The sequence below is a fragment of the Hyperolius riggenbachi genome, chromosome 2 (genome assembly GCF_040937935.1).
Source record: "Hyperolius riggenbachi isolate aHypRig1 chromosome 2, aHypRig1.pri, whole genome shotgun sequence".
Taxonomy (NCBI): domain Eukaryota; kingdom Metazoa; phylum Chordata; class Amphibia; order Anura; family Hyperoliidae; genus Hyperolius; species Hyperolius riggenbachi.
The window spans coordinates 380,778,459-381,066,816 of NC_090647.1; the positions used below are offsets into that span (position 1 = coordinate 380,778,459).

At 46.4% G+C, this 288,358-nt stretch overlaps 1 protein-coding gene across 1 annotated transcript; it reads left to right on the forward strand.

Moving 5' to 3' along the window:
- The first annotated feature begins 55,994 nt into the window (after positions 1–55,994).
- On the forward strand, positions 55,995–212,141 carry LOC137546840 (guanylyl cyclase-activating protein 1). The gene is made up of 4 exons (XM_068269752.1): positions 55,995–56,546; positions 96,373–96,522; positions 136,667–136,757; positions 206,893–212,141. Exons 1-4 carry the CDS (start codon positions 56,349–56,351, stop codon positions 207,069–207,071), a joined length of 618 nt encoding a protein of 205 aa, XP_068125853.1. The 5' UTR covers positions 55,995–56,348; the 3' UTR covers positions 207,072–212,141.
- The last annotated feature ends 76,217 nt before the right edge of the window (positions 212,142–288,358 follow it).

Below are 288,358 nucleotides of genomic sequence, written 5' to 3' on the forward strand. Positions count from 1 at the left end.
ATTAAAGGAGTACTTCAGGCTCAATGCCACTGAAGAGGTATCCCCTGTGAGTGTCTGGGAGGCCCATAAATGTGTGATTCGGGGGGTATTAATACAGGAGGGAAGTAGAATTAAAAAAGAAAGAGAAAAAGAAATGGAGGAATGTATACAAAGAATAACTAATATGGAAAAGGAACATAAGAAAACCTTAACCCATGAAGTTAGAGGGAAACTGATGGCAGAGAGAGAGAAATTAAAATCAATGATGTTCACAAAGGCACGATATGCTGCCCAAAGATGCAAAAGACACTTTTATCAATATGGGGATAAAGCAGGTAAGATGCTGGCCAGGGCCTTGAGAGACCAACAAACGGCAAATTATATACCATATATAAGTGATTCCGGGGGGGTAAAACACTATAAAAATGAAGAACAGGCGGCATTATTTAAAGGGTATTACGAGAAACTATATCACCTACAGAAAACAAAATTAAAGGAAAATGAGGTTGCTCAATATTTGGCTGACTGTGGGATGGGGAAAATAACTAAAATAGAAATGGAACGGATGGAAGCTCCAATCACTGGGCAAGAATTACAAAAAGCGATGCAGAGTATGGCTAGGGGGAAAGCGCCCGGCCCAGATGGCTATGGAATCGAGTACTTTGAGAAATTCTTCTTAGAACTCGAACCTCATTGGGTGTCAACTTTAAATGCAATGGTAGAAAAAACAGGAGAACAGAGGAGGTGGGGGAGACACTCTCTGGAATCACATATAGCGGTCATACATAAACAGGGCAAGGATCCATCTCAGTGTGTGAACTACAGGCCAATATCGTTACTAAATGTTGATCTGAAGATATATGCGAAAATCTTAGCAAATAGAATGTCACCTTGGTTACATGAAATAATACACCCAGACCAGGTGGGGTTTGTCCCATCCAGGGAGGCAAGAGATAATACTATGAGGACATTGGACTTAGTGCATTGGGCGGGAACCTCGGCCGACCCTGTTATGCTGTTATCGACGGATGCTGAGAAGGCATTTGACAGGGTCGGCTGGGAGTATATGAGGGCGGTGCTACAGTACGTTGGCCTGGGGGAAAACATGAGGACGTGGATCCTTGCCCTGTATGGGGAGCTGTCGGCCAGGGTAAGGGTCAATGGTACACTATCTGACCCTCTGGCAATATATAATGGTACACGACAGGGGTGCCCACTGTCACCAATGATATTTGCATTGACACTGGAGCCGTTTTTGTGCTCGGTTAGAAAGAACCCTGATATCTTGGGAATTAAAATAGGACAAAAGGAACATCGAGTAGCAGCATTCGCTGACGATTTGCTGTTTTATTTACGGAGTCCACATATATCCTTACCAAACTTAATGGGGGAGTTTAGGAAATACGGAGAGCTCTCGAATTTTAAGATTAATTGGGAAAAATGCCAGGCAATGGGACTTAATATGATGTCAGTGGATATAGAGAAGATAAAAGTTAACTTTAAATTCCGATGGGTAGAGGAGGCTATTACGTATTTGGGGATAAATGTATCAGGGGATACTCAAAAAATCTATCAGTTAAATTATTGCCCAATTTTGGCTAAATTAAAAAAGGACTTGGTTAAATGGAGAAAGATTAGGGTCTCAATGACAGGTAGGATTAATATCCTAAAGATGAATGTTATTCCAAGGCTTCTGTATATATTTCAAACGGTACCAATTCCTGTACCTATGAAGTACTTTGAAATACTTAGAAGGGAGTTTACTCGGTTCATATGGAAGGATAAACCCTCAAGACAAAAATTTTCTAAACTAACGCAACCAAAAAATAAGGGGGGATTAGCGGTTCCAGATCCATACTTATACTACAGTGCTGCGGTCCTGACAAGGGCCATAGATTGGCATCGGGGAGGGATGGTGAAACTATGGGTAGAAATTGAACAGAATATGATGGAAATTCCGTTATATAATGCATTATGGCTTAATGAGCCCTATAAGAGTAAACACCCAGCAAGCATGTTGATAAACCAGACAATTAAGATATTTAACAAACATCGGGATAAGAAATCTCTCTCACCGGCCCCGTCCCCTCTTATGCCAATTTTGGATAATCCAGAATTTAAGTTGGGATGCTATAAAAAAGAGAATAGTGGATTAAGAAGAGGGAGGGGGATAAGAGCCAGGAACTTAGTGAGGGGGGAGGAATGGAAATCTGTGAAAGAAGTAGGGGAAGAATATGGGGAATCGTCTATTAAGTGGTGGAACCTAATGCAATTCCAAAACTTTGTGCAATCTAAAGGAAGGAAGGAGGATTTTTCTCGAGAGCTCTCAAGGTTTGAGAAAATGTGTGACTCTGATCTTGGGACTAAGAAGGCCCTAACAAAAATATATAGAGAATTATTGGGTAGCGAGGATGTAACTAGTCAATTTAGGCAAGAATGGCAAGAGGACTTGAAGTACTCCTTTACAGATGTTCAATGGGGGAAGATAATTGAATTGACATACAGATCATCAATCTCAGCAAGGATCCATGAGTCTGGGTATAAGATACTCACTAGATGGTATCTTACACCTGTTAAATTAAAGAAGATGTATAGGGACACTGATGAGAGGTGTTGGAGGTGTGGGGAGACTGAAGGTACATTTTTCCATATTTTCTGGAGCTGCTCAAGGATAAGAGGATATTGGGAGGAGGTTAAGAATTATATCAGTAAATTAACAGGGAGGAGACCCATAGATGATCCAGCCTTCTATCTCCTGCACTTTAATGAAATGAGTGTAAATAAATATAGGAGTACTTTGTGTTTTCATTTGATAAATGCAGCTAGGATTATAATCGGGAGAAATTGGAAATCCTATATGACTCCTCGAGTCGTTGAGTGGTTCCAGGAGATACACTATATCCAGCGTATGGAGGGCTTGACCTACTCGATAAATAAGAAAGATGAACAATTTAGATTGACATGGGAGAAATGGGATAGGTTCAGTGATACCTCGGAGTATAAACAAGTAATGGGGTATCTATGACTATGGACGGTGGGACGGTAAAACGGTCAAGCTACATAAAAGATTATGTTGACAGGGACGAGAAGGACACAGGATGGAGGTAAAAGAGAAGAGAAGGGATGTAAGTGGGAAGGAGGGGATGTACATGGAATGAATGGTGGAGATAATAGGAGATGAGGGGATGACCACAGCAGAGGAAAAGAATTAGGGATCAGAAATGACCATTAAAATTAATTTCTAGGGAGAGAGGTCCTGTTAGAATAGGTGGATGAAATAATAAGTAAATGTGATCTGCATTGCGGAGTTTTGTTTTTATTGTGATGTATAATAAGCTTACCCTGTTGTGGGGGATGGCTGAGATATAGTGAATGTGATTTGTATTGTTAATATAGATAAAAAAAATTTCTATAAATAAAGAATTTAAAAAAAAAAAAAAGATGCAGTGAGCTGGGTTCACTCAACACAATAGGTAGTTAGATGCAGTGAGCTGGGTTCACTCAACACAACAGGTAGTTAGATGCAGTGAGGTGGGTTCACTTAACACAACAGGTAGTTAGATGCAGTGAGGTGGGTTCACTGAACAGTAAAGGTAGTTATATGCAGTGAGGTGGGTTCACTCAACACAACAGGTAGTTAGATGCACTGAGCTGGGTTCACTCAACACAATAGGTAGTTAGATGCAGTGAGCTGGGTTCACTCAATACAACAGGTAGTTAGATGCAGTGAGGTGGGTTCACTGAACACAACAGGTAGTTAGATGTAGTGAGGTGGGTTCACTGAACAATAAAGGTAGTTATATGCAGCGAGGTGGGTTCACTCAACACAATAGGTAGTTAGATGCAGTGAGCTGGGTTCACACTCAACACAACAGGTAATTAGATGCAGTGAGGTGGGTTCACTCAACACAAAGCTAGGTATATGCAGTGATGAGGTGGGTTAAGTAAATACAACAGGTACTGGGTATATGCAGTACTGGCTAGTACAATGTGCAGCTCCCTGTCACACACACAGGTAGTCACTGAATGTGCTGGGCTGCTGGCAGTGGCCCACACTCTATCAATTAGCAAGGCTGTGCATGCAACAAAAGTGTCAGTTTGACACACAGAAAAAAAAAAGTACAGGATTAGCTCTGATAATAATCAGCCAGGAGCAAGCTAAGCAGCCAAGAACCTAACTAATCTGTCCCTAGGAGAACAATCTGCAGCAGCTCGCCCTAGTCTGTCTAATAGCAGGCAGACAAGTGACTGTAATGGCTGCCGGAGGCTGCCTTATATAAGGGGGGGGGAGGGGGGCTCCAGGGCTTAGTGCAGCCTGAATGGCTACAATGTGCCTGCTGACTGTGATGCAGAGGGTCAAAGTTGACTCTCATAGTGCATTATGGGGCGAATCGAACTTCTGCAAAAGTTTGCCTGCTCCAGGCGAACGCGAACCACCAAAGTTCGCCTGGAACCGTTCGCCGGTGAACCGTTCGCTACATCTCTAATGCTCAACTGAACGGACCAGCTTGGGCATTGTTATTTATAGAAAAAAGTATTTAAAAAAATATGTAATTTACAAAAAATGTTTATTAAGTTAGTACGTAATGCTCAAGTAAACCGACCAGCGTGGCGCCGCATCGTGTCACGTGTACCAGAAGCCTGGATGGGATGGGAAGTTAATTATAGAACTTTATGATGGTAGCAAGCAGACTGGCTCACTTTACAACCTATTATTTCTTTTGATTTTCTTAAAGCATGTTTATCAAATATATAAAAGATTATTTCTACAGTTATTATATTTGTGTGCTGCTTTCATTAATGTGTGCATACAATTGGTGATCAGGTGTCTTCGCAGAACAGTTGTCCCTAGATGGGTGTTGGGCTTCCTACGACTCAGGTTGCAGATGGCATTGCTGGTACCAAAGGCACACAAACAAAAAAAATGCCACACTGGTGAGCTTTGGAATGTCGGCATTTGTGTGGTGGCAACAGCAGGCGTTAAAGGGCTTGTTGACTGTCTGACCCCAAGTGTATCACTAAATGCATAATGTGTGAATAACTACTTTGACATATCAAGTGGAGCAGCTGTGGTGCTAGTGGTGGTGGTAAGTTGTTGTGGGCAGTGCTGCTCATCAGGATTCCGGATATCCAGGTAACCCGGATATCCAAACTTTTTTCAGCTATCCAACCGGATTTGGATTCCGGATACCTGGGCCCAAATCCGGATAGCAAACCGCGGATATTTGGTCGCATACCCGGATATCCGTGGATATCATGCGGATATCCGGATCTGGGTACTGTTACCATGGAGATGACGTCCATGACGTCATTGAGCCAATCAGAGGGCTCCCAGCCTAAGCCCAAGCAACCAATCACAGAGGGGAACCTTGGCCAGTCCCTCCTATATATAAGGAGGGGGCCATGATGAGAATCTCATCCTTGCTTTGTGACTGCCACTGAGAGACAACTCCAGTGTGTTTGGCTAAAGCAAGTGCATTATCAGAGTGATAAACCCAGCGGTTTTACACTTAAACACCTTCACTACACTCTTGTTATATACATACCTCCCAACTTTTTGAGATGAGAAAAAGGGACCCTTAAGCCACACCCCTGCCACACCCCTGGCCACGCCCTCAGCACGCCTCTAGTCACTCATACCATAAAGATTTCAATAGAAAAATATGTTGTTTTATAATTCAAACCACACTGGTCCTTTCTATCCTGGCTCATTTTCCTTCATATTAACATTTTAAAATTAGTATTCTATCAATTTATAGGATGGGAATAAAGTTTAGAGTCAATCAAACACATTTTTAGTATAGAAATATATGTATTTACATAGAAAGATGGACAAATGAGGGTGAAAGAGAGACTGTCCCTCCAAAAAAGGGACAGTTGGGAGCTATGGTATATGTAGTCAGGTGTATAACTGTATATGTCCCCAGTATATGTAGCCTGAGGTATATGTCCCCAGTATATGTAGGCAGGGGTATATGTCCCAGTATATGTAGCCAGAGGCATTTGTCCCCAGTATATGTAGCCAGGTGTATATGTCCCCAGTATATGTAGCCAGTGGGATATGTCCCCAGTATATGTAATCAGGGGTATATGTGCCCAGTATATGTAGCCAGGGGGTATATGTGCCCAGTATATGTAGCCAGGGGGTATATGTCCCCAGTATACGTAGCCAGGGGGTATATGTCCCCAGTATATGTAGCCAGGGGTATATGTCCCCAGTATCTGTAGCCAGGGGGTATATGTCCCCAGTATATGTAGCCAGGGGGTATATGTGCGCAGTATATGTAGCCAGGAGGTATATGTCCCCAGTATATGTAGCCAGGGGTATATGTCCCCAGTATATGAAGCCAGAGGGTATATGTCCCCAGTATATGTAGCCAGGTGTATATGTCCCCAGTATATGTAGCCAGGGGTATTGGGCAGAAGAGGAAAGAAAAGATCGAGGCACCAGCCGCAAAACAGTGTACTAATGCAGCGGTGAGGAGAGCGGACATCACTCCTTCCTCCCTCCCTCCCTCCCTCTCCATCATGCCCCCTCGTGAGTCCCCATCATGAAATGCAGAGATCGTGCGCAGCGGGCAGCGGGTGTTTAGTTTACATACCGTTCCAGCGGCCGGCTTCCTAGTACTTCCTGTTTTGCGGAAACAGGAAGTAGGAAGCCGGTCACCGAACAGCATGTAAACAAAACACCCGCTGGCCGATGCGCACGATCTCTGCATTTCATGATGGGAACTCACGAGGGGGCATGATGGAGAGGGAGGGAGGGAGGAAGGAGTGATGTCCGCTCTGCTCACCGCCGCATTAGTACACTGTTTTGCGGCTGGTGCCTCGATCTTTTCTTTCTCTCCTCACGCCTCACCTCTGCCTGCCGGGACACAAGAGGGGGGTATCCCGGGACAGTGGGACCCCTCCCCCAACCCGTGACCGTCCCGACGAATCCGGGATGGTTGGGGACCCTGTATATAGTGTTGTAGTTAGCTAGTCTGTGTATAATTTGTCAGTGTCAGTCAGTTAGACTTTGAGCTGCAGCAACTGCCTGCTAGTTAGGTCCTGTAAGTTAGTTAGGAAGTACTGTAAGAGCGTGATTGGTCAGTGCATTGCAGCCTTGCAGGAGAGACGGAGACCAGCCAGCGGCAAGCAGAGCGATGGGTCTCCTCTGATGACTGATGTCTACAGTCTATGTCTTCATGCCGGTAAGCTTATTCTCCGCTCGCTGCCGCTGGCTGACATTGTGGAGGGAGGGGGAGTGCGGAAGGGGGAGCGCGGAAGGGGGGGCCCCTAGGTGAGGGAGGGGGGGGAAGCTTCCCCCTCCCCGTCGCTCTGTTTGCTCATTGTCCCCCTTCCTGCGCTGTGGGACACCTGTGACCTGCGGCCTGCCTACCTAAACTGGGGGGGCTCCAGGTGAGGGAGGGGGGAAGCTTCCCCCCCTCCCCGCCGCTCTGTGTGCCCACTGCCCCCCCCTACCAAGCTGGGGGGGGTCGGGGGGATATTAGACCTACCTAACTGGGGACACCTGTGACCTGCCTACCTAAACTGGGGGGGCTCCAGGTGAGGGAGGGGGGAGCTCCAAGTGAGGGATGGGGGGAAGCTTCCCCCCTCCCCGCCGCTCTGTGCCCACTGCACCCCCTTCCAGCATGGGGGCCCCCACTAACAGGGGACCTGACTTTGTGGGGATATCTGCCACCAATTTGATTGCATTTTGTGGGGATATCTGCCGCCAATTTGATTGCATTTTGTGGGGATATCTGCCACCAATTTGATTGCATTTTGTGGGGTTATCTGCCGCCAATCTGTTTGCATTCTGTGGGGATATCTGCCGCCAATTTGATTGCATTTTGTGGGGATATCTGCCGCCAATCTGTTTGCATTCTGTGGGGATATCTGCCGCCAATTTGATTGCATTTTGTGGGGATATCTGCCGCCAATCTGTTTGCATTTTGTGGGGATATCTGCCGCCAATCTGTTTGCATTTTGTGGGGATATCTGCCGCCAATCTGATTGCATTTTGTGGGAAAATCTGCTGCCATTTGACTATTTGATGAATTATCATGAGGCATGTAACTACTTGATGATTTTATCTAAAATGTATCTGGTCGGACCTAATCTCTGTGAATAAAACCGCTACTTATTTTGTGTGGTGCGTGGCGACACCCATTAATTTTTGCTGCGGCGCGCTGCGCGCGCCGCATGTGGACATATCCCTATTGGACACTGTCCTCAGAAGTGTTTAGAATCTATTCCCTACCATCAAATCATGCAACATTTCTAGAGTACATGTATATGTGAGCCCAAAATGGGATGGGGGGGGAGGGGGGGGAGGGGGGGGCGGGCCCCAGGCTGAAACTTCCTCGGTGGGCCCTTAGTGTCCCAGTCCGACCCTGGATGCAGCTGATGGTGGATGACGAGCAGGCCACCACCACCAGCCCTAGAAAAAACATTCTGTGCACAATGGGCTTTGCGGAAGAGTCTGAGATGGTGATGGTGGTTATTGGGGGGGAGTCCGTCCATGATGTATCAGCAAAATCAGCAGCAGCAGCATCCCATTCTGAGCGATGTAAGGGCAAACTGCAATCCCCAATATGGCAGTTTTTTCATCTGCCCTCACTTGATAGCAAGTTTGTAACTTGTAATGTGTGCCATGTGAAGATGAGCAGAGGGTCTAACCCCTCCAATTATGACACCTCCAGCTTCATTAACCATTTGGCCAATAAACACCAAACGGAGCATTCAGAATTCAAGAGGCTGAAAAAAGCTGGCCCTGGCCCTTGCTGTGGTCAGAGCACCATAACCCCGTTTGCCACGCCTGCTGACACTGAGGCCTGTTCAGGCAGCCAGTCCTCCTCAGTGGTCTCCTCTGCTCCCTCCTCGGCTTCCCGTGCAAGCCAAAAACACCACCACCACCACCAGACCCTGCTGAGTGACTCGTTTGTGGTCAGGGCTCAGCCTCCCGGCAGCCGTCGCATACGCCAGCTGAACGGCTTGCTTACACGGGCCATGTCCTCCCAGCTCCTCCCATACTTGTTTGTGCAGGAGGGGAGCCAGATGTATGTGCTCCTGCAGTGCACAGCAGCAGATTGGCCAATCCCCAGCCGGCACTACTTCGCACGCACGGCCATCCCAGCACTGCACTGCTCTGTGAAGGCCACGTGGAGCGTGGGCTGGATCATGGGGTGGGTGAGCGGGTCCATGTGACCATGGACTCCTGGAGCAGCAGGTTCGGGGCAGGCCGCTATCTGTCCTTTACGGCACACTGGGTCAGTTTGGTGGAAGGGGGTGAGGAGGGGACAGCAGCATCATCACCGCAGTGGGTGGGGCCACCCCGCAGCAGGGTCAGGGGAAGTGCAGCAGGTTCTAGCTCTGATTCGTTGCCATCCTCTGGCAAACCCTGCCGCCAAACACCCCCACCTCAGCAGCAGCGTGAAGGCCCGCCACTGCCAAGCGCTGCTGCAGATGGTCACCCTGGGGTAGAACAAGCTTATGGAAGACCACGTCCTGGCCAAGCTCCAAGAGCAGGAGAGGAGTTGGCTGACCACCAGAGGCCTCAGAGTCGGAGGGGTGGTGGCCGACAATGGGGCAAACCTGGTTGCCGCCATCCACCGGTGAAACCTCACCCACATCCCCTTTCTGGCCCACGTCCTGAACCTGGTGGTGCAGAAATTCCTGCGCACCTACCAGGGGATGGACACTCTTTTGGGAGTGGCAAGGAAACCCGTGGCTCATTTTCGCCGCTCAGGTGGTGCCACAGCGTCCCTGGAAGCCGTGCAGCTGGAGCTGAACCTCCCATGGCACCCGCTCATTATAGACATTCCAACATGCTGGAATTCCACCCTGGCAATGTGTGAACTTCTGGTTGAACAGAGGTGGGCTGTCAACCGCTACCTGGCCAAAGCCACCATGGAGGCCAACTTGTCCGGGACCAACACCGCCCACCTCCCGGACATCATCCGCCTTGCTGAATGGGGAAAAATGCAGCTGGTGTGCTTGGTGCTGGCACCCTTCCTGGAGGCCACCAACATGGTCAAGTCGCTGTGTGAGTGGGTGACCATGGTGTGCATGCTGGAAAAGGCCCTCGATGCTCTGCTGGAAGTGGGAAAGGCAGCCTTGATCCAGCAGGAGCAGCAGCAGCAACCTTTGCAGTCCACCTCTGTGCAGCAGGAGGAGGAGTTTGAGGACTTGGAGGACTTGGAGGTCCCTGACTTTGAAGAGGAGGGGGCACAGCGGAGTGCAGCTGCAGTGGTGCAGGGGTGGAGAGAGCAGGATGAGGCTCAGGAGTCAGAGGAGGAGGACAGCACTGGGGGTGATGAAGACGAGTATGTGTCAGCAGAGATGGCAGCCCTCTTCCCCATGGCAGCGCACATGCTGCAGTGCCTGCGCAAAGACCCAAGGGTGATGCAGATGCATGCTTGGGAGGACATCTGGATCACCCTGATGCTGGACCCACGGCTGAAGGGGAAGCTGGCTCAGTTCCTGCCTGTAGGAGGAGACCCTGTGCGCTGAATGAGGGACTTGTAGCAGGTTCTGGTTCGGCGCTTGGAGGAAGCCTTCTCCGAGACTCCCACCCCCCCCTGCTGTGACAGTCCAGCCGATACAGCAGCAGGTGCCTGCATCCAGCAGCAGCAGGCACCCAACAAACCTGCTGTCTCTGACAAAGGCACTCTTTGCCACGCCAGTACCGCTGCCTACAGAGGAGGTGCCTGCAGCAGCATCCGGCTATCAAAGCCAGAACCAGTACCTGACCCGGATGGTGGCCGACTACATGGGGTCCTACAGCGGGCTTGACACCGACACCCCTGTGGACCCCTTGGATTACTGGGTCAAGCACCTGGATATCTGGAGCGAGCTGGCGCAGTATGCCCTGGATGTGCTGTCCTGCCCGCCTTCCAGCGTGCTGTCAGAAAGGTGCTTCAGTGCGGCCGGTGGCGTAGTCACCAAGAAGCGCTCTTGTCTGTCCACCCAGTCTGTGGACAGACTGACTTTTTTAAAAAAATGAACCAGGCTTGGGCGGTTGGTGAGTTCCTGGCCCCTGTTGTTGGCAAGAGGGGGGAATGAAGTAGCTGAGTGAGAATCACTATGCCTGCTTCATCACCCTTTACCACCACAACCTCCTGGCTCCATCTTCATTAAGCCAGGTTCAATTTTTTTTACAGCCGTGGTACCAACACACTAAGTGCCATGGTGAACTATCTAAACACAATTTCTGTGTAATTTTTTTGGAGGTGTCTGTGCTGTCCCAAATGCGGCAGTACGACAGCTTCCTGGAACCTCTCTTTTTGTAATGTTTTACCTGTGGCACACTAAGTGCCATAGTGATTATCTGAACACAATTGCTGTGTAATTTTTTTGGAGGTGTCTGTGCTGTCCGAATTGTGGGGAGGCCCCAACTACGGCAGTACGACCGCTTCCTGGAACCTCTCCTTTTGTAACGTTTTACCTGTGGCACACTAGGTGCCATAGTGATTATCTGAACAAAATTGCTGTGTAATTTTTTTGGAGGTGTCTGTGCTGTCCAAGTTGTGGGGAGGCCCCAACTGCGGCAGTACGACCACTTCCTGGAACCTAGTCCTGATGTTAATTGCCAGCCATTTTTTTTTTGGGGGGGGGGGGAGACGGGGGGGATTTGAAGTCCCCACATCATCAATTAGTGTTCCCCTTTAAAAAATAATGATGCTACATGGCTCATATACCCTAAAAAACATTCTTAAAGCAATTTAAAGTGGATCCGATATGAACTTTTACTCATTGCATAATTGTGTTCCTTTCCTATTGTTTATAGAGCATTCCTCAAGCCAAATACTTTTTTGTTTTTGTTTTAATACTCTAATTCCCTATAAACTAAACAAGCCACGCCCACAGGTTTTCAGAGAGACTTGGCAGTAGCAAGGGCTCATGATAGCTCAGTCTGGGCAGGAGGAGGGGGAGGTATTACTAGTCAGAGATTTCAGAGGCAGAGGGGAGGAGGAGGGGGGATTAGGTTTTTTTTCACAGGCTGAATGCTCAAGATGCAGATAAGTCTGCCTCTGTGTAATGTTTACAAACAACATGGCTGCTGTCATTATATCACAGGAAGAAATAATCATATTCTATTGAAGCTGTGTGCGGCTAGATTTGCTGTGTAAACTACCTAAATGTTAGATAAGATATATAGACAAGTTACTTGTTAAAGTTAGCTTTTCATCTCGGATCCGCTTTAAAGGCCACTTCCGTTTTTTCTATCCAGATATCCGGATATCCTGGATACTGGGGTCGGATAACCGATTTGGATTCGGTTTGGAAAATTTGAAACTCGGATATCCGACCTGGATCGGATATTTGGGTATCCGGGTCCGAATTGGATCCAGATAGTGAAAAGGGGTATCCGAGCAGCACTGGTTGTGGAGTACCAGAAACAGAGCAGGAGGAGGACAGTGTGTCAAGGAGGTTCCGTGCGGAAGCTGTAGAAGATGTGGTGCACTGTGTAAGCCAGTCAACCACATCATCGGAATTTTGGGGGTTGAGGGTACATGCCCTCTGAACACTGTGCATTCTTCCAGGGCTACAGAAAACATTAATTACAGTAGTGTACATGGCCCTGGTTGTCAGTGGCCTGTGTAGTGTCACACACCGAGATACACAACAGTTCAAACACAATTTAGTGATAATACCAGAGGCCTGGAGCAGAAGTAGAAAAAATGTTCTTGTGCTTTTATGTGGCACACAATTCAATATTAATGTAAGTGGGCACAGGTGTGGCTCAGTGCCAGTGTGCCCTGTCTGTGCACTATCAGACAGACACTGAGAATATGCAACAACACTTCAAACACAATTTAGTGATAATAACAGAGGCCCTGAAGCAGTAGTGGAAAAATTGTGCTTTTATGTGGCACACAATTCAATATCACTGTAAGTGGGCACGTGTGTGGCTTTGTGCCAGTCTGCTCTGTCTATGCACTATCACACACACACTGAGAATGCTGCAATACTTTAAACACAATACAGTGATAATAAGACAGGCCCTGGAGAACTATTGTGCTTGTAGTGGGCACTGGGCACAATGGTGGGTGCTTGTGGGCTGTGGAGTGTTGCATACACAAAAAAAAAAAAACAGCAGAAGTATGAAGTAGCCCTCAGAAGGGCTGTTTGGGATAATTAAACAGCTATCAGCCAGTGAGGATGAAAATAAACAAGCCTAACTATCACTTTCCCTATCTCCAGCAATGTCTCTCTCTTCCTCTAGCTATTCCAGCGGAACACAGACTGGCGCTGCTGCATTTTTATAGGGGGCAGGTGGTTCTGTGAGGGAGTGCAGGCTGATTGGCTGCCATGTGCCTGCTGACAGTGATGTAAGGGGTTAAATTTTAGCCCAATGATGTTGTATGGGAGCGGGTTGAATAGCGCTCCCTGCTTGCGGTGAGCTCAAATACCTGATCTTCGCCGAATAGTGCTCGCCGGCAAACTATTCGGGCCATCTCTAATCAGATCCAGCCTCCCACCCCATTCTATTCCAATCTTAAACATACAACATACATGCGATGTGGGAACTCCAAATCACCAAATCGCATCCTGCATACTCATCATACTATATAAAACCAATAGCAACAACAACAAAACAGCACCATGACTGGCAAGTGAGCCACACATATGGCTACCTCACTCCAGTCTGTCTTGTATCTGTCTGAATGTTTGCTTTTGTAAGAGCAGTGCTACATCGCACTGCACTGTCATTGCGTCTTATTAGAAGCCCAGAGCTGCAGTTGCTCTGGGCAGCCTGTGTAGCCTCTTCCATTATTCAGCTCTCAGCCTTGTTGTGCTGGCTGGTCAGAAAGTATGACCCCCCCAGCGTTACATTATGACGGGTCCAACACAGAGTTGCATGGAGGAGGCCTCTGACACCGTGTGTTATGGTTCCCTGTCTTTTAAAAGATTTGAAAAGTTTGGCCCTGAAACTGCAGACACATTTTTGCATGAATGTGTTAGATTTTTGTCAAACCCAGAGTTCCAAGCTACATCTATTTCTACCTGGGCGTCCCAGTTACTTTATATCCTGTTTAAAGGGGACCTGTTTTTGTGGGCTTGTGATGTTTTGGATCACAGCAACCTGAAAGAAAGACCTTTGGAATTTCTAGCCTTTGTAATTCATTACTGGCTACGCATAACGCCTTTGCCATATCCTCTTAACAAACTCCTGATTGCTAGTCAATCAAATGTTCCTTCAGCAGCATTTAAAAGCAATCCGTATGCAGCAAAGTCTAAAGCCTTGCATAAAACTATGTATCAGACTCTGTCATTAGCAGATAATGAAATGCAATTGTCTTTCAGGGGTGTCAAATGGACCTATGACTCTACCAATGAACTTTCCTTGCTAGCCAGGGAGAATAAAGATTTTTGCTTAAAAGAATTGTCTGAATATTCTTATGAGGAAATATTACAGAGTATTGAACAAATCAAATTGTTTGTACAGCAAGGAAAGTTTACATATTCTGCAGTTCAACACTTGTTACAAGTCCTGGATATTCGTAAGAATACGAAATATCAGAGTAATCCAGTAGTAGAGATGGCCCAGCCTTGGAGAACTCATGGAGAAGCACATGATCAGTTTGATCAGCTGATAAATTTGTAAGTCTCTGATTTGCTGAGATGACTCCCTGGTTTAACACATGATCATGACCAGCAAATCAGAGGCTTACAAATCTATTAGCTGATCAAACTGATCATGTGCTTCTCCATGAGTTCTCCAAGGCTAGGCCATGTCTATCCAGCAGACACCAATAGATGCACCACATCAGTTCCTGAGTCTCAGCAATCATGTCTAGTAACCTCAGAACCCCAGCATCTTAATTTCCCAAATTTACCTTGAATGGTGGTTCAGATGCGCAAACATTGTGTCCTGATCTTCCTGTTTCAACACCTCGCTCTAGTTCCATGAATAGTTCAGAGCATCTGTTATGTGAACCTGAAATCACAGAATCAATGCCTTGTCCAGAAAATGTTCCAGTAAATTTTCCTTGTACCATGAATTTTACAGTTGTTCTGTCCAATGAAGCCCAGGTCACAGAATCATTATGCTGTCCAGCAGGTGCTTCCATGGTTCTGCCCTGCAACATGGACTGTTCAGTGATCCATACCTCCCAACATTTTGAGATGAGAAAGAGGGACACTTAAGCCACGCCCCTACCACACTCCTAATCATGCCCCGGCACACCCCTAGTCACGCATACCATAAAGATTTAATGAGAAAAATATGTTTTTTTTATAAGTCAAACCACACTGGTCCTTTCTATCCTGGTTCATTTTCCTTCATATTAACATTTTAAAATTAGTAATATATCAATTTAAAGGATGGGAATAAAGTTTAGAGTAAATCAAACACATTTTTAGTAGAGAAATATATATATTTACATAGAAAGAGGGACAAAGTCCTGAAATAGGGACAAATGAGGAGAAAAGAGGGACAGAGGGACAGGGCTCCCAAAGAGGGACTGTCCCTCCGAAAAAGGGACAGTTGGGAGCTATGGTGATCTTGTCCAGTGAAGCTGAGATAGCAGAGTCTTATGCTTCACACTGTACTTTGGATACTTCACTATCCCTAGCAGAGGACTCTGAGGCACTGCTTACCTCAGTGGGTGTTGCAGTAATATTCACCTGTTTAGCAGCTGTCTTAGAATTACAGTCCACTCTAAATAAACTTGATGAATCTATGTCTTGTGAAACATTGTCCTCATCAGTGGGTATTTTGGATACATTGCCCTGTACACAGTCTGATTTTACTAAGGTTGTGGAGTCCCTGTCTGATGTTGTAGCAGCCGGGGAACTCCAGCCCTGTCATCTGAATGTTTCAGAAGTCTCGCCCTGTAACATGGATCATTCTGACTCTCTGGTAAAAATAATAGAAGTCTCAGAATTTCAGTCCGATTTAGTGAGTGTTCCTGAAACCCTGCCTAGTATCTTGGAAAATTCTGATTCTCTGGCCAGTGTGGCAGAGGTCCCAGAGTTCCCTTCCTGTCCAGTGAGTTCCTCAGTTTTGCCCAGTTCAATGGGGGTTGCTGCAATACTGACTTGTTTTCTCTCTTTGGAGCTCCAATCCAAGGTACTAGATGAGTCTCAGTTTAGTCCAGAGGAAGTTGTGGAATCCCTATCTAGTTCGGTGCATACATCAGAAGATTTGTCCTGTCTTGTTAACGCCCCCTGAACATGATTTGTTAATCCCCTTGCTAGAATCAGCGACATCTAAGTCTGATTCTGCATTCTTTAGTGAGAGTCCAGTAGCTGTGAAGTCTAGTCAGGATGATTTTCTGCCCAGTTCTGGTTTCGGTCCTATCGTGACTGGCTCTGAGGTCTGCAGTTCCTTGACATGCCCAGAAGTTTCTCTTGTACCAGTGTGCCCAGATGTGCTTTGTGCGCCAGAGTGCCCAAGTCTGTCTAATGTGTTAGCATACTCAGATGCTTCCTTAGTGGAGACATGTTCTGATATTGCCAGTCTGTCTACATGTAACACTTGATAAAGGCCGCAGGCCGAAACGTCGTGTGTTCGTTTTGTGCTATGGTACAATAAATACTGCAATTTGCTTAAATCCAGGTGGAGACCCAGCCAGCCTTTTTTTCTTGCAGTCTGCCTACATGCCCAGAGATGGTTTTGGTCCCTGAAAGCCCTGATCTTGATGTTTGCCCTTGTAACCCTGACTCTGGAATTGCCCTAGGTTCCATAGGGGTTCTTGATAGTTCTCCATGTGAGCCTAAGGGGCGTTCTAACCTTTTGGGATCTCTATGGAACTTCAAAGTGTTCTGGGAGATCTCTGAGGAAACTTGTCCTGGTACCTTGCACTGGTTGAACAGTGGGTATTGTGTTGGTAAGGAGGACAGTTCCGGTGGGCATTGCAAAGGGTTTAGCATTTTTAGACAGTCCCTGGAAGGCGGTGGGTATCGCTCAGAGAGTTTCGGGGGGGCTTGTTCCTGGAAATCACGGTTCTGATGGGTATCACACTGGGGCTTGTAGTACTGATGGGCATGGTTTTATAGGTTCTGATTCCGATTGGTCCAGTCTTGGTGAGACTGTTTCTGGAATTTGGTCTTGTCAGGCTGTCCCGACCTTCATGAGTTATCAGTCAGATCAGTTTGCTGGATTTTCCGTATCTGATTTTTTTGGTTTGGGTGGTTCAGGAGAATTATGCCAGTTTTTTTAAGCGTCTGGAAGCCGCCTTTAAGGGAGGGGGGTACTGTTAGGATTCCTCCTGTGACGTGTTCTGTCCATTGCAGGTGGAGCCGCAAATGGACAGTTCTGGCTTGTCAGTCTGCATTCGGTTGTGCATTCGCAATGAGTCACATTGTCATTTGCAATTGCTCTGCAGTTCTGGACAGCTCAGAATGCTGTCATTATTCCACCAATGGATTGCTGCAGCTAAGCTGCAGCCAGATAGCCCTGGATTTCCTGCATGCATGTTCTTGCATAGTACTGCATGCATTTGTTATGATGGTCTTTCAGCTAGCAAATGGTTTTCAGGCCAGCACAGGATTGAGTGATTACCATTCAGCTGTGTGGAGATTTGCATGGTTGCGTCCATTGGCTGATGCCAGCATAATAGTCTGCCTCTCCTGTTAGGCTTCGACCCGTCATAGTCTCAGCTCTGTCTAAGCTGTTACTGGGTCCCTTGATATTGTAAAATATATTCCTTGTCTTAGTTCAGTTATCCTGTGGAGCTACGTTATATATTCCCCACGGGGACATATATACGTACTCCTTCTAGTATTGAGATTTTGTATTCCCTAGCCTTGTCCCCTGTATTGCTCCAGTTCCTAGCCAGTCTTCCTTGCTTATGTTATACTGCATATCGGTTCATCGCCGATATATACATATGTTAGTCAGTCGTTTGTAGTTTCATTGATAGCTGTAAATTGTAATACGCTACGAAATCATATCTATTGTATATTTGTCTATGTATTACCTTTGCCTGCCTTTTGACTCAGCTATTGCCTGATGTTTCTGTTCTGTCCTTGCGAGGTAGCCATTGCTGTGGTTGCTATAGGCTACCTAACTCCAGTCTGTCTTGTATCTGTTTGAATGTTTGCTTTCGCAAGAGCAGCGCAACATCGCTCTGCGCTGTCATTGCGTCTTATCAGATGCCCAGAGCTGCAGTTGCTCTGGGCAGTCTGTGTAGCCTCTTCCATTATTCAGCTCTCAGCCTTGTTGTGCTGGCTGGTCAGAAATTATGACCCCCCAGCGTTACAGACCTATACTGGGCGGCAACACTACTATACCCTCGGTATAAGCACAAAATGGTGGAAATATTACCAACTTACCAGAAGTCAGAAAGGATGCAGCATTTGCAAAACAGCCTGCAAATTACACCGTACAATGCGTTTAAGGGTAATGTCACAGCAGGACAGGAATATAAAAGGGGGAGTAGTGACAGTAATCCTCCTGCCACAGCCACGCTGGCAAGGACAAGAGGACACTTTACCAATGTGTTGCTGGTGTCGAACATGCAGAGTTTTTTAGTCCAATGCATCACCACAACCCTTCGGGATTCACCCTCAGCGAATGCCTCAACCGACAGATAGCGGACTACCTGGAGTTAACTTCTGATATTGACATTCTGAGGAGTGATGAACCCCTGGACTACTGGGTATGCAAGCTTGACCTGTGGCCAAAGCTGTCACATTTTGCCATCAAACTTTTGGCTTGGTCCGTCTCAAGCATCCTGTCAAAAAGGGCCTTCAGTGCAGCAGGAGGGATTGTCACTGACAAGAGACGTCTCCTAGGTCACCAAAGTGTTGATTACCTGACCTTTATTAAGATGAATGAGGCATGGATCCCAAAGGGTTACTGCACACTGGAAGACTTGTGACTTAGTCCCGCGCCAGCTGTCTTTCCTCTCTGCACACCGCATGACTATCCACACAGATGTCCTTCTCCGCCACCACCAACTATGGTCCAAGCCTTCTTTTTTTTTGGTGAAAACATTTTCTACAGGTAAATCCTGAATCCAGGCCATGGCTACAGCAGTGGCTGCAACAAAACCTAAATTTTTAGGCATGTGTACATGCCAAATTTGTCTGGCCTCTGGTGCTAGTACACAGTGGCTGGCTGGCTGGCTGCAAAAAAAAATAAATATTCATGTAAATTCCCCTTAGTGATCATTACCTTGTCATGGTGAAGGGGCTTACATACAGTGGCTTGCAAAAGTATTCTGCCCCCTTGAAGTTGTCCACATTTTGTCACATTACTGCCACAAACATGAATCAATTTTATTGGAATTCCACATGAAAGACCAATACAAAGTGGTGTTCACGTGAGAAATGGAACGAAAATCCTACAAGATTTCAAACATTTTTTACAAATCAATAACTGCAAAGTGGGTGTGCGTAATTATTCAGCCCCTTTGGTCTGAGTGCAGTCAGTTGCCCATAGACATTGCCTGATGAGTGCTAATGACTAAATAGAGTGCACCTGTGTGTAATCTAATGTCAGTACAAATACAGCTGCTCTGTGATGACCTCAGAGGTTGTCTAAGAGAATATTGGGAACAACAACACCATGAAGTCCAAAGAACACACCAGATAGGTCAGGGATAAAGTCATTGAGAAATTTAAAGCAGGCTTAGGCTACAAAAAGATTTCCAAAGCGTTGAACATCCCACGGAGCACTGTTCAAAAGATCATTCAGAAATGGAAGGAGTATGGCACAACTGTAAACCTACCAAGACAAGGCCGTCCACCTAAACTCACAGGCCAAACAAGGAGAGCACTGATCAGAAATGCAGTCAGGAGGTCCATGATGACTATGGACAAACTGCAGAGATCTTCAGCTCAGGTGGGGGAATCTATCCATAGGACAACTATTAGTCGTGCACTGCACAAAATTGGCCTTTATAGAAGAGTGGCAAGAAGAAAGCCATTGTTAGCATAAAAGCATAAAAGTCCCGTTTGCAGTTTGCCACAAGCCATGCGGGGACACAGCAAACATGTGGAAGAAGGTGCTCTGGTCAGATGAGACCAAAACTGAACTTTTTGGCCAAAATACAAAATGCTATGTGTGATGGAAAACTAACACTGCACATCACTCTGAACACACCATCCCCACTGTCAAATATGGTGGTGGCAGTATCATGTTCTGGGGGTGCTTCTCTTCAGCAGGGACAGGGAAGCTGGTCAGAGTTGATGGGAAGATGGATGGAGCCAAATACAGGGCAATCTTGGAAGAAAACTTCTTGGAGTCTGCAAAAGACTTGAGACTGGGGCGGAGGTTCACCTTCCAGCAGGACAACGACCCTAAACATAAAGCCAGGGCAACAATGGAATGGTTTAAAACAAAACATATCCATGTGTTAGAATGGCCCAGTCAAAGTCCAGATCTATATCCAATCAAAAAACTGTGACAAGATCTGAAAACTGCTGTTCACAAACGCTGCCCATCTAATTTGACAGAGCTGGAGCTGTTTTGCAAAGAAGAATGAGCAAGGATTTCAGTCTCTAGATGTGCAAAGCTGGTAGAGACATACCCTAAAAGACTGGCAGCTGTAATTGCTGCAAAAGGTGGTTCTACAAAGTATTGACTCAGGGGACTGAATAATTATGCAAACCCCACTTTGCAGTTATTGATTTGTAAAAAATGTTTGGAATCATGTATGATTTTCATTCCACTTCTCACGTGTACACCACTTTGTATTGGTCTTTCATGTGGAATTCCAATAAAATGGATTCATTTTTGTGGCAGTAATATGACAAAATGTGGAAAACTTCAAGGGGGCCGAATACTTTTGGAAGCCACTGTATCTTAATGAAGATATGACCTATATAAGTGTGTTGCCCCTCCAAAGACTATAAGGTCGTTGCTTCATTGTGGACAGATTAAATTTGATCAGCTAGATAAGTTTTGGCAAAAACATTTATTTCTATGGTCCCCTCAGGTGATCAATAAAGCCTACTAGGCTAACACTAGGCCCACACTACAAAATCAGTGTTTTTATAGTCACTTTACAGTCATTACTTCCTCAGTCTGACCATAGGGACTGAAAAACCGCCATCCCCTGCCCTCCTGCGAATGTGTGCACAAGCACAGCGACCATTACACAGCAGTACACAAAGGTTGCCGCCAAAAGGACTAACACTTATGTAGAGTGACCAGATTTTTGTAGACTCAACCTGGGACGGGGGGATTGGGGGGGGGGGGGCGGCTGCGGCGAAAAATAGGGGGTGCGGCGAGCGCAGCGCGCCACAAAATGTGGTGTCTGCAGCGCTCGTGAGAAATGGGCGTGGCCATGACATTCTATGTGCGGAGCTAACGTAATGATGCAACAGCGAGGCATAAGAAAGCAGTGTTAACGCCGTGATGTGGTCAAACGTGGATTCACATCATAGGTGTGCAGAAACTGTGTGATGCTATTTAATAGTATGCCATAACCCCAAAGCAGCAAACACAGCCAACTATGACCATTAAATAATAAATGCAGCAACAGTTACCCCAGACACCACAAAATAAACGCAATGGGCAACATTTCAGCACAAAATAAACGCATTGCGGGCAAAATTTCAGCACAAAATAAACGCAATGGGGGCAAACATGTAAGTACAAAATAAACGCACTGCGGGCAAGCATGTCAGTACAAAATAAACGCACTGCGGGCAAACATGTCAGTACAAGATAAACGCACTGCGGGCATACATGTCAGTACAAGATAAACGCACTGCGGGCGTACATGTCAGTACAAGATAAACGCACTGCGGGCAAACATGTCAGTACAAGATAAACGCACTGCGGGCAAACATGTCAGTACAAGATAAACGCAATGGGGGCAAACATGTCAGTACAAGATAAAAGCACTGCTGGCAAACATGTCAGTACAAGATAAACGCACTGCGGGCAAGCATGTCAGTACAAGATAAACGCACTGCGGGCAAACATCTCAGTACAAGATAAACGCACTGCGGGCAAACATGTCAGTACAAGATAAACGCACTGCGGGCAAACACTTCACCTGCAAGAAAAAGCATTTACTCACCTGGCAGAAGACGTCCCCTCACGCAGCCGGCCTCTGGTGCCTCTGGTGTGTGCAGCTCCTCCTGGCCTGGACGATCTTCAATCTCTCGCTCAGCCTCTCACAGGCAGAGCAGGGCTACGGCAAGATGGCGTCTGGAGGCGGAGCCCTGTACTGGAGACAAATAGTCTCCAGTACAGGGCTCCGCCTCCGGACGCCATCTTCCCGTAGCCCTGCTCTGCCTGTGCCTGCCGGAGGAGGACAATGCAGGCTGGAGCGGGGCTGCGGGGAATGAACTAGCGCAGCGTCTAGTAGACGCTGCGGCTTGTTCACTGTACGGTGGCCAGAGTCCCGAGGCCGGGACGTCCCGCTGCTAAAAGCGGGACGTTTCCCGGGACCTCATGCAGCCTGGGACAGCGCCCCCCGAAGGCGGGACGCGTCCCGGGTAAAGCGGGACGTATGGTCACCGTAACTTATGTTCTGAGGGTGTCAACTATTAAAAACAATGCTATTTCAGTTGTTTGCTGTTTGCAGTTGCAGTTGATGTTGTTTAAATGGGGAGTTTGGTCTTTCAGTATAAAGCAAGCCTAACCCTTACACTACCTGATCAACATGTACATACAAACACCGCATGTTTTTTTAAATTTTTGTATGTAAACCTGCACCATCCATCATGTGCAGTACCAAGTCACCGCATCACTAGTCACCGTGTCACCAGGACTGCAAAAAACATTGTTTTTCAAAAAACAATAATTGTGTGTATGTAAAATGTAAGTGCGGGGATAATGTCCTTTAAAGCGATTGGACCTGCAGGGGCTCAGGGCAGGACGTGTAGAGCTCTCATCATCCCCAATTAACAGGCATAAGTTTGAAGCACTCGCTATGCTACAATGAAAAGGCATATTAACTTTGATAAGGCACGTTAATTCTGATAAGGCGTAGTAACTCTGATAAATCCCCTAGTGCCTTATTTCAAGCAATTCCATGCAATATTATATAGTAATGTAGTCATGTCTCTGTTTCTCATCTCAACACTCAATTATACTTCAATCTGGCTATTTCTATGACATTGATAGTCATTCATTTATTTATGAGAATATTTTTATCCCATAAATCCCATAAATGGGTTAAGTTTTTGCATTGTACTATGGAACTTAGCAAACATTTTTTCATATTCGTAGTTTGTGTTAATCATTTAGACAATTTCTTCTAACGTGGGTATTTTAGGGTCTTTTCAGTGTAAAGAAATTGCAATTTTCAATGCAAGAGTAATATTGGCAACAATACGTCTATGTAAAGATAGGAGGGAGTGCAGGTTTCAATTTAAAAAAAGCAAAGCCAGGATCTATTCTCACTTTTTTGCCTATAATCAGTTTCATGAAATGAATGCTTTGCTGTCAGATTATTTTAATAAATGGACATCCCCACCAGATATGTAATATTGAGCCCGCTTAGTGGCAATTTCTCCAACATCTGTCTGTGTAGGAAAAAATAAAGAGAGTTTTGTAGGAGTGTAGTACCACCTTAGAAAAAGTTTCTGGTTCAAGTGTTTGTGAGGGCTGGTGATGAACACTACAAGAGCTTTTTAAGGGCCCGTTCACACTAGGGACAGTTTTCCGCCTTTTTTCAAGTGCAGGCAATTTTTAAAATCGCCTGCAAAACGCTTGTGCAATGATTCTCTATGAGAATTGAGAAGGTTCATATCAGTGTGGTTCGTCTGCTGTGCATTCAGCAAAGCGGTGCCTGTACCATTTTTAGGGTTTTTTTGTATAATGGAAGGTATAGGAAGAGCACTAAACGCTAACAAAAACTCGCAATGCGGCCATTACGTCTGCGTTTTTTCTTCAGTGGATGTTTAAATATGAAGTGTTTCCGGGTCAGCCTGCACTTCCTGTTTGGACAGAGAGCTGACGCAGAAGAAAATCTCAAAAAGTTCTGCACAGAGGAGCTCCTGAGTATAAAGACAACTGCAAGACCAATCAGGTGTGGGCTGATATAGCGGCATATTTCTGTGAAGATATATGGGACTATTTGTCTGAGAAAAGCAACGCAGATAAAAGTAAGTTCACTCTGATGCTGACATTAATCCATTTTTGCTTGCACTGTCGTTGATGTGTTGTTTACCTATGTAATGTTAGGTGATTTACTGAAGAAGGCAATACTTGCTACCTCATAGTATGCATAACAGTGGCGTAGCAATAGGGGGTGCAGAGGTAGCGACCGCATTGGGGCCCTTGTGTCAGGAACCGGCCCCGCGGCACGCCTGCAGATACGGTTCCCAACTGCGGGTTTGACCAGATCGAGAGGGGGAGCAGACTTATTCGAGCTAACACAAGGCTGTAACCCCGCAAACACTCCTCACTGCCAGAATCCAGGAAAAATCCTGCTGCACCAGATGGTGGGATATTGTCAAAAAACCTTTATTAGTAATCCATCATCAAAGTAGCATACAAAAGCTCACACGTATCGGAGCAACGGCTCTTTAATCATAGCTTACAAAAACCATGGATTGCACCGGTTATATAGGTGACGTGGACAGACCCAGTAACAATGAGTTGCCAGCACAGGCCTTTCTAAAAGTCCTGGTCTGAATTCTTTTGGACCCCTCTTTGCTCGTTAATGTGAGGTCCAGATAGTCTATTTCAATCCTATCAGAGACCATTGTGAAAGAAAGATTTAAACTGTTGTCATTACAGTAATTTAAAAAACTAGTAAGAGTATCACTCGGGCCCCTCCATATTAACAACAAATCGTCAATATATCTGGCAAATAAAGAGTCAGAAAAAGGGTTATTCTCTCCAAAGATGCGTAGCTCCTCCCCCTTTTGTGTTCCCTCCCTCTTATTCCCCTTGTTCCCAATCATTCCTGCCTTTGTGATTATATATAACTGATTGCATGCGCTTTTGGTACTGTGTTCTTACATGACATTCACTCATATGTGTTTTTTATATTAGGTGTATTGTATCAGTTCACACCATTTTAAACTGTATGTCTCTTTAAGAACTGAATGGACACCCATGGGTGTGTCCACTTCACCTATATAACCGGTGCAATGCATGGTTTTTGTAAGCTATGGTTAAGGAGCCGTTGCTCCGATACGCGTGAGCTTTTGTATGCTACTTTGATGATGGATTACTAATAAAGGTTTTTTGACAATATCCCACGATCTGGTGCAGCGGGATTTTTCCTGGATTCTTGAAGTTTTGCTTCTATTTCCTGGCTCTCATATGTGTTATACGTGAGTGCAGCAGCCTTTCCACTTGTTCCTGTTTACACTTCTCACTGCCACCACTAGCTGCCGCTAGACACTTCAACAATTCTCACTCTGCTGTCAAGTGACCTGCACGCAGTCAGGGTTTTCGTATTTGGGTCAGCTTTGCGCTTTAGGCCAAATAGGGGAACGCCACGCACACACACACACACACAGTAGCAAGGCACAATCAAGCACTGAACTTGTAACACAACTTACACTACAGTCTCTTTCTCTAGGCTATGAGCGTTGGCTTAGTACAGCAGAAGTCAAATTTATTAAATAAATATTTAATATTCCAAAAAGTGGAACAGTGCAGACAAGAATATATACAAAAGGATTTACAAAAAACAAAGTAAAAAGTACAAAGTACAAGAAACAAAGATACACTACAAGACAGTTTGCAGAAGTAAAAATGGGAATCAACGTTACCAGCATATAGATCTGAGCGTTGTTACGAGGAGAACGCGGTTGCTGGTCAGACCAGGATAGTCCTAGCGTCTTGCTATCTCCAAAGAACTACAACTCTAAATCCTCCTAGCTAATGTTTTATAGCAAAATTTGTGGCCCGGGGCCACTCAAATGTCCAGATCCAGGAATAATCCAATTTCCTTAGGTGTGACAGCACATCCTTGCTGGCCAGAGTTTCCTGTTAGCCTTTGAAGTTCCCAGACTCAGTTAGTCGGGATTGTATATTTGGTCAACAGGTAGCTGTTTACATGAATACAAAGTTCAAAGCAATGCAACACCTTTTCAGGATGCAGGACAAAAGCGGAGGTTGTTATGTAATTACCTGTTTCCTTGCCGGGAACCACAGTGTCCAGAGGAACTGAATGCTAACGTACTTCATACTGTCATACAGACAATCACAGCTTCCCCCAAAGCCAGACTGGCTTTAGCAGACATACACATATGATACAGTATTTCATAGCAGATCAAAGGTAAGGACCTAACTGCTATGGCCTAATAAGCCATTTCCTGGCCAGAGGCTAGCAAATAAATTTAGCAGTTCCTGCTCCTACTATTCACAAAAGTTCACCCTTCAGATCTAAATGTCCTATATACTGGCCTACAGAAGATCCAATTAGCAGCGTCCAACTTCCAGAGGAACTGAATACAGAAACTCAAAGTAGCAGCTTCCTTCACCCATACACATATGACACAGACAGAAAAGGTGAAAATATGGCTTCCACGCGATACAATATGGCTGCTATGTTCTGCATATTACCGTACGTATCATCATCACCACATATATCCTCACACCTCCCCTTTTCAAAATGGTGCTGGCAGGTGACTCCCATGAATCACCTTGCCAGCGCCTACACTGCTGGCCTGGCCTAGTGGGGTAACTCCTTAGCATTCTCATGAGGATTCCCCACCTGGCAGTTAGCTCCAAGCTACACGGCTGGAGAACTAGGCCAGGTTGCTGCAATGTGTCATTGCCCCCGGCAACCTGACGTAACCAACCAGGGGGATGATGGTCAGTGATGACCGTATATTCACGACCATAGAGACAGTGCTGCAGCTGAGGAAGGGTTCCGACAGTCACTACACTCACTTTCTCTATAGTGGCAGGAACTATCTGTCCCTTTGGGGAACGATTATCTGCCGGTCTGCCTCCTCCACTTCGGACAGCTCCGAGGGAATAACTTCCCAGAACCCTCTCAGCCTGCTCCTTCCAGCTGGTGACCTGCTGGCCAGACCCCTGAGCTCTTTCAGGCTGCTGTCAAATCGAACAGCCCCAGAAAACTCAGTGCTGCCTGTCACACATGCCATGGAGGCTGCAGACTGAGAGGACCCTGGGCCCTCTGGGCCAGGTTCCGAAGGGGATGCTGCTGACCCGGCAACATCTGCCACTTCAGTGGACAGTCCCTCTGCTGTAGACGTGCTAGCACTGCTGGTTACCACTGCAGTGGAGGGAGTGTCCGTATTACACATATCATTGCTCATACCTTTGATCTCAAAATCATCTGAAGGGGAAAGATCTGGCCTGGTGCCATCTGCCTCTTCAGTGGGCAGTTCATCTGCTGCAGCCCAGTGAACAATGCTGGTTACTACTGCAGCCGACGGAGTGTCCACATGACCAGCATCATTATGTAGCAACAACACATATGATATCAACATTATCAGCCCTACACATATTGTCATCTGGTACATCACATAAAACATCAACATTATCTGTATTACACACTTCGCTATTCAGCACCGCACAAGTGACATCAACAGTATGTCCCACTCCAGGCCTAGGCACTGGAGACTTACTAGGGCTGGCTCCTAGTACACAGTCCTTAACCCCTGGAGACTCACCAGCACCCCCCACTTGCACAGAGTTATCAAACAGTACATTGCATGAGTCCTGGACTTCTGGTGGGGAGGCAGGCTCCATGAGGGTTGGATTAGGGTCATACCGGGCTACTAACCATCCCAGGTCAGTACCCAGCAAAACGTTGGTGGTTATTTTGTCAGTTACCCCAACTTCTTTCATTCCGCTGCCGGCCCCCCAATCCAGGTGGACCAATGTGGTGGGTATGGCTGGATTGGCACTCCCAACTCCTTTGACAGCAATAATTTTCCTGGGTATGTACTGCTCAGGGTTCACAAGCTGGGGATGTATGAGAGTCACTTCTGCTCCAGTGTCTCTCAGCCCAGTGGCAACTGTACCCCCAACCGTGACAAGCTGCAGATTCTCTGTATAGCAATGGCATTCCTGGTAGCACACAAAACAGTTTGGACTTCACTGGGGTTTGGGGCCTCCCTCTTCCTCTCTGGGCAAGTACTGATATGACCCACCTTGTCACATACAAAGCATTTCTGGGTGTCAGTGTTTGGTGGCTTGAATCCAGGAGACGGTGGTGCTTGCTTCCTTCCTCTGGGTGACGGGTGAAGCAGGTTTAGCGATCTTTCCTCCCCTCCAGCTGGATGCAGTAGTCCTCCGGGACTCGGATGCTCGATGGGCTTTGTAGAAATCAGCTACCTTCGCAGCCTCATCCACAGTCTTTGGCTCTCGGCCCAGTACAAAGAACCGGACCTCAGCAGGACACGTGTGTAGGAACTGGTCCTTGATCATCAGTTCCTGCAGGGCATCAAAGGTTTTGACTGCTAGTCCTTTTAACCACTGCTGGAAGGCAGTGCGCAGGTTGCAAGCATGATCGAGGGTAACTGTCATTAGGACCTCGCTGCACTGTCCTTAAACACTTGCAATACACCTCTGGCACGAGGCGGTATCTCTTAATGATGGCTTGCTGAATCGCCTCAAAGCCTCAAAGTCCGCTTCTTCCTCCTGCGGGAGACTCACAAACGCCTCCAGGGCCTCGCCTCTCAGCCCTGGTGTGAGATATTTTGCCCACTGCTCTCGGGACACCCCATACTGGCGACAAGTCCTTTCAAACCCCTGTAGGAAAGTGTCTGTCAGAGTCCTTGTCCATAGCTGGGAACTTATCCAGGGGGATTCTGTGGACTCGCTCACCTTTGCATTCTGCAGGTCCAGCAGACCTGTTCTGCTGCTGAACTTTAGCCAGCTCCAGGTGGTGTCACTGTTCCTTTTCTGCCTGTCGTATTTCCCTCTCTGCTTGCCAATGTTCCAGGATCAGCTTTAGGTGTAGTTCGGGATCAGCCGAGCCTAGTATATGTAGGTCGGCTTCCAGAGATGTCATCTCCATGTTCGGTGGATCATCCAGGACATCGTCTCCACTCGCATCCTGTGGCGGGAGCAATTCCTCCTCTGATGTGTTGTGAGCTGCATCTGCTGGCGTTGGAGCATGGTCTTGCTCTGCCTCATCATACTCCTCGAGGGCACAAACTAACTGCTCCTTAGTCTGGCCTCTCACCATCTCGATGCCTCTGTGCTCACACAGGTTGAGTAAGTCATTTTGATTTTGTTTCTCATAGCTGGTTGCTTTCTGAGCCATCGTATTGCCAATTAAAAAGAAAAAAAGGGGGAGGGGAAGCAAAATGCCAAGTGTGTACCTTTGTGAAAAAAAGTAGATAGATTCTGTAGGCTAGTCGCTTCTAACAGCATCTAGCCCTTAGTACTCAGAATAGAGAGCTAAACTGCGTACTAATATACTAAACGTTCACGCCACTGCCACCAATTATGTCAGGAACCGGCCCCGCGGCACGCCTGCAGATCCGGTTCCCGAGAAGGGAAGCAGCCTTAGTCAAGCTAACACAAGGCTGTGACCCCTCAGAACACTTCTCACTGCCACCACTAGCTGCTGCTAGACACTTCCACAATTCCCACTCTGCTGTCGAGTGATCTGCACGCAGTCCGCGTTTTCGTATTTGGGTCAGCTTTGCACTTAGGCCAAACACGGGAACGCCACACACACACAGAATACAATTGTACAGTAGTAAGGCACAGTCAGGCACCGAACTTGTAACATAAATTACAGTGCAGTCTCTTTCTAGGCTATGAGCGTTGGCTTAGTACAGCAGAAGTCAAACTTATTAAATAAATAGTTAATATTCCAAAAAGTGGAACAGTGCAGACAAGAATATATACAAAAAGATTTACAAAACAAAGTAAAAATCACAACGATAAAAGTTACAAAGATACACAACAAGACAGTTTGCTTAAAATAAAATGGGAATAAACAGAAATTGAACTTTTTTTAGCGCAAATGTCCAACTGTGCCGTGGAGGGACACAAATTTTCTGATTCGCTCAAGGTCATCTCTAGCTATGCGCTACACTCAGGAGAAGATGATTTTTAGGCATCTGGCCCTGCCTTTTATGCTGGGAGATATGCCTTGAGGCTGCAATTTCATTGGGAGGGGAGGAACTAGTTTTAATTAACTTTCCAGACATTTCCCATCTCCCCATAGATCTGTAACGATCGGTGTCAGCACGCAGAGATAATCTGATTATTGGCGATCTGCAGTATCACCAAGAATGCAGATATATACCTGATTATTGATGATCTGCAGTATCACCGAGAATCAGATATATTGCTAACCTCTGGACACCTGAAGCATGTGAGTGTTTGGTGTAACAGTAGAAATTGGACCACCGGTGTAGCAGGTGGTCCAATAAGTAGAGACAGACTCTACTGCAGACAAAGACTCCAGGGAAAGGAGACTTTTGACTGGTTTGCAGCAGTGCCCCCTCTGAGAGGCAGAGGGCCCCTGCAGGGAGACTGAGCACCCAAGGGGTGGGTGACAGCCAGAAAGGTCGGACAGGCCGGGTCGGTAACACACTGACAGATAAAGTACAAAACAGTAAGCTGATTCGGAATCCAAGGCAAGCCAGAGTTTGGCAATGGAATATCAGAAATGCAAGGTACCGAATCAGAGATCAAATAGAGTGGTCAGGAAAGCAATACGTCATAACAGATATCAAACAATGCCTAGTCTGGGTGTGAGGTCCGTGGTCTCTACACCCTGAAACTAGTCTGATGTATAACAGGATGTAACTCAAGTTCCATAGTCTGGGTGTGAGGTCCGTGGTCTCTACACCCTGGAACTAGCCTAAGAAATAACACAGATGATACACAGTATTCCTAGTCTGGGGTGTGAGGGCCGTGATCTCAACACCCTGGAACTGTGCTAGAGAATAACACAGATGATATACAGTAACTGGCTAAGTGTGGATTCCCAGGTCCTCCTGGTTCCACCACACTGAAAGATCTGACTAAGGGTCTGAGTGCTAACACATAGGCATTCGCAACGCCAGACAACCAGCAACTGAACAGCAAGAGTTATATATAGTAAAGCGCCCCACAGCGCCGCCCAGCTCCCATCAACCAATCACTGACTGAGCAGGAATCAGCTGACCGCCCTGATCGGCTGATCTTCCTCCTATTGGTATAAAGAGCTTGTCTTGCAGCGCGCGTGCGCGTAGCTCTCCATCTGTGTGCACTACTAGGTCCAGACAACCCAGACACATGTTGCTGCAGGGAAACCGCCGCACTGGACGCGAAATCCGCCGCCTTACCGTCAGAACAAGCGGTGGCCACCACACCATTCTTCCCATGTGCACCATTAGTTCCAGATAACCCAGACGCATGCTGACGCGGACAAACCGCCGCATCAGACGTGGAATCAGCCACCTTACTGTCAGAACACGCGGCGGCTTTTCCGCTATTCATCACAAGATCTGATTTCCACAGGTAAAATTGTATTTTAGCACACACATCAAAAGGACTTTCCTACTCCAGGTGGCAGGTGACAATTGCTCAAGCAAAATACACATCTGAGACAGTATTTCAGAGCAGATCAAAGGTAATGAGATAGCTGCCTATTAGCCTAATCATCCATCTCCTTGCCAGAGGCTAGGAAATCAATTTAGCATTTCCTGCTCTCCTATTCATACCAAAGGGTAGCCGATCACCTGTATAGGCTTCAAAGTGGTCGGGCAACTGTCTGATTAATGCTTCATACACACTTGAGATAAAAGTCTTTGGAAAAGGCAAGATCACAGACCAATTTTACCCCATTCCATGTAGTATGAGAGCCATACTCTACACAGTCTATTCTATGGAGCTGCACTCCCCATCAGATAAAATCTTTGCAAGATGCTGCACACAAAGATGCCCGTCTGCAGGTTCACTTTAACCTTTTTTGATGCAGACGACATATGCAGCAACCATTCCTCCAATATTGGTAAATTGGAAGGTTGCCCCGACAGGGGAGAAAATTTAGGGTCATGACCGGTGACCACTTTGAAAGGAGACATGCCTGTAGAAGAATTTACCCAGTTGTTAAAGGCAAACTCTGCAAATGGAAGATACCCTGCCCATTCTTCCTGATTGCTGGACACGTAACAATGCAGATACTGCTTTAGAGACTTGTTTGTCCTCTCAGTCTGACCGTTCGTTTGTGGTGGAAACCCGATGAAAACGACAAATTAACCCCCAGGCTAGAACAGAATGAATGGATCAGATTTATTGACGACGTGTTAATGGTCTGGAGGGGTACCGCTGAGGAACTGGAACAATTTATACTCAAATTGAATACTAACACTAAAAACATTCGTTTGACCTTCTCCTCTGGAAGGGAGATCCCATTTTTGGATCTCTTGCTGAAGGTTGAGGGCCAGGCGATTGTGACAACATCGTATCGTAAGCCTACGGCAGGCAATACGGTACTGCATGCAACCAGCCACCACCCGTCGTCTCTAAAGAAAGGAATCCCATATGGGCAGTTCCTCCGTTTAAGGAGAAATTGCTGCAGGGATGAAGACTTCAGAAATGAAGCACGTAACATGTATCAACGCTTTCGCGAGCGTGGATATTCGCATTCGGTATTACGGAATGCTTTGCGGCGGGCCTGGGATCTGGACCGGCAGGAGCTGCTGGCCCCCAGGAGGATGCCGCACAGAGCGGAGGGAGATGGACATATACGCCTCGTGACCGGCTTTGGGGCCCATTGGAATAATCTACGTGAATTATTAAACAGATTTTGGCCAATACTCATCTCTGATAAAGAAATTGAGAAAATAGTTGGTCCGAGACCACTTTTAACTGCCAGAAGAGCGCCCAATTTAAAAGATCGGCTGGTACACAGTGAATTGCAAAAGAATCCCCTGACGTGGCTTGACAGTAGGAAGCCCACAGGGATGTTCAAGTGTTCCAAGTGCAAGCTATGCCCATATGATGACCATACCAATGTGTTCTTTGACAGTAGTGGTAAAAAAGAGTTTGCCATTAAATTTTTCATAAACTGTGATACTAAAAAGGTGGTTTATATGATACAGTGTCCTTGTGGACTAGGTTATATTGGTAAGACCAAAAGGGTATTAAAGGAGAGGATTCTTGAGCATTTTGGAAAGATAACCAAGGGGAAATCGACAGGGGTCATTTATGACCATTATAGAGAATGTCATCAGAACAGTTTGAAGGGAACCACAGTCAAGGGGATCTATAATTGAAAAATATCGAATAGACATGGTGACTTTGATGAAATACTCTACTGTAAGGAGGCGATGTGGATCTTCAAACTTGGCACAGTAGCACCTAGTGCAGGGGTAGGGAACCTTGGCTCTCCAGCTGTGATAAAACTACAAATCCCAGCATGCATTTGCCTTTATTAATCGTGACTGTGGCTGTCAGAATCCTGCAATGCATTGTGGGACTTGTAGTTCCTTAACAGCTGGAGAGCCAAGGTTCCCTACCCCTGACCTAGTGGGTTAAATGCCGAATTAGACCTGTCCCCCTTTCTTAGAGCCAATAGATATTGATACATTAAATCAACTATGTCATCTGGAGTAAAATTGCTGTCCATTGTAGGGCTTGCCCATGACCAGTTGGTGTATACTCTAACTAATTTTGAGGAAAAAATGGGTAAAGCATGTGTATGGACGGATCCGCAATGAATGATGACTGTGCCTTTAAAGAGAACCTGTACTGAGTAAAAATATTTAAAATAAACACATGAGATAACTTCAAATGAACATTACATAGTTACCTTGCCATCAGTTCCTCTCAGAAGCTCACCATTTTCTTCTGACAATAATCCCTTCCAGTTCTGACAATATTTTGTCAGATCTGAAATATATCAGTTGCTGTCAGTAAAATATCAGTTGATGTCAGTTATAGCTGAGAGGAAAACTGATGTACCAGGTAATGTCCATGTTACCCTTTGGCTCAAGTGGGCGATGTTACAGTTTAACTGTGTGCTGACCAGAAAGCGGTTATGGGTAATGGCCATTTTCAAAATGGAGGACGGAAAATTCTCTTGATCACAGTGAACAAGCAGGTCGCGGGACAGGAGAAAGAGACTGAGGAGTAGACTACATGGAAGGTAAGTATGACTTGTGTATGCTTATTTTGACTTTTAATTTTCAGTTCAGGTTTTCTTTAAGGACAATATGTGCCTGGGCGGAAATTAATTATTTTTGGAACTGCCATACAAATTTATAGCGTGAAGTGTCTAGTCAGATGAATCATAACATCCCTGAATGATTAACTATGCCATGAACTGTATGCATGGATCCCCTTCCCTTGGGTTTCCCTCCGTTATGCACATTTACTGTGCAGATGTGGTGCGCTCACTAAATTCAATTGTCATATGTGGAAAGCTTCGGAGAATGATATATATATGAACTTAAACATCTAGTATGGATATGGTTTGCTTGTAATACAATGGCATTAAGTGGCTGCCTTACAGTGTGAATTGCATACACGCCGCACCGTATATATCCTATGCAGCAAAAATGAATGGTGAGCATGGTAACGGAGATGCGGTGGGCGGAGCCTAAACCACTACATATGAGGTGACATCTGCTAGTGAGACCACACCCTGATGAAACGTCCAATTGGGACGTGAAACGCGTCGGTGGGCGGAGCTGAAGCGGCTGCGTGTACTGCAGCATTCATCCACACACGTGGGGCACGGAATTCCGGGCTGGCGTTCATCCGTGAGAGAGAGCTGTGGCATGGCGGAGCTGACAGCATAATGCTCCCAAGCCTATTAATAGGACTCTGCTATACGGACCAGCGGAAGTCTCCTGGATAAGATACCTCCACTCGATATGGGTGAGATCTACCCTTGTTTGCTTTGATCAAGCGGCTGTTTATTCAAGTTCCTGTGATATCATGATGAACTGAACCACTTGGAGGAATCAAAGTTAATATAAAGGGGGCCCCCCATATCTATCATTTGGGCACATGTATGTGTGGTGTATGAATGCGCGGACGGAAGGATAAGTGCAGCAAAATTGATGTTTCTGGCCAGATACAGTTTTGTCCTTATGCTTTACATATCGAATTGTTGCAATTTGAAACGCAGTCAGCGTCATATATGTCATCCGCAGTTATTGTTTTTATGGGGATCATTTGGGGAACTTACTGACCTGTGGCAAACATGTCTGAGGATTGGTGTCTTTTAACATTTAGATACAATAAACGTAACTTGGTATACTTTATGAGGCTGTGTGACCAATTTAAATTTGTTTAGTATAGAACAGAATGAACGCCAGAACTGAGAGACAAACTGGACTCCTCTGTCAGAGACCACCCTTTCAGGGATACCGTGGAGTCGAAAAATATGAGTAATGAAGAGGTCGGCCAGTTCCTTAGGAGAGGGCAATTTGGTCAGTGGGACAAAATGGGACATTTTACTAAAGCGGTCCACAACTACCCAAATGACCGTGTATCCCTCTGATGGTGGTAAGTCCACGATAAAGTCCATGGATACATCCGTCCAGGGCTTAGATGGTACGGGTAATGGATGGAGTGAACCACTGGGAGCAGTTCTAGAAGCCTTGCTATGGGCACAGGTAGAACATGCACTGACAAATCCCCAGGAATCACAAGCTAAGAATGGCCACCAGACCAAGCGAGACAAAACTTCAAGCGTTTTAGCTTGACCCGGATGACCTGCAGTTTTGTCCTCATGAAAATGTTGCAGGACTCTTAGTCTCAACTGCGGGGGAACATTTAAGTGATTCGACGGTTTGCCTGGGGGATGTCATTTTGGAAGCGAGAAAGACAATCTATAAGATCCTCATCAGTATTGGGAGTAGTCACAGCTGCAACGATGCACTGAGTGGGCACAATGGGTTCAGGGCTCTGGGAACTGGGGGGATCCAGACAAAAATAATGGGACAGGGCATCTGTCTGGGGTTTAATCTTTTTGCGGACTCAATATATTCTAAATTTTTGTGGTCCATGAATACCGTAATGGGATAGTTCGCTCCCTCTAGCCAATGCCTCCATTCATCAAATGCCCACTTAATGCCCAACAATTACCTGTTGCCTTCTGTTCCGCTGGAGAGAATTTTTTCGAAAAAAGCAAAGGGGTGCAATTTTTCAGGGGAACCTGCATACTGGGAAAGGACTGCCCCTGCTCCCAGTTCAGAAGCATCAACCTCCACAATTAAGGGATGAGAGATATCAGGATGCACCAGAATTGGGGTTGTACAAAAGGCTTCCTTCAAAGCTTCAAAAGTCTGATAAGCCCGTGCAGACCATCGACTAGGATCAGCCCCCTTTTTGGTCAGGTCGGTTAGTGGTGCAACTCTGACAGAAAACCCTTTAATGAATTTCCTATAAAAATTTGCAAAGCCTAAAAACCTCTGCAGGGACTTCAGATCAATAGGTTGAGGCCAATTAAGAACTGCCAAAACTTTGGGTGGATCCATAGTCAATCCCGAGTTGGAGACAATATACCCTATGAAAGGCACCTGGTTGGTTTCAAATGTACATTTCTCCAGTTTAGCATATATAAATGGTGTTTCCTCAATTTCTACAGGACTGCTTGCACATGCTTGCGGTGGACCAACAGGGAAGGGGAGTAAATCAAAGTAAGTCCAAATTGACAATTACAAATTTCCTCAAGAAGTCCCTGAAAACGTCATTCACGAACTCCTGGAAAACTGCAGGGGCATTGCAGAGCCCAAATGGCATAACTAAATATTCATAATGACCGTCAAGAGTATTAAATGCAGTCTTCCATTCATTTCCCTGGCGGATCCGGATGAGGTTACAAGCCCCCCTGAGATCTAACTTAGTGAAAAACTGTGCCCCAGAAATCTGTCCAAACAAATCATCAATTAGCGGAAGTGGGTATCGATTTTTAACAGTTATTTTATTTAAACTCCAATAATCAATACAGGGCCTGAGACCACCATCCTTCTCTACGAAGAAGAATCCAGCCCCTGCAGGAGAATTGGAAGGTCGAATGAAATCTTTTTCCAGGTTCTCCTTAATATAAGTTCTCATGGTCGTCCTTTCTGGGGCTGACAAGTTGAATAAACAGCCACCAGGGGGCATGGTTCCCGGCAACAAATTGATGGGACAATCGTAAGGGCAATGTGGGGAGCAATTTGTCTGCTGCACGAGGGGAGAAGACATCAGCAAATGAACTGTAGGCCTCGGGAATTTGATGAGGAGACAACTGAGTGCTGAGGAGTGGCAGGGTGGAAAGACAATTTATTTTGACAGAACCCAGACCATCTGACAAATTGTCCGGTCTGCCAATCTAGTACTGGGTTGTGTGTTTTCCACCAAGGCATCCCTAAAACTAATGGAGTGGATGGCATTCTCAAAAGGAAGAAGTTAATCTTCTCAGAATGCAGTGCTCCAATTTTGAGGGACAACTCCAGAGTTATTGCCATTGGTTGCCCTAACTGTAGTGGTGAGTCATCAATAGCGGCCAGTGAACTGAATCTGATTTTCAAGAGGCAAAGCCGGAATATTTAATTGCCTGGCTAAGGAGAAGTCCAGGAAATTCCCCGCGGCCCCACTATCAATTAAAGCTTGCCCAATAAGTATTTTCTCCTGCCAATCAATACAAAAAGGTATTAAGGAACGTTGCATTTTTGAAGGAAGAACCTGCCCGCCTAAGTGAGCTCCTTCTGACCCCCCTAGGCTCTGGAGTTTCCTGACTTCTTCTCAGGACAATTTAGAATCATATGACCCACACCACCACAATATAAACAGAGACCTTGGAACTGTCTCCAAGCCTTTTCTGCAACCGACAGCTTGGAAGACCCAATTTGCATAGGTTCTTCTGATGCTGTTGAAGGGGTTGCAGGTTGAGACACAAAGGGAGTAAGACTCCCAGCTACTGAGCACTCCTGACGCCGCTGTCGCAGAAGGCGATCCACCCTGAGAGCAAGGGTTATAGCTTCATCCAGGAGGTGGATAATTGACCAACAGATCTTTTACAGGTTCTGACAGATCGTGGATGAACTGGTCTAGTAAAGCTGGGTCATTCCAGCGAGAGTTTACCGACCATCTTCTAAACTCGGCGGTATAAACTTCCGCCGTGTTTCTACCCTGCCTAAGACCACAGAGTTTTTGTGAGGCTGTACAGGTGACAGGGTCAATATATAAAATTCTCATAGCTTTAAAGAATTCCTCCACTGAAGAAAGGGCCGGATGCCCTTGTGGAAGACTAAAAGCCCAAGCCTGCGGGTCCCCTTGTAATAGGGATATCACTAAAGCAACTTTCTGGATCTCTGAGCCAGAGGTCCTAGGTCTTACAAAGAAATACATAAGGCAAGAGTTTTTAAAGTTGCTAAATGCACTACGATCGCCAGAAAACTTCTCTGGGAGAGGAAGGTGGAGGACGTGGAGGAGGTACTGCAGGCTAAACAGGAACCAGCGTGTGTATCATCGTATAGGCAGAGAGGAAGAGACCGGCGGCGAGAGAGCAGCGCTTGGAACGCAGGGAGGTATGTTGTATACAGCGCTCCCTCCCTGGCTGCTGCTGCGCTCTGCATCAGAGGGGGGAGCACGGAGGGCGGCCCAGGAGAGGGAGGGAGAGGTCGGGCTGCCCTCCCCGCGGCTCCGGCTCCCCCCTCCATTTCAGCGCCCACCTCCCAACAGTTCCCAACAGCGCCCCGGGTGGCGGCACGGGCCGCACGGCCCTAGAAACGGGCGTGACTCCCATAGTAAATAACGTTTAATGGGCGTCGAGCAGGAAAAAAGGGCGCTGGAGATAAATAACATTTTATAAACGGCGCCCGGAGCTTTTTAATGTTTTATAACTGTGCTTGTGATGATTTACGTTTACAAAATGCACTCGTGACAAATAACGTTTATAAAAATACTAAACATATTTATCCTATTTATAACTAAAACATTATTTAACATTTCATCCCTTACTGTTTGTAAAACATTATTATTCACAAAATAAAGCAATCAGTACGTAACGTAAATTGCAATATATTTTTTACAGTCACTATTTGTAAAACATTACTATCCACATAATAAAGCGAACACTAAGGGGGTCTTAGGTTTAGGCACCACCAGGGTGGTCTTAGGGTTAGGCACCACCAGGGGGTTGGTTAGGTTTAGGCACCACCAGGGGGGTCTTAGGGTTAGGCACCACCAGGGGGTGGTTAGGGTTAGGCACCACCAGGGGGTGGTTAGGGTTAGGCACCACCAGGGGGGTCTTAGGTTTAGGCACCACCAGGGGAGGTCTTAGGTTTAGGCACCACCAGGGGGAGTCTAGGGGTTAGGGATAGGTACAGGGAGGGTTCTGTGTGAGAGTAGGGTTAGGTATAGTTACAGTACAATATACACCACCATGGGGTGGTTAGGGTTAGGCACCACCAGGGGAGTGGTTAGGGTTAGGCACCACCAGGGGAGTGGTTAGGGTTAGGCACCACCAGGGTGGTGGTTAGGGTTAGGCACCACCAGGGGGGTGGTTAGGGTTAGGCACCACCAGGGGGGTGGTTAGGGTTAGGCACCACCAGGGGGGTCTAGGGGTTAGTGATAGGTACAGGGAGGGTTCTGTGTGAGAGTAGGGTTAGGTATAGTTTTATTAACATTTTTGTAATACATAATAATTTCTTTACAACACTTTTTAGGAACATATATATATATATATATATATATATATATATATATATATATATATCATCATTATAAACAATATTTTCAGATTTTATTATATGAAGAAACAATAAATGAAGATTATTCACGATAAGATACAATTATAACGATTAAACTTATATTAATGATTTTTTAACAAACTTAATTATAAGTTTCACTTTTTAAAGAGGGAAGATTAACGATTTAACAATTGCCGATTTTATACACATTATTGAATGATTTATAAATTTGTAAATCGTTATTTGTAAATATTTCTATAAACAATATTTACACCCCGCGCCCTTTTTGTCCAGGCTCCCTTTTTGTAGGTACGCCTGAGCTTGGGCCTGCACCTGAATCAGTGGGGCAACAAACTCGGCAAGGCCCTTCATAGCCTCCGTCAGACTATCGATCTGACGCTGAAGATCCTTCATATTAGTGATTGAAAAGGGCCGGTTATAATGTAACTGTTTGATCACCGTAACAATGCTGCCAGACAATTGGATAACAAGTAATGCACAGTTAAACAATATAAACTCTTAGAATTCAGGCAATCGGATGATCAGAATACCAATCGGGTAGTAGCACAGATTTAGGGTTCGGGCAGTCGGGCAGTCAGAATACAGATCAGGTCATACACAGAGTATCTATATAGGCTCGGAGGATCAGGCAATCGGGTAGTCAGAATACAGATCGGGTCGTTACAAAGGCTATCGATACAGGCTATAAGGGTCAGGCAATCGAGTAGTCAAAATACAGATTGGGTCATACACAGAATATCAATACACAGTAATATTGTAATGATAGAGGAGACAAGCTCAACGCCTAGCAAGCCTAGCTTTCGCTATAACTGGCGCGGGGTCTCCGAATGCCTTAACCACTTAACAACCAGCCAACGCCGATAGGCAGCGGCTGGTCGTTTGTTGATTTCCATGGAAACGGACGCTCGTTTGAGCGGCCGTTCCATGTCAGTTCACAGCGGGGGCCTCCGTGAACAGCCTGCGAGCCTCCGATCGCGGCTCGCAGGCGAAATGTAAACACACGGGGAAGAAATCCCCGGTGTTTATGTCGCACAGCGCTGCCGTCACAGCAGCGCCGTAAAGGAGATTGGCAATCCCCGGCCTCTGATTGGCCGAGGATCACCGGCATCTGATAGGCTGGAGCCCATCTAAGGCAGTACAGGACGTATCGCTGTCCTGTACCGCCCATAGTAAGGAGGAGCTGCGGAGGGAGGCTTTGAGGAGCCCCCCCCCGCTCAGCAGTAGGCAGCTGTTACAAGCCTGAACGGAGAAACTGGGATTGATCACAGTTTGCAGCAACACAGACAATGAGGCAGGGAAATACTGTGCAAAAGGTTTATTGACAAATCGTGCCTCAGACAATATAATGCAAATTCCATGCAATTGCATACACAACAAACAATCAGGAATGCAAAGACAAATGTACGCAATGATGCAATCACCACATGCATATACACCATACAAGCAAAGTGCAAATCCCCAAAACCCTATCTATCTATCTATCTATCTATCTATCTATCTATCTATCTATCTATCTATCTATCTCTCTATATACAGGATATTATTATTTATTATTATTTTGTATTTATATAGTGCCAACATATTACACAGCGCTGTACAGTGTGTATATATATATATATATATATATATATATATATATATATATATATATATATATATATATCTTGTCACTAACTGTCCCTCAAAGGAGCTCACAATCTAATCCCTACCATTGCCATATGTCTATATTATGTAGTGTACATACTGTAGTCTAGGGCCAATTTTAGGGGGAGCCAATTAACTTATCCGTATGTTTTTGGAATGTGGGAGCAAACCAGAGTGCCCGGAGGAAACCCACGCAGACACGGAGAGAACATACAAACTCTTTGCAGATAGTGCCCTGGCTGGGATTCGAACCAGGGACCCAGCGCTGCAAGGCGAAAGAGCTAACCACTACGCCACCGTGCTGCCCCGGATATATACACATATACACAGGACAAAGGACAAGGAGGCAGGCACAAAATCACGGTCAGAACAAAGCATAAGTCGGCAACAATCGAGCAATCACGGTACAAAAGGAGCAGGCAGGAATCAAGGGCAGACAAGAAATAGGTTCAGCAACAGATTAACAGATTCAGGAATACAAGATACCAGGAACTAGGGTTGTCCAGATACTCCAGCTTGTGAGCGCAAAGTTCTGGCACAGGTTACATCTCACAGGCCCCTTTTATAAGAAGGACACACCTGTAGAATAATTGAGATGCATGGTCCATATAGAGCAGCCTTGCAATGGCAGAGCCCTTTCCAAACAGTGTAGAGCCACCTGATGGTGGAACAGAGAAAGTTCAGGATGCACAAAGTCCCCAGAGCCACCTGCTGGTGAGCTAAAGGAAATTCATTGAAATTAAAGTCCATGTTGCCACCAACAGGCAGAGAGTGGCATGACCCGATTCCTGACAGCAGCGACACGTTGAGCATGTGAATGGGGCTTAACAGACAAGTTTGGCAGATAGTTGGACAGATTGTTGGTAGGTTATCACCTGAACTGGGCAACAAAATTTAAAGCTCACCATAATAACAATTTTGATCAAATGGGCCCCACCAGCCAGCGATCATGCCCCCTTTGTGCCTCCCCCTAAAATTTTTAAGCTGGAGTCACCACTTTTGCAGTGTAGTTTGTAACTTTGGGTGCCTCAAGTCCTCAACTGATGAGGCTCAACCAATCCAAAACAGTCTGTATGCTTGTTAGATTATCGTGGCACTGTACAATTAACAAGCTGACATATCATTGCATTCCAGCTGTTCTGGAGGTGTGTTTATCTTACAGGGACTACAAAAGATGATTTGTATATTCAAAAGTGATGCATCATGGAAGACATCATATGCTCTCTCCAATCTGAATAATCACAAATACATTCTGTTTTAAAAAAGGCAAACTTTTGTTTTGCATAGCATTTTAGTAAGAGAGCTTTTTGGTCTTTTTGGCTTTTTGTAGTACCTTACACACTCCAAGTTCTGGTTCACCATGACCTTGCTGGGTAGTCTGTAATTCTGGATGTTTCAAGTCCTAACCTTAGAGCCATATTAATCCATGCCATTCATTGATGAGGTTTAACCAATTAAAAACAGTCTGTATACATTTTGGATTATTGTGGCTCTGTAAAATTAACAAGTGGACACATGATTGCATTCCAGCTGTTCTGGAGGCGTGTTTAGCTTACAGGGACAACAAAGGATGATAATCAGCAGTGATGCATCGTGGGAGACATATGCTCACGCCAATCTGAATAATCGCAAATACATTGGGGTTGATTCACTTTAACAAATAGTGTGCCTTATCAGAGTTAGTAAGGGAGGGGAAACACCGAGAGCCCGATATAGTGCAGTATGTTTTGTAAATATGGATAAAGTTAATATAATGAGATTTATACTCACAAACATGGGTTGCCCTCCAGGCAACCACTGTATAAGCAGGTGGGGAAATTAGACCTGTCCCCACTCAGGATTAAGAAGTCGCTCTCTGTAGTTCAGAAGAAAAAAGGGGGGCCAATCCCCTCCACCAATTTTAAAATTTTTTATCTTGTTTTATACTTTTGGCGCCTCTGTACCTGTGCTTATCAGAGTTAACACGTCTTATCAAAGGTGCCATGCTTTATCAACCCCTTTGATTGGCCAAATAGGCTGCCTGTCAAGTTTCCTGTCAAGTGACAGGCAGCCTATTGGGCAAATCAAAGGGGTTGATTCACTAAACAGCGTTACTGAATAGCGATTGAGCGCTACATGAATTACATGCGTCATCATGCTCATAAAGGTTTACGCTCATTAAAACTGCACAGCGTGCTTAAAACTAAAAAAGTGCGCAATACAAACTGCACAGCGTGTGGTGAGGTAGACAGCGCTCATTACAAATGCACAGTGCGCGCTGGGAATACACTTTACAACTGCATAGAGCGCTATGCGCGCTTGAACTATATAGCGTGCATTACTTTGAACGCGTAGAGGTTTACGCACGTAATGCTGAATGATGCAAGCATTTTGAGTAGGTGGTACTCCTTAACATTTATCAGCTGTTTTTGGCCTACATAAACTTTGCTCATCAGCACTTGCTTCACAATAGTGTGAGACTGGGCAAGTAAGTGTTATTTGTTTGTATGTGTCCTTTACATTTTTTAACTGTTTTGGGGCTATGTGTATCTTTTAATTTTTTTTTAAAGTAGTATTTAAATTGTGTTGATCATATGTACAGTGCCAAGCCACCATAACTTTTATTGATCATATATTACTGTAGGCAATGTAACATGTGGATACTGTGTAGTGTGACTTGTGTTGTGTGCTGTGTAATGTTTGTGGTGTGAATGCATACTGTGAACTTTCATGGTATACAAGGGCAGTCCCAGAAGTACCCGACCCAACCAGGAAAACACAAAAATTTGAGGAAACAATATATTTATTTTTCAACATTCAGCTCTATACACTTTTCCCAGTGATGTTCAATAAGTTCAATACCATTTTTATAATAAGAACTGTCTTGCTAGCCATTAATCGCCACCATCACTTCTTCATTGTTGGAAAATCTTTGACCACTGAGCCATTTTTTCAAGTTTGGGAACAGAAAATAATCCCAGGGGGCTAAATCTGGCGAATAGGGTGCATGAGGTAGCAATTCAAACTTTAATTAATTAATTTTAGCCATTGCAATTACGGATTTGTGAGCTGGTGCATTGGTTGATGAAACACTTGCTTCTTAGCCAAATGCGGCTGTTTATGCTTGATTTCTTCGCTCAAACGTTGCAATAAGTTCACATAATACTCACCGTTGATAGTTTTTCCTTTTTCAAGATAGTCAATGAAAATTATCCCACGCGCATCCCAAAAAAACGACTCCATAACCTTGCCTGCAGATTAAATGGTCTTTGCCTTCTTTGGAGCCAGTTCTCCCTTTTCAGTCCATTGTTTTTATTTTTCTTTGTCTCGGGTGTGAAGTGATGGACCCATGTTTCATCCATGGTTATGAAACGGCGCAAAAATTCTGCTTTGTTGCTGTGAAACTTAGCTAAACACTCAATTGAAACATCTTCATGACACTGTTTTTGCTCGAGTGTGAGCAAAAGCGGCACCCATCTTGCGCACAGCTTTCTCAAGTCCAAATTTTCAGATAATATTCGATGTACCGCACTTTTTGAAATGTCTATGGCCTCGATTCATCAACACTTAGCAAATTTGTTAACAACAGTTTGGTAAAATACCGAATTTGTTAACTTCATTTCAGGATTCATCAAAGTTATCTACAGCTGTTAGTGAACATTCGGTAACGATTCGCTAAAACGGAATAAAGTGCAATTCATGAAAAAGAAAGTGGGCGTGGTTTAGTGTTACATTTAGGATTAGTTATCTCCTTCACTGCTCTGTCGTTATTCCTGTCAGATCATTGCTGACAGAGAAGATGGAGCCATTTGAAGTGGTTATGTATCAGCTGAGAGTGATTCAAAGGCGCAGAAGGGCAAGAATAAGGTCTGCAACCATATAAATTTGTAAGAAAATAGATTTATTTGCTATAACACGACATCTGCATTTCTCTTGAATCATCTTGTAAGAGAACACAGGCAGTGTCAGGGTTAACTAATTTGCTAGCTGCACTATAATTTTTTAGAAAAGGCTCCTATCAAATTGTGGGATTGTCCCAACCACTTTCAGAGTCCTGGTCCAGGTGTAAAGCCCTATTCAGAATGTTGCTACGTAGTGCTCAAAGGACTGCCTTTTACCCACAATTCCATGGGAATCTTATGGCCTTGTGTTAAAGTACCACTGTAAAATGGAAATATCGACACGTTACCGAATGGTTACCGAATTGTTATCGAATTCACACCGAATGAGGAAAAACCTTGATGAATACAACTAGAAATCGCTAAACTTCGAATTCGGTAATTTAACAAACTGGAAAAAGTTATCTCAAAGAGAATGATGAATCGAGGCCAATGTCTGCTAGCTTGAGCACTTTCACTCGATGATGATCCAGTACCACTTTGTGGATTTTCTTCACCATTTCTGGAGTTGTAACCTCATTTGGTCGACTACTGCGATGCTCATCTTGGCAGCTTGTACGGCCTCGTTTAAACTCTGCAACCCAATATTTTACTGTTGTAAATGAAGGAGCAGACTTACCTAGAGTAGAATCCTGTTCAGCTTTTATATTGGTTGGGCTGAGGCCTTTCAAATAAAAGTATTGTATCACATAACGATGACCAATTTTCTCCATTTTCACAAATTCACTGAACACGTTCACTATTGATGGCTGCCAAACAAATACTAAAGAATGTGGAGTCTTCAAACTTGAAACATATGCTTTATAGATTGTCTACTTTCTAATACAGTGGTATTTTTCAAACAACTACCGCCATCTCCTGGTCAGGCTGGGTACTTCTGGGACCGCCCTCGTAGTTCAGTGATATGCAAACTTGGCTCTCCAGCTATTAAGGAACTACAAGTCCCACAATGCATTGCAGGAGTCTGACAGCCACAGTCATGATTCATAAAGGCAAATGCATTGTGGGACATGTAGTTCCTTAACAGCTGGAGAGCCACGTTTGCAGATCACTGATAAAGTTGATCAAATGTTATTGCTGACATAAATGCTTAATGTAAGACACTGAAACTTCAGCACACTGCTGGGAATGCTGGGAATATTAATATTTATGACATTTAAAAAGTATGAATAGTCCTGGATGAATGTTAATTTTTTTTTCTTAAATATTTTTGCTTAAATGTTCCTCCAGTGATGGAACCATTTGAGGCTTGGCTAGATGAGTGCATGTTAGGTAATGAATGCTAACTTTGCTATGTTTTTAAAGCACACCCTATTTAAATTAATAACATAAGTTTGTATGAACGTAATTCTTTAACAGTGCAAAGTATTATGCACATTAAAAAAATTAACGCTCTTTATTGTTTCTCTACCAACCACTATCTAATCAACGTGCGCTATACGGTGCTTGCAGACAGTGCGATTGCTTGTGCCGTATGCACGTTATGAAATGTGCTGTTTAGTGAATAAACCCCATAGTACGGGGATAATGTCCTTTAACCTCCTTGGTGGTATTCCCAAGCTAGGGTCGGGGCAGAAAACCACAGCTAAGAGCGGTAATCCCGACCTCTGCTCGGGGTATGCAGAGCAATGCGCGCAGCGGAAGCATTTGTACATACCTCCCGGGATCCCAAGGTCGGGTGGCATTCTTCTTCCTCTCCTCTGGGCTCTGCTTCTTGCTGGTGAGATCACCGGCAATTTCACTTTAGAGTTGCAGCGCCACCCGGAGAATGGAGGCATAACTGCAGCGCTGGAGCCAGGGAGGTGAGTGATTGAAAAACTTCTGCAGATCCCCCTGGCAGCATGATTTTTTTTTCAGGTTTTAGGGTCTGAAAGGGTGCAAAAAAAATTGCACCGCTTTTAGACCCTAAAATTCAGAAAGAAAAATAATGCCAAGGAGGTTAAAGTGATTGGACCTACAGGGGCTCAGGGCAGTGGAGCTCTCGCCATTGCCAATTAGCAGGCATAAGTTTGTAGCGCTCACTATGCTACTCTATTAAGGCACACTAACTCTGATAAGGCATGTTAACTCTGCTAATGTATATCGACTCTGATAAGGCATGCCAACTCTGATAAGGCACACTATTTGTTATACAGTGGGATGCGAAAGTTTGGGCAACTTTGGTAATCGTCATGATATTCTATTATAAATTGTTGGTTGTTACGATAAAAAATGTCAGTTAAATATATCACACAGTGACAGACACACACAGTGATATTTGAGAAGTAAAAAGAAGTTTATTGGATTTACAGAAAGTGTGCAATAATTGTTTAAACAAAATTAGGCAGGTGCATAAATTTGGGCACCACAAAAAAGAAATGAAATCAATATTTAGTAGATCCTCCTTTTGCAGGAATTACAGCCTCTAAATGCTTCCTGTAGGTTCCAATGAGAGTTTGGATTCTGGTTGAAGGTATTTTGGACCATTTCTCTTTACAAAACATCTCTAGTTCATTTGTGTTTAAAGGCTCCCGTGTATGGACAGCTCTTTTTAGCTCACACCACAGATTTTCAATTATATTCAGGTCTGGGGACTGAGATGGCCATTCCAGAACATTGTATTTGTTCCTCTGCATAAATGCCTTAGTAGATTTTGAGCAGAGTTTAGGTTTGTTGTCTTGTTGAAAGATCCAGACCCGACGCAGCTTCAGCTTTGTCTCTGATTCCTGAAAATTGGTCTCCAGAATCTGCTGATACTGAGTGGAATCCATGCATCCCTCAACTTTGACAAGATTCCCAGTCCCTGCAATGGCCACACAGCCCCACAGCATGATGGTGCCTGTTCTTAAAAATGTCACTATCTCTAGAGATTTGATTTTTAGTTTCCAACATTGCTAGCCTAATTCCTTACAGTTCTTTAATGCTGCCTCGGTCCCTTCCTCTTTTAAAACTTTAAAAGCATTCATTTTCAACTTAATTTTATCCCTAACCTTTCTATTTCTTCATGGAGGACTTTTTTGACTCCTAGAATTTTTTTTTCCATATGGGGAACAGGAAGTACAGATCTGGTTCAACGTGGAGATGCAGGAAGTCCGAGTACACAGATAGATGTAGAAGTAAATGCAGCTACAGCAGGAAAGATAAGTGATTCATTTAGTATCTCGGGTCTGCCATGGCTGATTAATACTGCTATCTAGGAGAAGGGGGGGGGGGGGGGGGGGGTAGACATTGTTACTGAAAACTACAATCTGGGGGGGACATGGCTACTTAGTAGTACAATACTGCTATCTGGAGGCATACATGGCTTCCTAACACTGCTAACTGGGGGCCCACAGGGCTAAATAATACCATTGACTAAGGAGCACATCTGGCACCTAATACTAATATTGGAGGGTCCCAAATGACTACCTAATACTGCTTTCTATGGACACATACAGCTAACTAATACAAATAACTGGAGAGCATATCTGGCTATTTAATACTATGCATGGCAACCCTACACTACTTTCTAAGATTACTACTATCTATGGGCATCCATGGCTTCTTAAAACTGATATCTAGATGCACATGGCTTGTTAAATATACAGGATCTTCTCAAAAAATTAGCATATTGTGATAAAGTTCATTTTTTTCTGTAATGTACTGATAAACATTAGACTTTCATATATTTTAGATTCATTACACACAACTAAAGTAGTTCAAGCCTTTTTATTGTTTTAATATTGATGATTTTGGCATACAGCTCATGAAAGGCCAAAATTCCTATCTCAAAAAATTAGCATATTTCATCCGACCAATAAAAGAAAAGTGTTTTTAAAACAAAAAAAGTCAACCTTCAAATAATTATGTTCAGTTATGCACTCAATACTTGGTCGGGAATCCTTTTGCAGAAATGACTGCTTCAATATGGCGCGGCATGGAGGCAATCAGCCTGTGGCACTGCTCAGGTGTTATGGAGGTCCTGGATGCTTCGATAGCGGCCTTAAGCTCAACCAGAGTGTTGGGTCTTGCGTCTCTCAACTTTCTCTTCACAATATCCCACAGATTCTCTATGGGGTTCAGGTCAGGAGAGTTGGCAGGCCAATTGAGCACAGTAATACCTATGGTCAGTAAACCATTTATCCGTGATTTTGACACTGTGAGCAGGTGCCAGGTTGTGCTAAAAAATGAAATCTTCATCTCCATAAAGCTTTTCAGCAGATGGAAGCATGAACCCACTTTTGAACCAGAAACAGCGGCAGAGGCGCCTGACCTGGGCTACAGAGAAGCAGCACTGGACTGTTGCCCAGTGGTCCAAAGTACTTTTTTCGGATGAAAGCAACTTTTACATGTCATTCGGAAATCAAGGTGCCAGAGTCTGGAAAAAGACTGGGGAGAGGGAAATACCAAAATGCCTGAAGTCCAGTGTCAAGTACCCACGGTCAGTGATGGTCTGGGGTGCCATGTCAGCTGCTGGTGTTGGTCCACTGTGTTTTATCAAGGGCAGGGTCAATGCAGCTAACTATCAGGAGATTTTGGAGCACTTCATGCTTCCATCTGCTGAAAAGCTTTATGTAGATGAAGATTTCATTTTTCAGCACGACCTGGCACCTGCTCACAGTGCCAAAACCACTGGTAAATGGTTTACTGACCATGGTATTACTGTGCTCAATTGGCCTGCCAACTCTCCTGACCTGAACCCCATAGAGAATCTGTGGGATATTGTGAAGAGAAAGTTGAGAGACGCAAGACCCAACACTCTGGACGAGCTTAAGGCCGCTATCGAAGCATCCAGGACCTCCATAACACCTGAGCAGTGCCACAGGCTGATTGCCTCCATGCCGCGCCATATTGAAGCAGTCATTTCTGCAAAAGGATTCCCGACCAAGTATTGAGTGCATAACTGAACATAATTATTTGAAGGTTGACTTTTTTTTTATTTTAAAAACACTTTTCTTTTATTGGTCGGATGAAATATGCTAATATTTTGAGATAGGAATTTTGGCTTTTCATGAGCTGTATGCCAAAATCATCAATATTAAAACAATAAAAAGGCTTGAACTACTTTAGTTGTGTGTAGTGAATCTAAAATATATGAAAGTCTAATGTTTATCAGTACATTACAGAAAATAATGAACTTTATCACAATATGCTAATTTTTTTAGAAGATCCTGTAGTATCTGGAGGCACATGGCTATTTCGTTTTTGTATCAAGAGTACACCTGGCTACTTAACTCTTTTTATTGGAGGGCACATAAGTACTTAGATCTTGAATCTGGAGTAGAGATGTCGCGAACCTCCGATTTTCGGTTCGCGAACTTCCGCGGAAGGTTCGGTTCGCGGAAAAGTTCGCGAACCGCAATAGACTTCAATGGGGAGGCGAACTTTGAAAAATAGAAAAAATTATGCTGGCCACAAAAGTTATGGAAAAGATGTTTCAAGGGGTCTAACACCTGGACGGGGGCATGGCGGAGTGGGATACATGCCAAAAGTCCCGGGGAAAAATCTGGATGTGACGCAAAGCAGCGTTTTAAGGTCAGAAATCACATTGAATGCTAAATTGCAGGCCTAACGTGCTTTAAAACATCTTGCATGTGTATACATCAATCAGGGAGTGTAATTAGAGTACTGCTTCACACTGACACACCAAACTCACTGTGTAACGCACCGCAAACAGCTCTTTGTGTAGTGACGGCCATGCTGGACTACTGCGCAACATGGCGAGATTGCTCTTCCTCGCTCAATGATGTCAGGTAATGTGACTTCCTTCTCAACTTTCCATGGCATTGTTAAAAAGCTTACGTTTTGTTTTTAAATTACATTTTCTACTTGCTGTGTACTTGTTCAGTACCGCTACAATGAGAATCCTGTGGAGGCGGGCAAGTCTGCCATTGTGACCCAGGGTAATGGCCAGGGAATGAGGGGTTTGAATCCGGTGTGGAGCCTGAGCAACGGCTACCACTACACATCCAAGGAGGGCAGCGGGCAGGCATGCACGCCCGCCCGCCCCGAGGTAGTGACCAAAAATAACAATACAAGAGGCGGACTTTTGAGGCCCTGCTGTGTATTTGAAATGAATGTACTTTAAATCCTTGAACGAGAACCAGTTATGGCGGGCAAAGATGACACCACATTCCTTTCACGAGAATCATATAGAGGCGGGCAAGTCTGCCATTTGTGACCCCGGGTAATGGCCGGGGAATGAGGGATGGAATCCAGTGTGGAGCCTGAGAAGCGGCTACCACTACACATCCAAGGAGGGCAGCAGGCAGGCATGCACGCCCGCCCCGAGGTAGTGACCAAAAATAACAATACAGGAGGCGGACTTTCGAGGCCCTGCTGTGTATTTGAAATGAATTAACTTTAAATCCTTTAACGGGAATCCGTTATGGAGGGCAAGTCTGCCATTGTCACCGCGGGGAATGAAGGTTGGATTCCGGCCCGAAGTGGGAGCCTGCTGAGACCCATGCTGTAGCTGCCCTGACCGTGCTTTGCAGACCAGGCATCTGTGGTCAGATGGACCCTTGAGCCAGCGGAAGACAAACCAAGTCGAAAGCATTTGCCAAGAATGTTTTACGGAGGGCAATTTTTGTTGGCATTTTTGTAAATTGTTTGAAAATGTAGATGGTTGTATTTTTAAATAGTTTGAAAGTTTAGATGGTTGTATTTTTAAATTGTTTGAAAGTTTAGATGGTTGTATTTTTAAATTGGTTGAAAGTTTAGATGGTTGTATTTTTAAATTGTTTAAGTGTAGCCATTCTTCCTCCCCCCATCCACGAACAATACCATGGGAACGTGGAGCAGCAGAAGCCCCCTGTGACGGCTGCCGCGGTTGTTCTCCGCGGCTTGTGTTTTGAGGGGTGCTGCTTTTCCTCAGGTGTTCTTGCCATAGCTGTTTGTGCCTTCTCTCCAGGTGCCTTCGTAAAGCACTTGTCCCTACGTGACAGTTGGCCTTTCCACGGCTCAATTTTTGCTGGCAGAGACACTAGATGGCTTTGCTCCGATCTGAGACACACACGTTCAAAAATTTCCAAACCGCTGAGCCCCCCTGGGGTGATGGCGCTACGGTGGCATCAGCAGCTGACGTTGAAGGGCATGTTGGCTGTCTGGCCATAGCTGGTGATACATGGCGCCGGACACTGCCCCCAGCTGTTTCTGAGGACGAGCTCCCTCTGCTTCTATCATGGAGTCGTCTCCTCCTAGTCCTCTCTGACTCCTCCTCTGAACTGTCCCCCTGGTCATCTCCTCTACCGGGAACATATGTGGTATCCGTATAATCGTCATCATAATCCTCCTGGCCAGCTGCACTTTCCTCAGACACCTCCTCAACTGCACCAACTTCAGGTGTTTCATCAGCCCCCTCCACACACGTTACGTCCATACTATCGCCACCTAACTCAGACGTATGAGGTGGTGTACCTGCGCCTTCTTGTTGTTGTTGCAGTAGTGGCTGGGAATCAGTGATTTCACCACCACCACCAAATAACTCCTGCGAAGTGTCAAATGCAGCGGATGTGGTGCTTGTTGTAGCGCTGGTGGCTGCGGGAGATGAGGTGTTCTGTGTTAAATACTCAATCACCTCCTCACGATTTTGGGAAGTGATGGCACGTGCCTTCTTCTGAGCACTGTATTTTGGGGCAGGTCCGCATGAAATCACAGCAACACCACCTCGCACAGCCACAGACCTGCCGGTGCCTGGTGGCCTTCCTCTGGGTCTGCCTCTACCTCTTCCTCTACCTGGTTTGTCCATTTTGTCCATCTCGGGGGTATGCTAGCTATATGCAGTGAGGTGGGTTCTCACTAAACACAACAGGTAGTTAGATGCAGTGAGCTGGGTTCACTCAACAGTAAAGGTACTTAAGATGCAGTGAGGTGGGTTCTCACTCAACACAACAGGTAGTTAGATGCAGTGAGGTGGCCAGGTGGGTTCACACTCAACACAACAGGTAGTTAGATGCAGTGAGCTGGGTTCACTCAACACAAGGCTGGGTATATGCAGTGATGAGGTGGGTTAAGTAAACACAACAGGTACTGGGTAGTTAGATGCAGTGAGCTGGGTTCACTCAACAGTAAAGGTACTTAAGATGCAGTGAGGTGGGTTCTCACTCAACACAACAGGTAGTTAGATGCAGTGAGGTGGCCAGGTGGGTTCACACTCAACACAACAGGTAGTTAGATGCAGTGAGCTGGGTTCACTCAACAGTAAAGGTACTTAAGATGCAGTGAGGTGTTTTCTCACTCAACACAACAGGTAGTTAGATGCAGTGAGGTGGCCAGGTGGGTTCACACTCAACACAACAGGTAGTTAGATGCAGTGAGCTGGGTTCACTCAACAGTAAAGGTACTTAAGATGCAGTGAGGTGGGTTCTCACTCAACACAACAGGTAGTTAGATGCAGTGAGGTGGCCAGGTGGGTTCACACTCAACACAACAGGTAGTTAGATGCAGTGAGCTGGGTTCACTCAACACCACGCTAGGTATATGCAGTGATGATGTGGGTTAAGTAAACACAACAGGTACTGGGTAGTTAGATGCAGTGAGCTGGGTTCACTGAACAGTATACAGTAAAGGTACTTAAGATGCAGTGAGGTGGGTTCTCACTCAACACAACAGGTAGTTAGACTTAGATGCAGTGAGCTGGGTTCACTCAACACAACGCTAGGTATATGCAGTGATGAGGTGGGTTAAGTAAACACAACAGGTACTGGGTAGTTAGATGCAGTGAGCTGGGTTCACTCAACACAAAGCTAGGTATATGCAGTGATGAGGTGGGTTAAGTAAACACAACAGGTACTGGGGTATATGCAGTACTGGGTAGTACAATGTGCAGCTCCCTGTCACACACACAGGCAGTCAGTCACTGAATGTGCTGGGCTGCTGGCAGTGGCACACACACTATCAATTAGCAAGGCTGTGCATGCAACAAAAGTGTCAGAAAAAAAAAATGTACAGGTTGAGCTCTGAAAAGAGCTGTTGCTAGGTGCTTTAAAAGCAATATTAATCAGTCAGGAACAAGCAAAGCAGCCTAGAACCTAACTAATCTGTCCCTAAGAGAAAAAGTCTGCAGCAGCTGTCCCTTTCCTCTCTCTAGCAGGCACACGAGTGACTGTAATGGCCGCCGGAGGCTGCCTTATATAAGGGGGGTGGGGCTCCAGGGCTTACTGTAGCCTGAATGGCTACAATGTGCCTGCTGACTGTGATGCAGAGGGTCAAAGTTGATCCTCATAGTGCATTATGGGGCGAATCGAACTTCCGGAAAAGTTCGCCTGGCGCAGGCGAACGCGAACCCCCAATGTTCGCCTGGAACCGTTCGCCGGCGAACCGTTCGGTACACCTCTAATCTGGAGGCACATGGCTACTTAAAGTGGAATATAACCCTGCATTTCATCTTTGCTGTAAAACATTATTTACTGCATATTATATGCAACCAGCATTTTTTTTTTACTAGACCAACATTGGAAGGGTAACACACAGAGCTTGAAAGTTCAGTTCAGAGAAATGCGGACGCATCCAAACTGTAGATAATGTAATCTTGCCTTTACTTAAATGTATCAAGTGAGAAATGTGACACATTCTCTGACTGCGGAGAAGCTGCTGGAGACAGAGAGACAATGAAAGCATGAAAGCAAAACAGCAATGAATAAAACCAGTTAATAAAATGCAAAGTCAGCTCACAAAGCAAAAAACTGTACTTTTGGAAACCTATAACTTCTAAATGATTAATAATATTTATTCACAAATGCAAATATGATAACCGTATGGCATATAAAAAGTGAGTAAACATGTTTTTATTGAATATTATGTCAGGGTTTTAAACCGCTTTGACTGATATCTGGGTAACCCAGCTGCTTATTTCCAGAATCTGGCGTTAGTAGTGTGACCCACAAATTAAAACCTGACTCCCTCTACAAAATGATAATAGATTGTGGTCTCCTTTCCACTGCTGAACTGAGATTTTCTAACATGCTTGATGAGCACACTTTCAACAAATAAACTAGGGGGAGTAGGGCATATTCATTGTTTTATCTGGGGCCCTGCATGGTGTTAATCTGGTTCTGGCCATAAAAGGTGCCTTGTTTTCTACAAAGCAATGGGGTAAAACAATCAGCAATTTACACATAAGTAAAATTAATAAATTCATATATTGCTGAGCATCAGAGGCGTATCTAGAGGGGTGCAGGCATGGCTCATGCCACGGGCACCACAGCAACATGGGCGCCATGCCTGCTCCTGTGCTGCGCCCCCATGTCTGCTTCTGTGTTGTGCCGCTGTGCCTGGCTCGTGCTTCGCCGCCATGCCTGCCCCCAGGCCACCTTTGTCACTCAGACCTCAAATTCCATTAGTTCCGTCATGTGGAGAATATGGTTACTTAATTTTTGTATGTAGGGCTCACTTGGCTTAATGTTAGAATAGAGTACAGAGAGGGAATGAGAAGAGATATTTCCAAAAAAGTAACTGTAGCAATATGTCAAGCCAAAAAACATAGGCAACTTTAACACATGCAGACGATAAGGGTTGTTGTTTGTAGGGGGGGGGCTCTGAACGGGGGGGGGGGGCAATTTCAGTGTTTATATTACTCAGATACACCCCTGCTGAGCATTGCTTTGACCGTCTTGTTCTAACTCTTCTAATCAGTCTTTAGCTGCAATAAAACACACATTGTTTATAATTACCTGATGTTGGTTAATTTAGAAATGTTATAATTAAGGGGGCATGATGATTTCTCTCTGGGTCCTATTCCATCACTGTACTGAGTTTTAAAGTGGTTCGGTGGTTATCTTGGACAGAAACCAAATCTTTAATTTTATGTAAGGTTGTAACCTGCTGCCAAATAAATAAGCTACTGTAAGCCAATAAAGCTACTTTTTAAATCATTGCTAGGACAGAGACTGAAGCACTGCTAATTAAGCCTGATGCTCTAGATAGAGCTTTCATAGGTCACGAACAATGTCAGAGCTATATCCCTGATTAGCAGATTAGAAATCTCTTGAGTGGCATCTAACAGCACCTCACTTAATCTGGTTTCTTCTTAAGCACTAAAGACAGTTCCTTAGTGTGCTTTTCTTTTCCGGATCCCCACCTGTGCGAACACGAGGGGATTCCCATGTTCATAACCTGTGATTGGCCAGCTGTTAAATTCTCTGTTTCTTTAAATGAACTTTTTGACCTAACAATGACTTTCCACTGAGACCTTTGAAGAACACAGACTGGAATACTGAGATCAGTGTGTTCATATATATATATGAAGGCCCTTCATCAAAGGAGTACTTTGCTAATTGGATAATTATCATTAAATTTAAAGTACCGTATACCTTTTTTTCTTCAGAAAGTTTTCTACAATAAACAGGAACCTCCAAAATCCTTTAAATTACTTTTTAAGGACAAAAAAACATGGGGAACATGGATGGGAAGACCGTTGAGGAGCTAAGTGCTACAGAAATTCATCGATGGTACAAAAAGTTCATGACAGAATGTCCATCGGGCCAGCTAACGCAACATGAATTCAAGCAGTTCTTTGGTCTCAAGAACCTCAGCCCAGCATCTAACCAATATATTGAACAAATGTTTAACACATTTGACTTTAACAAGGTAAACTAAATACCCCCTCTTTTGATATCCTATAGTATATTCTACACCTGTGTTGCGTTTTGTGTATTTAGTACTAATCTTTGCATGAAATAACTATTTTTAGTGAATGTAAAATGTAAAACTATCATAAAAACAGATTATTATTATTTAGTATTTATAAAGCGCTTTACATTTTACACTTTTACAGAGTATATATAATCTTACTATCTCTCAGAGGGGCTTACAATCTAGTCTCTACCAAAAATATATGGCCATAGCAGCCAAGGCCCAGGGAAAGCCAATGAACCCATCTGTATGTTTGGAAGGAAACAGGAGTGCCCAGAGGAATCCCACACAGATACTGGAAGAACATATAAACTTCTTTCAGATAGTGCCCTGGCTGGAATGTCAACCAGGAACCCAGCACTGCAAGGCAAGAGTGCAATTCAGAAGACACATACTTAATGTTGAGCCATTATTTACAATGTACTGCAGCAAGAAAATGCATCCTGTAGAAACACAGTAGTGAAATCTCCCCACTTGAATAAAATAATTGCAAGAATATGTAAGGGTTCATTCACATTATGCAAGCTGCATTCTAATATAAAGATTTAAGGCATGGCAACGCACTGTCCACATCACTGTGCTCAATCATATTTTGCATTTTATTATTATTATTATTATTATTACATAATTTTGATACCCCTGCTAAGTACATTATAATTAAAAAGTTGCTGTATATGCACACCATAATATATAATTTAAAATGCACACAAAATGTGTTGTAAACTTTACAACAGGATGTGTATTATAACATACCAGTTTTGCAATGTGTATGGCTTGAATGGGCCCTTGGCTACATGTTATTCAATTTAAAACATATTTGTTTCCTCATGTTTCTTCTTCTTTAACTACTTTGTAAGAATACAATTAGTATATACTTAATATATAGTCATACTGTACATATAACAATGCAGTAAATAGCTGTACAATCTATCAAAGAGCATCTCAACTGTGCGACACAGTTACAATGCAATTCTGCATAATCCTAAAAAAATATATATTTTAAGATGCCAAGATTTATTTACTAAGGCTAGCCTATAGAACTATAAAGAACACTGAATCATGAATCATAAGAGATCCCACAAATCTGGCTTGGATTTTGTATAAACTGTCTGCCGTTAGGTGACAGAAATTTGCACTCTGCGCCTGGATCAACTTACAGTAGGGTTCATAAAAGATTAGTAAGCTACAGTTTATGCTTTTGCTGTCACATATACACACAGCAAGCACTTACCTGTTACAGTAAGGCCTCGTTCACATCTGCTGCGCTGAAAAACGTGTGAAAGCGCGTAGTAAAAAACGCATGCGCTTGTGCGCGCTTTAGTGCGCGTTTCTGTGCGTTGCGCTGCGCTTCTTTAAAGCACGTTTTGCTTGTTGTACCAGCAGCAGTTGTCAATAAAACTTTGTTTTTGTATGTAAATGTATTTTTTTCTCCAATTGGGGATAAAAAACGCATGCGCTTCTATGCGCTTGTACGCGCTTCTATGCGCTAAAAAAGGGCACCCATTCACTTGCATTGATGTGCGCTTTCCAGCTCAACGCACAGAAATGCATGCAACCCTACATTTCTGTAACGCTGCTCAGCGCAGCGCATAGATGTGAACCAGCTACATTTAGTTACATGTGAAAATAAATACCTTGCTGATCGCACAGGGCAGTGCGCTGTAAAAAGCGCACAGAAACGGCCCTGATGTGAACGAGGCCTAAATATATGTATGTGAGAGGCGCCCCAAGCTCTCCACTATGTCAAATGTCCGCCGATCATACAGCAGCCACTGCAAGATGTATCCTGGTCACCATAGGCAATAAATGTCAGTATTCAGCAGCGCTTATATGTTTCTCAGCCACTTGTCACCAAAAGCGTCTTCCACCTCCAGAGATCCCACCACGATGTACAGTACTCCTATATGCACCTCAGTGCAGTAAGAAAGCCAAAAAAGGGGTTCTCTCAGTGGAATGTTCAGACGACAAAATTTATTCCAATATAGATGCACATTAAAAGTGATAAACACTCACGTTAAGAGGGTCCTGCTCCAGTAGGGACCCCCTATAGGCATATACAGCTTCCCACTCAATGTGGTACTGTGATGAATAGCGGAAAAGCCGCCGCACGTTCTGACAGTAAGGCGGCTGATTCCGCGTCTGATGCGGCGGTTTGTCTGCGTCAGCATGCGTCTGGGTTATCTGGAACTAATGGTGCACATGGGAAGAATGGTGTGGGGGCCGCCGCATGTTCTGACGGTAAGGCGGCGGTTTCCGCGTCCAGTGCGGCGATTTCCCCGCTGCAACATGTGTCTGGGTTGTCTGGACCTAGTAGTGCACACAGATGGAGAGCTACGCGCGCGCGCGCTGCAAGACAAGCTCTTTATACCAATAGGAGGAAGATCAGCTGATCAGGGTGGTCAGCTGATTCCTGCTCAGTCAGTGATTGGTTGATGGGAGCTGGGCGGCGCTGTGGGGTGCTTTACTATATATATCTCCTGCTGTTCAGTTGCTAGTTTTCTGGCGTTGCGAATGCTTATGTGTTAGCACTCAGACCTTAGTCAGATCTTTCAGTGTGGTGGAACCAGGAGGACCTGGGTATCCACACTTAGCAAGTTAATGTTTATCATCTGTGTTATTCTCTAGCATAGTTCCAGTGTGTTGAGATCACGGCCCTTACACCCCAGACTAGGAATACTGTTTATCATCTGTGTTATTCTCTAGCATAGTTCCAGGGTGTTGAGATCACGGCCTTCACACCCCAGACTAGGAATACTGTATATCATCTTTGTTATTCTCTAGCATAGTTCCAGGGTGTTGAGATCACGGCCCTCACACCCCAGACTAGGAATACTGTATATCATCTGTGTTATTCTCTAGCATAGTTCCAAGGTGTTGAGATCACGGCCCTCACACCTCAGGCTAGGAATACTGTATATCATCTGTGTTATTCTCTAGCATAGTTTCAGGGTGTTGAGATAACGGCCCTCACACCCCAGACTAGGAATACTATATATCATCTGTGTGTTTCTCTAGCATAGTTCCAGGGTGTTGAGATCACGGACCTCACACCTCAGACTAGGCCTTGTTCCGATATCTGTTATGACCTGTAGCTTTCCTGACTATTCTTCTGATCTCTGATTTGGTACCTTGCATATCTGATACACTGTTGCCGACCCGGCCTGTCTGACCTTTTAGCTGTCACCCCCCCTCAGGGTGTCCAGCCTTCCTGCAGGGGTCCCCTGCTCTACAGAGGGGACACTGCGCCTTATCAGTCAGGGACTCCCTCTCCAGGTGTCCTTGACTGCAGTAGAGTATTCTCTACTTATTGGAAAACCTGCTACCCCGGTGGTCCAAAGATTACTGTTGCACCAAAACACTCACACACTCAGGTGTCTAGAGGTTAGACATATTTGATTATTGACGATTCTGCAGATCCTCAATAATCAGGTATATCTGTATTCTTGGGGATACTGCAGATCGCCAAGAATCAGATTCTCTCTCTGGTTGCTGACACCAATCGTTACAGGTACTACACAGCAATTACTGCGCCGTAGAGGATATTGGCGATCCTGGCCTCTGATTGGCCAGGGATCGCCGGCATCTGATAGGCTGAAGGCTATCTTAGGGGGCGCAGGACGGATTTCCATCCTGCGCAGCCCATAATGAAGAGGGGAGGGAGGGAAGGAGGCAGAGGGAGGAATAGCGCTGCGGAGGGGGGCTTTGAGGAGCCCCCCCCGCTAGGCACAGCAGCGCGGCGGCGATCAGACCCCACCAGCAGGACATCCCCCTAGTGGGGAAAAAAGGGGGGAAGTCTGATCGCCCTGCCTGCTATCTGATCTGTGCTACGGGCTGAAGAGCCCCCGCAGCACAGATAATCCAAACCACCCGAAACCCGGAAGTGGATAAAAATTGATTATACATTATGCCAAATATTGGGAACACTTGTTAGTTTATATTGTAGGTGATGTTTATGAAGAACCAAGTCTAACCCGTGTGTTCATCTGACGTAATATTGCTATCCAATCCTTAACGCGGAACGTGCATAGTAGGCGACGCTCAGGCCGCATTGATGGCTGTAAGGCAATAGCCGGATGCGACCTCCTGGTCGTACCGTGCTGTGGAACGCACATGCGTTCCAATGACGTCGGGGGTCGCTTAGACGCACCGGAAGTAGTTGTTACATATACCGGAAGTCACTGGGTGGCCGACCGGCCCCGGAGATAGCGGAGGATGCACACGGGGGAGGTAAATATTAATTTTACTATATATTGCTGCACTCTGCCCGCCCGCTCTCGTATGCCTTGATGACGGCGTGAGGCCGAAACTAGTCGGGACGAGAGCGGGAACTGCTGCAACTTGATCGCAAGTAATTGCTGTGTAGTACCACACTGAGTGGGAAGCTGTATATGCCTATAGGGGGTCCCTACTGGAGTAGGTCCCTCTTAATGTGAGTGTTTATCACTTTTAATGTGCATCTATATTGGAATACATTTTGTCGTCTGAACACTCCACTGAGAGAACCCCTTTTTTTGGCTTTCTTACTGCACTGAGGTGCATATAGGAGTACTATACATCGTGGTGGGATCTCTGGAGGTGGAAGACGCTTTTGGTGACAAGTGGCTGAGAAACATATAAGCGCTGCTAAATACTGACATTTACTTACCTGTTACAGCCTGAATTTCTTTTAAAAAGTTTTCACTGTGGCTGCATACATGTGATTGCACATGCAGAAGTCATTGCTTATAAAATCGTATGAAATCCAAGCCTGGTTGGCTGGGTCACTTATGCCTTCTAGTGCTTAACAGTAAATCAACCTCATTGCATAGGATTCATTCTATGTTTTAAAATAAAAGTGAACTCACAATCAGTGTTATAAGGTACAGTGAAGTAAGAGCAATCCAAAGGTTGCTGTGGATGTTATTTTTTTTTATTTTATTTTTATTTTTTTTACCTAAAACTGTATATTATGCCTGGCTTTTATGTTGATTGTTTGTATTTAGCACCCTCTAAATCATTCACTCAGGTGTTCTGACATCACTCCCAAATTGATGCACGCTTGTGATACAGACTATGGAAAGCAAAAAATAACTTTTTGGTAAATGGCATTTCAAAAACTCGATGCAGGTGTCCTTTAGCTTTGTAAAAACACTGGAAGAAATATAAATGTTACTGGAGATATAAACTGTTTAGGTGTCATTTAGCTTGGATTAATCAGCCACAACAAAGGTCTTCAGACTGATACACATCTTTGTCACGACTGCCAACGAGATTGTTCTATTCTATAAAGAATGGAGAAGAAAGGCTGTATGAGAGTTTCCCTTCTGTGGGGATAACAAAAGCTTAACAATAGCTGTTAGGGCATTAGAGATCCAATTCAGTGGACTAGTCTACTAATATTATCATCAACAATGTTTGACAACTGTATTGGGCAAAAAAAAAAATTGTACTGTCTATAGCAGGGATGTCAAACAACAGTCCTCAAGGATGAGGGATCCTCACACATTTTTGCACAGCTCAAATTAATTGATGAGACTGAATCAGGAAAGGTGTGATTCATCAAATAGAACACATTTCTACATTCCTCAGTCCATCCTTAACACCACCATGTATATGGCCCTTGAGGACTAGAGTTCAACACCCGTGGTCTATACAAAGGATATATATTAATGCTTCATAAATCGATAATAATACAGAGCTTGACAATAAAAACTTATATCCAGTGCAGAATAATCTTTTTAACATGAAAGATATACAGAAAACTTTAAAGACGTTTAAAGCTTTATGAATACATTCACATGATTTATGGGATGTCCAAAAATAACAGCCACACCATAGAGTATTTTGTGAACTCTGACTGCTATTCCAAAGGCACGCATACTGTTATGCAGAAGGATTTAGAAATGCTAAGGCTACACAAAAGTAAACTAAACAATACTCTACATGTTTTAATGCATAACTGAAGTTATAAGAGGGTAAATAAATATTTTTTAGTCTAGATAATTGGCAGGGTGCTGGATATAGCAGAGAAACGTGAATTTGGTTAAAACGGGTGCTGGATATAGCCAAGAAAAGTGATATAGCCAAGAAAAGTAATATAGCTGAGAAAAGTGATTACTATGACCTAACTTCTCCCTACTCTCACACAGAGCCCTCACCTGGTGGTGCCTAACCCTAAGACACTCCTGGTAATCCCTAACCCTGACACCCACCCTGTTAGTGCCTAACCCTAAGACCCCTCCCGGTGGTGCCTAACCCTAAGACCTCCCCCCCCATTGGTGTCTAACCCTAAGACCCCCCTTGGTGGTGCGTAACTCTAAGACTCCCCATTGTGGTACCTAACTCTAATCCGTCCTGGTGGTGCTTAATGGTCGCCTTATATCATGCCAAACATAAATGTTATTTTAAACTAATATAACCGAATTAACAGATATAACCGAATTTAGGCACCTGATAATATAACCGATTTTTAGATGCGCTCATTGTAGTCACATTTCATGTCATATAGTATAACCAGTATAACCGAATTTATTATCATTGTAGCTGCATTTCAAAACATACGTTATTGTAAAAGTATAACCGAATTTGTATATGACCCCATAGCCACATTTATATAGCCGTCAAAAATCTCAGCCATATCCGGCGCCCTTTTATAGCCCAAAACAAAGAAGTCCACCTTGTAGCCAAATTTATATAGCCATAAACAAATCTTGGGTATATCAGACGCTCTTTTAGAGCCAAAAAAAAAATACTCCTTGTAGTCTAATTTATATAGCCTTAAAAAATCCAGCACTCTTTTATAACTCTCCCCCCCCCCCCCCCCCCCCCCAAAGACTCGGGAGCCCTTTTTACCACTTTATAGCCGAGATTCATGGCAAATTACATTGAAGTCTATAGTGAAGCCCTTTTTATACAGACGGCTTTGGAGCCCTTTTAAACTGATAGCATTTACATATGCAAACACGGAGACATCATACAAACTCCATGCAGATGGTGCTCAGAGCCAGAGAGATGGGGACCCATCACTGCAAGACAAAAGTGATACATAACACCTTGTTTGGACGATCCTAATAGCCAATCGGCTACTTTACATTTGGTGGTTTGGGTGCTGGGAATTATTGTAAGGGAATAGGAGGTGAGAATAGTGTTAGGCACTAGAAGGGGGGTAAATGTTGGGCATCAGGAAAGGGGGCTGATTGTAAGGCCTGGGGGGGGAGGGGGGCTAGAATGAGAATAGGAGTCGGTTGAGTCTGCAATAAAATATTAGTAATATGACATTATAGTACTAATATTTTAACTATCGGCAGCACCTGGCACTTAATTCAATCAGCAGCGACACAGTATGTACTCAGAATGCTATCCATTATGTCGCTGTACAACCAACATTTATGCTTAAAGTTATTTATTACAATGCCCATTCCCCCCCCCCCCCTGCTATACCTGCCTCTGCTGAGAATCTAGTGTATGTACAGGGTCCCCAGTGCCCCTGATGCCTCCACCAGCAATCAGCCTAGCGGATCGATTTGGTCGATCACTGTCCAAAGGCTTTGTTCTCCCCACTTGTGTGATGTCACTCCCATGCCCCTCTGTTGGCCCTCTGCCCCCCTCTAAGCAACAGAAGACTGTACAGCCTCAGCCCTGCAATGCGTCCCAAGGGATCGGGTCCTGATCTCTGCCGGGTGACATACTCATACTCAAGTCTCAAAACTTAAGATTTGTCTTCTGGAGCAGCAAAGTAGAGGACAAGGACATTGAGAGTATTATTATTTATTGTATTTATAAAGCGCCAACATATTACTCAGCGCTAAACAATAAATAGGGATACGTAGTATGTTAACAATGGGAGTCAGACAGAGAGGTAGCACAATATTATACAACATAACACAAGATTATACATGGAAACAGGGTTTAAAGTGAACAAAAAAAAAATGAGATTAACTCACCTGGGGCTTCCCTCAGCCTCCTGGCCGCAATAGCAGCATAGGGGGCGATATACAGGCTGGGAACGCGAAGAATCACTCGCGTTCCCATGCCTGTCGGCCGGTGACGGCCAAACCGGAAGTGTTCGCCGGCGGGTGCAGAAGCATCTGAGCGGGGCTGCAAGGGCACCGATCGTCTGCAGGGGGCTGAGGGAAGCCCCAGGTGAGTTAATCTCATTTTGTTTTGTTCACTTTAGGTTCACTTTAAGCTACATGATCATGTGATTTTACAGTTAGAGTTAGTCCATGTGAAAGGTGTCATTGGTGGGGTCACATGATCAAGAAGGAGACACAAGGAAGGGGAAGGTAGATCCTGTCAAAAACATACAATCTAAAGTACAGTAAACGCCAAACTTTCAAGTAGTATTGTAGTATGTATGTACATTATGGGAGCAAGAATTCTAGATATACAAAACGGCAATATAGACAAATGAAACTGTTATGGTCATGATGGGAATGTATTTAGGGCCCTAAAGCATGAGGAGACTGTATCTGCATTAAAGAGTGGAAAATGTAATCAGATTGGTAAAATGGGACGCTGAAAAACAAGTCACTAGTGATTTATAGTAAAAGCCTAAATCATTTTACAAATACATACCGGTAGATTCAAAAAGGAAGAAAGATGAGAATATAGGACCTCTAAAAGGTCCTGCAGGAGAATTACTGGCATTTTTAATAGCATGATTGATTATGCTCTGCATATTGGTAGAGGGATGGAGGAGGGAAAAGAGGCATGTAAACATCTCTGCCTTTATGCACTTTATGTATTGTATGCTGTTTGTAATTACTGTAAGTGTTGCTGTATCCATTCATTTTCATGGAGTATTGCTATTGCTCAAGTGTACCTAGGTTTCCAGCCCTTTTAAAAGCTTGCTGTGGGGACCTATTAGCTGTAGTTTTCAGTGTTGCTAGTCATTTTCGCATCAAACATGCTATTTTCAATTTTGATAAATTTTGGTGAATAATTGGCATGTATTTTCGCATTTTCAGTTTTTTTGTGAAAATGCGAAAAATCTATATTTTTATTGCCAAAACGAGAAAAATCTATATTTTTACCGCAAAAAAATTAAATTGCAAAAAACGTAAAAAATATATATAATATATAACATTTTGCGCATAAATGTAATTTAACATTATTATTACAAAAATGTATGTGAAAAGAATATTGCGTTTTCGCTCATCACTGGTAGTTTTGTCTCTGTTTGACTGCTAACTTTTGTGTAAAGAATAATGTCTTTTTTTTTAAGAATTATTATTAAAACTGAAGTTTTAGGCCTGGGCCTCACTGGCAGTGCTTTTCTAAAGCTTGTGATTTGAAAAGCTCTCAGGGCCGCGCCTAAGCTGGTGCTGTGGGTGCATTGCACCCAGGCGCCTGTCTCTGACAGGCGCTGCCTGGTCGCCGCTCACCCCCTTTGGCCTCCGCTCCCCCCTCTAGCCGGCACTCCCTCCCCCCCTCTAGCACGTCAGACCTCGATCAGGCAGCGACCAATAGTGCGGGCGCAAGGACCTAGCACACCGCACTGATATGCGGAAGTGACATCACTTCCGCATATAGAGCGGGTGCATCCGGTGCCTGCTCTTACTGGTCGGGTCGCCCGCTGATCCTGAGGTCTGACACTGTAAGGTAAGGGGGCGGCGGCTAGAGGGGGGGTCCCTGTCACTCACTACCTAATGGGGTTCCTGTCACTCACTGCCTAAAGGGCTCCCTGTCACTCACTGCCTAAAGGGCTCCCTGTCACTCACTACCTAAAGGGGGTCCCTGTCACTCACTACCTAAACGGGGTCCCTGTCACTCACTACCTAAAGGGCTCCCTGTCACTCACTACCTAAAGGGGGTCCCTGTCACTCACTACCTAAAGGACTCCCTGTCACTCACTACCTAAAGGACTCCCTGTCACTCACTGCCTAAAGGGGTCCCTGTCACTCACTACCTAAAGGGGTCCCTGTCACTCACTACCTAAAGGGCTCCCTGTCACTCACTACCTAAAGGGCTCCCTGTCACTCACTACCTAAAGGGGGTCCCTGTCACTCACTACCTAAAGTGGTCCATGTCACTCACTACCTAAAGGGCTCCCTGTCACTCACTACCTAAACGGGGTCCCTGTCACTCACTACCTAAAGGGGTCCCTGTCACTCACTACCTAAAGGGGGTCCAGGCTGGCTACATATACTGGGGACACTGGCTGTTTTTCATTATGTGCATTTACTGGTGAAAAGCTGTCTCTTATTATGTGCATTTGCTGGTGAAAAGCTGTCTCTTATTTTGTGCATTTGCTGGTGAAAAGCTGTCTCTTATTATGTGCATTTACTGGTGAAAAGTGGTTTCTTATTATGTGCATTTACTGGTGAAAAGCGGTCTCTTATTATGTTCATTTACTGGTGAAAAGCGGTCTCTTATTATGTGCATTTACTGGTGAAAAGCGGTCTCTTATTATGTGCATTTACTGGTGAAAAACTGTCTCTTATTATGTGCATTTACTGGGGAAAAGCTGTCTCTCATTATGTGCATTTACTGATGAAAGGCTGTCTGTCATTACGTGCATTTACTGGTGAAACGCTGTCTCTTATGTGCATTTAGTGGGAACATTTTGTCAGTAAAAATAATCTTTTGTCAGTAAATGTTTAGTTATTTGTCAGTAAAAAATAATGTGAAAGGTTGGCAACACTGGCAGGCTGCACGGCGCAACGGAAAAGATACAGGCAGCCCACCTCACGGTTGGGCTTGGTGGGGGGAGGAGCCGACGACAGCGAGAGTAGGGTGGCCGCAGGCAGCCATAAATACGCAGTGTGTGACTGCGTCGCACTCGCAGAGCCTCTCAGCCTGAGTCATTCCAGAGACTAGCAGACTCGCAGGCAGCCAAAGCCAGCCAGGAGCAAGCCCATGGAAGAGGGGTAGGAATGGGGTATCACATTCATGCGTAAAGAGGTAGAAGGTTTGGGTGTGATTAGGCAGGACAAGGGTGTGGTTATGTGGTTGGGCGTGGTTAATTTAACCACTCCCATAGGCGCCAGAGAAAATCTTGCACCCAGGTGCCAGGCACCCCAGGCTCACCCCTGAAAGCTCTTGCTAATGTAATTCGCTGGGTGATTTTTTTGAAAATCAAATCTCTCAAGTGGTATCACACACATAGCATTACATTAGCAAGAGCTTTTCAAATCACAAGCGCTCAGAAAAGGGATGCTAGTGGGCCCCAGGCCCTGACTCTGGATTTTGTGCTTCTCTGATCTGTTTGTTTTGAGAACAGGTGTAAGGCCCGGAACCCACTAGAAGCGCTTTTCTGAGCACTTTGTGATTTGAAAAGCTCTTGTTAATTTAATGCTATGGGTGTGATCCCACTAGAGCGATGTGATTTTATAAAAATCCCCTATAGCATTGAATTAGCAAGAGCTTTTTCAAATCACTAGCGCTTAGAATAGGCTGCTAGTAGGTTTGAGCCCTTACGGACTTTGGTTTCTGTGCTAGAGTTGAATGATGCAACAACACTAAAACCTTGAAAGAGTATAACGTTGTTTCGTACATCATGATCTAAAAATTGTTAACGTTGCTTGGGGAATATTAAAACTTATGGGGATTATCTAAAAGTTAACAAATTGCAGTTGTGTGACTGAAGCATGAATAAATATTGATGCATGTTTTTTGCGATTTTTGTATGTGTTTGAATGCAACAGTTCACACTGGGATTTTTCTGTGAATACCAATGACGCTAATTTTACATAAATATACATCTAACTTCAAAATTACAGCGGTGTTGCTGATTATTATTGTGGTTGCTTTTGATGTTGGGGGACAACAGGATCTTTGTCAGATATAGCATGCTGTGTCCATACTGTGTGCTGGGTCCACCTTGTTTTATGCATAATGAAATTTTTATGCATTTCCATTGTCTTGCTTTTATAGAGAACCCGAGGTGTGTTTAAAGAATGTTATCTGCATACAGAGACTGGATCTGCCTATACAGCCCAGCCTCTGTTGCTATCCCAAACCCCACTAAGGTCCCCCTGTACTCTGCAATCCCTCATAAATCACAGCCGTGCTGTGAGGCTGTGTTTACATCTGTAGTGTCAGTCTCAGCTGCTCCCCGCCTCCTGCATAGCTCCGGTCCCTGCCCCCGTCCCTTCCCTCCAATCAGCAGGGAAGGGAAGGGATGCAGACGGGGACTGGAGTTCTGCAGGAGGCGGGGAGAGCAGCAGACTGACACTATAGAGATAAACACAGCCAGCTCTGACAAGCTGTTTGTCAGTAGCGTGGCTGTGATTTATGAGGGATTGCAGAGTGCAGGGGGACCTTAGGGGGGTTTGGGATAGCAACAGAGGCTGGGCTGTATAGGCAGATCCAGCCTCACTATGCAGATCACATTGTTCAAATCCACCTCGGGTTCTCTTTAAAGATGAATTGCACATTGCACACAAAAATAAGCAGCGCTGTATCCACATTTTAAACACAGAACAATTGCAAACACAAATTCGTATACAAACACAAACAAAATACTATGCCACTTACAAAATCACATTTCTGAAAAACCTCACACTTTTATTAACAAATTTGTCTTTGTGTTTTTGAGGTATCATTTTTTTTTTATTTTTAGCTCAGTGAACAATGTGCTCTTTCTTGGGTTAATTACTTACTTATGACAGACAATTGGAACTGAAATAGGAGGTTTGGTTAATTTACATTTAATTAGGTAAATTAGTCACTATGATATAAGAAATAAAGGTAGATCATTTTATGTACATATACAGGGAGTGCAGAATTATTAGGCAAGTTGTATTTTTGAGGAACAATTTTATTATTGAACAACAACCATGTTCTCAATGAACCCAAAAAACTCATTAATATCAAAGCTGAATATTTTTGAAAGTAGTTTTTAGTTTGTTTTTCGTTTTAGCTATTTTAGGGGGATATCTGTGTGTGCAGGTGACTATTATTGTGCATAATTATTAAGCAACTTAACAAAAAACAAATATATACCCATTTCAATTATTTATTTTTACCAGTGAAACCAATATAACATCTCAACATTCACAAATATACATTTCTGACATTCAAAAACAAAACAAAAACAAATCAGTGACCATTATAGCCACCTTTCTTTACAAGGACACTCAAAAGCCTGCCATCCATCGATTCTGTCAGTGTTTTGATCGGTTCACCATCAACATTGCGTGCAGCAGCAACCACAGCCTCCCTGTGAAGAAACGCGGAAAAGCCGCCGCATGGACGCAAGATGAGGCGGCTGTTTCCGCAGCGGGCATAGCAGAACACGGAGAAACCGCCGCGTCTGATGCGGCGGTTTGTACGCATAGGCCGGCTTCTCTCAGTAAGGCGGGATGCGGAGGAAACGCCGCACGCTCAGACAGCGTGGCGGCGGATTCCGCATCCCTTCCAGCAACATTACAACACATGTCGGGTGTGGCTGGGACTGATAGTCCACACAGGTTCAGAAGGACGCACGCGCGCGTTGAGAGGCAGATCTATTATGACAGCCAGAAGGGAGTCAGCTGACCAAGCCGGTCAGCTGACGATTGTACCAGTTCCCATTGGTCCAGCACTTAGGGGAGGCGCTGGAGAGCGCTGGGCTATATATACTGGGTGCTGGTCATTCACTGGTTGTCTGCCGTTGCGATCACTACGTGGTAGCACTCAGACCTGTCTGTATTTGTGTTCTAGCATAGTTTCCAAAGGTGTTGATGGCCAAGGATCTCACACCTTAGCGTGAGGAAATTATACTGTATTATTTGTTATGACCTTCTGCCTGCCTGACTATTCTTTTGATCTCTGATTCTGTACCTTGCTATTTCTGATAACCTGTTGCCAAACTCTGCTTGTTCCTGGACTCTGTATCTGCCTCCTGATTCTGTACCCTGCTATTCTGATACTCCGATGCCGAACCCTGCCTGTTCATTGGATTCCGTATCTGTCTCCTGAGTCTGTACCTTATCTGTCTGTGTGTTTACGACCTGGCTTGCCCGACCTCTAGAACTAGCCTTACTGTTAGAGGCAGTTCCCAGATCTGTTAGTGACACTCCCTCTTTGGTGTCACTCACACTCTGTCCTTCCTCTCTCTGCTTAGCTCCTCCCCCGGGAGAGTCTAGGCCACGGAAGGAACTTACTTCGGTGTGTACTCAAAGTATTACTGTTGCATCAACACTCACTTGTTGCTCAGGTGTCCAGAGGTTAGAATATATATCTGATTATTGGTGATACTGCAGATCATCAATAATTGGGTATATTCTGCATTCTCGGTGATACTGCAGTTCACCGGTAATCAGACCCTCTCTGTGTTACACCGATCATTACAGAACGGCAGACCTAAAACAATATGGACGCACGCACTGACCGTCTGGGCGCACTTGCCACTTCGGTGGATAACATCAACCAAGTGCTGGGTAATCACAAAGCGTTAATTGATGCCCTATCAGGGTCTGTACAAACCCTCCAGACGTCAGTGGACGAGGTGCGATCTCCTCCTAGCATTGACATACGTATGCCCGTACCCGAAAGATTTTCTGGCCACAGATCTGACTTTCGGAATTTTAGGAGTAGACTGTTGTCTTATTTTGAGTTGGGAGAGACCCAAAGGGCCACATTTATTAAAACCTTGTTATCGGGTGACTCTCAGACATGGGCGTACAGTTTGCCCACCGTAGACCTAGCCCTTACTTCTGTGGAGGAATTTTTTAAAGCTATGGCAGTAATTTACGACAATCCGGACCTTGCCTCGACTTCTGAGCGGAAGCTCAATTGTTTGCGTCAAGGAAAAGGTCCGGTCGAAGATTATGCAGCTGAATTTAGGAGGTGGTCAGTTACAGCCTGGTGGGACACTTATGCCCTATTAGATTGTTTTTTTGTCAGGACTGTCCGATGAGGTCTCTGATCTAATGCTAAGTCAGCCCGAGCCCAGAACAGTCGATGAGGCCATTTCAGCTGCCATTTGAATCGACTGCAGGCTGCGCTATCAAAGACAGACCAGGGGTAGTCACCGTGTCAGAGTAGTGTCTTACGCCACAACCCCAGTGACCCCACCTCCTTCTGCCTCACCTCCTCCCGTCTCGCCTCCACCCGAGCCAATGCAGATTGGTCGGTCTAAGCTGTCCCAGGTGGAGCGAAGACGGAGGATGACTGAACAGCTGTGTCTGTATTGCACTGAAGGGGGACATAGAGTACGAAACTGTCCTAATAAGCCAGGAAACGCTACCGCCTAGGCGTTGTAGGGGGTAACACCCTAGGCGCCCCACTCTTACCCCTAGAAGATAAACGGTTGCTTCTTCCTTGTACAGTTACATGGGAAGATAAAACCGAAGTCACTGAAGCCTTCATTGATTCAGGCTCAGCAGCTAATTTTATGGATTACGAGTTTGCTAAGAGATTAGGTGTTCCTCTCACCCTGGTCAAACCACCCCTGCAGGTTACGGCAGTAGATGACTCCCCTCTACAGCATAATCATCCGCTGTCTCAGACTCCAGAGATAGAAGTCACTATAGGGGTATTGCATAAAGAGAGGTTGCAGTTTTTTGTTTTACACATGACAACCTCCACAATCATCCTTGGTATGCCGTGGCTACACATCCACTCTCCACAGATAGATTGGGCTACTGGTCAGTTAACGAGCTGGTCCCTCCATTGTGTTCAGCATTGTCTGGGGAGGGTAAGACTGGGCCAGACCAGGATTCAGGTGGAGGGTGTCCCAGAGCCTTACGTTGAGTTCTCAGACGTATTCTGTCCCAAGGCTGCCGATAAGCTACCGCCCCATCGCCCGTTCGATTGTCCAATTGATCTTCGATCGGGTCGTATGCCCCCTAGAGGTCATCTCTACAATTTATCTGGGCCAGAAAAAATGGCCATGCAAGAGTATATCCGTGAGAATTTGGCGAAGGGATTCATTCGTCATTCCCGGTCACCTGCCGGAGCAGGGTTCTTTTTTGTAAAGAAAAAGGACGGAGGTCTTCGACCATGCATTGATTACCGGGCACTGAATAAAATTACAGTTAAAAATCGTTATCCATTACCCTTGATAGACAATTTATTCACTCAGGTCACCAATGCCAAGATCTTTTCAAAATTGGATTTGAGGGGTGCATACAACCTGGTGCGGATCAGAGAGGGCGATGAGTGGAAGACGGCCTTCAACACACCCGACGGGCATTACGAGTACCTGGTGATGCCCTTCGGGTTGTGTAACGCCCCGGCCGTCTTCCAGGAACTCATCAACGAGGTCTTTAGGGAGGTGTTGGGTAAATTTGTCCTAATTTACCTAGATGACAGATTGATCTTCTCGCACAACCTCTCTGAGCACAGAGCTCATGTTAAATTTGTGCTGCACAAGCTTAGACAAAACAGGCTTTATGCTAAACTAGAGAAATGCATTTTTGAGGTGACATCCGTTGCTTTCCTGGGATACATAATTTCCACTAATGGCCTGTCTATGGATCCCGCCAAAGTCTCGGCGGTGCTGGAGTGGCCTCAGCCAGTGGGACTCAAATCTCTTCAGAGATTTTTAGGGTTTGCAAATTACTATAGAAGGTTCATAAAAGGGTACGCTACAGTCATAGCACCCCTCACCAGTCTCACCAAGAAAGGGGCAGATACTAATCACTGGTCCCCCGAGGCTCTGGCCGCCTTCTCCACTCTGAAGGAACTGTTTTGCTCTGCACCCATATTGAGACATGTAGACACCTCTTACCCATTCATTGTGGAGGTTGACGCCTCAGAAGTTGGAGTAGGGGCTGTGCTGTCTCAATGCTCTGGGCTGCAGGGGAGGTTGCACCCATGTGCCTATTTCTCTCGGAGGTTTTCACCAGCGGAGAGAAACTACGATATAGGTAACAGGGAACTTCTAGCCATTAAGTTGGCCTTTGAGGAATGGCAACATTGGCTAGAAGGAGCAGAACACACGATTACAGTTTACACTGATCACAAAAATGTGGAATACATTGAGGGGGCTAAGAGATTGAGTCCCCGTCAGGCTCCGTGGTCACTGTTCTCGAGATTTAGGTTTATAATTACATACACTCCGGGCAGTAAAAACATTAAAGCAGATGCCCTGTCCAGATGTTTCGAGCCGGAGACAGCACAGCCCTCAGAACCAGAGCCCATTGTTCCACTGAAGGTGGTGCTGGGAGCCACAGAGACTTGGAGGGACTGGACAGAGACTTTAAGTCCCTTTCAGCAGGATGTCCCTAAGGGAAAACCTGAAGGGGTCATGTTTGTGCCTTTACCATTTCGTCTGCAGGTTCTGCAGATGTTTGACTCGCACAAAAATGCCGGGCATCCAGGGGCTTCCAGAACGCAAGACTTGGTGGCTAGATGTGCTTGGTGGCCTTCTCTGGCAACAGACTGCAAGGAGTACGTTAGAGAGTGTGCTGTGTGTGCAAGAAGCAAGCCCTCCAGTCTGGCATCTGTGGGAACGTTGCAGCCTTTGCCCACCCCGAGTGAGCCATGGACCCATTTGTCCATGGATTTTGTAGGCGAGCTTCCTAGGTCTGAGGGCATGTCGGTCATCTGGGTGGTAGTCGACCGTTTCAGCAAAATGGCCCATTTCATGCCCTTGAAGGGACTTCCCTCGGCCCAGGAGTTGGCCGATCTTTTTGTCACTCACGTTTTCCGACTCCATGGCATTCCGGAAAACATAGCATCAGATCGGGGAGTCCAATTCATTTCCGGATTTTGGAGGGCATTTTGCCAGCAAATGGGCATGGAACTGTCATTTTCGTCGGGCTACCACCCACAGACCAATGGTCAGACAGAGAGGACGAATCAGTCATTGGAACAGTTCTTGAGGTGCTATGTGGCAGAAGCACAAGATGATTGGGTCAAATTCTTGCCATATGCAGAATTCTTGCCATATGCAGAATTTGCACACAATAATATGAAGAGCTCTTCCTCCGGGTTCGCTCCGTTTCAGGTGGTAACTGGAAAATTGCCCAAATTTTCCCCATTACCAGTAGCCTCCACTCCGTTTCCAGCTTTGCAGGCTTGGCAAGAATCGTTCAGAGTCACTTGGAGAATTGTAAAAAATAATTTGGAAAAGGCTTTTCAAAGTCAGAAAGGTCAAGCTGACAAAAGACGATCTGTTGAGTGGAAGTTCCAACCAGGAGACCTGGTCTGGGTGTCCACACGCCATTTAACTCTGAAACAACCCTCGGCTAAGTTAGGTCTCAGGTTTGTGGGTCCTTTTGTTGTGTCTAGGAAGATCAACAACGTCACGTATGCCATTGATCTTCCTGCCAGCATGCGTGGCGTAAGATCTTTTCATGTGTTGCTTAAACCAGCTGTTCACGTGGGTTCCATTCCTCCTCCTCCTGTGATGGTAGACGACCAACCTGAGTATGAAGTAGAAAGGATTTTAGATTCACGGGTAGTGCAGAATTCACTACAGTATCTGGTGCACTGGAAGGGGTACGGTATGGAGGAGAGATCGTCAGTACCTGAGGGTCGCATGCATGCTGACAAACTGAGAAGTGAATTCCACGCTTTACATCCTGAGAAGCCGGGAAGGAGCTGTCCGGAGTCCACTCCTCAGGGGGGGGGGGGGGGGGGTACTGTGAAGAAACGCGGAAAAGCCGCCACATGGTCACTGTACCTGTTCACGGTACCTGTGTGTGTGTGTGACAGCTGCACATTCGTAATACCCATCACTGCATATACCTACCAGTTGTTCAGTGCACCCACCTACCTACGTGAGCGCACGCAGTGTCACTGCACCTGTTCATGGTACGTGTGTGCGTGTGTGTGTGTGTGTGTGTGTGTGTGTGTGTGTGAGACAGCTGCACATTTGTAATACCCATCACTGCATATACCTACCTGTTGTTCAGTGCACCCACCTACCTACATGAGCGCACGCAGTGTGATATTTAATACCACCAGTCACTGTACCTGTTCATGGTACCTGTGTGTGTGTGTGTGTGTGTGTGTGTGTGTGTGTGTGTGTGTGTGTGTGTGTGTGTGTGTGTGTGTGTGACAGCTGCACATTTTTAACACCCATCACTGTGTATACCTACCTGGTGTTCAGTGCACCCACCTACCTACGTGAGCGCATGCAGTGTGATATTTAATACCACCAGTCACTGTATCTGTTTACGGTACCTGTGTGTGTGTGTGTGACAGCTGCACATTTGTAATACCCATCACTGCATATACCTACCAGTTGTTCAGTGCACCCACCTACCTACGTGAGCGCACGCAGTGTGATATTTAATACCACCAGTCACTGCACCTGTTCACGGTACCTGTGTGTGTGTGTGTGTGTGTGTGAGACAGCTGCACATTTGTAATACCCATCACTGCATATACCTACCTGTTGTTCAGTGCACCCACCTACCTACGTGAGCGCACGCAGTGTGATATTAAATACCACCAGTCACTGTACCTGTTCACGGTACCTGTGTGTGTGTGTGACAGCTGCACATATGTAATACCCATCACTGCATATACCTACCTGTTGTTCAGTGCACTCACCTACCTACATGAGTGCACACAGTGTGATATTTATTACCACCAGTCACTGTACCTGTTCACGGTACGTGTGTGTGTGTGTGTGTGTGTGTGTGTGTGTGTGCGTCTGTGTGTGACAGCTGCACATTTGTAATACCAGTCATTGCATAATTGTTCATAGTACCTGTGTGACCGCATGCTGTGTAATATACCACTCCATGCATACCTGTAACTGCACCTGTGTGACAGCTGCACATTGTATTGTAATACCAGTCACTGCATACCTTTCACTGCACCTGTGTGATTGCACATTGTATTAGTCAAGTCAGTGCATACCTTTCACTTCATCCCCCCCAATATGGACAAAACAGGTAGAGGCAAACCCAGAGGAAGGCCACCCGGCAGGTCTGTTCAAGGTCATACTGATGTGATTTCATGCGGCCCTGGACCAAAGTACAGTGCTCAGAAGTCCCATCAACTCCCTAGATTGTCAGGACGTCGGTGACTAACACAGAACACCTCATCTTCTGCAGCCACCAGCACCACTACAAACACCACACCCGCTGCGTTTGACACTTCGCAGAAGTTATTTGATGGGGAATTAACTGATTCACAGCCACTACTGTTACAACAAGATGAAGGTGCTAAGCAAGTTACACCACCTCATATATCTGAGTTAGGCAACACTATGGACGTAAGGTGTGAGGAGGAGGAGGATGATGAAGTACCTGCTGTTGGTGCAGTTTATGAGGTGTCTGAGGCAAGCAAAGCTGGGGAGGATGATTATGATGATACGGATGCCACGTGGGTTCCTAAGAGACAAGGACCTTGATTCACTAACCGGCACTAAGCCGGTTAGTGTGCCTTATCAATTAGTGGGCACAAACTACAGCGCTAACCTTATCTGAGGTTAGTTTTCCTTATCTGAGGTTAGTGTGCCTTATCTGAGGTTAGTGTGCCTTATCTGAACTTAGTGCCCCTTAAGTAGCTTTGTGCACACTAAAAGATGCACAAAGCTACATCGCGCACAGCGTAATGCGTCGATCTTTGTGTGCGGTGCGACGATAACGTCGCATCCGCTATACTGTATATGATGCGACCATAAGGTTGCATAGGTTAAGACGATAACGGTGCATTGATGCGCCGTTTAGGTCGCATCCTATGCGACCTTAAGGTTGCATCATGTACAGTATAGCGGGTGCGATGTTATCGTGCAGTGCGCGAAGTAGCTTTGTGCATCTTTTAGTGTGCACAAAGCTACTTAAGGTGCACTAAGTTCAGATAACTGTACCGTGATGTTGAAAGGCAAGTGGTGTCATCTTTTGCACACAGCATTGGGTAAAGGTACCATCTGACCACGTGGTCTGCAAAGCATGGTCAGGCCTGCCAGAAGACTAAGTCAGTCCCCACAAACAGCATCTCTGCCTGCACGCTGTGTGACTGCCTGCCCCAAGACCAAGTCGCTCCTCACACAGCATCTCTGACTGCAGGCCGCTTGACTGCCTTCTCCGCCAACACCAACAGGGTCCAGGACTCCAGGTGGATTCCTGAATTTGTAAGAACGCTGCTAGCATTGGCCGCTATAATAATTTTTCTGGTGCGTGTACATGCCTGACTAATTTTTCTGGCTACACTGCAGCTGCAACAACAAAACAAATGGCATGTACATGTGTCAATTCCCCTTTGTGATCGTTACCTTGCCGCGATGAAGGGGCTTGCGTATCACAATAAAGCAATGACCGCCAGCTATATGAGTGTCTCGGGGGGGGGGGGGGGGCACACCCAAGATAATAAGGTCGTTGCTTCATTGTGGACAGACCAAATTTGATCAGCTGGACAGTCACTGTTCTGTCATTCAGTTACCTCAGCCCGGTGACCATATGGGCTTGAAAACCACCACGGCCTGCACCAGTCCAGCACGACCGTCACTACGCAAACAGCTGTTTGCGGTGCGTTACACAGTGAGTTCGGTGTGTCAGTGTGAAGCAGTACTTTATATACACTCCCTGATTGATGTATACACATGCAAGATGTTTTAAAGCACTTTAGGCCTGCAATTTAGCATTCAATGTGATTTCGGCCCTTAAAACGCTGCTTTGCGTCAAATCCAGATTTTTCCCCGGGACTTTTGGCGTCTATCCCACTCCGCCATGCACCCCCTCCAGGTGTTAGACCCCTTGAAACATCTTTTCCATCACTTTTGTGGCCAGCATACATTTTTCTAGTTTTCCAAGTTCACCTACCCATTGAAGTCTATTGCGGTTCGCGAAAGTTCGCACGAACCGAACTTTCGCGGGAGGTTCGCGAACCGAAAATCTGAGGTTCTGGCCATCTCTCTGCATCATTTTCGCCTCTTTCTCCCTTGCACCTTCACAATCACAGCCACCCTCCTTCACTCCACCTCTCACCTTGAGCGGTTCCTGCTCCTCTGCCCACAGCAGCAGCCAGGTGTCCGTGAGGGCAATCTTTGAGCGGAAGATGTATGCCAGTCACCCCCTTGCCCGGCGTCTGACAGCTGGCTTGGCAGAACTGTTAGCTTGCCAGCTGTTACTGGTGGACTCTGAGGCCTTCCGTAAATTTGTGGCCATTGGGATACCGCAGTGGAAGATACCAGGCCGCAATTATTTCTCTAAAAAGCTGATACCCAAACTGTACCATGAAGTTGAGTGCAGGGCCGGCGCTACCATAGAGGCAAAGGAGGCAATTTTCTCAGAGCCCCAGAGCTTGTAGGGGCCCCCAGTGGCTACAAGAGGAATTTTTTTTTCAAAAAGAACTTATAGTTTTTGAGAAAATCGATTTTAAGGTTTCAAAATAAAAAAAAAATACACATTTAAAAATCCGCTGACTTTAACGGTTAATAGTAAATCCACCTTAAATGCTAGAAACCCTACATTTGCAAGATATGTTAAGGAGATCATTGGGGATAAGAGGAAAAAACAATTTTTCAAAAAGACCTTATAGTTTTTGAGAAAATCGATTTTAAAGTTTCAAAGGAAAAAAGTGTACTTTTAAATGCGGTAAATGTCACTTTTAGTAGCAAACCTAACGGTAGAGTAATCGTACATGTTTCAAAAGAAAAAGCAATACATTTCCTGACGGGGTTTTCAGGAGGTGGAAACTCCTCCGCAGCCGCAGCGCTTTGGCCAGGGATCGCTATACAGCCGCAATATGGCTGTATGAAGATCTTCTGCTTGAAGAAGGTGACTTCCAGAAACTGGCAGTAGGACTGGGAGTTGCGCTTGACTCCATCCTCAACTAGGGTCACAAAAATTTGTTTTTTTTGGCAATGATGCCGGCGACGAACATAAATCCCCGTCATGGCCGTTAGCAAAGTCTGAAGCTCACGACATGTCGCATGCAGGTAGAAGGCATATTGTTGTACTTGCACTCCAACATTGGGTTTCCCTACATCTCTGCAAACCAGGGCCGGCTTTAGGGGGGGGCAAGAGGGGGCAGAGCCCCCTCAAATAGACTTCTTGCCCCCTCAAATATGCTGCTGCTTCCTGGTCCGTGGAACGCAGTCACATCTCCTCTATCTCCGCTGTGCTGTGTGCAGGGGGCGGAGATAGAGACACTCAGTAGCCTGGTCGGGTATCACATGGGGCCAGGCAGCCAGTGAGAGGGGAGTGAGACACTCTGCTCTCTCACTGGCTGCCCGGCCCCATGTGATCCCGGCCAGCCAGCCAGCAGCCACAAGTATCTGTATCTGAATGAGAGCGATGGGCGCGCTGGGGAGACATGAGAGGAAAGGGCAAGTGATTTATGTCTCCAGTCCCAGCTGCCCAGCTCTCTGCATACACAGGACACAGCCTGTCAGACTGTGCCTGTGTGCTGCTGATGGATGCTATGTTGTGTATAATGTATGAGTCCCCTGACCTCCCACACTGACCTGAGGACCTGTGCCCACATTACTGTGATGATTGGTGGGCAGGGGATACTCTTTTATTACTAACTGATTCCTATCTGTAGCTCAGGGAGCAGGAACAATCCACACATAGGTCAGGTATACTCTGTGTAATGGCTCACCCCACTTCCTTTCACTATTCAGTCTCACTGACTGACTTGCTCTCTGCTCTTTTATCTGCTCTGCTCACTTCAGCCTGCATTTTCTTTTATTAACTCTTTCACTGCCTGTTCTAGCTTCTTAAGCTTTGTGTATCCTAATTTAATCATTTGTAGCTGCTGCTGGTCTCCTATTAAGAATGTCTTAAAGTGTACCAGAGATGATTGACAGTGTTGTATACATACCTGGGGCTTCCTCCAGCCCCATGCGCACAGATCGCTCTCACGCCGCCGTCCTTCGCTGCCTGCTGCTGCGGTATTAGGTCCCGTTAGTTCTGCCAGTCTATACAAGAGAAGTGTGCCCTCTACGTATCTCTCCGGTGGTCGCTGGAGAGATACGTAAAGAGCGCAGTTCCTCTTGCGCAGACTGGCTGTGACTGGCTGAACTAACGTGACCCAATACCGGAGCTGCAGGCAGTGGAGGACGGCGGCGTGGGAGAGATCTGTGTGCATGGGGCTGGAGGAAGACCTGGGTATGTATAAAACAGTATCAATCATCTCTGGTTTCCTTTAAGGGTGCCATACATCAGCAACGTATTTTTGGTGAAATGCTGTCAGATCACATATATTTTTGGGGGATACACTACAGCAGAGCTCAAACTATCCCAGCAGACCTTTAACACCACTGCTAAAGTCATGTATATTTGGCCCAACCCATGACCACGCCCATGGTCTGCTGCATGACCACGCCCATTTTTCGGCGCGCCGCGCTATGCGCGGCGCAGGGTTTTTTTTTAATGCTCCCTGCAAATTTCTGTCTGCCCCCTTATATGTGCCTGTCTAGAACCGGCCCTGCTGCAAACTAGAGATGGCCCGAACCTCTGATTTTCAGTTCGCGAACCTCCAGCAAAAGTTCAGTTTACGCAGAGTTTCGTGAACCGCAATAGACTTCAATGGGGAGGCGAACTTTGAAAAGTAGAAAAATGTATGCTGGCCAAGGCCACAAAAGTGATGGAAAAGATGTTTCAAGGGGTCTAATATCGGAGTTTTTGCATGGATGAGTGGGATAGACGCCAAAAGTCCCGGGGAAAAAAATGGATTTGATGCAAAGCAGCGTTTTAAGGGCAGAAATCACATTGATTGCTGAATTGCAGGCCTAAAGTGCTTTCAAACATCTTGCATGTGTATACATCAATCAGGGAGTGTAATTAGAGTACTGCTTCACACTTACACACCAAACTCGCTATGTAACGGACCGCAAACAGCTGTTTACGTAGTGACGGCCGTGCTGGACTGGTGCGCACCATGGCGAGAGTGCAGGCCGTGGCGGTGTTCAAGCCCATATGGTAGCCGGGCTGTGGTAGCTCAATGATAGAACAACAGTGACTGTCCAGCTGATCAAATTTGGTCTGACCACAATGAAGCAACGACCTTATTATCTTCTTGTATGTAGGTAGGCATAAGTAGGTGCCCCAGTATAGGTAGGTAGGCATAGGTAGGTGTCCCAGTATAGGTAGATAGGCATAGGTAGGTGCCCCAGTAAAGGTAGATAGGCATAGGTAGGTGCCCCAGTAGTTAGCTAGGCATAGGTAGGAGTCCAAGTATAGGTTGGTAGGCATAGGTAGGTGTCCCAGGATAGGTGGGGAGGCATAGGTAGGTGTCCCAGTATAGGTAGATAGGCATAGGTAGGTGCTCCAGTAGTTAGCTAGGCATAGGTAGGAGTCCCAGTATAGGTAGGTAGGCATAGGTAGGTGTCCCAGTAGTTAGCTAGGTATAGATAGGTGTCCCAGTATAGGTAGGTAGGCATGGTGCTAGTAAAAAAGGGCGCACAGGGATGGTGGACAAAAAGGGCGCCGCCATAGACTGCAATGCAAAATATCGGCTATTCGGCGCCCGACAGGAAAAAAGGGCGCCCGAGAAATAGCGGTTACAGGGATCGTGTTAACAAAAGTTTTCGTTTACAGAATAAGGTTTATAACAAATATCGTTTACAAGTTCGTTTTGAGTTTGTGTTATACTTATTTTTTCGTTTTTAAATTTCGCTTATATCAGTTTTTACTTATTATTTAGTTTAAAAATTTCGCTTACAAGAGTATAACAACTAAATTTTCGTTTACACTTCTTTGATCATTTAAAAATTTGTTTTCATATGTATAATGCGTAAATACCGTTTTCAACCTTATTGTATTAGAAATGCATCGCTTTTGGTATTAACTTTGTTTTTACACTTATAATGCGTTGATTATAGTTACTAAAATATCGCTTTTAATATTACTGTTATTTTAAGGTTGTTTTTACACTTATAATGCGTTGATTATAGTTACTAAAATATCGCTTTTAATGTTACTGTTATTTTAAGATTTAGGCTATCTATTGTATTGTATATATTTATATATACTTTTCTATATTTATAATATTAATGTTTACGTGATTTTAAGGCTATTTTAAAGCTATTTATTCTATTACAAATATATAAATTATTTTATTCATGTTATTTGTAGAGAAGTATTTTAAGGATTAAATATATTATTGTTTATATGTGTTTATGGTGTTTGTGCGGTGGATATGGTTAGGTTTAGGCATTACAGGTGGGTCTAGGGGTTAGGGATAGGTACAGGGAGGGTTAGGTATAGTTACAGTATAATATACGCAATCAGGTGGTGGTTAGGGTTAGGCACCAACAGGGGGTGGTTAGGGTTAGGCACCACCAGGGGGGTCTTAGGGTTAGGCACCACCAGGGGGGTCTTAGGGTTAGGCACCACCAGGGGGGTTTTAGGGTTAGGCACCACCAGGGGGTCTTAGGGTTAGGCACCAACAGGGGGGGTCTTAGGGTTAGGCACCACCAGGGGGGTCTTCGGATTAGGCACCACCAGGGGGGTCTTAGGGTTAGGCACCACCAGGGGGGTCTTAGGGTTAGGCACCACCAGGGGGGTCTTAGGGTTAGGCACCACCAGGGGGGTCTAGGGGTTAGGGATAGGTACAGGGAGGGCTCTGTGTGAGAGTAAGGTTAGGTATAGTTACAGCACAATATATGTAATATATACAATTTATTAAACTATATATATTTAAACAAAGAGGGGTCTAGGGGTTAGGGATAGGGATAGGGAGAGATCTGTGTGAGCCTACAGTTTGGTATAATTACAGTAAAATATCTGTAAAACCTACCATTGCATTGCTATGCTTAATACAAGTGTAAATATCGTTTTTGTTCTAGACGATATTTGACGTTTCTTTTCAGAATTCGTTTGTTGTTATAGACGGTATTTTGCCATTTCATTTCCGTTTATTTAACCTATTTAGCACTAAATTTTCGTTTACAATCCCTTAAAAGAAAAATATGGTTTTGCATTAAAACTTAAAATTTCGGCTATACCCCGCGCCCTTTTTTCCAGGCGCCCTTTTTTTATATACGCAGGTAGGCATAGGTAGGTGGCCCAGTATAGGTTAACCCTAATGGCGCACTATGGGGGCGAACCTAACTTCCGCAAAAGTTTGCCTTCGCTGGCGAACGCGAACCACTAAAAGTTTGTCTGGAACCGTTCGCCGGCGAACCGTTCGGGCCATTTCTAGTGGGCAGTAGCCCTCCGGGATCCATGCCTAATTCATTTTGATAAAGGTCAGGTACTGAACACTTTTTTGACTTAGGCGACTTCTCTTCTCAGTGACAATGCCTCCAGCTGCGCTGAAGGTCCTTTCTGACAGGACGCTTGAGGCAGGGCAAGACAGAAGTTGGATGGCAAATTGGGAAAGCTCTGGCCACAGGTCAAGCCTGTGCACCCAGTAGTCCAAGGGTTCATCGCTGCTCACAGTGTCTACATCCCCACTTAAGGCCAGGTAGTCAGCTACCTGCCGGTCTAGGCATTGGTGGAGGGTGGACTAAAGAATGTCTGCATGTCCGACATAAGCATGAGATCGCTGGAGCGTCCTGTCCTTGCCTGCGTGGACATGGGAGGAGGATTACTGGCAGTGGTACCTTTATTGCGTTGTGCTGTGACATCACCCTTAAACGCATTGTAAAGCATAGTTGCCAGCTTGTTCTGCATGTGCTGCATCCTTTCTGCCTTCTGGTGAGTTGGTAACATGTCTGCCACTTTGTGCCTATACCGAGGCTACCCAGTACAGCTCATTCCCCTCGAGTTTTTTTATATGGGGGTCCCTCAACAGGCTGGACAGCATGAAAGATGCCATTTGCACAAAGTTGGATCCAGACGTACTCTCCATCTCCTCTTGCTCTTCCTCAGTGACGTCAGGTAAGTTCTCCTCCTCCACCCAGCAACGAACAATACCACGGGAACGTCGAGCAGCACAAGCCCCCTGCGACGCCTGCTGCTGTTGTTCTTCTGCCGCTGCCTCCTCCTCCTCCAAAGAAACACCTTCCTCATCATCCGAGTCTGACTCCTCTTTCCCACACAACTCTTCTTCCTCCTCCCCCCTCTGTGCTGCCGCAGGTGTTGAGGACACATCTGATTCTGATGAAAGTTGCTCCCACAACTTTTCCTGCCATAACTGTTCCTCTTCACACTCCTCCACAGCTTGATCCACCACTATACGCACAGCGCACTTCAGGAAGTAAGCGTGCGGGATCAAGTCGCTGATGGTGCCTTCACTGCGACTCAGCAGATTGGTCACCTCCTCAAACGGCTGCATGAGCCTGCATGCATTTCGCATCAGTGTCCAGTTGTTGGGCCACAACATCCCCATCTCCCCAGATTGTGTCCTTCTACTGTAATTGTACGGGTACTGGGTGACGGGTTTCTCCTGTTCTAACAGGCGAGAGAACAAGACCAGGGTCGAATTCCAGCGAGTTGGGCTATCACATATCAAGCATCTCACCGGCAAGTTGTTTCTCTGCTGAATCTCCGCAAAGCGTGCCATGGCCGTGTAAGACCGCCTGAAATGCCCACACAACTTCCTGGCCTGCTTCAGGACGTCCTCTAAGCCTTGGTACTTTGACACAAATATTTGAATGACTAGATTGAGCACATGTGCCATGCAGGGTACATGTGTCAGCTTTCCCAAATTCAAAGCGGAAAGGAGATTGCTGCCGTTGTCACACACCACATTGCCGATCTCCAGCTGGTGCGGGGTCAGCCACTGATTCACCTGTTTGTTAAGAGCAGCCAGGAGAGCTGGTCCAGTGTGACTCTCCGCTTTGAGGCAAGACATGTCTAAGATGGTGTGAAGCCATCGTACCTGGCATGCAGCATAGGCCCTGGGGAGATGAGGCTGTGTAGCTGGAGAGGAGATCGCAGCACCAGTAGAGTTGAAATGCCACTCAGCCAAGGAAGAGGAGGAAGATGACAGTGAAGAGGATGTAGCAAGAGGAGAGGAGGTGGCAGGAGGCCTGCCTGCAAGCCGTGGAGATGTCACAACAAGTTGGTCCGCTGCACAGCCATGTACTCCCTGCTTGCCATCGGTCACCATGTTGACCCAATGGGCTGTGTAAGTAATGTAGTGGCCCTGACCGTGCTTGGCAGACCAGGCATACGTGGTCAGGTGGACCCTTGACCCAACGCTGTGTGCCAGAGATGACACCACTTGCCTCTCCACTTCACGGTACAGTTTGGGTATCGCCTTTTTAGAGAAATAATTGCAGCCTGGCATCTTCCACTGCGGTGTCCCAATGGCCACAAATTTACGGAAGGCCTCAGAGTCCACCAGCTGGTATGGTAACAGCTGGCGAGATAACAGTTCCACCACGCCCGCTGTCAGACGCCGGGCAAGGGGGTCTTTCCACGGCTCAATTTTTGGAGGCAGAGACAACAGATGGCATTGCTCCGATCTGAGGCAGACACATGAAAACATTTCCAAACCGCTGAGCACCAATGGGGTGATGGCTTTATGGTGGCATCAGCAGCTGATGTTGAAGGGCATGTTGGCTGGCTGTCCATAGGTGGCGATACATGGAGCCGGACACTGCCACCAGATGTTTCTGGCGACGAGCTCCCCCTGCTTCTTTCCTCCTACTCCTCTCTGACTCCCCGTCTGAACTGCCCCCCTGTTCATCTCCTCTATTGGGAACAAACGTGTGATCCGTATCATCATCATCATCATTATCATCCTGTCCAGCTTCGCTTGCCTCAGACACATCCAAAACTGCACCAACAGCAGGTACTTCATCATCTTCACACGTTACGTCCATAGTGTCACCGCATAACTCAGACAAATGAGGTGGTGTAACTTGCTTAGCGCCTTCATCTGGTTGTAACAATATTTTAAACTAGAAATAGCAGCTTGCGCCAGATGGGTTAATTCAGCAGCTGATTTGGACCAGGCAATCCTCAAAACCTCAAAAAATTAAAATGTCACAAAATGTCCACAGCGCTTAAAAGATAAATATCTTTAATAATCCAAATAAATTAAAACAATGATTAGTGATCCTAGGCTACAAATATATTTATAGCACCTTCCCCACTCCACACATACATTCAACTCCTACACCACTCACTCAGCCTCACTGCAGTGAGCACGTGTAAAAAATGCTGTAAAAATAGGGATCCCAGTAAAGAATCAAAAAACCATAGTTCCATAAGCACATAAGCAACAGAATTCTTCAATCATATATGCATATATTTCAATTGTATAAGCACAGAGAATATGCACTGATGTGCGCTTCCAGCTGTATAAGAGGCGTCACACTCTTTCCAATATAGATCCCAATGTGCCTGCCGGCCTGGCAAATGGCTGACCCAAAGTTCAATCTTCAATCAATGTGTGACAACTAAGTTGCTCATACATTACCCTCCTGTGTTAGGGCAAAGTCACAGCTCCACGTGCTGCCTCAATCCGTCACCTGTTTGGCCAATAACGTGGGTGCGGAGAGGCTGGCAATGTTGGGCCTGGATTCTCCGGATGGATGTAAATCCGTCTGCGGAAGTGTAACGCTCCACAGCGGTGGATTAGTTTTCAGCGACGTCACTCTTTCGTGCGGCGCAGGGTTGCTGACGTTTCAAGGGGTACGCCCCTCTTCTTCAGAGCTATCCATCCGCCGCCTATCCACCGCTTATGAGCGTCCGCCTTTCCTCAGAACTCCGCCCCTTCGCCATGGAGATTGAGCAACATGTTGCGACTTTCTCATTCCGCTGCTGTCATGTGGTTTCACCCATCCACATCTACACAGAGATAATCACTAGCGTTTCCTTAACATTTTTCTGGTATTTCTCGAGCATTTCTGACATTTGTTGGCATTTTTTTAGGATTCTTTAGCATTTTTAGTATGATTCTTCGGCAATTTGTAAAATATCGTTCTGTGCTTGCTGCCATACTTATTGATTCATTTGTAGATAAAGTCTCTATAGTGCAGACATTAAATGCATTGTCTAAAGCCGGTCTGATTCTCAAAGGAGAGAAAGACTGTTATGTTTCTCCTTTCTTGCCATGAAAACATATTTATAGAACCATATATATATATATATATATATATATATATATATATATATATATATATATATATATATATATATATATATATATATATAATCATCATAAAATTATGTATAAAAAATAATGCACAAAAAAACATAAATCATACACAAAGAACTTCCCTATACATTTGTATATACACAAAGTTTTTCTATACATATCTGTATATACACAAACAGTATAACAGTCGCAAATCACTCATTCCCCTTTCAGCAGGCAACCTAAAAGACACACTAAATTAGCATCAGCCTAAAAATGCATACAATTCAAAATCACAGTTTAGCCCTTTTGGGGTCATAGTATCCATTTTAAAAATCCATGCAGATTCTGTGCGAGATAATTTTTTAATATAGTCCCCTCCTCTCCATTCTCTTTCAACTTTCTCCACACCACAGAATGAGGAGCCCTGTATTTGGCAATTATGTGCCGTCTTATAGTGCATAGATAGCGGATGTTTTTCATACCCTCTTGATATATTGTAAAGGTGTTCCCCCATTCTTTTCTTTAAAGTACGTTTCGTGCGACCTATATACTGCTTATTGCAGGGGCAACTGATCATATAGATTAACCCCTTAGTGGTGCATAAAAAGTTGCCCTTAATCGGAAATATTTCTCCATTGTGGAATGAAGTGACCTCATGTGTCACTCTCAAACCTCCAGCTGCCTCACACATCCCACAATCTCCACATCTTCTGAATTTACCTCCCCTGCAGTTGGAAAAGCAAGGGGGATTTGACACTGTAGGTGCTATTATTTGCCCTACATTTGCCCTCCTCCTATATATAATTCTGGGAAACTCCTCCAGATGTGCATTCAGTAGCTCATCTTCTTTTAATATTCCCCAATATTTGTTAATGATTTTCTTGACCTTACCGGCCTGTTCACAATAATCCATGAGGAGGGCTGGGCAAAGATCTAGTTGGGTAACTGGGCCTCTCTTTCCTGTCAAGAGTGCATCTCTGTTAATCTTCTCAGTTTCTTTCAAAGCTATTTCCAACAAATTATCCTCATACCCCTTTTCCCTGAACCGATCACTTAGGGCCCCTGCTTCCTGCACAAAATCTTCTGGCCTGGAACAGTTACGCTTTAAGCGGAACAATTGACCTTTAGGTCCATTCGTAAGCCAACTAGATAGGTGACAACTATCAATATTAATAAAACTATTGCAATCCACTGGTTTAAAAAAGGTTAGTGTATGGAGCAAATCTGCTTCTATAAAAACAGTGAGATCAATGAAATTAACCGATAATTCACTATATTCAACCGTGAATCTATACCAATCTCCTTCAAAAAACTCTCCAGAGATGGGGCTCCACCCCGCCAAATAAAAAATGCGTCGTCAATAAAGCGTCGCCAGAATACGAGGCCCGCGCCGGAGCACACAGCCCACCGGTCGAGGGTACAAGCCTCCCAGTGGGCCATGTACAGATTGGCAAACGCCGGCGCGAACCTCGTACCCATGACTGTTCCAGTGCGTTGAAGATAAAATGCACCATCAAAATAAAAGTAGTTATGTTTAAGGATAAACATCATACTATCTAGTATGAACTGCACCTGTTCACCCCTCAACATTTCATCTTTCTGGAGAAAATGTTCTGTTGCCAATATACCCATGTCGTGCTCTATGACCGTGTATAAGGAACTCACGTCCAAAGTGCATAATATATCACCTCTATTCCATTCCACCTTCGCCAACTCCCTTAAGAAGTGGCCCGTATCCTTCAAATAGGCCGGGGCTAGGACTACCTGTTTTTGCAGAAAACCATCTACATATTTCGACAGATTGGCAGTCAGAGAACCTATGCCCGATATAATCGGGCGACCTGGAGGGTTTGTCAGTCGTTTGTGCACCTTGGGGAGATGATAATATACTGGTATTCTGGGGTTATCATTCATTATAAACTCATATTCTTTCCTGTTTAGTATCCCCACCTCCTTCCCCCCCATCTAATAGATTCTTTTGTTCTCTCTTATATTGATTAGTTGGATCTCCTTTTAAGGACTTATAAGTATCTGTGTCTGTGAGTTGCCTCTCGGCCTCTTTCATGTAGTCTTCCAACCCCTGAATAACCACCCCACCCCCCTTATCTGCAGGTCGCACTACTATGGAATCATCTTCTTTTAATGATTTCATTGCCCTTCTTTCTATGTTAGTTAGGTTATCCTGTATTCTATCCTTGTATTCTATCCTTGGTGTTAATCCTTTTGAGGTCTCTTACAACCATTGTTTCAAAAGTTGTCATAGTTTTGCTGTATTCACAGATTGGAAAAAAACAAGATTGTGGTTTTAGATTTGAATGACAAAAATACAATTCATTATTGGTACTCTCAACACCTTTAGCATGTTTCATAAAGTGTTTCTTTAGGCATAATTTCCTCATATACCTTTTTATGTCAATGAAAGTACTAAACTTATTGACTTTCGATGAGGGGGCAAATTTTAAACCCTTACCTAATACTCTAATTTTAGGTTCTGTGAGAACCCTATTACTTAAATTGAAAATACCCATTGATACAAGGTCTGCTGTGGGAACAGGTTTGGGGGGTGTTACTCTTTTGATTTTTTTGGAGTGCTTCCCTCCTCTCCGCCCTCTAACGTGTTTCTGTTTCTTTTGCCCTTCCCTAAAAAAGGCAGCATAGATTGAAGAATTCTGTTGCTTATGTGCTTATGGAACTATGGTTTTTTGATTCTTTACTGGGATCCCTATTTTTACAGCATTTTTTACGCGTGCTCACTACAGTGAGGCTGAGTGAGTGGTGTAGGAGTTGAATGTATGTGTGGAGTGGGGAAGGTGCTATAAATATATTTGTAGCCTAGGATCACTAATCATTGTTTTAATTTATTTGGTTGTAACAATAATTGCTGTGAATCCGTTAATTCCCCACCAATTAACTCCTGCGAAGTGTCAAATGTAATGGATGTGGTGCTTGTAGTAGCGCTGGTGGCTGCGGAAGATGAGATGTTCTGTGTTAAATAGTCAACCACGTCCTGACAATCATGGGAGGTGATGGGACGTGCCCTCTTCTGAGTCTGTACTTTGGTCGAGGGCTGCACGAAATAACATCAACACGACCTCGCACAGATCTGCCGGGTGGCCTTCCTCTGGGTCTGCCTCTACCTCTGCCTGTTTTGTCCGTTGTGTCCATATCGGGGGCGATAAAGTGAAAGGTATGCACTGACTTGACTAATACAATGTGCAGTCACACAGGTGCAGTTAACAGGTATGCACGAAGTGGAATATCACACTGCGTGCACTCACGTAGGTAGGTGGGTGCACTGAACACAACAAGTAGGTATATGCAGTGATGAGGTGGGTGCACTGAACACAAAGGTAGGTATATGCAGTGATGGGTATTACAATGTGCACCTGTCACACACAGACAGGTAGCAGACAGGCACAGTGACACTGCGTGCGCTCAACTCACGTAGGTAGGTAGGTGCACTGTGAACAGGTAGGTAGGTATATGCAGTACTGGGTATTACAAAGGGCACCTGTCACACACACACAGACAGGTAGCGGACAGGCTCAGTGACACTGCGTGCGCTCAACTCACGTAGGTAGGTGGGTGCACTGTGAACAACAGGTAGGTAGGTATATGCAGTGATGGGTATTACAATGTGCACCTGTCACACACAGACAGGTAGCAGAAAGGCACAGTGACACTGCGTGTGCTCACGTAGGTAGGTGGGTGCACTGTGAACAACAGGTCGGTAGGTATATGGAGTAATGGGTATTACAATGTGCACCTGTCACACAGACAAGTAGCGGGCAGGCACAGTGACACTGCGTGCACTCACGTAGGTAGGTGGTTGCACTGTGAACAACAGGTCGGTAGGTATATGCAGTAATGGGTATTACAATGTGCACCTGTCACACAGACAGGTAGCGGACAGGCTCAGTGACACTGCGTGCGCTCAACTCACGTAGGTAGGTGGGTGCACTGTGAACAACAGGTAGGTAGGTATATGCAGTGATGGGTATTACAATGTGCATCTGTCACACACAGACAGGTAGCGGACAGGCACAGTGACACTGCGTGCGCTCAACTCACGTAGGTAGGTGGGTGGGTGCACTGTGAACAACAGGTAGGTAGGTATATGCAGTACTGGGCATTATAATGTGCACCTGTCACACACAGACAGGTAGCGGACAGGCACAGTGACACTGTGTGCGCTCAACTCACGTAGGTAGGTGGGTGCACTGTGAACAGCAGTCAGACGCCAGGCAAGGGGGTCTTTCCACGGCTCAATTTTTGGAGGCAGAGACAACAGATGGCATTGCTCCGATCTGAGGCAGACACATGAAAACATTTTCAAACCGCTGAGCACCCCTGGGTTGATGGCACTATGGTGGCATCAGCAGCTGATGTTGAAGGGCATGTTGGCTGGCTGTCCATAGGTGGCGATACATGGAGCCGGACACTGCCACCAGATGTTTCTGGCGACGAGCTCCCCCTGCTTCTTTCAGCAACTCGTCTCCTCCTACTCCTCTCTGACTCCCCCTCTGAACTGCCCCCCTGTTCATCTCCTCTATTGGGAACAAACGTGGGATCCGTATCATCATCATCATCATTATCATCCTGTCCAGCTTCGCTTGCCTCAGACACATCCAAAACTGCACCAACAGCAGGTACTTCATCATCTTCACACGTTACGTCCATAGTGTCACTGCATAACTCAGACAAATGAGGTGGTGTAACTTGCTTAGCGCCTTCATCTAGTTGTAACAATAATTGCTGTGAATCAGTTAATTCCCCATAAATTAACTCCTGCGAAGTGTCAAATGCAATGGATGTGGTGCTTGTAGTAGCGCTGGTGGCTGCGGAAGATGAGATGTTCTGTGTTAAATAGTCAACCACGTCCTGACAATCATGGGAGGTGATGGGACGTGCCCTCTTCTGAGTCTGTACTTTGGTCGAGGGCTGCACGAAATAACATCAACACGACCTCGCACAGATCTGCCGGGTGGCCTTCCTCTGGGTCTGCCTCTACCTCTGCCTGTTTTGTCCGTTGTGTCCATATCGGGGGCGATGAAGTGAAAGGTATGCACTGACTTGACTAATGCAATGTGCAGTCACACAGGTGCAGTTAACAGGTATGCACGAAGTGGAATATCACACTGCGTGCACTCACGTAGGTAGGTGGGTGCACTGAACACAACAAGTAGGTATATGCAGTGATGAGGTGGGTGCACTGAACACAAAAGGTAGGTATATGCAGTGATGGGTATTACAATGTGCACCTGTCACACACAGACAGGTAGCGAACAGGCACAGTGACACTGCGTGCGCTCAACTCACGTAGGTATGTGAGTGCACTGTGAACAGATAGGTAGGTATATGCAGTACTGGGTATTACAATGGGCACCTGTCACACACACACAGACAGGTAGCGGACAGGCTCAGTGACACTGCGTGCGCTCAACTCACGTAGGTAGGTGGGTGCACTGTGAACAACAGGTAGGTAGGTATATGCAGTGATGGGTATTACAATGTGCACCTGTCACACACAGACAGGTAGCAGAAAGGCACAGTGACACTGCGTGTGCTCACGTAGGTAGGTGGGTGCACTGTGAACAACAGGTCGGTAGGTATATGCAGTAATGGGTATTACAATGTGCACCTGTCACACAGACAGGTAGCGGGCAGGCACAGTGACACTGCGTGCACTCACGTAGGTAGGTGGTTGCACTGTGAACAACAGGTCGGTAGGTATATGCAGTAATGGGTATTACAATGTGCACCTGTCACACAGACAGGTAGCGGACAGGCTCAGTGACACTGCGTGCGCTCAACTCACGTAGGTAGGTGGGTGCACTGTGAACAACAGGTAGGTAGGTATATGCAGTGATGGGTATTACAATGTGCATCTGTCACACACAGACAGGTAGCGGACAGGCACAGTGACACTGCGTGCGCTCAACTCACGTAGGTAAGTGGGTGCACTGTGAACAACAGGTAGGTAGGTATATGCAGTAATGGGTATTACAATGTGCACCTGTCACACACACAGGTAGTCACTGAATGTGCTGGGCCTGGCAGTGGCACACACACAGTATGGATTATCAAGGCTGTCTATGCAACACAAGTGTCAGTGGGACACACAGAAAAAAAATACATCACAAGAACAAGATTAGCTCTCAAAAGAGCTGTTGTGGGGTGCTATTTTAGCAATAAGAATCAGAAAGGAGCAAGCTAACAAGCCTACAAGAGCCTAACTAATCTTTCCCTATGAGAGAGTCTGCAGCAGCTGTCCCTTCTCTATTTACTGCAGGCACACGAGTGAGTATAATGGCTGGCGGAGCCTGCCTTTTATAAGGGGGGAGTGGCTCCAGGAGGGAGTATAGGCTGATTGGCTACAATGTGCCTGCTGACTGTGATGTAGAGGGTCAAAGTTGACCCTAATGGTGCACTATGGGGTGAACCGAACTTCCGCAAGAGTTTGCGGTTCTCTGCGATCGTGAACCACCGGAAGTTCACCGGGAACCTTTCACCGACAAACTGTTTGGGCCATCTCTACTGCAAACCAGAGTTATGGGTACAAAAGCACAGGTTTCTGCCAAACGGTATGGCTGAGCTGCCCCAAATTTTCAGGCTTTGCACAGAGTTTAAGGGGGCTCGGGGCTGATGAGTTTCAGGCCCTTACCTTACCATTTGGCAGAAACCTGCGCTTTTGTACCCTCAAAACCTAGGCCCCAATGAAAGCCTAGGGGAGATTTTAGCACTTTTGCACCCCCATAGCTCTGGTTTGCAGAGATGTAGGGAACCCAACGTTGGAGTGCAAGCACAAAAATATGCTTTCTACCTGCATGCGACATGTCGTGAGCTTCAGACTTTGCTTACGGCCATGGCAGGGATTTACGTACGTCACCGGCATCATTGCCAAAAAAAACAAGCTTTTTTGACCCTAGGCTATGACCTCTTTGGCCTATGGGCCCCAAACTCACCAGTCCTGAGCCCCCTAAAAGTCCCTACAATGCTAGAAAATTTGCCACTGCTGAGCCATCGTCCTTTGAAATGATTTGAGATTTTTGAAAGGAAAATAGGGAGCCCAATGAGAGCCAATGGCAAAATTCAGCACTTTTGCACCCCTATAACTCTGGTTGGTTATCACCGACTTTAGCAGTTAACAGTAAAGGCCCCTTACATCCTAGCAATACCAAATTTGCAGGATATGTTAAAAAGATAGCAGGAAACAATATTTAAATTTTTTATTATTATTATTATTTTTATGTGCTGAGTGTGGAAAATCTGAAAAAAAAAATGACGTGGGGTCCACCCCACTGAGCTCTTTGTAACCCCTTGTCCCCCATGCAGGCTGGGATAGCCAGAAAGCGGATCCCCGGCCACGTGGGGCTTCGCACCCTGAGCTATACCAGCCCACATGGTCCATGGTATGGGGGGCTCCAGGGGAGAGGGGTGGCCAAGCCTTTCCCTCTCCCCCCGAGCCCTTGTCCAATCCATGGACAAGGGGCTCTTCCCCACCTCCGGTGCCCCAGGAGGAGGTGGGGGTGACGACTCCCTGGGGGGTTCATGGTGGCACCTGGGAGTCCCCTTTAAGAAGGGGACCCCAGATGCCGACCCCCCTCCCAGGAGAAATGAGTATAGGGGTACAAAGTACCCCTTACCCATTTCCACAAAGGGTTAAATGAAATAAAAACACAACAACGAAAAAAATCCTTAAGTGTTCTTAATTAACCAGAAATACTTACCTGTACCTTTAAAAGAAATTCGCACACCAATATCCTCGGTAAATTATCCCACGAATACAGTATCCTCTTATCTTGCTATCTTCAATTAAGTTGATTGAAGATCTCCGCCGCCCGCCACATAGCAGAAAATGCGTCCTTTGGGGCGCATAGCTGCCGACTCCCGCTGTCCTCCCCGCCTCCTCCTCACCTCTCACCCTCACCTAGGCTGGCGGGGGCCAGCCTAGGTGAGGGTGACAGGTAAAGGCAGGTGGGGAGAGTCAGCGGGAACCGGCAGCTATACGCCCTGCACAGGACACATTCTAAGCCATACTAACGGTTCATGAATGATCTGGTTCTTTTTAATGAATCTGCTCTTTTTTAATGAATCGGCTTTTTTCTTTGAAATTTTAAAATCGATTTTCTCAAAAACGACTTTTTGAGAAAAAATATTTCCTCTTGTTACCACTGTTCTTCTTAACATTCCCAGCAATTTTGGTGTTTCTAGCTTTTAAATGGGCTTTGCTATTAACCACTAAAGTCGGCAGGCGTTTAATTTTCCCACGGTCAGAAGGAGAATTTTAAAATCGATTTTCTCAAAAATGATAAGGTCTTTTTGAATGTTTTTTTCCCTCTTGTAGTCACTGAAAAAACTCAGGTGTTAGACCCCTTGAAACATCTTTTCCATCACTTTTCTGGCCAGCATAAATGTTTCTAGTTTTAAAAGTTTGCCTCCCCATTGAAGTCTATTGCGGTTCGCAAAAGTTCGTGCGAACCGAACTTTTGCGGAAGTTCGCGAATCGAAAATCGAAGGTTTGAGCCATCTCTACATAAATCTACATTTGCTGATAGTGACAGAAATATTAGCAGCTGTACCAACAAGATCAACCCTGAAAAATGCTCTCCATTGGTGGTACTGTATGTAGCTACTAGACGTCTACCTGCCCTCTCTCTCTCTCTTTTCTTCTGTACAACAGGCAAAAGAGGGTGTAAAGAAATGTGTTTATACGCCACACTCAAACTGGGCAGCTGATGGGAGGGACCTGGGCATTATGGTATGGTCTGTAAAGTATGCAAAATAGCTTGTACAGTCTCCCAAACTCAATAAAACATTAACAAGTTAATCAAAATAATTGCTTAAAAACCCTCAAAGATTATCACTGGTGGCAAAGTCGCGTCATCCATCTCAAATTCTGATTTCAGCAGACTGAGTATTTCAACAAATGCAAATTCATATAACTTACATGACAAGATAATAAATTCCAACTTTGCTTTTCCAGGATGGCTACATGGACTTCATGGAATATGTGGCAGCTCTGAGCTTGGTACTGAAGGGGAAAGTGGAGCAAAAGCTAAGGTGGTACTTTAAGTTATATGATGTTGATGGGAATGGCTGTATTGACAGAGGAGAACTCCTCAATATAATAAAGGTAAGAAATATTTACGTTTATTAAAATGTTTACCTGTTGAGCTATTTATTTTTTATTAAAATATGCTGAAATAAATGTTAACTTTTTGCTATTGGTTTAGAAATAGCTATAGTATCTATAGCCCATGGTTACAGGGACAGTTTACCTAAAAATAATAAAATGTGTTGATTCACTTAAAGAACAAGTATAGATATTTTTTAATTATTTTCGTATTCCTTCTTCTTAATAACAAGTGTAAGCATTAAATATAAACTTTTTGTATACCATTTTTGAGTATGTGCTGTTTTTACTATTATACCACTGGTGGCATAGGTCTCCCACCACACACTGTGTGACAGCACATTTAAGTTTAGGTGATATATGAGAGACTAGCACTCTCACACCTGCTTTGGACCTTAAAGGAAAACATTAAGTCAAATAAAAAAAATGACATTTACTCACCTGGGGCATCCCTCAGCACCCCGAAGCTGGATGGTGCCCTCGCAGCCCCGCTCCGATCGTCCTGTCCCCGCCGGCGGCTACTTCCGGTTCGGCGACAGCCGCCGACAGGCTGGGAACGCGGCTGATTTTCCGCGTTCCCAGCCGCTGCTATCACCCTCTATGCTGCTATAGCGTCTATATATACGCTATAGCAGCATAGAGGGTGATAGCAGCGGCTGGGAACGCGGAAAATCAGCCGCGTTCCCAGCCTGTCGGCGGCTGTCGCCGAACCGGAAGTAGCCGCCGGCGGGGACAGGACGATCGGAGCGGGGCTGCGAGTGCACCATCCAGCTTCGGGGTGCTGAGGGATGCCCCAGGTGAGTAAATGTCATTTTTTTTATTTGACTTAAGTTTTCCTTTAAAGATGAACTCCAGTGAAAATAATGTAATAAAAAAAGTGCTTCATTTATACCAGTGCTGTCCAACTTCACGGGCATGGAGGGCCATTTTTTTTTCAGACCCCATGGTGGAGGGCCGAAGGTTCTTGCTAGAGCCGCAGACCCCCCCCCCAGGAAAAAAAATGCAATTAAAGGACAATTAGATTGGCAGCACTTTCCACAAAATGCAATTCAAGATTCTGGTGAAGTTGTGTGGCGCGCGCAGTGCGCCGAAAAACATGAGAATTCCGTTGTGTGTAGGACCACAATGTGGGTGTGGCCACGGGTGGAGACAAATTTACATGAACTTAGCAATGTGGGACATTAGATTAGGACAGTGGTGGCAAACCTTTTGGAGACTGAGTGCCCAAACTGCAACCCAAAAGTCACTTTATCTATCGCAAAGTGGCAACAGCAATTTAAACTACATACAAACGTTTTAACTTATACATGAACATTATGGAAAATCCAAGTTGAAAATAAACTGTGAAGATAAACAATTTCATCCATCCTACTTCTGAAAAATGTATTCTTTTTTTTAGAACCTCCCAGTTTTATTTTCCGTTTTAAAAAGCTAAAAAAGTAGGTTCAATGCTATTGTCTCCAGGGGCGTAGCAATAGGGGTTGCAGCGGTAGCGACCGCATCGGGGCCCTTGGGCCAGAGGGGGCCCGAAGGGCCCTCCCTCAACTACAGTATTAGCTCTCTATTGGTCCTGTGCTCATAATAATCACTTCTATAGATACCTTAAATAGTGGTAATTATTAACAAACTGTTCCCCATCCCCTTCTTGCACATCTGACACTGTAGTTTCCATTGGCAGGTTTTGGTGCGCCGTATCAATTGTCACGTATAGAGTGCTTGGGGGGCCCCATTGTAAAAGTTGCATCGGGGCCCACAGCTCCTTAGCTACGCCACTGATTGTCTCATATGATGATGATTCAGCTTTTCCCATAGTCTCGCAGTTAGCAATCATGTGACCCCCAATAAGACAAATTCAGCAATCATGAGGCCCCCAACAAGGCAAATTCAGCAATCATGATGCCCCCAACAAATCATGAGGCCCCCAACACGACAAATTCAGCAGTCATGAGGCACATAAATAGACAGCATTTCACATAAATAGGCAGAATGCCCCCTTAATATGGTAGACACCTCTCCACTGGCTTCTAAATTCTCCTCTACTGACTGCTGTGCCTGGCTGGCCTGGCAATACTGTTTTTGGTCGGATTGGGGATGATGTGTGGGCTGAAAGGCCTTGCGGTGATGCTGTGGCCGGGCTGGCGGTGATGCTGTGGTGTGGCCGGATGAGGTAGTGACAGGTGCCCCCCCCCAGTTGAGGTAGGGACAGGTGCCCCCCCAGTTGAGGTAGTGACAGGTGCCTCCCCAGTTAGATAGTGACAGGTGTCCCCCCCAGCTGAGGTAGTGACAGGTGCCCCCCCAGTTAGATAGTGACAGGTGTCCCCCCAGATGAGGTAGTGACAGGTGCCCCCCCAGTTGAGGTAGTGACAGGTGCCTCCCCAGTTAGATAGTGACAGTTGTCCCCCCCCCCAGCTGAGGTAGTGACAGGTGCCCCCCCCCCTGAGTTAGATAGTGACAGGTGTCCCCCCAGCTGAGGTAGTGACAGGTGCCCCCCCAGTTAGATAGTGACAGGTGCCCCCCCCAGCTGAAGTAGTGACAGGTGCCCCCCCAGTTAGATAGTGACAGGTGCCTCCCCCCCCCAGTTAGATAGCGAGAGGTGTCCAGTGCCTCCAACCCTCACACCCGCCCGTAACCTCTGCCGAGCGCTGCCCGCCAATGCCTTCTCCTGTGTCCCTGCTGCCGCTGCCTCACAGCTCAGACCTCACAGATCACGGCGACTGAAGCAAGCAGAGTGCGCATGGCACCCGCGCGGCTGAACTTCACATGCGGAAGTGACTAATGATGTCACTTCTGCATGTGACGTACTCCGTGTATGCGGGTACCATGCGCACTCTGCTTGCTTCAGTCACCACGATCTGTGAGGTCTGAGCTGTGAGGCAGCGGCAGCGGGGACACAGGAGAGGGCACTATATGAGGGAGCAGGCATGGCGCCCCTAGCGCAAGCCATGCCTGCATCTCAGGGAGAAGAGCGGGTCGCAGCAGGAGGCCTGGCAGGCCGGATGCGGCCCTCGGGCCGCTAGTTGGACAGCGCTGATTTATACTATAATTATGTATAAATTATTTAGTCAGTGTTTGTCCATTGTAAAATCTTTCCTCTCCCTGATTTACATTCTGACATTTATCACATGGTGACATTTTTACTGCTGGCAGATGATGTCACTAGAAAAAGATGCTGCTTGCTTTTTTGGCAGTTGTAAACAGCTGTTATTTTACACAATGCAACAAGGCTCCCACAGTGTGATGTCAGTACCTCAGTGCTGTGAGGCGCTGACATCATTTGTGGGAGGGGTTTCACCACAAAAATCAGCCATACAGAGCCCCCTGGTGATCAGTTTGAGAAAAGGAATAGATTTCTCATGGGAAAGGGGTATCAGCTACTGATTGGGATGAAGTTCAATTATTGGTTACGGTTTCTCTTTAAGTGCATGTGTCAAACCAAAGCTGAATGGATAGCAGTAAACATGCCCTCCTATATCAGAGCCGGTAGAAGGGGGAGCTCTTTTGAATTAAATAGGTGTTAATAAAATATGCAGCTTGTGCTATTGATATGCAATGGCACCCATCCATTTAGTGTTGGTTTTGCACACTTATACAGTATACTTAAAGGGACTCCGAGCAGTGCAGAAACTATGGAAAGATGCACATCATTTTAAAGCTCTCTTTCTCCTCTTTCCAATGATATATAAACCACCACCCTACGCCTTTTAGTTTTTGCTATTTTCGCGATTGAATTTGCCGCGGCCGCGATTTCGATCGCGAAAATAGAGAAAACTAAAAGGCGCAGGGCAACGATTTAGGTGTCGTCAGAAAGAGGAGAGAGAGAGCTTTAAAATGATATCCATCTTTCCATAGTTATATTGTATTACACAGGGCGACTTTTTGTCAAAGTCAGCAGCTGCATTCAGCAGAATGGAGCTGCTGACACTGGGGAAAGTGTCGGCCTGTGTAATACAATATAACTATGGAAAGATGGATATCATTTTAAAGCTCTCTTTCTCCTCTTTCTGACGACACCTAAATCGTTGCCCTACGCCTTTTAGTTTTCTCTATTTTCGTGATCGAAATCGCGGCCGCGGCAATTTCAATCGCGAAAATAGCGAAAACTAAAAGACGTAGGGTGGTGGTTTATATATCATTGGAAAGAGGAGAAAGAGAGCTTTAAAATGATATGCATCTTTCCATAGTTTCTGCACTGCTCGGAGTCCCTTTAAGTGGCTGTCTTTCACATGCCTGATGAACTTGAACCCCCAGTCATGTCAGTGTTCTCGCTCCACACTGTGCAGGGGAGGGGAGGCCTAAAAACAGCATGACACACAAATCTTCACAGAGATAAGCTGATCCACTGGTCTGACGCTGTCAGTTCTATAATGGTACACCTTGGCACAGTTAAAAAAATACAAAAATGATACAGAAAGAGTTTATTTTGACATTCATTGTTATTAAATGTATTATACTTGTTATAAACATGGGTTAGGAAAATAGGAAAGTAGGAATTTTTTGATAGTTGCCCTTGAAAATCGAATTATTTGAATGTGATGAGTTCAGATGCCACAGCAAATCAGTCACACTTAGCTAAACATATAAAAAAACAAGTTTCAACTGGCCAGTTTTATTTATGAGCATATCCACAATGTTACACTTATGTGTAGATTTGCTCAGTCACATATGGCAAAAATTTAAAAAATCTTGCATCTGCTGTTTGTATTTAGTCCACTAACTGCCCTTTGACAGGGCGGGAGCTACCATAGGAAGAAATGGGCGATTGCCCCAGGGCCCCAGAGCCTGTAGGGGCCCCCAAGGTGTCACTCCCCATCTTAACTGTTGCTCCCCAGGGACTCTGCAGAGTCTGTTAAGTTGGGAGGTGATTGTGGGAAGGTCAGTAGCCAGCTCAGGGGCCCAGGAGGGAAATTTGGCTGCAACAAAGGGCCTCTAAAGATGCTTTTTGGTCGGGGTGTGTGTTGGGGGGCCCCCAGGCTAATTTTGCCCTAGGGCCCAATTGTTACTTGAACCGGCCCTGCCCTTTGATCTATGCTTCTCCATGCTGGGACCACCAGACACTTTTACTTTAATCAAGAGGCAGAACTTGGGTGGAAGATTGGGTGGTGCAGGATGCATTAGTAACTTTACATGAATAGTATGGAGTTCCTTGGACGAGGAAGTAATATCACATAGCTGCAAAACCCCACAAGAGAAGTTCCGAAGTTTTGATTAGCAAATTAAAGTGAAATACAGTCCAGAACATTTTCCCCCAGGAGTGGAATAAACAAAAAAATTAAAAATACTATACTTTTGTGTACTGTATATTGTAGTGGTGTAGAAAAATGGGCAAAAGATCCTGGGGATGACTTTGAACCTGGAACTCCCAAGACAAGCCAGTCTTGATCTTGTGTGCCATCTCCTTCCCGCAGCACCAGGGTTGCTCACCAGAGATCGCAAATTCGAATTTACCCGTGTTTACTGGTAGATTTTCATGATTGCAGAACTCGAATTCGAAGAGCGATATTGCTCCCCAATTCAAATGTACGCGAATAGTCACTCTCGAATTCGGCCGTGATCACAGGTGTTAACGCGTGATCACAAATTCTGCTTCGGTATCCAGGGGATGACGTCATTGGGCCAATCAGAAGGCCCCCAGCCGAGGCCCTAGCAACCAATCAGAGGAGGGGAGCCTGGCCCTCCCCTCCTCTATATAAGGCGGCGGCCATCTTAGGGAGCCCATCCTTGCTTGTGACTTGTGGTACTGAGAGCATCTCCAGTGCTGCTGTGTTTTAGAGCAAGTGCTTTTCTTGTGCTAAACCCAGAGTTTTACATCCTACACACCTTTATTACACATTTATTGTATTGATTTATAGATAGATAGTGATTTGAGTGCTATAGATCAGTCAGCTAGTGTAGTGTATATACTGTATACTGTGCTAGGCTAGTGTTAGGTCTGTGTGCAGGCTAGGCCTGCTAGCCTAGGTAGCCTTAGCCTACTAGCTTAGGTAGGTTAGGGATTATAGTTAGTTGTGTACTAGTACTAGTTTAGTTAATTTGTACTGTTAGTCTGTGAGTTTATTAGCTTCAGTACTGTGTTAGTTACTGTACAGGCCAGCATCTGTTGTGATCTGTGACTGGCTGCGTGTCATCTGCCCGACCCTATTGATTGCGTCCGTGTGTGACAGACTTTTATTGTCACTCACTGTCTGTCACACGAGTTAGTTATCGACTACTACACTACTACTAAGGGTTATAGTTAGTTGTTACCTGCGTACTAGTTTATTTAGTTTGTACGGCTATAGTCTGTGAGTGTATTTAGTGCCGCAGGCTTCACTACTACTGTGTAATAGTTACTTCACAGGCCACTAGGCCAGGCCAGCATCTGTTGTGATCTGTGACTGTCATCTGCCCGACCCTATGATCGCGTCCGTGTGTGACAAACTTTTATTTGTCACTGTCTGACTGTCACACGAGTTAGTTATCGACTACTACACTACTACTTGGGATTATAGTTAGTTGTTACCTACGCACTAGTTTACTTAATTTGTACTGCTAGTCTGTGAGTTTATTTAGTGCTGCAGGCTTCACTACTGTGTAATAGTTACTTCACAGGCCAGGCCAACATCTGTTGTGATCTGTGACTGTCATCTGCCTGACCCTATTGATTGTGTTCGTGTGTGACAGACTTTTATTGTCCCTGTCTGACTGTCACACGAGTTACTTATCGACTACTACACTACTACTTGGGATTATAGTTAGTTGTTACCTACGTACTAGTTTACTTAATTTGTACTGCTTGTCTGTGAGTTTATTTAGTGCCGCAGGCTTCACTACTGTGTAATAGTTACTTCACAGGCCAGGCCAGCATCTGTTGTGATGTGTGACTGTCATCTGCCTGACCCTATTGATTGCGTCTGTGTGTGACAGACTTTTATTTGTCTCTGTCTGACTGTCACACGAGTTAGTTATCGACTACTGTAGACTACACTACTGTCAGTACTACTACTATTAAAAAAAACTTTCTTTTTTTTGTCACTCACCACCAGTCACCACCAACCCAAACTCTTTATTAAAGTTTACATCCTTTCCCTCTCTTTATATGTTTATATTTTTTGTTTTTCTTATTGTGTTTGTATATTATTGCACAATGACTGGCAGAGGTAGAGGGCGAGGCACCACCAGGAGAGGCAGCGCCATTGCTGTAGCCACTGGCAGCACCAGCAGGTCTGTGACTGGTCCGCCGCCAGCCACTGACCGCAGAGTTGTGGAGGAGGGAGAAGAGGCGCAGCAGCAGCGTGTTGCACCCTTCTTTGAGACGGGTCGTCGCCCCCGGCCCATTGCGGAGAGTCAGGTGCAGGCGGTCGTGGAAATGATGGCGGAGCAGCAAGCCACCATTTCCGGCCAGACCTCTAGCACCAGTGAGACCAGTGCCATCAGTGCCACCACCAGCACTCCATTCCGCAGCAGGCCTCCACCACTGCTTGAGGTCACGTCGACCCCAGCGACCAGCCTGCCCTCACTGAGCTCGCTCTTCACCCCAGGGACCGCGAGCGTTTTGAGGGATGTTGTGGATCAGTTTGAGGAGGAGATGATGGGGGCATGCATGGAGGAGTAGGAGGAGTATGAGGTGGAGGAGTTTGTTGTTGGCGCACAACAACCAAAATTTCATGAGGAGGAGGAGGGGCGTGATGTAGGGGATGTTGGGGCAGAGGAGTTGGTTGAGGGCTCAGAGGAGATGTTTGGGGATGATGATGATGAGGCGGGGGATCGTCCTTATGTGCCACCACCACAGTTGGGTAAAGCGCGGTTCATCATCATCAGGCGTCTCTGGCACAGAGGCACGGCAGCAGCATGGCGGCCAGCACAGGGCGTGGAAGGCAGGAGCCACAGCCTGCTGCTTCAGCTCCTACCACGACCCGCACCAAAGCTCCTCACAGCAAAGGGAAAAAAACACAGCCCTCCAAAGGCAAAAAACCTCCCCAGCCCTCAAGCTTGAAGGGCAAGTTGAAATCCCCAGTCTGGCGGTACTTCACTGTGTGCGTTGAGACCCGTGCCAAGACCCGTGCCATTTGCCACAGTTGCGGTGCCAGCCTGAGCAGAGGTCGCGATCTGAACAAGTTGGGTACCTCGTGCCTGCAGACCCACTTGGAGACCAAACATTTTCAGGACTACAGTGAGTTTCTGAAGCTGAGGGACAGTGGCGCAGGCAGTGGTCAGAGCCAGACAGCCACTGCACAGACTTCAGCAGCATCAGCAGCAGCAGCATCCCACCCTCCTGCTCATCCAGCATCAGCAGCAGGAGCACAGAAACTCACTGCTCCCCCCCTGGGCTGCCAGTCCTCAGTGGCCTCATCTGCTCCCTCCACAGTTGCCTCCTCATCCTCCCGTGCAGGCAAACACCGCCAGACCCTGCTCAGCGAGTCCTTTCCCTGTGTGACCATGGTTTTGCCTCCCACCAACAGGCGCATCCGGGTACTGAACGGGTTGCTTGCCCGGGCCATGTGCTCCCAGCTCACAGGAGTTGGAGGTCCTGGACGTTGCTGTTGAGGGGGAACAGCAGAGCGCTGCTGCAGTGGTGCGAGGGTGGAGAGAGGAGGAAGAGGCTCAGGGGCCAGAGGAGGAGGACAGCGAACTTGAGGCCACTGACCCTGATGTCTCTGCTGGACAGACCACCCTGTTCCCCATGGCAGCACACATGCTGCTGTGCCTGTGCACAGACCCCAGGGTGAAGCAGATGCAAGCTCGGGAGGATGCCTGCATCAGCATGATCCTGGACCCATGGCTGAAGGGGAAGGTGGCTCAGTTCCTGCCTGCTGGAGACCCTGAGTAGCGAACAAGGGAGTTGCAACAGATCCTTGTTCGGCGATTGGAGGAAGCCTTCCCCCAGCTTTTCACCCCCTCTGTACCTGTCCAGTCAGCACAGCAGCCGGTGCCTGCAGCCAGCAGCGGCAGTAGCATCAGGCGCCCAGGAGACCTGCTGTACTTGACAAAGGCACTCTACATGACGTTAGAGCAGCCAAGAGAGGAGGTGCGTGCAGCAGCATCCTCTTTCAAAGTCACAGCCAGCGTCTGACCCGGATGGTGGCCGACTACATGGGGTCCTTCAGTGGGCTTGACACCGGCGAGGAGCCTGTGGACCCCTTGGATTTGCTTGACACCGGCGAGGAGCCTGTGAACCCCTTGGAGTACTGGGTCGAGCGCTTGCAGATCTGGAGTGAGCTGGCACAGTACGCCCTGGGTGTCCTGTCTTGCCCCCCTTCCAGCGTGCTGTCCGAGGGGTGCTTCAGTGCGGCCGGTGGCGTGGTCACGGAGCGCTCTAGTCTGTCCCCAGAGTCCATGGACAGACTCACATTTTTGAAGATCAACCAGGCCTGGATTGAAGGCACATTCCAGGCACCTGTTTTCAGTGAGAGGAGGTCATGAGGTGCCTGGGAATTATTTTTTCACAACATCAATCTTCAGTCCCCTGCTAATGTGGCATGATTTTTCTGTAGGTGCTGTGGTACCACCGCTAGGTGCCATAGCCCGTTACATTGCCTGCTGCCAAACGTCACTCCTCCTCCTCCTCCTGCTGCTGTATTTAACCTCCTGCTGTCTGTGTTCCCACCGCCAGGGTCCACAGAATTATGCGCTGCTGCCATGCGCCACTAGCTATTACGCCACTACAATAGCTACATTTTTTTGTGGAAAAATATTCTTAGGTGTCTGGGTTGAAAACTGTGCTGTCCCAATTGTGTATTGGTGTAACGATTGTATAACATATTGGTGTAGCAACACAGACGTCTGATTATTGTGTGATCTGCAGAATCACCAATAATGCAGACTCTATACCTGATTATGTGGTGATCTGCAGTATCACCAATAATGCAAGTATAGGAAGCTGTAGAGAGATGTAGTGACAATAGTGTTTGGTGCAACAGTAGAGGTTAGATCTCACCAGAGGGGCTGGAGAGAACTACGAGAGGAAATGGCAGATAGTTTGACTAAACCTCACCAGTGGAGCTGGTGGGTACTATCTGCAACCAATCTATGCTAGGCCCCACCAGAGGAGCTGGAGGGTAGAGTTGGGCCGAACGGTTCGCCGGCGAACGTGGTTCGCGCGAACGTAGGTGGTTCGCGTGCGGGTACCGCACGCGAACCTTTTGCGGAAGAAGTTCGGTTCGCCCCATAATGCACTGAGGGTCAACTTTGACCCTCTACCTCACAGTCAGCAGGCCCAGTGTAGCCAATTAGGCTACACTAGCCCCTGGAGCCCCACCCCCCCTTATATAAGGCAGGCAGCGGCGGCCATTACGGCCACTCGTGTGCCTGCATTAGTGAGAGTAGGGCGAGCTGCTGCAGTCTCTCATATAGGAAAAGATTAGTTAGGCTTAACTTCTTCCTGGCTGCATACCTGTTCTGTTCAGTGAGCCCTCAGCCCACTGCATACCTGTATTGTGATCCTGCCACTGCATACCTGTTCAGTGATCCTGCCACTGCATACCTGTTCAGTGATCCTGCCACTGCATACCTGTTCTGTTCAGTGAGCCCTCAGCCCACTGCATACCTGTACTGTGATCCTGCCACTGCATACCTGTTCAGTGATCCTGCCACTGCATACCTGTTCAGTGATCCTGCCACTGCATACCTGTTCTGTGAACCCGCCACTGTATACCTGTTCTGTTCAGTGGACCCACCACTGTATACCTGTTCTGTGAACCCGCCACTGTATACCTGTTCTGTTCAGTGGACCCGCCACTGTATACCTGTTCTGTTCAGTGGACCCGCCACTGTATACCTGTTCTGTTTAGTGGACCCGCCACTGTATACCTGTTCAGTGAACCCGCCACTGCATACCTGTTGTGTTCAGTGAACCTGCCACTGCATACCTGTTCTGTGAACCCGCCACTGTATACCTGTTCTGTTCAGTGGACCCGCCACTGTATACCTGTTCAGTGAACCCGCCACTGTATACCTGTTCTGTTCAGTGGACCCGCCACTGTATACCTGTTTAGTGAACACGCCACTGCATACCTATTGTGTTCAGTGATCCTGCCACTGCATACCTGTTCTGTGAACCCGCCACTGTATACCTGTTCTGTTCAGTGGACCCGCCACTGTATACCTGTTCTGTGAACCCGCCACTGTATACCTGTTCTGTTCAGTGGACCCGCCACTGTATACCTGTTCTGTTCAGTGGACCCGCCACTGTATACCTGTTCTGTTCAGTGGACCCGCCACTGTATACCTGTTTAGTGAACACGCCACTGCATACCTATTGTGTTCAGTGATCCTGCCACTGCATACCTGTTCTGTGAACCCGCCACTGTATACCTGTTCTGTTCAGTGGACCCGCCACTGTATACCTGTTCTGTTCAGTGGACCCGCCACTGTATACCTGTTCTGTTCAGTGGACCCGCCACTGTATACCTGTTCTGTTCAGTGGACCCGCCACTGTATACCTGTTTAGTGAACACGCCACTGCATACCTATTGTGTTCAGTGATCCTGCCACTGCATACCTGTTCTGTGAACCCGCCACTGTATACCTGTTCTGTTCAGTGGACCCGCCACTGTATACCTGTTCTGTTCAGTGGACCCGCCACTGTATACCTGTTCTGTTCAGTGGACCCGCCACTGTATACCTGTTCTGTGAACCCGCCACTGTATACCTGTTCTGTTCAGTGGACCCGCCACTGTATACCTGTTCTGTTTAGTGGACCCGCCACTGTATACCTGTTCAGTGAACCCGCCACTGCATACCTGTTGTGTTCAGTGAACCTGCCACTGCATACCTGTTCTGTGAACCCGCCACTGTATACCTGTTCTGTTCAGTGGACCCGCCACTGTATACCTGTTCAGTGAACCCGCCACTGTATACCTGTTCTGTTCAGTGGACCCGCCACTGTATACCTGTTTAGTGAACACGCCACTGCATACCTATTGTGTTCAGTGATCCTGCCACTGCATACCTGTTCTGTGAACCCGCCACTGTATACCTGTTCTGTTCAGTGGACCCGCCACTGTATACCTGTTCTGTGAACCCGCCACTGTATACCTGTTCTGTTCAGTGGACCCGCCACTGTATACCTGTTCTGTTCAGTGGACCCGCCACTGTATACCTGTTCTGTTCAGTGGACCCGCCACTGTATACCTGTTTAGTGAACACGCCACTGCATACCTATTGTGTTCAGTGATCCTGCCACTGCATACCTGTTCTGTGAACCCGCCACTGTATACCTGTTCTGTTCAGTGGACCCGCCACTGTATACCTGTTCTGTTCAGTGGACCCGCCACTGTATACCTGTTCTGTTCAGTGGACCCGCCACTGTATACCTGTTCTGTTCAGTGGACCCGCCACTGTATACCTGTTTAGTGAACACGCCACTGCATACCTATTGTGTTCAGTGATCCTGCCACTGCATACCTGTTCTGTGAACCCGCCACTGTATACCTGTTCTGTTCAGTGGACCCGCCACTGTATACCTGTTCTGTTCAGTGGACCCGCCACTGTATACCTGTTCTGTGAACCCGCCACTGTATACCTGTTCTGTTCAGTGGACCCGCCACTGTATACCTGTTTAGTGAACACGCCACTGCATACCTATTGTGTTCAGTGATCCTGCCACTGCATACCTGTTCTGTGAACCCGCCACTGTATACCTGTTCTGTTCAGTGGACCCGCCACTGTATACCTGTTCTGTTCAGTGGACCCGCCACTGTATACCTGTTCAGTGGACCCGCCACTGTATACCTGTTCTGTTCAGTGGACCCGCCACTGTATACCTGTTCTGTTCAGTGGACCCACCACTGTATACCTGTTCACTTCAGTGGACCCGCCACTGTATACCTGTTTAGTGAACACGCCACTGCATACCTATTGTGTTCAGTGATCCTGCCACTGCATACCTGTTCTGTGAACCCGCCACTGTATACCTGTTCTGTTCAGTGGACCCGCCACTGTATACCTGTTCAGTGAACCCGCCACTGCATACCTGTTGTGTTCAGTGAACCTGCCACTGTATACCTGTACTGTTCAGTGAATCCACCGCATCAGTGCGCATACCTGTGCAGTTAAGTGAACCCACCTACCTACGTGAGTGCACGCAGTGTGATATACCACTCCGTGCATACCCAATATGGACAAAACAGGTAGAGGAAGAGGAAGAGGTAGTGGCAGAGGCAGAGGAAGGCCACCCGGCAGGTCTGCGCGAGGTCGTGTAAATGTAATTTCGTGTGGACCTGGCCCACAGTACAGTGCTCGGAAGAAGGCACGTCCCATCACCTCCCAAGATTGTCAGGACGTGGTTGAGTATTTAGCGACACAGAACACCTCATCTTGCTCAGCCACCAGCGCTACTACTAGCACCACTTCCGCTGCATTTGACACTTCGCAAGAATTATTTAGTGTTGAAATCACTGATGCACAGCCATTGTTGTTACAGCCAGATGAATTTTCACCAGCTAATATGTCTGAGTTACGCGGCAACACTATGGATGTAACGTGTCAGGAGGATGAAGGACCTACTGATGGTGCAAGTTTGGATTTGTCTGAGGCAAGCGAAGCTGGGCAGGATGACTACGATGATGACGGTAATAGGGATCCTCTGTATGTTCCCAATAGAGGAGATGAAGAGGGGGACAGTTCAGAGGGGGAGTCAGAGAGTAGTAGGAGGAGAGAAGTTGCTGAAAGAAGCTGGGGCAGCTCTTCGTCAGAAACAGCTGGTGGCAGAGTCCGGCACCATGTATCGCCACCTATGTACAGCCAGCCAACTTGCCCTTCAGCATCAGCTGCTGAGGTCCCCATAGTGCCCACATCCCAGGGTGGCTCAGCGGTGTGGAAATTTTTTAATGTGTGTGCCTCAGATCGGACCAAGGCCATCTGTTCGCTCTGCCAACAAAAATTGAGCCGTGGAAAGGCCAACACTCACGTAGGGACAAGTGCCTTACGAAGGCACCTGGAGAAAAGGCACAAACAGCAATGGGATGGCCACCTGAGCAAAAGCAGCAGCAGCACACAAAAGAAAAGTCACCCTCCTTCTCCTCTTCCTCCTTCAGGTGCATCATCTGCTTCTGCCGCTTTCTCCCTTGCACCTTCACAGGCACCCTCCTCCACTCCGCCTCTGCCCTTGAGCGGTTCCTGCTCCTCTGCCCACAGCAGCAGTCAGGTGTCCGTGAAGGAAATGTTTGAGCGGAAGAAGCCACTTTTGGCCAGTCACCCCCTTGCCCGGCGTCTGACAGCTGGCGTGGCGGAACTGTTAGCTCGCCAGCTGTTACCATACCGGCTGGTGGACTCTGAGGCCTTCCGTAAATTTGTGGCCATCGGAACACCGCAGTGGAAGATGCCAGGCCGCACTTATTTTTCGAGAAAGGCCATACCCCAACTGCACCGTGAAGTTGAGAGGCAAGTGGTGTCATCTCTTGCGAAGAGCGTTGGGTCAAGGGTACACCTGACCACGGATGGCTGGTCTGCCAAGCACGGGCAGGGCCGCTACATTACCTACACAGCCCATTGGGTGAACCTGGTGGTGAACGATGGCAAGCAGAAAGCGGCGGACCAAATTGTGACACCTCCACGGCTTGCAGGCAGGCCTCCTGCCACCTCCTCTCCTCCTGCTACATGCTCTTCGCTGTCCTCCTCCTCCTCCTTGGCTGAGTGGCAGTTCTCCTCTCCAGCTACACAGCCCCAGCTCCGCAGGGCCTATGCTGCATGCCAGGTACGACGGTGTCACGCCATCTTAGACATGGCTTGTCTCAAAGCGGAGAGTCACACTGGAGCAGCTCTCCTGGCTGCTCTTAAGAAACAGGTGGATGAGTGGCTGACCCCGCACCACCTGGAGATAGGCAACGTGGTGTGCGACAACGGCAGCAATCTGCTTGCCGCTTTGCATATGGGGAAGCTGACACACATACCCTGCATGGCACATGTCATGAATCTAGTGGTTCAAAGATTTGTGGCAAAGTACCCTGGCTTAGCGGATGTCCTGAAGCAGGCCAGGAAGTTCTGTGGGCATTTGAGGCGCTCTTACACAGCCATGGCACGATTTGCAGAAATTCAGCGTAAAAACAACATGCCGGTGAGACGCCTCATTTGCGATAGCCCCACTCGCTGGAACTCGACCCTGCTCATGTTCTCCCGCCTGCTAGAACAGAAGAAAGCCGTCACCCAGTACCTCTACAACTGGAGTAGAACGAAACAGTCTGGGAAGATGGGGATGTTCTGGCCCGACAACTGGACACTGATGAAAAATGCATGCAGGCTCATGCGGCCGTTTGAGGAGGTGACCAACCTGGTGAGCCGCAGTGAGGGCACCATCAGCGACTTAATTCCCTACGCGTACTTCTTGGAGCGTGCTGTGCGTAGAGTGGCGGATGAAGCTGCGAATGAGCGTGACCAGGAACCGTTACGGCAGGAACAGGCATGGGACCAATTTTCATCAGACCCAGCTGTTTCCTCAACACCTGCGGCAGCACAGAGGGGGGAGGAGGAGGAAGAAGAGAGGTCGTGTGCAGAAGACGAGTCAGACTCAGAGGATGATGAGCAAGGTGTTTCTTTGGGGGAGGAGGAGGAGGAGGGGACAGCGGCAGGAGAACAACCGCAGCAGACGTCGCATCGGGCTTGTGCTGCTCAACCTTCCGGTGGTATTGTTCGCGGCTGGGGGGAGGAGGTTGACTTACCTGACGTCACTGAGGAAGAGCAAGAGGAGATGGAGGGTACTGGATCCGACTTTGTGCAGATGTCGTCTTTTATGCTGTCCTGCCTGTTGAGGGACCCCCGTATAAAAAACCTCAAGGGGAATGAGCTGTACTGGGTGGCCACACTACTAGACCCTCGGTACAGGCACAAAGTGGCGGACCTGTTACCAACTCACCGGAAGGTGGAAAGGATGCAGCACATGCAGAACCAGCTGTCAACTATGCTTTACAATGCCTTTAAGGGTGATGTGACAGCACAACGCCAGCAAGGTACCACTGCCACTAATCCTCCTCCCGTGTCCACGCAGTCAAAGACAGGACGCTCCAGCAATCTCATGGTGATGTCGGACATGCGGACGTTCTTTAGTCCAACGCCTCGCCGTAGCCCTTCCGGATCCACCCTCCACCAACGCCTCGACCGGCAGGTAGCCGACTACCTGGCCTTAAGTGTGGATGTAGACACTGCTGTGAACAGCGATGAGGAACCCTTGAACTACTGGGTGCGCAGGCTTGACCTGTGGCCAGAGCTGTCCCAATTTGCCATCCAACTTCTCTCCTGCCCTGCCGCAAGCGTCCTCTCAGAAAGGACCTTCAGCGCAGCTGGAGGCATTGTCACAGAGAAGAGAAGTTGCCTAAGTCACAAAAGTGTTAAGTACCTCACCTTTATCAAAATGAATGAGGCATGGATCCCGGAGGGCTGCTGCCCGCCCCAAGACTAAGTCAGTCCCCGCACACACAGCATCTCTGCCTGCACGCCGTGTGACTGGCTGCCTGGCCTGCCCCAAAAAGACTAAGTCGCTCCCAGTCCCTCCACACAGCATGTCTGCCTGCAGGCCGCTTCACTACCTTCTCCGCCACCACCAACAGGGTCCGGGACTCCAGGCGGATTGCTGAATTTTTTAGGCCGCTGCTAGCAGCGGCCGCTGTAATAATTTTTATGGTGCGTGTACATGACTGCCTAATTTTTCTGGCTGCACTGAGGGCAGCTGCAACAACAAAAGAAAAGGCATGTACATGCGCCCATTCCCCTTCGTGATCATTACCTTGCCGTGGTGAAGGGGCTTGCGTATCACAATGAAGCAATGACCGGCGCCTAGATGAGTGTCTCGGGGGGCACACAAAAGATAATAAGGTTGTTGCTTCATTGTGGTCAGACCAAATTTGATCAGCTGGACAGTCACTGTTCTGTCATTCAGCTACATCAGCCAGGCCGACCATATGGGCTGTAAAGCCACCAAAACCTGCACTCTCGCCATGGTGCGCACCAGTCCAGCACGGCCGTCACTAGTACAAACAGCTGTCTGCGGTGCGTTACACGGTGAGTTTGGTGTGTCAGTGTGAAGCAGTACCTTAATTACACTACCTGATTGATGTATACACATGCAAGATGTTTTAAAGCACTTTAGGCCTGTCATTTAGCATTCAATGTGATTTCTGCCCTTAAAACGCTGCTTTGCGTCAAATCCAGATTTTTCCCGGGGACTTTTGGCGTGTATCCCACTCCGCCATGCCCCCCTCCAGGTGTTAGACCCCTTGAAACATCTTTTCCATCACTTTTGTGGCCAGCATAATTATTTTTTTTTTTCAAAGTTCGCATCCCCATTGAAGTCTATTGCGGTTCGCGAACTTTAACGCGAACCGAACGTTCCGCGAAAGTTCGCGAACCCGGTTCGCGAACCTAAAATCGGAGGTTCGGCCCAACTCTACTGGAGGGTACTAGCCAAGATAGAAGCTGGGTAGCTAGGAGCCCACATCAGAGGGGCTGGTGAGCGCTATCAGCAACAGTAACTAAATAGTAGCTAGACCTCACCAGAGGGGCGCGTGGGTACTATCAGAGCACCTCTCCAGTGACAAGGGCTCACTGGAGAGTAGAAGGGTCAGACAGGCAAGGTTCAGCAACAGACAGGCTGGTACAGTACAAAATCAGAAGGCAAGAGAATAGTAATGATTAAGGTAAAGGTTCGGCAACTTAGATCAGATGGGCAGAAGTACAGAAACGTAGAGCAGAATCAGAGTCAGAGATAAGCCAGAGTCATACACAGAATATCAATAATACAATAAGGCAATAATCCTTGTCTTGTGTGAAATCCCTGGTTTCCTCCCAGATCAAAACACAGCGGAACTAGTCTAAGGTCTGAGCGCTAACACTGACGTATTCGCAGCAGACCGTTTGCAAGTGAGCGGAGAACGCTTATGAAGCAGCGAGGAGAGCCCACAGCCACGCCCCTGCCTATCAGCCAATCCGGGCGCCGTGAGTCTCTCCTGACGTTAGCCGACATTCTTTCAGCATAAAGGTCCCGTCTCCGCGCGCGCCCGCGTGAGACAGCAACCCTATGAGCAACTGACAGTCCCGTCCCTGGCGTGCTAGACGCCAGCAGAACGGATGAGGCCTCAGTACCGAGAACAAAGGCGGCTGCAGAGGTATCCTGCGTACCCGCAGCCGCCATCATAGAATCTGTGGCAAGATCTGAAAACTGCTGTTCACAAACGCTGTCCATCTAATCTGACTGAGCTGGAGCTGTTTTGCAAAGAAGAATGGGCAAGGATTTCAGTCTCTAGATGTGCAAATCTGGTAGAGACATACCCTAAAAGACTGGCAGCTGTAATTACGCACACACCACTTTGCAGTTATTGATTTGTAAAAAAATGTTTGGAATCATGTATGATTTTAGTTCCACTTCTCACGTGTACACCACTTTGTGTTGGTCTTTCATGTGGAATTCCAATAAAATTGATTCATGTTTGTGGCAGTAATATGACAAAATGTGGAAAACTTCAAGGGGGCCGAATACTTTTGCAACCCACTGTAATCTATGAAAGTCCTCCCTGAGTTCTTCTACATACATACGAGAAATTGGTACCCAAGATCTCTCCTCTGGCCCATACCCCCTCCAATGAACCAGGTACTGTATGGAGTTACGTACCACCCGAGAATCCAAAATCTCCTCTATCTCGTATTTCGGTTCCCCATCAATCACCGCAGGGGGGGCGAGGAATCCACATGCACAGCAGGTTTCAAAAGGGTCACATGGAAAGTTTTGACACCTCTCATGCTGGGCGGAAGTGCAACCACATAGGTCACGTTATTGACTTTCTTGGATGCAGAATATGGCCCTATAAATTTAGGACCCAATTTAACAGAAGGTTGCTTTAAGGCCAAGTGCCGGGTAGACACCCACACCTTATCACCCGGTGCAAAGTTCCACTCTACAGAACGTCTCCTATCTGCCTGTCTTTTCTGGGTAGCGAAAGCCTTTTTTAGATTATTCTTGACCATTTCCCAGATCTTTCTCAGTGTTCCCTGCCACTCCTCCAAAGCCGGGAAGGGAGATGAGACCACAGGCAGAGGAGAGAACTTTGGCGATCTTCCTGTCACAACCTGAAAAGAGGAGAATCCCGAGGAAGCGCACTTCAAATATTGTGGGCAAATTCTGCGAAGGGCAGAAATTTGACCCAATCCATCTGAGCCTCTGCCACGTAACACCTAAGAAATTGCTCTAGAGCCTGATTAACCCTTTCGGTCTGCCCATTTGTATGTGGGTGGTAGCTGGAGGAAAATGATAGATTCATACCCAAATGATGACAAAAGGCCTTCCAAAATCTGGAAACGAACTGGACTCCCCTATCTGACACCACATTCTCTGGAATCCCATGCAATCTAAAAATGTGGTGGATGAAGAGCTCTGCCAGTTCCTGTGCAGTGGGGAGTCCTTCCAAGGGAATTAAATGGGCCATCTTGCTGAACCTATCGACTACCACCCATATGACTGTTTTCCCATCAGACCTAGGCAATTCACCCACAAAGTCCATGGACAAGTGGGTCCATGGTTGCTCTGGCACTGGAAGTGACTGTAGTGTACCTACAGGAGCCCGTCTGGACGACTTACTCCTAGCACACACAGAGCAACTACCGCCAAAGTCTTTACAATCAGATACCATAGAGGGCCACCATACACATCTGTCCAGTAACTCCAGAGTGCGGGCCACACCAGGGTGACCGGTATTTTTATGAGTATGAAACATATGGAGAATTTTGAATCTAAACTGTAGTGGCACAAATAAAAAGCCATCTGGTTTCCCCTCAGGAACCTCTTGCTGGAATGGGTTCAATATAGAGGCCCAATCTTTCCAGCTTTCTATCTCACGGGGGTCAGAGGACTGCTTAGATGACCCCTCCACTTGGATCTTGGTACAACCTATGGTAACTTTCTCCAAAACAATGATGACGACAGTGGGAGGACCAACTTACTAACTGCCTGGAACTCCAGTCGATCTGAGGGGAGTGTTTTTTAACCCACGGCATACCCAGAATAACAGTGGAGGTGGACATTTTGAGTACCAGAAATTGTATCTGTTCCTTATGCAAGACTCCCAGTTGACATAACACTACCGGAGTCTGGGTAAGGGACTGTTTCTCCTGCAATGGGGAATCGTCCATTGCGGTGATCTGTACCTGCTGTCCCACAGAAATAAGCGGAAAACCGAATTTAAGAGCAAAATCATAAGCCATAACATTAACAGCGGAACCCGAGTCTATGAAGGCCTGGGTGGAATGAGTCTGTCCCTCCCAAGTAATAGAACACGGCAGAAGCAAGTGTTTATTGTTTAGAGGTATGACTGGATCACCTAGGGTAGTACCTCTAGCTACTCGATCAAGTTTTCCGCTTTCTTGGGACAGTTGGATACTATATGCCCTTTCTCGGCACAATAAAGATAGATTTTTTCATTACGTCTCCGATTTTTCTCAACCTCTGTGAGCTTGGACTGTCCAATCTGCATTGGCTCATCCCGAGGAGGAGAGGAGGAGACAGGAGGTGCAAAGTTACCAGAAGCAAATCTCCCTGGCATCTTACCCCGGGCCTGCTTCTGGTAGCGAACTCGCCGATCAATCTTGATGGCCAATGATATGGCCTCATCTAAATATTTGGGTTCAGGGTGACCCAACATCAAATCTGCTACTGCATCAGATAACCCCGATAAAAAGCAATCTAGTAAGGCGTACTGACCCCACCTGGCTGACACTGCCCACCTCCTAAACTCAGCAGCGTAAGTTTCGGCTGGATTGTGCCCCTGCCTGAGGGTTTTTAGTCTCCTCTCTGATGTTATAGCTAAATCGGGATCATCATATATAATAGTCATAGCTTTAAAAAATTCCTCAACTGAGGTCAAAGCCTCATGACCCTGTGGGAGACTATAGGCCCAGGACTGCGAATCGCCAGATAATAATGTTTTAATCAAAGTGACTCTCTGAGTTTCTGTACCTGAAGAGACTGGCCTTAGCTCAAAGTAAGATAAACACCGATGTTTAAAATTTCGGAAGTCAGAGCGATGCCCCGAGAACTTTTTGGGAGGGGGCATCCTGGGCTCAATGGCAAGAGGGGATGACACTTGTGCATTAGGTTCTTTCAGACGGTTAACAGATTCAATCAGCTGGTTAATCTGAGTCTGCTGTACATTAACCGTCTTGATAAGATCGTTAAGGGTTGTGGTCAAGAGATCAACCCGATTGCACAGTGCCTCCATACTTGTTATGGTCTGCTGTTCTGTAACAATTGTATAACGTATTGGTGTAGCAACACAGACGTCTGATTATTGTGTGATCTGCAGAATCACCAATAATGCAGACTCTATACCTGATTATGTGGTGATCTGCAGTATCACCAATAATGCAAGTATAGGTGTAACGATCAGTGGGTGCAGAGAGTATCTGATTACCGGTGATCTGCAGTATCACCGGAAATACAGATATATACCAGATTATAAGTGATCTGCAGTCTCACCGATAATCCGATATACAAACTAACCTCTGTTCACCTGAGTAGAGTGTAGTGTTTGGTGTAACAGTAACACTTAGAGAACAAGGCCTCAATGCAGCAAGGAGTACTGCACAGATTCCTTCCGCAGACCTGAGCTCTCCAAGACGGGAGGAGTCAGACTGACAGTAGGAAGGTATATCTGAAAGTGACCCTCAAGAGGAAGGATCGCTAACAGAGCGAGGAACCGCCTCTAACGGTAAGGTCGGTTCTCGAGGTCGGACAAGCCAGGTCGTACACACACGGACAGATAAAGTACAAGATCAGGAGTCAAAGGCGGAGTCAAAGTACAGGCAGGGTTCAGCAACGAGGTATCAGATATATCGGGGTACAAAATCAGGAGGCAGAAACAGAGTCAAGGAACGAGCCGGGGTTCGGCAACAGAGTATCAGAAATATCGAGGTACAAGATCAGAGTACAGGAGGATAGTCAAAGCAGGCAAAAGTCATAACATATAATCACAATCAAACTAGTACTTTAGCTATCAACAGAATCTAGCTAAGTGTAGGATTACAGCTCCAGCTGGTCCCGGCACACTTAAGGATCTGACTACAGGTCTGAGTGCTCCCACATATGTGATCGCACGCCAGACAAAGAGCAAGTGAACAACCAGCAGTATATATACTCTAGGACCTTTCCAGGACCTCCCAAATTGCTGGTCCAATGAGAGCAGTGGAATTTGTCAGCTGACCCAGCTGGTCAGCCGACACCCTTCTAACTGCTATTTAAACTCTGCCTCTGTGCTCGCGCGCGTGTAAGTCTGAATCCTGGTGGACTATCAGTCCCAGCCACACCAGTACTGTCATGCAATGTATCTAGTGCGGGGGCCGCCTCTGATGCGGATTCCGCCGTTACCAATGCGGATTCCGCCGCACTGCCCATGCGGCATGCAGCGTTTTTTCCGCGTTGTGATGCCATGCTGGACGCGGAAACAGCCGCCTCACCTCGAGAGACGGCGGCTTTTCCGCGTTTCCTCACAGTACCCCCCTCCCGAGGAGTGGACTCCGGACAACTCCTACCAGGTTTCTCGGGATGTAAGGCGTGAAATTCCCTCCTTAATTCTTCCGCATGCATGCGACTCCCCGGTACCCATTGTCTCTCCTCAATGCCGTACCCTTTCCAATGTACGAGATATTGTACCGAGTTTTGTACAACGCGTGAATCTAAAATCTTTTCTACCTCGTACTCAGGTTGGTCATCCACCAACACAGGAGGAGGAGGAGTGGGACCCACATGGACTGCTGGCTTAAGCAGGGATACGTGGAAGGACCTTACCCCACGCATGCTAGCGGGAAGATCAACAGCGTAAGTGACGTTGTTGATCCTTCTGGCTATCGGGAAAGGCCCGACAAACCTGGTACCCAACTTGTCTGAGGGCTGTTTCAGGGCCAAGTGACGTGTGGATACCCAAACCAAGTCTCCTGGTTGGAATCTCCACTCCAAAGACCGTTTCTTGTCAGCTTGACCCTTCTGACTCAGAAACGCCTTTTCCAAGCTGTCTCTCACCGTCCGCCAAATGTCTTTAAAAGACCTTTGCCAAGCCTCCAGAGCTGGAAACGGAGTGGAGGCCACTGGTAACGGTGAAAATTTGGGCAATCTTCCAGACACAACCTGGAACGGAGAAAATCCAGTGGAAGAACTTTTCAAATTGTTTTGTGCAAATTCTGCAAAGGGCAGAAATTTGACCCAGTCATTCTGCGCCTCTGCAACGTAGCATCTCAAAAACTGCTCTAACGACTGGTTGACCCTCTCCGTCTGACCGTTGGTCTGTGGGTGGTAGCCCGATGAAAACGACAGCTTCATGCCCATTTGATGACAGAATGCCCTCCAGAATTTAGATACGAATTGGACTCCCCGATCGGACACTATGTTTTCCGGAATGCCGTGTAACCGGAACACGTGTTTGATAAACAAGTCAGCCAATTCCTGGGCCGAGGGGAGTCCTTTCAAGGGCACAAAATGGGCCATCTTGCTGAAGCGGTCGACTACCACCCAAATGACCGACATGCCCTCTGATCTGGAGAGCTCACCCACAAAATCCATGGACAAGTGGGTCCATGGTTCATTCGGGGTGGGTAAAGGCTGCAACCTCCCTACAGGTGCCAGCCGGGAGGGTTTGCTTTTAGCACATACCGCACAATCCTTAACAAATTCTTTGCAGTCGGCTGCCAGAGACGGCCACCAAGCGCACCTGGCCACAAGATCCTGCGTTCTAGATGCCCCAGGATGTCCCGCATTCTTGTGCGAATGGAATATCTGTAGCACCCGGAGACGGAATGGCAGAGGCACAAATAAAACCCCCTCAGGCTTCCCCTCAGGGACATCCTGCTGAAAAGGACTCAAGGTCTCTGTCCAGTCTTCCCAAGTCTCTGTTACGGCCAGCACCAAATTTTGTGGGACAATGGTCTCTGGGGCAGAAGGCTGTGCTGTCTCCAACTCAAAGCATCTGGACAGGGCATCTGCCTTAATGTTCTTGCTACCCGGGGTATACGTAATTATGAACCTGAACCTCGAAAAAAACAAAGACCATCGAGCCTGACGGGGACTTAATCTCTTAGCCCCCTCGATGTATTCTAGATTCTTGTGATCCGTGTATACAGTAATTGTATGTTCTGCTCCTTCCAGCCAGTGACGCCACTCCTCAAAGGCAAGTTTAATGGCTAAGAGCTCTCTGTTGCCCATATCGTAGTTTCTCTCTGCCGGAGAGAACCTACGAGAGAAATACGCACAAGGGTGTAGCCTTCCCTGCAAGCCTGACCGCTGAGACAGCACAGCCCCTACCCCAACCTCCGAGGCGTCTACCTCAACAATAAAAGGATAAGAGGTGTCTACATGTCTCAGGATGGGTGCGGAACAAAACAAATCTTTTAAAGTGGAGAAAGCACTTAATGCATCAGGAGACCAGTGGGTGGTATCTGCCCCTTTTTTCGTAAGACAGGTGAGGGGTGCGATAACCGTGGAATACCCCTTTATGAACCTTCTATAATAATTCGCAAAGCCTAAAAACCGCTGTAAAGACTTCAACCCAACCGGCTGAGGCCATTCCAAAACAGCGGAGACTTTGGCGGGGTCCATAGACAGGCCCGTGGTGGAAATTATGTACCCCAGAAAGGCGACAGATGTGACTTCAAAAATACACTTCTCAATCTTAGCATAAAGTGAGTTTTGTCTTAATTTGTTGAGTACAAATTTCACATGTATTCTGTGCTCAGAGAGGTTGTTGGAGAAAACAAGTATATCGTCTAGATAGACCAGCACAAATCTCCCCAACACCTCTCTGAAGACCTCGTTGATGAGTTCCTGGAAAACGGCCGGGGCATTACATAACCCAAAGGGCATCACCAGATACTCGTAATGCCCGTCTGGCGTGTTAAAGGCCGTTTTCCACTCATCGCCCTTTCTAATGCGCACCAGGTTGTACGCGCCCCGTAAATCCAGCTTTGAGAAGATCTTAGCATCGGTGACCTGCGTAAATAAATCGTCTATCAGGGGTAACGGATAGCGATTCTTTACCGTGATCTTATTTAGTCCCCGGTAATCAATACAGGGCCGCAGGCCCCCGTCTTTCTTTTTAACGAAAAAGAAACCTGCTCCAGCAGGCGATCGGGACGGCCGGATGAAGCCTTTGGCTAAATTGTCACGGATATATTCCTTCATAGCCAATTTCTCTGGCCCAGATACATTGTACAAATGACCCCGAGGGGGCATACAACCTGAACGTATATCAATGGGGCAATCGAAAGAGCGATGTGGGGGTAACTTGTCTGCAGCCTTGGGACAGAATACATCAGAATATTCCACATATTGCTCAGGTACCCCCTGAACATGAACCCTGGTTTGGCCCAATGTCACCTTCCCTAAACATCGCTGAAAGCAGTGTGCTGACCAAGAAATTAGTTGGCCGGTGGCCCAATCAATGTGTGGAGAATGAAGGTGCAACCATGGCATGCCGAGTATAATGGTGGAGGTTGTCATATGCAACACAAAGAACTGTAACTTTTCCCAGTGCAGTACCCCTATGGTGACCCCCACCTCTGGTGTCTGAGACAGTGGGTGATTCCCTTGCAGAGGAGAGTCATCCTGTAACGTTCGGTGAAGCACAGAGAGGTCTGATTACCGGTGAACTGCAGTATCACGGGAAATACAGACGTATATCAGATTATATGTGATCTGCAGTATCACCGATAATCCAATATACTAGCTAACCTCTGGTCACCTGAGTAGAGTGTAGTGATTGGTGCAACAGTAATACGGAGGACAAGCCTCAGTGCAGTAAGGAAAACTGCACAGATTCCTTCCACAGGTCTGAGCTCTCCGAGACGGGAGGAGTCAGATTTACAGTGGGAAGGAAAGTCCAAAAGTGACACTCAGGCGTAAGTGTCACTAACGGGACAAAGAACCGCCTCCAATCGTGAGGTCGGTTCTCGAGGTCGGGCAAGCCAAGTCGTTAACACACTGACAGATAAGGTACAGAAACAGTAGGCAGAGGCGGAGTCTAGGTACAGGCAGGGTTCGGCAACAGGTATCAGAAATATCGGAGTACAAAATCAGGAGGCAGAGGCGGAGTCTAGGTACAGGCAGGGTTCGGCAACAGGTATCAGAAATAACGAGGTACAAGGTCAGAGTTCAGACGGATAGTCGAGGCAGGCAAAGGTCATAACATATAATCACAATCAAACTAGTACTTTAAGCTATCAACAGAATCTAACTTAGTGTAGGATTACAGCTCCTGCTGGTCCCGGCACACTAACGGATCTGACTAACGGATCTGGGTGCTCCCACATATGTGAACGCAACGCCAGACACGGAACAACTGAACCACCAGCAGTATATATACCCTAAGTGCCTCCCCAGCACCTCCCTAAGTGGAGGACCAATAGGGAGAGGTACTGGAGTCAGCTGACCAGCCTGGTCAGCTGACTCCCTTCAATGTGTCATAAATGATTCCCTGAGTGCGCGCGCGCGCGTCACTCTAAAACCCGAGGGACTACGAGTCCCAGCCACAGCAGCCCTGCTCTGTGCCCCCAATGCGGAGGCATGCGGCCCAACCGCCGCGTCTGACGCGGCGGTTTCTACGCGCTCCGCATGCCTCTGCACGGGGACAGCCGCCCCACGCTGAGAGGAGGCGACTGCCTCTCCGTGCATGAGGCTACTGTCTGCGGGAGGAGCCGCCCGCCGCTGGCTCATGGCGGCGGCTCCTCCGCGCTTTCTCACAGTACCCCCCCCCCGAGGAGTGGACTCCGGACAGCTCCTTCCAGGTTTCTCTGGGTGTACAGCATGAAATTCTCTCACTAACTCATCTGCATGCATGCGGTTCCCAGGTACCCATTGCCTCTCTTCAATGCCATACCCCTTCCAATGTACGAGATACTGCACCGAGTTCTGAACCATACGTGAATCTATGATTTTTTCTATCTCATATTCGGGTTGAGCATCGACTAAGACAGGAGGAGGAGGAGTGGGACCCCCCTGGACTGCGGGTTTGAGAAGTGATACATGAAAAGACCTCACTCCCCGCATGCTGGTGGGGAGATCAATGGTATATGTGACATTGTTGATCTTCTTAGTCACAGGGAAGGGGCCCACGAACCTGGGACCAAGTTTGTCAGAGGGTTGTTTCAGAGCCAAATGACGTGTAGAGACCCAAACCATGTCTCCAGGTTTGAAGTGCCACTCTACTGAACGTCTTTTATCAGCTTGACCCTTCTGATTAACAAAAGCTTTTCGTAAATTATCCCCCACTGTGCGCCAAATCTCTTTGAAAGATCTCTGCCAGGCTTCCAAAACTGGAAACGGAGAGGAGACCACAGGTAATGGTGAGAACTTGGGCAATCTTCCAGACACCACCTGGAACGGAGAGAATCCGGTGGAGGAGCTTTTTAAATTGTTCTGTGCGAACTCCGCGAAAGGCAGAAATTTGACCCAGTCGTTCTGTGTCTCCGCAACATAGCACCTCAAGAATTGCTCCAAAGACTGATTGATTCTCTCCGTTTGCCCATTGGTCTGTGGGTGGTAGCCCGATGAAAATGACAGCTTCATACCCATTAGTTGGCAGAATGCCCTCCAAAATTTAGAAATGAACTGGACTCCCCGATCCGACACTATGTTCTCCGGAATACCGTGCAGCCGGAACACATGTGTGATAAACAAATCAGCCAATTCCTGGGCCGAGGGGAGACCTTTCAAGGGCACGAAATGGGCCATTTTACTGAAGCGGTCGACTACCACCCAAATGACCGACATGCCTTCTGACTTGGGAAGTTCACCTACAAAATCCATGGACAAATGGGTCCATGGCTCACTCGGGGTGGGCAAAGGCTGCAAGGTACCCACAGGTGCCAGCCGGGAGGGTTTACTCTTGGCACAAACCGCACATTCCCTCACGAATTCCTTGCAATCAGCTGCCAAGGAAGGCCACCAAGCACATCTGGCTACCAGATCCTGTGTTCTAGATGCTCCAGGATGCCCAGCATTCTTATGTGTATGGAACATCTCTAGAACCTGAAGACGGAACGGTAGCGGAATGAACAACACTCCTGCGGGCTTTCCTTCTGGAATGTCTTGTTGGAAGGGAATTAAAGTTCCCTTCCAATCCTCCCAAGTCTCTGTTGCGGCCAGTACCAACCTTTGGGGAATAATAGTCTCTGGAATGGAGGACTGTGCTGTCTCTGACTCAAAGCACCTGGACAAGGCATCCGCCTTAGTATTCTTGCTACCCGGTGTATACGTAATAATGAAAGAGAATCGAGAAAAAAATAATGACCAGCGAGCCTGGCGTGGGCTCAACCTCTTAGCTCCCTCGATGTATTCTAAATTTTTATGGTCAGTGTAAACCGTGACCGTATGCTCCGCTCCCTCTAACCAGTGTCGCCATTCCTCAAAGGCTAACTTAATGGCTAAGAGTTCTCTGTTGCCGATATCGTAGTTTTTTTCCGCAGGGGAGAATCTGCGGGAGAAGTAGGCACATGGGTGCATTCTACCCTGCAAGCCAGATCGCTGAGACAGCACAGCCCCCACCCCGACCTCTGAGGCATCCACCTCAACAATAAAAGGAAAGGACGTATCCACATGTCTGAGGATGGGTGCAGAACAAAATAATCCCTTCAGGGTGGCAAAAGCCTGTAACGCCTCGGGAGACCAGTGAGTTGTATCTGCACCCTTCTTAGTGAGGCTGGTAAGTGGAGAAACCACCGAAGAGTACCCCCTTATAAACCTCCTATAATAGTTGGCAAAGCCAAGAAACCGCTGAAGCGATTTCAAGCCTACCGGCTGAGGCCATTCTAACACAGCGGAGACCTTGGCCGGATCCATGGACAGGCCTGTAGTAGAGATTATGTATCCCAGGAAAGCGACAGATGTTACCTCGAAGATACATTTTTCTAACTTTGCATACAATAGATTCTGCCTTAGTCTGTTCAAAACGAACCTCACGTGGGTTCTATGTTCAGAGAGACTGTTGGAGAAAATCAGGATATCGTCTAGATAAACTAGAACAAATCTTCCCAACACCTCTCTGAAGACCTCGTTGATGAGTTCCTGGAAGACGGCCGGGGCATTACATAACCCGAAGGGCATTACCAGGTACTCGTAATGCCCGTCTGGTGTATTAAAGGCCGTCTTCCATTCATCGCCCTTTCTTATGCGTACCAAGTTGTACGCACCCCTGCAAATCCAATTTAGAAAAGATCTGGGCGCCAGTAATTTGTGTAAAAAGATCGTCTATCAAGGGTAGCGGATAGCGATTCTTTACTGTAATCTTGTTGAGACCGCGGTAGTCAATGCAAGGCCGCAGACCTCCGTCTTTCTTTTTTACAAAGAAGAAGCCTGCCCCAGCAGGCGACCGGGACGGCCGAATAAAGCCTTTGGCCAGATTCTCCCTAATGTACTCCTGCATCGCCAATTTTTCGGGCCCCGACAAATTGTACAACCGACCCCGGGGGGGTACACAACCAGAACGGAGGTCAATGGGACAGTCGAAAGGGCGATGTGGAGGCAATTTATCGGCAGCTTTAGGGCAGAAAACATCCGAATATTCAGCATACTGGTCTGGAACCCCCTCCACCTGAATTCTGGTCTGCCCCAATGTTAGCTTCCCCAAACACTGATGAAAACAATGGGGAGACCAGGAGGTTAACTGACCCGTGGCCCAGTCGATGTGTGGTGAATGGACTTGCAACCACGGTATGCCTAAGATAATAGTGGAGGTTGACATGTGCAGTACAAAAAATTGTAGCTCTTCCCCATGCAGAACCCCTATGGTAAGTCTCACCATCGGAGTCTGTGACAGGGAACGATTCCGTTGCAGAGGGGAATCGTCCACTGCCGTAACCTGAATGGGGGGTCTCACAGGAGTGAGTGGGAGGCCCAACTCCTGAGCAAATTCGAAGTTCATAAAATTAGCCGCTGAGCCAGAGTCAATAAAGGCTTCGGTGGCTACAGATTTATTCTCCCATGTAACCGTACAAGGGAGAAGTAATTTCTTCTCTTTAAGGGGTGCAATTTGCGTGCCCAGGGTGTCACCCCCCACTACTCCTAGGCAAACTCGTTTCCCGACTTGTTAGGGCAGTTTCGCACTCTATGTCCTGCCGCTGCACAGTACAGGCACAGCTGTTCTGTCATTCGTCGCCTTCGTTCTACCTGGGTCAGTCTTGACCGACCAATCTGCATTGGTTCGGGCGGTGGCAAGGCCGGGGAGGGTGTGATAGGCGGAGACGGTGCCACTAGGGGTGTAGCGGATGGTGCCGCGTATGATGTCACCCTGACCCGGTGACTGCCCCTAGCCTGCCTCTGGTGGCGCAACCTGCGATCCACTCGAATGGCCGAAGATATGGCCTCATCAACCGTCTTGGGCTCAGGCACGGTTAACATTAAGTCAGAGACCTCCTCCGACAACCCAGACAAGAAGTAATCCATTAAGGCAAAGTTGTCAAACCTAGAAGTGACTGACCACCTGCGGAACTCCGCCGCATAATCCTCGACCGAACCTCTGCCTTGCCGCAAAAGTTTGAGCTTCCGCTCTGAGGTCGCAGCAAGGTCAGGGTCATCGTAGATTATGGCCATGGCCTTAAAGAACTCGTCTACCGAGGTTAGAGCGGTATCGGTGGGACGCAGGTTATATGCCCAGGACTGGGAGTCCCCAGTCAACAAGGTTTTAATAAAGATGACCCGTTGGGTCTCAGTCCCCGAGGATCGGGGTCTCAATTCAAAATATGACAACACTCTACTCCTGAAATTCCGGAAGTCAGACTTGTGGCCGGAAAACTTATCAGGCACAGGCATGCGTATGTCATCACTAGGAGGGGAACGTACTGAATCCACTGACGTCTGAAGGGTTTTCACAGAGCCTGATAAGGCATCGATTAGGGCTTTGTGCTGGCCCAGTGCTTGATGAATGTTATCCACCGAAGTGGCAAGCACCGTCAGAGGATCAGCGCGTGATTCCATCTGTTTTGTGGTCTGGCGTTCTGTAACGTTCGGTGAAGCACAGAGAGGTCTGATTACCGGTGAACTGCAGTATCACGGGAAATACAGACGTATATCAGATTATATGTGATCTGCAGTATCACCGATAATCCAATATACTAGCTAACCTCTGGTCACCTGAGTAGAGTGTAGTGATTGGTGCAACAGTAATACGGAGGACAAGCCTCAGTGCAGTAAGGAAAACTGCACAGATTCCTTCCACAGGTCTGAGCTCTCCGAGACGGGAGGAGTCAGACTTACAGTGGGAAGGAAAGTCCGAAAGTGACACTCAGGCGTAAGTGTCACTAACGGGACAAAGAACCGCCTCCAATCGTGAGGTCGGTTCTCGAGGTCGGGCAAGCCAAGTCGTTAACACACTGACAGATAAGGTACAGAAACAGTAGGCAGAGGCGGAGTCTAGGTACAGGCAGGGTTCGGCAACAGGTATCAGAAATATCGGAGTACAAAATCAGGAGGCAGAGGCGGAGTCTAGGTACAGGCAGGGTTCGGCAACAGGTATCAGAAATAACGAGGTACAAGGTCAGAGTTCAGACGGATAGTCGAGGCAGGCAAAGGTCATAACATATAATCACAATCAAACTAGTACTTTAAGCTATCAACAGAATCTAACTTAGTGTAGGATTACAGCTCCTGCTGGTCCCGGCACACTAACGGATCTGACTAACGGATCTGGGTGCTCCCACATATGTGAACGCAACGCCAGACACGGAACAACTGAACCACCAGCAGTATATATACCCTAAGTGCCTCCCCAGCACCTCCCTAAGTGGAGGACCAATAGGGAGAGGTACTGGAGTCAGCTGACCAGCCTGGTCAGCTGACTCCCTTCAATGTGTCATAAATGATTCCCTGAGTGCGCGCGCGCGCGTCACTCTAAAACCCGAGGGACTACGAGTCCCAGCCACAGCAGCCCTGCTCTGTGCCCCCAATGCGGAGGCATGCGGCCCAACCGCCGCGTCTGACGCGGCGGTTTCTACGCGCTCCGCATGCCTCTGCACGGGGACAGCCGCCCCACGCTGAGAGGAGGCGACTGCCTCTCCGTGCATGAGGCTACTGTCTGCGGGAGGAGCCGCCCGCCGCTGGCTCATGGCGGCGGCTCCTCCGCGCTTTCTCACACATCCACTGCCGTAACCTGGATGGGTGGTTGTACTGGTGTGAGCGGAATACACAATCTCTTAGCAAACTCAGAATCCATAAAATTTGCCGCGGAGCCTGAATCGATAAAGGCTTCCGTGACCTCAGTCTTATCTTCCCATGTAACGGTACAGGGAAGAAGCAATCGTTTTTCTTCTAGGGGTAAAAGTCGGACGCCCACGGTGTTACCCCCCACCACTCCTAAGCGGCAGCGTTTTCCCGGCTTATTGGGGCAGTTCTGTACTATATGCCCCCCTTCACCGCAGTACAAACACAGCTGTTCGGTCATTCTCCGTCTTCGCTCTACCTGGGTTAATTTTGACCGAGCAATCTGCATCGGCTCGGAAGGAGGCAAGACAGGAGAAGGTGAAATAGTAGTAGGTGGAGTCACTGGGACCGTGGTGTAAGATACCCCTCTGAGACGGGAACTACCCCTGGTCTGTTTTTGGTAGCGCAGCCTGCGGTCGATTCGGATGGCCGCTGAGATGGCCTCATCGACTGTTCTGGGCTCGGGCTGGCTTAACATCAAATCAGAGACCTCATCGGACAGCCCTGACAAGAAATGATCTAATAGGGCATAGGTGTCCCACCTGGCCGTAACTGACCACCTCCTAAACTCGGCCGCGTAATCTTCGACCGGACCTTCGCCTTGACGCAAAAGCTTGAGCTTCCGCTCAGAAGTCGAGGCAAGGTCCGGATCGTCGTAAATTACTGCCATAGCTTTAAAAAATTCCTCTACAGAGGTAAGAGCTTTGTCTCCGGCGGGCAGGCTATACGTCCAAGACTGGGAGTCGCCGGACAACAAAGTTTTAATAAACGTGACCCTCTGGGTCTCAGTACCCGAAGATTGGGGTCTCAACTCAAAATAGGACAACACCCTACTCCTAAAATTCCGGAAGTCAGATCTGTGGCCGGAAAAGCTTTCAGGTACAGGCATACGTATGTCAGAGCTAGGAGAGGATCGCACATGATCCACTGATGTCTGGAGGGTTTGTACAGACCCTGATAGGGCATCAATAAGAGTTATGTGAGTGCCCAGTACTTGATTGATGTTGTCCACCGAAGCGGCAAGTACACCCAGACAATCAGTGTTTGCGTCCATTTTGTATTTGGTCTGGCGTTCTGTAACGATCGGTGGGCGCAGAGAGTATCTGATTACCGGTGATCTGCAGTATCCCTGGAAATACAGATATATACCAGATTATAAGTGATCTGCAGTCTCACCGATAATCCGATATACAAACTAACCTCTGTTCACCTGAGTAGAGTGTAGTGTTTGGTGTAACAGTAACACTTAGAGGACAAGGCCTCAATGCAGCAAGGAGTACTGCACAGATTCCTTCCGCAGACCTGAGCTCTCCAAGACGGGAGGAGTCAGACTGACAGTAGGAAGGTATATCTGAAAGTGACCCTCAAGAGGAAGGATCGCTAACAGAGCGAGGAACCGCCTCTAACGGTAAGGTCGGTTCTCGAGGTCGGACACGCCAGGTCGTACACACACGGACAGATAAAGTACAAGATCAGGAGTCAAAGGCGGAGTCAAAGTACAGGCAGGGTTCAGCAACGAGGTATCAGATATATCGGGGTACAAAATCAGGAGGCAGAAACAGAGTCAAGGAACGAGCCGGGGTTCGGCAACAGAGTATCAGAAATATCGAGGTACAAGATCAGAGTACAGGAGGATAGTCAAAGCAGGCAAAAGTCATAACATATAATCACAATCAAACTAGTACTTTAGCTATCAACAGAATCTAGCTAAGTGTAGGATTACAGCTCCAGCTGGTCCCGGCACACTTAACCTGCCTGGCGTTCTATTAAGATCGCCAGGCAGGCTGCGGGAGGGTTTTTTTTTAATAAAAAAAAAACTATTTCATGCAGCCAACTGAAAGTTGGCTGCATGAAAGCCCACTAGAGGGCGCTCCGGAGGCGATCTTCCGATCGCCTCCGGCGCCCAGAATAAACAAGGAAGGCCGCAATGAGCGGCCTTCCTTGTTTTGCTTACATCGTCGCCATAGCGACGAGCGGAGTGACGTCATCGACGTCAGCCGACGTCCTGACGTCAGCCGCCTCCGATCCAGCCCTTAGCGCTGGCCGGAACTTTTTGTTCCGGCTACGCTGGGCTCAGGCGGCTAGGGGGGCCCTCTTTCGCCGCTGCTCGCGGCGGATCGCCGCAGAGCGGCGGCGATCAGGCAGCACACGCGGCTGGCAAAGTGCCGGCTGCGTGTGCTGCTTTTTATTTGAGCCAAATCGGCCCAGCAGGGCCTGAGCGGCAGGCTCCGGCGGTACTGGACGAGCTGAGCTCGTCCAGACCGCCCAGCAGGTTAAGGATCTGACTACAGGTCTGAGTGCTCCCACATATGTGATCGCACGCCAGACAAAGAGCAAGTGAACAACCAGCAGTATATATACTCTAGGACCTTTCCAGGACCTCCCTAATTGCTGGTCCAATGAGAGCAGTGGAATTTGTCAGCTGACCCAGCTGGTCAGCCGACACCCTTCTAACTGCTATTTAAACTCTGCCTCTGTGCTCGCGCGCGTGTAAGTCTGAATCCTGGTGGACTATCAGTCCCAGCCACACCAGTACTGTCATGCAATGTATCTAGTGCGGGGGCCGCCTCTGATGCGGATTCCGCCGTTACCAATGCGGATTCCGCCGCACTGCCCATGCGGCATGCGGCGTTTTTTCCGCGTTGTGACGCCATGCTGGACGCGGAAACAGCCGCCTCACCTCGAGAGACGGCGGCTTTTCCGCGTTTCCTCACAATAGGAAGCAGAGATGTAGTGACAATAGAGTTTGGTGCAACAGTAGAGGGTAGATCTCACCAGAGTGGCTGGAGAGAACTACCAGAGGAAATGGCAGATAGTTTGACTAAACCTCACCAGTGGAGCTGGTGGGTACTGTCTGCAACCAATCTGTGCTAGGCCCCACCAGAGGAGCTGGAGGGTACTAGCCAAGATAGAAGCTGGGTAGCTAGGAGCCCACACCAGAGGGGCTGGTGAGCGCTATCAGCAACAGTAACTAAATAGTAGCTAGACCTCACCAGAGGGGCTGGTGGGTACTATCAGAGCACCTCTCTAGTGACAAGGGCTCAGTGGAGAGTAGAAGGGTCAGAAAGGTAAGGTTCAGCAACAGACAGGCTGGTACAGTACAAAATCAGAAGGCAAGAGAATAGTAATGATTCAGGCAGAGGTTTGGCAACTTAGATCAGATGGGCAGAAGTACAGAAATGTAGAGCAGAATCAGAGTCAGAGATAAGCCAGAGTCGTACACAGAATATCAATAATACAATAAGGCAATAATCCTTGTCTTGTGTGAGATCCCTGGTTTCCTCCCAGATCAAAACACACCAGGACTAGTCTAAGGTCTGAGCGCTAACACTGACGTATTCGCAGCAGACAGTTTGCAAGTGAGCGGAGAACGCTTATGAAGCAGTGAGGAGAGCCCACAGCCACGCCCCTGCCTATCAGCCAATTCCGGCGCCGTGAGTCTCTCCTGACGTCAGCCGACCGGCGGGTCAGCTGACGCTCCTTCTTCCAGCATAAAGGTCCTGTCTCCGCGCGCGCCCGCGTGAGACAGCGACCCTATGAGCAACTGACAGTCCCGTCCCTGGCGTGCTAGATGCCAGCGGAACGGATGAGGCCTCAGTACCGAGAACAAAGGCGGCTACAGAGGTATCCTGCGTACCCGCACCCGCCATCATAGGGGATGTTACAATTGGACACAATGGCCTCAATTCACTAAGCTTTATCGAACGCTTTATCGAACGTTTGATAATTTACCTTATGGGTCAAATCTAATTTTGAATTCACTAAGGTGTTATATATTTATTGAGTATTTTATCGATAAAACACTCGATAAATATATAACCCCTTTAGTGAATTCAAAATTAGATTTTACCCATGAGGTAAATTATCAAATGTTCGATAAAGTGCTTGATAAAGCTTAGTGAATTGAGGCCAATGTGGGCTTCACGACTGCTGTCCGGAACCTCCTGCTGTATGGTGTTTTTTATTACAGCAGTGGTACCAACGCTGGGTGCCATGGCCCGTTACATTGCCTGCTGTCACTCCTCCTCCTTCTGCTGCATTTAACCTCCTGCTGTCTGTGTTCCCGACGCCAGGGTCCACAGAATTATGCGCTGCTGCCATGCGCCACTAGCTATTACGCTATAAATTTAGCTATGCTGTTGAAGAACATTTTTTTGAGTTGAGTTCTGTAAGGGAAAAAATATTAAAGGAAAACTTAAGTCGAAATAAAAAAGATTTTTACTCATCTGGGGCATCCCTCAGCCCCCTGAAGCTGTATGGTGCCCTCGCAGCCTCGCTCCGATCCTCCCGTCCCCGCCGGCGGCTACTTCCGGGTTCGGCGACAGCCGCCGACAGGCTGGGAACGCGAGTGATTCTCCGCGTTCCCAGCCGCTATATCACCCTCTATGCTGCTATAGCGTATATGTTATATGTTATACGCTATAGCAGCATAGAGGGTGATATATTTCCCTTTATAAAAAAATTGCTTTAAGGCCATCCGGATTCGTGATCATGACTATTACCTGAATTACCGATCACGACTCAAATTTGAATCGAATTCTATGGTCGTGATCACGGCCGAATCCGATTTGACCCGGACCCGAATTCGAATGTATTCGAATCAAATTTGGGCACATTCGAGCATGACTGCTCAGCACACATGCAAACTATGTAAATGCGTCCATTCATGGCTACCTCTGTCAAGAATATAGACTGTTGAGGTGTTCTGTATGTTAGCACCAAAGGTGCTCTCTTCAGCAATCAGAGCGAACAGTCAATGCAGCATGGTGAGGTGCTGCTCCAAGTACCATAAGGTGCATAAAACTGGAAGACAAAGATTAGCACACACTCAGAGAGATATACAAAAAATAGGTAAGGCTGCTGGTGGAATGCTCTCGCTGTTTTTGCTGGCTGATGTGCCTGTATGGAATGATCAACAATCTCAATGTGTCCCACTTTGCTGGGTAGCACTACAAAAAGATGGGTGAGCAGCACCAAGCACCAGTTCGAAAATAAAAATAATGTAAATATGACATAATAATATAATAATTGTCTAGATTGTGACGAAGGCATTGAAAAAGGGGTACCACAATTGGAAAGAAAAAAAGAAGATCCTGACAAAACCGCACCACTCGCAAGTATGCAAAAACAATACATCTTCATTCAATACAAAAACATCAAAAAACATTTAAAAACCAAATAACAGGTGGTCTCGTTGCGGGGTACAAATAAAAATATACTATGATGAATAAGAACACCCCACCACAAGGTATAGCTAAATCAATAAACATCCAGGACACACCAGAAACCAACAGGATTTCAATGAAGCAATGTGGATTGTCCAGAATTAAAAAAATGACCATATGTAAACAATATCAAGTCAGTCTCCTGAAGTACAGTACAAGTTGCATGATGACATAATGAATAAAGATAATAAGGGGTTAAATAACCCACTAAGCAAGTAAAGAAAATAGTGAAGCAGTAAAAAAAAAGAATCAGTGTGAAGCAGCTGAGTGGCGCGAGAAGATGATCACTTGATATATAAAGTGTAATGTACAAGCACTGTGAAATACCCAATAGGAAAAATAAGTGAAGCGCTAACTAGCGCTGTGTGGCTGCTTACAGCAAGCTGTAAACTGGCTGAAGCGGAGAAGAGAAAGCGGGACAGAAGTACCCCCAAGTGCAGCAGGAGGAGCGGACTGTGGTGATTGGTGAAACAGGGCAGGGAAGCTTACCGAGTGTTGGGGAGAGCAGCAGGCCACCTGACACTTGGGCGGCTGCCAGAGAGATATATTTGGAGAACGCACTTCTCTTGCTCAGACTGGCCGAAGTTACGGGACCTGTACCAGCGATACAGAAGGCAGAGGAGGACGGCGTGGGAGCGATCTGTGCACATGGGGCTCGAGGAAGCCCCAGGTATGTATAAGGACGTGTTTCCACTTGAGCGGAAACCGCCGTGAATGTGCAGAGTTTCCCCGCAGGCGAATAGTGCGGGGAAACTCTGCCATAGGGTGCAATGGTAACGCCGTCCGAATCGCTACCGCTAGCGATTCGGCTGGCTTTTCTATCCAAATCGGCGTGGGAGGCTGCGGATCCCTTAGCCGTGCATGGTACGGCTGATGGGATTCGTCTGCTTTCCCTGCAGACCCGGAAGAGCCGGCTCACGTCTCGCAGACGTGCGCCGCTTTAGTGGAATCGCGCCCTCAAACTTTTATTTTAGATGGTGTCTGGTGTCTGGTTTCCTTTAAACTAGTGTAGTAGTTTAACTACTTCAGCCCACAGGTTGGCGTAGCTAGGGTTTTCAGCGCCCAGGAAAAAGACTGTTTTTGTGCCCCAATCTGGACAAAATGGGTGGGACACGAATCAGAATGTGGTCAAGGTCATAGGTGGAGTCAAATGTACAAATGCTGTTTAGATAGCCAGATGTGCCCCCTTCCCCCCATAGATATCCAAATGTTCCCCCTTCTTTCCCCATTCAGAAAGCCCCCTTTAGATAGCCAGATGTGCCTCCCTTTAGATAATCAGATGTCCCCCCCCCCCTTTAGATAGCCAGATGTGCCCCGCTTTTTCTGCTGCTGTTAATGCTTCTGCGCTTCTCTGCAGAGGGAGGGAGAGAAGCGGGAGCACTTTAGGCAGCCAGTGAGCCGCCTCTCACACATGTGGGGGAATGGCGACTGTGCTGAGCATCCTCACAGTGCTGCGCCCGGGGACATATGTCCCCCCTTGCCCACCCATAGTAGCTCTGGTTTTCACCTTAAAGAGGAACTGCAGTGAAAATAACATAATGAAAAAAAGTACTTAATTTTTACAATAATTATTTATAAATGATTTAGTCAGTGTTTGCCGATTGTACAATCTTTTCTCTCCCTGATTTACATTCTGAAGTTTATCACGTGGTGACATCTTTACTGCTGGCAGGTGATGTCTGTGGAAAGAGATGCTGCTTTTTTGGCAGTTGGAAACAGCTGTTATTTCCCACAATGCAACAAGGCTCCCATAGTGTGATGTCAGTACCTAGGTGCTGACATCACACTGTAGGAGGGGTTTCACCACAATATCAGCCATACAGAGCCCCCTGATGATCTATTTGAGAAAAGCTAAATATTTCTTGAGGGAAAGGGGGTATCAGCTACTGATTGGGATGAAGTTCAAACCTTGGTTTCAGTTCCTCTTTAACGTGAACTAAGCAGCTCCTGGCTTCAAATAGCTGCAAGGGCTGCCATTGTTCAGAAGCTCAACCCCTGCTGTTTTACTACTAGCATTTTCCAGGGTAGGTGTGAAATCAACTGTAACTGATGTTTTCTGTTTGAAGTACAATGGGGGTTTGTTTGTGGTCAGTTAAGTCTAATGAGGTGATTTCTTATCTGTGTTCCACAATCTCCTGTTCAGTGACCACAGGTCCTTTACGGACGGACAAAGTGGCTATTTTAACCCTTAGATGTAAAAAAATGAGGTAAATTGAAAGATTTTTTTAATAATAAACCACATTTTTAGAATGCATTTTTAATTTGCTATAGAGCTGCCCTGGGTGTTAAAAATGATGCTCGGTTCACATTAAGGACGCAAGCAATTTTCACATTTCAGTGATCCTGCCAATAAATCTTATCACACCTAAATGATCTACTTATCACACCTAAATGATCTACTGTATATCTTGGTTTTTTTCAACATAAATTAGGCTTTTTGTGAGTGATTGTTGTTTTCAGTAATCTAAAGATTGACACATTCAGAACTGATTTAAACATTTTGTCTCATCCAGGCACCACAAAGTAGCTCTGTGATTGGTGCTCAGAAGTTCTATTTATAAATGCAGGAATTACTGAGCGCATACACTTCCTAGTCATTCCATGCACAACTACAGGAAATACACTGACATCTACTGCTGAAAACACTAAAATGCACAGAATTTACCATTAAATAATTAGTACTTATTTTTTGGCATGTACCTCTTGCATATCATCCAGTTTAGTGAAACCAAAGTGCAGTGGTATATTTTTCATATTTAATTTACTAAAAAAAACCTGCTATTCTTTTCAGGCTATTCGGGCAATCAACCGTCGCAATGAAGAAATGACTGCAGAGGAATTCACTGATATGGTTTTTGATAAAATAGACATCAATGGTGATGGTGAGTACTCTTCAAGCCCTATCAATGTCTATGTACCCATAGTAGCTGCAGTGCCTAAGAACAGGTGGGGATCTAGTCTGTCCCTTTTTTGTCTCTACAGTCCTGGCCAAAAGTTTTGAGACTGTCAAAAATATTAGTTTTCACAAAGTTCTGGGCCAAATCCTGACTAATAGTAATCTATTATTTCATAATTACTTCTTTGAGTTTCTCATAGTTGGTTTTTGTTTGTCCATGGGATTAAGATCTGGGGAGTTTCTAGGCCATGGGCCCAAAATTTCAATGTTTTTGTCCCCAAACCACTTAGTTATCACTTTTGCCTTATGACATGGTGCTCCATTGTGCTGGAAAATGCATTGTTCTTCACCAAACTGTTGCTGGATTGTTGGAAGAAGTTGATGTTGGAGGGTGTTTTGGTACCATTCTTTATTCATGGCTGTGTTTTTTGGCAAAAATTGTGAGTGAGCCCACTCCCTTGGATGAGAAGCAACCCCACAAATGAATGGTGGCAGGTGTGAGCACATCTGCACGCACAATGAGGCAAAGACTTTTGGAAGATGGCCTGGTGTCAAGAAGGGCAGCTTCTCTCCCAAAAAAAACATCAGGGACAGATTGATCTTCTGCAGAAAGTATGGTGAATGGACTGCTGAGGACTGGGGCAAAGTCATATTCTTTGATGAATCCCCTTTCCGATTGTTTGAGGCATCTGGAAAAAGGCTTGTCAGGAGAAGAAAAGGTGAGCGCTACCATCAGTCCTGTGTCATGCCAACAGCAAAGCACCCTGAGATCATTCATGTGTGGGGTTGCTTCTCATCCCAGGGAGTGGGCTCACTCACAATTTTTCCAAAAAACACAGCCATGAATAAAGAATGGTACCAAAACACCCTCCAACAGCAACTTTTTCCAGCACGAGCATACGTGGCATAAGGCAAAAGTGATAACTAAGTGGCTCGGGGACCAAAACGTTGAAATTTTGGATCCATGGCCTGGAAACTTCCCAGATCTTAATCCCATTGAGAAGTTGTGGTCATTCCTCAGGAGGCGGGTGGACAAACAAAAACCAACTAATTCTGAGAAACTCAAAGAATTGATTATGACAGAATGGGTTGCTATCAGTCAGGAATTGGCCCAAAAGTTGATTAAGAGCATGCCCAGTCGAATTGCAGAGGTCCTGAAAAAGAAGGGCCAACACTGCAAATACCGACTCTTTGCTAGAGATGGCCCGAACCTCAAATTTTCGGTTTGCGAACTTCCGCAAAAGGTTCGGTTTGCGCGAACTTTTGCAAACTGCAATAGACTTCAGTGGGGATGCGAACTTTGAAAACTGGAAACATTTATGCTGGCCACAAAAGTGATGGAAAAGATGTTTCGAGGGGTCTAACACCTGGAGGGGGGCATGGATGAGTGGGATAGACGCCAAAAGTCCCGGGGAAAAATCTGGATTTGACCAGGGATGAGCAGAAAGTACGCCAGTGCGAATTTACGCATCGTAGGTCGCATCTACGCATCGTAGTTCATAGGTGAAGTTTTAAAACTACGCTTACGAATTTACGCGTAGCGAAGTACCGCTACGCGTAGCTTACGCCCACTATGCGTAGTTAACATGTGTATTGTGTAATGAACTACGAATGCATTTTTTGCGTCTAATTTTACGCGTGCGATTGTATGGTTACAAATTTATGCATTGGAAAGGGGAATATACGCATAGAAGAGGTCCCAGTATAGGCTTTCAAAAAAAAAGAAATGAATGCGTAAAATGTTCTGCATATGGGCATAAGCATCCGCATGCACTACGCTTCGCACTACGCGTAATTGCGTATTTTAACGCGTAGTCTACGAAATGCATACGAAGTGAATATTTGATTTCGAATCCGTAGTTTGGCGAAGCGTAATTGCGTAAAACTACGCGTAGTTCCAGCGTAGCGAAGTTGGCTGACTACGACCATCCCTGGATTTGATGCAAAGCAGAGTTTTAAGGGCAAAAATCACATTGAATGCTAAATTGCAGGCCTAAAGTGCTTTCAAACATCTAGCATGTGCATACATCAATCAGGGAGTGTAATTAGAGTACTGCTTCACACTGACACACCAAACTCACTGTGTAACGCACCGCAAACAGCTGTTTGTGTAGTGACGGCCGTGCTGGACCGGTGCGCACCATGGCCAGAGTGCAGGCCGTGGCGGTGTTCAAGCCCATATGGTCGCCGGGCTGTGGAAGCACAATGATAGAACAACAGTGACTGTCCAGCTGATCAAATTTGGTCTGTCCACAATGAAGCAATGACCTTATTATCTTCTTGTATGTAGGTAGGCAAAGGTAGGTGCCCCAGTATAGGTAGGTAGGCATAGGTAGGTGTCCCAGTATAGGTAGATAGGCATAGGTATGTGTCCCAGTATAGGTAGATAGGCATAGGTAGGTGCCCCAGTAGTTAGCTAGGCATAGGTAGGAGTCCCAGTATAGGTAGGTAGGCATAGGTAGGAGTCCCAGTATAGGTAGGTAGGCATAGGTAGGTGTCCCAGTATAGGTAGATAGGCATAGGTAGGTGTCCCAGTATAGGTAGATAGGCATAGGTAGGTGCCCCAGTAGTTAGCTAGGCATAGGTAGGAGTCACAGTATAGGTAGGTAGGCATAGGTAGAAGTCCCAGTATAGGTAGGCAGGCATAAGTAGGTGTCCCAGTATAGGTAGATAGGCATAGGTAGGTGTCCCAGTATAGGTAGGTGTCCCAGTATAGGTAGATAGGCATAGGTAGGTTGCCCAGTAGTTAGCTAGGCATAGGTAGGAGTCCCAGTATAGGTAGGTAGGCATAGGTAGGCACTGGCGTATTCAGACGGGGGTTACGGATGTATGGACCCCCCCCCCCCCTGAGACTCCTGTACCTTTAAAAAAATTGCCTGAAATCGCTGAAGCGGGCAAGCTGGTAAATATACAAAGGCTTGCCTACTGCAGGGTCTGTGGGAAAAACTCAGCTCTTTCCCTATTGTAAAGACTGCATGTAGACAGCAACATAAGGTATTTCATAGGTTGAAAAGTTTTTGACAGTCCCTAAACTCCAGGAGGGCTGCCTGCAGCTTGTGTGAGAGGCTGACCATCCCTTACATCCTCCACACCCCTATGGACGGTATACCTATAGCATTCCCCTATTCCCACAATCCTCCCCACCATGTTGTTAATGTTTTGTTTTTGTTTTGGCAATGCTAAATGTATTTGGTCCTGCCAATAAAATTTTTGGATTTGGCTGGCAGGGACAGGAGACACATTACATGCAAGTAGCCTGTCTGATGTGGGACTGCAATACAGATACGCTATCTGCTCTATCTCAGTCTCTCCACTCCTCCTCTCTCCGCATTCACCACTGTTTCCCCCCTTCCCCTAGTGCTGGCTGGAAGAGGGGCAATCTCCCCCCAGGCCCCCTTTCATTCAGTGATTTAGGGCTGTTCCGGTGTCTGGTGTATTCAGGTTTGTTGTTGTAAGGCAATGTAAAATACTAGGCTAGCTGATAAAAGTGCAATTAAAGGGCGGGCAAGCTGGTAAATATACATAGCATGATGCAGAGCTTGCCTGGAGGGTCCGTGGGCAAAAATCTGTCTGGTCTCTCCTTATGTTATGACTGCATGTGCTGATAAGGTGTTAAACAAGGTGAAAACTTTTTGACAGTCCCTAGACTGCTTTCTGACTTGTGTGAGAGACCAGCAGGGACATGAGTCCTATTACAGGCAAGTAGCCTATGGGCTTGATTCACAAAGCGGTGCAAACTGTTTAGCACGGGTGTGCTAAACAGTTAGCACGTGAAGTGCCATTCGCGGACTTTTGCGAGCGCAATTTGCCGCAATCGCGCGAACGGCACTTCATGTGCTAACTGTTTAGCACAGCCGTGCTAAACAGTTTGCACCGCTTTGTGAATCAAGCCCTATGTGTGATGTGGGACTGCAATACAGATAAGCTCTCTACTCCATCTCAGGCTATTCTCAATTTCTCTCCACTCCTCCTCTCTCTGGGCTAGTGCACGCCAAAATCACAATAGCAATTATTAACAATTAGTGAGTGCGATTTTGTGAAACGATTTTCAGAGCATGAATGAATCGCTCAAAAAAATGCTACATGCAGTATACTTGTGATTTTGAAAAAATCACAACGCTGCTGTGGGAACACCCTCATAGGGTAACATTAGCCAAGCACTTTTCAAATCACTGTTGATTAGAAAAACGCTCAGAAGCCCTCTTGGTGTGCACCAGCCCTCCTTCATTCACCTTTGTGTCCCTCTTCCCCTAGTGCTGGCTGGCTGTGTCTTCTTTTCATACAGGAAAGTTAAATAAAAGTGCAATCCTGGTGAGGCAAATTATTATTATTATTTAGTATTTATATAGCGCCGCCATCTTCCGCAGATGCATATATCCCTGCATCATATGGGTATCCCTTGCGCTATGTGACACTATGTGGAATATTCCACTGAATTGTCCAAACTAAGTATATCTCCCTTTCCTCTTTTGGGGAGTTGTTCCAGCGCTGTCCCCTGTTCAAATTTGCTGCTAACAGAAGCCCTCAGAAACACTCATGTCCTTGAGTACTTCCAAAGATAGGCAGCTCCGTAATACGCCAGCGCACTTTTGTGCATGGGCAGTATGGAGCCACCTGTATTCGGAAGCACTCGGGGACATAAGTGCTTCTGGACCTTTCAGGAATCCCCCCCTTAAAAATCCGTTTGCCCCTGGTAGGTGCAGGGCCGGGCCGAGGCAGAGGCTGAAGAGGCTCCAGCCTCAGGGCGCAGTGTAGGAGGGGGCGCACAATTCATTCAGCTGTCATTCCTAATTGTGATTGAAGCAGAAAGAAATAAGAAGAGGGCATACATAGCAGTGACTGCAAGCCAGATAACTAGAGATTAAGGTGTTGGGGATGTTGGGGGCCCTGGGGCACCCTTAGTCTAATAGCAATCAGTGTGTGACAGCTGGGGTGGGAGGGATGGAGGGGCGCACTTTGCTGTCTCAGCCTTGGGTGCTGAAGGACCTTGTCCCGGCTCTGGGTAGGTGTCCCAGTATAGGTAGATAGGCATAGGTAGGTGCCCCAGTAGTTAGCTAGGCATAGGTAGGAGTCCCAGTATAGGTAGGTAAGCATAGGTAGGTGTCCCAGTATAGGTAGATAGGCATAGGTAGGTACCCCAGTAGTTAGCTAGGCATTGGTAGGAGTCCCAGTATAGGTAGGTAGGCATAGGTAGGTGCCCTAGTATAGGTAGGTAGGTACCCTAGTATAGGTAGGTAGGTAGGCATCGGTAGGTGTCCCCGTATAGGTGAGTAGGTGCCCCAGTAGATAGGTAGGCATAGGTAGGAGACCCAGTATAGGTAGGTAGGCATAGGTAGGTGCCCTAGTATAGGTAGGTAGGCATAGGTAGGTGTCCCGTATAGGTAAGTAGGTGCCCCAGTAGTTAGGTAGGCATAGGTAGGTGTCCCAGTATAGATAGGTAGGCAGGGCCTGGCTGGCACAGTAATAGCAATTACCAAGGTCCAGCTGCAACAGATAGGGCTGTATAATGCAGTGTCAGTGGGCAGCACAAATTAAAAAAAAAACATCAGGAGAACATTAGCTCTCAAACGAGCTGTTGAGGGGTGCTATTTTAGCAATAACAATCAGCCAGGAGCAAGCTAACACGCCTACTAGAGCCTAACTAATCTTTCCCTATGAGAGTCTGCCAGCAGCTGTCCCTTCACTAATTAATGCAGGCACACGAGTGAGTGTAATGACCAGCGCTGCCTGCCTTTTATAAGGGGGGGGGGGGGTGGCTCCAGGAGAGAGTGTAGCCTAATTGGCTACAATGTGCCTGCTGACTGTGATGTAGAGGGTCAAAGTTGACCTTAATGGTGCACTATGGGGGGCGAACCGAACTTCCGGAAAAGTTCGCGTTACATGGCGAACGCAAACCACCAGAAGTTCGCCTGGAACCGTTTGCCGGCGAACCGTTCGGGCCATCTCTACTCTCTGCATAAATCTCATGTCATTGTCAATAAAAGCCTTTGAAATGTATGAAGTGCTTATAATTATATATTTCAGTACATCACACAAACAACTGAAACAAAGATCTAAAGGCAGTTTAGCAGCAAACTTTGTGAAAACTAAGATTTTTGACAGTCTCAAAACTTTTGGCCAGGACTGTAGTTCACCTTGCGGCTTCCAGGGACTTGTGTGTATATATATATATATATATATTAAGTAGAATTTGCAAGGTTGATACAAGATTTGTGCAATTTGGAGATTGACAAAAATAGTGGATACACAAAATTAGATGACAGCTGCGCTTTATGATACCAGAGCTGGAAGAGTCATTAAAGAGGAACTGTAACGACAAAACGTCCCCTGGGGGGTACTCACCTCGGGTGGGGGAAGCCTCCGGATCCTAATGAGGCTTCCCACACCGTCCTCCATCCCTCAGGGGTCTCGCTACAGCCCTTCGTGCAGCGGTGACGTCAATATTTACCTTCCCGGCTCCTGTGCAGGCGCTCTGACGGCTGTCGGCTCCGAAGTAGGCGAAAATACCCTATCGCCTTCGGGTCTGCTCTAACAAAACAAACAAACAAACAAACAAACACAGAACATTTATATCACGCTTTTCTCCTGGCGGACTCAAAGCGCCAGAGCTGCAGCCACTAGGACGCGCTCTATAGGCAGTAGCAGTGTTAGGGAGACTTGCCCAAGGTCCCCTACTGAATAGGTGCTGGCTTACTGAACAGGCCGAGCCGAGATTCGAACCCAGGTCTCCTGTGTCAGAGGCAGAGCCCTTAACCATTACACTTTCCAGCCACTACTCTACTGCGCAGGTGCAAGTTTCCGGTGCCTGCGCAGTAGAGCGGACCCGACGGAGATCGGGTATTTCCGTCTATTTCCGTGCCGAAAGCAGCCACAGCGCCCCCGCTGGAGCCAGCAAAGGTAAATATTGAAGTTACAGTCGGCTCTGCCGCCGGCTGTTCGGAGGGCTGCAGCGAGACCCCCGTGGGACAGAGGACAGCGTGGGGAGCCTCATTAGGATCCGGAGGCTTCCCCCACCCGAGGTGAGTACCCCCCAGGGGAGGTTTTTGATGTTACAGAGTCTCTTTAAAAACGTCATCATGCCATTGTGCACACGTGCAGTGCACTTCTGGCTACGGGCACTACCGCCTGACCCGGCGACTAGGACTGAGCTGCGGCGGCGATTTAAGTGACAAAGTAGGGGGATGGAGGAGAACGAGGAGAGCGGTGGGCATGAGGACTGCATTCAATACACGCCTGATCCCCTGTTTTTAATAACTCTTTCTGCTCGTTTTTTTTTTTTTAAAGCAAACCTGTGAGGTTTGCTATCAGCAAATGTGGATACTTCCCTCGGGAGGGGGAAGCCTCTGGATCCTAAAGAGGCTCCCCCCCCCTCCTACATCAGCCCGTTCCAGCACTGGGACCCCTGAAGAGTTGCCTCCCTGTGCATGCACACTAGCACTGTCCCACTGAAATAGCCACTGTCTGGCAGAAATAGCCAAGCCTGATTGGGTCTGTGCTACTGCACAGGTGCAGACGGATCACATGTGAGTAGTACCGAAGCTAAGCAGGACGGCACTAGTGCATGCATGAAAAAAGGGCTGACTGGATAACGAAATGGCGCCGGTGGATAACGAAATCTGATAACGATAAACATTGTTGTCAAACTTGGTTAACGATAAATACCATTGTAAAAACGAACGGAAATAATAACAAAAAGATATTAAAGTTAAAAACAGTTACGTAATTCAACAATACAGCTTAACCCAACCGTACTCTTACACAGAACCCTCCCCTGGTGGTGCCTAAAACTAACCACCCTCCTGGTGGAGCCTAACCCTAACCACCACCCCTGGTGGTGCCTAACCCTAGCCACCCCCCTGGTGGTCCTAACCCTAACCACCTCCCCTGGTGTTGCCTAAAACTAGCCGCCGCCCAGGTGGTGCCTAACCCTAACCACTCCCCCTGGTGGTGCCTAACTCTAACCACTCCCTCTACAGAAACACCCTTTTACACATAGAAACGATAATATCGTTGATAATGTAAAATCTGTACATACAAACAAAATAATATGATAAAAACTATAACGTTGCAAGATTCTAAAACGATAACATATTTCAAAAATGTTAATGTTGTAATGTTAACGATATTTATTGTGGCACCCTTTTTCTTCTTTTTTTTTTGCCATGTTAACGATAATTGCATTAGAGTCTATGGTGGCGCCCTTTTCGTCCACCCTCAGCCGACACCCTTTTTTCCTGCTTCCACACTAGTGCACCTGCATGAGCTGTCGACAAGCTCTTTTTGAGCAGACCCAGTGCAGGAATGGGGGCTGCAGAGGAGGCCAAGGGAAATTTCTTTAGGATCAGGAAGCCTCCCCTTCCTAAGGTAATTATCAAATGGGGCACTTTTTTTCTCGCTACAAGTACAATTCAATGTCACAGCATTTCTGTAGACAAAGTGATTAATTAATAATAATGTGTATATTTCCTGCTGAAGTGACCTTACTGGTCACAAGACCCTGTAGGCTAAGTATTGGTCTTTCTGATAACATATTTAGCAGAGATTCTGCCATGCAAAGTTTTCTTTGCCTCCATATGCTTTATGTACAGTGTGCTGTATGTGACCTTAAATTACTATGTTCATAGCCACTCATGTCCGGGGGAGGTGAGAAGGGTACTGCTAGATAAAGCATGGGAGAAGCATCAACATTTGTAGTTGAAGGACAGCTATTGATAAAAACAAACTTTTTTTAAAAAAAATACTGTACATTAGAGTACACCACAAAGCAAAGCATTACCACAAACACTAAGAGCAAGTTATTTCTTCACATAGCTTTGCCTCTCTGCTGTAAAATCCTCCCAAAATTTACAGATACAGAATCTGACAGCTTTGATAGGACTGGACCATTGTCTGCTAGTTATATTACAGCACTGAGTGCAGCACTCTAGCTACCTGTTACATCTCCTCTGATCAGCTTGTCTTCCTCCTCTTCAGACTTTTCTGTACGCATGGTGGCGTAGTGGTTAGCTCTCTCGCCTTGCAGCGCTGGGTCCCTGGTTTGAATCCCAGCCAGGGCACTATCTGCCAAGAGTTTGTATGTTCTCTCTGTGTCTGTGTGGGTTTCCTCCGGGCACTCTGGTTTCCTCCTACATTCCAAAAACATACAGATACGTTAATTGGCTCCCTCTAAAATTGGCCCTAGACTACAGTACTTACACTACATAATATAGACATATGGCAATGGTAGGGATTAGATTGTGAGCTCCTTTGAGGGACAGTTAGTGACAAGATATATATATATATATACACTGTACAGTGCTGTGTAATATGTCGGTGCTATGTAAATACTAAATAATAATAATAAATAATAACACAGTAAGGCTGGGTTCACATATGACATAGCGTGAAAGGCTGTGTTGTATGTTAATGTTGTGTGTGTTTTAATGCAATTGCGGTTTGCATATACAAAATGCATATGTGTTTTGTATGCGTTTTCCATGCGTTTTTATATTTACATTTATGCAAATCACTTGGAAGACAACAGGAAACAAAAATACAGCAAAAAAAATATTTTTGGGAAAAAAAACGCATATGAAAAGGCATGAAAAACGCATACCATTGCATTTCCATTGCATTCCCATTGACTTTTATTATGTGCATTTTAGAAGATTTCCTGCATAATATGCGAAAAAAACAGCATTTTTAAAAATACAGGTTTGAAAACGCTTATGGGTTTTTATATGCATTTTTTCCTGTGGTCCATAGACTTCCATTAGTGGCAAAAATGCAGCGTTTTATGCAACACTAGCGTTTCTGCTATGTGTGCACCCGGACCTGAGGGTTCTTTCACATGCATGGCTATATAGCACTGACATCTTCTGCAGCACTTTACAGAGTACATAGTCATGTCACTGACTGTCCTCAGACTAGCTCACATTCTAATCCTACCATAGTCATAGTCTAATGTCCCACCATATTTTTATTATGCATTTATATAGCGCTGACATCTTCTGCAGCACATTACAGAGTACATAGTCATGTCCCTGTCTGTCCTCAGAGGAGCTCACAATCTAATCCTACTATAGTCACTGTCTAATGTCCTACCATATTATTATTATGTATTTATATAGCACTGACATCTTCGGTAGCACTTTACAGAGTACATAGTCATGTTACTGACTGTCCTCAGAGGAGCTCACAATCTAATCCTACCATAATCATAGTTGTATGTCCTGCCATAATATTATTATGTATTTATATAGCACTGACATTAGGCATGGTCGGAAAATTCCGCGGAATTATTAATTCCGTGATTCCGGTCGGAATTAATAATTCCGATTTTGTTACTCGGAACGGAATTTCTATATATCTCGAACGGAATTCCGCGGAAATTTTATAATTCCGACGGAATTTTGCACAAAACTCTCTCTCTCTCTCTCTCTCTCTCTCTCTTAACCTCAATTCAATACAAAAAGTAGCATGATTAAGGATTTGTACTTTTTGAAAAGCATGCTTATATACCATAGCTGGGATTTGAACCCAGGACACAGTGTGTAGTAGGTATCTGTCTTAACCTCTAGACCATGAACCACACTACATGGTAAAGCTGTCCTAGCATAAACCATACTACCATTATGATCAACGCAATAGAAAAAGTAGCATGATTAAGCATTGGTACTTTTTGAAAAGCATGCTTATATACCATAGCTGGGATTTGAACCCAGTATGCAGTGAGTAGTAGCTAGTAGGTATCTGTCTTAACCTCTAGACCATGAACCACACTACATGGTACAGCTGTTCTAGCATAAACCATACTACCATTATGATCAATTCAATACAAAAAGTAGCATGATTAAGGATTTGTACTTTTTGAAAAGCATGCTTATATACCATAGCTGGGATTTGAACCCAGGACACAGTGTGTAGTAGGTATCTGTCCTAACCTCTAGACCATGAACCACACTACATGGTAAAGCTGTCCTAGCATAAACCATACTACCATTATGATCAATGCAATAGAAAAAGTAGCATGATTAAGGATTGGTACTTTTTGAAAAGCATGCTTATATACCATAGCTGGGATTTGAACCCAGTATGCAGAGTGTAGTAGCTAGTAGGTATCTGTCTTAACCTCTAGATCATGAACCACACTACATGGTAAAGCTGTTCTAGCATAAACCATACCACCATTATGATCAATTCAATACAAAAAGTAGCATGATTAAGGATTTGTACTTTTTGAAAATCATGCTTATATACCATAGCTGGGATTTGAACCCAGGACACAGTGTGTAGTAGGTATCCGTCTTAACCTCTAGACCATGAACCACACTACATGGTAAAGCTATCCTAGCATAAACCATACTACCATTATGATCAATGCAATAGAAAAAGTAGCATGATTAAGGATTGGTACTTTTTGAAAAGCATGCTTATATACCACAGCTGGGATTTGAACCCAGTATGCAGTGTGTAGTAGCTAGTAGGTATCTGTCTTAACCTCTAGACCATGAACCACACTACATGGTAAAGCTGTTCTAGCATAAACCATACTACCATTATGATCAATTCAATAAGTAGCATGAATAAGGATTTGTACTTTTTGAAAATCATGCTTATATACCATAGCTGGGATTTGAACCCAGGACACAGTGTGTAGTAGGTATCTGTCTTAACCTCTAGACATGAACCACATTACATGGTAAAGCTGTCCTAGCATAAACCATACTACCATTATGATCAATGCAATAGAAAAAGTAGCATGATTAAGGATTGGTACTTTTTGAAAAGCATGCTTATATACCATAGCTGGGATTTGAACACAGTATGCAATGTGTAGTAGCTAGTAGGTATCTGTCTTAACCTCTAGACCATGAACCACACTACATGGTAAAGCTGTCCTAGCATAAACCATACTACCATTATGATCAATGCAATAGAAAAAGTAGCATGATTAAGGATTGGTACTTTTTGAAAAGCATGCTTATATACCATAGCTGGGATTTGAACCCAGTATGCAGTGTGTAGTAGCTAGTAGGTATCTGTCTTAACCTCTAGACCATGAACCACACTACATGGTAAAGCTGTCCTAGCATAAACCATACTACCATTATGATCAATGCAATAGAAAAGGTAGCATGATTAAGGATTGGTACTTTTTGAAAAGCATGCTTATATAACATAGCTGGGATTTGAACCCAGTATGCAGTGTGGAGTAGCTAGTAGGTATCTGTCTTAACCTCTAGACCATGAACCACACTACATGGTAAAGCTGTCCTAGCATAAACCATACTACCATTATGATCAATGCAATAGAAAAAGTAGCATGATTAAGGATTGGTACTTTTTGAAAAGCATGCTTATATACCATAGCTGGGATTTGAACCCAGGACACAGTGTGTGCCTGACTGACATCTGCTGCAGCACTTTACAGAGTACATAGTCATGTCACTGACTGTCCTCAGAGGAGCTCACAATATAATCCTACCACAGTCATAGTCTAATGTCCCACCATATTATAATTATTATTATTATGTATTTATATAGCACTGACATCTTCTGCAGCACTGTACAGAGTACATAGTCATGTCACTGACTGTCCTCAGAGGAGCTCACAATCTAATCAAAGTCATGTGTATGGTAACTAGGACATTATTTTATATTAAAGAAGGGAACCCTATGCAAAGTTTTGCTGGGCAGCAGTGTCTCTGAATTACAATGCTGCTAAGATCATGTACATTTGGCTCTGTCCATGATACATCATGACCACGCCCACCTTCTGATGCATGGTCATGCTCCCTTTTTTCCCCCCACCCCAATCATGGGATGTGTGGGCCCCAGTTTGAAATTTCTCTGGTGGGCCCCCAGGGTCCCAGTCCGACCCTGCTGACAGCAGCGCACTTTACTGCTTCTGTGCAGGGCGCTTGCAGCTGGCTGCAAACGTCCAGAACTTGTGGCGACCACTGCACCTGCATTCGAGCTGGCGGCAGCCAGCCCTGGACGCTACACAGCACTACAAAGCATTGTTTTTACTGGGCGGCAACCACACCATGTGTCAACTGCTCACAAGCATGTAGTATGAGTGCTCGCGTTCAGTTGAATTGTTTAATAATCTAAAGGGCGCATAACCTTGGCTATCAGTGGCTAAACGGTTCTTTTAAAGGTACGTACACACGTCTGATATTTCTGAACGACTTGTTGTTCAAACGACCAGTTTGGCGTGTGTACGAACAATTGTTAAACTGATAGCAGCAGTTTTGACTGATACGCTTGGCTGATCCGTGGACTACAGGTGCGTACACACGCACTTCTACAGAGAATGACGGGTCCGTCAGATGCTCCCACTGGGCGGTCGTTCTCCCGACAGTAGTGCATGTGTACAGTCTGTCTGCAGCTCAGCGGATCGTTCAGAAACAGCCTTATCAGTCTGCAGACAGAATGTACACACGCACTACTGTCGGGAGAACGACCGCACAGCGGGAGGGTCTGACGGACCCCTCTTTCTCTGTAGTAGTGCGTGTGTACGCACCTTAACTGTCATTCAAACGACAGTTTGGTCCTTACATGTGTGCAAACGACTTGTTGTTTGTAAGTCTATTAGTTGGACATTAGTTTGAAGTCGTTTGATCAGTCATTTTATCTAGTCCATTAACCAGTAAAACGACATGTACATTAGCTGTAATTAGTATTTCAAACGTTTTGTCGTCTGTGTGTACAAGGAGTCTGAACAACTTTTTGTTTGAATGACAAGTCGTTCAAATGTCCAGTTTGAACGACATTCAGGCATAAAATCAGATGTGTGTATGCGTCTTAACAGGCTATTTAGCTTTTTGTCTGAAAGAGTCCTAAAGGAGATTCGTGAGGTTGTCTGGAGTCAGCTCAGCACTATTCATTTCACTTTGCTCCAAATCTTTATCACTTTTTCATAACAGTAAAAAATTTATGAAAAATGATGATTATTAGGGTATAAAATGAGGTGTTGATAATAACAACCTGTGCTCCCAGAAAATGGTTCAGGTCGCATTCACAGTGCCACGTTGCGGAGCTGCGTTATAAAGTCTTATAACGTAGCTTGCCGCACTGCAATGATAATCCTATGGGCCGTTCACAGTGCGGCGTTATCATTGTGTTGAACATTTTGTATTGTGGTAACTCATTGCTTACAGTGCGTTACCTCTTAACGCAGACACGTTGTGAATTTAACGTCTCATTAAACGCAATTTCCCACTGTGAATATGCCCTATGTCTCACTGATAAAGGGAAATGCCTTTTTGAGTTGTGTGAGGAGTAAGCAGAGAGGGAAGAAATAAATTGCTTCTAGTTCTAGTACAATGTTTACCCTAAAATACAGTATTTCTAAGAAAAAAGTTTTTTTTATCGATAGTTATCCTTTAAACCTCTGCATGCCACTTAGCTTACATAAGGTACTGTAACTTACTTATGCTCTAAGTGGATAGGCTTAGCCATTGCAGTATTCTGCTAATACATCTTCCGTTCTTATACTTGTCCTGGAGCATATCTAGCAGTTTCCCTGATCTCTTTAGCATTTCCCAAAATAAAATTTAACACTTTACATGCCTACTTTATGCCTTTGCAACCAGAATATTTCTACTGAAAATGCTAACGATTTTGGTAGTGTTTTTAAAGAGTGTTAGCTTTTTGGCAGCGATTGTGTAGCGATTAGCGTTTTTAATTCTAATTAATTCTAATTAGTCCTTTCAATGAATGTAAATTTTTTTACAGTGTGCAGTAATGTAAAAAGACTATCAAAATCGCTCTGTGTAGGCTTTGATGAGCGATTATGCCAGCGTTTATATACTTTACATTGTAGAAACGCTAACGCTAATCACTAAACACTAAAAATGCTGCATGTCCTGCATTTGCGCAATCGCTCCAGTGGAATTTGGCCCATCCAATAAAATTAATTGAGCATCTAGGGAAATCGCTAGCGTCTTAAATCGTTCCCTAAACGCTCACACAATCGCTCTAGTGGGCTTGAGCCCTGACTGTGTTCTCGCTCACAATTCCTGGGTTTCTGTCATTTTGCATTCATGTTTGAGATTGCATTTTTTCATATGTGAATTTCTGCTTTCATTCCACAATTATTTGGATGTGAGGATGCACCGGAATACATTGTAATTACGAATGCATACGTCATATGGAAAAAAAAAACCTGAAAACTGTACAATTTAAAATTGTGTGGGAAAAAACAGGAACGCGAAAGGACGTGCAGTGTTTGAGCAGGCCACTGACTGTACTGGCTAGTGTGGCAGTGTGTGCTTTGCTGTACACAGTAAAAGGCGCACAAATCTGCATGTGTGTTCCCTGCCTAAGGGCTGGTGCACACCGAGCGGCTTTTTCAGCGTTTCTGCAGCCGCTTGCGGCTGCGGATCCGCTTGGTCAATGTATCTCAATGTATGCCGCACTGCAATGATAATCCTATGGGCCGTTCACAGTGCGGCGTTATCATTGTGTTGAACATTTTGTATTGTGGTAACTCATTGCTTACAGTGCGTTACCTCTTAACGCAGACACGTTGTGAATTTAACGTCTCATTAAACGCAATTTCCCACTGTGAATATGCCGGATCGCTGCAATCTCTTATGGTGTAGACGGGGCTTTAGAGGTGCTGCACATGTTTTGCATCTGAATTGAATGTGAATTGTGCAGTTCACACCAGAGCAGGAGGCGTTTTGCAGAAACGAAAAATGCCGGGGTGAGGCATTTTTTGGATTGCGGGTGCGTTTCTGCCTCAATGTTAAGTATTGGAAAAACGCAAACCGCTCTGAAAAAGGGCACTTCAGAGCGGTTTTACAGGCGTTTTTGTTACAAAAGCTGTTCAGTAACAGCTTTACTGTAACAATATATGAAATCTACTATACTGAAAACCGCAGCAGCAATCCGCAAAACGCTAGCAAAACGCCATAGAAAAATAAAAAAAAAAAGCGTTTCAAAATCTGCTAGCATTTTGCGGATCTGCTAGCGGTTTTTAGTGTGCACCGGGCCTTAGTGCTTCTTTTTGAGGAGTGCCCTCTTTAGAATAGTTAAGGAAAAGCTCTTCTCATGAAGCTCTTCTCAGTGGTGCACACTGAGTGGTTTTTGAAGCGTTTCGCAAACCGCTTCCGCCTGTGAAAACGCTTGGCTACTGTATTTCAATGAGATGGTGCACACCAGCGGTTTGAGGTTTTTTAGCAAACCGAAAACCGCAAACGTGGGTCCTGCAGCACTTTTGCGGTTTGCAGAAGCATTTCTGCCTCAATGTAAAGTATAATGTAAAGCGCAAACTGCTCGGAAAAACGCTAGATCAGAGCAGTTTTCCAAGCATTTTTGTTACAGTAGCTGTTCAGTAACAGCTTTACTGTAACAATATATGAAATCTGCTACACAAAAACGCTCCAGAAAACGCTAGGCATGTTTAGAAAACCTCTCTAAACATGCCTAGAATCGCTCTGAAAATCTGCTTCAAAAACCTCTAGCGTTTTGCGGATCTGCTAGCGGTTTTGGTGTGCACTGAGCCTTAAAGGGACTCTGTAGTGAGAGGCTGCATATTTATTTCCTTTTAATGAATGCCAATTGCCTGGCAGTAGTTCTAACCTCAAACAAGTATGCAGCTAAAATAGCCAGACTTTAATCACACCAGTACCTGATGTTTATTCTCTTTGTGGGTCAGTGGCTGAAAGTTTTAGGGGCCATTCACACTTGTCATAGCTATTTCTGCATGTGATTCAATGCATGCACGAATTTGCCTTTGCAATTTTTAGAGTGTTTTTTTTTTTAACCTGTATACCACTGAGCGCCGTTTATGAACGGCGCACAGATGTCCCCCATTAAAGCCATCAGCCCCCTCTCCCCCCCTGCCGTTCGTATCCCATGGGTCATATGATCACAGTGATCATGGGGAGCTACAGGCTGGAAAGGATCTGTTCTCTATGGAGAGAACAGATTGTTTCTAGTTAGTGTAAAAACAAACAAACAAAAATTTAAAAAAAGAAGGTTTACCTCACCGTGGTGCAAGTGTCCAGTATATTATACTTTGCATGCAAACTATAGTGGAAGCCAAAGTTCCTCCATAGCATAATAAATGTAGCATTTGTTTTGGACACAGGGCATGCATTTTCTGCCTAATAGAGGTGGTGCATGCCTGAGCAATTAACCAGTCAATTGCAGCATGTTTGTAGGGATGTGCAACCCCCTCCTCCCATTTTCCTAATTTAGCTAGTATGTAACTACCAGGTTAGCTGCTCCCAGCCTGTATTCCTGAGTTTCCTGTTTGCATGGTAAGTAATGGTAGTTATGCATATGTTTTGCATCTGAATTGAATGTGAATTGTGCAGATAGCTTATTAATCCGCATCTACACGAGTAGATGCGGCCGTGATGCTCCTTATCAATCGAGCCGCTGAGGCAGCTCGATTGATAAGATCCGACAGGACGGATCTCCGCACCGCCGATTCCCTGCTCGCTCCCCGCGAGGGGACAATGGCAGGGAATCGAGCGGAAGATAAGCGGCGCCGGCGGGGACGAGCGGGCACGAGCGGGGAATCGAATGCGGCGCACGCGCGGCGAGCGGGGACGCGGCGGGCACACGGAAGAGGCGATCCGGCGGCTAATCGAGCCGCCGGATCGCTGCAATCTCTTATGGTGTAGACGGGGCTTTAGAGGTGCTGCACATGTGAGCTGTTGGTCATTTCAGATGCAGCCTGTTGTGGTATGCGCGTGTGTGACATCTCTTTCCTCATTTTCCTAATTTAAAAAAACATAATAAAATAAACCAAAAAACTTCATTAAAAAAAAGCATAATTAAAAAAAACAAAATAAAGTGGATTAGAACTCTTGTACAGGACAGAAGGAACACAGAGAAATGTACCCTGTATATATTGAGAGTTTAGCCTGTTTAATCCCCCCTCATTTGTGTCTAATCACAAGTTGTAATTTGATCTCTCCCCTGTGTCACCTGACTGCCATGGCAGAGATGGCAGATAACCTCATTTGATAGCACACGCTGTTAACAATATGTCTGCTTCCTTGAAAGCAGGAAGTAGAAACAGTGCAAATTTATTGCAGGATTTGTATCAGCTGTAACAAAGAAATGTTTTTCTTTATATTTCTTATATTTTAGAGCTGAGAGGAAGTTCTGAGGTCAGTTTCGCTTTAAAAAAATTGAAAGAAAATAAATTAGGCCGTACATCAGGTCACGTATTTATTATAATCAAATCGGATGAAAGTCGGTGCCGCCAATCGATGCCCGATCGACAATGTGACCAATTTCATGCCAAAATTGGTCACATAAATTGGTCGACATGCTGCAAAATGTCGGGCCTTCATGGTCTATCGGGGTGCGGTGGTAACTGCGACCAATATCAGGACGAGCGACGACCCCCCCCCGAGGCTGTCCACCCTAATGCTGAATGTGTCTCTGCCTCGGTGCCCTATACATTGCCTGTCCACGTCCACCGGTTGATCCGGGATACACGCTTTGTCCATACATGTGGCCCACGTGGTTGCTGAAGTAATGTGGGCGTCACACACATGCATTCCAGCAACCACGGGGGGCACGTGTATGAATGAAGGATGGATCCCAGACCCAGCGGCAGATAAGCGGCATGCGCAGAGAGGTAATGCAGAGTGCACTGGGCATCGGGAAGGAGGAGGGCACATTGACCATTGGGGGGCAGCGTTGGGACAGCGAGACACAGCGTGGCATCACAAGTCCGATTCCTGGATCAATTTCAGCATGAAATTAATCTGGAATTGGCCTGTGGTGTATGGGTAGGCAACAGATTTCTCTCTGCTCAGATGACTGCTCAGGCACTGCCCCGCGAGACGCGTCCTTGATTTAGCACTCGGGGCTATGAGTGCTCTGTGCATTACGTAGTTGTGACGTAGCGCACATGCGTAGAGTTCTCCCGGCCACGGGAACAAGGACGAGCGTCACCGGGCAGCTCCTGTGCAGTCCTCACTGACCCTACTGACCAGGAACTGAGTTCGGGGGGTTGGTATACAGTAACGGTGGGGGATGGAGGAGAACGGGGGGTGGGGGGGGGCAGTGGGCATGAGTACACATGACTGTTCCCCCTGTCTTTACATTTATATTTTCGCAGAGTTATCCTTTCATTTAAACCCCTGGGGGGGTCTAGTTGTGTAGATGGGGTCAATCTGGGGATATCCAGGGGTCGCCTTCATCCCTCTGCACCACTATAAATGAAGTATAGTGTAAAAATTCTGCTGGATTTTCAGTCCCTTGAAATGCCGATTGTGGGCCCCCCAGTTCTCTAAGTATGCGACTGAGGCATTGGTATTTGATATCCCCATTTATGGGAGAAGTTGAGCAATATGTTTTTGCATGTATTTTATGGCCTCAAAACAGCACGAGTACATTATGTGCTTTCAAATTAGCATGTTTGTCCCCCAAAAATGAATTTTTACATTTTACCCCATTTTTCCAATCAAAATTGAGAACAGCCTAGAGGGTCAAATCTCTAATTATATCCTTTTTTGAATATGTTGGGGGCCTAGTTTTCTAAATGGGGTCATTTTGGGAGATATTATAGGGAATTGGTCCTTCTAAATAAAGTATGGTGCTAAAAATTCTGCTTTGAATTTTCAGTCTGTAAAAATGCAAAAGGGCCCCCCCGTTCTCTGACAATATGAGGCATTAGTGTTTGGGTAGCCCCATGCACGGGAGAAGTAGATGCATATGTTTAGGATGTATTTTGTGGCCTGTAATTAGCATGTGGGCATTATGTGCTAATTAGCATGTTTGCCCCCCCCCCCCCCCATTTTTTTTTTAATTTTACCCTAGTCTTTTGATAAAAATCAAAAAAAGACCAGGGGTCTCGGTCCCTTTGCACAACTATAAATGAAGTATGAGGCTGCATTCACAGTGGGACGTTACTTTGTAATGTGACTTTAAAGTTACAACGCAGTGTTACAACGCAACGCAAAAAAAAGTTTACTCTACCAGTGCTTGGGACATGCTGAAAAATAAGAGGCTGGTGACCCGGAACACAAAGTAAAGGTCGGCGGCCATCTTGTAGGACACAAGCACCGATCTTAGCGGCAATATTAGCGGATTTAAAGGTGGGTGAGCAGTGAAAATAGCAGAAGGTATTTGACATTAACATTTACAACACATCCATTTTTTTTTTTAAATGGTGATTCCCATTGGCTTTAAGTTTTCAAAAATGCAAAATACATTCAGTTGATTCCAGGCCCCCCAGTTCTCTAGCAGTGTGAGGCATTAGCATTTGGTATCTCCATGCACAGGAGAAGTTGAGGAGTATGTTTTAGGATGTGTTTTGTGGTCACCAAACAGCATGTGCGCATTATGTGCTTTCAAATTAGCATGTTTGAAGAAAAAAAAGGAATTTTAAAATTTTACCCAATTTTTCCACTCAAAATTGAGAAAAGACCAGAGGGTCAAATCCCTAATTATACTCCTAGAAAACTAGACCTCCCATCCTATTTGACAAGATGGGGTCAATTTGGGAATATTCAATGGTCTTGTACCTTTAGCCCTGCTATAAATGAAGTATGATGCTAAAAAAAAACTTGCTTTACATTTTTAGTCTTCCGAAACCCAAATACATACAATTTTTCCTGTGACATCCAATAATACCAAATCGGAAATAAATTAAAATAAATACTAAATTGAAGATAAATACACAAATTTGGTGTCTCTACACTCAAGATACATTGAAAACATAGTTTTAGGAAAAAAAATTAATTTTAACCCCCCTTTTAAAATATTTTTTGTAGCGTCAAAGACTTTAATGGCACACGATAGGCCGCCGACTTTAGTGATTAAAAGCAAAGCCCGCTTACGTGCTAGAAACACCAAATTTGCAGAGTATGTGGAGGGGGACAGTAGCTACAAGAAGAAAAAAAAGACCTTATAGTTTTTGAGAAAATTGATTTTAAAATTCTCCTTCTGAGTGTGGGAAATGTTTAAACGCCCGCCAACGTTAGCGATTAAAGTGGACCTGAACTCAGAACTTCCTCTCTGCTCTAAAAGATACACAACAGCAAACATTTCTTTGTTACAGCTAATACAAATCCTAAAATAAACCTGCACTGTTTCTACTTCCAGATTCATGGAAGCAGACATAGGCCCAGTGCACACCAAAAACCTCTAGCAGATCTGCAAAACGCTAGAGGTTTTTGAAGCAGATTTCAGAGCGATTCTAGGCATGTTTTGTAAACATGCCTAGCGTTTTTGGGAGCGTTTTTGTGTAGCAGATGTCAAATATTGTTATAGTAAAGCTGTTACTGAACAGCTTCTGTAACAAAAACGCCTGGACGCCTGTACTTTCAAATGAGCTTATCTGCCATGTGACACAGGGGAAAGATCAAATTACAACTTGTGAATTAATTAATTTGTGAATCAGAAATAAGGGGAAATTAAACAAGCTAAACTCTCAAACTACATACAGGGTGCATTTCTCTATGTTTCCCTTTTGTCCTGTGCAAAAGTTCAGGTCCACTTTAATAGCAAAGCCCTATTAGGTGTTAGAAACACCATGGGCTTGATTCACAAAACGGTGCTAACTTTTAGCATGGCTGTTAGCACAGCTTTTCACGTGAAAATCGGGTTTTGCGTGAAAAACGGTTATCGTGCGCAAAAATTCGTGTCCGTGCGTTAACACAATTTTTTTGTGCGAAAACATTTCGTTAACGCGCAAACGCAAATTTTTGCACGTGATAACACTTTGCACCGTTTTGTGAATCAAGCCCCGAATTTGCAGGGATTGTTAAGAAGAACAGTGGGAACAAGAGGAAATTTCTTTTTCAAAAATACCTTATAGTTTTTGAGAAAATCGATGTTAAATTTATAGGAAAAAAGTTGCCATTTAAATGCGGTAAAATGACAGATAATGTATTAACATGTACTGTGTATATATATATATATTTCTTTTTTTTTAATGTTTTGTGTAAAAAAAAATGATGTTGGGTCCCTACCATCCCGAGCCTCTTTTAAGGGAACCTAAACTGAGAGGGATATGGGTGTTTTCTTTTAAACAATACCAGTTGCTTGGAAGTCCTGCTGATCTCTTTGAATGCAGCAGTGGCTGAATCACACACCTGCAACAAGCATGCGCTAATCCAGTCTGACTTCAGTCAGAACATCTGATCTGCATACTTTCTGGGAGGAGGAGCAGCCAAGCCACCCCCTCTCCCCAGAGCCCTTGACTAATTACAAGGGGCTCTTTCCCACCTTCGGTGCCCCAGGAAGAGGTGGGGGTCGACAACTAGAGATGTACCGAACGGTTCGCCGACGAACTGTTCCAGGCGAACAACGGGTGGTTCGCCGGCCATTCACTCACTCGTGTGCCTGCACATAGACGGAAGTTCGATTCGCCCCATAATTCTCTATGAGGGTCAACTTTGACCCTCTCCATCACAGTTAGCAGGCACATTGTAGCCAATCCGGCTATACTCAGCCCTGGAGCCCCCCCCCCCTTATATAGGGCAGGCTCCGGCGGCCATTACACTCACTCGTGTGCCTGCACATAGACAGACTAGGGCGAGCTGCTGCAGACTTTTTCTCCTAGGGACAGATTAGTCAGGCTCTTGGCTTGTTAGCTTGCTCCTGGCTGAATCTTGTTGCTTTAATAGCACCCCTCATTCAACAGCTCTTTTCAGAGCTAATCCTGTTAGTGTGATCATTTTTTTTTTCTGTGTGTCAAACTGACACTTGTGTTGCTTAGACAGCATTGCTAATTCATACTGTGTGTGTGCCACTGCCAGCAGACCAGCAGCAGCACATTCAGTGACTACCTGTGTGTGTGACAGGGAGCTGCACATTGTACTACCCAGTGCTGCATATACCTACTAGTACCTGTTGTGTTTAGTTAACCGATCTCATCACTGCATATACCTACCTTTGTGTTGAGTGAACTCACCTCACTGCATCTAACTACCTTTGTGTTCAGTGAACCCACCTCACTGCATATAACTACTTTTGGGTTGAGTGAACTCACCTCACTTCATATAACTACCTTTGTGTTGAGTGAACTCACCTGACTGCATCTAACTAGCTTTTGTGTTCAGTGAACCCACCTCACTGCATATAACTACCTTTGTGTTGAGTGAACTCACCTCAATGAATATAACTACCTTTGTGTTCAGTGAACCCACCTCACTGCATATAACTACCTTTGGGTTGAGTGAACTCACCTCACTGCATCTAACTACCTTTGTGTTCAGAGAACCCACCTCACTGCATCTAACTACCTTTGTGTTGAGTGAACCCACCTCACTGCATATAGCTAGCTGTTGTGTTGAGTGAACCCACCTCACTGCATCTAACTACCTTTTGTGTTCAGTGAACCCACCTCACTGCATATAACTACCTTTGTGTTGAGTTAACTCACCTCACTGCATATAACTACCTTTGTGTTCAGTGAACCCACCTCACTGCATATAGCTAGCTGTTGTGTTGAGTGAACCCACCTCACTGCATCTAACTACCTTTTGTGTTCAGTGAACCCACCTCACTGCATATAACTTCCTTTGTGTTGAGTGAACTCACCTCACTGCATAAATACCTTTGTGTTCAGTGAACCCACCTCACTGCATATAACTACCTTTGGGTTGAGTGAACTCACCTCACTGCATCTAACTACCTTTGTGTTCAGAGAACCCACCTCACTGCCTCTAACTACCTTTGTGTTGAGTGAACCCACCTCACTGCATATAACTACCTTTGTGTTCAGTGAACCCATCTCACTGCATCTAACTACCTTTAGTGTTCAGTGAACCCACTTCACTGCATATAGCTAGCTGTTGTGTTGAGTGAACCCACCTTACTGCATCTAACTACCTTTGTGTTCAGTGAACCCACCTCACTGCATATAACTACCTTTGTGTTGAGTGAACTCACCTCACTGCATATAACTACCTTTGTGTTCAGTGAACCCACCTCACTGCATATAGCTAGCTGTTGTGTTGAGTGAACTCACCTCACTGCATCTAACTACCTTTGTGTTCAGTGAACCCACCTCACTGCATCAAACTACGTTTAGTGTTCAGTGAACCCACCTCACTGCATATAGCTTGCTGTTGTGTTGAGTGAACCCACCTCACTGCATCTAACTACCTTTTGTGTTCAGTGAACCCACCACACTGCATATAACTATCTTTGTATTGAGTGAACTCACCTCACTGCATATAACTACCTTTGTGTTCAGTGAACCCACAGCACTGCATATAGCTAGCTGTTGTGTTGAGTGAACTCACCTCACTGCATCTAACTACCTTTGTGTTGAGTGAACCCAACCTCACTGCATATACCTAGCATCCCCTCGAAATGGACAAAATGGACAAACCAGGTAAAGGAAGAGGTAGAGGCAGACCCAGGGGAAGGCCACCTGGCACCGGCAGGTCTGTGTGAGGTGGTGTTGCTGTGATTTCGTGTGGACCTGGCCCAAAGTACAGTGCTCAGAAGAAGGCACGTGCCATCACTTCCCAAAATTGTGAGGACGTGGTTGAGTATTTAACACAGAACACCTCATCTCCCGCAGCCACCAGCGCTACAACAAGCACCACATCCACTGCATTTGACACTTCGACACGAGTTATTTCGTGTGGAAATCACTGATTCACAGCCAATAATGCTACAACAATATGAAGACGCTAAGCAAGTTACAACACCTCATACGTCTGAGTTAGGTGGCGATAGTATGAACGTAACGTATGAGGAGGGGGATGATGAAGTACCTGATGTTGGTGCAGGTGTGGAGGTGTCTGAGGAAAGCGAAGCTGGGCAGGAGGATTATGATGATGATTTTACGGATGCCACGTATGTTCCCAATAGAGGAGATGACCAGGGGGACAGTTCAGAGGGGGAGTCAGAGAGGAGTAGGAGGAGACGAGTCCATGAAAGAAGCAGAGGGAGCTCATCCTCAGAAACAGCTGGAGGCAGTGTCCGGCGCCATGTATCACCAGCTATGGACAGCCAGCCAACATGCCCTTCACGGTCAGCTGCTGATGCCACCATAGTGCCATCACCCCAGGGGGGCTCAGTGGTTTGGAAATTTTTTAACGTGTGTACCTCAGCAAATCCATCTGTTCTCTCTGCCTCCAAAAATTGAGCCGTGGAAAGGCCAACACTCACGTAGGGACAAGTGCCTTACGAAGACACCTGGAGAAAAGGCACAAACAGCAATAGGAAGAACACCTGAGGAAAAGCAGCACCCAAAAGACAGGCCACCCTCCTTCTCCTCTTCCTCCTTCAGGTGCATCGTCTTCATCCGCTTTCTCCCTTGCACCTTCACAGCCACCCTCCTCCACACCGCCTCTGCCCTCGAGCGATTCCTGCTCTTCTGCCCACAGCAGTAGCCAGGTGTCCATGAAGGAAGTCTTTGAGTGGAAGAAGCCAATTTCTGCCAGTCACCCTCTTGCCCGGTGTCTGACAGCTGGTGTGGCGGAACTATTAGCTCGACAGCTATTACCATACAAGCTGGTGGAGTCGGAGGCTTTCCGTAAATTTGTGGCCATTAGGACACCGCAGAGGAAGATACGAGGCCGCAATTATTTTTCACAAAAGGCCATACCCAAACTGTACCGTGCAGTTGAGAGGCAAGTGGTGTCATCTCTTGCGAAGAGCGTTGGGTCAAGGGTCCACCTGACCACGGATGCCTGGTCTGCCAAGCACGGGCAGGGCCGCTACATTACGTACACAGCCCATTGGGTCAACCTGGTGACCTATGGCAAGCAGGGAGTACGTGGCTGCGCAGCAGACCAACTTGTGACCCCTCCACGGCTTGCAGGCAGGCCTCCTGCCACCTCCTCTCCTTCTCCTCCTGCTACATCCTCTTCGCTGTCATCCTCCTCCTCCTTGGCTGAGTGGCAGTTCAACTCTAGTGGTACTGCCATCTCCTCCTCTCCAGCTACACAGCCCCATCTCCCCAGAGCCTACGCTGCATGCCAGGTACGACGGTATCATGCCATTTTAGACATGTCTTGCCTCAAAGCGGAGAGTTACACTGGACCAGCTCTCCTGGCTGCTCTTAACAAAGAGGTGAAACAATGGCTGACCCCGCACCAGCTGGAGATCGGCAACATGGTGTGTGACAATGGCAGCAATCTCCTTTCCGCTTTGAATTTGGGAAAGCTGACACATGTACCCTGCATGGCACATGTGCTGAATCTGGTCGTGCAAAGATTTGTGTCCAAGTACCCAGGCTTAGAGGACGTCCTGAAGCAGGCCAGGAAGTTGTGTGGGCATTTCAGGCGGTCTTACACAGCCATGGCAAGCTTTGCGGACATTCAGCAGAGAAACAACTTGCCGGTGAGACTTTTTATATTATATTTGAGATATTTGCGATAGCCCGACTCGCTGGAATTCCACCCTGCTCATGTTCTCTCGCCTGCTAGATCAGGAGAAAGCCGTCACCCAGTACCTGTACAATTACAGTAGAAGGACACAATCTGGGAAGATGGGGATGTTCTAGCCACCGAACTGGACACTGATGCGAAATGCATGCAGGACCATGCAGCCGTTTGAGGAGGTGACCAACCTGGTGAGTCGCGCTGAAGGCACCATCAGCGACTTGATCCCCTACGCTTACTTCCTGGAGCGTGCCGTGCGTAGAGTGGTGGATGAAGCTGTGGAGGAGCGTGAACAGGAACAGTTACGGCAGGAGGAGTCGTGGGAGCGATTTTCATCCGAACCAGATGTTTCCTCGACACCTGCGGCAGCACAGAGGGGGGAGGAGGAGGAAGAAGAGGAGTCGTGTGGGGAAGGAGAGGAGTCAGACTCGGATGAGGAAGGTGTTTCTGTGGAGGAGGAAGAGGCGGTGGTAGAAGATCAACCGCAGCAGCCTTCAGAGGGGGCTTGTGCTGCTCCACGTTCCCGTGGTATTGTTCGTGGCTGGGGGAAGGAAGAGGAGTTGCGTGATGTCACTCAGGAAGAGCAAGAGGAGATGGAGAGTACGTCTGAATCCAACTTTGTGCAGATGGCCTCTTTCATGTTGTCCAGCCTGCTGAGGGACCCCCGTATAAAAAAACTCAAGGGGAATGACCTGTACTGGGTGGCCACGCTACTAGACCCTCGGTACATGTACAAAGTGGCAAACCTGTTACCAACTCAACACAAGGCGGAAAGGATGCAGCACTTGCAGAACAAGCTGTCAATGATGCTTTACAATGCATTTAAGGGTGATGTGACAATACAACGCAATAAAGGTACCACTGGCAGTAATCCTCCTCCTCCCAAGTCCACGCAGGCAAGGACAGGACGCTCCAGCGATCTCGGGGTGATGTCGGACATGCGGACACTCTTTAGTCCAATGCCTCGCCGTAGCCCTTCTGGATCCACCCTCCACCAACGCCTGGACCGGCAGATAGCCGACTACCTGGCCTTAACTGTGGATGTAGACACTGTGAGCAGCGACGATGAACCCTTGGTCTACTGGGTGCGCAGGCTTGACCTTTGGCCAGAGCTGTCTCAATTTGCCATCAAACTTCTCTCTTGCCCTGCCGCAAGCGTCCTGTCAGAAAGGACCTTCAGTGCAGCTGGAGGCATTGTCACTGAGAAGAGAAGTCGCCTAAGTCACAAAAGTGTTCAGTACCTCACCTTTATCAAAATGAATGAGGCATGGATCCCGGAGGGCTACTGCCCGACCGAAGACTAAGTCAGTCCCCACACACAGCATCTCTGCCTGCAGGCCGCTTGCCTTCCAGGGTCCAGGACTCTAGGCGGATTCCTGAATTTTTAAGTGCGTGTACATGCCTGCCTAATTTTTCTGGCTGCACTGCGGGCGGCTGCAACAAAAAAACAAAAGGCATGTACATGTGCCCATCCCCCTTCGTGATCATTACCTTGCTGCGGTGAAGGGGCTTGCGTATCACAATGAAGCAATGACCGCCGGCTATATGAGTGTCTTGGGTGGGGGTGGCACACCAAAGATAATAAGGTCGTTGCTTCATTGTGGTCAGACCAAATTTGATCAGCTGGACAGTCACTGTTTTGCCATTCAGCTACATCAGTCGGGCGACCATATGGGCTGTAAAGCCACCATCACCTGCACTCTCATCATGGTGCACACCAGTCCAGCACAGCCGTCACTACACAAACTGCTGTTTGCAGTCACTGCATACCTTTCACTGCATCTGTGACTGCACATTGTATTATACCTGGCAGTCAGTGCATACCTTGCACTTGAATGGATGGCAGACTTGCCCTCCATAACTGATTCTCGTGAAAGGCAAGTGGTGTCATCTTTGTCTGCCATAACAGATTCTCGTTAAAGGATTTACCGTAAAGTGAATATGTTTCAAAAACAGCAGGTCCTCTCGAGTCCCGTATTGTTATTTTTGGTCACTACCTCGGGGCGGGCATGCCATGCCTGCTGCCTTCCTTACCTGGATATGTGGTGGTAGCCGTTTCTTAGGCTCCAACTCCGGAACAGAATAGAAACCAGATTCCCCGGCCATTACCCATGGTCAGTCACCATGGTACTGAGAAACTAGTACCATTGAAAGTTTCACACACTTGAAAAAATGGCAGACTTGCCCTCCATAAAACATTCTTGGCAAATGCTTTCGAGTTGGTTTGTCTTCCGCTGGGTCAAGGGTCCATCTGACCACAGATACCTGGTCTGCAAAGCACGGTCAGGGCGGGTACAGCATGGGTCTCAGCAGGCTCCCACTTCGGACCGCAATCGAACCTTGATTCCCCGGCCATTACCCGTGGTGACAATGGCAGACTTGCCCTCCATAACTGATTCTCGTGAAAGGCAAGTGGTGTCATCTTTGTCCGCCATAACAGATTTTCATTAAAGGGAAGGTCCAAGCAAAATAAAAAAATGAGTTTCACTTACCTGGGGCTTCTACCAGCCCCATGCAGCCATCCTGTGCCCTCGTAGTCACTCACTGCTGCTCCAGTCCCTCGCTGGCAGCATGCCGACCTCGGAGGTCGGCGGGTCGCATTGCATACATTTTACGCATTCCCGCTAGTGCAGGAACATTAACACATACATTTTTACACGTTAGTGGTTCAATGCATAAAAATTTATGCATTGAACCACTAACGCATAAAAATGTATATGTTAATGTTCCTGCTCTAGTGGGAATGCGTAAAAATGTACGCAATGCGACCCACCGACCTCCGAGGTCGGCATGCTGCCAGCGGGGGACTGGAGCAGCAGTGAGTGACTACGAGGGCACAGGATGGCTGCATGAGGCTGGTAGAAGCCCCAGGTAAGTGAAACTCATTTTTTTTTTTTTTTGCCTGGACCTTCCCTTTAAAGGATTTAAAGTGAATTAGTTTCAAAAACAGCAGGTCCTCCCGAGACCCGTATTGTTATTTTTGGTCACTACCTCGGGGCAGGCATGCCTGCTGCCCTCCTTGCCTGGATGTGTGGTGATAGCCGTTTGTTAGGCTATAACTCCAGACCGGAATCACACCGGGAAGGGTTCCCCCGCCATTACCCTTGGTCACAATGGCAGGCTTGGCTTGCCCTCTATAATAGATTCTCGTTGCAGGTACTAAACAGCAAGTAGAAAATGTAATGTAAAAAAAATAGATGTAAGCTTTAACAATGGTAGAGAAAGAACCATCGAAAGATGATAAGGTAGACAGACATTACCTAACCAGACATCACTGAGTGAGGAAGAGCAATCTCACCATGGTGCGCACTGCGCAGTAGTCCACCACGTCTGTCACAACACAGACAGCTGTTTGCGGTGCATTACACAGTGAGTTTGGTGTGTCAGTGTGAAGCAGTACACTAATTACACTCCCAGATTGATGTATACACATGCAAGATGTTTGAAAGCACTTTAGGCCTGCAATTTAGCATTCAATGTGATTTCTGCCCTTAAAACGCTGCTTTGTGTCAAATCCAGATTTTCCCCGGGACTTTTGGCATGTATCCCACTCCGCCACCTTGGGGTCCAGGTGTTAGACCCCTTGAAACATGTTTTACATCACTTTTCTGGCCAGCATAAGTGTTTCTAGTTTTCCAAGTTCGCCTCCCCATTGAAGTCTATTGCGGTTCACAAACTTTTCCGCGAACCGAACCTTCCGCAAACCGAAAGTCGGAGGTTCGCGACATCTCTATCGACAACGCCCTGGGTGTGGGGTTCATGGTGACATCTGGTAGTCCCCTTTAAGAAGGGGACACCCAAATGCCCGCCCCCCTCCCAGGAGAAAATAGTATAGGGGTACAAAGTATGCCTTACCCATTTCCAAGGAGTTTTGAATCAGGATGATACCATTTATTGGCTAACTTAGAGATGGATAAACAGTGAGCTTTCCGCTTATAAAAAGCCTTCGTTGGACTGGTTCCTGACAAACACTGAAAAACACAGCTTATATACACTGACATACAGAGGAGAAATATTCTTTAGCAAACATCAATGTAATTAGATGCCTCAACTGTTACTGAAGAGGCTTTCCCAGGCATCCTGGCTAAATTGATAAGATCAACAGTTCCCTCAACATGACATGAAGCAGATTCTGGTAATAGGGAGACATCGTAAATTCCGAGTTCAAATTGTAACTGGGCTGGTTACATGCACCATTAATTCTAAGCTTGAGAGAATTGTGGCATTTAAAACCAGCACATGAAAGAAAATAAAATGAATAGTGACAGTAAACACCATCTTACACAGCTTATGGCACACAAAATGAATGAAAAGATAGAAAAATTAAAAGAATTGTGGCATTTAAAATCCATCGTACCAGCACAAGAAGTTAGAGTCCTTGTATAAACCATCTTCTACAGTTTTGAACCAATGTATAAACGTTGTTTATTGTGTTAGTCTCATGTTTCCCGATTTGAAGCCACCCATTAATACAGTGACGCGAAAATCGCTTAAATTGTGTCCATGTAAACAAAAGTGTGTTGGTATTGGGAGATCAGTATATTTTGTAATATCCTCTTTTCTGCTGTTAATAGTGAATCTGTGATGTGTCATGTGATCACGCAGTGGTTGACTTGTTTCTCCCACATACATTCCTTTGGGGCATTTTGCACACATAATCAGGTATACCACATTAGATGAGTTGCAGGAAAAGGTGCCTTGTACTTTGTATTCCTGTTGTGTACCTGGTATTAGTATCCTGTCAGTGGAATGGATGTGTTTACAGGTTCCACACCTTTTCCCTCGGCAGGGGAATGTTCCCTTCTGTTCTGGCCTATTTAAGTCAATCCTCACTATCATCTGCTTAAGATTGGGTGGCTGTCAAAACGCTAGGAGGGGAGAGTCAGGGAATATCTTTTTCAGTCTCTGATCCTTGTGTAGAACAGGATGAAGTTCTTTTGCAATCTTTCTTAAAGAGAATCTGTACTCTAAAATTCTTACACTAAAAAGCATACCATTCTATTCATTATGTTCTCCTGGGCCCCTCTGTGCTGTTTCTGCCTCTCCCTGCTGCAATCCTGGCTTGTAATTGCCATTTTTATCCAGTGTTTACAAACAAAAGACATAGCAAGTGATACGCTGAGAGTATCTCAGTGTGTGAGTCATACAGAGTGTGCAGGGGGCTTGGAGAGGGTGTGTATAGCTTCTAGCCAATCTCAAGCAGCACAGCACATTCCAGACTGACTGCCTCAGTCCGACAGAGCCAACAGAGGAGAGAAGATTAGATCATATAATAGAAATAATACAGCCACTGTGCAAATAGGAAAGGCTGCAGTTAGACAGAGCACATTAGAACAGGTATAGGAACTTATAGTATAGAAGAAATAAGGATAAACATTTTGTTACAGAGTCTCTTTAACCACTTGCCGACCGCACGCTGATACCGTGCGTCGGCAAAGTGGCAGCTGCAGGACCAGCGACGCAGTATTGCGTCGCCAGCTGCAGGCTGATTAATCAGGAAGCAGCCGCTCGTGCGAGCGGCTGCTTCCTGTCAATTCACGGCGGGGGGCTCCGTGAATAGCCTGCGGGCCGCCGATGGCGGCTCGCAGGCTAAATGTAAACACAAGCGGAAATAATCCGCTTTGTTTACATTGTACGGCGCTGCTGCGCAGCAGCGCCGTAAGGCAGATCGGCGATCCCCGGCCAATCAGCGGCCGGGGATCGCCGCCATGTGACAGGAGACAGCCTGTCACTGGCTGCACAGGACGGATAGCGTCCTGTGCAGCCCAGATCTCCAGGGGGGGGCCAGGTAGGAGAGGGAGGGGGAGGATTTCGCCGCGGAGGGGGGCTTTGAGGTGCCCCCCCCCCGCAACACCCGGCAGGCAGGAGCGATCAGACCCCCCCAGCACATCATCCCCCTAGTGGGGAAAAAAGGGGGGCGATCTGGTCGCTCTGCCTGCACGCTGATCTGTGCTGGGGGCTGCAGAGCCCACCCAGCACAGATCAGCTAAAACAGCGCTGGTCCTTAAGGGGGGGTAAAGGGTGGGTCCTCAAGTGGTTAAGATTTCCAGGCGTGGGTTGTAGGTGACTACCAGTGGGACATGGCTCTCTTCCTGGTCCTGCTTGTACTCCAGGAGCTGAGTCCTAGGGATGTTGTTAGCTTTCTTGATTTGAGTCTCAGCCATTACAGGATTGTATCCCTGTTTAATGAAATTCTTCTTCAGGTAACACAGGTGTTTGTATTTGTCATCCCTGTCAGAACAGATCCGAGTGCATCTTATTGCCTGGCTGTAAATTATGGAACTCTTTATATATTTGGGGTGGAAACTGTAATAACTGAGGTATATGGGACGATCCGTAGGTTTGCTGTACATGGACGTTTGTAGGCTGTTCTCTCTGATGTATATGGTGGTATCAAGAAAGTTAATCTCCCTGTGAGAGTAGCTCAGCTTCAGTTTGATTGTGGGATGGAAGGCATTGAAGTTCCTGTGAAATTGGATAAGATCCTCCTCACTTGCAGACCAGATGATCAAGATGTCGTCTTTAAAACGGAAGTAAGCCATTTCCACAAAGGGTTAAATGAAATAATAACACAACAATGAAAAAAGTCCTTTTTTAATCTTAATTAACCATAAATACTTACCTGTATCTTTAAGAAAATGTTCCTATGCCAATATCCTTGGAAATGTCCCATGCCAATATCATCTAATCTTGCAAGCTTTACCTTGATTGAAGATTAAAGATGCATACCCACCGACACACACACCACTCACCACCACACGGCACAGCTCTAGCTATACTCTGAACTTGTTAAATGCACTGTAGTCTGCGTTCATCTAAGGTAGGTATTAAACTTATTCAAGGTCACACTATCCACAATACTACATATATATCAGTTGCCACAAAGAACTTTTCACTGAATATTCTTCCAAATATATAGTCCTCAGTTTGCACAATAAACTTTGACTAAGTGTTCTTTCAATGTATAGTCTCTTGGAATAATCCACCACTGTATGCAAACCAAGCCACGTCTTCACAACATCCGCATCATATAAAACAGTTTGCGTTCACCAGAAAACTTGGCTGACCACTTTCACAGATCAGCAAAAACGCTTGTCTGGGGTCCTTCCTGGTTCCCCTGTACACAGATATTCTGCAGCCTTTACTCCTCAAATGGAAAAAAAAGCACAAATATCTCCACATAGCGTAATACTGTTATGCTTGAGATTCACCTCTTGTGCACAACCATGCAAATCGGTGATAGTAATCCTCCACCATATAGAATAAGAGCTGCTCACCAGATGCAATGGCTGACCCTCTATGAATTAGAGATGGCCCGAACCTCCGATTTCCGCAAAAGTCCAGTTCGCGCGAACTTTCGTGAATTGCAATAGAATTCAATGGGGAGGCGAACTTTGAAAACTAGAATCACTTATGCTGGCCACAAAAGTGATGGAAAAGATGTTTCATGGGGTCTAACATCTGAGTTTTTGCATGGATGAGTGGGATAGACGCCAAAAGCAGGGGTGATCGGAAAGAGCAAATTCCGTTCCAACTATGAAAGTTCCGCCGGATTTTTGCGAAATTCCGCAGAATTCCGGATTCCAGCGGAAAAATTTAAATAATCGCAAATGGAACCTTATTTATGCTAAATGGTAGCCCATAGAACCTATTGACTGTTCCCTTAGTCCTTTTTCTCCTTCCTCCCTCCTCCCGGAGGGAGGAGCGTCTTGTCTTCAGGGAATTGTAGGATTTCAAAAGCCAGCTTACATACCTTGGCCAGGAATCGAACCCAGGTCTAGTGCTTGGTAGGCAGCTCTAGGATAGCAGCCTACAGAGCAGTAGGCCTGGGTTTGATTCCTGGCCAATGTATGTGAGTTGGCTTTTGAAATCCTACAATTCCCTAAGCAAGCTATTTTTTCTCTTGGATATACAGTATCATAATGGTACATGCTAGGCTGGCCTCAGCATGTAGTGTTGGTGGTGGTATAGTGGTGAAGAGAGCTGCCTACCAAGCACTAGACTTGGGTTGGATTCCTGGTCAAGGTATGTAAGCTGGCTTTTGAAATCCTACAATTCCCTGGAAGACAAGACCCTCCTCCCTCCGGGAGGGGGAGGAAGGGAGAAAGGAAGTCTGTCGAGCAGAAATTCTTCTTATTAGGCCGAAATCAGTTCGGTGGGGCAAAAAAAATTTGAATTCCGTAAAATTCAGCGGAATTTCATATTTTTTCAGTGGTAATTCCGCCATAGTGATATAGCAATTCCATTCCGTCACAACGGAACAGAATCATCAAATTCTGTCCGGATATAAGGGAATTCTTAATTCCGGGGAATCCAGCGAACATCCCTAGCCAAAAGTCCAGCGGAAAATTCTGGATTTGACGCAAAGTAGCATTTTAAGGGCAGAAATCACATTGAATGCTAAATTGCAGGCCTAAAGTGTTTTAAAATATCTTGCATGTGTATACATCAAAAAGGGAGTGTAATTAGAGTACTGCTTCACACTGACACACCAAACTCACTGTGTAACGCACCGCCAACAGCTGTTTGTGTAGTGACGGCTGTGCTGGACTGGTGCGCACCATGGCGAGAGTGCAGGCAGTTTACAAGCCCATATGGTCGCCGGGCTGTGGTAGTTTAATGATAGAACAACTGTCCAGCTGATCAAATTTGGTCTTTCCACAATGAAGCAACGATCTTAATATCTTGAGTGTGCCCCCCCCCTTCTCGGTCATTGCTTCATTGTGATAGGTAAGCCCCTTCACAGCGGCAAGGTAATGATCACGAAGGGGAATTGGCACATGTACATGCCTTTTGTTTTCAGCCAGAAAAATTAGGCAGGCATGTACACGCACCAAAAAAAGTAGTATAGGGGCCGCTGCTAGCAGCGGCCTTAAAAATTCAGGAATCCACCTGGAGTCCTGGACCCTGTTGGTGGTGGCGGAGAAGGCAGTCAAGCAGACTTAGTCTTGGGGCAGGCAGTCACACAGCGTGCAGTTAAAAGGTAGGCACGGAGTGGTATATCACACTGCGTGCACTCACGTAGGTAGATGGGTGCACTGAACACAACAGGTAGGTATATGCAGTGATGGGTATTACAAATGTGCACCTGTCACACACGTACCATGAACAGGTACAGTGACTGGTGGTATTAACCATTTTGTCCTTCAATACAGTATATCTACGTCAGCTGTGGCTCTCTCCAAGCCACAGCGACGTAGATATACTGACCTGCTTGCAGCCCTGTTCTGCAGGAACAGGTGCGCTTCAGAGCGCACCTCCCGGCACTAACAGCTGCAATACTAATTGGTGAAAGGGAAAATGTTCCCTTGTAGCCAATTAGTAACCCCTCCACGGATGAACGATCACCGCTGTAGCAAACAGCGTGATCATTCATCTCTCCCCTCCGTGGTCAGATCTGCTAAAAAAAAGGCTTGGGCTTGGGCTGCAGGCTGGTCGCTGGAACAGGAAAAGGTGAGTCAGGCTACTTTCTAATCCTTTTTTTTAACAGCTCTGGCCACCGAGGGGGCTGCCTGGGTGGGGGGGTGGGACATCTGGCTGGCCTTTATGGGGGTTGTTAAGCCCTGGTGGGGGGAGGGGGGTAAAATGTGCAGCTGGGGGGAGGATAAAGTAAGAGGGGGTACAATTTTATTTCATGTGCATCATTTTATACTGGGGGCAGATCTGGCTATAATGGTGGGGGGGCCCTAATCCAGGGTGCACCCGCTAATCCTGAGGGCTCATCTGACTATAATGGGGGACCACTATTCCTGGGGACACATTTAGTTATAATGAGGGGCAGTAATCTTGGGGATACATCTGTCTATCTATACTGGGAGGTGCCAAACAGAGGACACATCAGGCTATACTGGGAGTGACTGATATTGGGGACACATCTGGCTATGGGGGGGGGGGTCTGATACTCGGGACACATTTTGCTATCTATACTGGGGGACAGAATATTGGTGACATGTTTTTATCTTCTGTGGCGCTTTTTTTTTTTTTAAAACTGGAATTGATAAAAACTGAGCAAAAATGAATTTTTTCATTTTTCCCCTCTTTTTCCCATTAAAATGCATAGAAAACTTTTTTGGTCTAGGGACAAAATACCCACCAATGAAAATCTAGTTTGTCCTGAAAAAAACGATACCTAGATCATTTAGGTGTCGTGAGTAGGGATAAAGTTATGGCTGATTAAAAAGGGACATAGCTAAAACGTCAAAACTGCTCTGGTCAATAAGGGGAAAACAAGGTCTGGATGCGAAGTGGTTAAATATCACACTGCGTGCGCTCATGTAGGTAGGTGGGTGCACTGAAGTGAACAACAGGTAGGTATATGCAGTGATGGGTATTACAATGTGCACCTGTCAAACACAGACAGGTACCGGACAGGCACAGTGACACTGCGTGCGCTCATGTAGGTAGGTGGGTGCACTGTGAACAACAGGTAGTTATATGCAGTGATGGGTATTACAAATCTGCACCTGACACAGTAGTAATTATACCACCAAGGGGCCAAAGGCCAGCTGCGGCTGACTGGCAGGGCTGTATATAATGCAAGTGGGCCACACACACAAAAAAAAATAGATCAGAAGAACAAGATTAGCTCTCAAAAGAGCTGTTGAGGGGTGCTTTTTTAGCAATAAGAATCAGCAAGGAGCAAGCTAACAAGCCTACAAGAGCCTAACTATGCTTTCCCTATGAGAGTCTGCAGCAGCTCTCCCTTCTCTAATTACTGCAGGCACACGAGTGAGTGAAAAGCTTGACGCTGCCTGCCTTTTATAAGGGGGGGGGGCTCCAGGAAGGAGTGTAGCCTGATTGGCTACAATGTGTCTGCTGACTGTGATGTAGAGGGTCAAATTTGACCCTAATGATGCACTATGGGGGCGAATCAAACTCCCAGAAAAGTTTGCGGTTCTCCGCGAACGCGAACAACGGAAGTTTGCCGGGAACCGTTCGCTGGCGAACCGTTCAGGCCATCTCTACTAGGAACCAGCAAATAGCGCTTGACCCTTCTATGTATTTCGTGCAATCATCAGTACCTTAAACTCAAACAGATGCTTCCATAGCGTAATAATGTATTTTACTAAAAAATATATATAAAATAACACTCACAAAAACAGCTGTAAAATGCTCATTGATTAAAATCCACGTGGTGACGGCATCTCACACTGCATTCCAGGCTCCGCCCAACCGGTTTCATCACTGCTGACTCATCAGGGGGTTGGCTAGTGTCAGTATGAGAACGCCTCTTATAGTCTATTACATCCAATCACTCGGTATCATCTTCCCCCGTTTGTAACCCCTTCAGACTCAGTGTTAAATAATAAACCCCAAAGTGAAAATTCAACAGGGCATCTGAATTACTGTTAAATTGCTTAATTCACATCATGTCTTACATACTTTTATACTTAAAACCCGTGCACTTCTGTATTCAGAACTACATGTCCCATCATCCTCTTCAGAATATTGCCGATCCGTCCCTCCGTGCACTTACATCCTATGCTGCTGAACTACACATCCCGTCACCACCTTTGTGAATCCCCATAATGCCGTCCTCCCCGAATGTCTACGTGCTATCTTTCTCAGCCAATTAGTCTCGCAGTGCCCGCGCGTCTAACTCAAGACACGCCTGCCATTACCGGGTCAGCCTATTGGTCTGAGGCCTTCCAAACTCCTCCCCTCCTTTGTGAAATATAACATCAATCTCATCATATGCCTTCCCCCATCCCCATAGTAACCCGGAACCTTTATAGATCCACCATAATGCACGTAAGCTTCCAACATTATGCGGTGAGATTACTACCCATCAACAATCAATAATATACATTATAAATTAGTGTGTACATATGACAACTATGCCCTTTTTGCAACATTATTTACATAAATTAATATGACCCAGCTTAATGTCATCCCTAATGTGATCACTATACTAATCATCTGCTATAAAGCAATTTAGAGCCAGCTCCACGTTTAATCCTGCTGTCCTGATGTGAGGGTTTTTAGTTGGAAAATACACTTAGGCCTCGATTCATAAACAGCAGTGCGATAAAAAAAATCTTGTCGGGAAAATACCGAACTCGGTATTTTCCCGATCTGTGTGCTAATTCATAAAGATTTCCGCAGCTGCCCTTGGAGGTCGGTAAATTACCGCAGCCCATTGAGCGGTAGAGTAGAGCAGTGTTCTGATTCCCTTTTTGCCCTGCAGAAATGAATCACACAGACGGCTCTCTCTGGCTCTCCCACTGATGACTCAGACAGATGAGTCACACAGTCTTTCCCTGCCTGCAGAAATTACTCACACAGACGGCTCTTTCTACTGATGACTCAGACAGATGAGTCACACAGTCTTTCCCTGCCTGCTGAAATGATTCACACAGACGGCTTCTGGCTCTCTCCACAGATGAATCAAACAGACTTTCGGCTCTCTGCACTTTGCATTAATCAGAGCTGTCAGAGCAGTCGGTAACTTGTTAAGACCTCACCAGAGGTGTCGGTAACTACCGCCAGGCTTACCGCTTGTTGAAGGCTTTATGAATTGACATTTGCTGACAATTTACTGACATGTGTTGTCGGTAACTGCAGCCAAGTAATTTATCTCCCTGGTCGGTAATGTCAGCTTTTCATGTGGTAACAGCCTTTATGAATTGACATTTTGCTAAGTGGTCGGTAGAGTCTGCTGTTTTCAGCATTACCGCATGAGGTAATGCTTTATGAATCGAGGCCCTAGTGTATGTGCAGCAGAGGAAGGGACTGCTACTGACTCTAATGTAGGAGGGGATATCATTGCAGCATGTGCAGATGTGCGTGTCTTTTTGGTGAAATGCTGTCAGATTACATCTATTTTTGGGGGATATGTTTGGGACGTTTAATCCTCCTGATGTGAGAGTTTTTAGTTGGAAAATACACTTAGTTTCTAATTTAGAGATTTCCCTAATTTTATGACAACCCCTCCATCCCCGCACAAGTTTTTGAATCCCACAAAATCTGAGCAGTGATGGATCCTTGTTGTGTTTTAATGCAAAGTGTTTGGACACATTGTGGCCCTGGATCCCCTTTTCAATATTCTTAACATGTTCATTTATTCTGGCCTTAAGTTTTCTCTTTGTTCTCCCCACATACTGCAGCCCACATGGGCACCACCATAGGTACACCACGTGGGTACTGCAGCAGTGGATGAACTCCTTAATGCCATAGATTTTACTTGTTTGATTGGATACAATGTCCCCCAATCTTACTCCACAGGCTTTTTCACATGATGTGCACTTCCTACACGGGAAGAAACCCTTTTGTCCCCAACTATCTGTCCCTTTATTATTTGGTCCATCAATGTATGTCTTTACCAAGCTTCTCTGCAGATTTCCCGACCGAGAGTATATACATTTTGGCTTATCAGGGATAGAGCTGGCCCGAACCTCCGATTTTCGGTTTGCGAACCGGGTTTGTGAACTTCCGCAAAAGTTCGGTTCACGTGAACTTTCGTGAACCGCAATAGACTTCAATGGGAAGGCGAACTTGGAAAACTAGAAAAAATTATGCTGGCCACAAAAGTGATGGAAAAGATGTTCCAAGGGGTCTAACAATTGGAGGGGGGCATGGTGGAGTAGGATACATGCCAAAAGTCCCGGGGAAAAATCTGGATTTGACGCAAAGCAGCGTTTTATGGGCAGAAATCACATTGAATGCTAAATAGCAGGCCTAAAGTGCTTTAAAACATCTTGCATGTGTATACATCAATCAGGTAGTGTAATTAGTGTACTGCTTCACACTGACACACCAAACTCACTGTGTAACGCACCGCAAACAGCTGTTTGTGTAGTGACGGCCGGGCTGGACTACTGCGCACCATGGCGAGATTGCTCTTCCTCACTCAGTGATGTCAGGTTAGGTAATGTCTGACTGCTTTATCAACTTTCCATGGTTCTTTCTCTACCATTGTTAAAGCTTACATCTATTTTTTTTAACATTACATTTTCTGCTTGCGGTTCAGTACCTGCAACGAGAATCTATAATGGAGGGCAAGTGTGCCATTGTGACCACGTGTAATGGCCGGGGAATCCTGGTTCTATTCCGGTCCGGAGGTGGAGCCTAAGAAACGGCTACCACCACACATCCAAGGAAGGCAGCAGGCAGACATGCACGTCCCGAGGTAGTGACCAAAAATAACGCTACAGGACTTGGAGGAGGACTTACGAGGCCCTGCTGTATCTGAAATTAATTAACTTTAAATCCTTTAACGAGAATCTGTTATGGAGGGCAAGTCTGATGGTGCCTTCACTGCGATTCACTAGGTTGGTCTCCTCCTCAAGGAGGCGAGAATATTTTATGGAGGGCAAGTCTGCCATTGTGAGTGACCACAGGTAATGGCCGAGGAATCCTAGTTCTATTCCGGTCCGGAGTTGGAGCCTAAGAAACGGCTACCACCACACACATCCAAGGAGGGCAGCAGGCATGGCATGCACGTCCCGAGGTAGTGACCAAAAATAACAATACAGGACTCGGAGGAGGACTTTCGAGGCCCTGCTGTATTTGAAATCAGTGATGCTCATCTGAGCTAGGATATCCGAGTTACTCGGATATCCTAGCTCTTTTTTCACTATTCGAGCTCGAATACCGAGCTCGAATAGTATTAGCTATCCGGGCTGTGCTATCCGAGCGCACCCGGATAGCAATCAGATATCCGGAGATATCCTAGCTATCCGAGCTCGGATAGCGTCACGAGCTCGGATAGCGTCACGCCAGACGTCACCTCGAGTCCTCACAAGCGAATCAGAGGGCTCCCAGCCCTCTGACTGCAGCCAATCACAGAGGGGGAGCCTGGCCAAGCCCCCCTCTATAAATAGCGGACGCCATCTTGCCTCACTCGTCCTGCTTGCGACTTACTGACTGATTGTACTGAGAGAACTGCTCCAGTACTTTTTGTCTGTGTGCAAGTGCATTGCTATTGTTCTAAACCTAGCGTTTTTACACTCCAACACTTGATCTTCAACTGTATTGCTTTGTATTGTAGATAGATTGTATTTTAGGCAGTTTAGTTTGTGTGATTAGGGACTAGGGAGGGAGACTGTCACTGGTGCTGCTGCAGGCCTGCAGCCAGCAGCTAGGCCCTGTGCCAAGGCAAGGCAGCCTGCCCTGCTCTGTGGTCTAGTCTCTACCTTACCTGTGCTCTCAATTGTCCTACTCTACTGTACTACTACTTCTGTGTTAGATAGATTATTGTACTATTTTGTAGTTAGCAAGGCCCAGCTTTACTGCTATACCTGTCCTGCTGTATCTGCTCTCAGTAATCTAGTCCCACCTGTTCTACTATTTAGCTCGATTCTTTCATTGTTTAGTTAGTACTCACTGTACTCTAGTCTGTGTTTAGGGACCGTCAGTCAGCGTCAGCTAGGGTCTTAGTGTGCGTGCGCAGTGCACATCTGCGCTGTCCGCACCCTCCAGTTAGTGCTACACCCGTCCTCCTATTGTTTATATATATCACTACTTCTATTGTGTATTTGCTGAATTGTACTGTAGTCTGACACCGTCAGTCAGCGTCAGCTAGGGTCTTAGTGTGCGCAGTACACACTCTCTCATTAGCGCTACACCGATCTCTGCTGTAGAGTACAGTACGCTTGTCCGTCGCCTCACACACCCACCACCACCAGTCCCACCCCATTAAAGTACCCCACTTGTCCCACCCGCCTTTACATACATAAGTTTTTTTTTTATTTGTATAACATTAAAAATATACAATGTCTGGAACTGGCAGCCGCGGTTTGGGCAGGGGCAGCAAGGGCATCGCCAAGAGAGGAGGTCGTTGGCGTGGCAGCCGCGCCACCACCATGCGCAGTTCTGCGTCTGCACCAGTGGCTATTCCGCCATTAGCCACTGGCCGTGGACGCCTTGGCCGCCCAACAGCTGGGAGTCACGCTGCAGAGACACAGCAGCAGCAGCAGCGTGTGGACCAGATGTTCCTCCCACCGCCAGGTCGTAGCCGTCCTATTGAGGAGAAGGTGGTGGAACTGATGGTGGATGAGCAGGCCACCATTATCTCTGAAACCGAGTCCTCCACCCCCGCCACCACTCCTGTTCGCAAGAGCAGCAGCAGCCGCCCAGCACTGCCTGGGGGAGAGGAGGAGGAGTGCAGTTCTCCAGCCCCAGCGGGCGACACCAGCACCCTGTCACTCAGCACCTTCTTATGGACCCCAAGCACAGAGAAGGTATTGAGTGCTGTAGCGGAATAATTGGCAGAGGAAGGAATGCTCATGGGCACTTTGGGGGATGATGCTTTGGACAGTCAGACAGTGGTGACTGCATAGCTCCCAGCTGTCCCTCTTTCGGAGGGACAGTCCCTCTTTGGGAGCTCTGTCCCTCTGTCTCTCTTTCACCCTCATTTGTCCCTCTTTCTGGACTTTGTCCCTCTTTCTATGTAAATATATATATTTCTCTACTAAAAAATGTGTTTGATTGACTAAACTTTATTCCCATCCTTTAAATTTATATATTACTTAATTTTAAAATGTTAAAATAAAGGAAAATGAGCCAGGATAGAAAGGACTAGTGTGGTTTGAATTATAAAACAACATATTTTTCTTATGAAATATTTATCCTATGCGTGACTAGGGGTGTGACGGGGGTGTGATTAGGGGTGTGGCTTAAGTGTCCCTCTTTCTCGTCTCAAAAAGTTGGGAGGTATGGTGACTGTCCATCCGCCCATGCATGCAGAAGGGGAGTTTGGGGGATGCCAGCAGGACATGTTTGCGGAGGGGGAGGATGATGATGACAGGGTGCAGGACAAAGACTGGGTGCCAGGTCCTGGGAGTGGGGATGTCATCAGCTCTGAGGAGGAGGAAGATGCGTCTGTGGGCCTTGCTAGAAGGATCAGCATCGCAGGCATGGGCAGGATCACAAGTGGGCTTGGTATGCAGGCCACACAGCATGCTGATCAGGAGACGAGTTCTGCCAGTGCCACCACCAGCCGCACCAAACCCCCCCCCCCCCCCAACCACCACAGGGAGACCAGCGGCAGCAGCATCTTCCAGCCGAAGGGGCAACTTCACCTCCCTAATATGGAATTTTTTCACCCTTCAATATTTGGAGTGGAAGTATGCCACCTGCAACCAGTGCTGCATGCAGCTCAGCAGAGGGAAGGAGCCCTCTGCGTTTGGCACCACCTCTCTGGTCAACCACCTTGCAGGGAAACACTTTCACGAGCATGAGGAGTTCGTAAAGTTGAAGGAAGCTGGCAGTGGCAGTGGCAGACCCGCCACCACTGCGAAGCCGTCGGCAGCAGGAGTGCGCCAGCAACGCACTGCTCCTCCTCCCTCTGCAACTCCTGCCGCAGACACTGAGGCCTGTTCTGGCAGCCAGTCCTCAGTGGCCTCCTCTGCTCCCTCCACTGCTTCCCATGCCAGCAAAAGGCCTCGCCAGACCCTGTTCAGCGACACCTTCCAGGGGGTGGTCAGGGTTCTGCCTCCCAGCAGCCGTCGCGTGCGGCAGCTGAACGGCTTGCTGGCACGGGCCATGTGCTCCCAACTCCTGCCTTATTCCCTTGTGCAGGAGGGGAGCGACATGCGTGCGCTCCTGATGTGTGCAGCCCCCGATTGGCCAATCCCCAGCTGACATTATTTTGCACGCACGGCCATTCCTGCACTTCACCGCTCTGTGATGGCCAATGTCGGGAGAGGGCCGGAGCACGCGGTGGGTCAACGGGTCCACATCACCATGGACTCGTGGAGCAGCCGGTTTGGGACAGGCCGCTATCTGTCCTTCACCGCGCATTGGGTCAGCTTGGTGGAAGGGGGTGAGGAGGGGGGAGCAGCATCGGCCGGCACTGTCAGAGCAGCAGCAGCACCAACAACGCAGTGGGTAGTGCCACCATGCAGGGTCAGCGGAACAGCAGCAGGTTCCTCTGATCCGCTTCCATCCTCCGGCACACCAGCCCAAACCCCCCACCTCAGCAGCAGCGTGAAGCCCCGCCACTGCCAAGCGCTGCTGGAATTGGTCAGCCTGGGGAAGACCAAACTGACGGCGAACCACGTCCTGGCCAAACTCCGAGAGCAGAAGAGGAATTGGCTGACCCCCAGAGGCCTCAGAGTTGGAGAGGTGGTGTCCGACAATAGGGCAAACCTGTTTGCTGCAATCAGCAGGGGAGACCTGACCCACATCCCCTGCCTGGCGCACGTCCTAAACCTGGTAATCCAAAAGTTCCTGCGGACCTACCAGGGGATGGACTGACTCCTTGAGGTGGCAAGGAAGGTTGTGCGTCATTTCCGGCACTCGCCTGCAGCCGTGGCGAGCCTGGAAGAGGTGCAGAAGGAGCTGCACCTGCCACAGCACCGGCTCATGCTCGATGTTCCAACTCGCTGGAGCTCCACCGTGGCGATGTTGGAGCGTCTGGTTGAACAGAGGCAGGCTGTCAGCCAGTACGTTGCACGAGCAACAGTTGCCTCCCTCACAGCAACTGGGCGTGCCGCCACCAACCTCCCGTCCATCATCTCCACGGAGGACTGGGGGCACATGCAGCAGGTGTGCTCAGTCCTGGCACCCTTCCTGCAGGCCACCAACATGGTGAGCAGGGACCATGCAATAGTGTGCGAGTGGGTGCCCATGGTGTGTGTGCTGGACAGGGCCCTGTATGCACTGCTGGAAGAGGGAGCGGCAGCCTTGGGCCAGCAGGAGCTGTAGGCAACTTCACAGGCCACCTCTGAGGAGGAGGGCTCGGAGTTGGTGGAGGTCCCTGACCTTGCTGCTGATGAGGAGGAGCAGCAGAGCGCAGCTGGACTGGTGCGGGGGTGGAGAGAGGATGAGGTGGAGGGGGCAGAGGAAGAGGAGGACAGCACTCTCGGCTCTGGGGATGCCGATGATGTGCCAACAGACGTGGCCAGACTCTTCCCAATGGCAGCGCACATGCTGAGGTGCCTGCGCAAGGACCCAAGGGTGATCCAGATGAAGCAGAGGGAGGACATCTGGATCTGCATGATGCTGGATCCACGTCTGAAGGGGAAGCTCAGCCAGTTCCTGCCTGCAGGAGGAGACCGTGCGCAACAAATGAGGGATTTGCAGCTGTCCCTTGTTGAGCGCTTGCAGGAAGCCTTCCCTGAGCCATCCACCCCCACTGTTCAGCCAGCACAGAGGCAGCAGCAGGTGTCTGCATCCACCAGCAGCAAGCGCACATGCACCACAGACCTGCTGTCTCTGACCCAAGAGCTCTACATGAGTGTAGAGCTGCCAAGGACTAGAGAGGAGGTGCCTGCAGCAGCATCCTTCTCCAGTCACAGGCAGCGCTTGACCCGCACGGTGGCTGACTACATGGGGTCCTTCAGCGGGCTTGACAGCGTTGCCCCTGTTGACCCCATGGAGTATTGGGTCAAGCACCTGCCGATCTGGAGCGAGCTTGCGCAGTACGCCCTGGAAGTGCTCTCCTGCCCCCTTCCAGCGTACTGTCAGAGCGTTGCTTCAGTGCAGCCGGTGGAGTCGTCACTGAGAAGCGATCTCGTCTGTCTCACAAGTCTGTGGACAGACTAACGTTTCTCAAAATGAACCAGGCTTGGGTGGAAGGCGAATTCATGGCCCCTGAGAGGGGGACATGAAGTGACGACTGGCACACACACATACACCTGCTGCTGTTGCTGTTGTATTTCATCCTGCTGTCTGTGTCTCCACTGCCAGGGAACACATTACAAGGTGCTGCTGCCCATGCACCACCAGCTATTACACTCAAAAATAGCTGCATTCAATTTGAAAAAAAAAATAATTGTAATTAATTTAGAGGTGTCCGGGTTGAAAACTGTGCTGTCCCAATTGTGTATTGGACACAATGTGGGCTTCACGACCGCTGTCTGGAACCTCATGCTGTGTATTTATGGCCCTGTAACCACCGCTAGGACCCAGGGCCTACTATGTCTCGCTGCCTGCCCTCCTGCCTGCTGCAAAATGCCAGTCTGCCACACACACTCATCCTCCTCACGCTGCCTGCTGCTGTATTGCCTCCTGCTGTCTGTGTGTTTCCACTGCCAGGGAACACATTACAAGGTGCTGCTGCCCATGCGCCACCAGCTATTACGCTCAACAATAGCTGCAATAATTTAAAAAAAAAATTGTAATTAATTTAGAGGTGTCCGGGTTGAAAACTGTGCTGTCCCAATTGTGTATTGGACACAATGTGGGCTTCACGACCGCTGTCTGGAACCTCATGCTGTGTATTTATGGCCCTGTAACCACCGCTAGGACCCAGGGCCTACTATGTCTCGCTGCCTGCCCTCCTGCCTGCTGCCAAATGCCAGTCTGCCACACACACTCATCCTCCTCACGCTGCCTGCTGCTGTATTGCCTCCTGCTGTCTGTGTGTTTCCACTGCCAGGGAACACATTACAAGGTGCTGCTGCCCATGCGCCACCAGCTATTACGCTCAACAATAGCTGCAATAATTTAAAAAAAAATTGTAATTAATTTAGAGGTGTCCGGGTTGAAAACTGTGCTGTCCCAATTGTGTATTGGACACAATGTGGGCTTCACGACCACTGTCTGGAACCTCATGCTGTGTGTTTACGGCCCTGTAACCACCGCTAGGACCCAGGGCCTACTATGTCTCGCTGCCTGCCCTCCTGCCTGCTGCCAAATGCCAGTCTGCCACACACACTCATCCTCCTCACGCTGCCTGCTGCTGTATTGCCTCCTGCTGTCTGTGTGTTTCCACTGCCAGGGAACACATTACAAGGTGCTGCTGCCCATGCGCCACCAGCTATTACGCTCAACAATAGCTGCAATAATTAACCACTTAAGGACCACAGTCTTTTCGCCCCTTAAAGAGAACCTTTACTGAGTAAAAATATTTAAAATAAACACATGAGGTAACTTCAAATGAACATTACATAGTTACCTTGCCATCAGTTCCTCTCAGATGCTCACCATTTTCTTCTGACAATAATCCCTTCCAGTTCTGACAATATTTTGTCAGATCTGAAATATATCAGTTGCTCTCAGTAAAATATCAGTTGCTGTCAGTTATAGCTGAGAGGAAAACTGATGAACCAGGTAATGTCCATGTTTCCCTATGGCTCAAGTGGGCGATGTTACAGTTTAACTGTGTGCTGACCAGAAAGCTGTTATGGGTACTGGCCATTTTCAAAATGGAGGACGGAAAATTCCCTTGATCACAGTGAACAAACAGGGCACGGGACAGGAGAAAGACACTGAGGAGTAGACTACATGGAAGGTAAGTATGACTTGTGTATGCTTATTTTGACTTTTAATTTTCAGTTCAGGTTTTCTTTAAGGACGAGAGTCTTTTTCTCCATTCAGACCACTGCAGCTTTCACGGTTTATTGCTCGGTCATACAACCTACCACCTAAATGAATTTGACCTCCTTTTCTTGTCACTAATACAGCTTTCTTTTGGTGCGATTTGATTGCTGCTGCAAGTTTTACTTTTTATTAAATTCATCAAAAAAGACATGAATTTTGTCAAAAAAAATGACTTTTTTAACTTTCTGTGCTGACATTTTTCAAATAAAGTAAAATTCCCTATACATTTGAGCGCGAAAGTTATTCTGCTACATGTCTTTGATAAAAAAAAAAACATTCAGTGTATATTTATTGGATTGGGTAAAAGTTATAGTGTTTACAAACTATGGTGCCAAAAGTGAATTTTCCCATTTTCCAGCATCTCTGACTTTTCTGCGCACCTGTCAGGTTTCATGAGGGGCTAAAATTCCAGGATAGTACAAATACCCCCCAAATGACCCCATTTTGGAAAGAAGACATCCCAAAGTATTCAGTGAGAGGCATGGTGAGTTCATAGAAGATTTTATTTTTTGTCACAAGTTAGCGGAAAATGACACTTTGTGACAAAAAAAAAAAAAGTTTCCATTTCTTCTAACTTGCGACAAAAAAAAATGAAATCTGCCACGGACTCACTATGCTCCTCTCTGAATACCTTGAAGTGTCTACTTTCCAAAATGGGGTCATTTGTGGGGTGTGTTCACTATCCTGGCATTTTGAGGGGTGCCTAATTGTAAGCACCCCTGTAAAGCCTAAAGATGCTCATTGGACTTTTGGCCCCTTAGCGCAGTTAGGCTGCAAAAAAGTGCCACACATGTGGTATTGCCGTACTCAGAAGAAGTAGTATAATGTGTTTTGGGGTGTATTTTTACACATACCCATGCTGGGTGGGAGAAATATCTCCGTAAATGACATTTTTTTTATTTTTTTTTTACACACAATTGTCTATTTATAGAGATATTTCTCCCACTCAGCATGGGTATGTGGAAAAAATACACCACAAAACACATTATACTACTTCTCCTGAATACGGTGATACCACATGTGTGGCACTTTTTTGCACCCTAACTGCGCTAAGGGGCCCAAAGTCCAATGAGTACCTTTAGGATTTTACAGGTCATTTTAAGAAATTTCGTTTCAAGACTACTCCTCACGGTTTAGGGCCCCTAAAATGCCAGGACAGTATAGGAACCCCACAAATTACCCCATTTTAGAAAGAAGACAACCCAAGGTATTCCGTTAGGAGTATGGTGAGTTCATAGAAGATTTTTTTTTTGTCACAAGTTAGCGGAAATTGATTTTAATTGTTTTTTTTCACAAAATGTCATTTTTCGCTAACTTGTGACAAAAAATAAAATCTTCTATGAACTCACCATACTCCTAACGGAATACCTTGGGGTGTCTTCTTTCTAAAATGGGGTAATTTGTGGGGTTCCTATACTGCCCTGGCATTTAAGTGGCCCTAAACCGTGAGGAGTAGTCTTGAAACCAAATGTCGCAAAATGACCTGTGAAATCCTAAAGGTACTCATTGGACTTTGGGCCCCTTAGCGCACTTAGGGTGCAAAAAAGTGCCACACATGTGGTACCGCCGTACTCAGGAGAAGTAGTATAATGTGTTTTGGGGTGTATTTTTACACGTACAGATGCTGGGTGGGAGAAATATCTCTGTAAATGACAATTATTTGATTTTTTTTACACACAATTGTCCATTTACAGAGATATTTCTCCCACCCAGCATGGGTATGTATAAAAATACACCCCAAAACACATTATACTACTTCTTCTGAGTACGGCGATACGACATGTGTGACACTTTTTTGCAACCTAGGTGCGCTAAGGGGCCTAACGTCCTATTCACAGGTCATTTTGAGGCATTTGGAGGTATTCCGTTAGGGGTATGGTGAGTTCATAGAAGATTTTATTTTTTGTCACAAGTTAGTGAAAAATGACACTTTGTGAAAAAAACAATAAAAATCTAATTTCCGCTAACTTTTGACAAACAATAAAATCTTCTATGAACTCACCATACCCCTAACAGAATACCTTGGGGTGTCTTCTTTCTAAAATGGGGTCACTTGTGGGGTTCCTATACTGCCCTGGCATTTTACGGGCCCAAAACTGTGAGTAGTCTGGAAACCAAATTTCTCAAAATGACTGTTCAGGGGTATAAGCATCTGCAAATTTTGATGACAGGTGGTCTATGAGGGGGCAAATTTTGTGGAACCGGTCATAAGCAGGGTGGCCTCTTAGATGACAGGATGTATTGGGCCTGATCTGATGGATAGGAGTGCTAAGGGGGTGACAGGAGATGATTGATGGGTGTCTCAGGGGGCGGTTAGAGGGGAAAATAGATGCAATCAATGCACTGGGGAGGTGATCGGAAGGGGGTCTGAGGGGGATCTGAGGGTTTGGCCGAGTGATCAGGAGCCCACACGGGGCAAATTAGGGCCTGATCTGATGGGTAGGTGTGCTAGGGGGTGACAGGAGGTGATTGATGAGTGTCTCAAGGTGTGATTAGAGGGGGGAAATAGATGCAAGCAATGCACTGGCGAGGTGATCAGGGCTGGGGTCTGAGGGCGTTCTGAGGTGTGGGCGGGTGATTGGGTGCCCTAGGGGCAGATTAGGGTCTAATCTGATGGGTAACAGTGACAGGTGGTGATAGGGGGTGATTGATGGGTGATTGATGGGTAATTAGTGGGTGTTTAGAGGAGAGAAGAGATGTAAACACTGCACTTGGGAGGTGATCTGATGTCGGATCTGCGGGCGATCTATTGGTGTGGGTGGGTGATCAGATTGCCCGCAAGGGGCAGGTTAGGGGCTGATTGATGGGTGGCAGTGACAGGGGGTGATTGACGGGTGATTGACGGGTGATTGACAGGTGATTGACAGGTGATCAGGGGGGATAGATGCATACAGTACACGGGGTGGGGGGGGTCTGGGGGGGGGTCTGGGGAGAATCTGAGGGGTGGGGGGTGATCAGGAGGGAGTAGGGGGCAGATTAGGGACTAAAAAAAAAATAGCCTTGACAGATAGTGACAGGGAGTGATTGATGGGTGATTAGGGGGGTGACTGGGTGCAAACAGTGGTCTGGGGGGTGGGCAGGGGGTGGTCTGAGGGGTGCTGTGGGCGATCAGGGGGCAGGGGGGGGAAATCAGTGTGCTTGGGTGCAGACTAGGGTGGCTGCAGCCTGCCCTGGTGGTCCCTCGGACACTGGGACCACCAGGGCAGGAGGCAGCCAGTATAATAGACTTTGTATACATTACAAAGCCTATTATACAAAATACATGCGGCGATCCGGGTGCTAGTAACCCGCTGGCGCTTCCGAACGGCCGGCTGGTTACAGCGAACGGGGGGCGGAGCCAGTCCCCGGCGGCTGATCGCGTCACGAATGACGCGATCGCCACATAGCCACGCCCGCAGCCGCCCCTGCCGATGGGCGTATTGCGGTCTTTTGGGCCCGGACTTTGCCGCCGCCCATCGGCTGGGGGCGGTCGTCAAGTAGTTAAAAAAAATGGAATTAATTTAGAGGTGTCCGGGTTGAAAACGGTGCTGTCCCAATTGTGTATTGGACACAATGTGGGCTTCACGACCGCTGTCTGGAACCTCATGCTGTTTATTTACGACCCTGGTACCACCGCTAGGAACCAGGGCCTATTATGTCTCGCTGCCTGCCCTCCTGCCTGCTGCCAAATGCCAGTCTGCCACACACACTCATCCTCCTCACGCTGCCTGCTGCTATATTTCCTCCTGCTGTCTGTGTGTTTCCACTGCCAGGGAACACATTACAAGGTGCTGCTGCCCATGCGCCACCAGCTATTACGCTCAACAATAGCTGCAATAATTTAAAAAAAAATGGAATTAATTTTAGAGGTGTCCGGGTTGAAAACTGTGCTGTCCCAATTGTGTATTGGACACAATGTGGGCTTCACGACCGCTGTCTGGAACATCATGCTGTTTATTTACGGCCCTGGAACCACCGCTAGGAACCAGGGCCTATTATGTCTTACTGCCTGCCCTCCTGCTGCCTGCTGCCAGTCTGCCACACTCATCCTCCTCACGCTGCCTGCTGTTGTATTTCTTCCTGCTGTCTGTGTCTCCATTGCCAGGGAACACAGTACAAGGTGCTGCTGCCCATGCGCCACCAGCTATTACGCTCAAAAATAGCTGCCTCACTGCCTGCATTATTTTGAAAAAAAAATGTAATTATTTTAGAGGTGTCCGGGTTGAAAACTGTGCTGTCCCAATTGTGTATTGGACACAATGTGGGCTTCACGACCGCTGTCTGGAACCTCATGCTGTGTATTTACGGCCCTGGAACCACCGCTAGGAACCAGGGCCTACTATGTCTCGCTGCCTGCCCTCCTGCCTGCTGCCAAATGCCAGTCTGCCACACACTTATCCTCCTCACGCTGCCTGCTGTTATAATTCCTCATGCTGTCTGTGTCTCCTCTCCACTGGCAGGGAACACAGCACATTACAAGGTGCTGGTACTTCAGAAGAAAGTGAGGATTGGCACATGCAGCTCTCCTTGTTTAAAACACAGCTTTATTGTGTCTGGCTGTACATCATAGAAACATAGGATACATTTCCAATATTGTTTAAAAGGTTCCTACCCAGTCCAATGTCCGGTGGGGTGAAGTGGGAGCGGTGGCTTGCCTGACGCACGTTTCGCTTGTATGAGCGTCTTCTGAGGCTCTGCGCACCAGGTGCGCAGAGCCTCAGAAGACGCTCATACGAGCGAAACGTGCGTCAGGCAAGCCACCGCTCCCACTTCACCCCACCGGACATTGGACTGGGTAGGAACCTTTTAAACAATATTGGAAATGTATCCTATGTTTCTATGATGTACAGCCAGACACAATAAAGCTGTGTTTTAAACAAGGAGAGCTGCATGTGCCAATCCTCACTTTCTTCTGAAGTACCATAAATGTTTTGTTGCCTTTGTGGATTAGAGCACGCAGCCCTATAATCCAGTGGGTCCAGCTAATGTCATAGCAGTCCGATTTATGCAATATTGAACTTCTGTTTATTGCAGTGCCTGTTGCCTTCTCTCTCTTTTTTATCTACATTACAAGGTGCTGCTGCCCATGCGCCACCAGCTATTACGCTCAAGAATAGCTGCAATAATTAAAAAAATGGAATTAATTTAGAGGTGTCCGGGTTGAAAACTGTGCTGTCCCAATTGTGTATTGGACACAATGTGGGCTTCACGACCGCTGTCTGGAACCTCATGCTGTTTATTTACGGCCCTGGAACCACCGCTAGGAACCAGGGCCTATTATGTCTCGCTGCCTGCCCTCCTGCTGCCTGCTGCCAGTCTGCCACACTCATCCTCCTCACGCTGCCTGCTGTTGTACTTCTTCCTGCTGTCTGTGTCTCCACTGCCAGGGAACACATTACAAGGTGCTGCTGCCCATGCGCCACCAGCTATTACGCTCAAAAATAGCTGCCTCACTGCCTGCATTATTTTGAAAAAAAAATGTAATTATTTTAGAGGTGTCTGGGTTGAAAACTGTGCTGTCCCAATTGTGTATTGGACACAATGTGGGCTTCACGACCGCTGTCTGGAACCTCATGCTGTGTATTTACGGCCCTGGAACCACCGCTAGGAACCAGGGCCTACTATGTCTCACTGCCTGCCCTCCTGCCTGCTGCCAAATGCCAGTCTGCCACACACTTATCCTCCTCACGCTGCCTGCTGTTATAATTCCTCCTGCTGTCTGTGTCTCCTCTCCACTGCCAGGGAACACAACACATTACAAGGTGCTGCTGCCCATGCGCCCCCAGCTATTACGCTCAACAATAGCTGCAATAATGTAAAAAAAAAAAAAAATTGTAATAATTTTAGAGGTGTCCGGGTTGAAAACTGTGCTGTCCCAATTGTGTATTGGACACAATGTGGGCTTCACGACCGCTGTCTGGAACCTCATGATGTTCATTTACAGCCCTGGAACCACCGCTAGGAACCAGGGCCTACTATGTCTTGCTGCCTGCCCTCCTGCCTGCTGCCAAATGCCAGTCTGCCACACACTTATCCTCCTCACGCTGCCTGCTGTTATATTTCCTCCTGCTGTCTATGTCTCCTCTCCACTGCCAGGGAACACAATACATTACAAGGTGCTGCTGCCCATGAGCCACCAGCTATTACGCTCAACAATAGCTGCAATAATTAAAAAAATTTTTTTAATTATTTTAGAGGTGTCCAGGTTGAAAACTGTGCTGTCCCAATTGTGTATTGGGCACAATGTGGGCTTCACGACCGCTGTCTGGAACCTCATGATGTTCATTTACGGCCCTGGAACCACCGCTAGGAACCAGGGCCTATTATGTCGGTCACATCACACTGCCTGACACACATTACTCCTCCTTCTGTAGCTGCATTGAGCTTCTGCTGTCTGTGTGCTGCTACCACTGCCAGGGAGAACAGAAGAAGAACTATTTTCTGCTGCCACCTGCCCACCCACTCTCCTACCGAGTAACGACCGACTATAACCACACACCACACTACAAATAGCTGCAAGCCTGCAACTACTTCCTCCTCCTGCTGATGTCTGTGTTTTACCACCGCCAGGGTACACAGAAAAAGGCGCTGTGGCTTGCAATGTGCCACTACCTACCTATTATGCCATCAACACAAATATAACTATGGTGTTATTAAAATAAAATATTTCCACAAATGAAGTAAAAAAAATATTACAAATGAAAGGAAAACAAAGACACATAATATAATGATAGAGAAGAAGAAGAAGAAGAAGAAGAAGAAGAAGAAGAAGAAGAAGAAGAAGAAGAAGAAGAAGAAGAAGAAGAAGAAGAAGATATAGAGGAAGAAGAAGAAGATATAGAAGAAGAAGAAGATATAGAAGAAGAAGATATAGAAGAAGAAGATATAGAAGATGAAGAAGATATAGAAGAAGAAGATATAGAAGAAGAAGATGAAGAAGAAGAAGAAGAAGAAGAAGAAGAAGAAGAAGAAGAAGAAGAAGAAGAAGAAGAAGAAGAAGAAGATATAGAAGAAGATATAGAAGAAGAAGATATAGAAGAAGAAGATGAAGAAGAAGAAGAAGAAGAAGAAGAAGAAGAAGAAGAAGAAGAAGAAGAAGAAGAAGAAGAAGAAGAAGAAGAAGAAGAAGAAGATATAGAAGAAGAAAATATAGAAGAAGATGAAGAAGATATAGAAGAAGAAGATATAAGAAGATATAGAAAATGAAGAAGATATAGAAGAAGAAGATATAGAAGAAGAAGATATAGAAGAAGAATAAGAAGATGATGAAGAAGAAGAAGATATAGAAGAAGATGAAGAAGATATAGAAGAAGAAGATACAGAAGAAGAAGTTATAGAAGAAGAAGAAGAAGAAGAAGAAGAAGAAGAAGAAGAAGAAGAAGAAGAAGAAGAAGAAGAAGAAGAAGAAGAAGAAGAAGAAGAAGATATAGAAGAAGAAGAAGAAGATATAGAAGAAGATATAGAAGAAGAAGATATAGAGGAAGAAGAAGAAGAAGATATAGAAGAAGAAGAAGATATAGAAGAAGTAGATATAGAAGAAGAATATATAGAAGAAGATGAAGAAGATATAGAAGAAGATGAAGAAGAAGATATAGAAGAAGAAGATATAGAAGAAGAAGATATAGAAGAAGAAGAAGAAGATATATAAGAAGAAGAGGAAGAAGAAGATATAGAAGAAGAAGAAGAAGAAGATATAGAAGAAGAAGAAGATATAGAAGAAGAAGATATAGAAGAAGATGAAGAAGATATAGAAGAAGATGAAGAAGAAGATATAGAAGAAGATGAAGAAGAAGATATAGAAGAAGAAGGTATAGAAGAAGAAGAAGAAGATATAGAAGAAGAAGAAGAAGAAGAAGAAGAAGAAGAAGAAGAAGATATAGAAGAAGAAGAGGAAGAAGGAGATATAGAAGAAGAAGAAGATATAGAAGAAGAAGAAGAAGATATAGAAGAAGAAGAAGATATAGAAGAAGAAGATGAAGACGACGTAAATGAAGACTTCCAACTTAAAACCATTTTGGACACACCTTCTCATGCAAACACTTTTCATGAAGTTAATTTACTATTTTTGATACCTTTTTTATAACTACTACATAACCACCTAATCACTTGATGTTTTTCTTCATAAAAAGGTGGTTTCATGCATCATTGACCTCCAAACAAGTTTTACAAGCTATTTAAGGCCAGCTCGAATATTTTACTCGAATACAGACGCGGATAGTGACGTCGGATATCCGAGGTCGAATCGGATATTCGATTACATCGGATATTGAACTTCGTGTGAATTCGGATAGTTTACTATCCGAATTCGACCAAACTCGAATAGGATAATGAGGTATCCGAGCAACACTATTTGAAATGAATTAACTTTAAATCCTTTAATGAGAATCTGTAATGGCGGACAATGATGACACCACTTGCCACAACAGCTACGTATATGCAGTGATGAGGTGGGTTCACTCAACAAAACAGCTAGGTATATGCAATGATGAGGTGGGTTTAACTTAACACAAAAGATAGGTATATGCAGTGATGAGGTGGGTTCACTCAACAAAAGATAGGTATATGCAGTGATGGGGTGGGTTCACTCAACAAAACAGCTAGGTATATGCAGTCATGAGGTGGGTTTACTCAACACAAAAGGTAGGTAAGTATATGCAGTGATAAAGTGGGTTCACTGAACACAACAGCTAGGTAAGTATACGCAGTGATGAGGTGGGTTCACTCAACACAAAAGGTAGGTAAGTATATGCAGTGATGAGGTGGGTTCACTGAACACAACAGCTAGGTAAGTATATGCAGTGATGAGGTAGGTTCACTGAACACAACAGCTAGGTATATGCAGTGATGAGGTGGGTTCACTGAACAAAACAGCTAGGTAAGTATATGCAGTGATGAGGTGGGTTCACTGAACATAACAGCTAGGTATATGCAGTGATGAGGTGGGTTCACTCAACACAAAAGGAAGTGATAAAAAATAACAATACAGGAGGAGGACTTTCGAGGCCCTGCTGTATTTGAAAGGACTTTAAATCCTTTAACGAGAATCTGTTATGGCGGACAATGATGACACCACTTGCCACAACAGCTAGGTATATGCAGTGATGAGGTGGGTTCACTGAACACAACAGCTAGGTAAGTATATGCAGTGATGAGGTGGGTTCACTCAACAAAACAGCTAGGTATATGCAGTGATGAGGTGGGTTCACTCAACAAAACAGCTAGGTATATGCAGTGATGAGGTGGGTTCACTCAATACAAAAGGTAGGTATATGCAGTGATGAGGTGGGTTCACTCAACACAAAAGGTAGGTAAGTATACGCAGTGAGGAGGTGGGTTCACTGAACACAACAGCTAGGTATATGCTGTGATGAGGTGGATTCACTTGACACAAAAGCTAGGTATATGCAGTGATGAGGTGGGTTCACTCAACAAAACAGCTAGGTATATGCAGTGATGAGGTGGGTTCACTCAACACAAAAAGTAGGTATATGCAGTGATGAGGTGGGTTCACTCAACACAAAAGGTAGGTAAGTATATGCAGTGATGAGATGGGTTCACTGAACACAAAAGCTAGGTATATGCTGTGATGAGGTGGATTCACTTAACATGAAAGCTAGGTATATGCAATGATGAGGTGGGTTCACTCAACACAAAAAGTAGGTATATTATTTCTCACAATGGGATAATTCCTGAGTAATCCCCAATGCCTTTTGAAGATTTGTTCCACCTGCCGATACTGTGAATTGTAGTCCAATAATACCGCATATTCAAACTTCTTATTCTCCTGACTATCTTTTCTATATTCTAGGAATTTTCTCCTTGGTTGTTCACCAACTTCCCGAGCAACTTCTATTAATTCTGCCCGAGAGTATCCTTTCTCTACAAACCTATCTATCAGTGTGTCCATCTGATTCACATAATCCAGGTGATTGGAACAGTTTCTTTTAATCCTACTAAACTGTCCTTTTGGAATATTTTTCAACCACTTTGGATGGTGGCAACTACTTATTGGTATATAAGCACTGCGGTTTGTTTTTTTGAAGAAGGTTTTTGTACATAATTGCTCCCCCCTTCTATATACTACCACGTCCAGGAAGTCTATTTCCTCAGCACTCCACTTTGCAGTTTACTTGATGCCAACTTCATTGCCATTTAGCCACCCTATATAATTTTGTAGCTCTTCCTCCTCCCCTTTCCATATCCAAAACAGATTGTCAATAAATCTGTCCCACTTTCGAACCTTATTACTTTCCTCCTGCCTTAGTATCTCTCTTTTCCATCTATCCATGAAAATATTTGCTACGCTGGGTGCATATTTTGCCCCCATTGTACATCCAAGAGTTTGGAGGTAATAATCTCCTCCATACCAAAAATAATTGTGTTGGAGTGAAAATTTCAATAATTCCAAAAGAAATTCAACTTGTTCGTCTCTTAGGCCACCATATTCTTCAAACCTTCTTTGGACTGACTCAAGGGCAGTATTATGCGTTATTATTAGGGATGGGACGACGAATCCGGCGAATCCACGAATCTCTCGAATATTGGGAAATATTCGAGATTCGTGGATTCGAATCCCGATGCTATTTTCCACTGTACGAATCCGTTGAATCCCGACGCTGCATCGCCGCGCATCCGCCGCTCGCATACGCCGCTCGCATTCGTCCTCCTCCGACCTCCTCCGACCCCCCGCGCCTCCTCCGCCCGCCCGCATAATTAGTATCAACTCACCTATCCAGAGCGGAGCGCAGAGCGGCAGACCTCTCGCTGTCTTCCTGGTTCCCTCTAGTGACGGCTTTTACAATGACGTCATCAGTAAAAGCTGGTTCGGCCACTAGAGGGAACAGGGAAGTAACGAAGAGGTCTGCCGCTCTGCGCTCCACGGGAAAGGTGAGTAGATACCTATGCAGGGGTGAGCGGAGGAGGCACGGGGGACGGAGGAGGCCGTTGGGGGTGAGCAGAGGAGGCACGGGGGGGACGCGGGGTCTACCTACCTATCGGACACTATACCTACCTACCTACAGGCCACTATACCTACCTACAGGCCACTATACCTACCTACCTACCGGCCACTATCCTTACCTACCTACCTACAGGCCGCTATACCTACCTACCTACCTACAGGCCGCTATACCTACCTACCTACCTACAGGCCACTATACCTACCTACAGACCACTATACCTACCTAGCTACCGGCCACTATCCTTACCTACCTACCTACAGGCCGCTTTGCCTACCTACCTACCTACAGGCCTCTATACCTACCTACCTAAAGGCCCCTATACCTACCCACCTAAAGGCCCCTATACCTACCTACCTACCTAAAGGCCTCTATACCTTCCTACAGGCCTCAATACCTACCTACCTACCCACCTACCTACCTAAAGGCCCCTTATACGTACCTACCTACCTAAAGGCCCCTATACCTACCTACCTACATGCCTACCTATACTTAAGGCCCTATACCCTGCTACCTATACTGAAGGTCCCTTTACCTACCTACCTACCTAAAGGCCCCTATACCTACCTACCTACATACTTACCTATACTTAAGGCCCTATACCCTGCTACCTATACTGAAGGTCCCTTTACCTACCCACCTACCTAAAGGCCCCTATACCTACCTACCTACCACCTACCTATACTTAAGGCCCTATACCCTGCTACCTATACTGAAGCTCCCTTTACCTACCTACCTACCTATACTGAAGGCACATGTACCTTACTACCTATACTGAAGGCCCCTATACCTAGCTACCTACCTATACTGATGGCACATATACCCAGCTACCTATACTGAAGGCCCCTATACCTAGTTACCTACCAATACTGAAAGCACATGTACTGTGCTATCTATACTGAAGGCCCCTATACCTTGCTACCGATACTGAAGGCACATGTACCTTGCTACCGATACTGAAGGCAGACGTACCTTGCTACTGATACTGAAGGCCTCTATACCCTACTACCTACCTATACTGAAGGCACATATACCCTGCTACCTATACTGAAGGCCCCTATACCTAGTTACCTACCAATACTGAAAGCACATGTACCGTGCTACCTATACTGAAGGCCCCTATACCTTGCTACCTATACTGAAGGCACACGTACCTTGCTACCGATACTGAAGACACATGTACCTTACTACCGATACTGAAGGCACATGTACCTTGCTACCGATACTGAAGGCCTCTATACCCTGCTACCTATACTGAAGGCCCATATACCCTGCTACCTATACGGAAGGCCCATATACCCTGCTACCTATACTGAAGGCCCATATACCCTGCTACCTATACTGAAGGCCCATATACCCTGTTACCTATACTGAAGGCCCATATACCCTGCTACCTATACTAAAGGCCCATATACCCTGCTACCTATACTGAAGGCCCATATACCCTGCTACCTATACTGAAGGCCCATATACCCTGCTACCTATACTGAAGGCCCATATACCTTGCTAACTATACTGCAGGCCCCTATACCTTGCTACCTATACTGAAAGCTACCAATATTGAAGGCACCCATACCTAGCTAGCTATACTGAAGGCACCTTTACCTCGCTACCTATGCCTGGGTACCTATACTGTTGGCAACTATACCACGGATTGCACAATTCTTATGTGCAGGATTCGTTAGATTCGGGATTCGAAAGGTTTGAGATATTCGAGAACCTTTTTAGATTCGGATCCGGATTCGGATTCGAAGAAATTGTGGATTCGTCCCATCCCTAGTTATTATTGTGTAAAATGATGATACATCAACCGTTACTACATACACCATACACCTTTTTTTCAATTTTAGTTTCCTCCAAAACCTGCAGAAAATGCTTGGTATCTTTCAGTAAGTATGGGAGAGTTCTTACCACTGGTTGCAAGAATTGATCTATATATTCTCCCAATCGCTGATTAAGGGAGCCTATCCCGCTAACGATGGGCCTTCCTGGGGGATGAATGCGTCAATCATAAAATATTTGAATTCAGCATCCGTAAGGATACCTTTCTCTAAACCCCCCTCAGCATGCTCCTCATCTCCTCCATAAACTGTTTGGTGGGGTCCCCTTTAAGTTTTCTGTAAGTGCGGGAATCACTGAGAATATTATTCTCAGCAAATTTATTGCATAATATTGATGTGAATATGTTTGCACGCAAATTGTATATTAAAAAATATTTTCTGGCCAAGGACGAGCCCACTGGGAGGGCCAATCAGGGAGGTGTGGAAGGAGGGTTTGTACACATTGGATTGAGGACCCGATCCACGTTTAATCCTCAAGATAGTCAAAAAGATACCACTGTTCAAGTTTTTAAGAATATGGTAAACAAAGGAAATTGAAGCAATGAAAAGTAAGCACAATAGAAGTGAATTGAAACAGATACAGGAACTAAGTAAAAAGGATGTTCTAGTGAGGCCTGCTGATAAGGGGGTGGAGTTGTGATACTACATGTGGATCAATATAGACAGGAAATGAATAATATTCTCAGTGATTCCCGCACTTACAGAAAACTTAAAGGGGACCCCACCAAACAGTTTATGGAGGAGATGAGGAGTATAATACAATACAATAACATTTGTAAAGCGCTTTTCTCCCATAGGACTCAAAGCACATAGCTGTGTCTCAGATGAATACAGGGTTTCAGGCTGGGTTGTGTTACAGAGGAGATAGTCAGATGTTCATGAATGCCAGACTGAAAAGGTAGGTTTTCAGTTTAGACTTAAATGTTTCCAGGGATGGGGCTGTCCTGATTGGGTGTGGCAGGGAGTTCCAAAGTGTAGGGGCAGCATGACAAAAGGCTCTGTCTCCAAAGGTTTTGAGGTGGACTCTGGGGGTGACCAAGGTGTTACGTCCTTTTGATCTAAGGTTGTGGGGGGTGTGATGTAGTTGCAACAAGTCCTTCAGGTATCCAGGGCCCAGATTGTGCAAGGATTTGAATGTCAGTAAGCCAATCTTAAACAGAATTCTCCATTTTATCGGTAGCCAGTGGAGTGAGCTCAGGGTTGGTGTTATGTGGCAATGGCGGGGTTGGCTCGTTAACAGCCTTGCGGCGGCATTCTGTACTAATTGCAGGCGGCGTAAGTCTTTCTTATGCAGGCCTGTGTAGAGGACGTTGCAGTAGTCTAACCTTGATGTGACGAAGGCATGAACTAGGGTTGGAAGATCCTCTGAAGGAATTAGGTGTTTAATCCTTGCAATATTCCTTAGGTGAAAGAAGGAATGTTTCACAACAGCTGAGATTTGATTCCTGAAGCTTAATTTCCCATCAATCAGTACTCCCAGGCTGCGCACACAGTCTGAGTTGTTCAGGTCTGAGCTCCCTATCCTTAGCGGTGTTGGTTGAGACTGGAGCTGCTTTGCTGTTGAGCCCTGGCCCTCGATAACAAGAACCTCAGTTTTGTCAGCATTAAGTTTTAGCCAATTATTATTCATCCACTCCTGAAGCTCAGCCAAGCATGCGTTTATTTGTGGAGTAGGGTCTGTGACGTCAGGTTTGAATGAAAAATATAGCTGGGTGTCATCAGCATAGCAATGATATGTCAGGCCATGTTTTTGTATGATTTCTCCAAGTGGCAGCATGTATATGGTGAACAGTAAAGGGGATAATATTGCGCCCTGAGGTACACCGTATTTTAGTGGTACAGGGTTGGAGAGGAAGGGCCCTAAGGCTACCCTTTGTGTTCTGCCAGCCAGGAAGGAGTTGAACCACCGGAGAACAATGCCATCTATGCCACAGTACTCTTGTAGCCTGTTGAGTAAGATTTCATGATCGACTGTGTCAAAAGCCGCTGAGAGGTCGAGCAAAATCAGGATGGAACATTGACCCTTGTCTCTTGCAATGAGCAGATCATTGCAAATCTGGGTGAGGGCTGTTTCACAGCTGTGATATTTCCTGAAACCAGATTGAAGAGGGTCAAGGATGTTGTTTCTGGAGAGCCTGGCTTCAAGTTGGAGGTAGACAGCCTTTTCAATAACTTTTCCCAGAAAGGGGAGGTTTGAGACAGGTCTGTAGCTGTTTAGAGCATCTGGGTCTAAGGATGGTTTCTTGAGTAGAGGCCTGACGATTGCTTCTTTCAGAGTAGAGGGAAACCACCCTTCTTGTAAGGAGCCGTTGACTATTTTGTGGAATGCCGGTGTAAATAGTTCAGGGCATTTCAACATGAACTTAGTGGGGCCAGGGGCCAGATCGCAGGTAGTCTGGCGAAGGTTTGAAAGGATATCCAAGATGTCTTTTTCAGTGATTACCTTAAAATCAGACCATGGTGGTAGGCTATTTTTGCACCTGTTATATGGCTCTGCATGGGTTTCTGGGGCTGTGAATTGAATGGCAGATCGTATGGAGGAGACTTTGTCTGAGAAGAAGTGGGCAAATTTCTCGCACAGTTCCTGTGAAGGTCTGATGCTGGATTTCCTGCAAGATGGATTACAGAGACTGTCAACCGTGCGGAAGAGTTGGGCAGGTCTGTTGGCTGCATTTGCAATTTCGTGAGACAGGAATAAGGACTTCTTTTTGAGGGGGTTTAGAGAAAGGCATCTTTACGGATGTTGAATTCAAATATCTTATGATTGACGCACCTCGGATGCCGATAATGTACCAAAACCCCAAAATACATAAAGATGCGGCTAATCCCCCAGGAAGTCCCATCGTTAGCGGGATAGGCTCCCTTAATCAGTGAGAATATATAGATCAATTCTTGCAACCAGTGGTAAGAACTCTCCCATACTTACTGAAAGATACCAGGCATTTTCTGCAGATTTTGGAGGAAACTAAAATTGAAAAAAAGGTGTATGTAGTAACGGCTGATGTATCATCACTTTACACAATAATACCGCATAATACTGCTCTTGAGTCAGTCCAGAGAAGGTTTGAAGAATATAGTGGCCTAAGAGACGAACAAGTTGAGTTTATTTTGGAATTATTGAAATTTTCACTCCAACACAATTATTTTTGGTATGGAGGAGATTATTACCTCCAAACTCGTGGATGCGCAATGGGGGCAAAATATGCACCCAGCGTAGCAAATATTTTCATGGATAGATGGGAAAGAGAAATACTGAGGCAGGTGGAAAGTAATAAGGTTCAAAAGTGGGCCAGATTATTGACGATCTGGAGAGGGGAGGAGGAAGAGCTACAAAATTATATAGGATGGCTGAATGGCAATTAAGTTGGCATCAGGTTAACTGCAAAGTGGAGTGCTGACTGCTGAGGAAATAGACTTCCTGGACGTGGTAGTATATAGAAGGGGGGAGCAATTATGTACAAAAACCTTCTTCAAAAAAACAGACCGCAAAGCTTAAATACTAATCAGTAGTTGCCACCATCCAAAGTGGTTGAAAAATATTCCAAAAGGACAGTTTAGTAGGATTAAAAGAAACTGTTCCAATCACCTGGATTATGTGAACCAGATGGACACACTGATAGATAGGTTTGTAGAGAAAGGATACTCTCGGGCAGAATTAATAGAATTTGCTCGGAAAGTTGGTGAACAACCCAGGAGAAAATTCCTAAAATATATAAAAAAGATAGTCAGGAGAATAAGAAGTTTGAATATGCGGTATTATTGGACTACAATTCACAGTATCGGCAGGTGGAACAAATCTTCAAAAGGCATTGGGGATTACTCAGGAATGATCCCATTATGAGAAATAATATCCCTGATAAGCCAAAATGTATACACTCTCGGCCGGGAAATCTGCAGAGAAGCTTGGTAAAGACATACATTGATGAACCAAATAATAAAGGGACAGATAGTTGGGGACAAAAGGGTTTCTTCCCGTGTAGGAAGTGCACATCATGTGAAAAAGCCTGTGGAGTAAGATTGGGGGACATTGTATCCAATCAAACAGGTAAAATCTATGGCATTAAGGAGTTAATCCACTGCTGCAGTACCCACGTGGTGTACCTATGGTGGCGCCCATGTGGGCTGCAGTATGTGGGGAGAACAAAGAGAAAACTTAAGGCCAGAATAAATGAACATGTTAAGAATATTGAAAAGGGGATCCAGGGCCACAATGTGTCCAAACACTTTGCATTAAAACACAACAAGGATCCATCACTGCTCAGATTTTGTGGGATTCAAAAACTTGTGCGGGGATGGAGGGGTTGTCATAAAATTAGGGAAACCTCTAAATTAGAAACTAAGTGTATTTTCCAACTAAAAACTCTCACATCAGGAGGATTAAACGCCCCAAACATATCCCCCAAAAATAGATGTAATCTGACAGCATTTCACCAAAAAGACACGCACATCTGCACATGCTGCAATGATATCCCCTCCTACATTAGAGTCAGTAGCAGTCCCTTCCTCTGCTGCACATACACTAGGGCCTCGATTCATAAAGCATTACCTCATGCGGTAATGCTGAAAACAGCAGACTCTACCGACCACTTAGCAAAATGTCAATTCATAAAGGCTGTTACCACATGAAAAGCTGACATTACCGACCAGGGAGATAAATTACCGACTTGGCTGCAGTTACCGACAACACATGTCAGTAAATTGTTAAGGATCCATCACTGCTCAGATTTTGTGGGATTCAAAAACTTGTGCGGGGATGGAGGGGTTGTCATAAAATTAGGGAAATCTCTAAATTAGAAACTAAGTGTATTTTCCAACTAAAAACTCTCACATCAGGAGGATTAAACGTCCCAAACATATCCCTCAAAAATAGATGTAATCTGACAGCATTTCACCAAAAAGACACGCAATCTGGCAGAAGTTCCTCCAAAATACAGATAATATGGCAGTGGTTCCCCCAAAACAGACAATGTGGCAGCAGCAGTTCCCCAACATACACATAATCTGGAAGCAGTTCCCCAAAATACGCAAAACCTGGCAGCGGATCACCCAAAATACACGTAACACCCAAAATACATGTAATCTGGCAGCAGTGGTCCCCCAAACATACACAATCTGGCAGCAGTTCCCCAAAATACGCATAATCTGTCAGCAGCCGTTCCCCTAACATACACATAATCTGGCAGCGGTTCCCCAAAATACACTTAATCTGGCAGCGGTTCCCCAAAATACACTTATTCTGTTAACAGTGGTTCCCCAAAAATGCAGATAATCTGACAGCAGTTCCCCAAAATAGGTACCCCCAGCATAGGTAGCCAGGTCTATAGGTGTCCCCAGTATAAGTAGCCATGAGTATAGTTGTCCTCAGAATAGGTAGCCAGGTGTATAATGTCCCCAGATTAGGTAGCCAGGTGTATAGATGTCCCCAGAAAAGGTGGCCAGGTGTATATGTGTCCCATAGGTAGCCAGGTGTATAGATGTCCACAGAATAGGTGGCCAGGTGTATATGTTCCATAAGTAGCCAGGTGTATAGTAGTCCCCAGTATATGTAGCCAGGTGTATAGCTGTCCCCAGTATATGTAGCCAGGGGGTATATGTGCCCAGTATATGTAACCAGAGGTATATGTGCCTAGTATATGTAGCCAGGGGTATATGTGCCCAGTATATGTAGCCAGGGGTATATGTGTCCAGTATATATAGCCAGGGGTATATGTGCCCAGTAGCTAGCCAGCGGTATATGTGCCCAGTATATGTAGCCAGGGGTCAGCGCTGCGTAATATGTTGGCGCTTTATAAATACAATAAATAAATAAATAAATGTGCCCAGTTTATGTAGCCGGGGGTATATGTGCCCAGTATATGTAACCAGGAGTATATGTGCCCAATATATGTAGCCAGGGGTATATGTCCCAGTATATGTAGCCAGAAGTATATGTCCCCAGTATATGTAGGTAGGGGTATATGTCCCCAGAATAGGTAGCTAGGTGTCCCCCCAGCAGGAAGGGAGCAGCGCAGAGAAGGAGAGCTGTGGGGACAGCTGTGGGGAAGGGGAGACGTCTCCCCCCTCCTTCCCTCACCTTGGGGCTCCTCCTCCCTCACTCTCCCCTCCAGAACTGAGGCCTAGTGCACACCAGAGCGGTTCTGCTGCAGTTTGCGATCTGCTTGCGGGTGCGGATCCGTTAGGGTAATGTATTTCAATGGGCTGGTGCACACCAGAGCGGGAGGCGTTTTGCAGAAACGCATACTCCCGGGCTTCTGCAGATTTTGGATTGTAGATGCGTTTCTGCCTCAATGTTAAGTATAGGAAAAACGCAAACCGCTCTGAAAAACGGCACTTCAGAGCGGTTTGCCAGGCGTTTTTTGTTACAGTAGCTGTTCAGTAACAGCTTTACTGTAACAATACATGAAATCTACTACACCAAAACCGCTTCACAAAACCGCAAAATGCTAGCTGAAACGCTGCAGAAAAAGAAGAAAAAGCGTTTCAAAATCTGCTAGCATTTTGCGGATCTGCTAGCGGTTTTTGGTGTGCACCAGGCCTGAGTCTTGTGTGGCAGCTGGCAGCGGGCGGAACTTACCTCCATCTCATTGCAGGCGCGGGATGGTCTCTGGATTTGCCGCTAGTCTGGTCTGGTCCAGACCAGAGCAGCGGCACCAGAACTTCAGGCGCTTGTAACGAGACGGAGGTAAGTTCTGCCCACTGCCAGCCGCAGACAAGACTTATGGTGTATACACGTATGAAAGATTAATGAAAGATCTTACACCAATTTTACCTCTTTCCATGTAGTATGAGAGCCATACTCTACACAGTCTATTCTATTGAGCTTAACTCCCCATCTGATAAAAATCTTTGCAAGATGCTGCAAACAAAGATGCTGTACACATTAAAAAGTTCAGTATCTGCAAAAGATCTGTTCCTGCAAAAGATCCGTTCCTGCAAAATGCATTCATAGCCTATGATATCTGCAGATCTTCATACACACCTTGTTTAACAGACATTCATCTGCATATCTGACAATCATCTACAGATCTGAAGATCCATCCTGGTGGATCTGATCTGCAGATGAATGTCTGTTAAACAAGGTGTATATAAGGATCTGCAGATATCAAAGACTATGAATGCATTTTGCAGGAACGGATCTTTTGCAGGAACAGATCTTTTGCAGATACTGATCTTTTGAATGTGTACAGCATCTTTGTTTGCAGCATCTTGCAAAGATTTTTATCTGTTGGGGAGTTCAGCTCAATAGAATAGACTGTGTAGGTATGGCCAGGGGCGTAACTTGAAATCACTGGGCCCCCCTGCAAAAATGTGGATGCCCCCCCCCCCCCATAGGTGGCAAATAATCATAATAGGGCAGTGTTTCACTATAAAATAATTGTAATGGGGCAGCATTTCACCATAAGATAATCGTAATGCAGCAATGTTTCACCAGAAAATAATTGTAAAGTGGGCAGCATTTCACCAGAAAATAATTTTAATGTGGGCAGCATTCACCAGAAAATCGCAAAGTTGGCAGCAGTCACCAGAAAATCGTAATGTGGGCAGCAGTTACCAGAAAATCGTAATGTGGGCAGCAGTTACCAGAAAATCGTAATGTGGGCAGCAGTTACCACAAAATCGTAATGTGGGCAGCGTTCACCAGAAAATCGCAATGTGGGCAGCGTTCACCAGAAAATCGTAATATGAGCAGCAGTCACCAGAAAAACGTAATGTGGGCAGCAGTCACCAGAAATTCGCAATGTGGGCAGCAGTCACCTGAAAATCGTTATGTGGGCAGCAGTCACCTGAAAATCGCAATGTGAGCAGCAGTCACCAGAAAATCGCAATGTGGCCAGCAGTCACCTGAAAATCATTATGTGGGCAGCAATCACCTGAAAATCGTTATGTGGGCAGCAGTCACCAGAAAATCGCAATGTGGGCAGCAGTCACCAGAAAATCGTTATGTGGGCAGCAATCACCTGAAAATCGTTGTGGGCAGCAGTCACCTGAAAATCATTATGTGGGCAGCAGTCACCAAAAAAAAAAAAAAAAAGGACCTGTAAAAAAACAATTCACTTACCTGACAGAAGTCTCCTCCTCTCCCGGTCTCTGGCGCACATCTCCCCAACGATCCTCCAGCAGCACATCTCCCGCGCTGACAGGCAGAGTGCAGGGCTATGGCAAGATGGCGCCCGAAGCCCTGTACTGGAGACACAAATAGTCACCAGTGCAGGGCTACGGCAGCCATCTTGCCGTAGCCCTGCTCTGCCTCCGGGAGACTGCGGGGCTGCGGTCTATGAACTGGCCCGGCATCTAGTAGATGCCGCGGCCAGTTCCACACTTGGCTGAGGGGTCGCACAATCGGTGGGGAGGCAGCACTCCCCCCGCACATGGCGGGCAGGCCCCAAAGGTGCCCCCTGCGGCAGATGGGGTTGCATCACCGGTAGTTATGCTGGTGGGTATGGCTATCATACTACATGAAAGGGGGTAAAATTGGTCTGTGATCTTTAATTTTCCAAAGACTTTTATCTGATGTGTGTACCCACCTTTAGTTCTGGAGGGGAGAGCGAGGGAGGGGGAGCCTCAAGGTGAGGAAAGGAGGGGGGAGACATCCCCCCTTCCCCTCTGTGCCCACAGCTTCCCTTCTCTGCGCTGCTCCCCTCCACTATAGATGCTAGGGTGGACGAGGTCCACCCTCTGAAAAAAGCAGGTGGACGTTGTCCACCAACGTTCACGCCCGACCCGACCCCTGGTATCCCTGCATCCTTTTAGATGTGCTTATTTTTATTGTAGCATACAGAAGAGCTCCCTCTGGTGGCTGCAGCACATCTAAAGGGATAATAGGGTTGCACTGTAGGGAAAACCTCCAAGTCCTACACACAGCTCCCCTGCCTGCCCGCTGACCTGCTACATGCTAGTAAGTCACACGGTTCTTTTCCGTTAGCCGGGCGCATCCACTAGGTGGCGATAAAACTCCACCAGAATTACATCTTTCCCTACTATCCATGGCAGCCTGGAGAGGGAAGAGTAATTAACGCCACCTGGTGGTTGCGGCCAGCTAACAGAATAGTACCAGTCACACGTACCAAGCAGGTAGGTATGTTTGTTCGGTAAATTACCAAACTTCTGCCTCATGAGGGAAAACTAGTAAATTTGGAAAAAAAAAGTGTAAAATACTGGATGAGGTATTTTACCGAAGACATTTATTTTACCGACCTGCCCTTTGTGAATAGAGCCCATTGTGCGGTAAAGTTAATCGTAAGACCCTGCATATTCTGGCATGTGAGAGCAAATGCAAATTGCACAAGCTGTGCCTCTTTAATGACCCGATTAGGCTGGGCTTTCAGCCAGTTGAGTCAGGTTTCACTTGGTGATGCACACATTGGTCCATATGCAATTCACTTTTTCGCCTGAGTTTTCTCCTAGGAGATAATTTTTCATCATCTATTTAAAATAACTTTCCAGAACTTTTAAACTAAAAAAGTAAAAAGTACCAAAAAGTAAATGAAAAAGTGCTATTAAAATTGTTTTGAGTATTTTTGTGCTTTCTTGTGGCTTGAAAGGCATTCTATTGACAAGTTTAAAAATATCATCTAGGAGAAAACTCAGGAGAAAAAGTCATTTGCATATGGGCCATTCTCTTGTTGTGTACATTCCTATTTTGTGCTTCAATATAACTGACAGACAGATCTGGATGCCTCTGTCAAGGCCATTGTGCAGAGCAGGTTGAACTGTCAGGAGTTTAATTTTGATAATTAAAAGATTATCTCGTTTCATGTTTCTTGCAGGTGAGTTATCGTTGGAAGAATTTATGGAAGGTGTACAGAAAGATGAGCTCCTATTGGAAGTGTTGACTCGTAGTTTGGACCTGAAGCATATTATTAGTATGATACAGAATGATGGAAAAAGTATGGATATCTCAGAGCGGCCTAGAAAGGAAATCACACCTGGAAACTCACTGCCCTGAACTTGAAGAGCCTGTGTACATTTTACCTCTTCTCCCTGGAGTTTGCCTATGGTGTGTTCAGAACGGATTGCAAAGGACACAATAATCCAGGGTTCGGTTGCCATAACTAAATTGCACTTTAAGCAATGGCAACTGTCACATTTTATTAGAACCCAAGCACAGCACATAGGGTCTATTCATAAGCCCCCATTCACAGTGGGGTGTTGCGGTGTGACGTAATGGACTGCATTGTAATGCGGAATGTCGCACTGCAATGTAAAATGTATTTATGCGAAATTCACAGTGCTTCTGATGCGTGCAGTGCATTACCGCAAAAGGCGTAGATTAACAGTGACAGTGTAGCATACTTTTCATTGACTGTATGATTCAGGCTGGTTTCACAGTGGGACGTTGCGTTTTAGGGGACGTTATGGTCGCATAACGTGCCCCTAACGCAACGCCTGGTGGTGTTGGAGCAGGACGCTACCAAGAGCCGCGTTACAAGCAGCTCTTGGTGTGCCTGCTCTGTCGGAGGCACTGTGGAGACCACGTGAGCGGAGCTCTCCGCATCACGTGGTCCCGCCAGCCAATCCGCGGCCGCTCCAGGATGTAAACACTGCAAGTGCAGTGAATAATAAGTAGCCATGTGCCTGGCTACGTAGCGGCCTCTCCCCGCCTCCTCTCCGCCCATAAATTGAAAAGAAAAACCCCTACTGAGCATGTGCAAACCGTCTAGCGCAGCTTGGCCGCGTGTTAAGTACTGCATGCAGTACGTTATGTAGACGTGCTGCGTTACAATGTAACGCAACGTGGGCACTGTGAACAGCCCATCGATTTTTCATTGCTGTACATTGGGGTGCGTTACAGGCTGCTCTAACGTGCGCCTGTAACGTCCCACTGTGAAACCAGCCTCACTGTATTCGACACAATGCATACATAAGGTGCAGTGCGACTTTTTTTCACTCCATTGCACTGTGTTCCTTCTTTTACAGGGTATGCATCGCCCACTGTCAATGCTGCCCAAGTTAGTTTTATGTGGATTAGACTAAGCCCAGTGCACACCAAAACCGCTAGCAGATCCTCAAAACGCTAGAGGTTTTAGGAGCAGATTTCAGAGCAATTCTAGGCATGTTTAGAGAGGTTTTCTAAACATGCCTAGTGTTTTTTAGAGCATTTTTGTGTAGCAGATTACAAATATTGTTACAGTAAAGCTGTTACTGAACAGCTTCTGTAACAAAAACGCCTGGAAAACCGCTCTGATCTAGCGTTTTCCAGAGCAGTTTGAGCTTTTCCTATACTTTACATTGAGGCCGAAACGCTTCTGCAAACCGCAAAAGTGCTGCAGGACCCACGTTTGCGGTTTGCTAAAATCCTCAAACCGCTGGTGTGCACCATCCCATTGAAATACATTAGTTAAGCGTTTTCACAGGCTGATGCGGTTTGGAAAACGCTACAAAAACCACTCGTTGTGCACCAGGCCTAACTGTTTATTGTTGCCAGATATGCCATGGATTTACAAGTTTATGGTGAAAGTACCACAGTATATGGAAAATAAGTAACATTCTCTTAGGCCTGGTACACACATCCAATTTTGATTACCAGGTGATTTTATAACTTCCATGGAGAATGAGGGATATAACATTCTGTATATTGTGCGTGAAGGTAAGCTCTCATACTACATGGAAGAGTTAAAATTGGATTTGTGTACCAGGCTTATGTGTCTTGAAATTGCTTTGTTTTGACATAACATTTTTTATATGATGCTTTCTATCATCCTTATTTGTCTGGAGCATGATATAGGTAATTACCAGAAAGGGCTATAGTTTTTCTTTTTGTTTTTTTATGAAAGTGGTTGAAACCAGTGTTTGACACTAGTGAGATTGTTCTGAAATATAAAACTATCGTAAATTCTGATGGAATTTTCTTATACAGGAAATATCAGGGGCTGAGTTGTATAATCATTGGGCTAACATATTTCGCTAAAAGACTCTAAGGCCTCTTTCACAGTGCGACATTAAAGTCGCACGTTAGAAAATGTTTTAACGTGGACTAACGCACAGCAATACTTAGGGCCGGTTCACACTTGCGGTTTTGCAAAAACCGCACCGGATGTCCGGACTGCACCGGAGCCGGATCGGACCTGAACCGTACGGTTCCTGTCCGGATCCGGTCCGGTTGCATACGGTTTCCGTGCGGTATGAACACGGTTGCGGTCCGGATCCGGATTCTTAAAGAGTAACAACCTTTTTAAAAAAAAAAAAAAATTTTGGGGTCTGGGAGGTCAGCAGAAGGGGGACCTGTGGAATCAGGCCCTCTGCTGTTTAGCACTCACCTCCACCTCCGACATGCTGCCAACATCTCCGGATCCGGATCCAGCTGTGCTGCTCCACTCCAAAATGCTTGCCCATGTGTCCCCAGCCAATATCGCCGCAAAAATCCGCATAGGAAGTGGGGTAGAACATCCGGATTTTTTGCCAGTGTGTTGTGCGCTCTCCGGTTCTCATTGGTTTCCATTGGCCGGATGGTGCAGTCCGGCTCCGCCCCGGATACGGCTGCCGGAGGAGCCGGACCCAAAAATAGCGCATGTTGGAACGGACACCGGAGTCCGGATCCGGTCCGGCTCCGGTCCGGACGAAACGGACGCATGTGAACCCTGGCATAGCCTTACATTGCTATGCCGTGCGTCCGTTTCGTCCGGCCAGCATGCGGTGCGGCTCCGGTGCGGCTGCGGCACGGCTATTCCGGATAGCCACCGCTAATGTGAACCGGGCCTAAGTCTGTGCAACATTCACAGTGCACACGTTGTGCTGTGTTTAAAGTGTAGCAATATTTAGAAAGTGCTGCATGCTGTGCGTTTAGCAATAAATTTGCTGCGTTATGTGTGTTTCACATGCTCAGTAATGTTTATTTTTTTTTAAATGTAACGCATGCGCCGTTTTCGTTCCATCAGTATGCAACGAAAACGGCGCACCAAGAGACACATAACGCAGTGCAAAATAACGTCCAATTTCATAACCTACATGCACTGCGTTTGGGGCACGTTGTGCGACTTTAACGTTGCATCAAACGCAACGTCCCACTGTGAAAGAGGCCTAAGACTATTGCATTGCACAAATACGTTACTTTTTATGAAAATATTGGTGTTACACACAGACCAGAAATCCTAAACATGTGTAAACTTCTGAGCCAAGACCATGTCTAACAAGTGGTAAATACATTCAAAATACTGTACATTCACAATAATGTACAATATATGCAAAAAGTTATGCTAATTTTATGGCTTAGCAGATTGCAGTAGCGATTTTCCGACAGCTCAGGTAATGGTGTAATGCAAACTTTGAATATTTCATTTTTTACACACATTAAAAATTGTAATAAATCATTTGTTATCTAAACAGTAAACACATTTTATTTATATATTTTTTGATTATTAAATCCTCTAAGATCATGCTAGTAGCCAACTACTCTATTAGATGTATGCTCAATATAGCAAATGTTCAATATTTCCATGTTAAAAAATTGATGAAATCATATTTATCTATTAACTGCCTTGCACTAAATGTTTTACAGATTTCAGAATGCTGCCAATGGTAATTTTTTTTTTTACTAACGGATGCAGTTTAAAACAATGTGACCATTGACTGCCCATTGCTCATAGCTCTTGTCTTGCTGACAGCACTTTAAGATTAGCAGATTGTATGCAAATATCATAACCCACAGGCTCCGTGAAGCTGGCCCCCCTACAATCAGCACAAATAAAAATGCCATCATGTTTGGTTAGTGCTACTTTTGTGCCCATTTGTGCAGCAAAAATTAAGATCTGTGCTGTTTTTGATTTGAAGATATTAGCACTTATTTTCCCCAAAACTGTAACATGACCCAGCCCCCGTACAACAACCTACGGACATGAAACAGGTATGGGTGTGTAGTGCTGTGTGTGCGCTCATTTGTGCTGCAAAAATCATCTTTCTATCTCTTATAGTTTTTGAGAGATTCACATTTTTATAAAGGTCAAAAGTTCACTCAGTCTCACTTATGGTGGTCATACATGGTACAATTTTATTTAAATGTTTTCATACAATCTTACCATTTCTATGTAGTATAAGGGTAAATTAAGTGAATATACTGAAAGGATAATTTAGGCAGTTCCCTTATATTACCCAGAATCAGAATCAGAATAGTTTATTTCGCCAAGTATAACAGGGTTAGGCCCGGAATTGGATTTGGCACAATACACAGCTCTAGAGGAAGACATATATAATAGGTTCACAAACATGCAAAAGACATCAAGCAGAGGAATAACAATAACCGTTTACATAGTTCGTACATAACATAACGTGACATAGCAGATCATCCTGTGGTTCCTGTCCACACACAAGATAACTAAAGGACCAGTTTTATAGAGAGTTAATCATTCCTGTGGCATGGACAAATTGATTGGCAGAGTCACAGCTCAGACCGTGGCTCGTTGAGGGAGGTGGGAGTGCAGATGGGAGTTTAGGAGCCTGACAGCCGAGGGGAAAAATGAGTTAATGTGTCTAGCAGTCTCCCAATGGGAGTAGATTGAAGTAGCGGTTGCCTGGGTGGGAAAGGTCGTTTGCAATCCTCAGTGCCCTAGATCGCAGCCTTGTGTAGTGAAGTGTAGCAAGTGAGGGGAGGGTTCTCCCAATGATCCTCTCCACCGACTTGATGACCCTTAGTAGTTTGTACTTGTTGCTGTCTGCGGCGCCAGCATGCCAGACCAAGATTGAAGAGCAGAGAATCGATTCAATGGTGGCTGAGTAGAAGCTTGTTAGAATCTCCTGGGCCATGCCAAATTTCCTGAGTTGGCGTAGGAAGTAAAGTCTCTGCTGGGCTTTCCGCTGGATAGCAGTGATGTTGGCTCCCCATCTGAGGTCATTGGAGATGGTAGTGCCCAGAAGACGAGCGCATGGTACTCTTGCAACCTCCATGCCGTTGATGAAGATGGGAGGAGGGGTGGAAGCAGCCTTCCTGAAATCTATTATCAGCTCCACAGTTTTTGCCGTGTTTAGCACTAGACCGTTATTATATGGTAGAGGAAGAAAGCCCTTAAAAAAATAGCACCTCCCACAGCAAAATTTGAAAAAGTATAACAAAAATCTTTATTCAACATTGGGTATATTAATAATCACAGTACTGATGATTCAATAAAGAATAAAACCATTTAAAAACCAAGCAAATATTCCAACATGATCCCTGCTGCATATGAAACAATTACTCTAAATGCAATATATTGTATAATGACACAATGCTGCTGTCAGATATAAATCCCCACAGTAGGCTCAATATTGAGCCCAACAGGGGGAGAACCCGGGTTCAGTATACAACCTAGTGTGATGCAGGACCAATAAACAACAACACCTGTGCAATGAAAAAAAAAAAGACGACTAAATATCGCATATATAAGATTATGAAATAAAGTGCACAATTGCTATCCAAGTATACAGTATTACTAGTGATAAGATGCCTAGTAAAAAATTAAGGCAAAGGAGCAGCCCATAGGAAAAAGAGCATAAAGTGGAGTAGTGCAAAAAATAGGAGATACTTAGCCCAGAAATGGGGAAGTCAATCTCAGCAGCACAGCAGGGAACAAGGAATCCCCTCAGAGGACAATATCCCACTAGTTCCGGGAGAGTTGCCTCGCTTTATCAAGGAAAGAGGATGCTGTGCTGCTGAGATTGACTTCACCATTTCTGGGCTAAGTATCTCCTATTTTTTGCACTACTCCACTTTATGCTCTTTTTCCTATGGGCTGCTCCTTTGCCTTAATTTTTTACTAGGCATCTTATCACTAGTAATAATGTATACTTAGATAGCAATTGTGCACTTTATTTCATAATCTTATATATGCAATATTTATTCGTTTTTTTTTTCATTGCACAGGTGTTGTTGTTTATTGGTCATGCATCACACTAGGTTGTATACTGAACCCGGGTTCTCCCCCTGTTGTGCTCAATATTGAGCCTACTGTGGGGATTTATATCTGACAGCAGCATTGTGTCATTATACAATATATTGCATTTAGAGTGATTGATTCAGATGCAGCAGGGATCATGTTGGAATATTTGCTTGGTTTTTAAATGGTTTTATTCTTTATTGAATCATCAGTACTGTGATTATTAATATACCCAATGTTGAATAAAGATCTTTGTTATACTTTTTCAAATTTTGCTGTGGGAGGTGCTATTTTTTTAAGGGTTTTCTTCCTCTACCATATAATTGCTCTTGTTTTGAGCCCTAGCACACACAGTTATTTGGTTGAGGTGTTGCAGACACTCCATAGAAACTATCTAGCACTAGACCGTTCTCGCTACACCACTGGCAGATTCTCTCCACCTGCTGACAGTACTCCTGGACATTATCCTTGGTGACCAGGCTGACAATGGTGGTGTCATCAGCGAACTTGATGACCTTAACAGAGTCTGCCACGGATCTGCAGTTGTTCGTGTAGAGAGAGACCAACAATGGTGACAGGACACAGCCCAGTGGTGCCCCCATGGTGGTTGTCATTACTTTTGAGTGGATATCGCCAAGCTTGACAACTTGTGGCCTGTTGAGGAGAAAGTCCGTGATCCACAGGCGTAGGCCAGGATGGACACCAAGTGCAGTTAGATTATCCTGGAGAATGCGTGGGCAGATGGTATTAAAGGCCGAGCTAAAGTCCAGGAGTAGTATTCTGGCGTACTTGTCTGGTCTGTCAAGGTGGTCATAGATGAGCTCCAGGCAGATGTTTATGGCATCGTCCGTGGACCTCGTCATAGAAATGGTAAGATTGTATGAAAAAATTGTACCATGTATGGTCACCATTAGCCTTTGGGATGTTGCAGTGGGGCTGAATGAACTTTTGATGAAAATTTGAATATCTCAAAAACTTTAAAAAAAATGAAAGCTGATTTTTGCAGCACAAATGAGCACATGAACACCCATGCATACTAGTTTCATGTGTGTAGATTGTTGTACAGGGGCTGGGTGATATTATTGTTTTGGAAAACATAAGTGCTATTATGTTCAAAACATAAGCAGCACAAATCTTAATTTTTGCAGCATAATGGGCACAAATGTAGCACTAACCAAGCATGATGGAATTTTTATTTGTGCTGATTGTAGGAGTGCCAGCTTCACTGAGCTTAACCCACGACTATGCACACAGTCAGCCAATAGAGCACCCAATAGTTGCCTTTCACACGGAGAGCTGACAAGCAGTAAAGTCACCACCTGTCAGCTGCTCTCCTGCACCGGCCGGGCGCTTGTTAGAACCTGGTACCCGGCCCTGTACAGGCAGCCCCTTCATGGAGTGAGATCTGAGCACTGCCGCAGCCGCACTCAGACTCAAAAGGTTGCGGTTCTCTGCCACCCAGTAATGCCACCACGTGTCAACGCTTGACAAGCATGGTGTTGCAACCGCTGCATTTTGGCTACATTTAAATTGCACTGGAACTACACTGGTGGGCAGCAGACGGGAGACTGATCCGCTCGGCAAACGTGCAGTTTAGCTGCCCATCTAAAAGGGGCCTTATGCTATGTGCATAATGCCCATTATGCACTTGGTGTAACACCTGCTAATCTTTATTTGTACTCTCAGGACACAGTGAAGATTAGTAAATCAGGCCAAGTGTGTCTAAAGCATAGTAAGAATTTTTTATTTTCATATTTCCTATGTCTGATAAAGAAAATATAGCTGTCTAGAAATGTATCTATGGTTACTTTACATTTTCCCGCTTCCACTGATGGTTAACATGGTAAATCCTCCTTTATGGCATTTATGCAAGATGTCAGTATTGGTATGATTGAAGAAGCCTTATCGGTTTGTTTATATCTTTGTAAAGACTGATTTGAAAAAACTGTTAAAACATACACACATCAAAATTGTTAAATCTAGAGCTCACTTATCAATTTATACTTATTTCTTATGAAAACAAAAATAAAATGTATAAAAACACAACATTTCTCTTAATTTCTTCAGCTGTGTGGTATATATATCCAGATATCTCACTAATATTATAAATGTGAACGTTTGGATGTTTACATTACCTGGAATAACAGAAAAGGTGGTCGGATAAAAATACAAATTTCACTGGGAAAATGTAAACTGCAGCAATTCTTAGGGCTCGTTTCCACTATTGCGGTGCGGAATCGCCTATATTCCACCACTGATGAAATCGCATGCGGATGCGATTCCCCATGCGTTTTTTTGCCGCGAATTTGCGTGCGAATTCGCATAGGTGAGGGTATATGCGATTTTAACCATGTCACTGCCTGTGTGAATTTACATTAGTACCTATGCTAATTCGCTGCAAAAAATGCATGCGATTTCCCTATTAAATACATTGCATGCGATTTGCATGCATTCCACTCGCAGGCGAATTCTGCGGCTCTTTTGTGCGTTTTTTCACCGCTGAAAAAAAACGCACCTCAACAACGCTACAGTGGAAACAGGCCCATCCACTTGCATTACATGTGCGAATCCGCATGCGTTGGACGCATGCGGATTCACGATAGTGGAAACGAGCCCTCACACTGTTTATGGTGGGGTTCTCAAACTTTGCACAACTGGTCACTGGGTGACTGGGATTGATATTCAGAAAAGTGGGTGGAGCCTACAAAAGCCAATCAAAGTTCACCTATTGATTTTCAAGGAGAATATTTAATTGCTGCCATTCTTGCACTGTTAATGGCACAAGCCTCAAACCTGGTACAGTTGGTCATTGGATGACTAAGGGTTCAAATTCAGAAAAGGGGGTGGAGCCACAGCCAATCAGATTTGTTTCATTTCAAAGCAAATTATTGATGCCAAAGACCGCAAAGCTCGCAAACTAGGTCAATCAGTAATTGTGCGTTAGGGTTAGCAAAAGTGAGTGGAGCCAACACCAGCCAAATACATACCTGGGCAACGCCGGGCCATCGGTGGGCGATCTGTATATATATATATATATATACAGTATATATGTATATATATGTATATGTATATATATGTATATGTATATAATTAATATAATTGAGTGTTTTGGCCAGTTTGACATTGATTTTGATCATTTCAGTCATCTTGTTTACAATTAAATCAAAGAGGCACGTGTTAGTCAGACAAATATAAAATTTATAATGAAATAACTACAAATGTATTTTCTGTGCTCACATCATTATCAGTTTTATTCAACCCCCCAAGTGACATTCATTCTTAGTACTTAGTACAACATCCTTTTCCAGTTATAACAGCTTTTAAACGTGAATCATAGCTTGACACAAGTGTCTTGGAGCGATCTACGGGTATCTTAGCCCATTCTTTATGGGCAAAAGCCTCCAGTTCAGTCACATTCTCAGGCTTGCGCGCTGCAACTGCTTTCTTTAAGTCCCACCAGAGGTTCTCAATTGGATTTAAGTCTGGTGACTGCGATGGCCACTACAAAATATTCCAGCCTTTAATCTGCAACCATGCTCTAGTGGACTTGGAGGTATGCTTGGGATCATTTTCCTGTTGAAAGGTCCAACGTCTCCCAAGCCTCAGGTTTGTGATGAAATGTAGAGAAACCGAGATCCCAATATAGTGTAGTATGTTAAAACATAAACGAAGTAAGGCAAATCAGTGAGAAGAATATACTCACAAATGTGGGTTACCACACAGGCAACCACTGTATAAGCAGGTGAGGAGATTAGACCTGTCCTCACTCAGGGCTAAGAAGTCGCTCTCTGTAGATGAGAAAAAGGGGTAGATCACCCCTCCACCAGGGGTGGACACGATTTTGCAGTAGGAGAACAGAGGCGCCAGCAGAATGAAAGTGGATAAAATTTTTAAAATTTGCTAGGAGGAAGTGGTGTACTTACCTCCATAAAGAAGACACGAAAGACTGTCTGAAAAGTAGCAATCACATTTATTATATAGTACCCCAAAAGTGCAACGCGTTTCGCAGGCCAAGCCCGCTTCATCAGGCAATAAACGTGGAGACAAAACAGAATTCCAGCATTAGCAGGTATAGCGCCTCAGTCACTGAGGCGCTACACCTGCTATTGCTGGAATTCTGTTTTGTCCTCAGGTTTGTGATGGACTGCATCAACTGGGGGTTGAATAAAACTGATAAGTGTCTTCTGGTCTATGGGCAGCCATCTTCACCTCTCTCTTGCAGCTTTGTACTCACCCACCACGTCCAGGGCCGGAGCTACCATAGGAAAAAATAGGCAGTTGCCCCAGGGCCCCAGAGCCTGTAGGGGCCCCCAAGTTGTCCCTCCCCCATCTGAAATGTTGCTCCCCAGGGACACTGCAGAGTCTGTTAAGTTGGGGGATGATTGGGGGAGGGTCATCAGCCAGCTCAGGGGTTCGGGAGGGAAATTTGGCTGCAACAAAGGGCCTCTGATGACGCTTTTTGGTCGGGGTGGTGTCGTTTTGGGGGCCCCCAGGCTAATCTTGCCCTAGGGCCCCATTGTTACTTGAACCGGCCCTGACCACGTCTAGTGGCCATTTACAGAACTGCAAGGCAAACAAGAAGTGGCTCCCCAGAATGAGAAGAAAGTAGTCTAGCAAGCTGCACCGAAGACGCTGCCAGGAACGAGTAGAGGTAACTAAAATCTAATCTAGTGTAATCAATGTTAGTGAAAAAGGGGGCCCCTTGATCAGGGCTGCCTTCAGAAATTTCTGGGCCCCATAATGGGCAAACAAACTGCCCCCCAGATGACACAATTGTTCCGTTGTGCACAGAGTACGTCTGGCTGCCTGCATGCTACCGCCCAACTCTGGTGACCTGGACTGGGCTGCAGTGGAGGATTTACTGTATACAGGAGGAGAACGGGGGCATGAGGTCTGCACCTAATACATGCCTGCTTCCCCTGTTTTTAATTTATTGTTCGGGTCTGGTATCCTTTAAAGGATATACAAGATGAAATTAAAAAAAAGTTCAGCTTTTCTTACAGGCCCAAGAAGTCTATCAATTTCAGCACTGCAGTTTGGCCGCCCTCCATGGTGCCGATTTCCTGTCCGTAACATTGCTGACCCAATGGTATCTGCACCTCTCGCTTTCATGCTCCTGTGGCTGGGAACCTTCTTCACTTGGGTCTGCGATATTACAGGCAGGACAGTGGCACAATGGAGGGTGGCCAAACTGCAGTCCATTTCCCTACCCACGGCTCCATTCAGCTACAATTTGGACCGGTGTAGGCCCCAACCCAAGGAAGAAGTTTTTGCACTGCATGCTCAGTTCAGTTCTCACATATTGCTGGCAGCAGCTGTGAGTGCTTGGATCATACTCAAGAAGCCGCCGGGAGCACAGCCACAGCATTCTGAACAAATTGCTCATACACATTATGCAAACGGCCTGAACTGTGCATGCACGGCAGACTTCTACTAGTTCAAACACACCGATCCCCTAGTCCAGACCAAGTTGCAGCTAAATGGAGTCGTGGCGATGGAGAACAGAGGACATGGTCTGTGTCCATATTGCATTTCGGACAAAAAGTATGGACATGCTTAATTACAATTACCCAGGATTTTGTTACAAGGACATCTTAATTAAAAAAAATAAAATAAAAAAAAGCAGGTTAACTTACCTGGGGCTTCTTGCAGCCCCCTGCAGTCATCCTGTGCCCACACCATCTCTTAAGGTTGACCTCCTTCAAAGCTGGCTGGCCAACCACGCACCTCGTCGCATCCCCATACACATAACTTGAAAGGATACCAGAGCCAAAAGGAATTGGAAAAAATGGGGGAAGTGAGCATGTATGAGAAGCTGTCCTCATTTCTGTTCTACTCCATCCCCATCCTTTGTGTCACCTAATTGCCCCCTTGCAGCCTCTTCCGGGTTGGTGAGTCGCGCAGCCGTGCCCTAGCCTGAGTACACACATCCTTGATGTGCTCCCATGGGCCCGAGTGCACTGTGCATGTCACGACTACGTTGTACATTGCTCCTGCCCGTGGTTGCATGATCTAGGACTTGAAGCCCCATGATGAACGTGGCCTTCCTTGCCATCCTCTTCGGCCCCTCCTTTCTGCCTCGATGACTCCTGGTAATCTGATCAGTTGCCACCAGTCGTAGGGTTCTGTGCATGCTCGTGTTACTATTGTGCACGATCTGTGGGAGTGCAACAAGGAGTGCAAGCGCGGCCAACCCACATATGGGCGGAGGAGTGCGACTGGATGGATTACTGGGAGGCATAGCACAAGAGCAGAGGGGCCAAAGAGGATGGCGAGCATGGCCACAGTGCTCATGGGGCTGGAGGAAGCCCCAGGTAACTATAAAAACACATAATTTCAACATCTCAGATTCACTTTAAAGAGTCTCTGTAACAAAATTTTCAGCCTTAGTTCTTCTATCCTATAAGTTCCTTTGCCTGTTCTAATGTGCTCTAGCTTACTGCTGCCTTTCCTAATTGCACAGTAGCTGTGTTATCTCTATTATATGATCTAATCTTCTTTCTTCTGTCGGCTCTGTCGGCAACGGCTGGAATGTGTGGAATGTGCTGCACTGCTTATCATTGGCAGAAGCTATACACACCCCCTCCAGGCCCCCTGCAGGCTCTGTATGACTCACACACTCTGCTTATGTGAGCCTATCACAAGCTGGTTAGTTTGTTTGTAAACACTGCCTAAAACTGGCAATTACAAGCCAGGTTTGCAGCAGGGAGTGGCAGAAACAGCACAGAGGGGCCCAGGAGAACATAATGAATAGAATGGTATGCTTTTTGCTGTAAAAATTTTAGAGTACAGATTCTCTTTAAGAATAAGCCTCATTAAGATTTATCTTAAAAAAAATAATAGGCCTTCAAAGAAAATCCCACTCATCCATCAGTACATACATTTGTTCTAAGAGCCTGGCTGTGCAAAGCTGTCTGGGTTCTGTCTGTGTTGTGATACCACTCAGTGAGTCACACCTTTGCTTCTCTTGGCTGTGCAGAGCTGTCTGTGTCCTGAGGGGGACATTTATAAAGAGTGTCTGAGACAAAATATTAGTAGGTTTCAGAAAACCGTGCAGAATTGTCTCAGACATCCTAAGAAATCACTAAATAGTGCAGATTCCTTCTTAAACGTTTAGGAATAGGAGGAGTTAGGAAGGTCTCTCAGACAGTGAAGTGTGTGAGGGAAATTCCTGTTGCTGAGGTAACCAATACATCTGCATCAATGCCCAGCACTGGAAGGGTTAAGCACAGAACATCTTCACAGGGCACCTTGTAGCAGGGGGGGGGGGGAGCCCTTCACAAATCATGCCTAGTCTGCACTGCTGCACTATCTGTAGAACTGCTATTAAGCACTTCTTAATCTGCAGCAGTTTAGGGATGGTTTTGCACTTTTCTTAACTGTAGTGCAGCTCTAGAAATCCATGCTAAACTGCCGTTATTACGTAAGATTTAAGAAGTTTCCTATTAGCATGCAGAACAGTTCCTCTGCTGGTTAGAACAGTTTAAGAAGAAAAAAACGCGTACGTTAAAAAAGGGCGCCGGGAAAAAAGGGCGCAGGGTTTTAAACTATAATCATGAATAACGTTTTAAAAAAATTGTGCTACATTTCGTTTAAAAATAATGTTTTATAAAGTTATAAATCATTAAATAATGTGTATGAAATCGGCAATTTTAAAAACGTTAATCTTCCCTGTTTAAAAAGTGAAATTTATAATAACGTTTTATAAAACAGTAATAAGAATTTTACTAAAGCTATACCTAACCCTACTCTCACACAGAACCCTCCCTGTACCTATCCCTAACCCCTAGACCCCCCTGTTGGTACCTAAACTTAAGACCCCCCTGTTGGTGCCTAAACCTAAGACCCCCCTGTTGGTGCCTAAACCTAAGACCCCCCTGTTGGTGCCTAAACCTAAGACCCCCCTGGTGGTGCCTAAACCTAAGACCCCCCTGTTGGTGCCTAAACCTAAGACCCTCCTGTTGGTGCCTAAACCTAAGACCCCCCTGTTGGTGCCTAAACCTAAGACCCCCCTGTTGGTGCCTAAACCTAAGACCCCCCCTGGTGGTGCCTAAACCTAAGACCCTCCTTGTGATGCCTAAACCTAAGACCCCCCAGTGATAAGCATTAATAACTTTTTTAAAAAAAAATATGGTGCGGTTTTTCGTTTAAAAATGTTTAAAAAAAAAATTGTACGGTTTTTCGTTTAAAAGTAATGTTTTAAAAAATAATTTACTGTTTTTCGTTTAAAAATAATGTTTAAAAAATTATAAATCATTAAATAATGGGTAATCATGAGAAGCAGTTATAAAACATTAAAAGTCTCCGGGCGCCGCTTTTAAAACGTTATTTTTCTCCGGCGCCCTTTTTTCCTGTTGGGCGCCCATTAAACAATATTTATTATGGGAGTGAATGGCGGCGCCCTTTTTGTCCACCTGCCTCATGCGCCCAAATTTCCTGCTTCCGAAAAAAACTGTCAGTAATGCCTTGATAAATCTGGCCCAGTGAGTCACACACATGCGTCTCCTGGCTATGTGCCTACTCTCTGTCTCTCCTCCTCCCATCAGCCCCAGCACAGTGTGAGGATTCAAGGAGGAGACATGCAGTGCGGAGTTGAGCTGGTGGTGGACAGCAACGAAACAGGAACTAGAAACCACCAGCTCAGGGAGGCAGGACAGGGAGGACAGAGCCTGGAGAGAGCAGTGTAATGTGACCAGCCAAGCCCAGGGTAATGTAACATACACTAACAGCATAGGTGAGGAGAGATAGAAAAAGCAATGCAGCAGGGATGGATGAGGGAAACTTAAAGTACATTACTGCAGCAGCTGGGGCCCCATTTGTGTGACTCTGTGTTCACTGGACCCTAGAATGAACTGGGCCCCTCCCTCCTGTCATGTCTCTGATGGCCTGTAGGCGGCCCTGTCTTGATCAATGTTCAAATGATCTACCACAGTGAGCAATATAAAGCCCCTTTTTCATGGAGCCTGAAGGAGGTGGTGGTGCTTCTCTGCACCATTCAAGTGCTCAGGGTTGGACTGGGCCACAGTAGTACAGTTTTTTCCCTCAGTGGGCCCCGCCTCCAGGTCTCTGGTGGGCCCCCCCTCCTTGTCTGACAGAGCTCCAATTGCTGCCTGCAGCACAAAAATTATCTTCTCAGTGCTGTAATCACTCATGCTGAGACTAGAGCAGCTGCGTAGCTAAGGAGCTGTAGGCCTCGATGCAAGTTTTACAATGGGGCCCCCCAAGCACTCTATACATAACAATTGATACGACGCACCAAAACCTGCCAATGGCAACTACAGTGTCAGGGGTGCAAGAAGGGGATGGGAAATAGCTTGTTAATGATCACCACTGTTCAAAGTATCTATAGAAGTGATTATTATGAGCACAGGACCAATAGAGAGGTAATACTGTAGTTGAGGGAGGCCCCTTCGGGGTCCCTTTGGCCCAAGGGCAACCTCTGCAACCTCTGTGGTCGCAACCTCTACAAAGTAGGACATTACTGTATATTGAAGGAGGGGACTCTATGCAAAGTTTTGCTGGGCAGCAGTGTCTCTGAATCACAATGCTGCTAAGATCATGTACATTTGGCCCTGTCTATAATACATCATGACCACGCCCACCTTCCGGTGCATGGTCACGCCCTTATTTCACCACAATCATGGGATGTGTAGGCCCCAGGTTGAAATTTCTTTGGTGGGCCCCCAGTGTCCCAGTCCGACCCTGCAAGTGCTTGGTAAAGTTCAGTATGGGCACTGGAAAGGCCCCCATATGGAGTTATAGCTGAGAGTGATGGTGGCCATCCTCAGTTGGCCAGTGGCCACAAGGTAACATGACCATGTGTTAAATGATGACATGCAATGGTTTTAGAAATGCTGCCAATTGGCTGCATGCCCAGCAGAGTGCAGTTCAGTACACACATCCAATCTTGATTGACCGATTTTACTACTTCCAAGTAGTAATAGATTTTTATTACTTTGAATAGATTGTGTAGGCAAGCTCTCATACTACATGAACGTCTTAAAACTGGCCAATCAAGTCACGATCATATACAATGAGCCAGTTACAGATGTACTAAACAATCAAATGAAGCACTGTGGATCCCCATTATGCAAAATAACTATTCAAACACACACACATACACACATAAAAAATTACATTTTGTTGTTTGCAGCCTCCAATGAACACACACACACACACACACACCTAGAAAAGTCCAGCTATATGTACTCGATGCAACTTGTGACAGTCAAATGACACACTGGTTTAAATATATAGACGTAGCAGATACTATTTGCGTGTGTCATAATCATCCAGCTTATGAACTTTCCTAGATATTTATTGGTGTTTCTGACCTTTATGACCAATGGTGCCCTTTTCTGTTCCTACTCTTTAGGATTATAATTTAGTCAAGTTAAGAAATCGGATCAACACAAAATCCAGTGTCATTGGATTACATCTCACGTAGAGGTGAAGTCAAGTTTGGAAGAATCATAAAGTGGATTAGGATTCACTAGTCCAAACCAGAAAATAAAAACAGCTGACACCAAAGACAGTAGAAAAGTATTCTACAAAATCTGTTGAGCAGTGAACATGATTAGTTTTTAGGACTCCTTGGCTTCTGCAGATTATCTGAATCCACACTGATTCAGATTATCTGTAGAGATGGGCTGAATATCAAATTTTGGGTACGCGAATTTCAAATCTCTGCAAATGTTCGCAAATCTGGCGAACCGTGGTGCGAGCCTCTATAGGCTTCAATGGGCAGGCAAATTCTAAAACCTACAGGGACTCTTTCTGGCCACAAAAGTTATGGAAAAGTTGTTTCAAGGGACCTAAGGCCTGGACTGTAGCATGCCAGAGGGGAATCCATGCCAAAAGTCCCACAAAAAATTATGTAGTTGAAGCAGAATTATGTTTTAAAAAGGGCAGAAATCGCGTTACGCGTTAACAGATAAGTTAATTGGCTTCCCTCTAAAATTGGCCTTAGACTATGATGCATGCACTACACGATACAAACATAGATACACATATGATTATGGTAGGGACTAGATTGTGAGCCCCTCTGAGGAACAGTTAGTGATAAGACAATATACTCTGTACAGCACTGCGTAATAGGTCGGCTCTATATAAATACTTAAATAAATGAAAATAATAAATAAATGTTTGTTGCATCTCTGGTGAGTGACACTGACAAGAGAGGTGTTGACTTGGTTCTGCACATGATGGTGGGCGTGTAGCAGAGGCCAGTATGGGAAGTTGTTATTTGAACTTTATAATGGTACAAAGCAGACTGGCTTAGTGTACAGCCTATTTTTATTTTTTAGCCTATTTGTGAACTCCACCATGCTAACTAGTTACGCGACCATGCAGCCACGCGAGATTGAGCGCTAACAGGTCTGGAATGTGACACTGGTCAGTGACAGTGACAAGAGATGCAGTGAATTAGCTCTGCAGATGTATGTACAGGTTTTGTAATTTGAAAAAAAAATGCTTTGAAAAATTTCACCCAAAAAATGTTACTTTTTTTTTTTTTTTTAAAGAAATCTATGTTTGTTGCATCCCTGGTGAGTGTCACTGACAAGAGAGGCGGTGACTTGGTTCTGCACATGTATATTCAGGTTAACACATACAAATTTAATTGGGGGAAAAATGTTATTGTTATTTATTAAAAAAATATTTATTGTTATTTAGAAAAAATTACAATGTTATTTTGAAAAAAATGTCAATGTTTTTTAGAAAAAAAATGCTATTATTATTATTACTGTAGCTCCACTGGGATGTGGAATAGGCCCTGAGGAGCTGGGGGTGTGCACTTGTAGTAGAGGAGGGTGCAGCAGCAGAGGAGGACTCAGCCGAGGAATATAGTGAAGAGGATGATGAAGGAGTAGGAGGAGAAGAAGAGGAGGTGGCAGCAGGCCTGCCTGCCATTAGTGGTGGTGTCACCAACTCCAATGCAGAGCCACGCAGTGGAGGCTTGCCAGCAGTCAGCAGGTGGAAGGCTGGCAGCAGGCTTGCCTGTCATTCATGGCAGTGTCCCCAACTCCAATGCAGAGCCACGCAGTGGAGGCTTGCCAGCGGTCAGCAAGTTTAACCATTGTGCGGTATAGGTAATATACCTGCCCTGACCATGCTTTGCAGACCAGGTATCAGTGTCAAATGGGCGTCTATTTGAAAAGGGCTCCTGGAAAAAAGGGCTCCTGGTGTAGCCCATATATACCAAATTCGGCTACAAAGGGTGCCTGGTGTAGCCCATGGTGAAGAATAGATGAAGCATAACATATGCCAACTTTGGCTACAAAGTGCGCCTTGCGTAGCCCATATATGCCAAATTCAGCTACAAAGGGCACCTGGTGTAGCCGAAAAAGCTAGTTTTAGTTTATTTAAAAGGATGCTGTTATAGACAAAATTTGTTGGGCTATAAAAGGGCTCTAGATATAGCTAAGAAAAGTGATTATTATGACCTAACTGCTTCCTACTGTCACACAGAACCCTCCCCTGATGGTGCCTAACCCTAACCCCCTAGGTGGTGCCTACACCTAAACCCCCCCATTTGGTGCCTAACCCTAAGATTCCCCAGGTGGTGCCTAACCCTAAGACTCCCCTGGTGGTGTCTAACCCTAAGACTCCCCAGGTGGTGCCTAACCCTAAGACTCCCCAGGTGGTGCCTAACCCTAAGACTACCCAGGTGGTGCCTAACCCTAAGACTCCCCAGGTGGTGCCTAACCCTAAGACCCCCCCCCCCCTGCTTGTGATGCCTAATTCTAACCTCCCCTCCACCCTCGAATCAAAAATCTCGGCTATAAAAGGGTGCCCTTTTGTAGCAGAATCAAAAACCTTGTAGCCTAATACCTTGTAGCTGAATAAAAAATATGGGCTACAAAGGGGCACCCTACTGTAGCCGAAAACCTTGTAGCCGAATAAAAATATGGGCTACAAAGAGGTTTCCTTTTGTAGCCGAAAACCTTGTAGCCAAATAAAAAATATGCGCTACAAAGGGGCGCCCTACTGTAGCTGAAAACCTTGCAGCCGAATTAAAAAAATGGGCTACAACGGGGTGCCCTTTTGTAGCCGAAAACCTTGTAGCCGAATAAAAAATATGGGCTACAAATGGGTGCCCTACTGTAGCCGAAAACCTTGTAGCCCAAAAAAAATATGGGCTACAAAAGGGCGCCTGCTTGTAGTCTATATCAAAACTCGGGAGCCCTATTCACCACCTTGTAGCCCATATTTGCAGATATAACATTGATGTCTATGGAGGAGCCCTTTTCAACGGATCACTCAGATGGACCCTTGCCCAAACACTGTGTGCCAGAGAGGTGGTGACTTGGCTCTGCACATGATGGAGCAGGTTTACATACAAATTTAATATGAGAAAAAGACATTAGTTTTGTTGCAGCCAGTGTAGCAGAGGCCAGACAATGTCATAGCCTACACATTTTACCCAAAAAATTGATATTTAAAAAAAAACAAAACAATGTTTTTTAAGAAAAACAATGTGGAGTTGCACAGTGGCATAGTGGTTAGCACTCTTGCCTTACAGCGCTGGGTCCCAGTCATGAATACCAGCCAGGTCAACATCTGCAAGGAGTTTGTATGTTCTCCCCGTGTCTGTGTGGGTTTCCTCCGGGCACTCCGATTTCCTCCCATGTCCCAAAAACTGTAGCATGCCAGAGGGGAATCCATGCCAAAAGTCCCACAAAAAATTATGTAGTTGAAGCAGAATTATGTTTTAAAAAGGGCAGAAATCGTGTTACGCGTTAACAGATAAGTTAATTGGCTTCCCTCTAAAATTGGCCTTAGACTATGATGCATACACTACACGATACAAACATAGATACACATATGATTATGGTAGGGACTAGATTGTGAGCCCCTCTGAGGAATAGTTAGTGACAAGACAATATACTCTGTACAGCACTGCGTAATAGGTCGGCTCTATATAAATACTTAAATAAATGAAAATAATAAATAAATAAATGTTTGTTGCATCTCTGGTGAGTGACACTGACAAGAGAGGTGTTGACTTGGTTCTGCACATGATGGTGTAGGTTTACATACAAATGTAATATGAGAAAAATACATTAGTTCTGTTGCAGCCAGTGTAGCAGAAGCCAGGCAATATCATGGCCTACACATTTTACCCCAAAAATTGATATTTTTTTAAGAAAAACAATGTTTGTTGCATCCCTAGTTAGTGACACTAACAAGTTAGGCTGTGACTTGGTTCTGCACATGGTGCAGGTTTACAAGCAGTGATGCTCATCTGAGCTAGGATATCCGAGGTACTCGGATATCCTAGCTCTTATTTCACTATTCGAGCTCGAATACAGAGCTCGAATAGTATTAGCTATCCGGGCAAGCAGCTATCCGGAGATATCCTATAGCTATCCGAAGCTCGGATAGCGTCACGAGCTCGGATAGCGTCATGACAGACGTCACCTCGAGTCCTCACAAGCGAATGAGAGGGCTCCCAGCCCTCTGACTGCAGCCAATCACAGAGGGGGAGCCTGGCCAAGCCCCCCTCTAAAAATAGCGGACGCCATCTTGCCTCACTCGTCCTGCTTGCGACTTACTGACTGATTGTACTGAGAGAACTGCTCCAGTGCTTTTTGTCTGTGTGCAAGTGCATTTCTATTGTTCTAAACCAAACGTTTTTACACTCCCAACACTTGATATTCAACTGTATTGCTTTGTATTGTAGATAGATTGTATTTTAGGCAGTTTAGTTTGTGTGATTACTAGGGACTAGGGAGGGAGACAGTCTGTCACTGGTGCTGCTGCAGGCCTGCAGCCAGCAGCTAGGCCCAGTGCCTAGGCAAGGCAGCCTGCCCTGCTCTGTGCTCTAGTCTCTACCTTACCTGTGCTCTCAACTGTCCTACTCTACTCCTGTACTACTACTTCTGTGTTAGATAGATTATTGTACTATTTTGTAGTTAGCAAGGCCCAGCTTTACTGCTATACCTGTCCTGCTGTATCTGCTCTCTGTAATCTAGTCACACCTGTTCTATTATTTAGCTAGATTCTTCTATTGTTTAGTTTGTAGTACTGTATTGTACTGTACTCTTATCCGTGTATAGGTACCGTCCATCACCGCGTTACCTAGGATCATTGTGTGCGCAGTGCACGTCTGCGATGTCCGCATCCTCTCGTTAGTGCTACACTCGTCCTATTGTTTATATATTACTTCTATTGTGTATTCGCTGAATTGTACTGTAGTCTGTGTATAGGGACACCGTCAGTCAGCGTCAGCTAGGGTCTTTGTGTGCGCAGTGCACATCTGCGCTGTCCGCACCCTCTCGTTAGTGCTACACCTGTCCTATTGTTTATATATTACTTCTTTTGTGTATTTGCTGACTTGTACTGTAGTCTGTGTATAGGGACACCGTCAATCAGCGTCAGCTAGGGTCTTTTTGTGCGCAGTGCACATCTGCGCTGTCCGCACCCTCTCGTTAGTGCTACACCTGTCCTATTGTTTATATATTACTTCTTTTGTGTATTTGCTGACTTGTACTGTGGTCTGTGTATGGGGACACCGTCAATCAGCGTCAGCTAGGGTCTTTGTGTGCGCAGTGCACATCTGCGCTGTCCGCACCCTCTCGTTAGTGCTACACCCGTCCTATTGTTTATATATTACTTCTATTGTGTATTCGCTGAATTGTACTGTAGTCTGTGAATAGGGACACCGTCAGTCAGCGCGTCAGCTAGGGTCTTTGTGTGCGCAGTGCGCACTCTCTCGTTAGCGCTACACCGATCTCTGCTGTAGAGTACACCTGTCCGTCACCTCACACACCCACCACCACCAGTCCCACCCCATTAAAGTACCCCACTTGTCCCACCCGCCTTTACATACATAAGTTTTTTTTTTCATTTGTATAATATTAAAAATATACAATGTCTGGCACTGACAGCCGCGGTTTGGGCAGGGGCAGCAAGGGCAGCAAGGGCATCGCCAAGAGAGGAGGTCGTGGGCGTGGCCACCATGCCACCATGCGCAGTTCTGCGTCTGCACCAGTGGCTATTCCGCCATTAGCCACTGGCCGTGGACGCCTTGGCCGCCCAACAGCTGGGAGTCACGCTGCAGAGACACAGCAGCAGCAGCGTGTGGCCCAGATGTTCCTCCCACCGCCAGGTCGTAGCCGTCCTATTGAGGAGAAGGACGCAGGCGCTGTGGTGGAACTGATGGTGGATGAGCAGGCCACCATTAGCTCTGGAACCGAGTCCTCCACCCCCGCCACCACTCCTGTTCGCAAGAGCAGCAGCAGCCGACCAGCACTGCCTGGGGAGCAGGAGGAGGAGGAGTGCAGTTCTCCAGCCCCAGCGGGCGACACCAGCACCCTGTCACTCAGCACCTTGTTATCCACAAGCGCAGTGGAGTTATGGAATGCTGTTGCTGCAGAATTGGCAGAGGAAGGAATGCTGATGGGCAATTTGGGGGATGATGCTTTGGACAGTCAGACAGTGGTGACTGTCCATCCGCCCATGCATGCAGAAGGGGAGTTTGGGGGATCCCAGCAGGACATATTTGCGGAGGGGGAGGATGATGATGACAGGGTGTTGGACAAAGACTGGGTGCCAGGTCCTGGGAGTGGGGATGTCATCAGCTCTGAGGAGGAGGAGGAGGATACATCTGCGGGCCTTGCTAGAAGGATCAGCATCGCAGGCATGGGCAGGATCACAAGTGGGCGTGGTATGCAGGCCACACAGCGTGCTGATCAGGAGACGAGTTCGGTCAGTGCCACCACCAGCCGCACCAAGAACCCCCCCCAACCACCACAGGGAGACCAGCGGCAGCAGCACCTTCCAGCCGAAGGGGCAACTTCACCTCCCCAATATGGAATTTTTTCACCCTGCCATGTTTGGAGTGCAAGTATGCCACCTGCAACCAGTGCCGCAAGCAGCTCAGCAGAGGGAAGGAGCCCTCTGTGTTTGGCACCACCTCTCTGGTCAACCATCTTGCAGGGAAACACTTTCATGAGCATGAGGAGTTTGTGAAGTTGAAGAAAGCTGGCAGTGGCAGTGGCAGACCCGCCACCACTGCGAATCCGTCGGCAGCAGCCACCCGCCCTCCTCCACCTCCTCCAGCAGCACCAGCAGGAGTGCGTCAGCAACGCACTGCTCCTCCTCCCTCTGCAACTCCTGCCACCGACACTGAGGCCTGTTCTGGCAGCCAGTCCTCAGTGGCCTCCTCTGCTCCCTCCACTGCTTCCCGTGCCAGCAAAAGGCCTCGCCAGACCCTGCTCAGCGACACCTTCCAGGGGGTGGTCAGGGTTCTGCCTCCCAGCAGCCGTCGCGTGCGTCAGCTGAACGGCTTGCTGGCACGGGCCATGTGCTCCCAACTCCTGCCTTATTCCCTTGTGCAGGAGGGGAGTGACATGCGTGCGCTCCTGATGTGTGCAGCCCCCGATTGGCCTATCCCCAGCCGACATTTTTTCGCACGGACGGCCATCCCTGCACTTCACCGCTCTGAGATGGCCAATGTCGGGAGAGGGCTGGAGCACGCGGTGGGTCAACGGGTCCACGTCACCATGGACTCGTGGAGCAGCCGGTTTGGGACAGGCCGCTATCTGTCCTTCACCGCGCATTGGGTCAGCTTGGTGGAAGGGGGTGAGGATGGGGGAGCAGCATCGGGCACTGTCAGAGCAGCAGCAGCACCAACAACGCAGTGGGTGGTGCCACCATGCAGGGTCAGCGGAACAGCAGCAGGTTCCTCTGATCCGCTTCCATCCTCCGGCACACCAGCCCAAACCCCCCGCCTCAGCAGCAGCATGAAGCCCCGCCACTGCCAAGCGCTGCTGGAATTGGTCAGCCTGGGGAAGACCAAACTGACGGCGAACCACGTCCTGGCCAAACTCCGAGAGCAGGAGAGGAATTGGCTGACCCCCAGAGGCCTCAGAGTCGGCTAGGTGGTGTCCGACAATGGGGCAAACCTGGTTGCTGCAATCAGGTGTGGAAGCATGACCCACATCCCCTGCCTGGTGCACGTCCTGAACCTGGTAGTCCAAAAGTTCCTGCGGACCTACCAGGGGATGGACCGACTCCTTGAGACAGCAAGAAAGGTTGTGCGTCATTTACGGGCTCTCGCCTGCAGCCGTAGCGAGCCTGGAAGAGGTGCAGAAGAAGCTGCACCTGCCACAGCACCAGCTCTTGATCGATGTTCCAACTCGCTGGAACTCCACCCTGGCGATGTTGGAGCATCTGGTTGAACAGAGGCAGGCTGTCAGCCAGGTCATGTGTACACTACCCGGGTGCATGACTTTATGCTGTATCTGCTGTTGCAACTTGCTTCACTTGCTTTAGCCTCTATCCACCCTTGGAATTGGATTTTCCACTCTGGTCATTACTGGATTTTGCTTTACAACTAATACTCTGCACATTGATATCATCCTTATTGCTGCAACTTTGTTTATGAGATGAACCAATGAGCAGGATACCGCCTGTTTGGCACATTGATTTGGCCAATTACACGTTCTGGGATCCCCAAACCACATTAGGTGGTTTGAGCTAGGGCTGTGAGTGCATGGTTGTGCAGGACAGTGTGTGTGCGATGTTCTCCTGGTGAGCGATGCATGTGTGGGTTTTTATGATTGATTCTTGTGATTTTGATGATAACAATTAATAAAGTTTTTTGTATTTTTATAAGCTTGACTTGTATAGTGAACTTATTACACATGCCTCCCAACCCCCATTTCCCTTGATTTTTACGTTATTGTTCTTCAGGGAGGCAGTGTTAATATAAGTATACTTTTAAATTTTCCTGGTGTTTGCGCACGCACCCTCCAAGGGACAAATACCGCTTGTTAATAGGTTAAGTGGAGCATTTAGCTCCGGGTGCGTCCGGCATACACCAATATTTGGAGCATATTCAGTGTGCGGTGATGCTGCAGTGGGAGGACGTGATCTCACAGGTGGAGAGTGACTGTTCACAGACGCAGGGCGACAGAGATTCACAACAGTTGATCAATGGGGCATTCCGTAGATTGACAAGGTTATATGAAAAAAAGTCCCGACTATGGTGGAACATCAAATACAATAAAACATACTTGGAGGATAGGATCAATCCTTTGTGGCTTAGATTCCAAACATTTCCTCATAGGAAAAATATTTCTGAAGAATTTAAAAAGAGGTGGGAAACAAATTTTGAGGGATGTGACAGGGTCTGCCTCAATCTGATGAACGAATTGGATGAGGCAGATCTTGCTGGCACTGAGACGAAGATTGTTAAAATTACCCTGTCTATACAATCAATAGAAACTGATCCCCTATATAAAACACGTAATCAGGAACTCGAATCTCACATCAAGAAGTTTAATAAAAACCTTGTGATCCAGCGCGATCAAAAATTGTTTCGTGACCGCGTGGCTTACAGAACGGGTTTTGCTTATCGTTGGGGTTACCGCCCCTCTAAACCAATAAAGCCAAAGGGTGGCAAGCCAGCCCCAACACCAATCCCATCAGGGGCAGAGGTTGTGGTTGAATCTGATTCCTCAGTTGTCAGTGGCAGCTCGGGGGCAGTCAGTGATTCAAAGGCCTCCCCTAAGGGATCCAAAAGATACGACACCAGATCTAACAACAGAAAGAAAGGTAAAGAAATACAGAACAAAATTCCTAGGGGTGTCCCCAGTGGTCCAACATGCGGTGGTGTCTCAGACTCTGCCCCGTTGGAGGAAGATGGCGATGGGTCATGTTCAGGACCTTCGTCCTCGCCTTTTTTGGGGTAGTTGGGCTGACGGAGGGGGGCGATCTTGACGAGACAATATTTAAACTGGATCATAAGGACCTTCAAGTAATTAATCTTACTGGTGAGGCTCTTTCTGCACCTATGCATGCACTTTTGACAAAGGGCCTGGGGTTCTGTCCAACGTACAATTTTGATGAGTTTGAGGTAGTAACCGACATACACATCTTTGGTCGCAAAATTCTTATGAAATTATTACATGATGGCTCACTCCAGAGGGACATAAAACTCCCTCTGGAGGTGGTGCTATCGGATCAGGACAAACAGGCCCTTGTTGATCTTATGGATCTCCAAAGTGGAATTAGTTGTGATGATGAAAGCAGTAATAGCATGGATGCATTACCAGATACCCTACCAGTACAATTTCAGCCATCATTGGATGAGTTGGAGTTGAGAAATCGGTCTCGTCGTTTTCCGCCCCTCTCGGTTAGCCCCAGTCTGCGGACATTTATATCAGTAGTAGAAAGGGATATTATACGCCTCTCCGATAGGATCTCTGGTGTTCAGAATTTGACGACGGAGGAGTTGGATGCATTGGAGGAGCTCAGGTCGCAGACTAGAAGGGAGATTAAACCCTCTGACAAAGGGGGGAACGTGGTGGTCATGGGGGTGCTGGCCTACAGGGATATGTGCTTACGGATTCTGGAGGATCGGAATTATTATGCTCGTGTTCCCGCGTCCAGGGTCACCAGGTGTCAAAAACAGCTATTTACCATCATTGATGATGCATCACGGCGCAGCATCATTGAGGAAGACGTGAGTCAATTTTTCAAGGTGCTACATCCTATAACACCCACGTTTTATGCTCTACCCAAGATTCATAAGCGAAAGGAGTGCCCCCCTGGGCGACCAATCGTTTCAGGTCGTGGGTCCTTGACTGAGAGGGCGAGCGTATATATTGAAAGGCACCTTCAGCCCCATGTGCAGGCTCTCCCCTCTTATGCTAGGGACACTATGCACCTCCTTAGAGTTTTGGAGGGTACTCAGGTCCCTCCGGGTGCCATCCTGGTGGCCCTGGACGTGAAGGCACTGTATTCTAGTATCCCCCATGATTTGGGGGTGGCGGCTGTGGGTACCTTCCTCGGTGAGCTTGACGTGCGACAGACGGCCCATAACATCTTTCTACTTGATTTATTAAGATTTTTGTTGCTGAACAATATTTTCATTTTTGACGGATCACACTACCTCCAGGTGCAGGGTGCGGCGATGGGTACGACTTGTGCTCCGTCGTACGCAAACCTGTACCTGGGGGAGTGGGAGCGAACGATTTTCGCAGACGATGGTCTCTCGATGTACCTGTGCCACATTTTGATGTGGCACAGGTACATCGATGACATCTTCATCGTCTGGACGGGGCCTTTGGATGATTTACGGTCCTTTGTGGACACTATTAACCAAAATACATGGAATTTACAATTTACGCTAACTTATGATTCTAGCAAAATTCCATTTTTAGATACTTGGATTATGGTTGATGTTGCGGGTCGTCTGTCGACTAGTCTATATAGGAAGGATACTGCCACTAATGCCCTTCTTCAAGCAGACAGCTTCCATCCCGAGCATACAATCCGGGGTATCCCTGTGGGACAGTACCTCCGGGTGAAACGTAACTGTTCTGAAGCCTCCACATTTGAAATGGAGGCAACAAACCTACGCTCCCGTTTTAGGGAGCGAGGCTACCCAGACAATTTGATAAGGAGGGCATATCAACGGGCTAGTGTGGCCGACCGCACGGCTCTGATTTTGAGGAACAGGTCCCGGAGGGATGGTGAAGAGGGCATACGGTTCTGCACCAAGTATTCCGCCCAACATAAAGAGATTGCGCGTATTTTTGAACGCCATTGGTATATTTTGATAAATGATCCAAAGATTAATACCCTGGTGACACCTGAGCCTAAGATTGCCTTCAGAAGAGCACCATCCATCCGGGACCTCATTGTTAGGAGCCATTTTCGTGGAACTGAATCTACACGCCCCCATTGTAGTGTCACTGGCACATACAGCTGTGGTGGATGTGGTATATGTCGATTTTTATTCGTGGGAAGGGAGGTTACACTCCCCAATGGCCATCACTGGTCATTACAACATTTTGTTAACTGTAACACCATATTTGTGGTATATCTCCTTTCTTGCCGGTGTGGGGCCTTCTGGACGTGATTTGAAAAGCAGGATCGGTGAACATCTCACCAATATTAAGAACACCACGTCCACCACATCTGTGGCCAGACACTTCAAAACGATGCACGGGGGTGATTATCGTGGCCTACGAGTCATTGGCCTGGACCGTATACATACAACGATCAGGGGGGGCAACTATGATCGGTTGCTTCTCCAAAAAGAATCTCGATGGATCTTTGAATTAAAAGCCACCGATCCTCCAGGTTTAAATGAGTCAATTGGATTTTCACCATTTTTACCTACATGACTCTGGGCCCATGCTGTTTGGGCCCCCACTGTTCATCTCCCCTCCCTGTGTTCTGCATCCTCCAATTGTGCCCCTCTCCGTTTGCCTTGCGCGCCCTGTGTCTGTGGACGGGTTGCTTTTACCTTATTGGTCGGGGTTCTCTCTTTGCGGTATGGCCGTGCACACTGCTATCCATTTGATGGAATTGATTTTTTCCTTTTTTGACATTATCACTCTGTATGGGACATCTTACTCAATACTGAGGTCACTTTGACTGATGTCCTATAGCTATTAATGAACACTTTCTGCTTATATGTTTGCTCCATCCATTACTATAAATCTTTCTAAATTTTTGTTTTCTAAATGTTTTTCTAGTTGGTACAATAACTAATATATTAAACTGAATGAACAATGAATGAATGTGTTATGTGTGTGTTCTGCCTGCATTTTTCCTATCACGGCCAGTGACCATCGGTCTATATGCAACATCTGCGTGTGACTACTTTCACGCGCTGGAGCTGTTTACTTTTTTGATCCAGCTCCTCCTCTGTGACTGATTGGCTGTGGCTCGTTGGTGTGGTGAATGATGCGCATGCTTGCCGCCAGTGATGGCGGCGTGTGCGCGTATTTAGGCAGGACACGGAGATCCGGCTAGCCACGCCTCCCTTTGAGAAAGCCGGAAGTGTCCGGCGAAACATGTTAGGGCGTCTGGCGTGACACGGCTTACCGCACATGCCGCCTTGCCAGGTCCATCTTCCGCTGCTTTCTGCCATCCATGCATGACCACTGTGAGCGGTCCCACAGTTCTGCCCTTCTCCTCAACTGCAGCTTACCAGCATCTACAACAGCCTCTGCTCGGATTTCCGCATTATCACCAGTGGAGCCTTCTGGACTGCTTTTTGTTCCTCCCCTAGCCGTGAGCTCCGGCGGTGGGTTGAGGAACCCTGAGCACAAGTGTTGACCTGGAACACTGTCGCCCGGAGTGGGTATAGTATACGGCTTTCAATATCCAGCCAGGTCATGTGTACACTACCCGGGTGCATGACTTTATGATGTATCTGCTGTTGCAACTTGCATCGCTTGCTTTAGCCTCTATCCACCCTTGGAATTGGATTTTCCACTCTGGTCATTACTGGATTTTGCTTTACAACTAATACTCTGCACATTGATATCATCCTTATTGCTGCAACTTTGTTTATGAGATGAACCATTGAGCAGGATACCGCCTGTTTGGCACATTGATTTGGCCAATTACACGTTCTGGGATCCCCAAACCACATTAGGTGGTTTGAGCTAGGGCTGTGAGTGCATGGTTGTGCAGGACAGTGTGTGTGCGATGTTCTCCTGGTGAGCGATGCATGTGTGGGTTTTTATGATTGATTCTTGTGATTTTGATGATAACAATTAATAAAGTTTTTTGTATTTTTATAAACTTGACTTGTATAGTGAACTTATTACACATGCCTCCCAACCCCCATTTCCCTTGATTTTTACGTTATAAGGATGTCAGCCAGTACCTTGCACGTGCAACAGTTGCCTCCATCACTGCAACTGGGCGTGCCGCCACCAACCTCCCGTCCATCATCTCCACAGAGGACTGGGGGCACATGCAGCAGGTGTGCTCAGTCCTGGCACCCTTCCTGCAGGCCACCAACATGGTCAGCAGTGACCATGCAATGGTGTACGAGTGGGTCCCCTTGATGTGTGTGCTGGACAGAGCCCTGTATGCACTGGTGGAAGAGGAAGCGGCAGCCTTGGACTAGCAGGAGCTGCAGGCAGCTTCACAGGCCACTTATGAGGAGGAGGAGGGCCTGGAGTTGGTGGAGGTCCTTGACCTTGCTGCTGATGAGGGGGAGCAGCAGAGCGCAGCTGGACTGGTGCGGGGGTGGAGAGAGGATGAGGTGGAGGAGGCAGAGGAGGACAGCACTTTCAGCTCTGGGGCTGCTGATGATGTGCCAACAGACGTGGCCAGACTCTTCCCAATGGCAGCGCACATGCTGAGGTGCCTGCGCAAGGACCCAAGGGTGATCCAGATGAAGCAGAGGGAGGACATCTGGATCTGCATGATGCTGGACCCACGTCTGAAGGGGAAGCTTAGCCAGTTCCTGCCTGCAGGAGGAGACCGTGCGCAACAAATGAGGGATTTGCAGCTGTCCCTTGTTGAGCGCTTGGAGGAAGCCTTCCCTCAGACATCCACCCCCACTGTCCAGCCAGCACAGAGGCAGCAGAAGGTGCCTGCATCCACCAGCAGCAAGCACACGCGCACCACAGACCTGCTGTCTCTGACCAACGAGCTCTACATGAGTGTAGAGCTGCCAGGGACTAGAGAGGAGGTGCCTGCAGCAGCATCCTTCTCCAGTCACAGGCAGCGCTTGACCCGCATGGTGGCTGACTACATGGGGTCCTTCAGCGGGCTTGACAGCATGGCCCCTGTTGATCCCATGGAGTATTGGGTCAAGCACCTGCCGATCTGGAGCTAGCTTGCGCAGTACGCCCTGGAAGTGCTCTCCTGACCCCCTTCCAGCGTACTGTCAGAGCGTTGCTTCAGTTCAGACAGTGGAGTCATCACTGAGAAGCGATCTCGTCTGTCTCACAAGTCTGTGGACAGACTGACGTTTCTCAAAATGAACCAGGCTTGGGTGGAAGGCGAATTCCTGGCCCCTGTTGTCGACGAGAGGGGGACATGAAGTGGCGCACACACACATTACACCTGCTGCTGCTGCTGCTGTATTTCTTCCTGCTGTCTGTGTGTCTCCAATGCCAGGGAACACATTACAAGGTGCTGCTGCCCATGCGCCACCAGCTATTACGCTCAACAATAGCTGCATTATTTTGAAAAAAAAAAATTGTTATTATTTTAGAGGTGTCCGGGTTGAAAACTGTGCTGTCCCAATTGTGTATTGGACACAATGTGGGCTTCACGACCGCTGTCTGGAACCTCATGCTGTGTATTTATGGCCCTGGAACCACCGCTAGGAACCAGGGCCTATTATGTCTCGCTGCCTGCCCTCCTGCCTGCTCCCAGTCTGCCACACATTCATCCTCCTCGCGCTGCCTGCTGCTGTATTTCCTCCTGCTGTCTGTGTCTCCACTGCCAGGGAACACATTACAAGGTGCTGCTGCCCATGCGCCACCAGCTATTACACTCAACAATAGCTGCATTATTTTGAAAAAATAAAAAAAAAATTGTAATTAATTTAGAGGTGTCCGGGTTGAAAACTGTGCTGTCCCAATTGTGTATTGGACACAATGTGGGCTTCACGACCACTGTCTCGAACCTCATGCTGTGTATTTACGGCCCTGGAACCACCGCTAGGACCCAGGGCCTACTATGTCTCGCTGCCCGCCCTCCTGCCTGCTGCCAAATGCCAGTCTGCCACACACTTATCCTCCTCACGCTGCCTGTTGTTATATTTCCTCCTGCTGTCTGTGTGTTTCCACTGCCAGGGAACACATTACAAGGTGCTGCTGCCCATGCGCCACCAGCTATTATGCCCAACAATAGCTGCATTAATTTGAAAAAAAAATTGTAATTATTTTAGAGGTGTCCGGGTTGAAAACTGTGCTGTCCCAATTGTGTATTGGACACAATGTGGGCTTCACGACCGCTGTCTGGAACCTCATGCTGTGTATTTACGGCCCTGGAACCACCGCTAGGACCCAGGGCCTACTATGTCTCGCTGCCTGCCCTCCTGCCTGCTGCCAAATGCCAGACTGCCACACACTTATCCTCCTCACGCTGCCTGCTGTTATATTTCCTCCTGCTGTCTGTGTGTTTCCACTGCCAGGGAACACATTACAAGGTGCTGCTGCCCATGCGCCACCAGCTATTACGCCCAACAATAGCTGCATTAATTTGATAAAAAAAAATTGTAATTATTTTAGAGGTGTCCGGGTTGAAAACTGTGCTGTCCCAATTGTGTATTGGACACAATGTGGGCTTCACGACCGCTGTCTGGAACCTCATGCTGTGTATTTACGGCCCTGGAACCACTGCTAGGACCCAGGGCCTACTATGTCTCACTGCCTGCCCTCCTGCCTGCTGCCAAATGCCAGTCTGCCACACACTTATCCTCCTCACGTTGCCTGCTGTTATATTTCCTCCTGCTGTCTGTGTGTTTCCACTGCCAGGGAACACATTACAAGGTGCTGCTGCCCATGCGCCACCAGCTATTACGCCCAACAATAGCTGCATTAATTTGAAAAAAAAAATTGTTTTAATTATTTTAGAGGTGTCCGGGTTGAAAACTGTGCTGTTCCAATTGTGTATTGGACACAATGTGCGCTTCACGACCGCTGTCTGGAACCTCATGCTGTGTATTTACGGCCCTGGAACCACCGCTAGGACATAGGGCCTATTATGTCTCGCTGCCTGCCCTCCTGCCTGCTGCCAAATGCCAATCTGCCACACACTTATCCTCCTCACGCTGCCTGCTGTTATATTTCCTCCTGCTGTCTGTGTGTTTCCACTGCCAGGGAACACATTACAAGGTGCTGCTGCCCATGCGCCACCAGCTATTATGCCCAACAATAGCTGCATTAATTTGAAAAAAAAAATTGAAATTATTTTAGAGGTGTCCGGGTTGAAAACTGTGCTGTCCCAATTGTGTATTGGACACAATGTGGGCTTCACGACCGCTGTCTGGAACCTCATGCTGTGTATTTACGGCCCTGGAACCACCGCTAGGACCCAGGGCCTACTATGTCTCGCTGCCTGCCCTCCTGCCTGCTGCCAAATGCCAGACTGCCACACACTTATCCTCCTCACGCTGCCTATTATTAGGAACCAGGGCCTATTATGTCAGTCACATCACACTGCCTGGCACAAACTACTCCTCCTCCTGTAGCTGCATTGAGCTTCTGCTGTCTGTGTGCTGCTACCACTGCCAGGGAGAACAGAAGAAGAACTATTTTCTGCTGCCACCTGCCCACCCACTCTCCTACCGACAGCTATTACCACACACTACAAATAGCTGCAAGCCTGCAACTACTTCCTCCTCCTGCTGATGTCTGTGTTTTACCACAGCCAGGGTACACAGAAAAAGATATAGAAGAAGAAGAAGAAGAAGAAGAGATAGAAGAAGAAGAATGTATAGAAGAAGAAGGTATAGAAGAAGAAGAAGAAGATATAGAAGAAGAAAAAAGATAATTGAAGAAGATATAGAAGAAGAAGAAAAAGAAAAAAGATATAGAAGAAGAAGAAGATATAGAAGAAGAAGATGAAGACGACGTAAATGAAGACTGTTCCAACAACCATTTTGGACACACCTTCTCATGCAAACACTTTTCATGAAGTTAATTTACTATTTTTGATACCTTTTTTATAACTACTACATCACCACATAATCACTTGATGTTTTTCTTCATAAAAAAGGTGGTTTCATGCATCATTGACCTCCAATACAAGTTTTACAAGCTATTTAAGGCCAGCTCGAATATTTTACTCGAATACAGACTCGGATAGTGACGTCGGATATCCGAGGTCGAATTGGATATTCGATTAACTCGAATATTGAACTTCGATTGAATTCGGATAGTTTACTATCCAAATTCGACCAAACTCGAATAGGATAATGAGGTATCCGAGCAACACTGTTTACAAGTACAAAAATGTTTTGAATTTTGACAAAAATATTTTTTGGCAGCCACTGTAGCAGTGACCAGAACAGTGTTGTCATGGTATATACATTTTATAAAAATAAGTATTGTTTTTTGGAAAAAAAATATATGTATGTTGCAGCAGCATTGACACTGACTGACAAGAGATGTGGTGTCTTGGCTCTGCACATGATGGATGGTACAGGTTTACATACAAAAATGTAAAAAAAATTCAAAACATGCGGTGTGTATGTACATGGCGTTCAGGTAGTGTAAGGGCTAGCGCCGCTTCACATTGACAGACCAAAAGCAACCACAAAGAGCATTGTCAATAGTTGACACCCTCAGGACATAAACGTTAGTCCTCTCAGCGGCAATCTTTCTGTAGTGTTGGCCGTGCTCGTGCACAAGTTTGCGGGAGGGCAGGCGATGGTGGTTTTCCAGCCCCTATGATAGTAAAGTGAGCCAAAAAACACTAATTCTGAAGTGTGGGCCCAGTGTTGGCCTAGTAGGCTTTATTGATCACCTGAGGTGACCATAAACAAAAGGTTTTGCCAAAACGTATCCAGCCGATCGAATTTGGTCTGTCTGCAACAAAGCAAAAACCCTGTCATCTTGTGCAAAAATGACCATATACGTCATTGCTTCATTGAGATACGCAAGCCCCTTCACCACTACAAGGTAATGATCAGGAAGGGGAATTGACATCATGTACATGCCTTTTTTGGGTCATTGCAGCCACTGTGGAGCACCAGAGGCCAGGCAAATTGGGCATGTACAGTCACATGCCAGAAAAATTTGTGTCAGGATTCTTGCGAACTGTTGGGGTTCTGTTGATCCTGTCGCTGGTATCAAGGGGCGAGCAGCCCCAGGGCGTGGAGTCTAAATGAGCATGGGTCTTCCCCAGCGCACCCTGCAAGGGATGATGGGCCATCACCCCTCGCCAGGTCACGACCCCTAGGACTACCGCACCAGTGACAGAAAGAACAGAGGGTACCTGACTGAGTAATAGGGGATAGTGGCAGAGTGGACTGTTGGGGAAAGACAGGCTAGCAGTACAGGAAGGCCTAACCTACAGGGATCCCAGAAAGGAACTGGCAGATTGGGAAAACCCAGGAAGGGAGATGACAGATTGGTTCCCAGGGGGCAACGGACAGACAAGTGGGTTTCTGAGTAAGAAGCTGACAGCTAGAATCCCAGGAGGGGTACTGACTGACAGGGTAAGTCCCAGAGATACTGACAGCCAGAGGTAGTCCCTGGGAAGGGAGCTGACAGGCTGGGAACCCAGGAGGGAACGGGCAGGCTGGAAGAAAACCCAGGGAGGCTGCAGGTAACTGGAGAGCTTCCAGAGGGAACTGGCAGGCTGAGGGAAACCCAGGAAAGCTACAGGTAACAGGAAAGCTCCAGAGGGAACTCGTAGGCCAAGGGAATCCCCAAGGAAGCAGCAGGTTTAGCAACAGGGTTTAGCCAAAAGGGGAAAACGACTTGAAGGGGAGATCCTGGTAACAAGGGATAGCCAAAAAGAAAATGACTTGGAGGGGGAACGGTGACGGAATGCCGTGGTTGATGACCAGGGATACAACAGCAAGGAATTGTGAGAGTGCAGGGTTTAAATACCCCGCCCCTCAATTAAGGAGGGTGCAGTACCGCCTACGGCCTAGGGCAGCAGCAACCTAACATAGCAGCTGCACATAACACATAATGCATTATCTTTATTGTACTTGGAGTTGTACAAGGAGTTGATAATGCATTCTGTGTTATGTGCAGCTGCTATGTTAGGTTGGAGGCTGCGTACTTCTTCCCCCTCCCGTGCGTGGTGGGAAGGGGGGGTCGGTTGCAGCTCCGGTGTAAAGCGTACATAGTGCTGTCTTCAGAGTTTAGTTGCTTTAATGTGCGGGTGAGGATTTCTTATGATTTAATGTTCCTGTGTTGCATGTTACGGCTTACATAGTGGGGATATACACGTTTGTCTATTCACGGGCATGTTTTCTTTCACTGGCCAGATGTTAATTGGGTTTTTTTTTTCTTTTCTTTTTTTGTCTTTCTCTCTCTCTCATTTCACGGAGAAGGTCTGGGAAGTATTCCAGAGGTGTGTGTAGTGTCCCCCGCAGCAGAGATAAGTCGGCAGGTGGACAGGAGGGAGTGTAGCGGTAGTTTGGTAGAGAGAGTCTAGAGAAAAGCAAGCTGGTTCCAGTTAGAGCTATATGTTAAATGTTTTTTTAAATTTCTGTATTAGTTTATGTTGTTGTTTTCACGGATCGTGGCGCCAGCTGCGGCTGATGGATGTTCGTCTCAGAATAAGTTTTAACTGGGATGGTAACGGTTAAGGTGTTGCTTAGAGTTATACAGCAATGGTTTTTGTGTGAGAGGAGGACACAGCACGCTCTAGTAGTTCTGAGTTATGTCTGAGATAAGCGGATGGCTATTTTTGTGGAGAGATTCACACGTCACTGGGTGATACTAATGTATGCAGCAGCCAGGGCCGGATTTCTGGGAAGGCCACAAAGGTCAAGGCCTAGGGCGATAAAAATTAGCAGGGCGATGGACTTTGAGAGATAAGAGGTCACGTGTCAAAGTAAATCATCTCTCCTGCTTTGCTCTGGTCTGCCTGAATTCCAGAGATCCCTGCATCTCTCTCACTTGTGTAGAGTGTGTTTGAGGACAGTTAATATGTGTTATTACCTGCTGAATATGTCGTATGTATGATGGTGGAGACATACAAGCTGCTGTGAGAAGTGCCAGCCTGGGTTTAGTAGCAGAGATCTTGAGTTCCGTAATTTTTTTTCATGCACAAATTCAGAATCACAAACAGGAATCTTCTCCGTCTGCACTGTCAGATTTATTACTGGTCTGGTCAGTGCTTAAAGACCTGTGACGTGTTAGATTTATGGTTTGTTTGTTTTTTTCCTAGGGAATGACCACAGTATTCTCTGTGCTAAAGTTTAACTCTTTCCTGACTCATTTTAGAAGAGCATTGTACTTTGCTAGCTAGCTATCAGTGAAACAGGATGGCAATTATATTACATTTATTTATATTTGCAAAACAAACTATGTATCTCCTTCTGATGCTAAATGTATATATAGTTGTGTGCTCTAATATCTTGTTAGTATAAATGTCTACAAACATATACAAAGTCTGAAGAAGCCAAAGGCTCACTGTTTTTATTTACAGTTAGCTAATACATGTTATCATTCTGTTGTAATAACTTCAAAACTTCCTACTGACTCATCTGTCCTTCCTTGCCTTGCCCTAAGTACTATATTGTCACTGTTTAAAGCACATCTATGTCAGCATGTGTAGTTTTAGATCTTCTACTCACATGTTCTCTGTTTTGGATGAGCTTCTTTCAATAGCGCTGCCCTGTCACCTGTTTGTGGCTCTGACTGTAGTCTGCAGCCAGTCGCACAGAGGACAAAGAAGCAGCACATGCTCTGGCTACTCATGCTCCTTGCAATTTCGCACTGAGATGTGCACAGCAGCCGAGGCCGAGAATGCTTTGGGCATGCACTGCTTCTTTGCCAAATGAGGGGCAGAGCAGCAAAATGGAGGGGAGCTCATTCAAACCAGTTATTGCTACTCAGAGGGTTGTAGAGAATTTGATGGGGGGGCGGTTGGTGACAGCTGGCCTAGGGCACTTGGAAGTACAAATCCGGCCCTGGCAGCAGCTAGGATTACAGCTGGGACGGGATCTTTCTAAGTTTTCCACGCAGGTATCCAAGAGTGTATGTAGCGGAATGCTGATCTTCTGCAATGTGTAATTATGCTGTGTGTAACTAGGCATAAAATGTTTGTTCAGTTTGATTTTTTTTTCTTCCTAATGTGTATAGGATTAAGAGGTTGCTATGGGAGATTGCATAGCAGCCATCTTAGCTGGCAGTCCAGGACTCAAAATGGCGGCATTGGGGAGGGCCCGCCCCCACGGGTCATGGTCCCCACACGTCATGGCAGGGGAGGAGGAGGGGCTGGGGGATCCACGTCACGTCAGGCTGTGCTCACGGCAACGGGCAGAGCAGCTGAGAGGAAGGGATGGTAGAGATAATGAGACACTCTACTGAGTATCTCGGATCCCGGAGTATTTCTCCAGAGCCTGGGTCCAGGGAAAGGAATGCCAGAATATGTGCACCAAGCAGTTTCTGTGAGACTAGCATGGTCACGGATAGGAAGTGTTTCCCAGCTAGGGGTATGGAGACACGTAGAAGTCAGATATTTCCCAGGAAGTGATTTGCAAGCACAGAGCAGATCAGGGAAGTATCTGTACTGGGTTACTTATGGGATTATTCCTTTAAGTGAGGCACCTTAACGGGTGGTGCAGCATGAGTTCCCAAGAGAGTAAAAGGGGGGACAGTGCATCAGGGGGTGGCGGAGTTGGAAAAAAAAGGGAGTTGACCAATCCAGGTATCCGTCGCCGCGGCTGCAGAGCGGTAACGTTTTTTCCGTTTTTTGTCGTGGACAGGGCCAGAGCTTGACGAAGAGGTCAATGCTACCAAGTGTAGCACAAATAACAAGAACTGGCAGCAGTTCATGGGGCAATTATAAAGATGAAGGAATTGCTATTTCCAGTGTGACAGTGTATCAGTACAGTGTGTGCCATACGACTACCTATCAAGTGGGCATTCAGGGATCTGCATACAGGCGTATGACGCTGGAATGCTTAGCCCTGCACCCTGTGTAGTTTAAGTGCAAAGTGCTCCTTCCTACAGGGAGGCAGCCATTTTTTTTGTAGTCTGGGGGTAGTAGCACGGCAAACAGTGGTCAAAGGGTACAACACACAGAACTTCTAGTAGAGCTGGTATCGCAATGAAGTTCTAGGTAAGTAAATGTGAAAATGAGCAAGAGCATTGCAGGCTCACCTGCAAAGCAGCAACAGGTGTGTGGCATCCGTACTCTGTGCATACGACGGCCGCGTATGTACAGAAGGGGGGATGTGGAGAGAGCTTGCAATGAGGTGAGAGCTTCCAAAGGTGAAGTCCGCGGGAGCATATTTTAACCTCTTGAGGACTGCAGGGCTAAACCCCCCTAGTGACCAGGCCATTTTGAGTAAAACTGGCCACTGCAGCTTTAAGGCCAAGCTGCAGGGCCGCACAACACTGCACACAAGTGATCCCCCCCTTTTCTCCCCACCAACAGAGCTCCCTGTTGGTGGGGTCTGATCGCTCCCCCCATGTTTATTTTTTTTTCCATCAATATTTTCGTTTGTGTTTTTTTAAAAAAAAAAGGCTGTTTCTTTAAACCCCATCCCTCCCTCCCTCCCTCCCTCCCTCCCCACAGCCAGCCAATTACGGCGATCGGCTGTCTTAGGCTTCTGCCTATGAGAGGCGATCACTCTCTTGTCTCCCAGGGGGACAGCCGTGTCACACGGCTGTCCCCAGTGCAGCGCTGCTGCTAATCGCAGCGCTGCACAGGCTAAATAGACGGCGATCGCGCCGTCTCCGGAGACTGACAGGAGATGCGCGCGCAGCCTGCGCGCGATCTCCTGCAAAACAGAGCCCCAGGACTTTACGCCAATCGGCGTTAAGCGGTCCTGGGGCTGCCGACGCAGCCACGCCCATTGGCGTGACACGGGCGGCAAGAGGTTAAACAGGTAAGTACTTAGGATAGTACTTAGGTAGGGGAGATAAGTTTAACTCCAATCTACCAAAAAGAGTGAACAGAGTTCATGAGAACCATAAAGCAAAGAGATCAATTACGGTATATATATTGATCAATTTAAAGTGTACAGAGTACAAGCCGCAGGGCGAAACCCAAATCATTAATAAGAATTGATTTGTTTGTATTTCGATTTCAGGAGTTTGGCAATATGGAAGCAAGAGAGCTGAGGTGCTGGCAGCCGAGACAGAGATGTCAGTCGGATAAGCGAAAGGTTCCAGATGCCAATCCGAGTTTGGAGAACAGCGAGATTCCTGAGATTGGAAAGAGACTAAAAAAACTGACTGAGCAAAGCATAATGCAAATTGCTAATGTTTTTCTTTCCCCAGGAGGTGCTTTTATAATGAAGAGATGGTGATCCTAGGCTGCCATTTCGTCCTAGGAGACCGAAGACATTCTCATGAACAATAAGGGGTTAATGAGAACACAAGGCCCAAGCAATGTTTGGAGACAAAGGTACTGATCCTTTCCCACTTCCCTCTGATTGGCACAGATGGACCAAGCAGGGATGGAGGAAAAGAGCACTTGTGCCAGGTGGAAACAAATTTCATGGCACAAATTTCATGGCACAACGTTGGTGAAAGGTCTGAAGGGTCGGGTGTGCTGGAAGTTTGAATTTAACAGCAGTGTAAATCTGCTCTTGAATGTCACACTCCCAGATTCAATGCACCGATCCAAAGTTTTGTTAAAAGGTACAGTGCAGTACAATGGGTACATGCAAAAGGTGGAGTGTGTGATTCAGGGGTACCTTGTCTTGGTTATCCAGAGTGAGATGGTTCCAGATTGGAGAGGAACGAGCAGGAGGCGTCAATTCTCCTACAAGAGAGACGCAGGGGACAACATCACACTCTGGGGTTACCAACAAAGGGTGTCTCTGAAACAACTATACACACGTAAAGGCTTGAAAGCCGAGGGTTTGTGGTTCTCGAAACAAGAAGTAAAAATCGAGATCCAGCCACAGTGTCAGGTGACCAAGAGGGTGGGGAGAGCAATCCCGAGCAAGGGAGGGTCCACACAGGTAACATCCTCACTACATGGGTCACAACATGAGACAATACCACACAGTCCATATTCAAGCACTTATCCTCATGATAGATGGGTAAGTGAGGAGGTACTCTTAATTGAAAGATTGCAGAGAGTACAGTCTTCCCGACCTCAGGTACACATTTTGCCTCAGGACATAAGGGGGGTAGAGGTTCAATCAGGACAGTTGGGGACATATTTTGTCAGGGAGATGCTAAAAGATCCTGTACAACTGAGATTGGACAAGGAGAGGTTTATTGATTTTTCTGGAGAAGGATCTTTTGCATGGAAGCTTTGAGATGTTTGGGTGAACAAATGGAAAGGGTGCAACACTTCTTTAGGCACCACTACTTCCTTAGTTCCCACCTCAACACATGTATTACACCGTGACCTGAGAGGTCAACATTTTTTGGTGCTAGACGGGGAGGTGAAACAAGGAGAGTTGTCCTCATGTGAGCAATTCTCACAGAGGTACCTGTGTTTGCCAGGGCAAGTCAAATTTAGTGAAGAAGCCTGCTGGCTCAATAACACAGAATGCGAGGCTACCATTCAACAGATCCGTCCTGTAGCCAAACCAATGGTTCCGGTGGTTGAAGGAAAGGTTTGTTTTTTAAACATAATGTCTAATGACACATTCAAGGTACATTTTCATAATTGTTCCGATCAGGTAGATTTTTCGAGGGGAGCTTATTGTATGAGCGGAGATCCCATATGGATCAAGTCATCCAAGTTTGATGACGTCATTCCTCCAATTGTTAAGAGAACTCTAAAGTTCAAAACTTCAGGGGGAGTTCCCATCCTGAAAGATAACACAACATGGGACAAATGGGAACAGGTTTTGACCCAAGATGACCACACTTTGTTACAACGGTTAAACAAATAGGACACTAAGTTAGAGGTAAGATTTCACCATGATCCAGGTGATCTTAACGAGGTAGAATACAAAATTAAGCAGGTGAGTTCCAGTCTGATCTGGTGGAAAAGGTTTCCGGCAATGTTCCAGGGACACTCGGACGGGGCCTCTGCAGTTCAAAATTTCTTCCTACACCCACTGGTCGTCGGGATGGGGATAACAACTTTGGGCATCATTATCCAGGTGAGGATGTGTGTTAAATTATGCAAAACAAATTAACCTGGTCAAGAGATTGGTGCCTCATAAACAATCTCATGAACCAATATTTCCAAATTAAGGGATATACAGGGTTACGGGTATAGGTGTAGCAGTACCAATGATGGAGCTGATTGTATAAAGGCGTTCTTTTAGAAGGCGCTTGGCACTGCTCCGTTGTGTAACAGATAAACGAGTTTCACTTCTCTGTGATCATGCAAGTTTGTGAGTGATACGCAAGTTTTGTGAGTGATACGCAAGTGACACAAATGCTGAGAATGTGGTGTAGAGGGACTTAGAAGTAGGGCATTCCCAGAGAGCCTGGTTACAGGAAGACCAAGAGGTCTTGCCCTCTCTCCCAGGGATAACCGCCTAGAGCAGAGAAGTTGTGTGAGCACGAGCATCGAAAAGTGAAACATACAGAAAAGAAACCAGGTACTGCTGGGTTCAGAAGCTGGGTTCAGAAGCTGGGATCTGCGGATCAAGCCATTTTAGGGGGGATTGTTATAATTTAAGTAGGCCTCAGTTATCTGGACTGAGTTTTAGGTAAAAGGTGTGTTCGCAGAGTATACCTTTAAAGAGTTTTCAAAGATGCAGGCAGAAGCATCTCAGTGTCTGCTTGAAGCAGATGATGCAAGCAGATACTGAGAACATGTTCCTGAAGGAAGGCCACAGGCCTACACTGCCCCAGACAAATGGACTACGAGAACAATAAACATAGGCCATATTTACAAAATATCACATTCCGGTATGTAAGTGAAAGGCAGCATGAAATATTAACCGAGTAGGTGGGTATTAAGACACCACGAGGGGTCTAAGCCAATAGTCGGTTCTGGGGGAGGGCTCAGATGAGGTCACATTTAACTCTTTCCTAGTCAGTATTAAAGGGCCGGATGGGCCAGCGGAGCGCATTCTGACTTTCACGTTCTCCATCTACTGACTTCTACTGACTGGAACCATAATTATTTCCTTTCTTTATGTAAGCTGATATACTGTATGCTGTATATACCTAGTTAGATGTAACTTAGAATAGAAATAAGATGACCTGATTACCTTCAACAGGAAGGTGATCAAGAGCTTGTAACGCAAAGGGACAAAAGAAGAATCTGCTTGGCTAAGATATGACGAACTGTATCTGTATATCTGTGTATTGAATAAACTCCTTGTACTTTGAAGACGACTGAGAACGGTCTATCTCCAATAATGCTTGTTGTGTCAAGTTATCTCACAGTCTGTGAGGTGCAAATCAAAGAAGTTACTGGTGTCGAAGCAAAAAGGTGAATTATAACAGCGTGCACGTGCCTAGCAACAGAGGACACTAGCTCCAGGAAGCACGTCGGGCTGGCGTCCTCCACCATGCAGAGACAGAAGCAAGGAGTACAATGTGGGACTGTAAGATCCTCTGGCCGCTCATGGCGGCAGAACGTCGAGACCCGCACTGAGGCGCAAGCATCTGGGTCTCGGCAGCTCACTGATGTCTCTGGAGCGCAGGGTGCTCAGCTCCCATTGGATAAGCGCCGGACATGTTCTCAGTACGTGCTCCTCCACTGTAAACAATAAACACATGTGCTCACTGCGTGTCAGCTGACTTGCTGACACGCTGCTATGAGATTGGGTACTTGGGATTCCTTTGCTGTTTGATTGGGTAGTCCTTGTATAAATGTAAGGTGAGCGCCCTCAGTTATCGCCCGTGATAGCCTATGCTGGACTTGTTGCTGAGATTGCGCTCACAGTTGATTGATATTGTTGCCGACTTTGCTTGTATACTGACCAAGCTTATTTCTAGATTGATTTCCTGTTACCGACCAATGCTTGTTCCTGACCACGCTTTCTGATTGGATCACCTGCTTGTACCTGGACTTCCCTGATTGCCGCCTGGATCGCCCTCGGACTGGATAAGGATTTGCATGAACGCTGCCTGCCCTGACATCTGGCTAGTACTAACCACGCTTTCTCCAAGCACCTGATCTGCGTTCCATTATGCCTGCTTGCAGTCCTCTGATTCTCATCTGAATAGCTTCATCCGTCAGGCCTCAGGTATCATTGTGATACTGTGCTTTGTATTATCGTTATTGGTTCTGTTTGGTGGATACTATCTGTTAGTCTGTATGCTACATCTACCTGCAGGGTTATTGTAGTTTTGTACTAGGTAGGAGTTTGTGCAGGTGTTACAGGCTGGGCTATTGGTCAGTCATATGGGAATACAGCCTGACCTATAGTCATTGACCAGACAAGCCTGACAGGGACTCAGCGGCTGGAGTGAAACGAGCGATTGCTACACTCCGCCGACCTTGCAGGAGTGGCAGCGCAGGAATGAGGCGAGGTAAGCTCGAGCAATCATGACAATTAGGTTGTGTAGCACGCCAGAGCTCAGCAGGTTTACCCAATGTGCCGTATAGATGATATACCTGCTCTGACCGTACTTTGCAGACCAGGTACCAGTGGTTAGATGGACCCTTGCCGCAACACTGTGTTCCAGAGATGCCTTGACTTGACTTTCCACATTACCGTACAGGTTGGGGATTGCCTTTCTGAAAAAATAAGTTCTGCTGGATACCATCCACTCTGGTGTCCCAGTCACAACACATTTTTAAAGAGAACTTGTAACAAAAAAAAGTTCCCCTGGGGGTACTCACCTCGGTAGGGGGAAGCCCCAGGGTCCCAATGAGGCTCCCTCCTTCGCTACAGCTGCAGGCAATCAAGCGCTGGCTTCCCCAAAGTCTCCGACGATCCAGGCTCGACAAGCCTGGCAAGCTGAATTTATATACGTTCACTGGCTCCAGCGGGGGCGCTGTTGCAGCTCTCAGCATGGAGATAGGTGGAAATAGACAATCTCCGTCGGGTCCGCTCTACTACGCAGGCGTAGGAGACTTGTGCCTGCGCAGTAGAGCGGCCCGACAGCAATCGGCTATTTCCGCCTATCTCCGAGCAGAGAACCGATACTGCGCCTGCGCTGGAGCTGAGAAGGTAAATAATATTTACATCCCCGCAGTTCAGAGGGCCAGAACGAGATCGCCGTGGGACACAGGAGGACAGGGGAAGCCTCATTAGGATCCGGAGGCTTCCCCCTACCGAGGGGAACTTTTTTTGTTACAGGTTTTCTTTAAAGGCCTCAGACTCTACCAGCTTGTATGATAACAGCTGGCAGGCTAACAGTTCTGACAAGCCAGCTGTCAGACGCCAGGCAAGGGGGTGACTCGGAGACATTGGCTTCTTACGCTCGAAAATTTCCTTGACAGGAAGCTGACTGTGTACAGATGAGCAAGAACTGCTCAAGGTAAGAGGCGGCTTGGAGGGTGGCTGTGAAGGGAGAAGGACAGCAGAGGGTGACATGGCTGAAGAAGCTGCACCAGGAGAAAGGTGGCTTAGACTTTGCGTGCTGATTTGTGTTTGGAGCTCAGGTGCCTTATTGAAACAGTTAAACCTGTCACTGAGCCCCTGGTGGCCAGACCGCAAATTGCCTTCCAATCGGTTTCAGCACACAGACCATGCAAGCTGTGGTCGCGAATCAGTGGGCAGAAACCGACAGAATTTGGGCAGCAGCCCGACCCATGCTGGGTGGGAGAAATATCTCTGTAAATGACATTTTTTTGATTTTTTTTTACACACAATTGTCCATTTACAGAGAGATTTCTCCCATTCAGCATGGGTATGTGTAAAAATACTCCCCAAAACACATTATACTACTTCTCCTGAGTACGGCGATACCACATGTGTGGCACTTTTTTGCAGCCTAACTGCGCTAAGGGGCCCAAAGTCCAATGAGTACCTTTAGGATTTCACAGGTCATTTTGAGAAATTTGGTTTCAAGACTACTCCTCACGGTTTAGGGCCCCTAAAATGCCAGGGCAGTATAGGAACCCCACAAATGACCCCATTTTAGAAAGAAGACACCCCAAGGTATTCCGTTAGTAGTACGGTGAGTTCATAGAAGATTTTATTTTTTGTTACAAGTTAGCGGAAAATGACACTTTGTGAAAAAACCAATACAAATCAATTTCCGCTAACTTGTGAGCCCCTGATGAGTTACTATAGTAACGAAACGCGTTGGGCGGAGCTACGGAGCGGCGCTGCGTGTGACGTCATCGGACGCGGTGGTCGTCGGGTACACGCTGTCAACCATACTAGCGGCTCGCTGTAGGGGAAAGGCTGGGGCGGAAGTCTTACTGGCCATCACGTTAGCTAATGCTGCATGCTTCTCAAATCTCAGCTATTCCGTTTTTTACTTGGACTGTACACATTGTATGAAACTATGTGCTGATTTATCGGCACTTTTTACCTTTTTTAATAAAGTTAGGAATTCCTTTATACTTTTACGCTATGTTAAGCGTTTTTCTTCCTGAGGCTTAAACCACTGGATTATCATCTATACTGGACAGGGTAACAGTAAATTCGGGCGCCTGAGGCAAGTGGACAAATCGGGCGCCGCCATTCACTCCCATAATAAATATCGTTTAATGGGCGCCCGACAGGAAAAAAGGGCGCCGGAGAAAAATAACGTTTTATAAGCGGCGCCCGGAGACTTTTACTGTTTTATAACTGCTTCTCATGATTACACATTATTTTATGATTTATAATTTTTTAAACATTATTTTTAACCACTTGAGGACCCACCCTTTACCCCCCCTTAAGGACCAGCGCTGTTTGTTTGGATCTGTGCTGGGTGGGCTCTGCAGCCCCCAGCACAGATCCGCGGCCACACAGAGCGATCAGATCGCCCCCCTTTTTTTCCCCCTATGGGGATGATGTGCAGGGGAGGTCTGATCGCTCCTACCTGCAGGCATGTTGCGGGGGGGGCACCTCAAAGCCCCCCTCCGCGGCGACATTCTCCCCCCTCCCTCTCCTACCTGCTCCCCCGGGAGATCTGGGCTGCACAGGACGCTATCCGTCCTGTGCAGCCAGTGACAGGACGTCCCCTGTCACATGGCGGCGATCCCCGGCCGCTGATTGGCCGGGGATCGCCGATCTGCCTTACGGCGCTGCTGCGCAGCAGCGCCGTACAAATGTAAACAAAGCGGATTATTTCCGCTTGTGTTTACATTTAGCCTGCGAGCCGCCTCGGTGGCCCGCAGGCTATTCACGGAGCCCCCCGCCGTGAATTGACAGGAAGCAGCCGCTCGCACGAGCGGCTGCTTCCTGATTAATCAGCCTGCAGCTGGCGACGCAGTACTGCGTCGCTGGTCCTGCAGCTGCCACTTTGCCGACGCACGGTATAAGCGTGCGGTCGGCAAGTGGTTAAACGAAAAACAGCACAATATTTTTTAAAACATTATTTTTAAACGAAAAACAGCACAATATTTTTTCACACGTTATTAATGCTTATCACAGGGGGGTCTTAGGTTTAGGCACCACCAGGGGGGTCTTAGGTTTAGGCACCAACAGGGGGGTCTTAGGTTTAGGCACCAACAGGGGGGTCTTAGGTTTAGGCACCAACAGGGGGGTCTTAGGTTTAGGCACCAACAGGGGGGTCTTAGGTTTAGGCACCAACAGGGGGGTCTTAGGTTTAGGCACCAACAGGGGGGTCTTAGGTTTAGGCACCAACACGGGGGTCTAGGGGTTAGGGGTAGGTACAGGGAGGGTTACTTACTATTTTTTTTAAACGTTATTATACGTTTCACTTTTTAAACGAAAGATTAACGTTTTCACAATTGCCAATTTCATGCACATTATTTAATGATTTATAACTTTATAAAACATTATTTTTAAACGAAATATAGTACATTATATTTTTAAACGTTATCCATGTTTATCGTTTAAAACCCAGCGCCCTTTTTTCCCAGCGCCCCTTTTTAACGTACGCACTGGACAGACCTTCTGTTGACCTAGGAGCACAAGTGCCCAGCTGAGATCGGCAGGACTGGCTGAGGGGTGGCCTATACCCCTAAAGCGTTTACGGGCCCAATCTGGCCAGTGAATCCGGTGAGTTTATTCAGCTTGAGGGGGAGTGGTGTTTGGCATACTCCCCCTATATGTGTTTTGAATTGCAAGATCCTGCATCAGAGACTGTTTCTTGAGCGCTGAACCTATACCATTTATTGCTTATGTTTTGGCTTTCCACAGAGAGCAGGGAGCGCTCCACCTAAATGAACTGGGTGTTTAAATGGTCTTTAGACTTTAATAACTGCTTTTAGTTTATCCGTGCAGTGTTGAATAATTATTAGGCTGTTATTAAGGTAGCCACGCATAGTGAGCGCTAATATATGTTTTAGTTGTTTTGTTATGTTTCATGAGGGGCTAGAATTCCAGGATAGTATAAATACCCCCCAAATGACCCCATTTTGGAAAGAAGACATCCCAAAGTATTCACTGAGAGGCATAGTGAGTTCATAGAAGATATTATTTTTTGTCACAAGTAAGCGGAAAATGACACTTTGTGACAAAAAAAAAAAAAGTTTCCATTTCTTCTAACTTGCGACAAAAAAAAAAAAATGAAATCTGCCACAGACTCACCATGCCCCTCTCTGAATACCTTGAAGTGTCTACTTTCCAAAATGGGGTCATTTGTGGGGTGTGTTTACTGTCCTGACATTTTGGGTGGTGCTAAATTGTAAGCACCCCTGTAAAGCCTAAAGGTGCTCATTGGACTTTGGACCCCTTAGCGCAGTTAGGCTGCAAAAAAGTGCCACACATGTGGTATTGCCATACTCAGTAGAAGTAGTATAATGTGTTTTGGGGTGTATTTTTACACATACCCATGCTGGGTGGGAGAAATATCTCTGTAAATGACATTTTTTTGATTTTTTTTTACACACAATTGTCCATTTACAGAGAGATTTCTCCCATTCAGCATGGGTATGTGTAAAAATACTCCCCAAAACACATTATACTACTTCTCCTGAGTACGGCGATACCACATGTGTGGCACTTTTTTGCAGCCTAACTGCGCTAAGGGGCCCAAAGTCCAATGAGTACCTTTAGGATTTCACAGGTCATTTTGAGAAATTTGGTTTCAAGACTACTCCTCACGGTTTAGGGCCCCTAAAATGCCAGGGCAGTATAGGAACCCCACAAATGACCCCATTTTAGAAAGAAGACACCCCAAGGTATTCCGTTAGTAGTACGGTGAGTTCATAGATGATTTTATTTTTTGTTACAAGTTAGCGGAAAATGACACTTTGTAAAAAAAACAATACAAATCAATTTCCGCTAACTTGTAACAAAAAATAAAATCTTCTATGAACTCACCGTACTACTAACGGAATACCTTGGGGTGTTTTCTTTCTAAAGTGGAGTCATTTGTGGGGTCCCTATACTGTCCTGGCATTTTAGGGGCCCTAAACCGTGAGGAGTAGTCTTGAAACCAAATTTCTCAAAATGACCTGTGAAATCCTAAAGGTACTTATTGGACTTTGGGCCCTTTAGCGCAGTTAGGGTGCAAAAAAGTGCCACACATGTGGTATCGCCACACTTGGGAGAAGTAGTTTAATGTGTTTTGGGGTGTATTTTTACACATACCCATGCTGGGTGGCAGAAATATCTCTGTAAATGGACAATTGTGTGTAAAAAAATCTAAAGATTGTCATTTACAGAGGTATTTCTCCCACCCAGCATGGGTATGTGTAAAAATACACCACAAAACACATTGTACTACTTCTCCCGAGTACGGCGATACCACATGTGTGGCACTTTTTTGCACCCTAACTGCGCTAAGGGGCCCAAAGTCCAATGAGTACCTTTAGGATTTCACAGGTCATTTTGAGAAATTTCGTTTCAAGACTACTCCTCACGGTTTAGGGCCCCTAAAATGCCAGGACAGTATAGGAACCCCACAAATGACCCCATTTTAGAAAGAAGACACCCCAAGGTATTCCATTAGGAGTATGGTGAGTTCATAGAAGATTTTATTTTTTGTCACAAGTTAGCGGAAAATGACACTTTGTGGAAAAAAAAACAATACAAATAAATTTCCGCTAACTTGTGACAAAAAATAAAATCTTCTATGAACTCACCATACTCCTAACAGAGTACCTTGGTATGTCTTCTTTCTAAAATGGGGTAATTTGTGGGGTTCCTATACTGCCCTGGCATTTTAGGGACCCTAAACCGTGAGGAGTAGTCTGGAAATCAAATGCCGCAAAATGACCTGTGAAATCCTAAAGGTACTCATTGGACTTTGGGCCCCTTAGCGCAGTTAGGGTACAAAAAAGTGCCACACATGTGGTATCGCCGTACTCGGGAGAAGTAGTACAATGTGTTTTGGGGTGTATTTTTACACATACCCATGCTGGGTGGGAGAAATATCTCTGTAAATGGACAATTGTGTGTAAAAAAATCAAAAGATTGTCATTTACAGAGGTATTTCTCCCACCCAGCATGGGTATGTGTAAAAATACACCCCAAAACACATTGTACTACTTCTCTCGAGTACGGAGATACCACATGTGTGGCACTTTTTTGCACCCTAACTGCGCTAAGGGACCCAGAGTCCAATGAGTACCTTTAGGCTTTACAGGGGTGCTCAAAATTTAGCACCCCGCCCACTTGCCAGGAAAGTTAACAAACCCCACAAATGACCCCATTTTGGAAAGAATACACAACAAGGTATTCCATGAGGGGAATGGTGAGGTCATTGAAAATTTTATTTTTTGTCACAAGTTAACGGAAAATGACACTTTGTTAAAAAAAAAAAAAAAATCTGCTAACTTGTGACAAAAACTAAATCTTCTATGAACTCACCGTGCACCTCACATAATGCTTTAGGGTGTCCTCTTTCCAAATTAGGGTCATTTGTGGAGTCTGTCCTGGCATTTTAGGGTCTCTGCAATCATTACATGTATGGCCAGTATTAGGAGTTTCTGCTATACTCCTTATATTGGGTATACGGGTAATGCACTCTGGGCTGAAAGGAAAAATGAACGGCAAACATACCTTGCTCCACATCAATGGCAGATCTTCCTCCACATCAATGGCAGTGATAACCTCAGGAGAGAGACACCCCGTGCCACCCTGCACTCAGGGTGAGCCACCAACTTATGTGACTGGGCCTCAGAACTTTAGAATACAGCATTATGCCTGTAGTATACAGCAATATGCCTGCCAATAGAGATGACTCTGTGTGGCATTAAAGCATCATCATAGGCTCAAAGTAAATCACATATAAACCGGGGGTGTCCACACTCAAGGGAAATTCAAACATGCCGTCTTATATCGCCAACCCAGGACAGATCAGCAATATCAAGCATGGAAACCGATCCTTCTTCCGACTTTTATGCTTACCTGTTTGGTTTTCAAGCTTACCTCTCCTCCCCCTGAGACAATGTGCGAAAGACCACTGAGTGTGTGCCTACTCCTGTGTCTGGAGTTCCCTAGGTTCTAATAGTGTACCTGCTCATGGTATCTCTCAAAGCACTCCCCTATGCATAGGCCAGGCTGGTCAGGACATTTAGGGCAATAAAAACTGGTGTCATTCCTTCTTCTAGCACTGCTGCAGACACAACAACGTTTTCTTTGGATGCGTTGACCTGGGGCACACAGAATCTGATAGGCGTAATGTCTTCTATGCAGTCGGCTAGTTGTATCTGTGGGGGGGGGGGGGGGGGCTGGCACCTCCTGGATACAGGATGTCCAGAATGATCTGTTCCTGAAATTGAAGGAAAGATCCAGTTCTCCCAGCCTTACTGTAGAGAACAAAGCTGTTGTAAACTACCAATTGAATCAGATAAAAAGACACTTTCTTATACCAGCGTCTTGTTTTCCGGGAAACTAAATAGGGCGCTAACCTCTGGTCATTGAAGTCCACCCCTCCCATGTTGACATTATATTCATGGACGACAAGGGCCTTGTCAATGACCGCAGTTGCCCGTTGAATTTGGACTGTCGTGTCTGTGTGAATGGGGGACAGAAAGTAAACGTCCCTCTTGTCCCTCCATTTCACCGCGAGCAGGTCGTCAGTACGCAAGGTGGCCCTCTGCCCCCGTTCAAGTCTGGTGGTAACGAGCCGTTGGGGAAGCCCTGGAGACTAGGCCGCGCAGTGTCACAGCATCGGATTCCTTCTAACTTTAAGTGTTGATAGAGGGCCACACTTGTGTAATAGTTGTGCACATAAAGATGGTATCCCTTCTGGAACAAGGGTGACACCAAGTCCCACACAACGTTTCCACTGCTCCCCAGGTAGTCAGGGCATCCGACCGGCTCCAATTTTGAGTCTTTTCCCTCATAGACCCTAAAACGACATGTATAGCCTGTGGCCCTTTCACAGAGCTTATACAGTTTCACCCCATACCGGGCGCGCTTGCTTGGGATGTACTGTTTGATGCCAAGGCGCCCGGTAAAGCGTAAGAGGGACTCGTCTATGCAGATGTTCTGTTCAGGGATATAAGCATCTGCAAATGTTGATGACAGGTGGTCTATGAGGGGCTGAATTTTGTGGAGCCGGTCATAAGCAGGGTGGCCCTTTTCATGACAGGTTTCGTCGACGTTGAAGTGCAGGAAGTGCAGGATGGACTCAAATCGTGTCCTAGACATGGCAGCAGGGTACAAGGGAACATGATGTACTGGGTTCGTAGACCAATACGACCGCAATACATTCTGTTTCATTAGTCCCAAGTGAAGGATAAGGGCCAAAAAGATTTTAATGTCGGAAACTTGGACTGGTTTCCACCGGAAAGGCTGGGCATAGCTGCTCTCCGGTGCTCGGTGATGAATTGTGTGGCTTTACGGTTGGTCTCAACCACAATTAAGTCCAAGAGAACCTGGGTGATGAACAACTGCAAAAAGTCTAGGGCCGTTCCTAGATGAGCTGTCGCCCCCTGGACTCCAGACTTGGCGGTGAAAGGGGGCACTACGGGTGTGGCGGAATCAGGGGATTGCCAATCTGGATGTGCCAGCACCTCTGGGAGTCTATGGGTACTACGGGCCCGTCTTCTTCTTGGTGGCTGCGACGGGGGTACTACTGCACTTGCCACCGTATCAGTTTCAACTTCCATGCTGGCGCTCACCACTTCACGAGGGTCTACGGAAGTACTGGTACTAAGTCCAGGAGATGCTGCGCTGCTGGTGCCTGCCTCACCAAGAAAACTCTCATCAGTGCTAGCACCACCCTGCTGCCCTTGAGACAGATCCTGCGCCACCTGCGGTCTAACGACATGGGGTCTGGTACGCCTGGCTCTAGCCGGGACCAAAGCCTCGTCATCACTTTCGGTCAGAGAACCACTGCTTTCCACAGGTTCAAATTCGGACCCGGATGATTAGTCGGATAAGTCTTCCCAAAAGCTCTCATCCGACTGGTCCATGTACCTGTATACCTCCTCATCTGAAATCCCCTTCCTTGCCATTGTGGATTGCTAAATTTATGGGGTTTTCCTCCGAGACTACTCAGAAAAAAAGAGCACCTACCTAGCAAAAGGGAGTATTTGAGAGGTATTGGGGTTGGTGGGAAGTGGGGTCTCAGAGGCAATCAAACAATCACGGGACAATCAAATACAATTACAGCACAATCGAATCCAATCACAGCACAAGCAAATCTGATGCACTCGGAAGGTGGTGGTTGGAGGTGGTGGGGGGGAGGGTGGGGTTGGGTGTGGCGGGAAGTGGGGTCTCAGGGGCAATCAAACAATCATGGGACAATCGAAGCCGATCACGGGACAATCAAATACAATTACAGCACAATCGAATACAATCGCAGCACAAGCAAATCTGATGCACTCGGAAGGTGGTGGTTGGTGGTGGTTGGAGGTGGTGGTTGGAGGTGGTGGGAGGGAGGGTGGGGTTGGGTATGGCGGGAAGTGGGGTCTCAGAGGCAATCAAACAATCACGGGACAATCGAAGCCGATCACGGGACAATCAAATACAATTACAGCACAATCGAATACAATCACAGCACAAGCAAATCTGTTGCACTCGGAAGGTAGTTGTTGGAGGTGGTGGGGCGGAGGGTGGGGTTGGGTGTGGTGGGAAGTGGGGTCTCAGAGGCAATCAAACAATCACGGGACAATCAAACCCGATCACGGGACAATCAAATACAATTACAGCACAATCGAATACAATCGCAGCACAAGCAAATCTGATGCACTCGGAAGGTGGTGGTTGGAGGTGGGGGGGGGAGGGTGAGGTTGGGTGTGGCGGGAAGTTGGGTCTCAGAGGCAATCAAACAATCACGGGACAATCGAAGCCGATCACGGGACAATCAAATACAATTACAGCACAATCAAATCCAATCGGCGCACAATCAAATCTGATGCACTCGGAAGGTGATGGGGGTGGGGGTGGTGGTGGGGTTGGGGTTGTTGGGAAGTGGGGTCTCAGAGGCAATCAAACAATCATGGGACAATCGAAGCAGATCACGGGACAATCAAAACAAATCGCAGCACAATCGAATACAATCGCAGCACAATCGAATACAATCACACCACAGTCAATTACAATGCACTCGGACGGTGATTAGGGGGGGAAGTCTGAGGGCGATTTGAGGGGGTGGGGGGTTGATCAGGAGCCCGCACGGGGCAGACTGAGTCCTGATCTGATGAGAGGCAGACACAGGGGGTTACTGATCGCAGATCAGTTAGTGATTGCTGGGGAGGACAGATGTAAACAATGCGCAGGGGATGTAATCAGGAGGGGGGTATGAGGGCAATCGAGGGTCTGGGCAGGTGATTGGTTGCCCCCGCGGGGCAGTTAGGGTCTGCTCTGATGGGTGGGGGTGCTGAGGGGTGATGGACAGGTGATCAGAGGGGGATCAGAGGGGGATTAGGGGGTAAGGTAGCTGTATACAGATGTATACAGTATACAGGGGGGTAGTCTGGGATGGGGTCTGGGGGTGATCTAAAGGTAGGGGGGGGATCAGGGGTGACTAGGAGGCAGTTAGGGACCTAAACTACGAGATAGCGTCAATAGTTAGTGGCAGGTGGGGGGGGGGGGGGTTATAGGGGTGCAAGGGTGCTGGCAGGGGTCTGCTGGGGTGATCAGGGGGGGGTCTGAAGGCTGGGGTGGGAGATCAGGGGGGCTGTGGGCAAAAAAAGCAATGTGATGTGTCACTTACAAAATGCTTCCTCCTCGCTGGTGGTCTCTGGAACAATGAGACCACGAGGCGAGGAGGGAGCACGTATGAGGCACTTTGTTTACCTAACAAAGTGCCTTATACACTTTGATTGGCCGGATTTCTGGATTTCTCCGCTCGCCGGCGCTGCTAAGTGGCCGGCGAGCGGAGACTAAACTGCCGGCTATCGATCCCCGGCGGAGGATCGCGTCACAGATGACGCGATCGCTCCGCCCATGCCCCTACAAGGACCGCCGCCATTTGTCTATACAGCGGTCCTTGCGGGGTCCACTTCCCAGCCGCCAATTGTCTATATGGCAGTCGGGAAGTGGTTAAGATATAAATGATGGCTTGTGCTGGACTGCGATTATGCAGGCGCAGTGAATGCACAAAACACTGTGACGTATAGCTCAAGATACAATGCACTGGGTGCAGAGAGCTGTGATATTACACAATCAAAATACTGCAAGAATGGCACTTATGATATAAATGATGACTTGTGCTGGACTGCGGTTATGCACACGCAGTAAATGCGCAAATTACCATGATGTACAGCTCAGGATACAATGCACTGGCTGCAGAGAGCTGTGATATTACACAATCAAAGTACTGCAAGAATGACACTTATGATATGAATGATGTCTTGTGCTGGACTGCGCTTCAGCACACAGAGTCACTGTAAATCTGCACAAATCTGTGATATATAGCTCAGATGCAATGCAGTGGATGCCGTGTAAGGAGCCAGGGCGCTGTGCAACCACAACCTATGAACCAATACCAGTCCTGAGAAGGACTCTTTTGGCACAGCAGGATGCTAACAGCAACCAATAACAGTCCTGAGAAGGACTCTTTGGGGGATCAGGAAGCTGTAGAAACAGCTAGCAAGGCAGAACAGAGGCCTAACTACCACTTTCCCTATCTCAGCAATGCTCTCTCTGTCTAACACCGGCTGAGCAATGTGTCCAATATGGCCACCACAGCTGGGTTTTATAGGGGTGGCTTCTGCGAGGGAGTGCAGGCTCATTGGCTGCCATGTGCTTGCTGTCTGTGATGTAAGGGGTCAAAGTTTAGCCCAATGATATAGTATTGGGGGGGGGGGGGGCGGATTGAATACGCTATGTATTTACTTGAGGGGGCGACCTCGAATACCCCACCTTCGCTGCAAAGTATTTGCTGAGCTAATACTTCGGCCTATCTCTAATTATCTGATGTAGTAACAATAGAGTATTGTACTGTATTAGCCATCAGTAAAAGCAAAAAGTTTTGAATCAGATTATACCATTTATTTATGTTTAAAAAACAATCTATGTATCCCCTATTGATGTCAAATGTAAATAAGCTGTGTAAGCATACAGGAACAGAGTCTGAAGAAGGCTTAAATCTTTTTCTTTTAAGTTAGCCAATAAATTGCATCATCCTGATTAAGGCCTGTTTCACACCAAGACGTTGCGTTTTAGGGGAAGTTAAGGTCGCATAACGTGCCCCTAACGCAACGCATGGTGGTGTTGAAGTTGGACGTCAGATTGAGCCACGTTATGCGGCTCTTGGTGCGCTGTTTTTGTTCTATCTATACTGATAGAACAGCTGCTCCAGGATAGTGATGGGAAGTCCAAATCTTTTCAAGGATTCGGATGATGCACTCACTCCCGAACTTCACTCACTCTCCCGCTTCATGTTTTACTGCCACAGTTTACTTTAAATAATTTTTCCCCACACAATAGTCATCATGTTGGACAATGCAGTACAGTGTACATCCTGCAACATAGATGCATGCCTTGATCAGCGGATTGAGGGTGTTTACTGTTGCCCTGGGTGTGTGCATGTTGCTCAGTTAGAGGCGGAAGTCGCAGAGCTAAATAAGCATCTCACAACTCTGAGACGCATACACAACATGGAGAAGAGCTTGGATCTCACAATCCAGACACTGGATGGAACCGGTGAAGATGAGGTGGGTGGAGTAAAGCCGGAGCAAGAAGCAGAGGTAGCCGCTAGTTGGGTCACAGTTAGAAGGGGTAGGGGGAAAAGTGGCAGGGAGGCTAGTCCCGAGTTGTCCCTCACTAATAAGTATGCTTGTTTGCATAATATTGGGGAGGATGATTCTGGAGTAGCAATGCTGCAGCAGGATGTGCTCCTTAGCAACCAAGGGGCAGACTGCTGTAACAAGAAAGGGAATAGGAGTGCAGCTAAGGCTAGACAGGTACTGGTGGTAGGGAATTCAATTATTAGGTGCACAGATAGGGTAATCTGTCGAAGAAACCGTGAATGCCGTACAGTCTGTTGCCTCCCGGGTGCTCGGGTTCGGCATGTAGCGGAAAGAATTGACAGATTATTGGGTGGGGCTGGGGAAGACCCAGCTGTCATGGTACACATTGGCTCCAAGTTAGTGGGAGATGGAAGGTCCTCAAAAATGATTTTGAGGTACTCGGAGATAAACTTAAAGCAAGGACCTCCAAGGTGGTGTTCTCTGAAATACTGCCAGTGCCACGTGCTACATCTGAGAGACAGAGGGAGCTTAGGGAGTTCAATAAGTGACTGAGAAATTGGTGTAGGAAGGAAGGGTTTGGGTTCCTGGAGAACTGGGCAGACTTTGCAGTCAGCTACAGGTTCTACAGCAGGGATGGGCTGCACCTTAATGGGGAGGGTGCAGCTGCATTGGGGGAGAAGATGGCTAAACGGTTGGAGGAGATTTTAAACTAGGATCTGGGGGGAGTTGGGAGGATAAAGTCTCAATATGTAGACAAGATAAGGTAAAAAGACAGTGGGAGCCTAACATTATGGGGGGTGGGGACAGTGTAAAGATTAAGGAGGTTGGTAAAACTTCAAGTAGCTCATTTCATGTAAACAAAATTGGTAAATGTGGTGGTAAAAATATATATGGTAGTATGCTCAATCCCGTATGGCTGCGGCCGCTTGCTCAAAACGGGAGAGGCTGGTGGCAAAGCAATGTTGTTGCGGGGAGAAGACCCCGTAGACCGGAAGTAGTACTGTGTGACGTCACACGCGTTACGGACCAATCACGCCAACGCGTTTCAAAAGGTTACGCCTTTCTTCATCAGGGCTTTGTGGTCCAATCACAAAGCCCTGATGAAGAAAGGCGTAACCTTTTGAAACACGTTGGCGTGATTGGTCCGTAACGCGTGTCCGTTTTGAGCAACAACATTGCTTTGCCACCAGCCTCTCCCGTTTTGACCAAGCGGCCGCAGCCATACGGGATTGAGCATACTACCGGACATCAACCTTTCTCCTCCTTCTCCACTCCGGTCATCTGGATCATCTCGCCAGCCGCCCGTTGGAGCACGCTATGGTAGCGTGAGTATTTGGGACTGCCATCAATACAGGAGTTACATTTGCGGAACTGCTTCATTCCCATTAGGATCCTAACTAGGATACTATAGGTCATAATTTGCGAGCAACGGTCTATTATTGACTGTCCCCCAGCATTTTGCTAGTACTTCCAATTGAACTCTATGGTGAGACGTCACCAGTCAGGCTATTTAACTAGAGTTTACCCTTCAGTGTGGTGATCAGCAGACATGTTTTTATGATTCATATGTTTTATGATATTGTTTTTATTGTTTTTTATTTCCGCGATTTGGCATTGGAATCCTCTGGTTGCACTGTGCAGACTGTTTACCAATCAGGACACTGGGGCACGGCCGTTTTCAGTCCATCTAAACGGGCCAATTTGAACCAGTGATCACAGGTTTGGTCACGTACTGCATGTGTGTCTTGCGGACTGGTGCCATTGGTCATAGAGTTATTAAATGCTTTCTTTGCTTCTGTCTGTAACGATTGTGGAACTTTCTCCGTGATCAGCGCACAACGCGTGTGCTGACACGGCGGAAATCCTCCACAAGCGTGTAATTGCAGGCACCCAGCAAAAGGTGCTACGCACCTGTAGAGGGAAATTCCTGTCGGCAGATGGCGCTGGGGAGTGCAGAGGAACCAATCCTCTGTACCTCCACAAATGCCAGACAGGAATTGTACGAAGCGCAGAACGCAATCGCAAGAGAGGCGATTGCGAATGAGAACGAGCAAAGGGACAGGTTGTATGTGTGTGCGCCAATCCAGTCGCCACCCCGCGACCGCGCACACACAACAGCAGATATGAAATAGGAACGCGATCGCGAGAGGTGCGATCGCCAGACGGGACACAAGGCAGATCAGAACAGAATACGAGGGTAGCAAAGGCACAGCAAATAATACAATGAGAAGATGCGGAAAATAACAAACGCTAGCTAACCGCGAACACCGCACTCATTCGCAACAGTGCACGCGGTTATGTGCGGTCTCCACGTGATAAGCACAATAGAGACAAGCACGCCTAACTAACCATCGACAGACAAACATAAAACAGAGGACGCGAACGCTTGCTTAACGGTTACCTCACCGAGCCTCCAGCAAGCGGTCGTAGCGGACAAGACAGACACACGAAAACAGGGACAAGCGAGAGATAGGATCCACAGCACTAGCGAAAGGTGGCTAGTGCGATCCAGGTACAGAGTAGCAGAACAAAAGGATCCAAAGCACTAGCGGAAAGTGGCTAGCGCGATCCCAGGAGACAGAACAGAAGGATTCACAGCGCTAGCGAAAAGTGGCTAGTGCGATCCCAGGAGACAGAACAGAAGAGATAGCTGGTAGCAACCGCTGCACCAGCTATACTCCAAGAACAGAGATCAGAACCATTTCCTGTCGACCACCGCTGGGATAGGACAACAGCAACAGAACAAACAAACAGATAAACAATCCTAACTGCACTAGGGAATCTGCCTATCACAGTTTCCAGGAATTACTCTAAGCTGATCTTCAAACCAAGAGCATGACTGACACTCTCCAGAGTGTTTCACAGGAAGACTCCTTATGAACAGCAAAGCATTGTGGGACACACGTAGTACTTATAGTACACGCCTCCAATGAATGTGGCCAGGCAATTTGCATGACAACGTATGCAAATTCCTCAGCAAGCACAAGCTGCAAAACTGACAGAAGCTCTTCTTTCCAGAGTCCTGCAGCATGCAAACCTACACAATGGTCAAAAAGCTGCCTGCCTGCACAGGCAGCTGAGCAAATCATCACAGTACCCCCCCTCCAGGGTCGAATTCCAGACGACCCTCAAAAGTGCTATTAGCAACAGAATCAAACTGAAGACTCATGAAGGTCGGGACAGCCCGACAAAGTCCAATTCCAGAGTCAGTCCACCCGAAACCGACCTCATCGGAAACAGAAGCCACCGAAACATGCCCATCAGCACTACAAGTCTCAGCGTAACACCCATCAGGACTGTGGATACCAGAGAAGAAGCCACCGAAACCCTCCAGACAATACCCACCACCTTCCAAGAAGCGTCCAAAAATACCAAATCTGCCACAAAACCTGTTCGAAGTGTCCCTTACAACACAAAAGCCACAGTTGATCTTATCCAGGGTACCAAGCAAAATTTCTCCCGGAATCTCCCAGAACCTTTTGAAGCTCCACAGAGATCCCAAGAGGGCAGAACAATCACCAGGCTCACATGGAGAACTATCAAGAACCCCTATGGAACCAATGACAATTCCAGACTCAGAATTACGAGGACACCCATCAAGATCAAGACTTTCAGGGACCACTTCTGGGCATGCAAGCAGGCAGGCTAAATCAGAACATGTCTCCACCGAGGAAGCATCTGAGTATGCTGGTAACCGAGGCACACTTGAGCTTTCTGGGTCACAGAGCACATTGGGCTACACCAGCACAGGAGAAACCTCAGGACATGTTGGGGAACTGCCAACCTCAGAGTCCGACACGAGGAAACCAAAACCAGGACCGGGCAGAAAATCATCACGAGCAATCGTCTCAAGCACTGAACTTTCAAAAGAAGACTCGGATTCAAATTCGGAAATTTCTGTAACTGCAATATCAACATTGACTACACATGACTGAAGCTCCACCAGAGCTGAAAAAGTAGCCAGCAAGGCAGCAATGCCTACGGAAGAGGGCAACACCTCAGAAGGACTTGGGGGGCAGGAGACATCTCCTACAAGTTCTGCACCCTTTGGGAGGAACTCGGAGACCTCCAGAACATCAAACAAGACCTCAGGAACCTCATTTTTCAAGTTTTCTAAGAAGGATTCTGTACTATCCATGTTACAGGGCAAAACTGGAACTTTATTTTGTGAACAGGGCAGATGTCCCAGGGAAGGTTCCATCATAAACTGAGACTGAATTTCATCATCATGAACGGAATGTACAGGAATATTCACTGAACCACACACTGACTCCCTAACTTTAATCTCGCTGCACCCAGAATTCTGCGTAGCAGTCAAACTAGCTTGCAACTCCAAAACTGCAGAAAAACAGGTGAGTATAGTGGCAATACCCAGACGAGCCTCTAGGGACACTGCATGGGATTCTAAGCAAGGCCACATCGACTCATCCAGAGTACAGGGTGCAGAATCAGCACTTCCCTCAGAGCAAGAAAGGGACTCACAAATGTCAGTGTGATTGGACATCATATTGTTATTCATGGTACAGGGCAGGCTCAGAGAAACTCTCTCTGGACCCAGCAACAATGTTTCAGAGTCAGATCCGCAAAGCCGAAGCGCTGTCTCACTCTTAGATTCGGCCAACAATGTCAAATCCGAGGAGCCGGGACGCAAAACCTGCGAATCAAAAATTACTTTAGGTTGTGATACTGACGCTTCCATAGCGCAAACCTCCGCGATCTGCGGAGCAGACTGCAAGGCATCTAGGACCGAAACGCTGGAGCAACTGTCCCCTGGCAACGGGCCCTTACAGGTGAGAACAGGGTGAGACAGAGACTCATTTGCAGAAGAAATAGCGACATCAACAGGATAAACTTTATTAGGCACATTAATTTTACTTTTGACGCTGCACAGTCGAGAAACTTTCCCCATAGCAGGGTCACAGATGGAAGATCTCAAAGATCTGTTTCTAAATGACAAAGGATCCCACACATCCTTGAGGAAACCGGCAGACTCATGCTGATCACAATCTGCAGGAACATCCGAGAAACAGGCATCAGATCGCACAGATTCAAACTGCACACTGTCAGGAGAGAATCCTTCAGGATTCGCACAGGAATCAACCACAGCAGCATACTCATTCATTTCAGATTGCACAAAGTCAAGACTCTCATGCTTTACCCCAGAAAGACAGGAACAATCATCTGACAACGATGTCTCTTTATTGGAATCAATTGGTTGGTGTGTGTGCAACTCATCCAAAATCGTTTGCCATACATAGATCACCAGATCCACATCATCCTTGTCACATTCATCGGAATCAATCAGAAGGTACATAGAATCGAGACAAGCATTCAAGACATCTTCGCTTTTTGCGATGTAAAAATCGCAAAAGGCTTTCCAATCAAAATCGAATTCCTCCAGCAAGGCCCCAACATCCCAGGAAGCAAATGGGGGTTCAAACAGGCCAGTATCCAGATAATCTCCATAGGGGTGGAGTTCAGGAACAAGAACAGATTTTTTAACTGCTTTAATGTAGTGTGCGATCCTACCTATAGCAGGATCCACATAAGCTTTGGATTGGGGCAAAAAACCTGGAAACTGATCAGCAGATGCATTATAAACATCATTATCATACTGCATGGTTTTGCCCATTTCAGACTTGACAGAAATAACCTCTTTATTTGTGGTTGCTATGGGCAACGGATCTTTCCGCTGGGAAGCCTTCCTAGATCTTTTACGTTTAGACTAAAGCTGGCCATACACTGGCCCGATTTGCGCCCGTTTCGACAGCAGATTCGATCACTGGGATCGAATCTGCTGCCAATCGTTCACGCTACACGCCGAATTTCGATCCATTTCGTCTGATCCCGTCGATCGCACCGTGCGGAAAATAACCATCGATCGCCCGCGGGTAAAGAGCGCATCGCTAGCGGCGTTCGAGTGCCCGACGACCAACGCAATAGAGCCCGCATACATTACCTGCTCTGCCGGCGTGACTCCAGTCTCCCGGTCACCGCTGCTCTGTCTGCGCTCTGGTCTCCAGGTCCGGCATGCCTCACTTCTTCTAGCCCGGCAGGAAGTTTAAACAGTAGAGCGCCCTCTACTGTTTAAACTTCCTGCCGGGCTAGAAGAAGTGAGGCATGCCGGACCTGGAGACCAGAGTGCAGACAGAGCAGTGGTGACCGGGAGACTGGAGTCGCGCCGGCGGAGCAGGTAATGTATGCGGGCGGGCGGGGGCAGCAGCAGCACCACCACAACAGATTGTGAACGGGTTCAGGCTGAAATCGGTTCACAATCTGTTTGCTGTAAAGGTAGCCATACGATCCCTCTCTGATCAGATTCGATCAGAGAGGGGTCTATCTGTTGGTCGAATCTGATTGCAAATCGACCAGTGTATGGCTACCTTTAGAGGCTTTGGATGGCTGCTTTATGGATGAAAGAGTAGATGGAACAGCTGATTGAGCTGCTGACAACAACTCATTAAGGGGGTATGGTAATTGAGGTAATCTCAGCCAATTGTGAATTAAAAAGGCCAAGAATTCCAGGGGTCTTTGACTCAGGGTGGTATGATCTAACACATCATAAGCCCACATTGACATTCGCCCCCCCCAACAGAATGTAGACCATTTGGGGGGCCCAGGTAGACACTGGGGTGCATTGGAATTCAGGGTTCGCTAACAGTTTCGTACACTCAGACAAAAATTCGTGTAATGAGGCAACAGCAGGCTGAACGCGGACGTGTGTCCGCGTCCGCATCAGCAGCGCAACCGCCCGCATGGCCGCATGCGGAACGCGGAGAAACGTCCACGTCCGCAGCGGTAGCACGATCCACCGTTCAGTCGCAGACCTCTCAGCGTACTCCACGTCGAGGCTGCACTCCTGGAACACCTTCACAGGCCTCATGGCATGCTGCTCGCCGAGACACCTCTCAGGACAGTCTGGACCCCGTAGGGGCCGCGCGCGTGTGCAGTAGAGCCTTTTATACTCTTAGAAAGAGAGTCAGCTGACCAGCTGGTCAGCTGACCTCAGCAAGGTCCTTGAGCTGTACTGCAAGGTCCTTGAGCCACATTGTGATTGGTTGAATGGCTGGGCGGGCTGTTTGAGTCCAGCACAGTATAAAAGCAGGCATTCTGTCAGTTGCAAGTTGTCTGCAGTCAGCGAATACTTGTGTGTTAGCACTCAGACCCTAGTCAGATCCCAAAGTGTGCTAGAACCAGCTGGAGCTGGGGATCCACACTTAGCCAGATTCTGTTGATAGCCTAAAGTACTATTGCATTATATTGTGTATGACCTTTTGCCTGTTACCTCTTTATCCTCTTGTCTCCTGATTTTGTACTTCGCCAGCCCGTACCGTTACCGACTATTGGCTTGGCTTCTGACTACCCTTGTGTTTCTCGATTCTGTACCTCTGCTCATCTGAATTCCCGTTGCTGACCTTGGCTTGACCTCTGATCTTGATTTCTGTCTGTCGATTCGGTACTTCTTTGCCAGTTCTGATACCGAACCGTTTTTCCGTTTGACTTTGCCCCCTTTAGTGGGTTTTCCACTAAAGGGTTAACTCTGCTGAGTTCTTCTTGCGGGGAACTCAGTAACTCCTCAGCATATCATTACTGTTGAGGAACGCAATTCTGCGTTCTTATCCTAGTCGCAGAATCGCACACACTGCCCTTCCTTCCAGAGGTCTCCATCCCTCTGAGTTAACGTCAGTGTGGTGGGTTTTCCACAAGTTATCTGTACCTTGTTTTCCAGAGTACGCATAAATATTTGTATTATTGGTGATGCCGCAGATCACCATATAATCAAATATATCTGTATTACTAGTGATACTGCGGATCACTAATAATCAGAAAACTCTGAAGTGTATACACCAAACACCACAACATTACAATTCGTCTGCTGATTCAGGTTCAAGTTTTTTAAATCTCTTAAAGGTACAAGAGCCATATTCGACAAAATCGTACAAATCGGAAATTCCGTCTACACTGGGGTTTCCGTCTACACTGGGGCTGTTCATACTGTAACGATTGTGGAACTTTCTCCGTGATCAGCGCACAACGCGTGCGCTGACACGGCGGAAATCCTTCACAAGCGTGTAATTGCAGGCACCCAGCAAAAGGTGCTACGCACCTGTAGAGGGAAATTCCTGTCGGCAGATGGCACTTGGGAGTGCAAAGGAACCAATCCTCTGTACCTCCACAAATGCCAGACAGGAATTGTACGAAGCGCAGAACGCAATCGCAAGAGAGGAGATTGCGAATGAGAACGAGCAAAGGGACAGGTTGTATGTGTGTGCGCCAATCCAGTCGCCACCCCGCGACCGCGCACACACAACAGCAGATATGAAATAGGAACGCGATCGCGAGAGGTGCGATCGCCAGACGGGACACAAGGCAGATCAGAACAGAATACGAGGGTAGCAAAGGCACAGCAAATAATACAATGAGAAGATGCGAAGAAGAAGATGATCATGACCATTTCCTGTCGACCACCGCTGGGACAGGACAACAGCAACAGAACAAACAAACAGATAAACAATCCTAACTGCACTAGGGAATCTGCCTATCACAGTTTCCAGGAATTACTCTAAGCTGATCTTCAAACCAAGAGCATGGCTGACACTCTCCAGAGTGTTTCACAGGAAGACTCCTTATGAACAGCAAAGCATTGTGGGACACACATAGTACTTATAGTACACGCCTCCAATGAATGTGGCCAGGCAATTTGCATGACAACGTATGCAAATTCCTCAGCAAGCACAAGCTGCAAAACTGACAGAAGCTCTTTTTTCCAGAGTCCTGCAGCATGCAAACCTACACAATGGTCAAAAAGCTGCCTACCTGCACAGGCAGCTGAGCAAATCATCACACTGTCTTCACAAAGGAAACAGCACTGTTGCAAATTACAGAGGCAGAAGAGTCTCAATCTTCTAACTGTAATATTAAATACTTAACGCAGGAAGAAGTGAAGGCAAGACTAAATAAATTAAAAATAGACAAGGCACCTGGCCCGGATGGCATGCATCCTTGGATCCTAAGGGAATTAAGTTCAGTTATAGATAAACCCCTTTATCTTATCTTTTGTGACTCTCTTTCAACTGGCAGAGTCCCAGTGGATTGGCATACAGCCCACGTTTTCCCATTATTTAAGAAGGGCAAAAAATAAGATCCAGGAAATTATAGACCTGTAAGCTTAACATCAGTTATATGCAAACTATTTGAGGGGTTACTAAGAGATACTATACATGACTTCATAGTAGAAAATAATCTTATTTCTCAGCATCAACATGGGTTTACTAAAGACAGGTCCTGTTTGACTAACATGCTCAGCTTTTATGAGGTAGTGAATGCTAATATGGATATTGGGAATGCTATAGATGTGATATACTTGGACTTTGCAAAGGCCTTCGACACTGTTCCCCACAAAAGTCTGGTGCAAAAGTTGAGGATGCAAGGACTGGGGAAGAGTCTGTGTGCATGGATAGGGAACTGGCTAATGGACAGAAAACAAAGAGTTGTGGTCAATTGATCGTACTCAAAATGGGAGACTGTTAGCAGTGGGGTCTCACAGGGGTCTGTACTGGGTCCAGTGCTCTTCAATTTATTTATTAATGACCTAGTAGATGCAGTAGTGAGCAATGTTGCTATTTTTGCAGATGATAAGAAAATTGTGCAGAATCATTAACTCTCAGGAAGATAGTGTCATATTGCAACAGGATCTGGATAGGATGGCTATATGGGCACATAAATGGCAGATGAAATTCAATGTTGAAAAATGTAAAGTCATGCATTTTGGTCGTACCAATGGTCTAGCACCATACAAAATAAATGGGATACAGTTGAGGACATCAAACTTGGAGAAGGACTTAGGAATACTCATCGACAACAAGTTAATTAATCGTACTCAATGCCAAGCCGCTGCAGCTAAAGCTAACAAAATTTTGGGATACATTAAAAGGGAAATAAAAACTCGAGATGCTAGCATAATATTGCCCCTGTTTAACTGTCTAGTAAGGCCACATCTGGAATATGGAATTCAGTTCTGGGCACCACATTACAAAAAAGATATTGCAGTTTTAGAGCAGGTGCAGAGACGAGCAACAAAATTGATACGTGGGATGGAAGGTCTCACTTACCAAGAAAGGTTAGATAAACTGGGTTTATTTAGTCTGGAGAAAAGACGCCTTAGATGAGATCTAATTAACATGTATAAATATATTAGAGGGCAATATAATAGCTTGGCGGATAAGCTTTTTGTCCCTAGGCCTTCTCAAAGGACTAGAGGACATGATCTGCGCATGTTGGAAAAACGTTTTAGCCATTTATTTAGGAAAGGGTTCTTTACAGTAAGAGTGATTAAGATGTGGAATGCATTGCCACAGGAAGTCATTATGGCAAACTCTATACCTGCATTTAAAGGGGGCTTAGATGCTTTCCTTGCGTTGAAAGACATCCATGGCTACAATTACTAGGTAATGCCTATTGATGTTGATCCAGGGATTTTATCTGATTGCCATCTGGAGTCGGGAAGGAATTTTTCCCTTTTGGGGCTAATTGGACCATGCCTTGTAAGGGTTTTTTCGCCTTCCTCTGGATCAACAGGGATATGTGAGGGAGCAGGCTGGAGTTGTACTTTGTACTGGTTGAACTCGATGGACGTATGTCTTTTTTCAACCAAAATAACTATGTAACTATGTAACTATGATTCGAATCGGATCATTGAAAAGATCCGGATCTTTGAACCAAATTATTTGAATCATTTTACTAGGGAAGAAGACTGGGGGTGAAATGACTAGCAGGACACTACTTTCCCTGCACTGTACATTCTGTATGTTCTTGTTTCTTCCAGACAGACATCCACTGTGAACCAAATCATTCATTGTGATGATGCGGATGATTCGACTCACAAAAAAGATCCGGATCAAATGAACAATCCATTCATGATCCAGACAACACTAAGGTTACGTCACCACAGTGCAGTGAATATTAATTAGCCATGTGGCTAGTTACTGAGCATGTGCAAGCAGTGTAACGCAGCTAAAGCCCAGTATAGCGCACAGCATGCTGCACTTTCATTCAACGTGTAGCGTTACAATGTAACGCAACGTGGGCAGTGTGAACAGCACATTGATTTTTCATTACTGTGAGTTGGACTGCGTTACAGGCTGCTGTAACTTGGGACTTTATCGTCCCACTGTGAACGCAGCCCTAAAACTTATTGGTTGGATCTGATGAAGGGAGGACCCCTGAAAGCATATCCTCTATCAGGATTGGTTATTGCAAATACAGAATGTTCCACGTTTAGTATTCAGCTTTTTTGGGGGGGGCATTACAAAAGTCTTCTTCACAATAAATTGAAATGACTACATTATTATTTTGTATTTTATGGCCCTGCAGTTACATGAAAATTCATGTAGCTGTTTTTATTATTCATTTTATATATTCTATAGAAATAGAAAAATAATGTATTGGGTCTGTGTCTTGCCTAAAGGATACATTTTGTTTTGCTGACTGAACAGATCATCAATATTAATTTAAGAAATTTCAGGAGGTCACTAAATGTATAATATGACTGGGTTCTTTCTAAATTAAAGCGGAATATAACCCTGCATTTCAACTTTGCTCTAAAACATTATTTACAGCATATTATAGGCAACCAGCATTTTTTCTTACTAAACCAGCATTGGAAGGGTTACACACAGAGCTTTAAAGTTCCGTGGAGAGAAATGCTGCCCCATCCGAAGTTTAGATAGATAGATACATTTAAGTAAACACAATGTAACAAGTGTGGAATGAGACTCACTCTCTGACTGTGCAGGAGCAAAGTTGAATTGCAGGGTTATATTCCGCTTTAACGTAAAGAGTAAAATATATTTTCCTTATTAAATTAAATTAGCATCAGTGAAATAAGACTGATGGAAACAAAAGTGAATATAATTACAAAATAAATTATAATCAGTTAATATACAATTTCAATTTGCACAAAATGCTAATGTATCAATATAAACACAAGGGCAAATGAGCAAAAGAAGAGACACTAAGTAGATTGTTTTTATGAATGGTGGATTTTTGGATGCTTTGTATTATTATGCACTTTATGACAAGTATACAGGGAGTCCCTGACTTATGAACACCTGACGTACACAATGTCGTAGACTCCTTGTCCTGTGCTCCCTCAGCCCTTGTCCACCTGCTCCGGGCACCTCCAGCAATGAGCGACTTCTTCTCACTCTTGAGTCGAATGTAACACCTTTCTGATTTTCACAGTGCGTCCGATGCATTTTTATGGCATGTGACATGCCGAGTGTTACTGCAAAATGCATGCATTAACAGTGGCAGTGAATCATACTTTTCATTGACTGTATGCATCAATGTATGCGACCCAACTTGCGGATAACTATTCCATTCAGTTGTGTTGTGTTCCTGGTTTTACAGAGAATGCATCGCAATGACCGCTGTGAACGTAGCCTTTAATCAGCTATTATTATTATTATTTATTGTATTTATAAAGCGCCAACATATTACGCAGCACTGCACAATAGATAAAAGGGTTAACATACAAGGTAGGACAAACAGAAAACTCACAACAAAACAAGATCATGCAAATGATTTGATAATACAGTGTCATAGGTCAAAATAGAGATTGTTCTAGTCCACAAAAGGGGTGATTGTCAGTAATATTGCATAATCAAGCTGGAAACACAAAGGGAGAAAGCCCTGCCAGAGGCTTACAATCTAAAGGGTGGGGGTGGAGACAATAGGTGCATCTGTTGAGACGGTGTCTAACAGAACATATTATACCATATACTCGCATATAAGACACATTTTTGGGACAAAAAAGTGTCCCAAAAGTGGGGTTCAGCTTTGTAACAAACTTACCTGGTGTGGTCTCTGCAGGCTGCTCTGATAGTGTGGAGCAGCTGGAAGAAGCTTCCTCTTCCTCTTCGGTCAAACGCATCCCCGGCTCCCCTGTAGACGTGAATCAGCATGATGGCATCCCCGGCTCCCCTGTAGATGTGGGTCGTTTCTGGCAGGATGCGCGCAGCTCAGAGCTGCCTTTATGGGCTGAGGAGGCATGTCTAATGGGGTGTCAGCTGTGATGTCATCAGCTGACACCTTTTTGCAGGAGGTACTGTCAATTCTGGGGGCTGGGCTTTTGCTCTGCCTCTTGGGTACTTAAGGCCAGAGTATTCACTTGCACATTGGCCTTGATACTAATCAGTTCGCTGGTTCTTGGCCCTAGCTAGTGAGAAATTGAGAGCTACATTTCATATATTGCGCATCAGCGTGATATATATGTACTCTAGTCAGTCAGTCTTATTATTTTGTAGTATTATATATTTGTAATATTATCATATCGCAATATTGTATATTATCTGTGTACCGACCTTTTGCCTGCCTCTTGACCTCGCTCTTGCCTAGGCCTTCTGTACCACTGCCATCTGATATATGTGTATGACACGGCCTGCCCCTGACTTTGCTACTGTTTGATCCTTCCAATACGACTGACATTTGACTTATGTGTATGACCCTGCCTGTTAATTGACTATGACTTTGCCTAACTCTATTGTACTTCACTCATCTGCTCTTGTGAACAACTTCGGCCTGACCCTGACTACGCCTTTCTCACTAGAACTGAGATTTACACTAGTTACGCTAGATCTCTTCACGTATCAGCGTGATATTATCAAGGCCCATAAAATGGATGAGTTGCGAGACCAGATTTTGACACTCGCAGGAGCTGTCAATCGCCTCACTGAGCAGGTTGTCACTCAGCAAACACAGTTGACTTAACTGTCTAACACGCTTGCTCAGATGAATCTTTCTGCTAATGTCAAAAATCAGCAGACTCCTCCAACTGCTCCTATTCCACCTATCATAGAGCCTAAAATGCTGTTACTGGAGAAATTATGGGTTCACGATCTGATTTTAGTAATTTTTGCAATCGCTGTATGTCATACTTTGAGGTCAGATCTAGATCTTCTGGAACAGAATCATAGAAGATTACTCTGATTAATACCTTACTGCAGGGTGACTCTCAAACCTGGGCCTATGGGTTGAGTCCTGATTGTCAGGAACCGGCCTGAGGCACGCCTGCAGATACGGTTCCTGACTGCGGGTTTGACCAGATTGAGAGGGAAGCAGCCTTATTCAAGCTACATCAAGGCTGTCGCCCCTCAAAGCACTTCTCACTGCCACCACTAGCTGCTGCTAGACACTTTCACGATTCCCACTCTGGTGTCGAGTGATCTGCACGCAGTCCGCGTTTTAATATTTGGGTCAGCTTTGAGCTTAGGCCAAACATGGGAATGCCACACACACACAATACAATTGTACAGTAGCAAGACACAATCAGGCACTGAACTTGTAATGTAAATTACACTGCAGTCTCTTTCTAGGCTATGAGCTAGTGTAATGGATTGCGGAGACACCGCCGCGCGGTCTAGCAGTGGGGCGGCTGTCTCCACGTTCAGACCGGCGGTTTCCGCACAGCAGCATGTGTCTGGTTTGTCTGAGCCTAGTAGTGCACACAGATGGAGAGCTACGCGCGCACGCACTAGGAGGCAGGACCTTTATGCCAATAGGAGAGGGATCAGCTGATCAGGACGATCAGCTGATCCCAGCGCTCTGGGTGATTGGCTGAGTGGGACTGGGCGGCGCTGAGGAGCGCTGCTCTATATATACTTCTTGCCTGTCAGTTGCTGGTTGTCTGCCGTTGCGAATACTAACGTGTGAGCACTCAGACCAGTCAGATCCCACAGTGTGTTAGAACCAGGAGGACCTGGGAATTCAAACTTAACCAGATTACAATTGTGTTCATGTTAGAACAGTTCCAGGGTGTTGAGACCACGGACCTCACACCCAAGCTTAGGGATACTGTGACATTGCTGTGTTATACTTTAGACCAGTTCCAGGGTGTTGAGACCACGGACCTCACACCCAAGCTTAGGGATACTGTGTCGTTGCTGTGTTATACCTTAGACCAGTTCCAGGGTGTTGTGACCAAGGACCTCACACCCAAGCTTAGGGACTCTGTGTCAATACTGTGTTATACTCTAGACTAGTTCCTGGGTGTCGAGATCAAGGAGCTCACACCCCAGTCTAGGACACTGTTATATTTATATGTTATGACTATTTGCTCTGTCGACCTTTCTCTTGTTTTCTGATTCGGTACCTCTGCATATCTGTCTATCTGTTGCCAGACCCTGCCTGTACCCGGTTACCGAATCAGTCTTCTGTCTCTGTATCTAATCTGCTTGTGTGTTGCCGACCTGGCCTGCCCGACCATCCTAGCTGTCACTCTCCCTGAGTGTTCAGTTTATCAGTATTAGCAGTGACACCATTCCACCAGGTGTCAGCTGCAACCAGGACTCCTGCACCTCAGAGAGTCCGGCCTGTTAGCAGCCAGGGGTCACTCTCTTTGGCTCCAGTACACTTCACCATTTGATACTGTTATCCCTGGTTACCAGATCCTCCCTATCTAAGAGATAGTTTCTGCACTGCCCAGGGCCACCTGCCCCTCAGGTGGCTCTTGGCCGAGTCACTTATATCTCCCGCTCCTCGGGAGATAGCCTACAGTTCATCAAACACATTACTCATTAGGTGTCCAGAGGTTAGTCATACCCGGATTATTGGTGATTCTGCAGATCATCCATAATCAGGTATACACCTGTATTGTTGATGATTCTGCAGATCATCAACAATCAGATTCTCTCTGTGTGCTGACACCAATCGTTACAGAACAGCAGACCTGAAAAACAAAATGAACGCACTTAACAGCCGTCTTGATGCACTCACCACCTCGGTGGAGAATTTCATGAGGGTGCTGGACGGTCATCAGACCCAGATCACAGCATTGTCTGGGTCCATACATGTCCTTCAGACGGCTGTAAACACATTGCGATCCCCTCCAGTTACAGACTTACGCATGTCTGTACCCGAAAAGTTTTCTGGTCATAGATCTGACTTTCAGAATTTTAAAAATTGAGTAACGTCGTATTTTGAACTGAGACCCAATTCATCAGGAACTGAGGCACAGAGAATTACATTCATTAAGACCCTTCTGTCAGGAGATTCTCAGACTTGGGCATATAGCCTGCAGGTAGGGCATGAGGCTTTAACGTCAGTTGAAGAGTTTTTTAAGGCCATGGCCATAATTTATGATGATCCGGACATTGCCTCCACTGCTGAGCGGAAGCTTAAGACCTTGCGTCAAGGCATGGATCCGGTAGAAGTTTATGCAGCTGAATTCAGAAAGTGGTCTGTGTCAGCTAGGTGGATGTCTTTTGCACTGTTAGACTGTTTTTTATCAGGGTTGTCAGACGCAGTCTCGGATTTGATGTTGGGACACCCTGAAACAAAAATAATTGATGAGGCAATCGCTTTAGCAGTACGGGTTGACCGCCATTTACGGTATCAGAGCAATCCCGCGGTAAGAACACTGTAAGATATGTCTCCTACGCCTCTCCTCCACCCGTCTCACCTCCGCCAGAGCCAATGCAAATTGGACAGTCCAAATTGACACGTGTGGAGAGGAATCACAGGAAAACAGAACAGCTCTGTTTATACTGTGCAGAGGAGGGTCATAAGGTGCAGAATTGTCCCAAGAAGTCGGGAAACGCTGCCGCCTAGGTGTAGTCAGAGGTAATACCCTATGCGCGCAGTCTTTACCTCTAAACAACAATCGTTTGCTCCTTCCCTGTTCGGTCACATGGGAGGGCCAGACTGTTACCACTGAAGCTTTCGTAGACTCTGGTTCAGCAGCTAACTTTATAGATTACGAGTTTGCAAAAAATTTGGGGATTCCTATACTCCTATTAGACCAACAGGTTTTGGTCACTGCTGTAGATGACTCTCCTCTGCAAAGTAGACATACCCTGTCGCGAACCCCGAATTTGAGGTTCAGTGTTGGGGTGCTACATAAGGAGAATCTGCAATTTCTGGTCCTGCGTATGGCAACCTCCACCGTCATTCTTGGCATGCCATGGTTACAACTTCACTCCCCTCAGATAGATTGGGTTTCAGGTCAGCTAACGAGCTGGTCTACCCATTGTTATCATCATTGTTTAGCGAAAGTAACCATGGGGAACACCAAGATTCAGATTAAAGGTGTGCCAGAGCAATACGCAGAATTTGCTGACGTGTTCTGTCCAAAATCGGCAGATAGACTTCCCCCCCACCGTACCTTCGATTGTCCCATCGATTTGAGATCTGGTTGTATGCCTCCCAGGGGTCACCTCTATAATCTGTCTGGGCCTGAGAAACTAGCTATGCAGGAGTACATCAGAGAAAACTTGGCTAAGGGGGTTCATCCATCCCTCTCGTTCACCAGCAGGGGCAGGATTCTTTTTTGTAAAAAAAAAAAGATGGAGGCCTTCGTCCCTGTATTGATTATCGAGGCTTAAACAAGATCACAGTGAAAAATCGTTATCCCTTACCCTTGATTGACGATTTATTCACCCAGGTTACCAACGCCAAGATTTTTTCAAAGCTAGATCTGAGAGGTGCTTACAACCTAGTTCGTATCAGGGATGGTGACGAATGGAAGACGGCCTTTAACACGCCCGACGGGCATTACGAGTATCTGGTGATGCCCTTTGGGTTGTGTAACGCTCCGGCCGTCTTCCAGGAGTTGATTAATGAGGTATTCAGGGAGGTGTTGGGGAAGTTCGTCTTGGTCTATCTGGACGATATACTGATTTTTTCATCCAATCTCTCGGAACACCGCAAGCATGTTAGGTTTGTTCTAGAGAAGTTAAGACAGAATCTGCTTTATGCCAAACTGGAGAAATGCCTCTTCGAGGTAACCTCAGTTGCCTTCTTGGGGTACATTATCTCAACATCTGGCCTCTCTATGGATCCAGGGAAGGTTTCTGCTGTCCTGGAGTGGCCTCAGCCTGTAGGACTGAAGGCACTCTAGAGATTTTTGGGTTTTGCCAACTACTACAGGAGGTTCATAAAGGGGTACTCCACTATAATCTCGCCTCTCACCAGTCTCACCAAGAAAGGGGCTGATACTCACCACTGGTCAGCAGAGGCCCATGCTGCTTTTTCTACACTGAAAAAACTGTTCTGTTCCGCACCTATATTGAGACATGTTGATGTCACCTTCCCCTTTATCGTGGAGGTTGATGCTTCAGAGGTGGGGGTGGGAGCTGTATTGTCTCAGAGATCAGGCTTGCAGGGCAAACTCCACCCATGTGCCTACTTTTCTTGTAGGTTTTCACCCGCAGAGAAAAACTACGACATAGGCAATCGGGAGCTTTTAGCCATCAAATTAGCTTTTGAGGAATGGCGACACTGGCTAGAAGGTGCAGAACACACTATCACAGTTTACACAGATCATAAGAATTTAGAGTACATAGAGGGTGCCAAGAGAATTAGCCCCCGTCAGGCCCGGTGGTCCCTGTTCTTTGCAAGATTCAGATTTGTAATTACCTATACTCCTGGTAGTAAAAACATCAAGGCTGACGCCTTGTCCAGGTGTTTCGAGCCCGAGACAGTACAGCCCTCAGCCCCTGAGACCATTCTACCTCAGAAGGTAGTTCTGGCAGCCACTGAGACCTGGAAGGATTGGACAATCCTTATCAACAGGATGTTCCTGAGGGAAAGCCTGATGGGGTCATGTTTGTGCCACTGCCTTTCCGTCTACAACTCTTGCAACTGTTTCATTCCCACAAGAATGCTGGTCATCCCGGGGCCACCAGAACTCAGGATTTACTGGCCAGATGTGCTTGGTGGCCTACATTGGCAACAGATTGTAAGGAGTTTGTAAGAGAGTGTGCAGTGTGTGCTAGGAGTAAACCCTCTCGTCAGGCCCCTGTTGGTACTTTACAACCCTTCCCAGTCCCAAGTGAACCATGGACCCATGTGTCCATGGATTTTGTGGGTGAACTCCCCAGGTCTGAGGGCAAGACGGTCATTTGGGTGGTAGTGGACAGATTCAGTAAGATGGTTAATTTTGTTCCTTTGAAAGGACTCCCCTCGGCCCAGGAATTGGCTGATCTCTTCATCCAGCACATTTTCCGGCTGCATGGCATTCTGGAAAATATAGTGTCAGATCGGGGAGTCCAATTTGTTTCTAAGTTTTGGAGAGCCTTTTGCCATCAGCTGGATATGGACCTTGCATTCTCATCAGGCTACCACCCACAGACCAATGGCCAAACCGAGAGAGTTAACCAATCCCTAGAACAGTTTCTCCGATGTTATGTTCCAGATGCGCAATCCGATTGGGTGAAATTTTTCAGTTATCCACTCGGCATTTGGCCTTGAAGCAGCTGTCACCCAAACTGGGTCCTAGATTTATAGGACCATTTCCAGTGTCCAAGAAAATTAATAATGTCACTTACGCAATTGATCTCCCAGCCAGTATGAGAGGTGTGAGATCATTCCATGTGTCTCTATTGAAGCCAGCAGTGCACGTGGATTCCTCTCCCCCCCCCCCCCCCCCCCGTGTTGGTTGATGACCAACCAGAAAATGAGATTGAAAAGATTCTGGACTCTCGTTTAGTGCAGAGTTCCGTACAGTATCTGGTCCACTGGAAAGGATATGGTGTGGAGGAAAGAACTCGGGTGCTAGATTGTCGCATGCATGCGGAGGAATTAAAGAAAGAATGTCATGACTCACATCCTGGGAAGCCTGGTGGAAAGTGTCCGGAGTCCACTGGGGTACTGTAATGGATTGCGGAGACACCGCCGCGTGGTCTGGCAGTGGGGCGGCTGTCTCCGCGTTCAGACCGGCGGTTTCCGCACAGCAGCATGCGTCTGGTTTGTCTGAGCCTAGTAGTGCACACAGATGGAGAGCTAGGAGGCAGGACCTTTATGCCAATAGGAGAGGGATCAGCTGATCAGTACGATCAGCTGATCCCAGCGCTCTGGGTGATTGGCTGAGTGGGGCTGGGCGGCGCTGAGGAGCGCTGCTCTATATATACTTCTTGCCTGTCAGTTGCTGGTTGTCTGCCGTTGCGAATACTAACATGTGAGCACTCAGACCAGTCAGATCCCACAGTGTGTTAGAACCAAGAGGACCTGGGAATTCAAACTTAGCCAGATTACAATTGTGTTTATGTTAGAACAGTTCCAGGGTGTTGAGACCACGGACCTCACACCCAAGCTTAGGGATACTTTGATATTGCTGTGTTATACTTTAGACCAGTTCCAGGGTGCTGAGACCACGGACCTCACACCCAAGCTTAGGGATACTGTGTCATTGCTGTGTTATACTTTACACCAGTTCCAGGGTGTTGAGACCACGGACCTCACACCCAAGCTTAGGGATACTGTGTCATTGCTGTGTTATACCTTAGACCAGTTCCAGGGTGTTGTGACCAAGGACCTCACACCCAAGCTTAGGGACTCTGTGTCAATACTGTGTTATACTCTAGACTAGTTCCCGGGTGTCGAGATCAAGGAGCTCACACCCCAGTCTAGGACACTGTTATATATATATGTTATGACTATTTGCTCTGTTGACCTTTCTCTTGCTTTCTGATTCGGTACCTCTGCATATCTGTCTATCTGTTGCCAGACTCTGCCTGTACCCGGTTACCGAATCAGTCTTCTGTCTCTGTATCTCATCTGCTTGTGTGTTGCCGACCTGGCCTGCCCGACCATCCTAGCTGTCACTCTCCCTGAGTGTTCAGTTTATCAGTATTAGCAGTGACACCATTCCACCAGGTGTCAGCTGCAACCAGGACTCCTGCACCTCAGAGAGTCCGGCCTGTTAGCAGCCAGTGGTCACTCCCTTTGGTTGCAATACAGTTCACCATCTAATACTGTTATCCCTGGTTACCAGATCCTCACTATCTAAGAGATAGTTTCTGCACTGCCCAGGGCCACCTGCCCCTCAGGTGGCTCTTGGCCGAGTCACTTATATCTCCCGCTCCTCGGGAGATAGCCCACAGTTTATCAAACACATTACTCATTAGATGTCCAGAGGTTAGTCATACCTGGATTATTGGTGATTCTGCAGATCATCCATAATCAGGTATACACCTGTATTGTTGATGATTCTGCAGATCATCAACAATCAGATTCTCTCTGTGTGCTGACACCGATCGTTACAGCTAGTTTAGTACATCAGAAGTCAAACTTATTAAATAAAGATTTAATATTCCAGAAAAAAGTGGAACAATGCAGTAAATAATATATACAAAAGATTTACAAAAACAATGTAAAAATTACAAAGATACACAAAGACAGTTTGCATACAAATAAAATGGGAATAAACAGAAATTGAACTTTTACCAGCGCAAATGTCCAACTGGGCCGTGGAGGGACACAAATTTTCTGATTCGCTCAGGATCATCTCTAGCTATGCGCTACCCTCATGAGAAGATGATTTTTAGGCATTTGGCCCTGCCTTTTATGCTGGGAGATATGCCTTGAGGCTGCAATTTCATTGGTAAGGGGAGGAACTAGTGTTAATTAACTTTCCAGACATTTCCCATCTCCCCATAGATCTAATTTCCACAGGTAAAATTGCAGTTTAATACACACATCAAAAGACTTCTGATTAAGGGATTCCTGTTAGCCTTTGAAGTTCCCAGACTCAGTTGGTCCTGATTTGTATATTGGGACAATGGGGCTGTCTACATATACACAGAGTTCAAAAGCCATGCAGACACAGACTATCCTTCGACAAATGGCTGCTAATTAACAGCTCCCTGCTTCCAGAGGACCTGAATGCTAATGTACATGCAAATAAAGAAAAATGGAAAGCTGGCACTGCTGCAGGTGTTCAATTTATTGCTACAACATCATAAGGTGCAAATGTGCAATTGTACAACATCACGTCAAGTTACAATTGGTGGAGCACATACCCTGTGAGAAGAGGCGTGGGTGGTGGTGGGTGTTGGGCACTGGATGCCTGACGGCCGTTTCGCGCTAAACAGCGCTTCTACGGAGGCTACAACCATGCGGGCAATGGCTTCTGGTTATATATCATCCAGAGCCGGCGTGTGGCGTCACTTGCGGTGGTAGCGCCGCCCATACTTCCGCAACGTGTGCGCGTACGTATTGACGCATATACGTCATTGTGCGACACACACGTATATAATTAGGCATGGCGCTAGTATTGTACACGTGTCCAATGGATACATGCGTACTGCATTATTATGCATGGCGCATGCGTAAAAATAATACCATCAGAGAGGAAAAAGAGCTCCCTCTAATGGCCAAAAATGAGTGTGTCGCACAATGACTTTTCGATGGTTCCTTTTGTTGTTATTATTGTAGAGCGTGGTACAACACCATTGATTCACCCATTCTCCTACCTCATCCAAGCTTGCTCATCCCTATGGCGGATACCCGCCTAGGGAAGTGGGCAATTTTATTGTCCCTTCCAACTGAACAACATGCTTTTCCTTTTCTTCTTTTTGTGCTTCTTTTTGTATTTATGTCCTTTTCTCTCTTTTTTTCCCCTTTTTTCTTTCCCTCTACCCTTCAAGCCTAAGGTGTGGATGTAACTGAGCTGTGCCATACTCATTTTTGGCCATTATAGGGAGCTCTTTTTCCTCTCTGATGGTATTATTTTTACGCATGCGCCATGCATAATAATGCAGTACGCATATATCCATTGGACACACGTACAATACTGACGCCATGTATAATTATATACGTGTGTGTCGCATAATGACGTATATGCGTCAATACGTACGCGCATACGTTGCGGAAGTATGGGCGGCGCTACCACCACAAGTGACGCCACACGCTGGCTCTGGATGATATATAACCAGAAGCCATTGCCCGCATGGTTGTAGCCTCCGTAGAAGCGCTGTTTAGCGCGAAACGGCCATCAGGCATCCAGTGCCCAGCACCCACCACCACCCACGCCTCTTCTCACAGGGTATGTGCTCCACCAATTGCAACTTGACTTGATGTTGTACAATTGCACATTTGCACCTTATGATGTTGTAGCAATAAATTGAACACCTGCAGCAGTGCCAGCTTTCCATTTTTCTTTATTTGCTTGTCATCAGAACTTCAAGCTTGAGCACGCAAACAGAGTGTTAAGAAGAGGTATACCTGAGGTCCTCATACATCTACTGCAAGTCCTAGTGTTGAGTGGTATATGCTTGCCGCTGTAGTGCCAACCTCCTGTCTTCTTCTGCATGCTAATGTACATCACATTGCCTTACAGACAATCACAGCTTCCCCCAAAGCCAGACTGGCTTTAGCAGACATACACATATGATACAGTCAGAAAAATGAAAAATATGGCTTCCGCAAGACACAATATGGCTGCTATGTTCTGCATATTACCGTACAAATCATCATCACCACATAGATCCTCACACTGATCATGTAGCTCTCACCTCTGTTGAAAGTTTTTTTTGATGCCATGGCAACTATTTATGCTGATCCCGATATTTCGGCCACAGCTTCTCGTAAATTGCGAGACCTCCGCCAGGGTTGACATACTGTCGAGGAGTATGAGTTTAGGAGATGGTCTGTTTCTGTTAAATGGGGTGGGGCAGCACTCTTAGACCAATTTCTGTTCGGCTTAGCCAATTCTGTGACTGATGTTCTAGTAAGTGCTTCTGAGCCCAGGAATTTGGAGGATGCTATCTCCCAGGCTATAAAGGTTGACAGACGGATTAGACACCGACAGCAGGGTAAAGTCTATTCTGCCTCAGGGAACCCCAGGCCGAGTAGCTCTTCTACTAGTGAGGAGCCCATGCAGCTGGGCTTCTCCAAACTCTCACCCGATGAGAAGCTCCGGAAAACTCCAGCGCCTAGGTGAAGTTGGGGAGCTTCAATTGGGCGAGCCGTTACTTCCCCTTAAAATAAAAAAAATGTTGTTGCCAGTTACCATACATTGGGGCGATAAGTCATTCCCCTCTGAAGCTTTTGTTGATTCTGGTGCTGCTGGTAACTTTATTGATACGGCCTTTGCCAATAATCTAGGTATTCCTGCCATCTCTTTGCAGAACAAGCTCTACGTCACAGCCATTGATGACACTCTTTTACAAACTAAACAACCCATTTCTATTATGCCTGAAGTCTCGTTGCAGGTTGGGGCTATGCACTTTGAGAAGATCCAGTTTTATATGCTCAGGATACCAACCAGTCCATTTGTATTAGGCCTGCCTTGGTTACAGATTCACAACCCCCACATAGATTGGTGTTCAGGACAACTTACCAGTTGGTCACATCACTGTCGGGGGATATGTTTAACCACTTGAGGACCACAGTCTTTCTACCCCTTAAGGACCAGAGTCTTTTTTTCCATTCAGACCACTGCAGCTTTCACAGTTTATTGCTCGGTCATACAACCTACCATCTAAATGAATTTTCCCTCCTTTTCTTGTCACTAATACAGCTTTCTTTTGGTGCTATTTGATTGCTGCTGTGATTTTGAGTTTTTATTATATTCATCAAAAAAGACATGAATTTTGTCAAAAAAATGATTTTTTTAACTTTCTGTGCTGACATTTTTCAAATAAAGTAACATTTCTATATACATTTTTGTCCAAATGTATTCTGCTACATGTCTTTGATAAAAAAAAATCCAATAAGTGTATATTTATTGGTTTGGGTAAAAGTTATAGCGCTTACAAACTATGGTGCCAAAAGTGAATTTTCCCATTTTGAAGCATCTCTGACTTCTCTGAACACCTGCCATGTTTCATGAGGTGTTAGAATTCCAGGATAGTATAAATACCCCCCAAATTACCCCATTTTGGAAAGAAGACATCCCAAAGTATTCACTAAGAGGCATGGTGAGTTCATAGAATATTTTATTTTTTTGTCACAAGTTAGAGGAAAATGAAACTTTGAAACAAAAATTAAAAAAAAAAAAGTTTCCATTTCTGCTAACTTGTGACAAAAAAAAAAAAAAATTGCCACGGACTCACCATGCCCCTCTCTGAATACCTTAGGGTGTCTACTTTCCAAAATGGGGTCATTTGTGGGGTGTGTTTACTTTCCTGGCATTTTGGGGGGTGCAAAATTGTAAGCA

Bases quoted from the DNA above. Each gene is read 5' to 3' on its own strand.
- LOC137546840 (XM_068269752.1), top strand. From the start codon at position 56,349: ATGGGGAACATGGATGGGAAGACCGTTGAGGAGCTAAGTGCTACAGAA. The intron at 56,547-96,372 runs GTAAACTAAATA...TTGCTTTTCCAG, and splicing joins ACACATTTGACTTTAACAAG to GATGGCTACATGGACTTCAT. The intron at 136,758-206,892 runs GTGAGTACTCTT...TGTTTCTTGCAG, and splicing joins AATAGACATCAATGGTGATG to GTGAGTTATCGTTGGAAGAA.